This window comes from Hemiscyllium ocellatum, chromosome 13, assembly GCF_020745735.1.
Source record: "Hemiscyllium ocellatum isolate sHemOce1 chromosome 13, sHemOce1.pat.X.cur, whole genome shotgun sequence".
In the NCBI taxonomy this organism is placed as follows: Eukaryota; Metazoa; Chordata; class Chondrichthyes; order Orectolobiformes; family Hemiscylliidae; genus Hemiscyllium; species Hemiscyllium ocellatum.
Genome location: NC_083413.1, coordinates 61,968,487 through 62,212,279, shown reverse-complemented (window position 1 = coordinate 62,212,279; position 243,793 = coordinate 61,968,487). Strand labels below are relative to the sequence as shown.

Below are 243,793 nucleotides of genomic sequence, written 5' to 3'. Positions count from 1 at the left end.
TTAGTTTCTTCGTCCATTTTTGCCTTATTCTAAAACTCTTCCAACCTTCAAGTTTACTATAATTTATGGCAACTTAATAGCTCTTATTTTAATCTTCTACAATACTTTTGCTAGCAGCAGTTGACTGATTTTTGTTTATATTTTATGCCCTGAAAAAATGTATAATAATTCTTCAGAAACTACCCATTGCCTACGTATTTTTCCAAACATCTAAGCTTATTTGTCCTTCACAATTTCAGTTATTCAGATTTAATACCCTTCACACTTCAGATTGAACTACCTTACTTCCAAATTAGGTAATGTTATGGTCGCTCATCCCAAAATATTAATTTGCAACAAGTTAGCTCTTTCTCATTACATAATATTAAATACTAAAATAGCCTGTTCTAGAGTTCATTTTATAATATATTGTTCTTTGTTACCATCTCTAACACACAAACTCATGCTCCACAACATTAGTGCTCATTAGCTTTAACCGGTCGAAATCCAGATTGAAGCTTTCCATGATTATTATACTACCCATGCTTTGTGCTTCTCTAATCTGCTCTTTAATATCATGCCTACACTGCAACCCGTCTCATGGCCTGGGAGCAACTCCTACCAAATGTTTGCTGCCCATTGCTGTTTCTTAGCTCCACTAAAAACAGATTCCATATTTAGTTTTTTGGATCAGAGATCCTAATTTAGCAATGTGTGGATCCCATCCCATGTTATCAGTGTAATACTAATTCCTTTTTTTTGCTTGCCAATCTAAATGCCAGATATTCAGCCAACCTCAGCCATGTTTCCCTTATGGCAATTATATCATACATATTAATCTCCATCTGTGCCTGTATATTATCTACGTTAGTAAAAATATTCATTCAGAAAGATTGCCGTTGACTGTGTCATTTTGGTATCATTCCTTTCCAAGCTTAGTTATGTTTATCTTTATTTCATCTGCCTTTTAATTTTACTTGCCACCTTTAATTCCAGTTACTGGATTTACTTTCTTCCGATTTGAGTTACTCCTCTGGTTCCTATCGCCCTACTAAAATAGTCTAAAAACTTTCTCCAACAGCATTAGCAAGTTTCCTTGGGAGGGTATTCGCTTATTAAGGTGGACAGATCCCACTTGCCTGAAAACTGGTCGCAATGCCTCATTAGTGGCGGCTTGTCCCCGACACTAATTCTCACGTTACATGCCCAATCAATCTTCCTAGTGCCATACTCACTAACATGTAGCACTGTGAGAAGTCTTAAGATTACTGTTTTTTCCAGTTCTGTTTTTAAAATGCCTTCCTAACTTCGTAAAATCTGCTTTCAGGATCTCATTCCTCTTCCTACCTACTTTGCCAGTACCAATGTGGGCTCTGAACTTTGGCAGTTCATCGTCCCCGAGGTGGTCCTGCTGTTAATTCAACATCATCCTGCAATCCCACTTATTGCTACAGAGAACATCAGATTTATTCCTTGATCAAGGATGCCTTTGTCACTACTGCTTTTCTATTCTTTGTCCCCTTCTGGAAAGCTGAGTTACCACATACCTGACTCTGGCAGCACTGCTCTGATGAACCGTCACCCTCACTCATTTCCAAAATGGAAATGAAGCAGGATAGACTCAGAACTCCCCCGCTACTTGCCTGGCTGTCTTAGACTGCCTGCACCATCCAAATCTATTGTGTGACCAGCTTTTTAAATGTGCTATCCATATAGTTCCCTTTTTCATAGGTAGACAGATTGGTACTTGAAGAACAACTGGAGTCAAAGCCCAGAGCAACCAATGACACTTCCTGCAGCTGTTTCACCGAGATGTCATGGTACATCCATGACTTCCTACATACCACAGACATTATTTTCCATTTGGCCAGGCTGATCTACATTCTGTAACTTTAGGGACTATTATATTTAGAGTAAGGAGAATAACTTTTGTTTATTCACTGATCAACTTCCTTTGCATAAGAGCGAGCCATTTATTGGATTTAGAGAACATATTCCACAGTGTAAGATTTAGACAGCTAAACACAATTGTAAATGATAGGGAACAAAGGGATATAGATGAGACCAATATCAGATGAAATGGAGAATAGTGGTGATTGCAGAGCTGGAATAGTTGACAGAGTGAGGGTGAGGCTTTTAAGATAATGATAACTTGGTTTAAATCCAAGAAGAATGGTCAATAATTGTAGTGAAGACCCAGATTAGTTGCAAAGGAAATAACCTTGGAGACATTTAAGAAACACAGTCAGATGTTGGATTGGGAAAAGGTGTCTATAGGTTTTCCTGTGCATATGGGTGACGTTGGGCAGAATGACCTGACTTAACCATAAACCTTATGGCTAACTAATTCACAGTCCAGTACTGAATTAAATTGCTTTAGTGCTAGCAGTGTTGTTGTACGTACACCCACTTAATCTACAAATCATGAATTAGAAATAATTGATCCTAATTTGGACAGCAAACTTTATTAGAAACTTCTTCATTCAGTTAATTCACATTTAAAACTCTGAAGGCAGCACCATCCTTACATTCGACAACCTGCAACTGCAACAATTTCCAGTTTAAAAACTAAATACATTGGTAACTTTAAAACAGAAAATTAAGCAGCATCTTAAAATGATCTGAGCTATGCAGAAGTGAAAATGTCTGCAGTCCACCAGTGAAGGGCCTGGTATGGAACAGAATTATAATACATTCTCTGCACAGATAAAACTATTCCACACACACACTAGTACATTGAGGTGAACAAAATTTTTCATCTGAATGGCATAAAATGGTTTCTTGCAAGACCTTGTTCAAAATAAAAAGTGACTCAAGCTTTGTATGAGTGAATATTACGTGATCTCTCAGTAGTTTTTTTTTAAATTCATGCAGAACTTCACAGGAAAGTTTGCAATAAGTAGAAGCTCGTGCATACCGACTTCGAGGCATATATTTTTTTCATCATTTGTTATGAGCCAGATCTCAATCAGTCTAATATGACATTCATGCTAAAATTTATAGCACAGTACGAATATACAAGCCAATACCTCTGTATTTAAAAAACTATCGTAACAGCCCCACAGGCTGATTACCGGCATCAAGAATTTCTTCCACTTGCACATTCAGTTTTAAACAGGAAAAAGTACTAAACAATTACAAGGCATTGTCCTTAAGCTACAACCTGCTGAACATTACAGGTTGCATTTGAACAATGTAAACTTTGTAGGGACAACACGCTAAAATTACAAATGTATATAAAGCGGTTTCTTGGATTACAAAGATTTCATAATGAGATACTGCTTTACTGCTAAAATAGGAATACCTTTAACACTGGTTGCAAATAATCCTCTTAATTCATATGACAGGTTCTCCTCTAATTCCTATCTAAGCATTGTCTATTTGTAAGTCATATGATATTTCAAACAACTGTGAATCCTCCACAGATCAAAAGATGTAAACTACAGCTTTCCATTGCATTGACTTTCCAGCTTAGTCCAAATTTATTCATCACTGGTACTGCAAATAATTCTTCAGAGAAACAGGCATGGGTAGGGTCTCTATTTCATGCAGCCGTTCCTTGCCAAGAGAAAGGCGAATGGATCTTCTGCACAAGTCCATTAAAGGCAATGGCTCCGCTAAAACAATGAGAAAAAGAAACATTAGTCAAGATGTCAAAATACTGAGTAAAGAAATCAAAAATTACAGAACAAAAAGTAACTTTGCTCATGAATTTATTATGTTGGCTCTTAAACTGATGAAAATTTTCCATTTTCTTCAAAAACCTTCATAATTTTCAGATACTAAGTTCCTTTTGAATAACATAGTCACTCTGAATACTTTATCAATAATGGGTCAAGATTCTTAGGCCCATCTTTAAAAGCACTGAGCACATACCTTTAAATCAGTAAATGCATCACAGTCACCTTCTCAAAAGGCAGCTAGATATGGCTGAGAAATGGAGACCAAATAGAGAAACACAAATTCTGAAAATATATCAATTCTGTCCTTTTTTCAGTTTTAGTCTTTAGCTTTTACTCTTACCCACTTATTTACGAAGTAATGGAAAAAAAATTTCACTATGCATCTACTAAAAACATATGTTATTCCTAAGTATTTCATTATGTCTTCTTTAAGACACTCTATTCCAATGATGTATGCATAATTGTGGGCGGACTATTCATCTGTGGAGCCCTGCAGAGAGTTCAATCCAAGTTTCACTGAAATCCATACAAGTGTCTTTTCAGTCAGGACATTCAGAAGTTGAATTCTGTCTATTACTCCCCTTCCTAAGCCCTTCCTTTGAAGGGCTTTTGCCGAAACATCGATTTTCCTTCTCCTCTGATGCTGCCTTACCTGCTGTGCTTTTCCAGCACCACTCTGATCTAAACTTTGTTGTCAACTGTACTATTATTACGATATCAACTAGGAATACCTAACAGCAGAGGACAGCACCGAGCATTGGATCTTCTTGAAACGTTAAATAACTTAATCATCTGACATGTTCAAATTCAGTTTTTTACCTTAATTATTTACTGCAGCTCAATTTGAAAACTATTTTGTCAATCTTTCTGAGAATTCTTCCATGATTCTGTTCTCAGTAACAAGATGGTAAAATTCCGTAAAAACTATTCTGTGAAGTTCTGCACAGTTCGCCTGCCACATCAGGACATTATTGTATGAAAGGAGAAAGTGAGGACAGCAGATGCTGGAGATCAGAGCTGAAAATGTGTTGCTGCAAAAGCGCAGCAGGTTAGGCAGCATCCAAGGAGCAGGAGAATCGACGTTTCGGGCATGAGCCCTTCTTCAGGAATGAGGAGAGTGTCCTCATTCTCCTCATTCCTGGAGAAGGGCTCATGCCCGAAACGTCGATTCTCCTGCTCCTTGGATGCTGCCTGACCTGCTGCGCTTTTCCAGCAACACATTTTCAGCATTATTGTATGAAAGCACAGTAACATAACCTAGCTTCTAAACAAATCCAGTTCCAAAAGTATGTTTAAGATTACTTATAGCTTTATCATATTTGCAACTTGGAACAAATGAAACATTTCAAAACATTGACTGAAATTCTCCATATGATTCATAAACCAACATCAAGCCAAAAAATAAATATTACAATGTTATTTCATAGCCCAATAGTTTTCCTGTGATAACGTAAACTGTGAAATACGAAATGGCTATCATGCTGTTGAGCATATGCCAATTAAATGGTCATTTGAAGTTAATACAGATCAGATAAGTTCTCAGCCTCACCCCTTGGTTCAAAGATGACAAACCAGTACAATTTAATTGGATACAGCATATTCAGATTAGTGAAAGGAAAAATTGGCTGGTTTCTACTTGCAATTTACATACACTGATCTCAACTGGATATGTGATTTTCTTCACAGTTAGATAGCCTGCTGGTACTCATCTTCGAGCTTCACACATGAGTAATAGCCATTTGCACAAGGCATCAGAAAGCAACTGCTGCAAACTAATGTCTGCAGAAAAGGAATAGCATGAGTTTGGTAAGAGATGTACAATCCACTCAAATAACAAATTTTAAGATTTTAAAAAAATTCCTTGTGCCTTTTAACTATACGCACTCTGCAAAAAACATCAATTCCAATACATCTAAAGTCGCCACATTTCACTGATGTCTCTTATCATCAACAGTCTTTATACCAAACGCAATCTGGAAATGTTTTGCAACATTAGCCTTAAACATCATGGAGAAGAAATATGGAGAGCCGAACCAGCCATCACAGCTTAAAAATACGGGGTAGACCATTTAGGACAGAGATGAGGAGAAACTTCTTCACCCAGAGAGTGGTGGCTGTGTGGAATGCTCTGCCCCAGAGGGCAGTGGAGGCCCAGTTTCTGGATTCATCAAGAAAGAGTTGGATAGAGCTCTCAAGGATAGTGGAATCAAGGGTTATTGAAATAAGGCAGGAACAGGATACTGATTAAGGATGATCAGCCATGATCATATTGAATGGTGGTGCAGGCTCGAAGGGCAGAATGGCCTACTCCTGCACCTACTGTCTATTTTATTTTTATGACTATTTTATCTTGAAAAATGCATACAATATTGAAACAACAGCTTTAACAGCATGGAATAAAGTGAATCCACAAGATAAATAATTTAAGATTTTTTGGGCCATAATTGCATGCCATAGCACCAAAATTATTCATCATGCTAAATGTGATTTATGATTGCTGATTGTCCTGTATGGTTGTTTGTGAAACACAAAGTCATTTCTGAACAAGATGCACAGAATTTTTAACTCTGAAATCAAGCCCCATGAAATTAGTGTTGATATAAATCTGAAATGGCTTGGCACCAATGTAAACCGTGGGATTTAAATTGAGTTGAAAGTGAGATTGTTCGCATCAGTTCCAAGCTGATTCACTCTGACATTGATTCAATCACTCCATATTGCCACTGCAGTGTTAGCACTAAGTGAGACTTCCTGGCATGAATGCTATTGTACTTCATGACTGTATCCTACAATGCACTAGTCACACTACATTTTCTTAACAGTTCGCCCAAATCAAACAGATTAATGAGATAGTGCCAACATACGACCTACTGTATTTGAGATACATTTAATCACATGTAAAGAAGGTCATGTAATACTAAGTAATGCTTACATGTACACTGCTTTCCCAGGCTGGGTCATTGCCCTACATGCTGAACAGGAGAAAACCTTTCATTGCTTGCTACTGATGTAACCCTAAAAAGGTGACAGCTCAAGAATGGTCCCAACATGTGAAAACAAGTAGTTACATGATGTTGTGACTATGCTGTCAGGAAATCCATTTTTGACATAATGTGTGATTGTCTGGTTAGAATATATTTCCAATGAAATGCCAGACTTGAGTGTGTCTTCCAAACTCTAGGTATTGATAAATTGCCATTTTCGGAAAGTCCTACAAAATATTTTACCAATATTAGTCTAACAGAAGGATTGTCATAGATTAGTCACAAGATTCAGGGTGTAAAGAATGAATCTCCTTGCAGGCAATAGTATGAGTATCAAATGGCAAGAATGGTGCATTGTGCAGTAAGGTTCCTTCCCCAGTGAGTAGGCTCAAGAGACTGACCTACCATTAGTAATGACTGCTTGCATTTGTATAGTAACCTTTCACAATGTTAAGTGTCTCTAGGCACTTATCCATCATAGCTGAAAATGTGTTGCTGGTCAAAGCACAGCAGGCCAGGCAGCATCTCAGGAATAGAGAATTCGACGTTTCGAGCATAAGCCCTTCATCAGGCTTATGCTCGAAACGTCGAATTCTCTATTCCTGAGATGCTGCCTGGCCTGCTGTGCTTTGACCAGCAACACATTTTCAGCTGTGATCTCCAGCATCTGCAGACCTCATTTTTTACTTATCCATCATATTCTATATTTGAGGTACAACCAGATTGTGGAGCAGGTTAATGCTCCAATAGTATGGCAAGAATATATGCGCTTTCAGATGAATTTCTGCTTTCAGTGCTTGTTTCATCTCTCTTACTGTGTCCATTTATGTATAAGTACTCTCTCTGAGTGAGCCACCAGCCTGTCAAACTTGTCTTTCCTCTTACAACTTTTGACATCCAACATAGATTTTTATCCAGTCATTACTCAGCTCCTCACACAATAGTTTAGCTCTCCCACCACTGGTTTAATGCACAAATACAGATGCCTCCACAGTTGATGTGCGGACAATCATATCTCCACAGCTGTCCTCATCTCCAAATGTGGTCTTAGTGTATCAGGAATCTGAAACTGTAATTGCCGTCCTCAAGAGCAGCTTTCAGTCAAATGTCAATCAACTTAATCTTTCTTCTCCCATAATGCTTTGCTACTCACCAACTGCATAGTGACTATTTTTTAAAAAAAGTTAATGGTAATATTTGGGATGTGGCCATCAGTGGCCGAGCCAGCATTTATCATCCCTTTACCTGTGTGGCTTGCCAGGGCCAATTCAGAAAGCAGTTAAGAGTCAACCACATAACTGTGGATCAGGAGTCAAAAGAAGGCCACAGCAGGTGAGAATGACAGATTCCCTTTTCTAAAGAACATTAGAAAATGGTTCTTCTGCAGAATATTAAATTTGAATCTATAATATGGTGAAGTAATGGCCGTGTAATGTCGTTGCTAGACTATTAATGCAGAAACTCCGTTAAATGTCTTGGGACCAGGTTTGAACCCGACTACAGCAGATGGTGAAATTTAAATTTAATAAAAATATCTGGAATCTATTGATTCAATTGTCGATTGTCAGGAAAACCCCAATTGCTTCACAAATGTCCTTCAGGGAAGGCAATCTGTCAACTTTACCTAATCTTTCCTATATGTGACTCCAGACCCACAGCAATGTGGTTGACTCTCAAATGCCCTCTGAAATGGCTCAGGAAGCCACTTAGTTGTAACAATAACTTCAAAAGTCTTAAATAAATGAAACCACCGGGCATCAACCTAGGCACTGGAAACAACAATAGAAACAGCCCTGTTGTCCCAGAAAATTCTTCCTTACTAATATCTGGGGGTTAGTGTCAAAATTGGGAGAGCTATCTGACTGACTAGTCAAGCAATAGCCTGACCGTCATACTCATGCAATTATATCTTACAATGCCCCAGACACCATAATTACCATCCCTGGATACATTCTCTCCCATCAGCTGGACCAACCCAGCAAAGGTGGTGGCACAGCAAACAGTCAGAAGACAGTTGCCCTGGGAGTCTTCAACATCAATTATGATCATGAAATCTTGTGGCATCAGTTTAAGCATTGACAAGGAAACCTCCTGCTGATTACCACCTTCTCCCTCCTTTGATGAATCAGCACTTCTTCGTGTTGAGCAATACTTAGAAGGACAGCCAGAGGTGGCAGTGACACAACGTACTCTGAGTGGGAAATTTCAATGTCTACACCAAAGGTTGCTCAGCAGCACCAAGTGGTGACAGAACCAAGAGGAGGGAGAAACATACTTGACTTCATCCTTACCAATCCGCCAGCTGCAGATACATCTGTCCATGATAGTAGCTGTAAGAGGCCTCGCGGAGAAGTAGCCCCGCCTTCACTTTGAGAATACTCTCCATTGCACTGCATGTCACTTTCACTGTGCTAAATGGTAGAGACTTCAAACAGACCTAGCAACTGAAAACTGGCATCCATGAGATACTGTGGGGTCCCCTCAATAGCAGAATTGTACTCCAGCACAATCTATAATTGCCCAGCATATACCCCACTGAACCACTATCAACAAGCCAGGGTATCAACCCTAGTTCAATGGAGTACAGGTAAATATGCCAAGAGCAACACCAGGCATACCTAAAAATGAAGTTTAAACCTGATGAAGGTAGCAACAGGACTACCTTCATGCCAAACAATATAAAGCAGCAAGTGATAGACAAAACTAATGATCTCATAATGAACGGAACAGGTTTAAGCTCTGCACTTCTGCCACGTTCAGTCATGAATGCTGTGTACAATTAAACGACTCACTGGAGGAAGCCCCACAAATATTGCCATCCTTGATGATGGAAGTGCCCAGCACATTAGTGCAAAAGATAAGCCTAATAAATTTGCAGCAATCTGCAGCCAGAAATGTTGAGTGGATCATTCATCTCCAGGGGTCCCTAACATCACAAAATGCAATCGTTATTCGGTGCAATTCATTCCACATGATACCAAGAAACAGTTGGGCACACTTAGATAAAACAAAGATTAAGGGCTTTGTCAACATTTTGGCAACAGTACTGAAGACGAGTGCTTGAAAACCTGCTGATTCCATAGCCAAACTCTTCAGTACAGTTGCAGCACTAACATCTACTTGACAACATGGAAAATTGCCCAGGTATGTCCTGTATGCAAAACATAAGGCAAATCCAATCCCACCAATTGCCACACCATCAGTGATACCTAGTTTTGGTTCCACCAGGACCACTAATCTCCTGACCTTATTGCCTTGATCCAAATATGGGTAAAAGGACCTGAATTCCAGAGATGGTGAAGTGAGAGTGACAGCCCTTGACATCAAGACCATATTTCACCAAGTGTGACATTAAGCAACCCCAGCAAAATTGGAATCAATGGGCATCAAGAAGCAAACTCTCTCTAATTGGAATCATACCTGACACAGAGAAAGATATTTGTGGTTGTTGAAGGTCAGTCATTTTAGCTCCAGTACATCTCTGCAGTGATTCTTCAGTATTGTGTCCTAAATCATCTTTAGCTGCTTCATCAATGACCTTTCCTCCATCACAAGTCAGAAGTGGAGATGTTTGCTGATAATTGCACAATGTTCAATACCATTCATGACTCCTCAGATACTGAAGTAGTTCATGTTCAAATGCAACACGATCTGGACAATATCCAGGCTTGGGCTGATATGTGAAAAGTAGCATTCACATTCACATGTGCCAGCAGTGACCATCTCCAATAAGAAAATCTAACCACCACCCCTTAAACATTGAATGGTGTTACAATCACTTAATGTCCCACTGTCAAGTTCCCAGAGTTTACCATTGACCAGAAATTCAATTGATTCACCGTATAAACGTGATTGCTATAAAAGCAGAATTAAAAAAAATCACAAGACCAGGTTATAATCCAACAAGTTTATTTGGAAGCAATCGATTTCAGAACGTTGCTCCTTCATCAGGTGGTTGTGGAGTATAAGATTGTAGGACATAGAATTTATAGCAAAAATGTACAGTGTAATGCAACTGAAACTATATATTGAAAAAGACCTGGATTGTTTATGTCTCTCATGTTTTACAATGACCATGTTGGTTTCAGTTCTTTCACATGTAAATCGCAGAACTTCCTTAAAATTAAAGTTCACTTGAGAATGTAACATTAAGAAAGCTTTGTGATTTACATATGAAAGAATTGAAGCCAACATATTCACTCTAAAACAGGAGAGACTTAACAATCCAGGTCTATTTCAATAAATAATTTCAGTTGCATCACACTGTAGACTCTTGCAATAAATTCTGTGTTCTATGATCTTATACTCCACAACCACCTGAAGGAGCAACGTGCTGAAATCCAGAGTTTCCAGATAAACTTGTTGCACGATAACCTAGTGTTGTGCAATTTTTAAAAATCTTTCTACACCCCAGTCCAACTCCAAATCATGACAACAAAAGCAGATTAGACACTCAGAATGCTGCAGTGAGTAATTCACCTCCTGACCCGCCAAAACCTGACTACAAGACACAGGAATATGCTGAAATACACAGTTAATGGCAGGGCCCTGCAGAGTGTTGATAAACAGTGACTCCTAGGGGTTCAGGTGCTTAGTTCATATTTACTTGAAAGTTGCATCCAGTGTAAGTAGAGGGTATAATTTTAAGGTGAGACGATAAAGATTTAAAAGGGTTCAGAGTGGCAACTTTTTCCACACAGATGGATCGTCTGTGGAATGAATTGCCAGAGGAAGATACATGTACAGTTACAACATTTAGAAGTTTAAACATTTAACATCTGGACAGTACATAAATAAGAAAGGCTTAGAGGGATATGAGCAACATGCAGGCAACTAGTTTAGTTGAGGAAACCTGATTGGCATGGATGTGTTGGACCAAAAGCTCTGTTTGTTTTGGATAACTCTATAACACCTACCTGGATGAGTATAGCTCCAACACTCAAGAAGCTTGACATCATCTAGGTCAAAGCAGCCCACTTGATTGGTACCACATCCATAAGCATCCATTCCCTCTAACACTAACAGCCGTGTGTACTATCTACAAGATGCACTGCAGAAATTCAGCAAAGATCCTCAACTAGCACCTTCCAAACTCATGACCACATCCATCCAGAAGAGCAGGGACAGCAAACAAACAAACAAAAACAATCTGCAAGATCCCCATCAAGCTATTCACCATCCTAACTTGGAAATATATTGCCGTTTCTTCAGTGTTACTCAGTCAAAATCTGGAATTCCCTCCTTAAGGCATTGTGCTACCAGAAGCACGCACAGCACAGGTCGAAGAATGGAGCTCACCATCACCCTCTCAATTGCAACTAAGAACAGGCAATACAAGCTCATGTCTCTATGAGTGAATTTTTAAAAAACATTTTGCACTATGGATACTACTAGGCCTGAATTTCTCCAGCACATTCGGTGTTTGGTTCACATTTCCAGTATCTACAGTATTTTGCTTTTTACAGGGCAACCTCAGTTATCCGAATGTCAATTATCCAGAGTTTGGATATATATCATTCGGATAATCAAGGTTGCCCTGTACTTAGGTTTTTTTATAACAATTGACAATTACATGGTTGTCAATGGTCTTGCTTTTATTTCCAGATTTTGATTGAATTTAAATTTTACCATCTGCCACAGTGGAATCAAATTAGTGGCTCCAGATTATTGGTCCAATGACATACCTTTTAGGCTACCACTTCCCAACTCACTCTTAAAAATTTCTTCCTTTTGGCTGGTGTAAAGTGCAGGATTCTTTGATAGCCATGCTTGAGAACCTTACTAGGGGATATAATCAGATAATTAGATAAATGACTGTTTGAACTAATTATTGATAGTCATTGTACCTTGATGATAAACTTCCTATTCTCAAACTACAGGTCAGAAATACTCTCTGTCAACCTGGGGACCAACAGTTTTTGAAGGGAGGATAGTTTTGGATGTGCTTACCTTATCCTCCAAGATCTTTTACTAATCCTTCAACCAAAAGCCAAATATTCATTTAGCCCTTGAACACATATCCTAGTCTGTTTGAGAACAGGTTCTCATTAACTTTATGGGAGTCGGTTAGCTCAGTTGGCAGGACGGCTGGTTTGCAATGCCAACAGTGTGGGTTCAGTTCCGAAGGTTATCAAAAAGGACTCTCCTCCTTAACCGCTCCCCTTTCCAGAGGCATGGTGGCTCTTAGGTTAAACTACCACCAGTCATCTCTCTGTAATGTGTGCAGCCCCATGAGCTGGGTAAAATTATAGTGACTTTATCTCACATTATCTTTATCAAAAACCTAACAGTATCTATAAATGTTTCTTTCCCCCATTACCTCTCCATTCATTACTCTATCTCCATTTGTTGCCACATTTACAACTTACCTCACTCATCTGGGTATGTTTGGGTTCATTTTGTCTCTTTAAGGAACAACAAACATTTTGCTTAGCCTGAACAGACCAAAATCCACTCTCCTGTCCACCCTCTCCCCAGAAGGCTAAATGAACCTGTCGACATTTCTGTCTGTGCCTTTGGAGAAAAAAAACAACTTTGCTTTTAGGTCCATTCAGGCCAAGTCAAGTTGCTCCCCACTCCAGAGCCCCAAAATCAGTGTGTTTACAGATCTATTTGGGCCCCCTTTCAAAAGGTCCTTTTTAAACATTTTCTATTTTCCCATGTGCAGATAAAAGGATATTTGACATGCATTTGAAAATTACTTTTCAACTAAAACCAGGACAAGATGCTGGTTTATAAAAGATTTTTCTAAAATTTTATAAGATACTTCAAATTGAAAGTTTCTATATATAACCCGAATGATTAGAAAGCATTGCATTTTACTGCTCTTGTCAAATGGCTTTTATACTTGCTCATCTCAAACAGGAAATTCCTTGTCAGCCAAATTTGGTGCAATTTAATATGATCTATTCCTTCAGTAAACTATTAAAACAAGTCTTTTGCAACTTTTCCATAATATCTTGTATGCTAATTTCTGCAGCTTTGTGCAAATTTTATTACATTTCTTGAGAGCTAGAAACAGTAATTCACCAGCATTAAAGAAAAGCATGTTTAAAACCAGACCCAAACCAACATTACAGATCCTACCTTTGGGATTCAAGGTTTCTTGGCTAGAGGAAGATGAAAATAGAAATCTACCAGTTATCTCACTGATGATCATCAATTGTGTCTAACAGAGCTCCTGGTGGGTATTGGAGGACAGGATCAGGTATAGTTGCTCTGTTCTCTGCAGCTATTTAGCCTGCAGTGCCAAATGGCCATTGGGCAAGATATTAGACAGCTAGTAGTAACCAAATTCCAGTCAGAGTTAAGGAGAAGGACAGTTGGTGTTAGAAAGCAAAGAGAAGAAAATGAAATGCATGAGAATTCTGTACAGTCATAACTTGCTAATGGGTTCTGACAGTACAGAATGACATGAATATCCTGCCAAGAGTAAAAGATCTTTCAGAAAATAATAAAAATTAATGACTTAAAGAAACATCCAAATATAAAACTTAGTTCATTACAAATTAGGAGCAGCAATTGTCAAGAACAGTTTGTTTTAAGTTGCATCCTCTCTCTATCAAAATTAATGCTTAATATAGAATTTTTGGCACAATTAATTTCATGCTATATATTCTGATGCAATGCTACAGCGAGAGCAGGTAATGTGCTATGTTGTGGTATCAACAAGTCAGTATTACAGAGCAATACAGCACCTGCGAATAATTTTGGCTGACTCTAGGTCAGAACAATGTTCAGGTAGATCTGGAGTTATAGGCTAAGCGGAGTGGGTGCAAAACACACCACTTGGTGCAAGATTCTTTCCTTTAATACCTAATCATCAGTTATAGTTGAATAAAACATGCCACTCCTTGCTTTGGATACGCAGGGGGTTTCAAGAGGGTAACGAGGGAAGTCCAGGGTAGGGAGCAAAGCATCAATGGAATCTCTGCAGAGGTATACTGCTCCCCACCAAACATTTCTTTCTTCCATTTGCCTGGAGGGTTCCTTTTTTTCTTCGATTGGCTGTTGAGCAATTTAGCAGGGAAGTAGAAATTAAATTTCTGCTCAAATCCCAGTCAAAGTGCCCATTGCTATTTTGGTTGGAGGACTCTCGATAATCAGGGATCTGACTTTTAGATCAGGAAACCTTAGTTTTAATCTTGATCGGGAGAATGTTAGAGACCAGATATTCTATGGCTAGAGAGGTCACTGATGCAGCATACACTGGAGTAGTGCGTTGGAACCATAGAGAATTTCACAGAAATTGAAACATTTTGATCCCTGCATTTGGATCCCTCTGAACCACGGCTGTGAAAATCAGAAACATCAGGGGGCTCTGACTTAGTTATCAATTGAATTGAATCATTTATTGTCACATGTATTCAATACAAAATACATTAAAACAGTGTACTGTCATCATGCATAGGCACCATTCACATTAACTTAAAATAAAAAGTAAAGGTCACTTCAAGAGAGTCTATCTTTTCCTTCTCTGCTGCTACAGTCCCCCCAAGGCTATACCAGCCCATGCCATGCTGCTGCCAGAGTCTGGTGCAGGCTACACCAGCCCACGCCACGCAGAAGCGAGACTCTTGTCCAAGCAAAACCAGCCCACTCCACATGGAAAAATCCTGTTCCAGGCTTCACAGGCTTGCAGTTTCTGTTGCCACGCTGCCTCTGAAGAGCTGTTCTTTGTTTTATTCTAGGCATTCTTTAAAGTAGGGGAACAGATTGGCATTTCTACAGCCATCAATATGCCTTCAGATGGTTTGCTGCCCCATTGGTAGCAGGGCAATAATGTTACAAATCAGCTGAAGGACATTCTTCTGGGAATGTGCGAAATACCCAAGGTCATAAACCACACCAGGACTAACAGTATTGTTTGGAAATGAGATGTGGGTTGCAATTGAAAATTAGAAGCCATGTAGAAAATTAGCAAGCAGGTTCTCTGGTACCACATGCAAATGAGTAGAATTAGGAAGATATGACAGATGAATGCACAAGTTAGAAATACAGTTCAGGAACAAGGCCCTTCAAACTTTCTGGAACACTGGGATAGACTCTGGTGGAGATAGCACTTGTATAAACCAGGCAGATTGAATTTAAATAAAGCTGGGTCAGAGTTCTTTGGGGAATTTTGCTAGGGGTATTGAGGAAAAGTTTAAACTAATTCAGCAGCAGTGTGAGAATCAGAATATTAGGAATTAATTCCAGGGTGCACCAGACATTGAAAGGCAGATAGCACTAAAAGAGACAGCTAAGCCAATAGGTGGAGTCAAAGTAAAGGAGAAAGTAATGAAAGTCTAAATCAGGGTTTTACTGCATATGTGAATAAAATGAATATAGTTCATAAGATTGGAGAGTGACAGATATAGATTGCCATGTGGAATTACGATGTTTTGGCAATAACAGGAACCCAGTTCACGGACGGTGTTGGATATCTTAGGTTACAAGATGTACAGAAAAGAACGGAAAACAGGTGGGGTTGGCATTTTTGTTTAAGGAGACCACACAATGTGTTTCAGGGAGTTCAAGGTCAAAATCAATTTAACTAGAGCTAAGGAATAAAGAGGATGTAATTACATTGCTCGGTGTAATGTATACAATAGTGGAAAAGACAGTGAATTATACAGCACTGAGCCGTGTAGCATGTAAACAGACCCTTTGCTCCAATTTGTCCATGCTGACCATTCTGCAAACTAAACTCATCTCATTTGCCTGTGTTTAGCTCATATCCCTCGGAATCTTTGCTATTCCTCGGTGGTGAGAACGGTTCCTACCTGAGGCTGCTGGCAGCAGCAGGTTTCTTTGATGAAATGGCAGTCCTAGAAGGGTCCAATGGTGGCATGGCTCCAGGACATGGCTGGGACCGTGTACCAGACAACAGAGACAATGATGTTCTGGCTGCAATGTGGAAGCAGATCATTTGACCCAGTAAGTTCACACTGACCACATTGAGGAACAGAGGGATATCTGGGTGTGCAAGTACAAAGTTGCCATCCAAGTGGATAGGGTTGTTAAGAAAGCATATGGTATTTTGGCTTTCAATAACAGGGGCATTGAGTTTAAGAGCCGCAAGGTTTTGCTGCAGATTTACAAGTCCCTCATGAGACCACACTTGGAATATTGCGTCCAGCTTTGGTTGCCCTCCTATAGAAAAGAAACAGAGGCTTTGGAAAGGGTGCAAAGAAGGTTTACCAGGATGCTGCCTGGACTGGAGGGCTTGCCTTATGAAGAAAGGTTGAATAAGCTCGGACTTTTTTCTCTGGAGAGGAGGAGAAAGAGAAGAGACCTGATCGAGGTGTACAAAATAATGAGAGAAATAGATAGAGTCAATAGCTAGAGACTTTCCCCAGGGCAGGATGGACTGGGACGAGAAGTCATAGTTTGAAGATATTAGGAGGAAGGTATAAAGGAGATGTCAAAGGTAGGTTCTTCATGCACAGAGTTGTGAACGTGTGGAATGCGTTACCAGCTGAGGTGGTGGAAGTGAAGTCATTGGGGACATTTAAGTGATTGCTGGACATGCACATGGAAAGCAGTGAGTTGAGGGGTACGTAGGTTAAGTGACTATATTTTACATTAGGATTAAGTTTCGGTCCAACATTGTAGGCCTAAGGGCCTGTCCTGTGCTAAACCTTTCTATGTTCTATGACTGTCTGAACAGCATCTCACCTAGACCCAACCCCTTACCCGCCCCCTGCAACCCTGAATTTCCCATGGTTAATCCACCTAACATGCACATCTTGGACTATGGGAAGAAACACAGCACCCAGAGGAAACCCATACAGCAATGGGGAAAACATGCAAACTCCATCCAGACAGTTGCCCGAGGTTGGAATTGAACCTGGGTCTTTGTGCTGAAGGCAACAATGCTAATCACTAGCCACCATCCCACCCTTGTGCACCCTCTCCAATTTAGTATCATCCCTCCTATAGCAGGGCGAATCGCAACATGACGTCTCAACTCCTACACTCAATGTTCTGAGTACTGAAGGCAAGCATGCCAATTGCACTCTTTACCACTCTATCCACATAGAGAAACAAGAGAGACCAAGAAAAATGGTACAGAACTGTAAACATCATAGATCAGTTATAAATAAGGTTTTATTTAACTGTTATTCCAGTCCCCCCTATATGGACGTGTAAATGGCAACAAGGCTCAGCCTTCTTAGATTGTGCTCAGAAATATTCCCTATATTAGTGACAATCCTAGATGAAAGGAGTCACTGTTCAACCTTGTTCTTAGGAATAGCATGAGCCACGTAGCTTACATGACAGCAGAGAAGCATTTAGGGAACAGTGGGCTTTGAATCATTTGGTTTAGGGACAGTGAAAAATAATGTTGGTCAATCGAGAACAAAAATAAATTAACTGACGGAGAGCAGATTTTCATGAAGCAAGAATAGACATGGGTCAGACAGAATGCAACCAAAACGCTTGGTTGGAGAAGCAGCAGCTGAACTTTGGGCTACTTTCAAAGAGGAGATGGTTTGGGCACAGTCAAGGTACAATCCCTCAAAAGAAACAGGTAAAGGAATCCAGATAGCAAACACAGAAGTTAAGTTACACAACAGAAAGTACATTTATGACAGGTATTGGGTAGTAAGCAATTGTGAACCTTGTGGACAAGCTGAGGACATCAGCTTCAGAAGACAGATGAAAAAAAGAGAGAAGCAGGAACCCAAGAAAAAAAAGGCTAGCAGCGAATGAAGAAAATCTAAAGATTATTAAAAGCAGTCCATTAGTAAATCATGATAAGAGATGGAGTGGGTCTGAGGAGAGATCATAAAGGTGACCTCCAGAGAAAGGCAGCATGGCGGAGGCATTAAGTGAATATATTGCATTGCTTTCATCCAATAGGCAGATACTACTCAAGCTATGGTGACAGGAGCAAGATTTGAAAACTGTTAAGGTAGTGTATTGAACAAGTGGTCAGTACTGAAAGCTGACAAGGCACTGGGTGCAGATGAGATGCATCCATGGATATTGAAAGATGACTAAGTGGATATTGCAGAAGCACCGGCAATTATCCTTAAATCCTCACTGGATTCAGTGAGGATTTAGAAGGATAGAGAACTAAACATTATAACCGTAATCAAGGAACTGTTGTAAAGGTTATCCAATAATCACGGATGAGTCGATTTAACTTTGCAGAATTTTTACCATGTAAGAGGCAGCTGTCATTTGGTCCATCATGCCTACACTTGCCATTTTCCCATACCCCTGCACACAATTGCTATCCAAATGACCATCCAATGTCTCCTTGAATGCCTCAGTTAAACCCAGCTTAAATCACATTTCCAGACCGCACATTCCTTAACCTAACAAAGTGTGGCATGAAAAAGCTTTTTCTCAACTCTTTAAAACTATGTTCTTTCATTCTTGTTTCTAACCCTGTCTATGTTGTCCAACCCTCTTATGATTTCACAAACCTCAAATCAGATTTCCCCCTCAGCCAGAGGGAACATCCCAACTTTTTCAATCTTTCCACGTAGCCAAAGTTTCTCACACTAAGAACCACTCTTAAATTGCTTCTGTCTCTCTCCACTGCATTTACAATCTTCCCAAAACATAGTGACCACAGTTGTACACAATACTTCAACTGGGACCTAACAAGTGTAATGTAAAGTTCAAGATCAGCTCTTTGATCTTGTATTCTATACTCTTTTTAGTAAAGCCACGAGCATTGTACGCTTTTATTGCTCTTTCAAACTGTCATGCCACCTTCAATTTTCTGTTGACATTACGTATACACCCAAGTGCCTCTGCTCCAGCACCCCCTTTAGAATTGTACCCCCTCTTTTACATAGTCAGAAGAACAGTGAAAGACAATGATGCATCAATTCACACATTCTGTATTGAACTTTATCTGCTGCCTATCCATCTACTCAACCTTGTCTATTTCCTTTTTGAGTTCAACACTATTCTCCTTTCAATTTACAGTTCTTCCAAGTTTGAAGTTGTCTCCTGTATACCACATCATTAATATCGAATTAGGAAAAGCAAGGGTCTCAATATCGACCCCATGGGAACTCCACTATAAATTTTCCTCAAGCCCAAGAAAATATTAATTTACCATTGTGTGTTTTCCATCACTCATCCCAATCTTGTATTTGTGTTGCTACTGTCCCTTTCGTCTATAAACTTTATCTGTCCTGAGGCACGAAATTAAATTCCTTATGGATAACCAATGTATACTATGTCAAAAGCATCGCCTTCATCAACTCTTACTGTAATCTGTTCGAAAGGACTTCAAGTTAGTAAAACACAATTTTCCCATTAGAAATCCATGCCCACTCTTTCTAATTAACCTCCTTTTTTCCATGTGATTTCTGATTCTGTCTGCATGTTTGTTTCCAAATGTTTCCCGATTACTGAAGTTAAATGGAGCGGTCTGTAATTACTGGATCTATCCTTACAATTGTTTTAAACAAGACCAAAATGTTTTCAATTCTTAAGTCTTCTGGCACTCTTGTGCCTCTAATTTCTATCCTCACTTCCTTCAAAATCCTTAGATGCATCTTATATGGTGTTGGTGTCTTATTAGCTTTAAGTGTCAAAATCTATCCAAGACTTCTTCCTTATTAATGTTTTAACCCTGGATGAAGGTTTTTCATGGAATTCCTTAGTGGTTGGTTCCTTGCTTTTCCTGATATAAAAAATGGTCTAGATCGTGGGTGTGTAGAGGGCAATTTCAAACCTTGTGGGTGGCACGGTGGCACAGTGGTTAGCACTGCTGCCTCATAGCGCCTGAGACCCGGGTTCAATTCCCGACTCAGGCGATTGACTGTGTGGAATTTGCACGTTCTCCCCGTGTCTGCGTGGGTTTCCTCCGGGTGTTCCAGTTTCCTCCCACAGTCACAAGGATGTGCGGGTCAGGTGAATTGGCCATGCTAAATTGCCCATAGTGTTAGGTAAGGGGTAAATGTAGGGGTATGGGTGGGTTGCGCTTCGGTGGGTCGGCATGGACTTATTGGGCCGAAGGGCCTGTTTCCACACTGTAAGTAATCTAATCTAACAACATGAAACTTGAAAGTATTGTCAACTCTGAAGAGGAGAGTGCCAAGTTAGAATTGGAGAAAGTGAACAAAACGCTGCCCTAAGTCACTGTCATTAAAAGAAGTGGTTAGGCCTGAGCTCAAATCAAAGAGATGGATATATTTAACACTGACCTTGGCCTGGTGGGACATATTCTGAGCTGAATGTTGGAAATCACATCAAAATGTCAAGCAGAGGCAGGTTCCCTTGCAGGAGGTGGAGTAGTAGGTCATTTGGCCCTTTGAACACACTCCACCTCTATACCTCATTACCCCGACCTCCCTTGCCAACCAAAGATCTATCAAACGTGTCCTGATAAATTTAAAGATGCAACTTCCATTACCTTTTGTAAAGAGAATACCAGACTTGGGGCAGGGTAGAGGAAATCATCTTAGTCTTAAAAGGGAAAAATGTTTATTTTTAAACTTTGCCCTTGGTTTTAGTCTCTCCCACAAGAAAGAACATCTTCATATCCATCTTTACCAGTTCAAAAACCTTATACTGTTTGAATAAGATCATATTCCATTCTTCCAAACTTCAACTGATACAGGACCCGCCTCTTGAACATTTCTCTATCCCAGGGATAAGTGAACTTGCACAGACTGGTTTTTAAAGCAATCATTTACTTTTTCAACACAGAAACTAAAACTGTATCCAATACTCCAGATATGATCTCACCAATCCAGTGTACAGTGACAGTAAAAGTTCCTTACTTGCATATTCCATTCCTCTTATAATTAACAAGATTATATATTTCCTAATTCCTTGCTCAAATGATGTACCATCTTCCATGTATCAGCACACTCAGATCCCTTTGTATCAATGAGTTTTTCAAATCTCAATTCTGGTTTCCTTCCTATCGGAAAGATGGTGTGCGACTTGAAAGGGTTCAAAAAAGATTTACAAGGATGTTGCCAGGGTTGGAAGATTTGAGCTATAGGGAGAGGTCGAATAGGTTGGGGCTGTTTTCCCTGGAGCATCAGAGGTTGAGGGTTGACCTTATAGAAGTTTACATAATCATGTGGGGCATGGATAGGATAAATAGACAAAGTCTATTCCCTGAGGTGGGGGAGTCCAGAACTAGAGGGCATAGGTTTAGGGTGACAGGGGAAAGATATGAGCTGCCAGAGGCAGTGGTGGAGGCTGGTACAATTGCAACATTAAAAAGGCATTTGGATGGGTTTATGAATAGGAAGGGTTTGGAGAGATACGGGCCAGGTGCTGACAGGTGGGACTAGATTGGGTTGGGATATCTGGTCGGCATGGACAGGTTGGACCGAAGGGTCTGTTTCCATGCTGTACATCTCTATGACTCTATAAAAGCAATACTTTGCTTTTCTATGCCTCCTGCCAAAATCCATAAGTTCACATTTACACATCCAACAGATTTTTTCCCAAATCACTTAACATATCTTTATCCCTTTGTAGATTCGCTACCTCTTCTTGACAGCTTATTTTATTACCAATCATGGTATCATTGGCAAAATTAGTGACCATAAGTTTGATTTCTTCATCCAAATTATTCACACAGATTCACCGATTCCCACATACTCCATTTGTTCCAGCTTACAACCTGAAAAGGCCCACTTAGCCCTTCTCTTTTTTTACTGTTAGTTAATCAATATTTTATACAAAAGATTATGGCATATACCAACCCAAACAATTAATGGAATCCCAGCAGTGTGGAAACAGGCCATTTGGCTCAACAAGTACACACTGACCCTTCAAAGAGTAGCCCACCCAAATCCATTCCCCTACCCTATTACTCTATATTTAGACTCTGATTAATGCACCTAACCTAAACATTCCTGAACACAAAGGGCAATTTAGCATGGCCAATTCACCTAACCTGCACATTTTTGGATTGCAAGGGGAAATTGAAGCATCTAGAGGACACCCACGCAGACAGGGGGAGAATGTGCAAACCCCATATAGACAGTCACCCAAGGCTGGAATCAAACTCAAATGGAATAAAACCCGGGTCCGTGGTGCTGTGAGGTAGCAGTGCTAACCACTGAGACACAGTGACATACATAAAATCTAGTACTCTGATCTAACCTTTCGTCACAGATTAAGACCACCACCTAATGGTGAAATATTCACAGAATCCGAACAGTGCTAAAGTAGGCCATTTGGCTCAACAAGTCCACACCAACACCCTGAAGAGCATTCCATCCAGACCAATCCTATCCCTGTAACCCTGCAAAACAAGGATTCTCGGTAATCCAAAATGCAGGACAGGAAAAATTTATAGCTGTAACAGCTGCTCCTTTTTTGAGGTATTTTAGGTGTTAGAGGCGATTTTCTCAAATTCCAGGAGCAGCAATTAATGTTTTATATGCTGTTGCAATTGTTTTGGAACTTCAGAGAAGAAAAAAGGTCAAACAATGGCACTTTTAAAGGGGAGAAAGACAGACAAAGGCAGTGAGCACATGGTCTGTAAGGTGGGGGGATGGGGGGTGGGGGGGGGGGGGGGCGCGGTGGTGGGCAGGGAGAGGGAGAGAAGAAACCTCCACTGCTAACCGACACAGAAGTGAATCTGTGCAGTTACTGCCTTGGCTGTTTGAATTCATGTATCCCTGGTCATCGGAATATGTCTAGGAAAACAAAGCAAAATTCACAATTGATCTTGGAGGAGCCTGTTTGGGAGAGGTCACAGCACAGAAACAGATAAGTGAATAGGTTTAAGTATAGCTTTCCTGTAAATCTACAAGAGTGAGTAGAGTGGGTTCTTTTTTGATTATATGTTTTTATTGGGATCTGTCTCTTGATTAAAGTTTAAAAATATAAGCCATAATTGTTAAGCTAGCCTGGAGCATTGTTTTGTGGAGCAATAAGATGGTACTATTTTCTGAGTCTGGAGATTGGAAGGTGCAAAATGGCCTTTAGTAGAGTGATATGCTCTTCTTGTCGAGTGTGGGATTTGAGAGTGTGTTTCCAGGCTACTGAGGATTATATCTGCAATAAATGTCACTGGTTGCAAATCCTGTCAGATTGAATGGATCGGTTGGGGCAAAAGTTAGAGGCAATGAGGAATTTACAAGGGCTAGGGGGTGTTATGGATGGCAGTTATATGAAGGGAAAAAGAGCTGCAGATACGGTCAGGTAGATGGGTTAACTCCAAGAAAGGTACGAAAGGTAGACAGGTAGTACAGGCGTTTTATTGTGGCCATCCCCATTTCAAAGTAGTATGCTGTTTTGGAAAATCTAAGGGGTGATGGACTTTAAGGGGAATGTTGCATGAACAGTTTCTGGTATCAAGACAGATTCTAATGTAATGTGGGGTATATCGAGTTCCAAGCGATCAATTGTGTTAGGGGACTCTCTAGTCAGAGACACAGACAGATGTTTCTGCAGCCAGCAGGGAAAAATCAGAATCGTGTGTTGCCTCACTGGTGGCAGGATTAAGCATATCTTGGAGAGGGTGTAGAATGTTCTCAAAGGGGAGAGGGACCAGCAGGCGGTCATCGTGCACATTTGTACCAATGACTTAGGAAAGGAAAAGGGAGATTTACTAGATCTATTTGGGAGGATTCAAACAAGAGAGGGAGGTGGGACCCAGGGAGATACTGAGGAAAGAAGTTAATCTGAGACTGGTACAGTTGAGAAAAGAAGTGAGTCAAACAGTCAGGGCAGGCAGGGACACAGCAGAGATCAAAGTAGGGACTGATAAATTAAACTGCATTTATTTTGATGCAAGAGGCCCAACAGGGGAGGCAGATGAACTCAGGGCATGGTTAAGAACATGGGACTGGGATATCATAGCAATTACAGAAACGTGGCTCAGGGATGGGCAGGACTGACAGCGTAATGTTCCAGGATACAAATGCCACAGGGAGGTCAGAAAGGGAGGCAAGAGAGGAGGGGGAGTGGCATTTTTGATAATGAATAGCATTACAGCTGTACGTAGGGAGGATATTTCCGGACATACATGTATATCCAGGGAGGTTATTTGGGTGGAACTGAGAAATAAAAAAGGGTCGATCACCTTTTGGGATTGTATTGTCGATACTCCAATAATCAGCAGGAAATTGAGAAACACATTTATAAGGAGATTTCAGTTCTGTTAGAATAATAGGGTGGTTATGCTATGGGATTTTAACTTTCCAAGCACAGACTAGGACTGCCATTGCATCAAGGGTTTAGATGGAGAGGAATTTGTTAAGAGTGTACAAAAAAATTTTCTGAGTCAGTGTTTGCCGTATCTGCTCCCAGGAGGACCAATTCCACCATAGAACACACCAGATGGCCTCCCTTCTTTAGAGACTGCAATTTCCCTTCCCACGTGGTTAAAGATGCTCTCCAACGCATCTCGTCCACATCCCGCACCTCCGCCCTCAGACCACACCCATCCAACCGTAACAAGGACAGAACGCCCCTGGTGCTCACCTTCCACCCTACCAACCTTCGCATAAACCAAATCATCCGCCGACATTTCTGCCACCTCCAAAAAGACCCCACCACCAGGGATATATTTCCCTCCCCACCCCTTTCCGTCTTCCACAAAGACTGTTCCCTCCGTGACTACCTGGTCAGGTCCATGCCCCCCTACGACCCACCCTCCCATATTGGCACTTTCCCCTGCCACCGCAGGAACTGTAAAACCTGTGCCCATACCTCCTCCCTCACCTCTATCCAAGGCCCTAAAGGAGCCTTCCACATCCATCCAAGTTTTACCTGCACATCCACTAATATCATTTATTGTATCAGTTGCTCCCGATGCGGTCTCCTCTACATTGGGGAGACTGGGCGGTTCCTAGCAGAGTGCTTTATGGAACATCTCCGGGACACCTGCACCAATCAACCCCACCGCCCCGTGGCCCAACATTTCAACTCCCCCTCCCACTCTGCCGAGGACATGGAGGTCCTGGGCCTCCTTCACCGCCGCTCCCTCACCACCAGACACCTGGAGGAAGAACGCCTCATCTTTCGCCTCGGAACACTTCAACCCCAGGGCATCAATGTGGACTTCAACAGCTTCCTCATTTCCCCTTCCCCCACCTCATCCTAGTTTCAAACTTCCAGCTCAGCACTGTCCCCATGACTTGTCCGGACTGGTCCAACCTGCCTATCTTCTTTTCCACCTATCCACTCCACCCTCTCCTCCCTGACCTATCACCTTCCTCTCCTTGCCCAATCACCCATTGTACTCTATGCTACTCTCTCCCCACCCCACCCCCCTCTAGCTTATCTCTCCATGCTTCCAGCTCACTACCTTTATTCCTGATGAAGGGCTTTTGCCCGAAACGTCGATTTCGCTGCTCGTTGGATGCTGCCTGAACTGCTGTGCTCTTCCAGCACCACTGATCCAGAATCTGGTTTCCAGCATCTGCAGTCATTGTTTTTAACCTACTAGAGAAGGTGCAAAAGTTGACCTACTCTTGGGAAATAAGGCAGGGCAGGTAACTGAGGTGTTAGTGGGGAGCAATTTGAAGCCAGCGACCATAATTCTATTAGTTTTAAAATAGTGATGGAAAAGGGTTAAGGAGAATCCAAAGCGTTTTTACAAATACATTAACAACAAAAGGGTAACTAGGGAGCGAATAGGACACAACAAAGATCAGCAAGGCAGCCTTTGTATGGAGCCGCAGGACATGGGGGAAAATACTGAGTGTTTTGCATTAGTGTTTACTGTGGAGAAGTTCACAGAAGATATGGAATGTGGGGAAATAGATGGTGACGTCTTGCAAAATGTCCAGATTACAGAAGAGGAAGTACTGGATGTCTTGAAATAGTTAAAAGTGGATAAATCCCCAGGACCTGATCAGGTGCACCCTAGAATTCTGTGGGAAGCTGGAGAAGTGATTGCTGGGCCTCTTGCTGAGATATTTGTATCATCGATAGTCACAGGTGAGGTGCCGGAAGACTGGAGGTTGGCTAACATGGTGCCACTGTTTAAGAAGGGTGGCAATGACAAGCCAGGGAACTATAGACCAGTGAGCCTGACCTCAGTGGTGGGCAAGTTGTTGGAGGGAATCCTGAGGGACAGGATATACATGTATTTGGAAAGGCAAGGACTGATTCGGGATAGTCAGCATGGCTTTGTGCGTGGGAAATCATGTCTCACAAACTTGATTGAGTGTTTTGAAGAAGTAACAAAGAAGATTGATGAGAGCAGAGCAGTGGATGTGATCAATATGGACTTTAGTAAGGCGGTCGACAAGGTGCCGGAAGACTGGAGGTTGGCTAACGTGGTGCCACTGTTTAAGAAAGGTGGCAAGGACAAGCCAGAGAACTACAGACTAGTGTGTCTGACATCGGTGGTGGGCAAATTGTTGGAAGGAGACCTGAGGGTCAGGATTGACACATATTTGAAAAGGCATGGACTGATTAGGTGATAACTAATATGGCTTTCAGATGGGAAATCATGGATAGTGAACTTGACTGAGTTTTTTTTAAAAAGTAACAAAGGATTGATAAGGGCAGAATGGTGGACATGATCTATATGGACTACAGTAAGGCGTTCGACAAGGTTCCCCCATGGGAGACTGGTTCGCAAGGTTAGATCTCATGGATAACAGGGAGAACTAGCCATTTGGATACAGAACTAGCACAAAGGTAGAAGACAAAGGGTGATAGTGAAGGGTTGTTCTTCAGACTGGAGGCCTATGACCCAGTGGAGTGCCACAAGGATCGGTGCTGGGTCCACCACTTTTCTTCATTTATATAAATGATTTGGATATGAACATAAGAGTTAGTAAGTTTGCAGATGACACCAAAATTGGAGGTGTAGTGGACAATGAAGGTGGTTACCTCCGATTACAACAGGATCTTGATCAGATGGGCTAATGGGCTGAGGAGTGGCAGGCAGAGTTTAATTCAGATAAATGCGAGGTGGTGCATTTTGGGAAAGCAAATCTTAGCAGGACCTGTACACTTAATGGTAAGATCCTAGGGAATGTTGCTGAATAAGGACCTTGGAGTGCAGGTTCATAGCTCCTTGAAAGTGGAGTCGCTGGTAGATAGGATAGTGAAGGTAGCATTTGGTATGCTTTCCTCTATTGGTCACAGCATTGAATATAGGAGTTGGGTGGCCATGTTGCTGCTGTACAGGTCATTGGTTAGGCCACTGTTGGAATATTATGTGCAATTCTGGTCTCCTTCGATCAGAAAGATGTTGTGAAACTTGAAAGGGATCAGAAAAGATTTAAAGGGATGTTAACAGGGTTGGAGGATTTGAGCCATAGGGAATGACTGAAATACAGTCATAGAGATGTACAGTGCGGAAACAGACCCTTCGATCCAACTTGTCTATGCCAACCAGATATACAACCCAATCTCATCCGACCTGCCAGCACCTGGCCCATATCCCTCCAAACCTTCCTATTTATATACCCATCCAGACGCCTTTTCCATGTTGCAATTGTACTCGCCTCCACCACTTCCTCTCGCAGCTCATTCCATACATATACCACCCTCTGCATGAAAACATTGTCCCTTAGGTCTCTTTTATAACTTTCCCCTCTCACCCTAAACCTATACCCTCTAGTTTTGGACTCCCCCACCCCAGGGAAAAGACTTTGCCTATTTACCCTATCTATGTGCCTCACGATTTTAAAAACCTCTATAAGGTCACCCCTCAGCTTCTGACGCTCCAAGGAAAACAGCCCTAACCTATTCAACCTCTTCCCTTTGGGCCAATTCTCCAATCCTGGCAACGTCTGTGTAAATCTTTACTGAACCCTTTCAAGTTTCACAACATCTTTCCGATAGGCAGGAGACCAGAATTGCACGCATATTCCAAGTGACCTAACCAATGTCCTGTACAGCCACAACATGACCTCCCAACTCCTGTACTCAATACTCTGGCCAATAAAGGAAAGCATACCAAATGCCTTCTTCACTGTCCTATCTATCTGCAACTCCACTTTCAAGGAGCTATGAACCTGCACTCCAAAGTCTCTTTGTTCAGCAACACTCCCCAGGACCTTACCATAAGGTGGCTAGGGCTGTTTTCCCTGGAGCGTCAGAGGCTAAGGAGTGACCTTAAGGTTTATAAAATCATGAGGGGCATGGATAGGGTAAATAGACAAAGTATTCTCCTTTGCTTGGGGAAGTCCATAACTAGAGGGCATAGGTTTAGGATGAGAGGGGAAAGATATTGGGGCCACAGCTGTTCGCATTATATATTAATGATCTGGATGAAGGGAGTGGAGGCATTCTAGTGAAGTTTGCAAATGATATGAAGTTAGGTGGACAGGCAGGTAGTACTGAGGAAGTGGGGAGGCTACAGAAGGATCTGTAGCCCCACCCCGTGTCTCAACACTTTAACTCTCCCTCCCACTCCACCGAGGACATGCAGGTCCTTGGACTCCTCCACCGGCAAAACATAACAACACGACGGTTGGAGGAAGAGCGCCTCATCTTCCGCCTGGGAACCCTCCAACCACAAGGGATGAACTCAGATTTCTCCAGTTTCCTCATTTCCCCTCCCCCCACCTTGTCTCAGTCGGTTCCCTCAACTCAGCACCGCCCTCCTAACCTGCAACCTTCTTCCTAACCTCTCCGCCCCCACCCCACTCCGGCCTATCACCCTCACCTTGACCTCCTTCCACCTATCACATCTCCATTGACCCTCCCCCAAGTCCCTCCTCCCTACCTTTTATCTTAGCCTGCCTGGCACCCTCTCCTCATTCCTGATGAAGGGCTTATGCCCGAAACGTCGAATTTCCTATTCCTTGGATGCTGCCTGACCTGCTGTGCTTTAACCAGCAACACATGTTCAACTGTGATCTCCAGCATCTGCAGACCTCATTTTTTACAGAAGGATCTAGACAGTTTGGGAGAGTGGTCCAGGAAATGGCTGATGGAATTCAACGTGAGCAAATGCGAGGTCTTGCACTTTGGCAAAAAGAATAAAAGCATAGACTACTTTCTAAACGGTGAGAAAATTTGTAAAGCCAAAGTACAAAGGGATCTGGGAGTGCTAGTCAAGGATTCTCTAAAGGTAAACATGCAGGTTGAGTCCATGATTAAGAAAGCGAATGCAATGTTGTCACTTATCTCAAGAGGGTTGGAATATAAAAGCACCGTTGTGCTACTGAGACTTTATAAAGCGCTGGTTAGGCCCCATTTGGAGTACTGTGTCCAGTTTTGGTCCCCACACCTCAGGAAGGACATACTGGCACTGGAACGTGTCCAGCGGAGGTTCACACGGATATCCCTGGAATGGTTGGTCTAACATTTGAGGAACGGCTGAGGATCCTGGGATTGTATTCATTGGAGTTTAGAAGATTAAGGGGAGACTTAATAGAAATTTACAAGATAATACATGGCTTGGAAAGGGTGGACGCTAGGAAATTTTTTTCATTAGGTGAGGAGACTAGGACCCGTGGACACAGCCTTAAAATTAGAGGGGGTCAATTCAGAACAGAAATGCGGAGACATTTCTTCAGCCAGAGAGTGGTGGGCCTGTGGAATTCATTGCCACAGAGTGCAGTGGAGGCCGGGACGCTAAATGTCTTCAAGGCAGAGATTGATAGATTCTTGATGTCACGAGGAATTAAGGGCTACGGGGAGAATGCGGCTAAGGAGTTGAAATGCCATCAGCCATGATTGAATGGTGGAGTGGACTCGATAGGCTGAATGGCCTTACTTCCACTCCTATGTCTTATGGTCTTATATAAAAGGAACCTATATAAAAGGAACGTTAGGGGCAACTTTTTCACAAAGTGTGTAGCGTGCGTGGAATGAGTTGCCAGAGAAAGTGGTGAAGGCTGGTACTATTACAACATTTAAAGGCATCTGGATTGGTACATGAACAGGAAAGGTTGGGAGGGATATGGGCCAAATGCTGGCAAATGGGACTAGATTAGGTTGAGATATTTGGTCAGCATTGACATGTTGGACTGAAAGGTCTGGTTCCATGTTGTTTCAGTGTCTAATGCACCTAATCTACACATCCCTGAACACTATGGGCAATTTAACATGGCCAATCCACCTAACTTGCACATTTTTGGTCTGTGGGAGGAAATTGAATCCCCTGGCAGAAACCCACACAGACACAAGAAGAATGTGCAAACTCCACACAGACAATCACCCAAGGTTGGAATCAAACCTGGGTCCCTAGCGCTGTGAGGCAGCAGTGCTAACCACTGAGCCATCGTGCTGCCCTATTCTGTGCCTTTCCACACAGTTTTACAATGTTGAACACATTTTTCAATATAGACAAACAGGTTTAGTATGTGAAAGCCACAATGCTGGAATGCCATTTCAATCTGTTCTTATGATGTTCATTATTGTCTGTATAAAATACTTTGGCTGATTTCTTTGCACAGCATAGTACACGTTGATGTTATGTACTTATCACGTTTTAAATAAAACTTAAAAATTATTGTCAATTCAAAATGAACCATTTCTATGCACTTTATGAAACCCATTAAATCTAAAGAACCATAGTTAGTACATCAGTGTATATCCTATGTCAGATGTGTTACCACTGGCATTAAGTATTATTAATGCTATTTTGCTTCCTGGAGTGTCATTTTTTACTCAAAAGGTCAAAATCAACATTGCAATTGCTTTCTACTGCATGGCATTAATCTTAATCATCACAATTCAAAAGTGTAATTTTATCAAGATTGTCAATCCGTTCCTATTTACCAGCAGCTGATTTGGAGAGCAATGAACAAATTTGCCTTGCTGTTTGAGCACACCATGAAGTCTTTTATCAATATAAAATTAAGACCCTATTTTGCCTGACAACGGAAGTTTTTTTAAAAATTAAGATATCAATGTTATGGGCGCATTTGTTGCTGCACAGCACTTAAACGTTATTTTACACTACATATTAATATATGCAGGGAAAATCCTAATCGTTTAAACAGAGAGCAACGCTTGGTATTGAAGAGTAATTATAAGGCTGTCTTTATTTGCTTAATCTGCCAACTCCTTTGTTCAAATGTCTAAGATTAATTGCTGCCATTAACATGCATTAATTACTGCTAACAGCTGCAGCAAAATAACAAATAAAATCAGAGGTGGCAGGGTGGGGAGAGAGCAACATTGGCTTGCTGTTGTCAGTATCGCTTAAATTGTAGCCCCAGTGGATCTATGCATACATTCATTATAGGGGAAAAGCAATAGCATATGGTCACCACTCATTAGCTCCAGAATGGGAGTTCTGAAACACCTCGTTAACACATGAAAAACAAGTCATAGGAATACAATTTGATTGCATCTAATTTAAATATGGTGATGCTGCTCCCTAACACAATATCTGGTTTGCCTGGTTTGTAGGATCCCCACTTTTTTCACCCTGGCAGATGGGAGGAACAGAAGTAGAGAGAATGTGAAAATGATTAACATAATGCAATTATCCAATTAATATTGGATTTTAGGGTTCCAAAACTAAGTCAGTAATAGAAGCCTTGTACATAACTATAACATTTTTATAACATTCAACATCCTTGTCTTAGAAGCATCAAATCCAATAACATTTGATCAGTACAAATAGAATTGTTGAAAATAAATTTTGTAAAGCCAACAGCAAATAGTTTTCACCCTAAAGTATACCAAAGCCACACCACATCCAGCTTTTAAATTTTTCATCAAAAAAAACAATGGACCACCTAGTTATATTTGGAAAGAGTTGGGATATTATATTCACTCTCTGGCTGCTGCAACACATCAAGTAATAACGTGTCAGTCCATTAGTCCACTAGCCACATGGGGAGTGGAAAGAAATATATTGAATGAAGCTCCAGGATTTTGGAATCTAAAATTGAGATTATTTCTGACTTTGATAACCAGAAGACATGATAGCAATAAGTGTTAGAAAGTTTAAAAAAGTACTGAATTAGATTGAAAAATTAATCAGAATTGTGACTGAGACAGAGGCTAAGAAACAGGATGATTCAAATGAAATTGAAATGGTTGCCACAGTAATGAACACAATTCTAGTCTAATATTAATTAGGAGACAAACTGTTCATGTTCATAACAGAAGTGCGAACTGACAGTCGGTAACTTCCAAAAAGGCACTAATGGATAGCTAGTGATTAGATTAGATTACAGTGTGGAAATAGACCCTTCGGCCCAAGTCCACAACGACCTGCTGAAGCGCACCCACCCAGACCCATTCCCCCGCACTTAACATTACGGGCAATTTAGCATGGCCAATTCACCTAACCTGCACATGCTTTTGGACTGTGGGAGGAAACTGGAGCACCTGGAGGAAACCCACACAGACACTGAGAGACCGTGCAAACTCCACACAGTCAGTCGCCTGAGACGGGAATTGAACCCTGGTCTCTGGCGCTGTGAAGCAGCAGTGCTAACCACTGTGCCACCCAACTTGATGTTACGAAGATGACAGCAAAACCTCAAAACTTTTTTTGGTTTAAAAAAAAAATCTATACAGACTTCCAGGCAAACACAAATGATCATATCCACCAACGTGAGTTTGTAAGTCTAATACAAGAACTGGATTAACAAGATTAACAATTTGATAACAAGATCAAGAAATGTAGTCTGAAAATGTAAAGTCAATGACATAGACAAAAGGACACTATGTTGGCTAATTTAGGCCTCTTGACACCTTAAAACTAAAACATTTAGTTGGAAAAAAGCCCATAATACCATAGACTATACACACTTACATAAAACCTGAAATCATGAGTTAATAGATGATTACTCAGAAAGCTAGCTTCAATTATGTCAATCAAATGCTGCAGTGAATCAGCAACAAAAGATGCACATTAGACAAAAATCATTGAATAGAATCAGAATCCCTACAGTGTGGAAGCAGGCCATTTGCCCCATCAAGGCCACACTGATACTCCAAAGAGCATCCCATCCAGAATTAACACCCCCACCATCCCTGCAGCCCTGCATTTCCCATGGCTAACTCAGCTAGCTTGCACATCCCTGGACACAATGGTCAATTTAGCATGCCAAACCACCTAACCTGCACATCTTTGCACTGTGGCAGGAAATGGAGCACCCGGAGGAAGCCCATGCTGACATGGGGAGAATATGCAAACTCCATGCAGACAATTGCCCGATGCTGGAAAAGAACCTGGGTCCTTGGAGCTATGAGGCAGCAGTGTTAACCACTGAGCCACCTAAGATGTTTGAGAGCTGAGATGACCAAAAGAGTTCACAAACTGAAGGAAATATCTTGCATATGGATTAAACTGTAGAGTTTCTGAAGTGTCAAATCACTGAGGCAAGATGTGTAGACCAAAAGAACAATTGAAATAAGAAAAAAGAATAAGGGTAAACAAGAAGTATAAAAACCAAAAAGATCCTGGAAGATGATACATTTGAGAACAAAATAGACATAGGAACCTTACATCTAGACATTTCATGTAATTGCAACATTTCCCAGAGAAATGATTGACAAATAATAAATCAGGATAAGGGTGAGAAATAAGCTTCTAATCATAAATGAGGTTTGAACTCAATCCTGAAATACAGGTGAACATTATCCTGCCCAAAATCAGTCAAAAGGTCATTCATAAATATTTGGAAGATGGTAAGCTATTTGAAATTGTCCAATGACAGGTGAACTGCACCCTAGGATCTCTGATTCAACAGCTAAGAACAATCCAAATCAGAGGTGCATACAGGAAAATATGTTCACTGTGTTGCACATTACTGAAAGATATGTTCTTGTTATCCTTGGGATTGAAAACTTGTGCAGAGTTGCAATTTGTCTCAGCAAATCATGAGATAAAACATTAATGCATCAAGTTGCATCATGTAGGGATGAATGAAGTACCACTGAAATAGATTCAAACTAGAGATGAAACCAGCAAAGATGAAGAGATACAGATGCTCTCTCAGCAAGTGATTCAGGGATGACCTGATAAGTTACAGCAAACACAGCCAGCAATGTGGTAGTACTGTATATTTGAGATGACATATCACTGGAAGATGGCATTCAGTTAGGTTGGTCAAGAATAATTACATGCAAAACAATGAGCTTCTCCAAGAGATACACAGAGGCCACATGGAAATGGAAAACTAAGTTCAGAGCTAGATCGGCTGTGCTCTGGATAGACATCCACAAAGACATTGAACCAATTGTAACAACATATCAGATTGAAATAAATACACAGAAGGAGTAGATGGTATTTACTGAAATACCAACAAATCTTGGCATACTGTGGGACTTATTCTCTCACTTACACACAAGATAGGTATCTCAGTTACAGACGAGAATTGTAAGCAATTCACTGAGAAACCTCACCTCCTCAGCACTACATTATTCAAAGGGCAAATGCTTTCAGAAAGGCATGTCCAAGCAGTCAAGCAAACCCTTGTCAAAAGCTTTGAGACAAATGCCTCAATTACAGTTCTCAAGATTGACATGAAATTATCTGCAGAATGTAAAAAAAACAACTCTGCCAAGCAAGATACTCCCTCCACATGGAAAGACGGAAGTAAAACTTACTTATGCACAGGGGAAAGGAGAACAATGGAACAAATGTGCCAAATCCTTGTCCAAGCTGTTGAGAGGGCAAACTGTGCAGATAGGTTACAATCATGAAACCTAGAAACCAACAAATGTTATTGTTGAAATTGAGACTCTAAGATCAGGGAGCACAAGGATTCAAAAAGGTAAGCAAATGAGAAGTAAGAGACCATATTCAACCTGCAGAATTAGAAAGGCAGAAAAGACAAGCACCACCAGCAACATCACTAACCAGTGAGACAACAGCAGCAAAAGAACTGACACAAAACTAGAAGAGTTGAAAAATGTGTTGCTGGTTAAAGCACAGCAGGTCAGGCAGCATCCAAGGAATAGGAAATTCGACGTTTCGGGCATAAGCCCTTCATCAGGAATGAAGGGCTTATGCCCGAAACGTCGAATTTCCTATTCCTTGGATGCTGCCTGACCTGCTGTGCTTTAACCAGCAACACATTTTCAACTGTGATCTCCAGCATCTGCAGACCTCATTTTTTACACAAAACTAGAAGACACAGGGTGGTAGTGGAGGGTTGTTTTTCAGACTGGAGGCCTGTGACCAGTGCAATGCCACAAGGAAAGGTGCTGGGTTCACTACTTTTCATCATTTATATAAATGATTTGGATGTGAGCATAAGAGGTACAGTTAGTAAGCTTGCAGATGGCAGCAAAATTGGACGTATAGTGGACAGCAAAGGAGGTTACCTCAGATTACAACGGGATCTTGATCAGATGGACCAATGGGCTGAGAAGTGGAAGATGGAATTTAATTTAGATAAATGTGAGGTGCTGCAGTTTGGGAAAGCAAATTGTAGCAGAAGTTGTACACTTAATGGTAAGGCCCTAGGGAGTGTTGCTAAACAAAGAGACCTTGGAGTGCAGGTTTATATCTCCTTGAAAGTGGAGTTGCAGGTAGATAAGGTAGTGAAGGTGGTGTTTGTTAATGTTTCCTTTATTGGTCAGAGTATTGAGTACAGGAGTTGGAAGGTCATGTTGCCGCTGTACAGGTCATTGGTTAGGCCACTGTTGGAATATTGCATGCAATTCTGGTCTCCTCCCTATCGGAAAGAGGTTGTGAAACTTGAAAGGGTTCAGAAAAGATTTACAAGGATGCTGCCAGGGTTGAAGGATTTGAGTTATAGGGAGAGGTTGAATAGGCTAGTGCTGTTTTCCCTGGAGTGTCGGAGGCTGAGGGGTGACCTTAGAGATTTTTTAAATCATGAGGGGCATGGATAGGATAAATAGACAAAGTCTCTTCCCTAGGGTGGGGGAGTCAAGGACTAAAAGTGCATAGGTTTAGGGTGAGAGGGGAAAGATATAAAAGAGACCTATGGGGCAACTTTTTCACGCAGAGGGTGGCATGTGTATGAAAGGAGCTGCCAGAGGAAGTGGAGGCTAGTACAATTTCAACATTTCAAAGGCAGTTGGGTGGGTATATTAATAGGAAGGGTTTGGAGGGATATGGGCCGGGTGCTGGCAGGCGGGACTAGATTGGGTTGGGATATCTGGTTGGCATGGGTGGGTTGGACCGACGGATCTGTTTCCGTGCTGTACATTTCTATGACTCTAACTGATGAAACATTAACAACTTCACCACTAAGCAACACATTAGCAACATGAAACAGGACTCCTAAAACACCAGGAGTAACACAAACAGCATTGCCTCTGCAGTGCGTTAATCACCAGACAGTGATAAATACCAGGATGCCTCCTGAAAGATATAATGAATAATACTTTCCTAAAGCAGGCTATAAAAGATCCTTAAAGTGTTTGGAACGATTATATTTTTATAGAGACTACTTTATAAAAAATGTACAGAGATGTTACATTATTCTGTAGCTAGGAACTAATTGTTAAATGAATATGTATACTGGGGTGCTACATTCATTTTCCTACTGCAGTCATGTACTAAGTAACAATGCATCAGCTAGTCAGAAGAATACTTTCAACTGAATATCCAACATTCTGAATATAAAAGTATTTTGTTACAGTACCTTAGAACCTATACTAAACCAGAAAATTAATGAGTGCAATGTTAAATCAAGCAAGAAAAAAAGTAATTTTGTTATTATGTTAAACCACAAGCTAGGAATTAAAATGTGCAATACTGAGTCAAACAAAATTTAGATATTGATAACGTCCATAATTTTAGATTTTTCTGGAAGTGTACCAAATATTTTCTGACTCAAATAATCCTTAAAACAGGGTTTGATAATTAAAATCAAAATGAGTTAAAATGACCTGGACTGATGCATGAGTGCTTCTATTTGTTGTTCATTCTGTAGTTACAAGATTAAAGATTTGCAAGCAATTAACTGGTCAAATGTTACAAATCCAATTTCCTCAGACTATCATTTCATGTTGTTCTGCAGACAGATTTCAAGATAATGTGGCACATCATGGCTGACTCAAGTTAATCTTGTCAGGTTTCACTTGTATTTTCTTCAATTTAGGCGACTGCACTAGCTGCTCACAATGTAGCTTCCTCGATACCTAGCAAGGAAAACTGAGTGATCGCTTAATCGGAACAACTCCACACTTCCAAGTTATGTGGATTGAAACTAGCCAAAGACATTGATGATAAGAGAAATTCTCAAATTTACAGCATAAACTGTCTTGCCTCAGTAATTAATAATATAGAGTTAAATTTAAAATGTAATTACCTATAACTCCAGAAATTAGACATCCTTCATTGGATTTTAAATAATCTGGTAGCTCTCACTTCAGTGTATTAACAACCAAACATCTCAAAGCACTTTGCAGCCAATACTGTAGAAGTGTGGTTACTTTTAAAATATAGGATAGGCAATTATATTCTCTATTATATTCTTATAGCTTAATGAGGTCTTAACTTGTTGAGGTTCTTTTGGCAAAGATTAACAACATTTACCTTTGAGTACACTGCTACTTAAAGTCACACAGAAGCACCAAAGGGTAATCTAGTCACCATCAGTAAAGTACAGTGGTAAAAAATTATGATTTGGAGATGCCAGTGTTGGACTGGAGTGTACAAAGGAAAAATTACACAACACCAGGTTGCAGTCCAACAGTTTTAATTGGAAGCACTAGCTTTCGGATTTTGTCACAATCACCTGATGAAGGAGCGGCGCTCCGAAAGCTCGTGCTTCCAAGTAAGCCTGTTGGACTGAAACCTGGTGTTGTGCGATTTTTAACTTGGTAAAACATTGAACTGATTGTTGCATCCACTGGACAGCATCATATAGGCTGCTCATCATACACTGCATCAGAATGCATTTGAAAAACATTAACTTCACCAGTAAGCAGCACAACATTTAGCAACATGAAACAGGATGCCAGAACACTAGAAGTAACACATACAGCACTGCCTCTGCAGTGCACTGACTCACCAGAGTGATAAATATCAAGATACCATCTAAAAGGTATAATGAATATAATGAGTGGCTATTCGGATACTATTTTTTAATGTCACTGAGATGAATTTCTATCCCATTATCTTATCACCTTGCTATTTGTGGGAACTTATTGTGTGCATTGACTCTTGTTTTTCCGATACTACAACAATGATCATGCCACAGATTAACTTCAATGACTATAAATCACTTCTAAGATAGGAAAAATATACAATGGAATCTGGAAACAGGAAACAAATACATTGTAAATGAATGAAAATGCTGGAAATACTCAGCAGGTCAGGCAACGTCAATGGAAAGAGAAACAGTTGATATTTCAGGTAAATGACCTTTCCTCCGAGAACTTTGATAAGTTGTAGCTGGCCATGTTCTTGCAGTACCATACAAACGGTGAATGTATTACATTTTAGTTTACCACCAACACCATTTCACCCACAAAAACAGAACAGCATATTAAAAAAATTAAAATTATCCACTTGTTTTGCAAAGATAAATAGAGAGAAGGCTTATCTAGGGGATCTGACAAGGCAGTATTTTAAGAAAGAGAAGACATTTTCCCACACTCACTTCCCTCCAAGGCCCCAAGGGATCCTTCCATATCCGCCACAAGTTCACCTGTACCTCCACACACATCATCTATTGCATCCGCTGCACCCGATGTGGCCTCCTCTATATTGGGGAGACAGGCCGCTTACTTGCGGAACGCTTCAGAGAACACCTCTGGGCCGCCCGGACCAACCAACCCAACCACCCCGTGGCTCAACACTTTAACTCTCCCTCCCACTCCACCGAGGACATGCAGGTCCTTGGACTCCTCCACCGGCAGAACATAACAACACGACGGCTGGAGGAGGAGCGCCTCATCTTCCGTCTGGGAACCCTCCAACCACAAGGTATGAATTCAGATTTCTCCAGTTTCCTCATTTCCCCTCCCCCCACCTTGTCTCAGTCGGTTCCCTCAACTCAGCACCGCCCTCCTAACCTGCAATCTCCTTCCTGACCTCTCTGCCCCCACCCCACTCCAGCCTATCACCCTCACCTTGACCTCCTTCCACCTATCCCACCTCCATCGCCCCTCCCCCAAGTCCCTCCTCCCTACCTTTTATCTTAGCCTGCTTGGCTACTCTCTCTCATTCCTGATGAAGGGCTTATGCTCGAAACGTCGAATTCCCTGTTCCTGAGATGCTGCCTGGCCTGCTGTGCTTTGACCAGCAACACATTTTCACCTACATGAGTGAAATGCCAAGCTGTGAATGACAGAATGCCTTCAAGGGCAACAAACCTCAAGCCTATACTTTTCTTGAAATAAACTCCTTTGGCTTCAGTTCAGCTTTGATTCTGTTGGAAAATTGGTGGATGCTAGAGTTGTATGAAAAACAGACTTCCAATCCTACAACCTATGCAAGTCTTGAAACCATGGTTATTGTCCCACACCTTCCAAACAAAGCTTGGAATAGGATATAAAAAACAAACCTCTGATCAGAGATCAAACCAATGACCTGCGTTCTGCCGTCAGTGAAATGACCGACTTGCCATTGACCTCAAAAAGAAACTGTCCTCACAGTTCTAATGATTTGTGACGAATATTTTGCTGCCAGCAGAGAGCAAACAAGGAATTACAGTGCATTTATTATCCTTCACCTTTCATTAATTTTTTAATCATGAGTAAAATAAAGAATAAGACATTAGAAACATAAATATATCAAGAGTTTTAAAAATATTTAATAACTTGAAATATCTAGTTAAAATAGTAATTGATATTGTCACAAAACTAGTCCCTTTTTACTAAAGGCTGTTCCTTGGCTCAAGGCGACTCTGTCCTTGATTTTTTTTCAGAGGGGCAATACACCAGGCCAGACTCTGATCAGACTGGCTTGATACAGTGATGAAAAAAGATTTTGAGAGGCCTTGTGATTGTATGTAAACAGATGAGACTTCAGGCTGAAGTGGTAATGTGTTCAAAGTGACCTGTGTAATGAAAGGAAAGTGGACAACTCTTTAGCTGAGCTGAGCTGTTTTAAGTTCAGTCTTGAACTGGCAAGTTCAACAGGGAGGTTTGTGGAAACACTCTTTTCTGTCCTTCAACATGTAAGCACGTGTTCCATTTATACTGGGTTTTAAAGTGAGTTTGCTTATTGGGACTGTTGTGTGTACTCGGAACAGCATAATTAAGTCTAGCTGGATAGGTGGTGTTCTGTCAGGGTTCTTCATTCTGTTCTTTGTGTTTCATTGTGTAATTTTGTGAATACACTTTTTGTCTGTTTTAAAATCTAGTATGGCACGGCAGTTCAAGCAGCATCCAAGGAACAGGAGAATTGACGTTTCGGGCATGAGCCCTTCTTCAAGGACCGAGACATCGATTCTCCTGCTCCTTGGATGCTGCCTGACCTGCTGCGCTTTTCCAGCAACACATTTTCAGCTCTAATCTCCAGCATCTGCAGTCCTCACTTTCTCCTTAAAATCTAGTAGTCAACCGAGCTATTTTACTCCAGGTAATTTTCATTGTACACTTGATTAAATTAAATTAGGTTAGCATGAAAACAGGCCCTTCAGCCCAACAAGTCTACACCGACCCTCCAAAGAGCAACCCACCCAGACACATTCCCCCACATTTACCCCTAACACTATGGGCAATTTAGCATGGCCAATTCACCTAATCTGCACATTTTTGGACTGTGGGAGGAAACTGGATCACCTGGAGGAAACCCACACTGACAGGGAGAGAATGTGCAAACTCCACACAGCCAGTTGCCAGAGGTGGGAATTGCGCCCAGGTCCCTGTAAGTGTGGGGGAGCAGTGCTAACCACTGAGCCATCGTGCCGCCCTTACCGAAACAAATTGCAAAATTGGGTCTGGGGCAGCCTGCGTAAGAATGGTTTGAATGGTCTGACCTAATCCATAGCAATATGAACAAATATATACATAATTTTTCAGTGCCAGAGAGGTAATTCAGCAATAGGTACAACCAAACACACTTAAATCCAAATTGCACTTCATGAACAAGGTGTAATATTTTCATGAGTTTTTGCAGGTGATATTGAAGTGTAAAGGTTTTGAATTTATTGCAGTAGTGCATGCTTTGTGGCAATACCATATCACTGACAGCAATACCTGAATTTCCATGTTTACTTTGCACACTTCCCAAGGTTATTGCTAATTTCTAAGTTATGATATCAGAACGGCCATTATTATTGTCCCAGAATCCAGGGTGATATTTGCAATTCTATCAGCAATTCACTAATTTCTTAGAACAACAAACTAATCATATGGCAATTGATGGATGTCTGTGGTAACCACTGCTCATACTTGACCCCATAAATCACAACTAAGTTTTCTTGTGCATTCTATTTTTCTACCTCCAGTATTCAGTGCTATGATTTTAAAAGAGTAGTCAATAATGAAGTTGCTAGCTTACCAACTCCACACAGAGAGCTAATACACAATACATTTTCCAAATTTGAAGTGCTCATGCAGCCATTTAGTGAACTGCACAGTATTCATTTAAAAATGAACAAATTTAATTTCCAGTACTTTTACGTGCAGACCTCCCACAGCAAGCAGACTTTTAACATTTATCTCTTTTGATTCATATTGCCTCTATCTTCTTGGCTGTTGTGGGTATCAATGCAGCTAATGGCCCTTTGTGATGACAGTAGCATGTTTCTGTGAGCACTTTTATACTGGGAATGGAATGCTGGGAATCAACTGGAAAGGGGAAGCTCAGACGTGGACAGGCTGAAAGATCATCGCAAATTCCCTCATCAGTGGGGACTGAACAAAAGCTCAAATGTAAACTTGAGAGATGTCCTGTACAACCACCCTAAATCAATCTCATTTTTGCAGTATTAATTAGCATGCTCATCATCGTTTTTTGAGCTCTGTATGGGTCAGTGTTTCAAGAGAAAAATCTGCTTTTATTCTGCTCAGACTGGAGGCTGGGAAAATAAACCATTAGATCATTCTGGAAACTAGACTAAGGGTTTCAGTGCTGGGGGGCATGCAGAGAAAGTAGACTGAAGACCATCAGAACTCTTCAATCAATGTGACCCTTTCCAATGATCTGGAAACAAACTTCAGGCAGCAAAATTTAAGGTTGGCAGTTTCAGCTAAATTGAAATTATAATTGCCTATCCATTGCTTAAGCCAAAAAAACAAATTAGCATTTATAACGGGTGAGAAAAAGAATTGCATCTTTCAAAGTGTCACAAAATGCACACACTAATACTTACAAACAAATGTGATAATGACCTGAAGATCCACAAAATAATTTAACAAATTTATTGAGGGATAGATATTGACTTTTTCAAGTGACTTTTAATGACTGCCACCAAGTAAGGTAAAAACAAGTTACAGCAGAATACAAGCCACATGACTAAGGCAGGCAAGTCAGCACACAATGTACAGAATTTCCCCAAATATTGTCCTTTTCATTAAAGCAAACCTGAAATCTACAGTAACAAAGAATTCGATCTCTCCACATACAATGCACACCCGTTTAAATTGTGAAGGTCTTCGAATGATATAGATTAGGGATGTTGTTGGCCATTTGTCTGATATCTGCTCATTCGAAGAGTGATGTTCCTTCTCTGGGGAGTGTCATTCCAATGAGAGATAACTGTTCTCAATGATCCATTTATGTTGGGGGAGTGATGGACCTCTGGAACTGATGGTCATTTTGTACTCTGTAGATGTTGCCTAGCAAGAAAGAAAAGCTACCTAGCAAGAAAGAATAGCTGTATATAAAAATCTGTGCTGAAAAATTTTCTGGTTATTTACATTCACTGCATCTGATCAAGGCGAGAGCTGCTGAATAGAGGTTCCACATTGTTACATGCGATGACTCTTCAGGTAAATGTTAAAATGTTTGCACTCTGATTGCTAGAGCTAAGCTTGGGGAACCAAAGAGTTAGCAGTTTTATTAAAGTGAAATTTGTTTGTCATTTTGCCTTCATTTTATTACAGACACCAGTTACTTTTTTTTCGGCTTCAGTAGTTAATTGCTTTTGGAGGAGTCACATGGTGAGACGTGACATTAGTCTTTGGACAGGATTATTTTCCATGTCTTACTGGATGTACTTTTCAACTCTGGCATTGCTGTGTATAAGCTGGTGCTGGATTGGCTCATTTCTGTATGACCCCTTGCTTTATGATGCCAGCTTAGCCTTTACGTTTGATTAGGGCCAGTGTGAAGATGACTTATGATGTTGAATTGTTCAATCATTTTTGGAGCACCTGGATTCTTGACTCATGAATTGAGGGCCAGTATTGTTCATATCATCTGGAATGGCATAATTGAAGGGTGTTTTCAGATATTCTACATACTCTGTTGATCTTTTTTGAACTTGCTGTGGTCAGAATAGCTGTTGACAGTGACCAGATTATTAGTTACTGTGAAAGTGAAATCCTCCAAGTTTCATCCATGGTTTGCCTGGGATATCATGCATCATGACTGGCTCTACAGCTTGCATAGCCCAGAAGAATTCATTGCAAACACTACATTGGCTGTTGGGTTCCTGAAATACATTGCTCATTTTTGGCAGAATAGTATTTCTCTTGCCTTCCTCAGATGAAAGTCAATTCCTTAATGGCTTGCACAGATGTGCTTCAATGTCTCTACTCTCATTACTTTAGAGATAAGAAGCTCCTTTGTATAAAATGCTACCTTGGGCTATCACTCCATCTCTATATGTCCAATGTATGTCCTTGATGTTTTCAGGCTACCTTTCAGCACTGCATCCTGCAGTACTTAGAGATTTGCATCTGCTATGTAGGTTGCTTAATTTAAGCAAACTGCTTGCCTTTGAGATTCCAAGTCCGGTTTCACTGGCATTGCATTGCAGGATGCCTTCATCATTGAGGTCACATTACCTCAGTACTGTATTTGCATTATGGAGTCATAGAAATGTACAGCACGGAAACACACCCTTTGGTCCAACCCGTCCATGCCAACCAGATATCCCAACCCAATCTAGTCCCACCTGCCAGCACCCGGCCCATATCCCTCCAAACCCTGCCTATTCATATACCCATCCAGATGCCTCTTAAATATTGTACAGTAATTGCACCAGCATCCACCACTTCCTCTGGCAGCTCATTCTGTACACGTACCATACTCTGCATGTAAAAGTTGGCCCTTAGGCCTCTTTTATATCTTTTCCCCCTCACCCATAACCTATGCCCTCTAGTTCTGGACTCCCCGACCCCAGGGAAAAGACTTTGTCTATTTAACCTGTCCATACCCCTCAATTTTGTAAACCTCTATAAGGTCACCCCTCAGCCTCCGACACTCCAGGGAAAACAGCCCCAGCCTGTTCGGTCTCTCCCTATAGCTCAAATCTTCCAGCCCTGGCAATATCCTTGTAAATCGTTTCGAAACCCTTTCAAGTTTCACAAAATCTTTCCAATAGGAAGGAGACCAGAATTGCACGCAATACTCCAACTGTGGCCTAACCAAAGTCCTGTACAGCCACAACATAACCTCCCAATTCCAACTCACTGGTACAGGAGTTTCCTCGCTAGTTGTTTGATTATCATTCCTTACTCTAATACCTTGCATATGCTTGTCAACATAGCATAACATTTCTAAACACATTGATTAATAAACATATCCTTAAGAGTCAAGATTAGAGTGGTTCTGGTCAGGCAGCATCCGAGGAGCAGGAAAATCAACGTTTCGGGCAGGAGCCCTTCATCAGGAGTGAAACTGCAAACCTCCGGAATGGAGAGATAAATGGGAGGGGGGTGGGGCTGGGGCAAAGTTGCTAAGAGTGCAGTAGGTGGATGGAGATGGAGAGGAGGGAAGGAAGATTGGCAGGTAGGACAGGTCATGAGGATGATGCTGAGCTGGCAGGTCCGAACTGAGGTCTTGACAGGGTAGATGTGGAGAGATTGATCCCCTCCCCCCGGGAGTGTCTAGGAGCAGACATTTTAATCTCAGAGCAAATTGTCACCCATTTAAAACAGATGAGGAGAATTTGTTCCCTCGAAGGCCATAGACATGGGAGCAGAATAAAGCCATTTGGCCTATCGGGTTTGCTCCACCATCCAATCATGGATGATATTAACTTTGTTCTCCTGCCTTCATCCTGTAAGACTTGACCTCCCTTACTAATCAATAACCTAGCTGTGTCCTTTATACACAATGATTTGGTCCCCACAGCCCTCTGTGACAAAGAGTTCCACAGATTCACCACTCTACGGCTTAAGAAATTCCTCATCTCAGTTCTTAAGGATCATCCCCTCACTGAGGCTGTGCCCTCAGGTCCTAGTCTCTCCTATTAGTGGAAATTTTGTTTCCATACCCACTCTATCCAGGCCTCTCAGCATTTTGTAAGTTTTAGTCAGATTTCCTACCCCCTCCCACCCACCCAACCAGCTAGCTAATCCTTGAACCGCGTCAGTACCTTGTCCCTAATATCATGGGCTCTTATTTAGTAACATACTGTGTGGCACCTTGTAAAAGGCCCTCTGGAATCCAAATAAACCACATCCAATGGCTCTCCTTTATCCAACTTGATCATTACCTCCTCAAACAATTCTAACAGATCTCTTTGACAAAGAATTGCTCACTCAACCTTAGTTTACCATGCGCTTTCAAGTGCTCCGCAATCTCATCCTTGACAACAGACTCAAAAATCTTAGCAGTTACCCATGTCAGGCTAACTGACCTACAGTTACATAAGTCATTTTCCAGAACTTTGGGACCCTGCCTGATTGCATTACTTCTTGAAAGATCACTAATGCATCTACAATCTCCTCAGCTATCTCTTTCAGAACTCTCGAATGCATTTCACCAAGTTTGGGTGATTTATCCACCTACAGAACTTTCAGCTTCCCAGCATCTTCTCCTAATAAAGGCTACTGCACTCACCTCTGTCCCTTACTTTCTTGATGTTCTGTTTTGCTGCTAGTGCCTTCCACTGTAAAAACGGATGTGAAATATATATCTACATCCTCTTCCATTTCTTGGTCCCCCATTACTATTGCTCCAGCCTCCTTTTCCAATAACATGTAACAGATTGTCATATCAGCAGCTTTCACCAATGGACTTACTGTTTACTGGTGATTTCAATTATGTGCTTGGCCTTTGGCCTTGGTTGTAATTACCTTGTTAACGATCCTTACAAATTACAAGCCTAACAAATAAGCAAAAGGCCTCTGCAAATTTCCACACCGTCTCCAAAATCTCCAAAATATAAACTCACTCGGGCTGTCACCCATTCTGGAGATGGTCTCTCCTAAGTGTGCAAAATCTTACTGATTGTACGCTTTAAAGACACCCTCTCAAATGGAGAAGCCAGTCAGTACTACCACAGAGGACGATAGAGGCTGTGCTGTTAATTTAAAAACATTATACATACAGAATTTTAATTCATATGGGAATTAATTGTTGAGGAAAAATAGGAGTTGAGAATCAGAATCTAAATTGATTGGTGTAGAAGTATCCATGAGCTGGATGATTTACTTCTCCAGCATCTGATGATCTTAAGGGTAATTGGGGTGGATGCAATTGCTCTCACTGAACTGGTGACCCCACTTCAACAACCCCTTCACTGGGATTCCCTGATGTAACTAGAAGCATAACTTGCAAGTGCTTTCTTTTTGATCAAGGGGTCTGAAAAGCACTTTACTCAAATGTATTACTTTTCAATCTGTTCACCAATGTTACAAGCATGGAAACCATCTGAAGTCTGTTTTGAAAATAGTTTTTATTAATTCACTGTACTGTTGCAATGATTCCAACAAAACTTCATCCCAGTTTTGTTTCAAACCTATGAAATTTCACTTTCCTTGTACTACTTCTATAGATATCAAAAATGTAATTTTTCTACAGATACCAAAAATGTAATGTAATGTACTGATACAGATATAGTAATTTTCAATCATATACATTGCTGCCTACCACATTATGATTTCCTTCTGTTCACAATACATGGGCCTCTGCTTTGAGATTGTATCAGATCTCCATAAAAAGTTTGATTTAGGGACCAAACACCCTGTTTGCAAAACCTGCCACTGCACTTTGCTCATGAATCCTAACTCTGAAATACAATGCTAAAATATTCCTGAATCTCCTCACATGTGTAACTCAACCAAAGACATGACAACCATCTAAACTCAGGTCAGACATATTTGAATCAGATATGAAATAGGAGTGTGAGAATCCAACTACTGACATCTATAACCATTAAACCTTTGCTCTTTAGGTTGGCAAAAGCAATATTGATTTATACATAAATAAATAAATAAATAGTGAGAAAAATTAAATTCAAGGACACATACAAGAAGTTACTAGATCAGCTGTATGCGTGAAGCCACAAACAAACGTACAAAAAGAATTGATTAGAAAGGACAAATTCATAATATCACAGGCTTTGGGCACTACAAGCGAACATTGCCAGTAGACAGCCAAAATTGCTGACTACCCAAATAGTTAGCTTTCAGTTAAGAGAAAAAAACCAGCAAAGTTGGCACATTATAGCAGAACTGACTGTACATGTACTCGATTGTGCAACACAAATGTCTAGACTCTCACAAACCAACTACAGCAGAAAGTAGAAAAGCAACAAGCTAAGGTTGAATGCTGCATACCTTGCCTTTGCCTACACAGTAACACAACTATTATAAGCACATATCACCACTGTGATAAAATAGCAATCTTATGTGCAGTGCATAATTATAAACAAGCAATTTGTTAATTATAATAGCAAGAATCATCAATTAGTATTGAGGTTAACATGGAACCACAAACACACAAAACATTACTGCAATTAAAGTAGATTTTAAAAGTTTCAAGCTCCAGGCAAGGAAAGACAAATTCAAGCTCCACAGGTTTCAGGAAAGGAAGGCAGGGAATAAAGCAACTTCAGGGTCTAGACTCAACAGTTTAGACCCTCCAAACACAGGTGTAACTGCCCAGGGCTGGTCCTTAACGTATGCATATGCAGAAGCATCAAAGATGCTTCAGCGTTTTCAGAACCCTCTTGCAAGATTACAAATGAGACTTAATTTTCTTTAAAAACTACATCCTTCATAATAAATTTGCCATAGTGGTCACTTTGTATATTGCTAAAACTAACTCTCATATCTCAAATATACAGCTACAGACCTATATTTTAAGTTGTTCTTTAACATTAACTCAGATTTCAAAAACAACTCAGTTTGCTGGTGCATAGTTATGTGAGGGAACTGGCTGAAAATAGGCACAATTTGTGCTTTAATCACTGGAGGAAAAAAGTGATCTTCTACAGCTTGAGAAGCAGAAAGATATCAATCACCAACATATTTGAAACTTTATCAAATTTTCACTGCATAGAAGCAAATTGGACTAAGTGAGCACGGGAAAATAGTTCAGGTTAGAGTCAGAGTCAAAAACAGACATGAATGAACCTACTTTACCATGTTTCTGTTAATTGAATCTGGGATATCAATTTCAGCTACGTACTGCCTTAAAACCAGCTGAACTATTGGGAGGAATAAAAGGTGCTTCCTACCTACCGGATGAACTGAAACAAATGTATTTTTCAAGCAGTTATTTTTCTATAGCCTTAAGTCATTTGAAGGCACATTAGATTCTTGGTGAATTATTCACCACTTGCTTAAATGGGTGCAACGCACAACATTGACGTCACAGGGGAGAAAGCTTTTTCTCTTCCCTATCTATTTATGGGATGTAGCAGTCCTTGGCTACACCCCTAACCTTTTATTACAATCCCTAACTGCACTTGAAAGAGATGATGAATTAAATTCCTGAACTGTTGCAGTCCATGTAGTGTGGTAGTAGAAAAGTGCCAGGATTTTGACTTTAACAGCGAAGGAATGATGACATAGTTTCAAGTCAGGATGTTTTGTTGTATGGAGGGGTACTTACAAATGGTGCTGTTCCCCTGCATTTTCTGCCCTTGTCGTTCTGGGTGTTTTAAAATAATGGACTTGGAAGATGTTGCAGAAGGAGCTGCAGTGAGTTGCTGCAATGCATCTTGCTGATGGTGCACACTGCTGTCACTGTCTAAGGGAGTGAATGTTTAATGTAGTTGGTGAAGTGCCAATCAAGCAGGCTGCTTTCTCCTGGAAAGTATTGAGAATGTTCTGTGTTGTCAGAGCAGCAGTCATTCAGGCAAATGGGCAGCATTGTGTCATACCCCTGACTTGTACTTTATAATGAAGGAAGGTTCTGAACAGTGAGGTGGTGAGTTACATTACCAAAAACATTCCTGGAGTCTGCTCTTGTAGCCTCAGTACGATATGGCTGGTCTAAATTACTTAAGTAACACCATTGCTAATTTGGATTGAGTATTCAATCAGTTTGGCTGCAGACTTTACAGAATGTAATTTACTAAAGTTTTACTTTCACAGTGGTTCTCAGCCGGAGGGCAACAATTGGAATGTCATAGAAAAGCCATCACCTGAGTCTTTTCTAAATTCAGATAGCATCCTGACACATGCTGTGGGATTCTCTACTGAACATTGCAGGTGCGTCATTAAATAAGAACTACAGCAGCCCACTCCAGCTAAGACAAGGGTAAACTCCAAATGCAGGTTTTTAAAAATACTCTTGCCAAGGCCACAGGACAAATTGAATGAAATCCTAGTTAAAGCTTAAATTTATTAAAATAACATTCAGCATGACAAATTTGCCCGTCATTACACTGACAAAAAAAAAATTCAGTTGAATTTCCATTAAATTTACACCTCAATATGCACTCATAAATATCCATGACTCAGTATAGCAATACATTTACTTGTCCCAAATCTTTGCCTTCATTAGTCGCATATTTCTTCCTCTTAATAACGATCTGTGGTAATTAGATTACAGCTCATTATTCAAAGTTGCATTTCCTGTATCTTGTTTTAATTCAATATTATTCAGGCTATTTTTGGTTATTTATTTATAACATTTACAATTTTATATTTGTCTCCACAGACTTTAATTAGCCCAACCATTGGTACAGGGAAGCTAACTTGTATTGGACCTGATACCCAGCCTGCATAAATGACAGTGATTTTTGGCAGGAAGGGCTATAGACTGCAAAAGCACCGACCAAATCCCTAGATGATGATGGTGGTCAATATGAAGATGAAGATGATCAGTGTTTGGCAACTCCATGTATCATGGGAAAAGACAAAAGTAAAAAGAATCCATAGGCTTGAATTGCTTCATTCAATACTCAACACATTACAGCAGAGTTTTCACTTAATTTTTTATGCAAGGTTTGTGTATTTTCAGGTTCACAACTTCACCATCAATAGCAAATGACGACATCTAACTGTTCTCAATATCTCTTAACTGTTGCGCAAGAAGGTTAACTCTTCAAAGAGATTATTTGTACTTTCTACATGTTGAATATTGCAATTACTTCCAGGCTAACCTTCCTCAATTGGCAATTGTTGCACTTCAGAATGTTAATTCCAAAAAGGTTCCTCTGTTGCTCTGACAGAATGGCCATCAGGATTCAGTTGTCAATGCTTTATAACTATTGATCAGATGTGCTTTTTGTTCTGTTCAATATTGTTTTCCTTACGTTTCATGGGGCTTCAATTTTCATTGTTTAATCAGCAAGACCTGTGCTAGTGCCATCAATCCTTTGAATGACAGGGAATATCACTCTGCATTGTGTGTATCTCATGTAGTTGACAATGAAAGTTAATCACCAGCAATAAACACAGATCTTGCATTCAACGTGTCATGAAGTTCTAATTTCTTCTCAACTCTTTTCACTGAGCTGACTTTATATTACATAACATTCTTGGTGATCACTATTGCTGGTCAATAAAATGAAGACACTGAATTCTATTGGCTGAACTTTGGTCTCAGTGCAGAGGTGCACATTGTTTGGGTGAACCTGACTTTTTATATTCTTTACCCCATGCAATTTTCCTCTGCCTTTTTAGCAGATCAGAACTGTCCCTAATGCTAAATGAAAACAGTACATTGAGAAGTTGAGTGTATTCTAACAGGGAAGTGTAAAATATTTTGACATTGTCATAGTGCAGTAATAAAAATGGATTTTTAATGCAACATTCATAAGGATCGCTCATGCACTGGTAAGTTGATGCTTACATTGCCTAGCATTGTTTAACTGTTCACATGTACTACAGTATTCTTACAATGGAGTAGGTATCATTGTATATTTAAAAGGCTTTCAAAAAAATCCTCTATCATATTTTTGTGCTCTGATTTAATTGGACAGATAAATATGGCTATTTAAAAAAAAAGCCCAGCCTCTGAACATGAAAAAACATTGGTTTGGTCTTTGGTAAATCTATTTTTCTAATCAACTTGTTCAGAGAGGTTATTACTCATTTCTGGAGCAAATGGGACTTGAACCTGGGTCTCCCAGTCCAGTGGTAGGGACACTACCACTGCACCATAAGGGGGCCCCAGTTGTTGGTAAATTAGAAGTATTACAATTAGCCTCAGGTGAGATTCCAATTTGTCATGGTTTCAGAATTGTTACTTCAATGATCCTGGGTAAAGATTGCTTGATTGGCTTCCTTTGGTTATTTACCTACGGTAGGTTAAAAATATCCCTTCCTTTATGGAAATCTTGCTGCCAGACTTAAATGAATTCATGTTCTAAAAGGAGCCCATTTCACCATAACTTTTCTGAATTAACAAAAGGAGAGAGTTTATTACTAAATGCAAGCAGTAACACAACACAAGTATACATAGTTTTGAAGAAAGAAATCAGCACAAAAAGATAAAAATTAAAATAAAAGACATGGATCAGTCTCAAAGCTGTTGATGAAAAGCGTTTAGCTGAACTTCACAACTGGTGCAGTGGATGTTACCAGTAGTGCTAATTTTAGGAGTTGAGCAATTGGTTGAGATTCGTCATTTTGTAGGTTGATTTAAATTTTTCGTTCAGAGTTTTTCGGCAGTGACTAACTGGCAGCAGTCAGAGCCAGAGACAGTCTTTCTGCTTTTCTTTATCTGCTGTGCAGTGCTCTTTAAATAACTGTTCTCAGTTTATTAGCCCACATACTAAAACCTCAGGCCACTAACACACATAGATCAAGGTTCAAATTCACATTTAAACCCTACTCTTGTATTTTTGAAATGGAGAAAATGCAAACATGTCCGAGTCCACACTACTGATACTTCCAGGAGATTGCTGGTTCCATTCACAATGCATTTTTTTCACATCAAAGCCATTTTAACATGGTCAAGAGTGTCTCTCTTTCTTTCTCTCTCTAAGTAGCTACTGAATTTATATCTGCAGTTAACCTTTAGCTTCATGTCCTTTTTTAAAAATAGAAATGATGTCATAATAACAGTTCGATATATTCATAAACATTCTGGTGCTATGATCTGTCGTCATGACAAGGGATGACAACTGCATTCATGCTTCTAGTTTCTACTTCAGTATTACCCTCTAACCACAAATAAAGAAAAACAAAATGTTTAAGTTCACAAAATCACTGGTTCAAACATTTTTATATTCCAACCTTCAAACTGCAGAATTTCAATGTTGACCAAAATTCATGTCATCTCAATGTAAGCATGACCAATCATTTTCGAAGCTCCTAACGTATTAGTCATTACATTTTACAGCAGACTATTCAGCGTACTAAAGTGTCTAGAAAAATATCAGTAAACAGAGAATAATAGCTGGAATTCTCGTGAAGCAGTCAGCTCAGGCTAAATGGTAATTGTCAGGGTTAGAAATTGTTTAGATCAGTGTTTACAAAAAAGTGAAGGATACCAGAAAACAGATAAAGCTGAACTGAGAGCAGTATAGCACATTAAATAACGAAGACACAGCAACAGGAAAAAAATTAAAACCGAAAGAAAACAAACCTACAGGAGCAGAGGTGATCTATCCAAGATTCCTAAGGGAAATGAAGAAATATTTTTACAGTGTTGAGTACTGGTGTATGCAGGAGAAATGGAGAGTTCCTAGTGTAATTTTGAGGATTCTAAAGGGAGGCGGTGTTAACTCAACTTAGAGGCTATTAAACATTTAGAGTTGGGTGGGGGAGGAGAAAGCATTCAGGAACATACAACTAAAACTAATTGAAAAATAAAATCATTTAACACTCTCATTGTGCCAATCATTCTAGTATGTGATGTAAACACAGGCTGAGATTTTCCATCTTCTACCTCACAGTGACATCACAACACATCCCTGACTGACTGACCAACAAGGCCAGACTGATTTTGCTTGGCCTCATTCCTGATTAAGGGCTCTTGCTCGAAACATAGATTGCCCTGCTCCTCAGAGGCTGTGTGACTTGCTGTGCTTTTCCAGCACCCCACACTTGACTCTCATTTTGCTTGGCTTCCAGGATGGATTGTGGTGCAGTCCCCAGGCTGAAAGGGTGACAATGCAGCAACCTCATGACTGTAGTCAAACTTGATGCTGTTTTGTGGTTTATTATATACTCGAGACCACACAACACGGACAACAGAAAGCCAGGTTCATCTCAAGCCAGGTTTCTGAAGTTGATTTCCCAATATTAATTATTGACAAGACTTAAACAATGGCACTACGTTAGTCAACCTCCAGACTTACGGCACCTCACCTGTGACTGTCAATGATACAAATATCTCAGCAAGAGGCCCCAGCAATCACTTCTCTAGCTTCCCACAGAGTTCTCTGGTTCACCTGATCAGGTCCTGAGGATTTATCCACTTTTATGCTTTTCAAGACATCCAACAAGTCTCCATCATCACCCCCGTCCCCTACCTTTGAGCCAGTTCTGTATCCAAATGTCTCTCCCTATACTCAATACAGCCCTGTACACACTCTGGGCTCTATGGTCATGATGTTACTATAGCTGACTGATTTTGTTGTTATGCAAATATTTAAAAAAGGGGGAGGTGGTGCTGGATGCCTCAAAATGCATAAAAGGTGGATAAATCCCCAAGACTTGATCAGGTGAATGCTAGAACTCTGTGGGAAGTGACTGCTGGGCCCCTTGCTGACATATTTGTATCATTGACAGCCACAGGTGAGATGCTAGAAGACTTGAGGCCGGCTAACAGTACCACTATTTAGGAAAGGTGGTAAGGAAAGGCCAGGGAACCACTGACCAGTGAACCTGACATAGATGATGGGCAAGGTGTTCGGGGGAATCCTGAGGGACAGGGTTTACATGTACTTGGAAAAGCAAGGACTCATTAGAACATAGAACATTACAATGCAGTACAGGCCCACTGATCCTTGATATTGTGCCAACCTGTGGAACCAATGTGAAGCTCATCTAATCTACACTATTCCATTCTTGTTCATATGCCTATCCAGTGACCATTTAAATGCCCTTAAAGTTGGTGAGTCCATGCCCCTACTATTCTGTGTAAAGAAACTACCTCTGACATCTGTCCTATATCTATCATCCCTCAATTTAAAGCTACATTCCCTTGTGCTAGCCACTGCCATCAGAGGAAAAAGGCTCTCACTGTCCAACCTATCTAACCCTCTGATTATCTTGTGTCTCAATTAAGTCACTTCTCAACCTTCTTTTCTCTAATGAACACAGCCTCAAGTCCCTCAGCCTTTCCTCATAAGACCTTCCCTCCATACCTCTCCTCTGGACCCTTTCCAAAGCTTCCACATCCTTCCTATAATGCGGTGACCAGAACTGGAGCATTGCGTACAAGTGCAACTGCACCAGAGTTTTGTACAGCTGCAACATGATCACATGGTTCGGAAACTTAATCCCTCTACCAATAAAACCTAACTCACTTATACACCTTCTTAACAATCCAATCAGCCTGAGTGACAACTTTCAAGGATCTATGTACCTGGACAGAGATCTCTCAGCTCATCTACACTACCAAGACTCTTACCATTAGCGCAGTACTCTGCATTCCTGTTACTCCTTCCAAAGTGAATCACTTCACACTTTTCTGCATAAAACTCGATTTGCCACCTCTCAGCCCAGCTCTGCAGCTTATCTACGTTTCTCTGTAACCTACAACATCCTTTGTCACTATCCACAACTCTACAGACAGAGTCATCTGCAAATTTACTAACCCATCCTTCTATGCCCTCATCCAGGTCATGTATAAAAATGACAAACAGTGGACCCAAAACAGATCCTTGCGGTACCCCACTAGGAACTGAACTCGAGGATGAATATTTCCTATGAACCACCATCCTCTGTCTTCTTTCAGCTAGCCAATTTCTGATCCAAACTGCTAAATCCCAAGCCTCCATATTTTCTGCAATAACCTACTGTGGGGAACCTTATTAAATGTTTTACTGAAATCCATTACACAGCATCAACTGCTTTACCCTCATCACCTGTTTGGTCACCTTCTCCAAAGAACATAATAAGGTTTGTGAGGCACGACCTACCCTTCACAAAACCGTGTCAACCATCCCTCATCAACTTGTTCCTTTCTAGATTATGATAAATCCTCTCTTATAACCTCTTCCAACACTTTATCCACAATTGAAGGAAGACTCACAGATCTATAATTTCCAGAGTTATGTCTACACCCCTTCTTGAACTTCTTTGATGAGGAATAATCAAAATTGTTTTGTGCATGGGAAATCATGTCATATTAACATGATAGAGTTTTTCAAAATAACAAAGAGGATTGATGAGGGCAGAGCAGTGGACATGATCTATAGGGACTTCAGTAAGTTGTTCAACAAGTGTCTTCATGGAAGAGTGATTAGCAAGGTTACATCACACTGAGTACAGGAAAATACAGACATTTGGATACAGAGCTGGCTCAAAAGATAGGAGATGGGGTGGTGGTGGAGGCTTGCTGGGTGTCTTGAAATGCATAAAAATGGATAAATCCCCAAGACCTGATCAGATGTACCCTAGTACTCTGTGGGAAGCTAGAGAAGTGACTGCTGGAGCCTCTTGCTGAGGTATTTGTATCGTCGATAGTCACAGGTGAGGTGCCGGAAGACTGGAGGTTGGCTAACGTGGTGCCACTGTTTAAGGAAGTTGGTTTGGACAAGCCAGGGAACTATAGACCAGTGAGCCTGACTTCATTGGTGGGCAAGTTGTTGGAAGGAATCCTGAGGGACAGGACGTACATGTATTTGGGAAAGAAAGGATTGATTAGGGATAGTCAACATGGCTTTGTGTGTGGGAAATCATGTCTCATAAAACTTAATTGAGTTTTTTGAAGTAGTAACAAAGAGGATTGATGAGGGCAGAGTGGTAGATGGGCCAAATACTGGCAAATTTGTTTAGGATATTTGATCGGGATGGACGAGGTGGACTGAAGGGTCTGTTTCCATGCTGCACATCTCTATGACTCTGGAATTTGTCTTAATCCAATAAACATTCTAGACTGGAAAGGGTCAAACCCTTAGACAAAGTATGGTGACATCTAACAATTAATTCCTTCCTGACCTCACTAAACATACTGTTTACACATGCACCACATTTGTGGTTGATGCAGCATTATTCCCTTCAGCTACAAGTATCCATCCTTTCATGCTGACGCTTAACTGTGCCGTTTAGCTACATGCTGCAGCCTTGCCTTCTGTGCCAAGTTATCCACAAAGCAGAAGCTGCTGCATTGCTTTTCTCTAGTTGGGACACATCCTACCTTAGTGCCTGTGGACGTGCCAACTGCAACTGTAGAGCTTACAGCAAAAGAGCAGTGAACAAACATTCAAAAGTCTTGCCAAAAGGGGGAAAAAAACACAAACGGACCCAGCCTGCCAGGCACATATAACTGATCGCCTGAAGTATCAAACATCTCGTTTCGGCAGAAGTTAATCGGGAAGGCAAAGTTTTTCCAGCAAGTTACACAAATTGAGATGCGAACGTGTGCTTATTAGGTTTAACACTTGATGGTGAGAAAGGTTCACTTGCCTTTTGGTTTGTTATGGACTAAGCCAGACCACTCAAAACATTCTTAAGCAAGCACCTCAGACCATAACTTGGCAAATTGTTTCGGTAAGTGTATTGTGAAAATTACCAGATTAAATTAGCGAGGTCGACTACTAGATTTTAGAACAGACAAACATTAATTCAGAAAATAACAATGAAACAGAAAGAACAGAATAAAGAACCCCTACAGAATTCAACCTATCCAACTAGGCTTAATTATGCTATTCCGAGTATACACAACAGTCTCAATAAGGAAACTCCCTTTCGGAAACCAGTGTAGATGGAAGACATGCTTACAGGTTGAAGTTGAAGGGCAGAGAGCAAGACACCGAGAGCGAGGAAGAGAGAGACCCCGAGTGTGCAAGAGTGAGAAAGGGGGGGGGGGGGGGGGTGGTGCGACGCGCGGGCGAGAGAGAGGGCGCGCGCAAGCAAGCCAGAGCACGCACAAGCGCGACAGAGCGCGCGCGCGCGGGTGAGTGAGCGAGCGCGCGCACGGGTGAGTGAGCGCGCGCGCGCACGGGTGAGTGAGAGCGCGCGCGCACGGGTGAGTGAGAGCGCGCGCGCACGGGTGAGTGAGAGCGCGCGCGCACGGGTGAGTGAGAGCGCGCGCGCACGGGTGAGTGAGAGCGCGCGCGCACGGGTGAGTGAGAGCGCGCGCGCACGGGTGAGTGAGAGCGCGCGCGCACGGGTGAGTGAGAGCGCGCGCGCACGGGTGAGTGAGAGCGCGCGCGCACGGGTGAGTGAGAGCGCGCGCGCGCACGGGTGAGTGAGAGCGCGCGCGCGCACGGGTGAGTGAGAGCGCGCGCGCACGGGTGAGTGAGAGCGCGCGCGCACGGGTGAGTGAGAGCGCGCACGGGTGAGTGAGAGCGAGAGCGCGGGCGGGCGAGCGAGAGCGAGAGTGTGCGCGAGCAAGAGTGAGAGCCAAGAGCACACGTGAGGGAGAGAGCCAGAGCGCACGAACAAGTGTGCGAGCCAGAATGCGCGCGAGCAAGAGAGCAAAGTGCAAGAGAGTGAGAGGGTGAGGCCGAGAGAGAGAAAGAGACAGCTCAGGAGAGAGAGAGAAAGACACAACGCGGGAGAGAGACAGAGAGAGAGACACACACAGAGAGACAGCGCTGGTAAAAGGAATTGAAAGAGAGTACATGCTCACTCCCCTCCCCCAGATGCATTTGGAACACCATCTTGTGTCAGGACCAATAGCCATGAGAGTCATTACTAGTTTGTTGGTGGATGAGATCAACCTGCTTCACAGCAATGTCCTGGGAGGTTCCAAGGTAACAGCATCTCTACTGGCCTCCACGAAACGCATGGAGGTCAGGGAGACCGAACAGCTGCAGGAGAAAGTGCCTGGTATTTTCCTGCCTGGCCATGTGGTGTATGGCCAAATAGTCTTGGCCAGTGCAGGCTGAAGTGGCAGTACAAATGGAAGACATTCCAGTCTGGTTACCTGAAACCGCTCTCAGAACTGTAAAAGATGACAAGGAGGGAATAAATAGAACTTCTTTGGGAGCAGCCCAACAAGCTGACACACAAGTTTGAAGCACCAGTTCAGACTACTTGCATGAAGCAGATGCAGACTGAAATTGCGACTGAATCAGAAATGAGGTGCCAATAAGGAGTGGGATACAGATCTACCAGGTAAGGATGCCACTGAGGAAGCACAGAGAAACATGCAGCTAGCTCACAAGTTTCCAGTTGCTGGGCCTATTTATACATTTTTTTTTTATGAGCCATAGCTCAACAGGAAGGTGCAGAATCTGCCCGGTTGTGCAAAAACCCTAACCTGTACAAGACCTGCAGTTATGATTGGTGACCAGCTTTTGGGGAACCAGCCAGAGATCAGTGGACTTCAGGAGATCCCTTGCCCAAAACAAGAACTACCAGCTACATTTTCTTGGAGCTACATGGCAATGTAGCTATTCAGATTTTGTACATGTTGACTGACACGCTGAAGCCACCCGAAGCACTGACTTCCGGTTTTGGATACTGCTGCTGTGTGCAGATTTCAAAGGCCCGTAACACCAGAGAAAAAGAGTAAGTAAAAGGCAAAGTTGGCTATCTGTGCACCCTTACCATCATGGATGTGGCAACTCATTTCCAGAGGCTGTTCCCTTAAGATCCAAGGAGAAAGTGAAGTCTGCAGATCAGAGCTGAAAATGTGTTGCTGGAAAAGCGCAGCAGGTCAGGCAGCATCCAAGGAACAGGAAATTTGACGTTTCAGGCATAAGCCCTTCATCAGGAATGAGGAAAGTGTGTCCAGCAGGCTAAGACACACTTTCCTCATTCCTGATGAAGGGCTTACGCCCAAAACATCGAATTTCCTTTCCTTGGATGCTGCCTGACCTGCTGCGCTTTTCCAGCAACACATTTTCAGCCCTTAAGATCCAAATCTGGCAATACAGTGGTGAGGCAATTGGCCCAATTCATTAATTGGCTCAACTAGATCCAAAGCTCAAATTTCATTTCCAGGAATGCATAGGCAACCTGGGCACATCCCAAGGGAAGTCTTCAGTGTATCATGTGCCGTCTCGCACCATGCTAGAACAGTACCATCAGATCCCAACAACAATGATCGGGCAATACAGCTGTGAGTACATCATGCCTGTAACCAAGGACCAGATTCTTCTTCGATTCTCTAAGGACTCACTCACCGCATCAAATTTTGTTTGAACTAATTTAAGCAAATAAACTCAATTAGCACCATTGTGTGGGCCACTGAAACTAATTCAGAGGTTTTAACAACAGAAGGACAAAGCTTCCATTTTAGGTTACATAGCAGAGATCCAACTGAATTGCATGGGCCTGTGAAATGGCCAGAGAATACTTGCAACCCTCCAGAACGTAGTAAGGCAAAAAGGCAAGTAAGTGTACCAGGACCTGTATCTTTCACCCAAAAGACCGAGACATTAATTCTCCTTTTAATACCAGGTGAAATCTTGAAAGCCTAGTTCATTGGCCTAAGGTAAGGAGGTGCACATGAAGTGAATAATCTGATTGAGAATCCAGATTGGGAGGGGAAAATATGCAAAGGCTGTGTAAAGGCAATACTCAGACAATCTGTCCCATTGTCACCACTTACAGGGCAATAGTAGGAGAAGGAATGAACTAGAAAGGGATGTGGTTGGATATTCTTGTTGTGGATAGTCTGTGGTAACCACTCAAATTGTTCAAAACATTTAAATCACACATTTTCAACTGGCACGTTACAGATGCTGCCAAACCACTAGCCCTCAAGACTCTCAATTCCCTTCACAACATTAATCGGTGGAATTTTATGAGCACGTGCTGATATTCCCCAGTCGGATGTACGCGATTCAAAATCTCAAAACTAAAAGCAGTACTCAAAGGGTGATGTGATTAAGTTTGCTTTTGTGGACGGAAAATGGGAGTGCAAACGCACACACTCACAAAGTTCTCACCACTCACAAGAGGTACAACGTTTCTCTCCTCGGCTCCAGACTGGTTAGTGGAAAATACTGTATTGTTGTGAAAGGAATTGAGAGTCTTGAGGGCTAGTGGCAAGGCCCACATTAAACCCATTACTAGCCAGCTAACCTATATAGAAATACTTTCAAACTTTAGATTCCTTATTCTTTTACTTAAATACAGAACAGCAAATCAGACTTTACTGATCTCAAGGCACTCATATAAAAGTAACTATAATGCTCATTAATCTCCAAATAAGAATCCTTATGGATCAAATCCTATGATTGAACCTCCTGTCCTGATTGTAGTATGGTCAAAGATATGAAGTGTATATGAGCACATACCAGGCTAAAACTTGGAAGTAAATGCCATCCTTTCAAACATCATTTTGCATTTTACCATCAGAGTTCAAATAACACAGATTTGTATTGACAGGACTGGACATTACACGCGCAGAGTGAATTGAAATATTTTGCTTTTCCAAAGGATGAAAGAATTCAAGCAAAAGATGTCAGATTTGTACATAAAGTTCCATTAGGTTTCTGAAATAACCCCACAGAGACTGTGTTGCATCACTAAATCACCTTTCATTTACATACGAAGAGACCATCCAGCTCCCAGCAAGAACAGAATCTGTGACATACCTTTTGAAAAAATATTTTATTAAACAGTACAGAAAACAGTTAATAATAAACAGAAAGCAGCAATTCACAAAAGAAACCTCTATATACAGGGAAGAGGGCAGCCTAGCCAAACCCCACCGTTTTCAGAGAGATGAGGACAGACCTTAAAACCCACTTCCACTTATCACAAAGATAACACGAATAAACACAAACAGGACAATGCAATCAAATGAGAAACAGTGTATAGAACACAGACCCAATATAGCTATAATGAAGACACCAGACACGCATCAACACCACATACTGATCAGACCTTCCTTGGCTGGCCTTCCTGCAGGATGATCGGCAGCCTTCCAGTCTCTGGTCACCCTGCAGACTGACCCGATCCTCCCCAGGTCCGCTTCCCTCCAGGCTGGTCGTTGACCACTCAGCTCGCAGTTGCCCCGCGTATTGACCAGACTACTCTAGGCCACTTTCCCAAGAGCTGGTTGTTGGTCTTCTGGTCTCCCGCTGCCCTGTGAACTGACTGATCCTCCCCAGCCCACTTTCCTCAGTCCCCTCCCTAACAAAATGGAGAGCCCTTCACCACTGATCCAAATCCTTCAGAGCCCAGCTCTCAGTGGGAGCAGGACCTCTGACACTCTTGTTTATTTCTGTCAGTCCGGGCTCCCTGATTAGGACAGATTAACAGTCTTGATCAGTGAATGCATTCTATGAAGTCCATCTGACTGACCTAGTTACATTCACTACAGTTTTATAAAGTAGTCTGATCCAAATTTGTAAAGCTTCTGTCATTATCATTATATTAATCACACCTTTATTTAAAATAGGATGGAATATTTCAATCTAAGGCAACAAATAACATCTACTTCAGATGGAGTATCTTCAGCTATCTGTGGGGCCAATTAACCCCACAGTGGCAGAGTGGTGCTAGAATTAAAGCAGGTAACACTTAATGAAGGAGCCAAAAACAAAATGCTCTACTTCTCACCCCTAAATGCCATTCAATAACTCCCATGTTTGGATTTTGGACAAAGGCAAAATCACACTAACAAAAAGTCAAACTGAAACTTTTAACACTTTTTCCTTTCACAGGTATAGGCCGAGCATCCAACACATTCTTGCGTAATTCCAGCATCCACAGTACTTTGTTATTGGATCAGACTTGGTATTAATTCAGAGTCAAGGATCATCTCTCTTTTACTTTTACTTTGATAAATTGAGGAATTTATTTTTACATTCTTAGTTAGCATTCCTTTTGTTAGAGTCTCATTTTATTGCTTTAATTTTCCCACATCCCCAGTCAGCTTTGCAATAACAAGCCATAATCTAATACAAGTACTAATTGTATTTGACTTCAGTTTCATCACACTTTTTACCTTTCGAGAGTATTATCTACTTTGCATCAATAAATAGCTCCTTTGAGTAGATACTACTGTATTGATTTACTGTCTAATGATTGAAGGGATGATAAAAAACAATGTTAACTGTTGGAATGTGCAAAAGATTGTTTTGTAACCTACTTGCCTGTCCTTTAAACAAATGTTATGTAATTGCAAATATACAATTTAGCTGGTTTTTTTTGCTGCATGCACACTGCTCAGTCATTCGACAATCAGTGATCATTCCTCCATGGCAGCTCACAACAGTGATGTAATGTACTTGGATTCTCTGGCTTTTTTTCAGTCTGAATGAGAGCCAGCAAGACAAGGGAGTATTTTGTTAAACGCTTGTGCCAAGATGTTTTCAGAGAAGTACGAGGAAGAATTTCTGTTGGGTTACACAGACTTGCAGGACTCAACAGTCCATTCAGATGGCAGCTGGTTTACATGAGGCTGTTAATACAAAGCGTGTCCTCCGGCCATGGCATTAACTTTCCATTAACAGGGAATCCATCAGGAGTAAAACCTTCTTTTACATACATTCCACTTAGATCAAACAGACTGCATTTACTACTTTTTGCATCAGTAGTCAAGAACAAATCTGTACTGGACAGTAAATGGATTAAGACCAACATTTTTGCAATTGAGCTAATTGAAGTAGAAACACTGGCACCAAATGGCCAAAAGTTTAATGATAAAAGTAATTTGTTTTAAAATTGCACAAAAGTTATTTGACATTAAGTGCTTATTTTAAAAAGTAACATAATTAGAGTTTATATTTTTAACTACTTTCCAAGTTCATGTTTAACAAATTATGTCATTGACTGGATGCTTTGCAACTGAGCTCCAATCAGCTTCATACTAATTTTGTCAAATGCAATAAAATAAGGCAAATCAAATAAAACATAGTAGAATGCAGATTCATTGCATTGTATTCAAGATGACCACATAACTGCGAGATTTCAGTGTATGTACAATTAAAGAAAAAAGTCTGGCTGGAGTGCAAGGGAAAGACTATATAACCAGCATCCAGAAACTTTAAATGATCTAAAAATGCTCATTGAGGTCCAATTCTGGAAAGCTAGTCTGCATGATTTGACATCCTTATCTCAGCAAGGAAATCATATACGTGGTTTATTGTGGGTCCATAATGCCACAGACAGATTTCAGAGTAGAACCAGGAGCTTGCTCTGGCAGAATCAGTATTAGAGAAATCATAAAAAATGCTGTTTACAATCACAATCTGATTGCCAGGAATATAGTTCTTTTATGATTTTTGAAAATAAAAAGCTACAAAATAGCATGGTTCAGAAGATGGCAGAACTTTATGTCTGTAAACGCCATTATAACGAATTATAATTTTTAATCTAAGATCCTCATGGTCATCAGAATTCTGAAATTTTGAATATTTATTTACTGCCTACTATATTATGAATTTGTGTTAAAGCATAATAATAATAAACACACTTTCTGATTATATGGTTTACCTTAAACTGAAAGCCATCAGTTGTTGTCCTGAAAATGCATGTTTAAGGGCTTCGTATCTCTGAACCACTTTTGTGGTAATGTCATGGAACTGCTCCTCATTGGGCATAAATAACAGTGTGGGAAGAGTTGAGAGAAGACCACACAAAGAAACAAATAGAGTAGACCAACTAGCATTAGGAGGTAGTTTATGGAACAGTATTTGACTGATGCAACATGAAGATTGGAGCATATGTTAATGTATCTAATTAATATATTGCAGCATGTAGTTTTAATTGATGATAAACAGCTAATAAAAGAAACCCAAGCCTGAAGACACTTCCTGACTTTGTCTTCTCCTCAACTAGTCTGTCGTAAATCCAAATCATATTTGGGCATAAACTCCCAACAAAGAGCATCAACCAGAAGTGGTCCTGACATAAAGAAAAGGTAAACATAGTTCATTAATTTAGTCCTTAAATTATCCTCTAAATGATGCTTGTAACAAGCCAATTGAATTCTCATTTAGAGAGAGGGAAGAGAGTTAGGAACCATCAGTACTTTGGGAAATTTAAGAGAACAAAGCATCTTTCACAGCTAACATCTGGTTCAAATTAAGCGACCTGAGATAGGTACATTCAGACTTATTAAAGTTAAAGAGAAAATCATGTTTGCAGTGACAAGGTGAAGTACTGATATATAATCCTTATCTGTCCTGACTAATTATTGTTATACTAAAACTGAGAAGTTGACAGAATTTTGACAGTAGAAAAACATATTTATAATAGCATCTTTTGTGGCCTCAGCAAATCACCACTTTTGGAGGTTATCCACTTCTGTAATGTAGAAAATGCTGCAGTCAATTTAAACAAAGTTTCTAAACAATATTGTGTAATCAAGAGAAGTATTGGCAAGGGCAGCAGGCAGACATTTCAACAGTTCTGAGACATTTTAATGAATACGGAGGTTCATAAGGGGCATAGATAAAGTGAATGACAAGAGCCTTTTCCAGAGGGTGGGCGAGTTCAAGCTCGGGGGCATATTTTTAGGGCGAGAGAAGGTTTAAAAAAGGGGCAACAGGTGTTGAATGAACTGCCAGAGGTGGTGATGGATGCAGATACAGTTACAATGTTTTAAAGAAATTTGGATAAATACATCAATAGGAAAAATTTGGAGGGTTATGGGCCGAGTGCAGGCTGGTGAGACAAATTTAGTTTCGAAACATGGTTGGCATGTCATTACCACATTTCTGTTTGTGGTAGCTTACCGTATACAATTTGTCTGCTACGCTTCCGACAATAGGACAGAAACTGTACTTCAAAAGTACTTTATTGGCTGCAAAGTATGTAGAGATTTCTAGAGATCGGGAAAGGCATTATACAAGTAGAAGTTTTTCTACTTGTTGTTTACAAGAGGAAGTTCTTTCAATTGAGCCACAGTCAATGTCACTGTGAAATACAGTTGGCTTTGTTTTCAATTGACTAAAATTTCGTTCATGTACTGGCCTTGCTTTGGAATGCTCCAAACAGTTGGACCATCTTTCCTTCAAGAGAAGCACTGTTGATCACAAGTCCATCAGGAAGTGGTCAGCACATAGCACTTCAGACCCTTCGGGAAAGGTAGAAGGTGGATCCTATTGGGTTGTTCCCTGAGCAGGATGTCAATACCATCTGGCAGAATGCCTTCCTCAGCAGACATTGCCTGGCTTGTGGTGAGAAGGACATTACCTGAGAGATCCTTTTTGTACACCCAGACTCTACACCTCTGCACGCTGCCTTCAAAGTGGCTGCAGGGGGTGTGAGATGGTCACAAGTCTCCTTCTGGAACGTGCCTTTGTGCAATTAAACCTATGGGGCACATGTGAGATGCTAAATAATAATTTAAGTTGGGAAAACACGAAGGGGTCTTACACAAAGACACCTTGATTGCAGATATTAATAAAATAAATTCCACGGCACCCATACAGAATCAACTTTCACCAGGAGACCAGTGTGCAAGATGATCTGCAAACTACTTGGTGAGATGGGAAGAGACATTCAAGTGAAAGCAGCATGACAAAACCCTAAAATGAGTACTCCCTCTTCTGGCGTTGATTCCCAACTTCCGATGAGAAACACCCGGCCTCCGGCAGTGACCTCTTGGCCTCCCGCAGTGACCTCCTCCCAAAATACCCTGCAAGGATTGCAACAAACATTACACTGGATAGACGAGCAGGAAACTAGCCACCAGGATACATGAGCACCAACTATCCACAAAAAGACATGACCAACTATGACTTGTTTCATACACACATGAAGAGGGACAGCAGTTTGGGACTGTACATCTATCCTGGGACAGGCTGAATAAAGACACGCATTGGGATTCCTCAAGGCCTGGCATTCAAATCGGAACTTTATCAACAATGTCTTTCTCATCACCAGCCAAACGATGTCTGCTGGGGCGGCACGGTGACTCAGTGGTTAGCACTGCTGCCTCACAGCACCAGGGACCCTGGTTCAATTCCCACATTGAGTGACTGTGTGTGTGGAGTTCGCATATTCGCCCGATGTCGGTGTGGGATTCCTCCCACAATCCCAAGATGTGTTGGTCAAGCGGATTGGCCATGCTAAATTGCCCATAGTGTTGGGTGCATTAGGTAAATGTAGGGTAGCGGAATGGGTCTGGGTGAGTTATTCTTTGGAGGGTCAGTGTGGACTTGTTGGGCCAAAGGGCCTACTTCCCAACTGTGAGGAATCTAATCTAATCAATTTGGACCCCATTTACCAATCTCTCAAAAAAAGAACTGGAAGTGATATCACCCACACAACAGACCAAGGCACATACTTAACAAGTGGGACAGAACACCCCCGGTGCTTCACTGCAGGCTCACTGATGGTGTTACCTATCATGATGATGAAATGTCTGAGAACAAATCTATCAGGTCAGCAAGCAAACTTAAAACCTAATCCACAACCTGAGCTCCAAAACTTCTCCAAAATTGTTGGCATGTTATTTTCGATTCAAATAAAAAAAAATCAGCTTTCCAGTTCTGCGTGAGAGCAAAAAATCAACTTGATTGTGGTCTGAGACACCAATAGAAGAACAATTTCACCCCTTGGCTGACTTAAAGCTACACACTAATAGATAATGAAATTCAATTTGGTTAGAGTAGTATCTGGTTGGAAATATGACAAGAGTGATCAATGGAATTGGTATTTGGGCTATCATCTTATATATGGATCATTTGAATCTTTTGCAGGGCAGGAAGGACCTGTATAATGAAGACAGATTGCACCTCAACTGGAGGGATGCGACTACCTGTTAAGTAGTGTTGGTTAGTGCACCTAGGAGTTTAAACTAGTGTGGTAGGGGGTGGGAAACAGAGTTGTAGGTTACCATATGGAGCGACTAAGCAGGTCAATATTAAGTCGGTCTAAATCGGAAGAACAGGCAGGACCAAGTGATTAAAAATCATGGGACTGGTATTGCGAAGAGTATTTATTTTCATGCTAGTACAACAGGTACAGCAGTTTAGTTTACAGCCTGGATTAATACATGGAACTACGATGTTGCAACCATTTGGTTGAGAGAAGAACAGGACTCAATGTTTCAGGTATGATACAGGTGGATGTAAAAGGAGTGCAGGAGTTGCATTCCTGATTAAGGAGAAAGAACATCTTAGATGGCTCATCTAGTGAGGCCATATGAGGAGAATTCAGTAATAAGAAAGGTATAATCACTGTGATGAAGTTAGATTATAGGCCTTCCAATAGCCAGCATGAAAGAGAGGAACGGATATGTAAGATCACGGAAATATGTAAAAACAACAAGGTTGTTGTAGTGAGTGTTTTAACTTCCCCAGTATTGTAGTAACTTCCCCAGTATTGACTGAACCCCTTTGTGCAAGGGACTTGATTGGGGCAGAATTTGTTAGGTGCACCGAGGAGGGTTTCTTGAAAAAGGACGGCTATAGTCCAACTAGGGAAAGGGCTATACTACACTGTGTCTTAGGAAGTAAGCCTGGCTAAGTTATTGAAGTTTCTATGGGGGAGGATTTTGAGAAAACGGTCATAATTCTTAACTTTAAAAGGTAGTCATAGATAAGGATCAGACTGGTCCTCATATGGAAGTGATAAGTTGGGGGAAGGCCAATTACAACAATATTAGGCAAGAAGTGCAGAAGTTAGATTGGGGCAGTTTTTCTATTAAGGGTAAATTCACATCTGACACAGGCCAATCTTTTAAAGGCCAGTAGATCAGAGTTCAGAATCAACATGTCCTTGTGAGGAAGATAGATAAGGATGGCAAGATTTGGGAACCTTGAATGATAAGAGATGATGAAAGTTTAGTTAAAAAAAGTATATATTAATGTTAAGGCCCTTGAGAAGTATAAAGAGGAAGTAGAAAAGAACTAAAGAATTAAGAGGCTAAAAGGTTTAAATATTCTTGGCAAGTAGGATTAAGGAGAATCCCAAAGCATTTTATACATACATGAGGAGTAAGAGCGTAGCGAGGGAAAATGTAGGTGCCCTCAAGGAACAAGATGGACCGTGTGTGAGGAGCAAAAACAAATGGGTGAGGTCCTCAGTGAGTACTTCCTAAAGAGAAAAATGTGGATGATGTTAAGAATAGGGAGGAATATGTTTATGTTTTAGGAGGAAATGAGTGTCTTGAAAAACCATCTGGATAAATAAGTTGCCAAGGACTGATGGGATCTGTAAAAAAAAACAAAGAAAAAAGGATTCTGGGTAATCCAAGATGGAGGACAGGAAAGATTTCTGGCTGTAAGAGCTGCTCCTTTTTTTGAGACATTTCAGGTGTTGGAGGTGATTTCCTCGAATTCCAGGAACTGCAATTACTGTTTTATATGCTGTTGCATTGTTTTGGAACTTTGAGGGGAAAAAAATGTCAAAACAACAACAGTTTTAAAAGGAGAAGAGCAGACAAAGGAAGCATGTGGTGAGGACAGTGCAGGAGAGAGAGGGAGAGAACTTGCACAGTTACTGCCTTTGCTGTTTGAATTCGTGTATCGCTGGACATCAGAATGCATCTGGGAAAATTAGCAAACAGTGAAATTCGCAACTAATCTTCGAGGAACTGTTGGGCGAAGTTCACAGCACAGAATTAGACAAGTTAATTGTTGTTTTAAGTCTGTCAAAGAAAAAGGCCGCAATAGTGAGTATAGTGGATTCTTTCTTGATGATATGTTTTTGGAGATAAGTCTCTTGATTAAACTTAAAATATAAGCCATAGCTATTAATTTAACCTGGGGCAGTGTTGTAGAGGAATAAGATGGTGTTATTTTCTGGGTCTGTAGATTGTGAAGGAGCAAAAATGGCCTTTGCAGTGATATGTACTTCTTGTCAGATGTGGGAGTTTAAAGAGTGTTTAAGGGTTACTGTGGATTATATCTGCCATAAATGCTGTTGGATGCAAATCTTATCAGATCGAGTGGATCGGTTGGAGAGACAGACAGAAGCAATGAGTAACAGTACGTGATGGATGGCAGTTAAAGGAAGAGGGGAAAGTCTCAGATACAGTCATATAGATGGGTTAACTCCAGGAAGGGTAAGAGAGGTAGGCAGCTAGGGCAGGAGTCTTTTGTGGATATACCCATTTCAAACAGGTATGCTGTTTTGGAAAACGTAGGAGGTGATGGATTCTCTGGGAAACATAGCACGAACAGCCAAGTTTCTGCTATTGAGACTGGCTCTAATGCAACGAGGGGTATGTCGGCTTCCAAGAGATCAATTGTGATAGGCGATTCTGTAGTCAGAGATACAGACAGACATTTCTGTGGCCAGCAGAGAAAAAGTAGAATGGTGTGTTGTTTCCCTGGTGCCAGGATCAAGGATGCCTCTGAGAGGGTGCAGAATGTTCTCACGGGGGAGAGGGGCCAGCAGGAGGTCATTGTCCACATTGGGACCAATGACATAGGAAGGGAAAAGGTTGAGATTCTGAAGGGAGATTAGAGAGAGTTAGACAGAAATTTAAAAAGGAGGTCCTCAAGGGTAGTAATATCTGGATTACTCCCAGTGCTATGGGCTAGTGAGGGCAGGAATAGGAGGATAGAGCAGATGAATGCATGGCTGAGGAGCTGGTGTATGAGAGAAGGATTCACATTTTTGGATCATTGGATCTCTTTTGGGGTAGAAGTGACCTGTACAAGAAGGACAGATTACACCGAAATTGAAAGGGGACTAATACTGGCAGGGAAATTTGCTAGAACTGCTTGGGAGGATTTAAACTAGTAAGGTGGGGATGTGTGGAGGGGGGTGGGCCTAGGGAGATAGTGAGGAAAGAGATCGATCTGAGACGGGTACAGCTGAGAACAGAAGTGAATCAAGCAGTCAGGGCAGACAGGGATAAGGTAGGACTAATAAATTAAACTGCATTTATTTCAATGCAAGGGGCCCAACAGGGAAGGCAGATGAACTCAGGGCATGGTTAGGAACATGGGACTGGGATATCATAGCAATTACGGAAACATGGCTCAGGGATGGGCAGGACTGGCAGCTTAATGTTCCAGGATACAAATGCTACAGGAAGGATAGAAGGGGGGGGGGGGGGGCAAGAGAGATGGGGGAGTGGCATTTTTGATAAGGGATAGCAATATATGGCAGTCCCATTCGATATATAAATAAATTTGTTTCTTAATTTCCCTCTATTAATATATATATATGAATAAAAGGGTGGTTATGGTAGGGGATTTTAACTATCCAAACATCGAATGGGACTGCCATAGTGTTAAAGGTTTAGATAGAGAGGAATTTGTTAAGTGTGTACAAGACAATTTTCTGAGACAGTAGGTGATTGTACCAACTAGAGAAGGTGCAAAACTTGACCTACTCTTGGGAAATAAGGCAGGGCAGGAGACTGAGGTGTCAGTGGGGGAGCACTTTGGGGCCAGCGACCATAATTCTATTTGTTTTAAAATAGTGATGGAAAAGGATAGACCAGATCTAAAAGTTGAAGTTCTTAATTGGAGAAATGCCAATTTTGACGGTATTAGGCAAGAACTTTCGAAAGCTGGTTGGAGGCAGATGTTCGCAGGTAAAGGGACGGCTGGAAAATGGGAAGCCTTCAGAGATGAGAATAATGTGAATCCACAAACAGTATATTCCAGTCAGAGTGAAAGGGAAGGCTGGTAGGTATAGGGAATGCTGGATGACTAAAGAAACCGAGGGTTTGGTTAAGAAAACAAAGGAAGCATATGTCAGGTATAGACAGGATAGATCGAGTGAATCCTTAGAAGAGTATAAAGTAGGAGTATATGTAAGAGGGAAATCAGGAGGGCAAAACGGGGACATGAGATAGCTTTGGCAAATACAATTAAGGAGAATCCAAAGAGCTTTTGCAAATATATTAAGGACAAAAGGGTAACTAGAGAGAGAATGGGGCCCCTCAAAGATCAGCAAGGTGGCCTTTGTGTGGAGCCACAAAAAATGGGCGGGATACTACATGAATATTTTGCATCAGTATTTACTGTGGAAAAGGATATGGAAGAAATAGACTGTAGGGAAATAGATGGTGACATCTTACAAAATGTCCAGATTACAGAGGAGGAAGTGCTGGATGTCTTGAAATGGTTAAAGGTGGATACATCCCCAGGTCCTAATCAGGTGTACGAGATCTCTGTGGGAAGCTAGAGAAGTGATTGCTGGGCCTCTTGCTGAGATATTTGTATCACCAATAGTCACAGGTGAGGTGCCGGAAGACTGGAGATTGGCAAACGTGGTGCCACTGTTTAAGAAGGGCGGTAAAGACAAGCCAGGGAACTATAGGCCGGTGAAGGGAAAGTTGTTGGAGGGAATCCTGAGGGACAGGATGTACGTGTTTGGAAAGGAAGGACTGATTAGGGATAGTCAACGTGGCTCTGTGCGTGGGAAATCATGTCTCGCAAACTTGATTGAGTTTTTTGAAGAAGTAACAAAGAGGATTGATGAAGGCAGAGCAGTAGATGTGATCTATATAGACTTCAGTAAGGCATTCAACAAGGTTCCCCATGGGAGACTGATTAGCAAGGTTAGGTCTCATGGAATACAGGGAGAACTAGCAATTTGGATACAGAACTGGCTCAAAGATAGAAGACAGAGGGTGATGGTGGAGGGTAGTTTTTCAGACTGAAGGCCTGTGACCAGTGGAGTGGCACAAGGATTGGTGCTGGGCCCTCTACTTTTTGTCATTTGCATAAATGATTTGGATGCGAGCATAGATACAGTTAGTAAGCTTGCAGATGACACCAAAATTGGAGGTGTAGTGGACAGTGAAGAGGGTTACCTCAGATTACAACAGGATCTGGACCACATGGGCCAATGGGCTGAGAAGTGGCAGATGGAGTTTAATTCGGATAAATGAAAGGTGCTGCATTTTGGGAAAGCAAATCTTAGCAGGACTTATACACTTAATGGTAAGGTCCTAGGGAGTGTTGCTGAACAAAGAGACCTTGGAGTGCAGGTTCATAGCTCCTTGAAAGTGGAGTTGCAAGTAGATAGGATAGTGAGGAAGGCATCTGGTATCCTTTCCTTTATTGGTCAGAGTATTGAGTACAGGAGTTGGGAGGTCATGTTGCAGCTATACAGACATTGGTTAGGCCACTGTTGGAATATTGCACGCAATTCTGGTCTCCTTCCTATCGGAAAGATGTTGCAAAACTTGAAATGGTTCAGAAAACATTTACAAGGATGTTACCAGGGTTAGAGGATCTGAGCTGCAGGGAGAGGCTGAACAGGCTGGGGCTGTTTTCCCTGGATCGGAGGCTGAGGGGTGACCTTATAGAGCTTTACAAAATTATGAGGGGCATGGATAGGATAAATAGACAAAGTCTTTTCCCTGGGGTTGAGGAGTCCAGAACTAGATGGCATAGGTTTAGGGTGAGAGGGGAAAGATATGAGAGAGACCTAAGGGGCAACTTTTTCACACAGAGGGTGGTACGTGTATGGAATGAGCTACCAGATGAAGTGAGGAAGGCTGGTACAATTGCAACATTTAAGAGGCATTTGGATGGGTATATGAATAGGAAGGGTTTGGAGGGATATGGGCCAGGTGCTGGCAGGTGGGACTAGATTGGATTGGGATATCTGGTCAGCATGGACAGGTTGGACCAAAGGGTCTGTTTCCATGTTGTACATCTCTATGACTAACTGCGGATGCTGTAAATCAAGCAAAAACAGACGTAGTTGTTTAAAAAGCTCAGCAGGTCTATGACAAGAAAAAAGATAGCAGAAGGGTCACCAGACCCAAAATGTCAACTCTGGTTCCTCTTCATGAATGCTGCCAGGCCTGCAGAGCTTTTCCAGCAACTTCTGCTTTTGTTTCTGATGGGATCTGTCCCAGGATTACCAAAGGAGGCAGGGGAAGAGGTTGCTTCGGCCTAGACAGAGATCTTTGTATCCTCCTTTGCCACAGGTAAGGTGCCAGAAGACTGGAGAACAGCCAATGTTGTTCCTTTGAGGAGGGCAACAGGGATATTCTAGGAAAGACAAGCTGAAGATCCTTCCATCAGTGATGGGATATTCTTGGAGAAGATTCTTCAAAATTGGAATTATTTGCATTTGAAAAATAATTGACTTATTAGGGAGAGTCAGCATAGCTTTATGTGGAAGAGATCTTGTCTCACAAATATGATTTGAGTTTTTTGAGGAAGTGATGAAGGTATTGAGGATAGAGCAGTGGATATCATCTACATTGACCTTACTAAAAGCATTTAACTGGTCCCGCATGCTAAACTAGTCCAGGCGATCAAATCACGTGGAATCTATGGTAAGTGGGATACAAAATTGGCTTGGTCACAGAACAGAAGGTAGTTGTGGAGACTTGTTTTTCTGATGAAAGGTCAATGACCAGTGGGGTTCCACAAGGATTGGTTTGCCTCATTAAAGCTCGGTACAAGACAACGATGCATCTCATCTCATTATCAGCTTCAGCACTCAATTGCAAACGAGTATGATTATCCTCTAAGGAAATTCTGTCACTGGCTGTATAAGTTCTTGTGTTGCTAATGAGCCCAATTCTACAGCCATGTCTCCAACACATATTTCCAGGAGGTAGAAGTGGTCTTTGGCCCGGAGGTCATTGGCATTCATTTCTCCAGTTCCTTTTCCACACTTCCACATGCTGCTGAAAGTTCTCAAATAATGGTGTCTCCTCATACAGGAGTTTCCGCCAAGTCAATTTCCTCTAAATGAGCATAACCCATGTGTTGACATCTATGTTGCATTTCCTGAGGGAAGCCTTCAGGGAGTAATTGAAATGCTTTTGTTATCCTCCTCTTGTTAAGAGTTCCTTCCTCAAATCGAGTGAAGATGATCTGCTTTGGTAGTCGGATATCAGGCATCCTAAGTACGCGGTTGGCCCAGCAGAGTGATTTTGGATGATCATGGCCTTAATGCTGATGCTGTTAGCTGCTTCAAGCATGATGTTACTTAGCATCTGATTTACATATTATTGGGGATCTGTACAGTCTTGGGGGCTAAATTGAGTGGTGGCCACATGGTTCTTGTCCATGTTGCTGCAAAACCACTGGGGAGCCCTTTATCACTTTCCCAGAGAGTCTGATTCTACTGCGAAGCAACCAGGCACTTAACTGGACAGCACAGTCTTCCATTAAATTAAAAGCCAAAAAGGGCTATTTTGTCCAAGTACAGGTAGCGCCAACAGCAGCAGTGCCAGGAACAGCCTGAAGATCAGCCAGAGGAGTAGCAATGGATCTTTTTAAGACAGGTAACTGGAGCAAGATGGGAGTGGGTCACTGGCTACGGTTTTGCAATTAGGGATTCAGGGGTTTGACAGCAAACAAGTGAAAGATACTTATTTTCCAATGTCAGGTTTGTTGATTTGCCACAGACATTCTTTGAACAAAAGATGCTCCCAAAGGTTGCAGACAAAGCAAAAGGGTTTGCTGAGCAGCCTCCCCGGTTGAGTCAAAAGGGATGCAAGAAGGGTAAGGTCCTTAAAGAATCCAAATTTGCCTGCAGACGATAAGATAGTCTGCAAATCTTCCCAAAATGGATTTACTTGGAGGGAGACAGGAAAGTATGTGAGAATGCAAGTCTCGGGAGCAGGGACAAGAAATAGGAGCACAAATTGCACACAGAGTACACATTATTTGTTTCCTGACAATATTTATAGTATTGTAACCAGTCATGGAGTCTGGAATCTACTCTACACCTGTATGTACCGACTGACATATGAAACTCTACAGATTATTTATTCAATTGATGCAAATTCATCAACATTTTCTAACAGCTATGCAAATTTGGTGCATTAATTAATGGTTCACTATTGAGGAGTGCTTCAAAAAACACACACAGGGAGAACATAACTCATGACTTCAAATGACATGCTAAAATGCTAAAGATCTTTATTGAGTCTAAATCACAGCATAAAAACATATGATTTATCTTTTAGTTTAGAAATACTTGAAAACATAGCTTAGATTATTAGTTCTGAAACTACTTGCCCATCAGATCTCAATTGATATGGTATGACATCTTTCCAAAAACAAACAATGGTACTGCATCCTTATTTGAGGCAATGGACTCCACACCAATATCTACAGAACACTCATCATTTATGGCACGTAACTAGTCTAGCCACAACATTCCATTTTCCTTTTGGAACTGATAGGACATCTCTCTAGTTTTCACTTTAGAAAACAACTCACATATATTACTCCTCCAAACTGGAGACAGTAACGAATGACAACGGCCAACACAGCTTGAGGTACATTTTACTTGATGTTGCTTAGCATTGCTCTCCTCAAACTATGCAATATGAAAACTTTAATATGCAATGCACTGTTGATTTGCCAATTTAGTTGTAGGTGTCCAACAGAAACAAACATGCCAATGAGCAACCATAGGAGGGATCTGAATTGCTGTACAATTCATAGTATTAGACATCCTAAACACAGTAGTGAAAAATGGAGAAAACAAAACAAACAGTTTAAAAAAAATCTTACAAGGAATCACCTCGGGGTCTATGAACATGTACCTCAGCAATCTTCCCACACAGATGCCTGGAGCTGAATTGATTCAGCCAATGTTTAAAACACGGAGGGTGGGTCGCATTTCCAGGACACCCATCACTGGCAATTTTGAAAAATCACAGCAAAAGGTCATGAGTACACTTCGGCTGCCCCAACACTGCCAGCTCCCATTGCTGACGCTCCACAATTTAAGCAGTGACCTAATTTTAATAGGTAACATGGTTTCTTCTAGTTTGGAGGTGTCTTGAAGCAAGTGGATAGCAAAGTTTGAAGTCAGGAAACACTTTAAATGCAATTTCAAGAGCTTTTGTCAACTTCATATGTCATAATGAATGCTGCATAAATGTGTTTAAAACAGCAATTGATTATAGGGCTTTATTTTGAAAAAGGAAGTGATTTGTTAAGAATTCTTTGATGAAGTGACCAGAAAGGTTAATGAGGGCTGAGTGGTAGATATGGTCTATATGGAATTCAGTAAGGCCTTTGATATGGTTCCAATGGTGAGCTGCTCTGGAAGGTTAGATTGCATGAAATCCAGGGGAAGTTGCCCAGTTGGATACACAATTGGGTTGATGGTAGGAATCAGAATGTTGTTTCATTTTTCTATCCCCGTATCAGTCGAAGTAAACCACTCAGACACCATATGGCATTACCTCCTTCAGCTTTATTCTGGGCCCTCGAGGGAGAGAACACGATCACCCATGTGCACAGAGACAAGAGTTCTGTCTTCTCTTGAACAGCAGATTCTTTAGGAATTATATAAGTCACTTACAGGGAGCAGCATCCAAGTTAGGTAACATGTACATTGATTGGGTGACCGTTACAATCTGTGAGCATCAACAGTAAAGATTAAGCCATCTGGTATTAATACAATGGATGTTCTTAACATTGTTAACTGGCATTACATAATGAATGCTTTTCACCTCGTTAACGCACTACCCTTGCCTCCAGATCCTCATTGTTTACTGCAAGTTCTTATCTGATCAAAGTCATGCTAGCTGAGCCTTTGTCACACAACCCTAAACTTAAATCTTTCCCTACCTGCTCATACCTTATACACTTTCTCAAGAGAGTCATCGTGGAAGGATGCTTTTTGAACTGGAGGCATGTGACAAACTGCATGCCTTAGGATTCAGTGCTGGGTCCATTGCTGTTTGTTACCTATATCAATGATTTGGATGAGGAGGTACAAGACATGTTTAGGAAGTTTGCTGATGACACTAAAATAGGCAGTATGATGGACAGTGAGGAAAGTTATCAAAAACTGCAACAGGACCACGGTCAGCTGAGGAAGCGAGCAGAGAAATGGCAAATGGAGTTTCAAATAGTTAAGTATGAGGTCTTGCATTTTGGAAAGTCAAATCAAGGTTGGAGTTTTATGGTGAACGGTAGGGCTTTGAGTGTAGTGGAACAGAGGGATCTTGGAGTTCAGGTTCACAGTTCACTGAAATTGGAGTCGCAGATAGTCAGGGCAGTGAAGGTGGCTTTTGGCACACTGGCCTTCTTCAGTCAGGGCAGTGAGTATAGAAGTTATGTTGCAGTTGTACAGGAGGTTGGTGAGGCTGCACTTGGGAGTATTGTGTTCAGCTTTGACATAGGAAGGATGTTATCAAACTGGAAGTAGTGCAGAAGAAATTTACAAGGAGGTTGCCAGAATTCAACAGTCTGAGTTATTGGGAGCGGTTGGACAAGCTAGGACGTTTTCCTTTGGAGCTTGGGGGACTAATTGGGATCTTACAGAAATGTATCAGATCATGAGGGGCATGGATAGGGTGAATGCACTTAGTCTTTTTCCCCAGGGTTGGGGAAATCAAGAACTAGAAGGCATCAGTTTAAGGCTAGAGGGTAAAGAATAAAAGGGAACCTAATGGGCAATGTTTTTAGATAGACAGTGGTACACGTATGGAATAAGCTGCCAGCAGCAGTGGTTGAGATAGGTACATTAACAATATTTAAAAGGCATTTGGATAAATACGTACACAGGTAAGTTTTAGAAGGATATGAGCCAAGTGCACAGAAATGGGGTTAACATTGATAAACATTTTGGTTGGCATGGACCAGTTCAGGCAAAGGGCCTCTCTCTATGCTCTAGGACCCCAGCAAATTGCAAAATACTTTGAGTCTTGTGCAAGTAGAAAAGTCTTTGATGCATTTGAGTATATTATCTGTCAGAAAAAGTGTAAATCTACATTGCAGTATTGTGAAATTTAAATCTCAGTGTAAGCTGCTCCCTAATGTTCAACACAGTCATTTGCTTGGCTGTTTCCAAACTTTGAAAGATGGATGAGCTTTCAACTATGTTTAAAGGCTTTAATGTATTCAACTCTGCCAGTGGGTTAACAATGTTGTGATGAATGCTTGCCAGAATCTCAAATCCCACTAATGGATTCTGTTTAACATGGCTTATTAGCATAGCTTGATTCATGAGACAAGTTTATGACCTAGCAAGAGAGTATTATATTTTTAAAAGTGGATCTTAAAATAGATTTTATTTAAGAAAAACTATGATTAAATGAGTATTTTATTTAAAAGACTTCTCAATGTTATTATCAGGCTTGAGAGTTCTGTTTATTGTGGATACTTGCTGAGTGCGTTAATTTTTTGAAGAATACACAGGGTTTAAGGGGGCGACAGAGGAATAGGAGATAAATGATTATGGATTGATATGGAGAATATATGATATATGGGAAGGCTATTAAAAGATGGAATGAAGGTGGAAAGAAAGAAAAATTGTTTTGATTTTAACAGTCATACTTATAGCATAGCCTCCAATTTGTCAATTCAGTCATGCTTATCCAATAAGGGAACAAATTAGATTTCCAAGGGGAAGGAGAAATTCTTTCACCCAAGGTCCTGATATCCTGACAGGTAAACCTCTTAAGAAAACATGCGCCGAGTCATCAAATTTACAGATTTGGTTTCACATGGAAGAGAATTATCCGGATTCAAAACCAGGGGTTAAAAAGTGAACCTATGATGATTTGGAGGACCCCCCAGGCAGACTCTCTCGTTCCTCAGCTGGACAATTCCATTTCCAGTCACAAACCAATTCCTGCAATAATACTAGCAGCTTTTATGGCAATACTATGTGAAACTAGTTAAACATTCAATTGGGAAGTTAAATGTTTCTTAGATATGCTCTCCCTTTTCTTATTAATTTATTTTTCTTTCACACTCCTCCAACTTTTTGGGGAGGCCCAGAAATGACAAATCGATAAGTTTGAGAGACAGCAAAGAGTCTGACCCTGGCAGTAGTAGACATCTACACATGCACCTTGCAGTCAATCACTGGCTTCTCCTTCAAAAGATGCTTGCTAGCTCAGGTGCATAAATACCAACTGCAGAAGCTTATATCGCATCCAAGTCAAAACTCAGTTACCTCGAGATTCAACCAATGAATTTCTGACCTATAAAGTTCAGTCACAATTCCTTCAATAGAATCAAAGTTAGGAATAATAAAATCAGTGGCATATGAGAGTGCATTTCCTGATCTATTCAGCCTCCATAACCTGCTTTGGAGTTCTGAAGTGTCATCCAGCATGGAGGCAAAAATAATGCAAGAGTTCTCAAACATTTGCAATAGAAATCCCGTTTTCCCCAAAGAAAACTGATAAAAAGACATACTTGACAAAATACAAGTGAGGAAAATTGGAACAGAGAGCAAGTTTCAAGGAATATGAGAATAAATACCAAAGCCTTTAAACTGAGCAGCACAAGAACAGTGAATTGTAATATTAAATTGAATGGTAAAATATTCAAAGAAGAAATGGGAACAAACTGGGGTTGAAGATAAAGCAGTCCAATAATTATTAGATAGCATGGTAAGACTTTACAGGAGTTGATCACATTATGGTCAATTTTGTTAAGTTGCAATTTCTTGTAAAAAGTTTAGAGGTGAACAAATGATCGATTCCCAAATTAAAACATTTTAGCTACTAGACAGACTTGAGAGATGGACCTCTATAGAGGAAAATAGAGACAAGGGCTACTTATAAAATAACTATTGGACTAGACTTTTTCAATTGCCAAAGTCAGAAAGGAACAAGGGGCAGACTTACATTTCATATAAAGACAGAATGAAGTATAACAGTAGAGGGTGCTGGTCCCTCCCCTCCCCTCCACCCCCCCCCCCAACCAAAAAAGTGTGGGGAACAGGTATACAGATCATTTAAAGAATGCCAAATCATTGGTAATCATGTTTATTGCTGAGTGAGCAATATGTTGAACAATAATAGGTAACTTACAATAGAAGTCAGGGCCAAACAGTTATTTGAACTTATTTTGTCCACACAGAAATCAAAATGTTTTGTTCCAGGAATCAAAATGTTTCATTCCAGATTCATCACCGATCTCTGCCCCATGTCTGTATCATGACACACTCCATGAGACAAGGGTGGACCATTGGCTTCCTCCAGTTGGAGCTTCTTGATGTGGTTGCACATTTGTGGAAAACTTGATTCAAGAATGTTTTGTAATATTCATTATAAATCGTTCATATTAATTGTTTTGTGTAGAACAGTTTACTGAATGCAATTGATGGCCTCCAGAAATCAAAGGCATGCTGGTCCTTACTAAAGGAGCAACACTGGCGTCAAATATTTCTTTATTTTTCTTATTCTAACATGCCAAATCAATGATAATTGTTTGAGGGATGCATATAAAAAAAATTCAGATTCTATAGGTGACGACCATTTTAAATTATTTTCCTCGTCAGCTCTAATGGATTCCATTAAACAAAGCAGTAAACCCATAAAACATTTTCCTTGAAACAATTTCTCCCTAGTTAGTGGAAATAACTTGTGTTTAATAACTTTGTACTCTCACAAAAGTAACTAATTTTCACATGCTCCTAATACAAACTTGAACAGAAGAGATTTTGCATTACAATGCAAACCATTTTAATGTGCTTATCAGATATTAAATCACCTTGCACCCCAACACTAACAATCTAAATGATTATAACAAATTTGCAATAGCTGAGTGTTTCTGGCTTTTAACCAAATTCAGCAATATTGCATATTTTCTACTGTCAGGCACATCTATTCCAAACAATACTTTTTTCTGCATTATTCATATAGTTATTAACTCAATTTCCATATTTCCATCTGTTGATCACCACAAAACTGAGCAAATATCTAAAATCTAGAAATTGAACTATATTGTCATTTCTGAAAGCATGTTTCTAAAAAACATTCAATGGGTACATGCTTGACAACAGCTGTTAATAAGCCAACTGCGAGCAGATTTTTTTTATACATTATTCAGAATTGAGCTGAACTTTGTGGGTCTAATGCCTGTTGGCTCCATTGCACATTAGATAATCAACCATGTAAATCCTTTTGCATTCAGGCTTGAGCAAACAGGTTTCTGAAAAGCTTCAGCAGCTCCCCCCCACCCTTGAACAGAGACTGGAGCCCAATGAAAATCTAGTATACCAACAATGGAATTCAGCAAAAGCTTGTCATAAATGCCTATGTCCTTGCTGAGTTTAAACATTTCTCTTTAACTGCACACACAGCATGAATCAAAAGCAATTCAGTTAATAAAGTTCAAACTGACCCAATGGTATAAAGTTAGGAAAAAAGAGAAATCCTCCAAACTCTGCTTGCTATCAGATATATAATCTTTAATAAAATGACACTTTATTGGCAGGAATGACATTGAAAAAAAATCTAAAAATTGTCTCTTTGGATTGTCATGACATTTGTTATTCATATAAATGAATGATTATTGAAGCACTTGATTTTCACTTTTAAAATCAAAGTTTAGTATGCATTATGCCTTTCCATTTACATTGCCCAGATGATAATCATTGTCTCAATTTCAACCCAAAATCAGATTGGTGATTCAGGAATATATTCGAGGCAAGAGATCACAAGTCATATTGACATCTAACTGATACATAAATGAAGACAAGAAATTTTATATCTATGACTGCAACCCCTTTTGGTCAACATAGTCTTCCAAACTCTGAATTCATCAGTTTTGAAATGGTTATCTGCAAATCTCTCCTTTGTTTATTCCACTTTCTCTCTACAATCTTCTGCATTATTACATCCTTCCAGTATCCTTTGTTCCTTTCAATTAGTCTGTTGTCAATCTGCTCACATACCTCGCCAAATTCTAAATGTTCAAGTACATTCTTGAATTGTCAAAAAATATCTATCTCACCTTCTGCCATTCTGAGAAAGGCCCTTCTGGAGAGGCAACATGAAACACTTGGAAAAATTGATATAGCTATTCTACTGAAAATCTTTGTGGCATTTTGACACTTCTTCAGCAAATTGTACCTGCTAAAGTTCCTGTGACAACCCATTCACATGTGCCAGGACACCAACTGAAAAACCGCCTCGCCTTTCTCCCTTCAAAAGGGAATGATGATTTGGTCATTTTCTTTTCAAAAGTTAATTTCCTTCGAAAAAGTTCATTTTGTATTTTAATTGATGTATGTCTATTTTAGAAGGGTAAATATTAATCAATATATTGGAGGATAACTATTTTAACAGAGTCCATACTTTTAATGCAAACTTTACATCAGTTGACCATACTCCATAAAACACTCACCCTACTGATAACAAGTTCCCCATCTTTGTACAACCAATTCTCACAATTAACCCTCATTTTATACACCTACTATCTGTTCTATTCTATATTAGGCATCCCTTTCAAGCCTTATTAGACAATAACAAATATTTTCCTATTTCAAATGGGACAATCATCAGCTTTACACCCTGTTGTATGAGTCCTATCTTCAAAACAAATCAATAATTTTGTTAGTTTTCTTTGTAATTCTAAACTTAACATAGGTCAAGTATTTATTTGACTAAGAGCATGGTGCTGGAAAAGCACAGGTCAGGCAGCATCCAAGGAGCCTGCTCCTCGGATGCTGCCTGACCTGCTGTGCTTTTCCAGCATCACACTGTTGACTCTGATTTCCAGCATCTGCAATTTTGCCTAATTTATTTGGTCATACCAATAATTGTTGAAAACATTTACATCCACGTTGTGATGAGTGCCATGCTAAGACTATAGACTTAGCATGGTTCTGACAGCATTTAAATTTGGAACAGTTTCTACTCTGTAGATCTTTCAGATTTTGTTTACCAAAATTATAACATTAAGGGATGCTGTGAAATTTACTTTCTATGTCTATTTACTGAACTAGATTTCTACATTCCCTTCTCATGTATTTACTGAGCCATTGCATTACACTGTCAGTAATCAGACAACACTTGAGTTAACAAACCAGTGGCAAGAGAGAGGCTTTATCTTTTTATAAAAAGGTGAACCACTGTGATTGGAAATATGTGGTGTGGAAGTATGGTGGGAACAGATTCAAAAGTTCTTTTCAAAAAGATTTGGGTTAATATTTGAAGGGAAGAATACAGAAGTCAATGGGGAAACAACAGCTGAGTGTGTTTAGTTACATAGCTCTAACAAGAATCCATTTAGTTCAAATCAGTTTATTTTGGAAATGCCCATTTTGCAACTTAGGAACACCAGTTAATGCTCCTTCATACATTGATTTAATATACAAAATAACATTATAAAGACATTAATTTCCAGTTTGGGCCATCACACATTTTCCACTGCAATTAAGTATAGGTTCTATTTAAGTACGGAGTTGAGAATTTTGCTTCTGTGAAGAGCCTTACTGCAGATCTTTATGTTAAAGGCACTGCAATAACTTTACATTGGTGAGGTTAATTGTAAGACAATAAGCTTTCACTACGTTGAAACATCCACGTTTCTCAGTATGCCTCATACAAAATGAAATCCCTTACCTTGGCTCATCATAACTTGCATCAATATAATACTGTGCTGTTGCAAAATGTTCAGTGATGGAACGGTGGAAGTAAGTCAGAAAAATTAAATAGAAGATTAAGCAAAGAGGGGGGAAAAAAAAGGCCGTAATCATCAATGGCAGAATAATAAAGGAATGATAGAACTTAGGGGTTGAACTAGGACACAGTGCTGGAGAAGATTGGATGGTTCTGGTATGGAAGGGACATTGATGGGTTATGTAATATGGACAAGTTGCAAAAAAAAAGTAGCATGTATTAGGATAACTTGATATTAGGCATGCCCTCCATTTAGAAGCTTGCCACCCAAGTCTGTATTGTGTATGCACTATACCATCTTCAATTATTTCCTCTTGGTTTCTTGCTCAGATGTGGCTATTTTTAGGTGAGTTTTCCCAGCACAGTTTGTTCTGCTATAAAACACATGTTATTAATGCAAATTCACTATAACACGATTGACTAATTAGGGGGCACTGTTTCTATAGTGCAAACTTTTAAAATGTGCATTGGATACAATGCAATTCTGCCCCTGTTATTTGGTGCTGCTATTTGGTGATTTTCTTATAACTTAGGATTTCACAAGAATGGAACTATTGTGTTATAGCTGAACTGCCTGCACTTATTTTATCATCTATTTCTAACATCTTCAATACTTTGCTTTAATTTTGAACTAGATCCATGTTCTCTTATTCAGTCATTTCCGGACTTCCTTGCTCTATATGACATAAATACTACTCTTGATCAATGCCACAGGAGATTAACCAGTAATTATGAGAACAGTTAACATTTATAACGCTCACTAGTTTCCATTGAAATATTTCCAATTAAAAGGTCACATTGGTACTGATGTACTGAATATTTGTTTTCTATTGCTTCAGTTTGCAAACTCCATCCTACATTACCAATCCAAACGTTCCTCTCCATAAAACAAGATAGTCAAGGCCAATTCTATTGGTTTTGTCAATAACCTGGTTTAGGTTAACTAACACTAGTGAAAATTGAAGTATGCTTCAATTCAACATTCTATATACCCATAAAACCACTGAAGGAGTTAGGTTGAGTTCTAAGGAGAAGTGCTATGCCATAGCGTCATGACAATTCAGATTCTACATCCCGAAATACATTTCGTATTTAAACTTAATTAATATTTTAAGAGAGAACTTTTAAGTCACCCTAAACTATTTCAAGTCACACTTAATCACAGCATATCTTTGAAGTTCTTAAATGAAATGCTAGAGACAAGAAATGGCTTTTAAAAAGCCAGGTTTAAGAGAAGTTATATTCAAATCGAACAAACAAGCTCCTCCACATGAAATTAAGCTTTAAAATTTGTACTTCATTTCTTAAGTCAGCACTGCACATATTACAGTCTCTCTTAGAAGTCACAAAGGAATGTTCGCATCATTTCCTTAAGTACAAAAAAAACCGTCTCCACAGGATAAAATGTCAACCCGTGAGCAGCCAAAATTAAAATACAAATAATCCTACAGTTAATTTAATAGACAATTAAAGGGAATACTAAAGACAACCAAAATGTTTGACCTAAAACATGAACTATTTCAACCAAGAACCTTCTTCCCTCCTGTTTAGAAGGTAAGCCTTTTGTGACATGATTGCTCTTACTGTCGGTATGCAGAGAAAACAGAACAGCAATAGAGTTGCAGATTGTTTAAACATTTGCATCCAGCTGATGTTTTGTTTCTACTATCTCAACTCCTCAGGCTGCTTGTCTGACATTCAGTACTCAGTGAGCACACAGTTCCTACATTGAATATTGGGATGAATTTTCTTGATTCCTGTCACAAATACTACTTCCTAGCCATTGCTGCCAACCCTCTTCCTGGTAACTGTTCAAAGTTAAATGAGATAGTTCATAATCTCTGTGCTTTGTTTCACCCAGAGATGAGTTTTCAGCCCCATACCTACATCATTGCTGTACAGTAATGAGATAACGTTGCATTTGATGATGTAACCGTGACTTCAACAGCTATGTGCTTGCATTGACTATCCAAGAGAGATGTACCGAGATGTAGAACGTACTACAGAAATTTAAAAAAAGGAGAAAGAAGAAGTGGCTCAACAGAAGTTCTGTTGGGGTAAATTTATTTCACATACTAAGGCACGTTTTAGTGCAACTATCCATTATACAAGCTCCTGCATCCTTCAACTAAAAAAAATCTTGCCTTGAAGTTGCTGGAAAGATATGATTGAATGAGGGAAATAGGTTTCAGCACCAGAGGTGAATAGAACAAAAAAAAGGTACCTCTTTAACTAGTGAAGTTCAAACATTGTAAACTAAACTGTGGAACGACTTTAAAAAGGTGGGGGGAATTAATTTTGAAATAACTTCAGAAGGAGCAAAAAAGGTAAATGAATTGTTAAGATTGTGACAGAGCAAGAGACATTGCAAGATTAAAGATAAAAGGTTAAAAACATATTTCCAACATTTTGGATACAATTTCATATTAACTTTCCTACAGTGCTCACAACTACAGGCAACTTAAAAAATGTCCAAAGAGATTTACAGTCCAACTTAATGAATAGCGCCCTCCTTTACCACATTGGGTTGGAAAACCTTTTGCCTCACTTCTCAGTTGGCCAAACAATTACATCCAATTAATACAACAGTTAAACCTTCATGATATATACCTTGAAATCTTAAAGAAAACGGCCATCACTGAGATTCCGAATTTCAAACGGCTGCCAAAAATACAAATCAAACAAAGTGATAGCAGCCACTCATGCGACAGAAGAAGAAAAAAAAGAGATGATTGCATGCCCAAATACCAAGCTAATAGCTTCAATAAGCAGTGCTAGAACACTGTGACCCAGCGCATAAATTCATTCATATAGAATCAAAGCAACTTTTAATTCGGTTTTACTTTTAAAACATGTAAACCTGAACACTTTTCAAATTCCAAATCACGTTCAGTCTTCGATCCTGTGAATAGATAGCTTGTTTTTGATTTCAAATTAATTATTTCAAAACTAGATGAACGGAAGTAAAATGTGAAGTGCCCTAGGCCCAGGGAACAGAAGGTCGAAGATCACACACAAACACAGCTCATTCCTGAAACAGCACAGAGCTCCTAAAGTCAAAAACTTTCTTTTATGTTTATATAAATGCTCGTCTTTTAAGGAAAGGAACTTCAAGTAACCTTATCAAAATAGCTCTTTGACCCAAGGGACATTATACCAGATGAATAGAATCTGGAATTCACACTTCTCCACTGGAGACCATATAAAAGCCTGACAGATGAGATCATCCTTGTTCATGCTGTTACTTCACAGACAGCTCCAAATGTAAATAAACCAAGTGAGGGAATAGACCCTCTGTCTGCTACACAGTTTGTACTTTCTATATGTACTCATACCTTTCCAGAACTTGCAATTTATCATCCTGGGCAGAGGTTACATAATTTAACACTAACATAGAATTAAAGCACACAAACAGAAAAGTAAACGGTAATAAAATTAGCATGTGTATTTTAGATGTTTCCAACATTTTCAAAAATTCCACAAGTTTAGTTTCTGACTCTATTGACAGCTGGGCATATATAATAAGTAATCTTTGATCAGCTTTTCATTTAGTTTTTGCAGACATAAAAGATCAGAAAGTTAGCTGCAAACAACTGAGTGTTATTCAGTGAAACATGAAACATTCCTAATCAGAAGCTGACTGCAGCAGCAAAAACAGATAGGCAAAAGGGAGTGCTGCAAATGCTGGAGATTACAGTCAAGAATGGGGTGCTGGAAAAGCACAGCCGGTCAGGCAGCATCCAAGGAGTAGGAAAATCAATGCTTCAGGCAAAAGCCCTTCCTTATGAAGGGCTTTTGCTAGAAACAACTTTGGAAGGTATACTAATTCATAAATGGTCAATTGGTAGTTCAGAATGTGAGTATCAATAGAAAAAAAAAGTTTTTAGTTTAGCACTCATCAGGACAGATGTAAGAATAATATATTTTAAAGGGAACAAGAATTTATATTTCATTCGCAAAATTATCCTCATTTATTAGCAAGTGGAAATTCATTGGTTGAGTCATTGCCAAGGGAAATGCACGAGGAAACAGCTATCCCCCAAGTGTTTGTTTATTTGTAAGAAGTAGAACTCTTGATTACATTCCTTTTTGAGGGCAGAGGACACAGTCCTGGATATGAACATATGTAGCTTCAAATAAGTATAAGTTGGCAACATCATGAACCCCAATTAACACTAATTTAAGATTATTAATGCAATTCTTGGACTATTGAGTAAGGGCTGTCCAATCCCAGAATCACATTGAATATTGGACAGTACTTTCTGAACTTTGTGAGCATGGACTGATTGAGTACAATTAGTACTTTGCCTGTTTGATATGATTCACTCGTCATTGGAACATATGGCCCATATACCTTGCATTACATCAGCACTGAAGCTAATAAATGGTTACATTCTCTGAATTCTACATGTGAAGAAATACAATCCCAATATCACCCTTTTCCTCTACACCACAAAAGAACTCCTGATTGCACCCTGTAGATTGATGTTAGCTGGAGGTAGCGAGAGAAAGTCTAGTATCCTCTAAACTATACAAGGGAAGCAATGCATCATACAACTGTCATATGATCTTCATTTGTCTGCGTCTCAAAGTTCAATCTTCAGTTTGCAATTCATAGAATCACAATACAGAAGGAGGCTGATCGGCTACTTGTGGTGGCTCTGAGACAGTGGCTTGGAGACAATGAGCATTGCAGATGCTGGAAATTCAGGGTCAACAAAATGTGGGACTGAAAAAAAGCGCAGGACAAGCAGCAAAAGAGCAGGAGTGTCGATGTATCAGGCAGGACCATACATCCAGTCCTCTCTCCTGCTCTTCTGATGCTGCTTGACCTGTTGTGTTTTTTCCAGCTCCATATTTTATCGACTGTGGATCTTAGACACAGTCGTTACTTAGTCTCACCGCTCCATAAAACCATATTTTCAGAGAAAGAAGGATCATGCATATATAGTGTTTTTCACAAAGTGTATAACAGCAATTATTATTTTTAAAATGTAGCCACCATGACAATGGGTAAAGCAGAGCAGCCAATTTGCTCACAGCAAGTCCCGCAAACAAATATTGACCAAAAACATTGGTGACAACTTTTAAATTGTGCCAAGGCATTATATTTTAATGTCCCCTAAGACAGCACACCGAATTGGTTTAAATTGTTGATCTTGAAGAGTACTTCAGCGTTCCCTTATTACTTTAATGGAGCACAGGAGACACAGGAACAGAAACAGGCCACTGATCTGCTCGCAAACTGTTGTGCAATTTAATTCATTTTAGAATCTGTATCAACTTCACCCACTCCCTTCATTTATATAAAATGAATACAGCAGAGAAAATGGGAAACTCAAGTGTGGTGGTGGTTGGAATATGCTGGAATGCAGAGCAGACAATTGCTGTATAGGAAGGTAACTCTAGATACAAACATGGAAGCTGGTAGAGCAGGGGATGACATGGGATCTTTGGAAGTCTCCAGTACAGGTGGGCAGGGATCTTTGGAAGTCTCCAGTATCTTGGTTTCGGATGAGGGCTGGTTACAATATGGTGGCACAGTGGTTAGCACTGCTGCCTCACAGTGTCAGGGACCCAAGTTCGATTCCAGCCTCAAGTAACTGTCCATGTGGAGTTTACACATTCTCTCAGTGTCTGCGTGGGTTTCCTTGGAGTGATCCGGTTTCATCCCACAGTCCAAAGATGTGCAGTTCAGGTGAATTGACCATGCTAAGTTGCCCATAGTGTTAGGTGCATTAGTCAGAGGGAAATGGTTCTGGGTGGGTTACTCTTTGGAGGATCAGTGTGGATTTGTTGGACCAAATGGCCTATTTCCACACTGTAGGGGAATCTAATGTAATATTGGCTATGGCTATTTGCTACACCTGGGGGTTAGGAGAAAAACTGGAAATTTAATAGACAGAAAAAGGCTTATGGGGAATGTCAGGAGACTCCAAACTGATGAAGTCGACAAGGACTACTATACAGAACAGGATATGAAAGTTCTGTGGATGGGGTAAAGTAACAGGCACTACCTGCAAATCACTTTCAGGCACATGTCCTCAAAATCCTTCAGTATTCAACCAAATCTCAACTATGTAACAAAGATTACAAATGGCTGCCAGCACATCTGGATTGGGTGGAGTAAGCTTGTTTTGTTTTGTCTGCAGATGCAAGGTCCACTTAAGTGTGACAGAGTTTGAATTTGATTTATTATTGTCACATGTACAGAGATATAGTGAAAAGTGCTATTTTGCATGCTACACAGGCAGATCATAGCATACAAAGTGCACCAGAGAAGAGTGAAGGTCCTACAAAGGGCAAATCACATTAATCAGGAATTCAGATTCTCCTGGTCATGAGCAAGCCTGATCATTTAATTGATCATTGCAAATTCATCTTATGAACCTCTTGTGAAACAGAGATCACAGGCCATCTTTGAGATGCCACCTGCAGTCAACGATTCACAAACACATTCCAGATGTGTCTCAGGCTGCACTGGACGTAGAGCTGTTTTCCTCCCACATCAGATGCAAGTAAATCAGAACATGGCCACAAAAGAAATACTGTACTTCTTTGATGAAGGGGTGGGTGTCAAGGTAATCACAATGCTGCTGCACTTATAATATTCTATTCTTTATGTGACACAGCATAAATGCCGATATACCTGAACAAGGACTAATACATATCAGCAGTCTAGGTTAAGGCATCCCACAGACCTCCTTGATGGATAGCTCCATTGTCTACTGCATCAAGACTTATGGTAAATTCTCATTTATGGCTGCTGTGACCAAGTCAAATCACTGAGAAGCCACTTGGTTTCTGAAATTCCCCACATTGGTTCATTGTAGCCATCCCAAACAGATCCAGCAGAGTAGGTGTTACAATGGCTGACACAGCATTAGAAAGATGTAGATAAATTGAAGAGACACAAAAGGTATCAGCAAACCCAAGACAAACAGCAAATTTTGCAGCAGATGGACCAACAGCATTGCATTTTGCCTAAGAAACAATTACAGAGCTGTGTAAACTGCTGATGCAGGACTTACAATCAGAAGGGATAGGTGCCCATCCTATCCTTGTTGCTGTCACGATGACAGAGAAATCTCTGAAGATGCAAGAATGCCTACAGCCTTGATAATTCTCAGATTTCTACTTCATTCCAGGGGCCATAGGGCATATGAGGATGGCTGCTGGGAGATAAGGGCTACCCTGTCCAACCATGGCAGATAACTCCATTAACCAACCACTTGATTGAGTCGGAGCATAGATACAATGCAGATCATTGTTCTACCAGGGCCGTTGTAGAAGCAGACAATAGGCCTTAAGATGAGATTTCATCTTGCCAGGATTGAAATGGGTGACTTGCTTACACTCCAGAAGGCAGAGGTTGGAGGGGGATGTGGGGGCATCACATAACCTGAAATATGATGGATCTTGGGAGAATGACAGAGTATTCTGAGGAATAACAATAAAGACATTGTGCAAGAGGAACAATATCTTCACATGATAAAGTGCTGCAACATCAGGATTAACAAACCAGGCAGAGCTCAAGTAAAACCTACTTCCAAGACGTCGAAGATATAACTTACTGACTGGACATTTGTTGCTGCTCCAAAGGCAAATCAGTTCATGTTTAATCCCAAATGCAATTCAGCTTTTTGTTTGTTCTTTCTTGCCTTTTCTTGCATAATAAAATTTAATATCAACATTTGTTTCAAGGGTTCAAAACAATTGAAGTTCATGCACGTTAAATTCTGACTAGTGTTATGAAAAGAGTAGTACTGCTTCAGCCAGTATGCTAAAATATTATTCTGCCAAATTTGGTAGATTCTGTCACTTGCTTTTACAGCTAAAATGGCAATTAATCAGACAGGTGATGATTTAAAGTGCAAACATACTTACAAATGTGATTTCAATTTACCGTGAAGTACAACCCATGCCACCTGTGGGGACCTATGGTACACAGGGACCTATGAGCCCTTAGAAGGTTTTAATTTTTCCTCGTCTTCTCACTACATTTACATGCAGTGCTGGGATTAATAACTGGGGTAGAAGCAGCCAGCCTTGTCGTGGAGTCTGTCGATCTATTTGGTCCTATTGTCATTCTTCAGCACCATTTTCTCCATTACTATTGTTCTACTTGGACTAATTTTCATAAATTCCCACTTTCAATTCAAGATTAGTTTCCTTGGAATAGCCCATTATTGTATTTCCGGTTATAATCACTGACACAAAAGTAATTGTTGAATATGCCATCATTTCTTTTTTGTCATTAAAAGTCTTAATTTTATGAGTCCACAATTTTTCTGCATGCTTCATGATTTTGATGTCACTTGCAAATTTTTTCCATTGTCACTTTCTAGCTCTCATTAGCTGTTTTATAAACCCTGTCCATTCTGGTTTTTCTCCCAAGACTTGTACTTTAAGAAATATTTTGCATGCTTTCTCTTTCATTTTTATGCTGTCTTTCAGTTAGTTGGTCAGCTTTATGCAAAAAAAAAGTAGACCTCTTGACATTTAGTTGTATAAATTGGATCTGTATCACATTCTTAAAAATACTCTCCAACTAATCTTGGTTCATTCTACCCATAAACAAATTTGAAGAGTTTATTCAGGGTTATTTCCCTTGCCAATCTCACTGAAGTCAGCTTTACATGAAAGGGCAATTAGCACTCAAAAAATTATGTCTGTTCCTTTCAAAGACTACATTGAAGTCAATTGTATTTTACCTACTAATAGATAGTCATTCATATATCAAACTGTTACAATTAAATCAGATCTCTTTTTATTACTAAATGTAAAGGGGTCTGCCTTCTTGTTAGTTCTAATGCATAAATATCCAAGACATACCCAAGAAATGCACTAAAGTTTTAGCACACGCTAATCTGCTTACACCAATCTATGTTTGGATTAAAATGCCCCAGTAAGCTTCCTCTGTTATATTCTTCTCTGATCTCGGTATTTATATGTTTACTATGTTATATTTTCTACCAGAGTCTATTCACAACTCCTCACAATCTTAAATCTTTTAAAAATCACTTAATTGTACCCCCTAAAGTCTCTACTGCCTACATAATGTCTATATGGTTTGTGTGTTTGTATGAAGAACACATTTGGGTCAGACATCCTGCCAATCCTGAACTAAAAGACAATTAGAGAAATAAGGGAAAAAAGCAGTACGGATATAATGAGGTGGGGGTGGGAGAGGGCAGTGGAGTGAACTGGATTATTTTTACTGAGCAGGAACAAATTATTTCAGATACTGGAATTTCCAAGTAGTGTTGGAAATCACAGCTAGGCAGGCAGCATCCATAGAGCACAAGCTAATGTTTTGATAACGGACACCAGCCCGAAGACCCGCTAGTTTTGTTATCTGCTGTAACTATCATCATTTTAATGTTTCACTCTCATCTTCATTTTTCTTTGATTAATCCTTTATTTAGTTCTTTCCCATTAAAATAACTTGACTAACGTTATTCTTTACCCTTTTGCCGGTTTTAGAATTAGCATTTATATTATCTTTCCTCACCTCCTCCACCCATCATTTATTGGTTTCTGCACTGACAAGCTCCCTATTAATTCTTTCGTCAAGGATTCTGATCCTTGTTCATGTGGAGACCTTCTTTCCTTTGAAGAATGGTAACAAACTAAGTAACATTTTCAAATAGGCATAGAGTTTTCACAATGGCTAATATTTCTACAATAGCAAAATGTCATTCTTCAATTAAACGTTCACCACCTCAAAGACACTGACAAATTAGAAAAGCCGAGTATGAAATGTGTGTGCTATATGCACAATATCAACTGAAACCACTTAGATAAAAGAACAAAGAATACAGTACATTAACAAGCCCGTCAGCCCTCCAAGCCTGTGCTGACCATTTTGCCCTTCCATACTAAAACTGTCTTCATTTACAGGATCCATATCCCTCTATTCCCTTCCTATTCATGTATTCATTCAGGTGCTTCTTGAATGATGCCAACTGTGTCTGCTTCCACCACCTCTTTTGGCAGCACATTCCAAGCACTCACCACTCTTTGCGTGAAAAACATCTTCCAAACTTCCACTTCAACATTCTCCCTCCCCTCCCCCCCCCCCCCCCCCCCACCCCCCACAACTGAGTCCCCTAATAATTGACCTCTCCACCCTGAGAAAAAGCCTCATACTTTCCACTCTCTCCATCCTAATCACAATCCTATAAACTTCTTCCAGGTCGACCATCAACCTCCTGTGTTCCAGTGAAAGCAAACCTAGTCTATCCAAACTTTCTTTGCAGCTAAGATCCCCCCCCAATACCAGGCAACAGGTTGGTAAACTTTTTCTGCATCCTCTCCAAAGCATCCACCATCCTTCTGGTAGAGTGGTGATCAGAACTGTATACAATATCCCAAGTGTGGCCGAACTAAAGTCCTATAAAACTGTAGCATAACTTATCTATACTTCTATTTGATGCCCCTTCCACTGAGGCAAGCATACCATAGGTTTTTTTTTTACCACTATATCTACCTGCACTGCCTCCTTCACTGATTGTGACCCTGCACATCCAGAGCCCTGTGCAGATCAATATTCCTAAGGTTCTGCCATTCACTGTTTAATTTTCACCTATACTTGACTTTCCAAAATGCATTATCTCAGATTTGTCTAGATTAAACTCCAACTGCCATTTTTCTGCCCATGCCTCCAACTAACCTATATCCTGCTGTATCCTCCGACAATCCTCCGCACCATCCGTAACAATCTTTGTATTGTCTGCAAACTTACTTAGAGTCATAGAGATGTGCAGCTCGGGAATAGACCCTTTGGTCCAATCCTTCCATGCCGACCAGATATCCCAACCCAATCTAGTCCCACCTGCCAGCACATGGCCCCTATCCCTCCAAACCCTTCCTATTCATATACCCATCCAAATGCCTTTTTAAATGTTGCAATCGTACCAGCCTCCACCACTTCCTCTGGCAGCTCAATCCATACCCGTACCACCCTCTGTGTGATAAAGTTGTCCCTTAGGTCTATTTTACATCTTTCCCCTCTCACACTAAACCTATGACCTCTAGGTCTGGCCTCCCCCCAAGCCAGGGAAAAGACTGTCTATTTATCCTATCCATGCCTCTCATGATTTTATAAACCTCCATAAGGTCTTCCCTCAGCCTCCGATGCTCCAGGGAAAACAGCCCCAGCCTACTCAACCTTGCCCTCTAGCTCAAATCCTCCAACCCTGGTAACATCCTTGTAAATCTTTACTGGATCCTTTCAAGTTTCACAACATCTTTCCAATAGGAAGGAGACCAGAATTGCATGCAATATTCTAACAGTGGCCTAACCAATGTCCTGTACAACTGTAACATTACCTCCCAACTACTGTATTCAATGCTCTGACCAACAAAGGAATGCATACCAAATGCCTTCTTCACTATCCTATCCTATCTACCTGCAACTGCACTTTCAAGTACAGTTTAGATTAGGCTCATTTTTCTCCAAATCATTTGTACAGACAAGCAGAAGTCCCAGCACTGATCCCTGTGGAACACCATTAGTCACAGCCCTTTATTCCAAAAAGTATGCTTCCACCGCATGGACAAATCTGTTGCAATTTTAAGTACAGAGAGTAGTCAAAATTCCAATTGTAATATTCTTCTTGGTTTCTGAATAGGAGATGAAAATGCAAATAGTAGGAGATGACAATATAAATTGCTTTGTATGGCAAGGAAATGGCCATGTAAATGGCTCTGAATAATAGGAGATGATATTGTAAGTTTCCTACAATTTATCTACAAGTCAGAGGCACCCCACCCTAGCCTTGGGACATGCAATTTCTTGCGGGTCAACAGAGCAAATTAACTCTTTAATTTCACATCCCCTCCTTTTATCATTCCATGATAACCACCAAGATGGCACTACCACCTTTTTCATCAGAATCTTACTGTCATTGCTTAAGTTATTGATACACAACATACAATGGTTAAACAAGACTTACTAGTCCATGCAGTGGATAGGATCTGCAGGATCCTCCCATGTAAGGGGGATAAAGTATTCACCAGTCAAGTTCTTAAATCCACAGTCCTTAGTGACCACTCCATCTGTAATGTTCTTATTGATTTCAGAATAGGGGATGAAAATGTGAATAGTAGATGACAACAATATACATTGCTCTGAATGGCAAGGAAAATGACCATGTAAATGGCTCTGAATAATAGGAGATGATAATGTAAATTTCTTACAGTCTATCTGCAAGTCAGAGGCATCCCACCCTAGCCTCAGGACATCCAACTTCCTGCAGGTCAGCACAGCAATTTAACTCTTCAATATTACACCATCCTCCTAGACCTTATATGTGCTACCTTTTTCTTTGACCAAAGTCATAAATTCCTGGTCATCCAAGGTTCACATAACTCGCTATACCAGTCCTGCATCCTCGTAGGAGCATGCTGCTCCTAAATACTTACCAACTGCTGTTTGAAATACCCCCACGTCAGATGTGGATGGACCCTCAAACAGCCGCCTTGAAAATTCTCCAGTTCCTGCCTAATATTGTTGTAGTTCACCTTCACCCAGTTTAACACCTACACCCAAGGACTGCTATTACCCTTCACTCACAGTATTATAGTCACTTTATTAGTTCAAATTATCTTGTAGAAGTTTCAGTGTTGATAAGTGATGCTTAGATACTGGAAAAGTAATTTACTAAATAGCATACTGCTATAAAATTACATGAAACTTTGCTAATTATAAACATGCATTCACTAGTTTAAATCAAACGATTGAGACAGTGAAGCTTCCATTATCCTTCTTTCAAACACCCTAAACAAAACCCTGCATGATACAACAGCTGTCACACAACCTTTTAATACTATCCTTCTTCCAACGCACAATTCAATCACATTGCAAAGCTTAAATTCAGTTTCTTGTTAAAACATTCTACAATTCATTAATTTGCATTCACTTTCTCAAAATTACTAATTGGCTCGAATTTTGCAATTTTGATAAATCTATGCAAGATAATTAGAATTGAAATTGCGCAGATAAAAAAAACCAAATAAATTAATTCAGCAGCATTAAGAGAAATAGGCTACCGACAACTTCAATCCTGTGCTTGAAATGTTATTGTATCAAATTTTGAGGTAAAATAGTTGCTAAATAACATTATATGACAAGACATGGGAACAGATAAAGACATTACTGAACTAGGATTGGTAATTTTCTTGCAATCCTAACAGTCATAGAGATGTACAGCATGGAGACAGACCGTTCGGTCCAAATCATCCATGCCGACCTGATATCCCAATCCAATCTAGTGCCACCTGCCAGCACCGGCCCATATCCCACCAAACCCTTCCGGTTCATATACCTATCCAAATGCCTTTTAAATGTTGCAATTGTACCAGCCTCCACCACTTCCTCTGGCAGCTCATTCCATACACGTACAACCCCGTGTGAAAACGTTGCACCTTTGGGCTCTTTTATAACTATCCCCTCTCACCCTAAACTTATGCCCTCTAATTCTGGCCTCCCGACTCCAGGGATAAGACTTTGTCTATTTACTCTATCCATGCCCCTCAATTTTGTAAACCTCTATAAGGTCACCCCTCAGCTTCCGACACTCCAGGGAAAAAAGGCCCCAACCTGTTCAGCCTCTCCCTATAGCTCGGATCCTCCAACCCTGGCAACATCCTTGTAAATCTTTTCTGAACCCTTTCAAGTTTCACAACATCTTTCCGATGGGAAGGAGACCAGAATTGCAAGCATTATTCCAACAGTGGCCTAACCAACGTCCTGTACAGCCACAATATGACCTCCCAACTCCTGTACACAATACTCTGACCAATAAAGGAAAGCATACCAAACGCCTTCTTCACTATCCTATCTATCTGTGACTCCACTTTCAAGGAGCTATGAACCTGCACTCCAAGGTCTCTTTGTTCAGCAAAACTCCCTAGGACCTTACCATTAAGTGTATAAGTCCTGCTAAGATTTGCTTTCCCAAAATGCAGCATCTTGCATTTATCTGAATTAAACTCCATCTGCCACTTCTCAGCCCATTGGCCTATCTGGTCAAGATCCCATTATAATCTGAGTAACTCTCTTCATTTACCAGTACACCTCCAATTTTGTTGTCTTCTGCAAACTTACTAATTGTACTTCTTATGCTCACATCCAAATCATTTATGTAAATGACAAAAAGTAGAGGACCCAGAACCGATCCTTGTGGCATTCCACTGGTCACAGGCCTCCAGTCTGAAAAACAACTCTCCACCATCACTCTGTCTTCTACCTTTGATCCAGTTCGGTTTCCAAATGACTAGTTCTCCTTATATCCCATGAGATCTAACCTTGCTAATCAGTTTCCCATGGGGAACCTTGTTGAACACCTTACTGAAGTCCATATAGATCATATCTACTGCTCTGCCATCATCAATCCTCTTTGTTACTTCCTCAAAAAACTCAATCAAGTTTGAGAGACATAATTTCCCACATAAAGCCATGTTGACTACCCTTAATCAGTCCTTGCCTTTCCAAATACATATGCATCCTGTCCCTCAGGATTCCCTCCAACAACTTGCCCACCACCGACGTCAGGCTCACTGGTCTATAGTTCCCTGGCTTGTCCTTACCACCCTTCTTAAACAGTGGCACCACGTTAGCCAACCTCCAGTCTTCTGGCACTTCACCTGTAACTATCGATGATACAAATATCTCCGCAAGGGGCCCAGCAATCACTTCTCTAGCTTCCCACAGAGTTCTAGGGTACACCTGATCAGGTCCTGGGGATTTATCCACTTTTATGCATTTCAAGACATCCAGCATTTCCTGCTCTGTAATCCGGACATTTGCAAGATCTATTTCCCTACAGTCTATATTTTCCATATCCTCTTCCACAATATTGATGCAAAATACTCATTTAGTATCTCCCCCCCCCCCCCATTTTCTGCACTTCCACACAAAGGCCACCTTTGCTGATCTTTGAGGGGTCCTATTCTCTCCCTAGTTATCCTTATGCCCTTAATGTATTTGTAAAAAAACTCTTTGGATTCTCCTTAATTCTATTTGCCAAAGCTATCTCATGTCCCCTTTTTGCCCTCCTAATTTCCCTCTTAAGTATACTCCTAAGGATTCACTCATTCTATCCTGTCTATACCTTACAGATGCTTCCTTCTTTTTCTTAACCAAATCCTCAGTTTCTTTAGTCATCCAGCATTCCCTATACCTACCAGCCTTTCCTTTCACCCTGACAGGAATATACTTTCTCTAGATTCTCGTTATCTCATTTCTGAAGGCTTCCCATTTTCCAGTCTTCCCTTTACTTGCGAACATCTGCCCTCAATCAGCTTTTGAAAGTTCTTGCCTAATACCGTCAAAATTGGCCTTTCTCCAATTTAGAGCTTCAACTTTTAAATCTGGTCTATCCTTTTCCATCATTATTTTAAATCTAATAGAATTATGGTTGCTGGCCCCAAAGTGCTCCCTCACTGACACCTCAGTCACCTGCCCTGTCTTATTTCCCAAGAGTAGGTCAGGTTTTGCACTCTCTCTAGTAGGTACAACCACATACTGAATCAGAAAAGTGTCTCGTACACACTTTAATTCCTCTAAAGCCTTAACACAATGGCAGTCCCAGTCTACGTTTGGAAAGTTAAAATCCCCTACCATAACCACCCTATTATTCTTACAGATAGCTGAGATCTCCTTGCAAGTTCGATTCTCAATTTCCCTCTGACCATTAGAAGTCTGTAATACAATCCCAATAAGGTGATCATCCCTTTCTTATTTCTCAGTTCCACCAAATATCTTCCCTGGATGTATTTCCAGGAATATCCTTCCTCAGCACAGCTGTAATGCTATCCCTCATCAAAAATGCCCCCCCCCATCTCTCACCTCCCTTTCTACCCTTCCTGTAGCATTTGTATCCTGGAACATTAAGCTGCCTATCCTGCCCATCCCTGAACCATTTTTCTGTAATTGCTATGATATCTCAGTCCCATGTTCCTAACCATGCCAAGTTCATCTGCCTTCCCTGTTAGGCCCCTTGCATTGAAATAAGTGCAGTTTAATTTATAAGTCCTACCTTGTCCCTGACTGACTCACTTCTGTTCTCAGCTGTACCCGTCTCAGATCAATCTCTTTCCTTACAACCTCCCTGGGTCTCCCCCCCCCCCCCCACCACCTTGCTTGTTTAAATCCTCCCAAGCAGCTCTCTCAAATTTCCCTGCCAGTATGTTAGTCCCTTTCCAATTTAGGTGTAATCTGTCCCTCTTATACAGATCACTTCTATCCCAAAAGAGATTCCAATGATCCAAAAATATGAATCCTTCTCCCACACACCAGCTCCTCAGCCATGCATTCATCTGCTCTACCCTCCTATTCCTGCCCTCACTAGCTCGTAGCACTGGGAGTAATCCAGATATTACTACCCTTGAGGACCTCCTTTTTAAATTTCTACCTTCTCTGTAATCTCCCTTCAGAATCTCAACCTTTTCCCTTCCTATTCCATTGCTTCCAATGTGGACAATGATCTCTTGCAGGCCCCTCTCCCCCGTGAGAACATTCTGCACCCTCTCTGAGACACCCTTGATCCTGGCACCAGGGAAGCAACACACCATTCTGCTTTATCTCTGCTGAAAACAAATGTCTGTTCATTCCTCGGACTAGAGAATCCCCTATCACAACTGATATCTTGGAAACCGACGTATCCCTTGTTGCAATAGAACCAGTCTCAATACCAGAAACTTAACTGTTCGTGCTATATTCCCCGAGAATCCATCATCCCCTACATTTTCCAAAACAGCATACCTGTTTGAAATGGGTATATCCACAAAAGACTCCTACACCAGCTGCCTACCTCTCTTACCTTTCCTGGAGTTTACCCATCTATGTGACTGTATCTGAGACTCCCCCCACCCCTACCTTCCTATAACTGCCATCCATCACATACTGTCACTGTTGCAAATTCCTCATCCAGCTGATCCATTCGATGTGATAAGATTTGCAGCCAATAGCATTTATGGCAGATATAATCCACAGTAACCCTTAAACTCTCTAAACTTCCACATCTGACAAGTAGTAAATATCACTCTATTAAAGGCCATTTTTGCTCCTTCACAATCTACAGAGCCAGGAATTAACTCTGTCTTATTCCTCTACAAACACTTCCCTAGGTTAAGTATAAGACATAAGTATGAATTTAAAGTTTAATCAAAAAACATATCTCCAAAAACATTTAATCAAGAATGAACCCACTCTACTCACGACTGCAGATTCTCTGTTGGCCACACTTAAAACAACGATTAACTTACCCGATTCTGTGCTGTGAACTTTGCCCAACAGTTCCTCCAAGATCAGTTGTGAATTTCACTGTGTCAATTTTCCCAGACACACTCCGATGTCCAGCGATACACGAATTCAGACAGCAAAGTCAGTAACTGTGCAGGTTCTCTCTCTCTCTCTCTCTCTCGCCATGACCACATCATGTGCTTCCTTTGTCTGTTCTTTTCCCTTTTAAAACTGCTGTTGTTTTGACTTTTTTTTCCAAAGTTCCAAAACAATGCAACAGCATATGAAACAGTAATTGCTGTTCCTGGAATTTGAGGAAATCACCTCCAGCCCCTAAAATTACTCAGAAAAGGAATTGTTACAGCCAGAAATTTTTCTCGTCCTCCATCTTGGATTACCCAGAATCCTTCCCTTACCCAGAATCCTTCCAGTTTCCAGTCAATTCCTTGACTTAAAATGACGAGAAATTTGAGTTAATCTTCCTCTTGGTTATTAAGTGGCCAAGCATTCAATTCAACAGTTGTGACCAGAAAAGAATCAGTGACAATGTCCATACCTCAGGGGCAGAAGGGTACACAATCCACCTGATCCAGAAGCTGGAATCGTTAACATGCCTGCATAGGCTCATTAAAAGAAAAACAACAAACTGCTGGAAACTCTTCTGTTGCTTTAATATACTTGTCTTAAATATCCTGGGCTCAGCTTGCTATTTGAATTGCAGCTTAAATTAGAACACAACTTCATTTATAAGCAAAATTACTTGAAGTTTTAAATATATTTCCTGGATGCTGAACCAGTGGATGATAAGGAAAGGTTCAGAGGTACTGATCAAGAAACTGGAAACATTGACTGTAATATAATCCCCTCCCTGAGGCACAATGGGAGATGGAGTTGGGTACTAAATAAGGCTGGAGAGTAGTAGATGGGGACCCTGCTACCTTCCTGTCTCTCTGCTGTTTCAGTGAGGGGCAGAACCACTCATGCGCTGCCTGCTTCCAGGGGTTCAAAGCAGCACAATACCTGACCAGAAATTTGGGGAGGGTGGGCTATCGGGCCTCACTTCACTCTGATATGGGTCTTTCAGCATTTAGTACCTGATGGGGGAAAGCAATAGCTGGCAATTCACTTGTGTCACAGATGCATAGCCGATGCATGGCCTGATTGGCCGAGAACTCTCCACTCCACCCCCAGAAAGTCCTTGATCCTGGGCAAAGCCTGGGAGGCACTCAATTCAATGGCTGTTCCCAAAAGGAAGCAAAATGGGGCTATTTCTGGCTCTTCCAGCCAGCAAGGAGAAAGTCAGGACTGCAGATGCTGAAGATCAGAGCTGAAAAATGTGTTGCTGGAAAAGTGCAGGTCAGGCAGCATCAAAGGAGCAGGAGAATCGACGTTTCAGGCATTAGCTCTTCTTCAGGAATGATTCCCGAAGAAGGGCTTATGTCCGAAAGGTCGATTCTCCTGCTTCATTGATGCTACCTGACCTGCTGCACTTTTCCAGCAACACATCTTTCAGCTCTTCCAGCCAGCAGGAAAGATTTTCATGAGTCTATTAAATACTACACAGTTTATGGTGAGGCAGGTAAGATGAATTAATCAGCTGCAGCCACCAAGGTGGATGCTTGTATTTACTTTACTGCTACACTATTACTGGCCTTGAAATTAGAGAAACAATTGTTCCAGAGGCAGGAACACAGAATTGCGGAGACAAAAATCAGTAAATTATTGCAGTAGAAAATATCCTAAGAACATAATATGAAGGAAATGAGAATGATAATTGTGGAAATTGCCTACATATATAAGAATGATCCTTAACTGACAGTTGTATTGATAGGAAATAACAGACCAATGTCCTTTGCAACATTCAAGCTTCATTCTGGTTGAAGCTTCTACATGATATTCCATTTAGTTGCATTAATCCTTGGATTGAAGGTATTAATGGAGATTAGCTTGGTGGTTTATTTGTGACGTCTCACTGACGTTTTCTACTGAGTTCAACCAGACTAAAGACAACACCAACTGAATCAGAACCATGAAATGAACAGGAATTTAGTGCGAAAGAGTATAAAACATTTACAGATCTAACAGCTTTATCATTCTCTCATTTTATGAACAATCAATGGCTATTTAAAAAAAAACTCATCCACTCTCACAAAAGATGGTTTACCTGGCTGGTGAGCTGTAGTTGGTGGGGGAATGGTGGGATATCATTGAGGGATCCTCACCATTAAGGTCATATTCTCCTTTTCACACTCCCCCCATGACTACTCAAACCCAGTGTACTACCCTCTAAACTTATAGTCCAGACTTAAAGTTCAACCTCAATCAACATCTATTCTTTAGGGATTACGTGTAATCTTAGGACTGGTCATTGCTGGAACTTAGGAGTCTGGGGCAGAATTTCCATTGTTTAACCAATTAATGCCCCACTGAACATGAATTGGCTGTGGGGTAGTCAGTAACTGAAGATACATGTTCCCTATCAATGCTTTAAGTCCATTGTTACCATGTCCATTCATGGTTTGAAAAAAAATTCAACATTCAATCCTTTTCTTTTATTATTAAAAGTCTAAGACTAAAGTAATAAGTGGCCGTAAAACATGGCTTGAAGTTGAAGGATACAGACTTGAATTAATGCTGGAAATCAGAAGTGTGAATTTGTAAGAACTACATTGTTTGTAAATATTCACAAACAGAGATTACAAGTCTTGAAAGTGTACATATTAGCGTACAATATACATGGACTTTAGTAAGGCATTTGATAAGGTTCCCCATGGTAGACTAATGGAGAAAGTGAAGTCACATCGTGTGCAGGGTGTACTAGTTAGGTGGATAAAGAACTGTTTGAGCTACAGCAGACATAAAGTAGTAGTTGAAGGGAGTTTCTCGAAGTGGAGAAAGGTGACCAGTGGTGTTCCACAGGGGTCAGTGTTGGGGCCACTGTTGTTTGTGATATACATAAATGATCTGGAAGAGGGCACTGTTGGTATGATCAGCGAGTTTGCAGATGACAAAGATTGGTGGAGTGGCAGAACGCATAAAGGGACTGTCAAAGAATACAGGAGTATATAGATAGACTGGAGAGTTGGGTGGAAAAGTGGCAGATGGCTTTCAATCCAGACAAATTTGAGGTGATGCATTTAGGCAAGTCTAATTCTAGAGCGAATTATACAATGAATGGAAGAGCCTTGGAAAAAGTTGATGAGCAGAGAGATCTGGGAGTGCAGGTCCATTGTATCCTGAAGGTTGCTGCACAGGTGGATAGAGTGGTCAAGAAGGCATTTAGTATGCTTGCCTTCATTGGCCAGGGTATTGAGCATAAGAGCTGGAAAGTCATGTTAAACTTGTACAAGACATTGGTTCGGCTGCATTTAGATACTGTGTACAGTTTTGGTTGCCACATTACCAAAAGGATGTGGACGCTTTGGAGAGGGTGCAGAGAAGGTTTACGAGGATGTTGCCTGGTATGCAAGGTGCTAGCTATGAAGAGAGGCGGAGAAGGTTAGGTTTATTTTCACGAGAAAAAAGGAGATTGAGGGGGGAACCTGATTGAGGTTTACAAAATCATGAAGGATATAGACAGGGTGGATATAAACAAGCTTTCTCCCAGGGTGAAGGATTCAATAACAAGAGGTCATGCTTTCAAGGTGAGAGGTGTAAAGTTTAAGGGGGATACACGCGGTAAGTACTTCACATAGAAGGTGATGGGCATTTGGAACGCATTGCCGCAGAGGTGGTAGAGGCAGGCACTGTAGAATCATTTAAGATGCATCTGGACAGATGCACGAGTAGGTGGGGAGCAGAGGACTACAGATGCTTAGGAATTGGGCGACAGGTTTAGACAGTGCATTTGGATCAGCTCAGGCTTGGAAGGCTGAAGGGCCTGTTCCTGGGCTGTAAATTTTCTTTGTTCTTTGTTCTTAGTGTCAAGATAATTGTAGATTTAGAGGAAGTGAATAGACTGATGAAACAGTCTAGACACGGAAAATGCCATTTATTACAGAGAAGTATGGAATGATTCATTTGGAAAAAGAAAATGAAAGCAGGTTGTTCTATATTTCATCAACGCAAATTCGCTGTAACATGATTGACGAACTAGCAGTTTCTAAAGCGCGAACTTTTAAAACATTTGTTGGCTGTAATGCGATTACATCACAAACACTTTAAACACTTTCTAAAGCATGATTTTTATATTACACACAAGAACATAATCATCTTATTACAGAGGAACCGACTGTATAAACAGAATGGTTAATTTTTAAAATTGGTAAATGTATAGGTTGCCTCTGTAAAACTTGGGTGGTGTTAGCAACATTAGGTTTATAAACAGAGGTAGCATGTATAAAAATATGGATGTCCAGCTGAGTCTTTACATTACACTGGCTAGACCTCAATGGGAGAATTGTGGTCAATTCTTCACCAAACCTTAGGAAGGATAGCAAGGCTTTGGACAGGGAAACAAAATTTATTAGGATGGTACCAGAGGTGAATGACTTCAAGTACATGGACAGAACACAAAAACTTATATTATTGTTCTTGAAAGTAGACAAGGTTACAGGGAGATTTATGAATGGTTCAAAATTGATAAAGTAACTAGTGAGAAACTGTATCCATTTGAAAGAGGGTCAGTAGCCAAAGCACATCAATTTAAGTTAATTAGCAAAAGGACGAGAGGGAAGATGAAAATGCCTTTTCAACATTAAGTTATAATCTGAATAGACTGAAAATGATGGTGAAAGAGTATTCGATAGTAATTTCCAAAAGGATTTTGGGTGTAATTGTGAAAAAGTAATGTTTTCAAGGGATAAACCTAATTAAATTGCTTCTTTGAAATGGTGGCACAGCCTAGGTTCAATCCAGTTTCTAATCAGTTTCTTTTTATTCTGCATGATTCAAAGTTCAACAGAGCAACTTAAAGATTCTTAATTTTGGACTGTAGATGAAAAGGGGAAAAGAACTGTTTTAAACAAATAAAGGACTGTGGAAGAAGTTGCTATACTTTTAAAAAGGATTTTTAAAATAAAAACATTTTTCAAGCACTGGATAATGATGTTTCGCGACTCAGTTGTGTGTTCAGAAAAAGTTTTACCCACAGACCTATCGTTAATTGATTTTTCAATGAATGCCAGTTGTGGGGGTCAGGAGTCTTCAGCATGACAGCTCTCTGATTGGCTTCTGGGCAGGTGGACAGCTTGTATGTGAATTAGATTAAGAAAGCCTCTCTTTTTCTAGTCCTCAGTAAAGCAATCAAAAACCAGAAGATTGCTAACTATTCTCTCCCACTATTTACTCAAAACTGTTGCCTCCAACCAATGACAGAAACCATGCCATCCATACAAATTTACACCTACAAATCCCACGTCTTCAAAAGAACTTGGATGAAGTAAATGGGGCACTTCACGTCCTGTGGACTGATGCTATTGAACTGTATTTCTTCAATAATGTTTCATCCACGCATCGTTTGTCCATCTGAATGTGTTTAGAATGGGTTAGAGTTTCGGCTACCAGAGCTATATGTTGATAATTCATGCGTTTTCCCATGATCAGAATAACTTTATTTGTAATAAATAGTAGTTCATGTCAAGTACAGAAACCTGGTCAATCTGTTAAACTAAGAAAGTTAAAATGTAGAACCTCAAAAGCAATTTTCTCAGCATCACTTTCAATGGCATGTTTCAGTAAGCATATGAACAAAGAGGATTAAACAATGGAATACATGGCTGGAGATTTGGTCAGATAGGTAGTGTATCCAATTTTGAAGGCTTTGGGATTGATTCTGGGGGAGGGGAGGGGAGACCTGTACATCATTGTCAGATTGCACCTTAGCAGAACAGAGATGAACATCCTCAGAGGAAGATTTGCTAGTGGTGTTGGGGTGGGTTTAAACTAGATTGGCAAGAGACCATAAGACATAGGAGTGGAAGTAAGGGCATTCAGCCCATCGAGTCCACTCTGCCATCCAATCATGGCTGATGGGCTTTTCAACTCCACTTACCCGCTCTCCACTTTCCCACTCTCCCCATAGCCCTTAATTCCTTGTGACATCAGGAATTTATCAATCTCTGCCTTGAAGACATTTAGCGTCACGGCCTCCACTGCACTCTGCGGCAATGAATTCCACAGGCCCACCACTCTCTGGCTGAAGAAAAGTCTCCGCATTTCTGTTCTGAATTTACCCCCTCTAATTCTCAGACTGTGTCCACGGGTCCTAGTCTCCTCGCCCTACGGAAACAATTTCCTAGCATCCACCCTTTCCAAGCCATGCATTATCTTGTAAGTTTCTATTAGATTTCCCCTTAATCTTCTAAACTCCAATGAATACAATCCCAGGATCCCCAGCCGTTCCTCGTATGTTAGAAGAGGAACCTCAGCAAATCACCCAGATTGTAGGGAACTATTGAAGTTCCTACAGTCCCAGAGGACCTCAGATTAACATGGAGGTCACCATACCTCAGGTAAGGGTTGAAGCTGAGAAAGGTGGCGCTTTCAGGTTAACCTCAGCAAGTGTGAGAATTGAACCAGTGTAGGCATCACTCTGCACTACAAACCAGCAAACCAGCTCCTTGGATGCTGCCTGACCTGCTGTGCTTTTTCCAGCGCCACACCTTTTGACTCTGATCTCCAGCATCTGCAGTCCTCACTTTCTCCAAACCAGCAATCCAGCCAATTAAGTTAGCTGACCCTCATAGAAGCAATTCTGGTAATAGTAAACCTGAAAATTAGTAAGTGAAAGTGGAAGGCAGATGAAGAAAAGCTTAATTTAAAAGAAGGCAAAGGAAGTACGGCAAAACTTTTAATAAAGGACAGGATCGGTCCATTTATGATCAAGGATCTTGGCTCAAAAACTGGGTAAACCTAAGCAGCACTAATGCCGAGGAGGATGAATTCCCAGGCCTTGTCAGAGATGGGTTTCTGCAGCAGTATATCGTACAACCAGCTGGGGATTAGACAATTTTAGATTTAGTATTCGGCAGTGAAATTGGGCTAATTAATAAACTTGCTGCAAGGAACCACTGAAAAATAATGACCATGACATGATAAAACTTTACACTCAATCTAATAGTAATATAGTTCATTCTGAAATTAGGTCTTAAATTGGAACAAAGGAAACTAAGGATGAGGGACAAATTGGTTATGAAATAATTGGGAAAATACACAGGGATCTGACAATAGGTAATGGCTAGCCACAGTTGATTTACTATTCTCAACGGTTTATAGCGTCCCTCCAATACACACAAGAACGAGCAGGAAGGGTGAATTAACCATGGTGCTTTTTTTTTTAAAATAAAAGATTGCATTAATCAAAGGACAAGGTATATAAGGTTGCAACAAAAAAATAAAAGCCTGAAATTTGCGAGCAATTTCAATTATGGTAAAAAATGACAAAGGAACTGATAAAGTGAAGAAAGAAAATATGAATGTAATTTAGCAAAAAGCAATGGCAACTGATTATGTTTCTTTTTATATGTGATAATGAAAATATATAAGAAAGGACTGATGTGGGTCCGTTACATTCGAGACCGGAGGATTTATACTGGAAACCACAGAAATGGAAATAATTGCTTGGCATCTCCATCTTTAAAGACATAAAGGATGGATAAAAGTTCCCAGAAATACACAGAACATAGCAACTTTTAAAAATGGGGAACTGAAAGACATTATTAATAAAAAGGAAATTCTTGAACTATTAACTGTTCTGAAGTTTGATAAATCACCTGGACCAGATGAACTGCATCCAAGAGTGCTGAAAGACGTTGCTATAGAGACAGTCAATAGAATTTTGGAAAAATTCCTACAGCCTAGCAAGTAGTAAATATAATCCCATTACTTAAAAAGGGAGGAAGAAAGAAAATGGACAACCATAAACTTCGCTGATGTTGTCAGTAATCAGGAAAATATTGGAATCACTATAAAAAGGTAACAGCTTTACTTTAGAAAAGTGGGATGGTGCAAGGAAGTCACAGACATTCATAATCTATTTCAAGATTTGGATGTGGGATGAAACATAATATCTCTAAGTTTGCTGATGACACTAACCAAGGAGGAATGTGTGATGTCCGGAAGATGCATTGAGGTTTCATGTGGACGTGGACAGGTAAAGGGTCAAAAACATGCCAAACGGAAAGTGTAAAAATAGTCTCTTTGCCAGGAAAAACAAAAGATGGACAAAAAAAAACGGATTTATAGAGATAGAGTCATAGAGATGGACAGCATGGAAACAGATCCTTCGGTCGTCCATGCCGACCAGATATTCCAACCCAATCTAGGCCCACCTGCCAGCACCCGGCCCATATCCCTCCAAACCCTTCCTATTCATAATTTCTTAAATGATAAGAAATTGGGAAGTATTAACGACCAGAGAGACTGGGACTTTTTTTTGTTCATGAGTCACAAAAACAAGCACCAAACAATAAGGAAACCAAATGGTATGTTGCCCTTCATCACAAAAGGATTTGAGTACAGGTATAAGAGTGTTTTGCTTTAATTGCACATCACCTTGGTGAAAACAGACCTGGGGTATTAGGACAGTTTTAACCTCCTTTGGTATCTACTTGCCAAACAGGCACGGTAACAGGTTCACCAATACAATCTTTGCAATGATGGGATTGCCTTGTTGAGTAAAGTGGATCTGTGAAACTAGCATTTCAAAGAATGAAACACTCAACATTCTTTGAAACACTTCATTGAAACACTCAAAATTCCTCCAGGGTGTGACAGAGTTGTAGAATATTGAACCTGGCCAGTGAACCTAGAAACAAGGGTCATATACTCAGAAAATCCATTTAATGATTGAGACGACAAGGAATTTCTTCTCTCAGTGTAGTGAATCTTGAATTCTCTCTACCCAATAACTGCAAAAGCTAAATTATAGAACATTCTCAAGACAAATTTCAGATTAGATTTTTGGATACAAATACTACCAGGAGATATGAAAATACAACAAGAAAGTGGAGTAGCAATAGATGACCAGACCAGCCATGATCTAACTGAATGTACAGCAGGCTGAATGGCCTACTTCTGTCCCTAAATTTCTACATGTTGGATCTTAAACATCAGATTATATTAAGTAGTACTTGTGATGGGTGAAATTCCAGTTTAAGTTCACAACAATATTTAGTTATAAATAGCAGGTCAAATTACAAGTCTCCATTTTAATAGAGTGAGAATGCAGGGAAAGGCTTGGGTGGCTGGGGGTGGAGGTGTGGCAGAGGGGGAGGTGAGTGGAGAGGAGTTGGCGGTGGTGATGGGACATTTGTGACACCATGTAGACCCAGCTGACATGGTGCTCAGTTAAGAACATAGTTAAACCAGTTAAGTGCTCAAATATAATCAACTTTTGCATGATTCAGGAATACAAGAGATATATCTAATCACAAAGAACTTTTCCAGCTATGAGATCACTTCAGATTTTGAACAAGTTTGGGATTCATAGCAAATCAAAAGCTGAAGGAGAACAATGGTGAAATAATAAAAGGCAGCTTTGGTAAAGTAGAAGACCTGGAAATTATATTTCAGACCCAAAAGCTCGACGGGGTATACATATTGACAGCTGAAGAGGGTTTATTGGCTGAGCGAAAAACTGAAGGTTATGACTATAAGTTACATCTGAAAAATATTTAATAAACTGACAGTAGGTTTCACTGAATAGTTCTCATGATTAAGGCAGTGATTCAGTCTTTGCTTTTAAACTTCAGTTCTTTTGCATCAGACTACGGGCATGAAGGACAACAATGAATGCGCAATGAAACCATAAAACGTGAGTAGATTTGGATGATTAGTGGAAGACGGCAGTAATGTAGATAAGAGAAAGAGGAATGAGACTTCATATAAAGTATCAGATGGAGATGAAAATTAATTAGACAGCTGTAGGTTGTGATAAGATGCCCTTATATTCTTTGCAATATACAGTTCTAAGCCGAAGGTGTGGTAATGTACAAGCTATTGACAAAAAAAAGATTAATTCAAGAATTAAAAACAGTGGAATTCCAAAAGTGTGAAACATGGGCAGCAAAATGGAACATAATATATCTGTCTGCCCTTATCAAGCTTCTTGTTTTTTAATGGTATAGCCATGGATCTAATCATAAAAAGGCTAAAGTACAGAGGAAGACTTTCAGTCCGCCATGCCTGTGTTATACTGGCTCTTTTCAATAACAGTGCACCTAGTGTCACTCCCTTAAAGATTTTTCTCTTTAGATAATTCATCCATATACTCATGAAGGTCACAATTTAATCGATCACCACTCAGGCAGTGCATTCCAGATTCCAACGCTTGCCACAAAAGAAAACCTCACATTGACGGTGCTCCTTTTACACATCACATTAAATGTGTTTTCTGGTTCTTGATCTTTTCGCCAAAGGGAATAGTTTCATTCTCCGGCTCCTTCATGATTTTGAACACCTCTATCATATCTCCTTTCAATGCACTCTTTGCTAAGGAGAGCAGCCCCAGATTTCTCCAAACTGTCTACATAACTCATCCCTAGATCCACTGTAAAATCTTCGCCTCCTTCCCAAAGTATTTTGCCCAAAACTGGATGTGATACACCAGCTGAGGCAGAACGAGTGTCTTCTCCAAGTTCATTATAACTTCCACATTTACAATAGAGGCCTCAACACTGACTATGGACTCCAGGAGGTCATGGGAAAGGTAGCCTTTTGCTGATTCATACCATCCCTCCCCCACCTTGGCTGATGAATCAATGCTCCTCAAAATTTAGCAACACTTGGACAGAAGCACTGAAAGTGGCAAGGGAGTGCAATGCAGTCTGAGTGGGGATTTCAATATCCATCATTAAGAGTGGCTCAGCAGCATTACTACTGACGGAGTTGGTTCAGTCCTGAAGGACACAGCTACGAGAATGGGTCTGAAAGAGAACAAACAAAACTATTTATCTGATCCTCATCAGCCTGACACAGATATGTAAATCAATCACAATATCAGTCGAAGTGACCATGATCCAGTCCTTGTAGAGATGGAGGATAACCTCCACCATTCTAACAGGATATATTTTCAATGGACCTAGCAACTGAAGATTGGGCATCCAGAAGGTGCTGTGAGCCACGAGTAGAACAGTTTTTAACCATGATAAACCATCTCATTGCCTGACATATTCCCCACTACCAGGTCAAGGTCCATTAAGTAAGGAAAGGGAATACCGGGGGTAGTGATTGCTGCAGGAAATCACTGCAGGCCTTCTCAGGGTAGTGTCCCAGACTCAAAAACACCTTCAGCTGCTTCAATCATCTTCCCTCCATCATAAAGTCAGAAGAGGGATGTTTGTCGATTGCATGATTTATGACTCTGAAGTAGTCCATAATCCAAAGATAGCAAGATTTGAACAATACCTAGGCTGGGACCTGTACATGGCAAAAAACATTTGTGCCACACGAGTGTGAGGGTAATGATAATTTCCAACAAGAGAGAATCTACCCACTGTCTTTTGACATTCAATGGCTACTGCAGCTGGAATCATCAACATCCTTTACATTATCATTGACCATAAGTGGATTAGCAATACAAATACTACAGATACAAGAGCAAGTCAGTTTCTAAGAATCCTGGAGTGAATACTTCTCCTGCTGAATACCCCAAAATCTGTCCACCAAAAGGCACAAAGCAGGAGCGTGATGGAATACTCCCCATTTGCCTAGATGAGCGCAACTCCAACAAAGTCTAAAATCTTGAAACTATCCAATCAAAGTGGCCTGCTTGATTGGCACCACATCTACAAACATTCCAGAATGCCTCCATAACAGCATTGTGGGTCTACCTACACCAAATAGACTGTGGTAATATTAGACAACAATTAGTTACCATCTCAGAGTAATTAGGGATGGGTAATAAACAGTAGCCCAGCAAATGAAGCCCATTTCCCTGAATAATTTCTACAGATCCCAGGAACCGGTATTCTTTAGTAACCACTATACGAACTTGCTCTGCCACCTTCAATTATAAAGACAATCTCAAAGCTTGCAGGAAGGACTACACTATGAAATGAAACAGTTGTCTAATCATAACTAAAATGGCAATTCATCAAAAAGACAGCAAGAAGTTCTTGCAATCAACAAGAGTAACCTACTGGGAAAATGGTGAGCAAGATGGAAAGGGGGGCAGCTGGTCAGGCCAAGAACTGACCGCCATCCCTATAGCCCAAAAGCCTAAAACACTAAGATAGAGCTTAAGTCATTTGTACACCCACATCCCATACTGAGATACCACTTCCATCAGCAACCAACAAGAATTATTAACAGAAGGGAAGGTGATCAGGGGAGGAGGAAAATTCATACTGAAAGTTACATAGATAACTATGAATTCAAACAAAGCTTTCAAATTGATGAAATTTTTCAACAACTTCAATAAAACTTCTGATAGAACAAAGACAGGAGACATTTTAGTGTGGGGAGCGAGCAAGCTCACCTTCCATATAGAGGAGGTCAACTTGCAAAAATATTTTGAAATGGAAAAGGAAGCCTGTGCTGGAAAAAAGTTAAAAAGTTAAAAAGACAAGATCAGGTTTGTGCTGAGCTCCAGGCACTAGGGGTGCCTGGAGCCCTAGCAGAGCTAAATGATAATGCAGTAACAAAAAGGTGGGGTGGGTTCTGGTGAAATAAACATGGTACGTTGCAAGAGTATGATGAGGGTCAGAGGAAAAACATTGAACGATCATATTTGCTTTTGGATGACTTATAAAGCTGGTCCTCAGAATGAAAGCACTATTCAAGACAATTTTGAATAGCACATCCTGGACAAGTAGCCAATTTGGTCAACTCTTAGCAAGGAAGCTGCATTTACTATTTGATTTACAGATACTATCAGAAGACAGAGTTCATTTGATATATTTTAGAATGAACAAAATGTCAGGTAAAATATTTTAAACAAAGCAGAATGAGGAGCAATAACTAAGCTGGAAATGTTGAACTAGAATAGTGGGGTGGGCTCAAGGATTGAGTGGCCTACTCTTGCACATATCCACAATCAGAATGGACAGGAGAGGAACAGCAACATGTGATACTTCCTGTGCCATCTTATAAAGATTGAATATGACATGAGCATGATAGGCTTGGCCAGCATGGGATGTGTAACAGAAAACCAGAAGATAATCAAATGGATTATGATTGGAATAATTTCCATTTGGAACATTTGCTATTCATTCCTACAGTTGTTTAATACTTTTAGCATGAGTTATGCATATGCTAAAACATGTTGGATTGTATAATTTCTTTTCTAAATAAACCCTAGATTCATCACATCAAAAGTAAACTAAATTGCAGCTATTCACATGAAATAGAATTGGTCAGCATTTCTAAATTCAGCTCACCAGAAAGTTTAAACAAGTGTCAATCAACCCTATGGACAAGCTTGTGAGAAAGCTTTACAACAAAGAGGGAAAGAGGGGCATGGAGCAGAAACAAAGAACATGCACATATTTTAACAATTTAATAGCAAGTTCAAATAAATAAATAAGTAAAAGAAATGACAACCACTTTATACCAAAGCACAATTTCTGAAGCAGTATTTGCATTACACCAGAGAGTGAGAGAAAATTAAATAATTGAACCTAGCTCAAGTTGAGAGCTTGAATCATAGAAAAATGAATAGATTTAGGAAAGTAATTGCATTTGTACAGTGCTTCAGTACTTTAGAAGTTATATCAAAAACCTACACAATACATTTGGATTTATTCATGTTCTACCAACAAGCAAACATTTTAATTTTTTCTTTTGATGTTGGCTATAGGCAGAACTTTAGCAGTACATTGAAAGAACCCTCTGTCTTAGGATTTTTAACGTCCATTTGGCTAAGCAGTTGGACGTCACACTTAAAAACATCTCACTTGGAAGAATAGCACATCTGATAAAGCAAATTCCTTCAGTGTTGCACTCAGCTTGCAATGCATGCTCACATGTTGAAATTAAGTTTGATTGCAAACATGACAGACAGTATAGACAGAGTTAAAATAGCTACACATGAAATGAAATCACCTGATGCTAAAACAACTGTCCAAATGGTTGACCACTTAAAACCGATAAACTAACCTGTCAAAGAACCTGGTGAAACTTATGGAAAGTACAACGTAGGACAATGGTCTGAACCATATTAGAATAGTCAAGTATTGAGGTAATCAAGGCATGTTTTAGGGTTTCAGCAACAGATGAGATGAGGCAGGCATAGAGTTAAGTGTTATAACAGTAGAAATAAGTGATCTTATTGAGATGCAGATGGAAGATTATGTCTGGCCAAATACAAAACCACAGCTTTGAATAACGTAGCATCAGTTGAAAGAAAGAAGGATGTTGGTGTTTACCTGGGAACAGAATTGTGGAAGAGATTGAGGAAAATGACTTGAGTATCCTTAATTCTTTGTTAAAAGGAAATCTCTCCAATTCACTACTCATTGTTGGACATGTTGTCTTACAATTTACAGACAATGGAGAGGTTGAGGGGGTCATGATGGGGTAGAGCTAGAGGTCCTCTGAAGATGACAGAGCAACACCATAATTTGGGCACATTTGATCATTTGAACCATGAACTAAGGTCTAAGACTTGAAAATTCACACTCATCCCATATCATCAAGTTTGTCTGGATTGTTTCAATAATTTCTTTGCTGGTATCATAGTTGATACTCAGCACCTAACACAATATCCTGGGAATGTCTAATGGAGTGTTTATGAGAAAATGCTTTGCCAAAAGAGTAGTTAAATGTGAAACTCCCTAACTCAAAGATAACCACCTTAGGTGATTATCCTGGAAGCTAGATAAGCAGGAAGTAGAAAAAAAGTAGTCTAGGTAGGGAAGTTAGAAAGATATTGATGGTGTTAAGGGAATGGACCAGTTGGGTCTAATGGTCTGTTTCTCATAGTAAATTGACACAATGTGATGGGTGTTGGTAAACAATGAAGGACTTATTTTTGGAATATAGGACACATCAAAATTGACTTAAGTTTACAGGAACAAGTTTGAGTCACGATCCTCACAGAGACTTCCAATGTTTAAAAAAAAAGTGATGAATTCCCAGAGACCAATTTAAGGAGTCACATGACAAGGTGTTAAGTTTTATAATTTTAATGTCTTTAAAATCAACATTCACTAAACATTATGTAGTAGACAACTAATACTCCATGCTAAGTACAGAAAAGGCATCTCCCATTAGAGTTGTAACCAACAAAAACTTCAATGCATTTATACACTGCTGCAAGCTTTCCACAGAATTCCAGCCTTTACTGAGATCATCCCTAAGTTTGTCCCAGGTTCCAAAAGGCATGCTTCTCCCTATTTGTGAGTTGAGAATCACTTAACATTAAGTGTCTTTCCATCAGTCTTCCCAGATATCAAACTGTCATCCAGCAGCTAGTACTACAAATTAATTCTCCCAACAAAGCCAGTGTTCATAACTTACTAACAGTTCTTTGAACAGAGAATGATTTCCTTTCTGCATTCTATCTGGTAGCTAACAAAGAAACATTATTTCCTTTACTGTTCATAATTATTGTTGTTGTTTCTCACATTCCGGACCATTTTCTCCAAAGAATGCAACAGTAAGGCAGCCAAAAGCAATGCCAGCTGTCCTTTGTTTTCAGGAATCAAATCTGACATATAGATTTCTGATCACTTTGGCACCATGCCCTGCATTACCCATGTCACATCAGATTATCACTGATCAATATTAGCAGGTAGTAACATGCTCCTTTTTCAGTATGCCACCTTAATCTGAATTAGCAAGACAGATAAAACAATCAACTTCACAAAATCTTGCTTTTGTAAGATTTGGGACATCGTGATATCACGAAAGACACTGAAGGCATATCCATTCTTGCAGAAAATCCATGTATTAGGATCACTGTAATGAAAACAACTTCAACAAATGACTCCACAGAAGGAATTACCAATGAAATTTCATGCATTGATATTGCTATTTTAATTGGATTCAGACTCAAATAAGAATTAAGGAGAATAACTTATCAAATAAAAAAATGTAAATTCTGCTTTAAATAATCAACACAGCAAGTTTACTTCTTAGAGAATAACAAGCTCCCAAATCTCTCCCTCAACAATTCCAGGATTTATAGTTCTTCTTTTCAGAGTAACTCAGGAGTTCTATGAACTGGCAGCTTTTATCTTGGAGTTTCATGGGTATGGTTATCATTAACACATTTCCAAGAACACAGTCTTCCTCCGATCATGTCAACACTGATAATATACGTTTTCTAGATATCTTAATGAAAATAATTCATCACTCCCAAGTTGGTGTTCACTGCTTGGCCACTTCTGGGCAAGCACACAGTTCTTTGGCACCTCTAGACGGTATTCATACAGTTTACCAGATTTCAGACCTTTTAGCCAGCTCATATTGCTGAGATTTCCTGTCTCCTTTATTACTAGATAAAAAGAGACAGCTAACAATAAAAAAAAGCTTCATCTCCTCATAAACTAAGTTTTCTCTGTCTGCATCTTTATGATGATTACTTTCAATCTTCTGTTCTGCTGTTGTCACTGTCCTTTGGGTTTGCCAGTTTTCAGGATTCTTACTTTCCTTCCTGTTCTTACTGCATCTGGGTCAGGTAATGTGAACCAATACTTCCTACTGTTGAAGAAAATATAATCAATCCCTTCATAATTGGTGCAAACTCTTTAAAGGTGATTTTCAAATACTTCCAATAATTATAGATTCCTCATAAGTTTCAAAAGAAATTATGAATTTCCTTATGTACCACTTTTAGGACAAAGTTCATCATTATTTTTATTCAAAATGTAATTACTTCAGTAGTTAACCTCCTGGAGAAAAAAGTGTATCTTCATTAGTTCACAAAAAACTCTAACATTGATACATGTTAAGATCCACGGAGACATGTGTCACTGAGCCAAAGTTTACACTACAGGTCAAGGGCACAGAATGTACTATGAGCCTCCCAGAATAGAAGTGACCTAACTTGTACTTTGTCAATTACCCAAGTTAATCACCTTGACTGTCACAAAACAGCAGCTTTGTGACTATAAACACAGCAACATATTCATTTGGGAAACACATGAGCTATGCTTAGCAGTTACATTACTCTGATTATTCAAGAAGCCAGCACCTAACCTCCTGGGACCAAAATTGGCTTAGCTTGACTTCATATAATTCATTTTGATTTATTTACTGCCAAAACAACTTATTTCCCTGTAAGTCTAAATCACACCTTTTTCAAAAAACCTTTTCACTGCACGTGGTTTGGAATTGTCAGGAATCACATCAATCCCCAGCAGCTCAAGGCTTTTCCATTTCTAATTTCATTATCCTCCTCACTAACTGTTTGGAATCAGTATCAATAACCTATTTAAAGTCACATCTCCAGCAAAAGACTATTAAAATGCTCAAACCTGCCAGATGTCATTATTCTACATTCATCCTGTAAAGGAGGATAGACAAACCACAGTATGAGATCTAGCTGAAACAAAAATTATTTCCAGCTCTGCTCAAATTGTTTTAGGCAATTTGAATAGAATAAAGAACATGAGAACAAAAAAAACAGAGTTGAAAATGACAAGTTCTAACGAAATTGCACAGCCTTTTCTTTATGGCTTTTTAACAACAAAACCATGCAAAACAAAAGTCATCCTTGTGGAATTTTGTTCTACCATCAGCACTGAAAGAAATCCTTCAGTACACCAAGTAATGAGTGCACAATAACAACTCTCCATTTTCTTCCTCTATTTGTCAACCGAGAGTGATGAATCTCTAACTAGGATGTGGTTCTGCATGAATATACAAACAAAAAGAATCAAAGTAGGCCACTTGAACATCCAAACCTCCTCCACCATTCAATAAGATTAAGGCTGATTTGATTTTAACCCCAACTCCTTCAAAACTCTTAACTGTCATCCCTTTTGTGTTCAAGAATATTTCAAAAAATTCTCAATTTCTAAATTCCAAAGATTCTCAATGTTCCTTTTTTCCCCTCATCAACGTCTTCAATGAGTGACCCCTTATTTTAAAATATGACTTCTCGCATCAGTGATAATACTTTTAGATTCCTCACACTGGAGTCTATTTCTCATGCATAAATACTGTCAGTAAGGATCAGCAGCCTGACGGCAGAGAACATCATGTCATTTCTTTAGTAATCAACAGTGGTAATTCTTAGATACTTTTCTGAAATTCACCAAATAGACGGCTCCAGCTGAGAATTGCTAATTTAACATAGGCCAAGTAGTCATGAAGCTTCTGACTTTTAAGAGATAGACCAATGTCTAAAAAAAACTAATAGGACATCTTCATTCCCAATCCATCAACATGACTGATGCGCTGATTTTATCACGCTAAGAATCCAAAAGGAGCAGAAATTTAGATTACAGGTAGTGCCTGGTTTCAAATGGCTCCTTTGCAAACATAAAAAATTCATTTGTCAGATCTTTTGAATTACATTCCTGTGTAGGATCACATTCGTAAGTATGAGCATTCACTAAGTCAGATGGTCATAAACTGGGAACCCCTGTATATTCTTGATGCATTTAAAATTCTTATTCCATACACGGATTTCAACGGAATGCAAATTGTCTTACAATATAATGAAATCTACAGTTGTGTAAAGCATTCTTCGGTGTAGTATCTAGAAACTGATATCAACTTGGACTTAGATCATGTCTAGACAATGGGTGTTCCAGGCCAAACACACAGGGGTCATTACAATAAAAAATGATCCTTATTCTTACTTATTTTGGTGTAGTTTGTGATCCTAAAGTAAAGAAATCCATTCGGCAAGAATTCTCCAATAATTAATATTGCAGTTATTCACTACTTTTTTGGTCTTTGCTCACACAAATTGCCTGAGACCAACATGCATAAAAACAAAACACAATGAATGGTGGAAATCGGAAATAAAAGGTTCCAAGGAAGCATCTTTGAACTCAAAATGTTAACTAGTTCTTTCCCTACAGATGCTACATTTGCCGACTTTCTCCAACATATTTTCTCATCTAAGAACGGGTTTATAGGTGACCAACCTCTCAGTACAGGTTATTGTTTGAGGGGCGTTACTCAGCATCAAGCACAGATGACCAGAAAACAGCCTGTCATTATTGTAACCCAAGAGTTTACAGATCAATCTAGCCATATTACGGATGCACCATCCACGGCTCTCAAGTCCTGGAGCGGGTCATGAAAATTAGAGCTTCTCACTCCGAGGAAAGGATGGCACCACTGCGTCTCTCAATCACTGCTACTCTCTTTAAAAATTGAAAATTCTACTGAAATTCTTTCGGGCAATATGATCCAAACAGAATTGCATATTAGCCTTAATAAACTACCTTCCACATAATATAGGGACCTGGGTTCGATTCCATCCCCAGACAACTGTCTGTATGAAGTTTACACATCCTCCCAGTGTCTGTATGGGTTTCCTCCAGGTGCTCCAGTTTCTACCCACAATCCATAGCTGTGCAGGTTCGATGGATTGGCCATGTTAATTTGCCCATCATGTCCAGGGATGTGTAGGTTAGATGGGTTTGCCATCCAACAATGATGTAATTTTGTATCATGAGGAAAAACTCAATCCCACTGCATAACTTTGAAAAACAAATTTTCAATTTCACTTCTAAAAAGGTAGATATGTTGACTGTTGCAGAACAAACACAGCAAAGGTTATCTATGGAATGTGTACCACAATAAAAGATATATTAACAATTCAAGTGTAAATATTTTAGACGTTAGAATTGGGAATGACGGGTGGAAACGTACACTGAAGTGAGCTTTATTTCAATTTCTGCAATGTCAAGAACTGCAGATACTGTAAATCAGAAACAAAACAGAAGTCGCTGGAAAAACTCAGCAGGTCTGGCAGCATGTGTGAAGGGAAATCAGTTAACATTTTGGGTCCCTTGACCATTCCTCAGTGGACCAGAAACATTAACACCGATTTCTCTTCACAGATACTGGCAGACCTGCTGAGCTTTAACAGCAACCTCTGTTTCTTTTCCTTTTTAATAATACTGTATACTTGAATGTCTACAGTGATTCGAATGTGGCTTGTAAAATCAAATAAAACCCCCATCCAGTTGACAAAGATTTGTGGCCAAAACCTTTGTCCTGGAATCTGTATAAGCCCAGACTTCTTATTTGGAAATTCATCTACTGAAACAATTGGGAAATTTGAAGAACACATTCTTTGCAAAATGTTCAGTTACAGCAATAACCCCAGGGAAAGAGAGCTGCTGTTTTCATCTTTTGTCTAGATCAACAAGTTTTTTTTTGGAAAAACAAGTCAATTTTTGCCATTTCTTCTTGCTCCTTAGATCCTTTTGCACAAAGAGCTCTTCAATAAATAGCTTTCAAGACAACTAAAAACTAATTAGTTGGTCTGAACAATATAAAACAAATTAAAAATGTATTTACTTCTTTCATTGTAATTGATAACTATGAGGTAGCAAGCTTTCCTTGATCTTTGGGCATAAGCTGAGGAAAATAATAATCAAGTCAAAATCATATTGACCGACAAAACTAAAAATGGAGAGTAAATCTTAAGGCTACTACTCAAAGTCAAACAGACAATATTAAAATTATATCTAAAATTAAACCATTAGCATGTTGGTTGACATTACTCAGGAGGGCAGTTGAGGCACATAAATTCTCTCTTGAACCCGAGCCAATGACCTGCGTCAGGAAATGTATGGACCCACAAGGGGATTCAGCAACACAGTACCAAGTCCAGTTACAATTCCCTCCACTGCCAAATAGCTTGCTAATAATAACAATGTGTGAAGAATGGTCATTTAGATGATATGCCCTTGGAATTTTATTTGAGCGAGGAACAGACAACATAGGGAAGAGAAGAGAACGGAAAATGGTGGAGGAGGGTCAAATTGCTTCAATTTCTGGCCCAACTAGAATTAATTATCGCAAAATTATAATCAAGTTCAAATAAAACTAGTCAAAAATGTACTAATCAGTCATTTAACCGATAGCCCTCCTCCCCCTCACCACCATTTCAATTCCATTTAAATCTTAAAATACATTTACTGCTTATTTTCTGTCAATTCAGTCACACCATTGCACATAATACTCTAGGGATTTATAGTATCTACAGCACTTTCCTTGAAATCAATTCCAGACCTTATCAGGAAACAATCATAAATCAGTGTGAATTTATCACACACTTGAGGTCATTCAATGTTCTGCCAACACAAATGATCAGTCAGTTTAGAAAAACCTATTCAAAAACAGAAATAAAGAAAAGCTGCAATTTGTTTGGGGGTGGGGGCAGGGGGGAGTTGGTGGAGAAAAGAGAGTTGGGGAGGAGAGGGGGAAAAAAACCAGCAACATAAAGCTGGACTCATTTATCACCTTGAGGTGACCACTACAGGCCATGAATGATTTTTCTGGTTATTTTAATCCACTGGCTGGCTACAATGTAATAATTCACTCACTGGTGTGAATTATTCCCTGCACAGCATTTACTTTGTAACAGCTTTATCATTTAACCCAAGCAAGATAAAGTTCATAATGTGCACCATCTAACCCAAAGGAGATCCAATAGCATGCTCTTTTATAAAATCCTTATGCTAGTAGCTTAAAACTTCATTTGCCCATTATCTAACGTCCTTCGCTCCAAACATCTTTCTCTTCTTTTACAGTCCTTGCCCAAAAGCTAAAGGGAGAGAAAAATTAACACTTATAGTTACAAAGCATATGAGGGAAAGATGATGTAGATAGAATCAGAAATGCAGAGTGCTGCTGTAGTTCAATGGTGACAAATCAGATGGAAGTTAAAACAAGTTCTAATAAAACAATTATAGATTTTCTAACACCACTAAGAATAACATCTATGGAAGTAGCAAATTAGAGAAATGAACTACATCCAAGGTCTTATGGTGCGTTTAAATAGGCTAAAAAATGTCAGATTGATTTTAATAAAGATCATGGTGAAGTATGCACTCGCAGCAAAATAAAATAAGTTGTGCAAGATGAGGTTAATTGAAGTTATTGGGGCTAGTTGTAAAATGTTAATAATATGATTCCAATTTGGCACCGACATTCTTTGAAGGTGGGGTTCCCACAGTATTAAAAATCATTTTTTAAAAAAAAATGTTAAGTGTGACTCCGGAGGTACCACACTTGAATCTGAGCTGGAAGGTAACTAATTCATTTCCCATTTGAGAGACTCAAGCACAAAATTAAGGCTACTATTCTAGGATTTGGCTGAGAAAACACTGCATGGCTTGAAGAACCGTTTTGTCGATGAAACTTTGCAACCAGAGGCTTTATCTGTCCTCTCAAATGGGTCACAGGAGATAATATAGGCAGTGTTCAAGGAAGTATGGGAGTTTATCTCTAATGTTCAGGTTGGTACTTATTTAGCAAATGGATAGATTGTTTGGTTCTTTTCACATTTCTGGGTTCAAATCAGCAGCTGAGTTTCCTACATTACAGCAGTGACTATAGCTCAAATATACTTCAATACTGCAAGTGCATTGGGACACCCTGACGTCATGGAGTATGAACGCAATTCCTTCATTTCCTCTAAACTTATATTAAATTAGTCTTAAGAGTTGGAAGCTTCATATGAATACAAATCTTAAAATACAGAGATGTTAGATATTTAAAATATAATCTTTTGAGATGTTACTGCTAATTATTAGTATAATACTGTACAACAGTTTCAGTATCACATTCAACATGATGGTCAGCACTGTGGCACCCAGTGACTGGCTCAACCATGCAGAGTTGAATGATCCCAGATGCAATCCCTAGTCAGTATCAAATGAATTGACCTCCATGAAGATGGTATAACGTACCTACAGTTATAGCCATAATCCAGGTGATTTAGGGATGGTAAGGAGAAGATAAACCATCTTGAACACAGCAATCACTACTGAAACATTGCACGTGAAGCGAGAGAATGAATAACAGTCAGACTTTGGAGAAATAATTAGTCTTCGTTATTGTAAAAATAGTTATCAGAATCTCGAGAATAATGTTTCAACAGTGTGCCCATATCATTGAGAAATGTATGAAGGTGGGAGACAGGGCAAGGGTAGATGGTGGTGGTAAGTACTGTATACTCATGAAGCTATGTTTGTTTCAGAACATCTTAAAAATATCCAAAGTGGAGGAATTGGGAGATGGTAGAGTGGAAAGATAGCAGAACTGGACAGCTAGAAAATTCGTTCGAACAGATATCCTGTTTTAACAAAACAGCATGCTTCAATTGTAAAATATTTGCACATTATTACGGTTGGAATGGATTCCTTTTTCCTGTGTACTTTGAGCTTCTCCATTATGGGAGATGCATATAATCTGAAATCACATTTTACTATTTTGCAGACTTGCACAATACAACCATTTTGAAATTTAAAACTGATCTGGACAGAGATTGAGAATGGCTGTTGCCCATATTCTTTATGAATCATAAATTACCTTTACCTTACATACAAAAAGGATTTAAATATGACTTACGGTCAAGTCCGTTGATGTATCTCATTGTTATTTCGCAGTGTCCCCAGACTGCGCTGACTACTGGGTACAGTTTTTTCCCTTTCAGACTTCTGAAGGCCACACCCAGATATTGTCCATCCACTATAAAACTCAGTGTTCCTTCATCCATATCCAAAACCACCAAGAAACTATCAGGGAGGACAAATGATTCATCTGGCTCCAAAAACACTGGATAGGTTAGTCCTGGCTGATTTTTACTATTGTGATATAGTTTGTTGCGACCCAAATCCCAACCCCATGATTCATTATTACTTCCAACTAACGAGGTGTATCCCACAGAATGTAATGGAGCTTCCGCTGTTGCCACACCAACCACAGCATGTGTTCCTCTTTGCCTTGTAGGCCAGTGAATCTGCCAGACATGAAGCCCACGTGTGTATCCAACTTTACCTCGGATACAATCTGTGCTTTGGGCTACTGGATGTCTGTGAAAGGTTAACTTGTCATCTTCTTTAACAAAAATGTTCAGAGACCGGTCTTCGTTGTTCCAAGCATGTTTTAGCTGAATCTCGCGAGAAGCTGATGGCATATCCAGTAGCATGTCAAGCCGAGTTGGCTTGCAGAAGTCAGGGCCTCTCAACTCCCGCTTAACTGGCCTGTAGGCTGGTTCCCTCACATCCACAGACTTTATATTCCCTGAGATTTTCTGGCCCATTTCTTGGCTCAAAAACCACTGAGAAGGTTGTTTTGGCCTATCGTTACCTCATGTAAGCACCTCACAGGGAGCCAACAGTATGACAAGCAGGCTGATTTATTTCCTCCTTTTGCAGCCAAACAACAGCTTCCTTCAGGGAAACCTCCTGAAAGTGAAAAAGAAAGCAAATAAGTTTTAACAAGAGGTTTTCTTAGACACATTACATTTTTCTCTTTTCTTCACTGTTTCATAACCATTCCATTATTTTAGTTCAAATTTAAGAAATGTATGTACTATACTTCCATAACTAAATCATCAAGCTTTTCCTGGACTGTAACCAGTTTAAAAAAAAAGGGAGGGTGCAATTTTCCCACATTATGAATCAAAGCTTTGTCTGAGCTAGGCAGACAGACAGACACTGATACAGACAGACAGACTTCATATTAGCTTTTTCAAGCTCTTCCCACCCTATAGGGTCAGTGATGTGTCATGAAAAATTTTTCAGGTGGGTCAGTTTAAATTCCCAATTACTTAGAAGATATTCTGTGCCAAACAAAATGTACTTACTTTCCAGGTCTTCAATACTGAATCACATTCTCAGGTAAGTTACATAGTCATACTACAGTTTATAACTTCAATAATAAACTTTGCTGTATGGGAAAAGGTCATTACCATCGAAATTTCAGATTGTTACACTTTTGCATTCAGACTATATGGAGTTACAAATGAGCAAGTTACATTTATAACATGTATTTACTAATACAAGTATCAGGAACTACTGAATAAGCCAGTTCCCATAGAAAAGAGAAGATAAAGAGCTGACTCAATAACTGTTTTTAGCTACAAAATGATTTATTTGCAATTCAGTTGCAACTTTTCAGATCCAAAACTAGGAAGCAAAATTATGAGATGTTTCATAAAGCCACTGCTTTTCTAGACAGTGATGAGTAAGTGGAATATCAAGGCAATTAGCATACACGTGTTTAAGGAAAAGCCGAGTAAAAAGAGGAGAAACAAAATCAAAACGCACATTAACGGGTGAAATCGAAGCATTTAGGGAGGCACTTACCTGCAGCGTAAACATGGTCAGAGACTTGCTGGACCAAATGGGCAGTTTCTGTGCTACCAAATACTACATAATGTCTTCAGCCTTTTCAAATCCTATATTTAAAGTCAAATGCGCCTAACTATACATGCAAATCTGAGTGTTTTCCCTTTGAAGTCACATATCTCAACTAAAAATGACAAGCTTTTGCCAAACAAATCTCCAACGGACTACAGTACCTGGTAGTGTTTTTCAGAAAATTATATCCCAAGTGGATTGAAGAAAGCCAAAAGATGTGATGTAACAAATGTTCCAGAAAGCAGTTGACATGAATGACTATTTGATCTTGAAGCAGAGTCAGCTTGAAAGTGAAGTTTGGGAATAAATAGGGCCCAGCAAGGGGCATATAGCAATGATTTTAGTTGAAGGATTCGTGTAAGGGAAGGGAGAGCGAAAACTGGAGAGTATACCACCAATCAATTTCATTCTCGGCAGATTCTGATATATATTAAGGAGTAATTTTAAATTCCAGTTCACAAACAATTCTGAACAAAGTGCCACTTGTATTGATGTTTAGTTACCTGCTCCCAGATCTTCCACATCTAAATGAAGGTAGAATTCTGAATTTTGCTAGATTGAGTGTTTTATTTTAGGTTAACAGTCACTGGTCAGACCGTGAACATTTAAGAGGAAGTCACACTAGCAACATATTTGCAGATTTTTAGCATAATTCGCCCTTTCCTCTCAAATTGTATCACATTATCCCATTGGCAATCCTCCGTATGCCAATCATACAGTTGCATCATGATATTAAAGATCTTACGTAATCACGGTGTTATGTACTATGCAAATACGTCACAGAACAGATTCTTGGAACGATTCTGTGATTTACCAGATTAATGAATGTTTGTCTTAAAAGGAGCTGAAATTGAAGCAAAAGCATAACTACTACACAACTAACTGGCAAGTTGGAGCAGCGACACTACCGGACACAACTGGTGCATGGCCAGATTCTTTTTCCTCCCACGAATAATGAAATTGAGTGAAAAGGTGTTAGAATACTTGGTACTTGACAGCCAAAGATGTGCAGGTCAGGTGAATTGGCCACACTAAATTGCCCACAGTGTTATGTGCATTAGTCAGTGGGAAATGGGACTGGGTGGGTTACTCTTTGGAGGGAAGGTGTGGACTAGTTGGGCTGAAAGGCCTGTTTCCACACTGTAGGGAATTTAATCTGATCTAATCTCAAATCATAACAAAACATCAATAATTAAACTAGAATATAGAACAAAATAACTGGAGAAAGTCATGTCAATTTATTTAGGTTACTATTTTATCTGTAACTTCTGAAAATAAATTCATGCTTCAAAATGAAGCAATACTGACTCAGGTTTCAGAATTGACAAGTTAGCATTGCCTGCTGAGGATCAAAGTCTGTGGCTTAGGTCAAAATCATTGTCACAGTAATGTTTCAATTGTTGTCTCAGGTGCAAGTTTAGTTTTTTTTTAAAGAAGTCTTGTGATTTCATTGGACCAGATTTCTCAACCACCTGGCAGTTGTCTGGCATTTAAAGATTGAATATAAACAAAATATCCCATCCCAAGAAATTTGCAATGGCACTTTCAAGCCCCCAGCTGCCGAGTCTTAGGCTTCATTTCACCTTCCCTCTTTTTGTTGCTTCCTATTTTCTAATTAGCATACATCCTATCACTTGGAGCTTTGCAGGTCTTCATAGGTTTTTTTATTTGCTTTTTACATTTTACGAGTATTGTGTAGAATATCCAAACATTTCACAATCATAAGCATGTATCAACACTTCAGAAGTAGTACTGGTCCCAGACAATAGATTTTTTGAGATGGGATAGGAAAGAGAAATTTCTTTGCAGATGAGAAGAATTTTCTAATCTATAACTGTTTTGTAAAAAGATCAATGAGCTCATTATTGTCTTTTACATTTCATCTAATTATGTCAAGGGCAGCATAAAGACTGGGATGCAACTGGAAGGGCAAAGTTGCATTTAACAAATTCCACTTCTGCCACTGACAGGTGCTAAATGTTCAACTAATTTTTTTCATTGCTTTTCGCTGGAGCGAATGGCCAGGTGGATCGGTGTTAGACAGCTGACTTTCATCTCTCATTTTTGCACATTTCATCTCTGGATGAAAGAAAAATCAGAAATCCTGAACAAGCCGACTGTTGCAAAGTTCAATTTCTTCAGCAATAAACATGGATCAATTCTTTTATCCAAATCATTTTTTTTTGCAAGATTTAAAATCAGAATGTGAATTGTATTAACTTGCTAAGTCTCTGGGTAAATAAAACACACAAGATTCCAGCAAGTAAGGAACAAACTTACTTTAATAAAAAGCCTTTTAAAACTTGGGCTTAAAGTTTTGCAACTGTTTAACTACTTTTAGAAGGCAAGTAGGGAATATTTCACATAGCCATATCCTCAAAATAGCATTAGTTTTTTTTAAAAGGGAATACTGGTGAGATAAATGTTGGCATGGATACTGGCAGAACTCACCTGGACCTCACCACTGTAGCTTGTGCAGTGGTTCAACTGTTCTGTATTTGATTATGAGAGTCTGTTTATTACTGATGCTCACTGTGCTTGACTGGCAAACTGAGGTGTTCAAAGTTTGAGAGAAGATTTGTAGCTCGGGCGCTCGTTGTTGTGGTTCTGAAGATGTCACCTAGAAAGGGGATGAAACGTTTGCAAGAAAAACTCCCAGCTCGGCGAACAGAACCACAACAAACTTCGGTGTGGACTTCAATTTTTTTTTAAAAAGTCACTTGTGGGGTGTGGGCATTGCTTGCTGGCCAGTATATATTGCCCTTGCTGCCTTTGAGAAGCTGGTAATGAGCGGTCTTCTTGAACTGCTGCTCAGTAGCAAACCATGTTTTGTAAGTTGACCCACAAAGTCCTTAGAAAGGAAACTCAAGGATTTTTTGCCAGCAGTGAAGGAACAGCAACCTACTTCCAAGTCAGAATGGTGAATAATTTTGGAGAGGAACTTGAAGGTGACGGTGTTCCCATGTATTTGCTGCCCTTGTTCTTCTATATGGAAGTGGTTATGAGATTGGAAGATGCTGTGTAAGGATGTTAATTTCTGCAGTGCATCTTATTGATACCAATCACTGCTGCTATTGAGCATTTGTGGTGGAGGGAGTGGATGCTTGTTGATGTAATGACAATCGAGCGGGATGCATTATCCTGCATAGTGTCAAGTTTCCGGAATGTTGTTGGAGCTGCACCCATCCAGGCAAGTGAGGAGTATTTCATCATACTTGTCTTTTGCCTTGTAGATGGAAGATAGATTTTTGTGAGTCAGAATGGGAGTTATTTGCTATAGTACTCCGAGTCTCTGACCTGCTCTTGCAGTCACTGTTCATGTAGCAAGTCCATTTGAGTTTATGGTCAGTAATAACCTGAAGGATGACAACTGTGGGGGATTCAGTGACTGCGACAGCATTGAATGTCAAGATGGTCTCTTTTTGGAGATCATCACAGCCTCGCATTGGTGAAGCACTGTTACTTGCCACTTGTCAGTCCAAGCCTTGATATTGTCCAGATCTTGTTGCATTTGAACATGGACTGCTTCAATATCTGAGAAGTCACAAATGGTGCTGAACTCTGTATAATCATTAGCAAATATCCCTGCTTCTGACCTTATGATAGAGGGAAGGTTATTGATGAAGCAGCTGAAGATGTTGGGCCTAACAGATACCCCAATGGGCTGTCCTGGAGCTGAAATCACTGACCTTCAACAACCACAGCTATCATCCTCAATGACAGCTATGATTCCAACTAGAGAGCCTGCCTCAATTCCCATTGGTTTAATTATTGCAAAGGATCCTAGATGTCACACTTGGTCGAATGCACCCTTGATGTCAAAGGGTGTCACTCTCACCTCATCTCTGGAATTCAGTTCTTTTGTCCATGTTCAACCCAAGCTGTAATGAGGTCAGAAGCTGAGTGGGCGGAAACCAATTGGGTGTCACTAAGCAGGTTACTGCTGAGCTGGGGCTGCTCAATAGCACATGGATGACACCTTCGATCACTTTACTGATTGAATGGAGACTGATCGGTTAGTAATTGGTTGGGTTGGTTTGGTCCTTTTTTGAAAAAAAAAGCTATAAAACATGAGGACATACCTGGGTAATTTTCCACATTGTCAAGTGGATGCCAGTGTTGTAACTGTACTGCAACATCTTGGGCAGGGGAGTGGCAAGTTCTGGAGCACAAATTTTCAGTACTATTGCTGAAATGCCATCAGGGCCCATAATCTTTTCACTATCCAATGCCACAAACATTCATTGATACCACGTAATGTGAATCAAATTGGCTGAAGATTGGTTTCTGTCATGCTGGGTACCACTGACGGCAGCCAAGCTGGACCATTCACTCAGCATGTTTGCTCAAGATTGCAGCGAATGCTTCAGTGTGATCTTTTGCACTGATGTTTTGGGCTCTTCGGTCATTGAGGATGGGGATGGAGCTTCCTGTTCCAGCAAATTGTTTAATTGCTCATCAGCATTCACATTGCAGGGCTACAGAGTTGCGATCTGATCTGTTGGTTGAGAGACAGAGATAAGCAGTCCACCACTTGCTGCTTATGCTGTCTGGCGTGCAAGTAGTCCTGTTTGGTGGCTACACCAGGTTGACACCTCAATTTTAGGTTTGCCTAGTGCTGCTCTTGGCTTGCTTCCCTGCATTCTCCATTAAACCCAGGATTGATCCCCTAGCTTCATGGTAATGATCGACTAGGGGATAGGCCAAGTCAGGAGGTTGCAGATTGAGTAGTACAATTCTGCTGTTGTTGACGGCGCACAGCACCTTATGGATACCTAGTCCTGAGTTGCTAGAGCTGTTCAAAGTCAGTCCCATTTACCATGGTGGTAGTGACACAGATGGAGGGTATGAAGGTGGAATGCAGTCTCCACGAGGACTGAGGGAATAGCAAACAAATTGTCAGCAAATCTGGAAGCCAGATCTGGAAGCATGGAAGATGACATTTTGAAGTATTTTATAAAAGACCTGCAATTATACACTACACAAATAGACCTGAGAGGCAAGTTCAAACAGGACCTTGGTTTAATATCTTATTTGAAAGACAACACGCTGAAAATGCTACCCTCACTCAGCAATGCATTGAAACATCAGCTTAGTGTATATGCTTAAATCCTGGAGTGGACTTGAATTAGAGCTGAGGGGACCATTGAACCATGAATGTCCAAAGACAGTCATTACTCATTTTAAATTGCATTACACAAAGCTAAAAATATATGTAAACAAGCACTTGAAAGTTGTACTTTCAAGAGATTTCTAATTCTCCTTATTTTAACTGGGTAAAATTGATACTTTTCATGAATATTTAATTTTATATTTTTGTTCCAGCTGCTTCCTGTAATTTATTTTTTAAAATCTCCAATATAGTTTCATTAGATTGATTACGGTCATTCCTGCCATACTGGGCCAATTCCCAATCAAATAAATGAGTAGACCTTTTTGATCTCCCTTATTAGTACATATTATAAACTCTTAGCAAAACAAATTGCCTTATTTGACATTCATACACACTTCTTCATGTAGTTGTGGGTATATTGCTGGTCATGAAACAGAACCCCTGATCTGATCCTTGCTTTTCACCCTTTCCAGTCTAGTTGATTAATACTTGATATAGTAGAATGTTTTTTTGGCAGCTTTGGTCATAATTTTCATTACCAAATTTGCTGATTTTCACTTGTATATTTGTTATCCTTATATTTCATCATCTTGTAATCCCAACAGTATTTGATTTGGAAATTTTCTTTGGTGTTCTTAAGTGCATCCAACTCTTCTCCCCACAGTCTTTTAAATAACTTCATCTCATACCACTAATATTGAATGAATCTGGGTAGTCTTGGTGCAATCGTATACACTTTGAACATGTAAAAATCTTCGCGCACCTCAAAAAATTTCAAAAGCTTAACTCTTGATTCTACACGGCTCAGAGGTTATTTGAATCAAATGTTTGAAAGTAATTTAAATTGTAGTTATTAATGTGAGAAACCTTGATCCATTTCTGAATTAACATTGCCTTGTAGTCGTTGAAGTAACAGGTACCACCAGAATTGACTCCTGGTTAGTGTTCAAACACGAGCATATTGCAGCATAAACAACGTAAAGAATCACAAACATTCTGGGACAAGTCTGTAACTATAAGGTAGCCACTGTCTTTAAAGCACATCTATAGAACCATGCATCCACAAAACACTGGTCATGATTGAAACACAGAAACAAGGGGGTTAGTCCAATTGCAAAAGCTTGGGGCAGTGGTAGAGTGCACTTTATTATAACCAAATTGCCTGATGCACAGGAAAACATGATCACATGAATCTAGTGTAAGTCAGCTGACCACCACTGAATTAAAGCCTTAGGTTCACCCAGCTGCTGCTGCAGAAATACCGAGCTTCATACTTTGATCATTTTCTGGTTAATCTTCAGGAAAAGTTGTAACTTATTATGTCAGCCAACGACCTGGAGGTGGAACAGGACCTCAAGGATACTTACAAATAAACAGTAAGTGTTCAAACAATTCCAATCACTTTGATTGTGAAGCTTCTAGTGTGAGATTAATGGAGGAAGTTACCTAACCTCTTTATTCTGGTTGGGAACTGTAGGACAAAGGGATTAAATGCTGTTTATCTTTTAGCCTTCAGACTGATGTGGAGGCGATTTTCTTCCCCCCCACCTCCCATAACCTTTAATACCACCAATACAAAGCACATAATGCTCCACTGGCTCAGCTCAATAATGGCACAGATTCAGAGAGATTTTACGAAACTCTAGTTAGCATGAAACATGAATGCAATTTCACATCATTTGGTCTATATCCTTGTAAAATTTGCAACAACAATCTTCCTTGTGGCTCATCAAATTTCTAAGTTGTCCTGCAAACTTGTATAATTCCACCTCTTCCGGCCCCAGCCCATGCACCCCTCAAAGTCCTGGTCATCAGTTTTGTGAAACAGGAGTCACACTGGGCTTTAAAAATTAACTTTCATTCTTTCCAAACAATATCAGAGTTTCTTCATATCTTTAACTTGTAATGCTGACCCTGAGGGATACTATTCTGAATATATCATGTTTGATGACTGTCATCGCGACATTCAGCTTTTTACTACTTGGACAATCTTGTAGCCACACTGCCACAGCCCATCTAATTCTATAGATTTCAGTTTTGCCAACAGAATTTTGACAAAACACCACATCTCAGAGTCCACTTACACAGTCCATTTCAATCTTTACCATTATTTCAATGACGAACACAACCAAGTTTCTCAGACGCAATTCTCCTCAAACAAAATAAGGATGCAGTTCAATTTAATCACCTAACATGGTAATGAGTGACATTAATATCACAGTCTTATTGACTTCAGAAGCACCGGCTGTAGAATTCTAGTTTCCTCCAATCTGAAGCAAGCTTTATCATTTACTCTAGTTACCCTGCCAATGAAGAAAACATATCAACCTGGTCAAATTGAATTGCTGTAATATTTTATGCCTGTAAAACACTCATTAAAAACAACCAAACTGGTGTCTTTTGGAAAGAAAGAGAAATAATTTTTAAAACCAATTAAGTTACAAAATAGCGAATGTACTCAGAACACCTATCTGAAATGCAGTAAAACAAAGTAGCTTAATAACAGACAACTGAGGTTTTGCAAGAAACATCCAAAACAGGGCAGTTTGTGATTCTACCTTTAAAAATAAATACTTTTACAACAGAGCTCACCAAAATGAGGGAAATCCATGTCTTGATCAGAACCAGTAGACATGAAAGGAGATTAAAAATCATTGAAGAATGATTTAAAATTCAAAAACAAAACAAACCAGGCATATTTTCTGAAGACTGTTGGAAAAAGGATATGTAGTGTGCCCTTTCACGAATTCCATCAGTGTAGAAGATTGATAGGAAACAAAGTTATGAGATCCAGGCTCTCAATTTTACTGCAACTCATTTTGACATACTTTAAGAACGAACTTATAAAAAGTGTGTTCAAGGTACAAATTGTACCAGATTCAGGGGAATCTTCTCTGAAAGACAGTAAAATCCAAAAAGATATATTTTTCCTTCATTTGTTGCTACTCTTTCGGAAGTTGTGAATTTCTTGTCAAGTAATCTCATGGTTACCAGTAACCCTGATACCTCAGTCAGAAAGCAAGCATGACTCAATAGTGTATGCTATTAGGTATATCTAGAAAGATGCAGTATAATTTAAAAAGTGTCTAAAATATTGCCTGCAAATCAAATCACAAAGCCAAGCCAACTTGTATTTACTTTAATTTCTTAACCATCTGTTTGCTCTTTACAAATGAAGACAAAAATAGAATGGAAATTCTGCATACTTTCAGATATATTAGTTTCATTCTCCAAAAATTCCTTTCATAACCAATGTAATTCCCTGTTCAATAACACCAAACATTTTCACCTATGACCAAGTCATCTTCCTTCATTGCTGACTCATTGGTGTAAAATCCAACAGGAGAATGCCACTACCTGTTTGGCTCAGAATCCAAACAGAAATACACACAATGAGTTGTAAGAAGATTTGTAGCTTGGGTTGAAGCTATAGATTCAAGTTTACTTGCTGAGCTAGGAGGTTTGTTTTCAGACATTTTGTCACCATACTCTGTAACATCATTAGAGTATTTCCAGTGAAGCACTGGTGTTACGACCCACTTTCTATTTGTGTTTAGGTTTCCTTGGTTTGATGTCATCATTTCCTGTGATGTCATTTTCCTGTTCTTTTTCTCAAAGGGTGGTAAATGGGATCCAAGTCTATGTTTGTTCATAGAGTTCCAGTTAGAATGCCATGCTTCTCGGAATTCTCATGTGTCTCTCTTTGACTTGTCCTCGGATGGATGTGTTGTCCCAGTCGAAGTAGTGTTTTCTTCATCTGTATGCAAAGATACTAGTGAGAGTGGGTCATGTCTTTTTGTGGCTAGTTGACGATCATGTATCCCGGTGGCTAGTTTTATGACTGTCTGTCCAACGTAGTGTTCATTACAGTTTTTTTGCAAGGTATTTCATAAATGATGTTTATTTTGCTTGTTGTCTGTATGGGGTCTTTTAAGTTCATTAGCTGCTGTTTAGTCTGTTGTGGGTTTGTGGGCTACCATGATGCCAAAAGGTCTGAGTAGTCTGGCAGTCATTTTAGATAAACACAAGCTCAGTCTTAAACATTGCATGTAGGTCGTGAAGTTGCCTCACATGCATCCACAAACAAAAATTAATATCCCTGATCTTCTCCAACTCAATCTTGATTCAATATTCAGCTGGGTGCAACATATATCAAATGAAGAGAAGGGCCTCCACTAGACTTTTGCCACCTAACTTTAAACTTGTTGAAGTTAAGCCACAACATGCGTGACTATCTTGGCCGGGATAAGCAAATCCAATGCAAACAGAATCCGAATTCCTGTAATACCAGTTGAATTAATTTAAAGAGTACTCGGGACACATTCTGCTTCAGGCATTCTTTGTTGTGTTTGAAGGAGGAGCTAGTTTCTTTCCTGTGATCTAATATGTACCAATTTTAAAACATGATTAATATAAAGAGAGAAACTATTTTGATCATTTATTTCCCAAAATATCAGCCCAGTTCAACATCACCCTTAAGAACGTCTGCAGCAGCTTCCCCTCCACTCTATAGCTCATCATTTTTGACCAGAAATCCATGTAGTTTCATATACACAGACATTTACAGTACAGAAGGAAGCCATTCAGTCCACTATGTCTTTGCCAATCAATGCAGACCTGACTCTAGTAATTAATTTTTCTAGCATTTGACCCATAGTCCTGGAGGCTGTTGCTACACAAGTGAAAATCAAAATACCGCTTAAGTGGTGAGTGTTTCTGATGCAATCATCCTTTCAAGCAGTGAGATTGAGACACTCACCCTCTGAGTGAACAAAGTTCTCCTTGACAGTCTTTTACCTCAGCGCTTCAATCCATGCTCCCTGGTTATTGACCCCACTACAAATGGAAAAGGCACTTTTCCCATCCACTGATGCCCCTCATCTTACCAATCTCTTATCAGGTCTTCTCAAACTTGGTTTCTCAAAAAGATAACCCCAGCCAAACCAATATTTCCTCATGGTTCATTCCCTTCAATCTAGACAGCATCCCAGTAAATTTCTTCACACACTCTTGTTTAAGAATGAGCATGGACCAGCAGTCAAAATAAACAGGCCCCATCAATCCCTCACTGTTTTTGAAAAGTAAAACTTCTTTAACCTTTCCTTTAAAAGACGAAACATTCCCTAAAAAAGGTTCAATTTTAAAAATATTGGCCACTTAAAGCAGCACATCTTTCGTGTATTGTGGTGACTCGACCACACATTGTACTCCAGTTTTGGATTTATTGAAGTTTTATCCAGTTCTAACAAAACTTCCTTGCTCTTGTATTCTTTTTTGTTCATTCATGGGATGTGGGTGTCAGTCACCAGGCCAGCATTTTTTTTGCCTGGCCCTATCTGCCCTCTGGGCAATTAAGAGTCAACCACATTGCTGTGGGTCTGGAGTCACATACAGGCCAGATCAGGTAAGGTTCTATGCTATTCATATCTTTCAGAACAAGTTACTTCAAAATACATTTAGAAAATAATCATACAGGCTTTGAATCATTTTCAGAATGTCAGATTACACCACTAAGACTTGCAAGTTAAATTTGTGCCTTTTAAACAGTTAATGCAGTCCTCTCAATAGCTGCAGGTCAAATAGCTGAGATACAAATAGTTCTTACTTTTTGCACACATTGTTACAACAGTCATAAATAAAACCTTGGTAATCAGTGTATCCTTCACAAGATAGAGATAAAACAAACCTTGCCAAATTCATTTTAATAATGGTCAACACCCTGTTTGACTCATGAACCTCTGACATGTGTCTTGCACTACCATTTGGGATGATGATCACCAGGTTACAGGTTTGAGCTAATAACAGGACTCATCTTTTCAATGAAAAAGCCAAACAAATGCCAAAGGTATTACAGTTCATATCCAGTAACTAGTTCTTTTAAATCTTCATTTCCAAACAAAACTGCACGTGTGATGAAGATTAGCTTTGAAAGGATAATATTCGATTAAAATAAATACTCACCATAATAACCATTATTTCTGAACTGATTTAGAAGGTGCGCACACAGCCTGTCCACAGAAACCGACCTAACTTGTTAGCATACTTTGCAGAAAAAACACTAACCAGGAGCAAGCACACACAGACTTAAAACAGGAAAAAGAAACATAATAGGGAAATCCAGTAGTGGAGAAAGAGCGAATGAGAAAGAGAATTCTGAACCAACTTAACTTGCAGTGCAGAAGCTTTTGGAAATGAACATCTGTGCAGCAATCTGCAGCAAACAAACAGGGCAGAAATACTTCCTTGCTCGGTTGTAAAGCCAAGCAGGCAGATACAGATAGGCTAGTGAAAAAAAAGGTTGCAGCCTGAACATTGCTTTTAAAGGTGTATGTCACAGATCACTTTTGATAAAGCCCGTACCTTCCATTACTATAAAAAGCAGCCTTGATCTGTTTAAAAGCCTTGCTTTCAGTGAGAAAAAGAACGACAGCCCAGATGGAGAAGTCTCCAGATGAAGTGAGTGCAGTGCCCTGTAAGCTGATCTAGCTGATCTCATCACATAGAGCTACTAATCCACTGATCTGGGAATGAAGAACAGATGGTGACGCCCCTTTCTCCAAACACCACACACAGGCTTGCCGCCCCAGGTCTGCAGACAGACTTAAAAGTAAATTGGTGACAGAACATTTTTCTTTATGTCATGCACACCCTGGAAACCAATATGCTCACAGAAGTCTACATGTGCACCACACTGATCACCATTTGGTCTCCATTTTAGTATTCTTAAAGCTGGACAAAGATCTTGCAACACTGAAGCCCCACTGCAGGAAGCCATCTGGGGCTGTCTGCGACACACCAGATTGGCAAGGATATGAATTGCCACCTTGAGGTCACATTGATGTGCAGTACAAAAGCTGCCCATTGTTTCTACTTTGAGAGGCGTCACAGGAATCTAATTACAGAAGTGCACATTAGGGGAGGTTCCTTCAGCCAGCAGACGTCAGGACAGATGGCAAACAATAAAATGAGAGCAGAATGTGAACGATGTATTCCAAGTAGCAATAGATTATATTCGGAAACAAAAACATTCCCAATTAATTTGATAAACATATGTTTAAGAATGAACATGGGCCAGCAGTCAAAATAAAATGCTCTATCAATCCCTCACTGCTTTCAAAGATTAAAACTTGTATTACCTCTCTTTTAAAAAAGAGGAAACATCCCCTAAAAAGTTCAACTTTAAAAAGATTGGCCGCTGAAAGCAGAAGCACATGCTTTTACCTTTACAATGTCTTGAAAGAAAATTGTTTTACAACAACTTGAAGACAAATACCCTGTATTTGTGATGACAAAGAGGAAAACAAAAACAAGCATTGCTTACCTTGAAAATTTTTAATAACTGAAGTCAAAAAATCCTTAGTATATATTGTGCAAATTACACATTAAATTTTTAAAGGTTACTCCACCAGGAGTTAATGTTCCTATACTTATTTCAAATAATGCGTTGCAATGCAACACTCAGCACAGTAAATATATAACATTTCAGTTATTAACATTAATTGTGTTTCTTAGGCAATGCATTTTTGATGGTCTACTTATCACATTAAATTTGGGAAGAACAAGAAGGGGGGACAATGAGGCTGGGACAGATAGGTTATACAGCACATATGGTGCATCACAAATCAGTTAGATTGCCTGTCATGTGCAACTAATCTTTGGATTGATGCCAAAGCACCTGCAAGGATAAGCCGAGGTCATCATTTTAAGAGTGAAAGGTTGGATATAAAAATCCATAGCAAATGGTAGATCACCAGGTGCAGGGCAGACCATTGCACTAAATGTGCATAACACCTGAATAGCTAGCTAATTAGTTGCTCTACAAATCATCTATCCTGATGGTTGGATTCACAAAGTTTTTAAAATTCTTAAGCCACAAATTTTGAAAATAAAAGCATGTCAGCCAAACACTGCAACTGTAAAATAAACACTGAATGTGTCACAAAACCACTTACGATTCATGATTACTATGACTGGACGGAAGGAAATCAAGCAATGGGAAGTTATCATAATTCACATTTACTACAGACCAGTGTCTTTGCACAATCCATAATTTGCACTTCCTATAACAAAAGTGGAATCTCAAACTATTCACTGCAACAAATTACTGAGTTTACTGAAATATTCTATCAGTTTTAATTTAATTAAGCACATTTTAAAACTCCCTTTCTTTAGGCTGCACTAAAATATAAAAAAATTTAATTGTACACATTTGTTGCTACCTAACAGCTTAATTCACAGTGCACTGAACTAGAATTGAGACAAATACACTAGTAAATATGGATCTTCGTCTTTTGCTATGGTGGTCACGAGTTAATGACTGCAATTAAAATATGCAGTTACCTTTCATTGATGTTGCAGCTAGGAGTTCTAGTTACAGAATAAAGGAGCGAGAGAGCATCATAAAACACAATTAAAACTGGCAAGGAGAAGGGGCAGTCAGTCAGGACTTATCCTCCCTGGACTTTGTTAGTTCAAGTAGCAACCCTCAAAGCACTGGATACTGCAAAGGCTATTGCCCTAAAAGCATTCTGGTGACAGTACTGAAGATGAGTGCTCCAGAACTTGCCACTCCCCATCCAAGCTCTTCCAGCACACAGTTACAACAATGGCGTTTACTTGACAAGATAGAAATTTGCCCAGGTATGTCCTGTACAGAAAAAGCAGGACAAATCCAACCCAGCCAATTACTGCCCCATCAGTCTACTCTTGATCATCAATCTTTACTTTGAATATATTAAGCAGCTCAACATCTAGAGTCAAGAATCCCAAAGAATCAATCCCCAGAGCGTAGAAATTTCTCATCTCGGTCCAAAATGGCCATCCCTTGTCCTGAGATCATAATACCCTCATTCTAATCTTGCAGAAGGGAAAACAAAGTCTCTTTCCAACTATTCTATTAAACCAACTAGGCAAGTCATGTGATATGACATTTGCTGGCCTGCAGAAAGCTTGTGTTACAAACAGATTTTTTTGAACATTAGGAAATCATGGAATATGGAAAAAAAGAGTGGGAAAATACACAGAATGGTTGAAGCTAAGCAGTGGTCTTAATAAAGGGAAAAGCTGGTTTGAAGTACCATATAGCCCAGTTCTATTCCTACCTTTACATGAAAAGCTTGCATGCACTACTTGGCAACGTTGCTAGAAGTGCCCATGTTTTCTACTGTTCAGATCAACTAACCGAGCCGTTTTCCATCAGATAGGCAGCAAGGAGTTTCTGGGACAGCCCAGGCTATACTACAATGATCATAAAGACTGGCTGGCTGACATCCAAATTAAAAGTAGGCTTCAAATGCCACACCAGAAAGTGTACACAAGACAGCAGTATTTAACTGTGCTTTTATTCATACATGCACAGCTGTTTGCTTTTCATTGTACAATTATTAAATAGAAAGGGGGAACCACCTCTTTTGCAAGGAAAACAAAAGGAAGAAAAACAATTCATAATATTCATGACTCACATTAGATAGCTTGAATTATTGAGCATCAGATAATATTTTTGTTTACACAGCATTCCACAGATCATGACAGCCTCTTTCAATTCACAATTACTGATTTTTAATCTTATTATGCAAAGTTAACACCATTTAAACAGACTTTACTTTTCTGTAATACAAATACACCAGGATATGTTTTGAACATTTCACATTGTAGGTGCGACTACACTGAACTCTTAAATCTCAAGATGAAGAAGACCATCTTCTCCCCAGGTCACAAGTCACAGACTATTTCTGATCATGAAACACTACAATCACATTTTATGCAAAGACTATTCTTTTTTTTCCCCATTTACATGATAATAAATTTTCAATACACCATAAATTGAAAGAAGCCCCACAAGTAAAGAACTTAGTGCAGCAATGATCCACTCTGGTTAGTGATCCTAATTGTGAACTCACTAATCATGTTAGTATAAGTTTTATTGTCTTCAGATAACCAGGATCTGAAATAGCTCTCGTTGTCAAAAGAAAAGCTTCAACATGGGGATTGTAAAACGAACAAAACACTTGTCTGACATCATTTCACAACGTATCATACAACAATCTGAACATCAGCAAACAGTTGAAGACAATGCAAGCATGGTTAGGGCAGGAAAATCTAGCTGCTTTGTTAAATTATTCGTTAAAAAAAAGAGATAAACTAAATGTTATGAGAATGCACATCTGGGGTGGCACAATTCATTGCTGCCTGCAGTCATGTATCAAGTAGCAATCAATCGACCAGCTACATGGAAAGCAGCAAGAAATACACCGAAAGAAGCTGCAGTAGCTTTAGTCTGAAGTGGGATTGTTTCTACCTTATGGGAAGCAGACAACATAATATTGTTATAATAGGAATTCATTTTGTGGAGTCAAAGTTAGGGAGAATGGAGCAGCTGCTTATTGCTGTATCTGAACAAGAGATTGATCAGTCTACACTAGATGGCAAAAGTGGAAAACCTATCCCATTTTCCAGCATGAACATTGGTCAGCTTTATGAACATATTGTACAGAAGAATCATTAATTTAACTAAGTGACTGAAATTTTAATGGAGGTGCCATAAGTAACAGACCTTTCAGAGCTATGTTTTCTACTAAAAACATGTCCACATCCTCTCCTCACATTACTGATGGTTCATCGAATCCCTACAGTGTGGAAACAGGCCATTTGGCCCAACAAGGACACACCAACACTCTGAAGAATAAACCACCAAAACTTATTCCCTTATCCTATTACTCGACCTTTCCCTGACTAATGTACCTAACCTACACATCCCTGAACACTGGGCAATTTAGCATGGCCAATTCACCTAACCTGCACATCTTTGGACTGCAGGAAGAAACTGGAGCACCCAGAGGAAATACACACAGACACGGGGACAATTTGCATACTCCACACAGACAGTCGTCCAAGGCTAGAATTGAACCCAGGTCCCTGGTGCTGTGAGGTAGCAATGCTAACTACCAAGCCACCAACAGTTGTTGGGGTTTGGTTCCTGTAGAGATGTGAGGAATCATTCACATATAAATGCTAGTGGACTATAGATAAGTCAGAGCATAACAATTGAACCTAATATTTTTCCCCATACTCTCACAGATCTCAGAGAGATTATGATGATCATATGTGAGATGGCAGATTGAATTTCCTGTACTCTAATCAAATGGTGCAGATGACTACAGCAAGCCAACAACCCACTCAATTGAAAATCAGGTTCCATAATCAACATTAAGATCTTCATTGTCTGCATGTTTCAGCTACTTCATAGGATTGTAATTTGCCATTTTCAGACATCCAGCACCACCACTTCTGTAGTATGGGCTGACTAGGGATAGTCAACATGGCTTTGTGCAAGTAGTAACAAAGAAGATTGAGAATGGCAGAGCTGTGGATGTGATCTATTTGGACTTCAGTAAGGCATTTGACAAGGTTCCTCATGGTAGACTGGTTAACAAGATCAGATTTCATAAGATATGGGGAGAACTAGCCATTTGCATACAGAACTGGCTCAAAGGTAGAAGACAGGGGGCGATAGTGGAGGGCTGTTTTTCAGACTGGAGGCCTGTGACCAGTGGTGTACCACAAGGATTGGTGCTGGCTCTGCTGCTTTTTGTCCTTTAGATAAATGATTTGCACGCGAACATAGGAGGTATAGTTAGTAAGTTTGTAGATGACACTAAAATTGGAGGTGTAGCGGATAGCAAAGAAGATTATCTCAGTACAATGGGATTTTTATCAGATAGGCCAAGGGCTGAGGAGTGGCAGATGGAGTTTAATTTAGATAAATATGAAGTGCTGTACTTGGAAAGGCAAACCAGAGCTGGATTTAGCCACTTAAGGCCCCGGGGAATATTGCTGAACAAAGAGACCTTGGAGTGCAGGTTCATAGTTAGTTGAAAGTAGAGTTGCAAGTAGACAAGATAGTGAAGACAGCATTTAGCATGCTTTCCTTTATTGGTCAGAGCATTGAGTACAGGTCATGTTGCAGCTATACATGACATTGGTTAGTCCACTGTTGGAATATTGCATGCAATTCTGGTCTCCTTCCTATCGGAAGGATGTTGAGAGACTTTAAAGGTATCAGAAAAAATTGACAAGGATGTTGCCAGGGTTGGAGGATTTGAGTTATAGAGGAGGGCTGAATACGCTAGGGCTGTTTTCCCTAGAGCAACAGAGATTGAGAGGTGACCTTATAGAGGTTTATAAAAACATGAGGGGCATGGATGGGATAAATAGAATGGGTTTTTTTTTCCTGGGGGGTAGGGGAGTCCAGAATTAGAGGGCATAGGTTTAGGGTGAGAGGGGAAAGATTTACAAGGGACCTAAAGGGCAACTTTTTCACACAGAGTGGTGTGTGTATGGAACGAGTTGCCAGAGTAAGTGGTGGAGGTTGATACAATTACAACATTTAAAAGGCATCTTGATTGGTATATGAATAGGAAGGGTTTGGAAAGATATGGGCCAAGTAGGACTAGATTAATTTGGGATATCTGATCGGCATAGACGAATTGGACTGAAGGGTCTGTTTCCGCGCTTATATTCATAGAGTCATGGAGATGTACAGCATGGAAACAGACCCTTTGGTCCAACCTGTCCATGCTGACTAGATATCCCAACCCACCTGCCAGCACCTGGGCCATATCCCTCCAAACCCTTCCTATGCGGTCTCCACCACTTCCTGTGGCAGCTCATTCCATACATGTACCACCCTCTGCGTGAAAAAGTTGCCCCTTAGGTCTCTTTTATATCTTTCCCCTCTCACCCTAAACCTATGCCCTATGACTTGAAACAATGGAAATATGATACTGGAAGCACTAAAATCAGTCAGTACGTGAGGAAAGAGTAGAAAACATTATTTCAGAGATTGCCTCTTCGTCTGCTGTGCAATAGAACTTTGCAAAAATGAAACAAAATTAACAATAACCATATGAATAATAAAATCCAGTGGTTCATGCCAATTGTGTCCAATTTTATTAAACATTTTAGATATCCATGATTTAGTAACATGATCTCATCTTTCCAGTATCAAAATCTTTTTTCCTACAGTGATTTTAAAATGGGTTGCCATAATACATTCATATTGTGACAACTGTCCAAGTGTGCTGTAAAAGTTTGTACAAAGGAAACATAAATAAATGTAAAACAAATATTGGTTCATCTTAAACAATATTCTATCCAACCAAAATTACAACTTAAAAACTTTTGATTCTGAAATAGGAATATTCTCAATGTATGTGGTCAAAGTGCAAAATAGACAACATGACAAAGGTGGTATACTGTGGAATTGTTTACCTCAATGCAGTGTTTCTGAAAAATGTTGGAAATCACTATCATGTGACATTGGATGGTGCACTGGTATTACTGAATTGGCTAAGAGAAACTGCTCGCATACTGTGGGATGAGAACAAAGCACATGCAAGTTTGTTCCAGGCCTTCCAGAAAAAAAAACACACCTTAAGGTACCTTAGGGAACTGCCATCAAATGGCGCAAACAACTTGTTGGTAAATGCAAAACATGACATTTAAACGCATCACAAGGGAAACACAGCCATTTTCCGGAAAATGCAGACACAATGGCGACTCTACGAAGGATCCATTTACAAGAAACTTGACAAAAGGTCAATGCAAAAATCTATATTAATGTTCTAAAGCACTAATTTAGCTATATATCAGTTACTTTAATAACCTGGAATGAACTGTGAGTACATTGTAGTCAAATTTGCTGACAATACAAAGATAAATGGGAAAGCAAGTTGCAAGGAGGCCACAAATAGTTTGCAAACTGATATGCATTGGTTAAGTGAGTATTGACAGACTGAATATATTGTGGGAAAATGAAATTGCCAATTTGTTTTGGAAGAATGGAAAAACAAAATATATAATTTAAACTATGAGTGAGACTTCAAACTGCTGTGGTAGAGAATTATGAGCACCTCTTAGATAATTAAGCAGTCCATGTCCAAATGTAGTAAGACCTAGACAATAGCTGGGTTTAGACTGACCAGTGGTAAGTAATATAAATGAACCACAAGTGCCAAGCAATATCTGTCTTAGTGGAGGCGGTCAATCTAACCACTACCCCTTAACACTCAACAGCCTTACCATCACAGAATCCCTCAATATCAACATTGTGGGGCTACCACTGATCAGAAATTGAACTGGACCATATAATTATGGCTATATGAGCAAGACAAAGGCTTGGAATCCTGCAGTGAATAACACACCTACCAACCCCCCCTCATAGCCAGTCCACCATTTACAAGTCACAAATAACAAGTGCAATGGAATATTTCCCAATTGCTTAGATAAGTGCAAATCCAACAACACACAGGAGCCTGGACAAAGCAGCCCCCTATTTGGCACTTTATGCTTAAACATTCCATCCCTCCACCATTGATGTTCAGTTGCAGCCATGCGCACTACTATCTATAAGACGTAATGCTAAAATTCATCATGCACATGGTACTACCTTCGGTAACGACATGGACAGCGGAAAGGTGGGACACATCACACTTGTAAATTCCACTCCAAGACACCCATCATCCCAACTTCGAAATATGTCAACATCCTTCAGAGTCACTGGGTCAAGACCCCAGAATACACTCCCTGTCTGTTTGTGAACATATATTGAACGGACTGCTGTGATTTAAGGTGGCAGCTCATTACCACCTTCTCAAGGGTAATTGGTGTGGGCAGTAAATGCCGATCCAGCCAAAATCACCTACATAGTGTATTAGTATTAAAATAATCCTGCTGTACTGCAGCCTTCTTCATTTTAAGAAAGATTCCACTCCTCTACTTTTCCTGCCAAAGTGCATAATGTCAGATTTTCTGACATTATATCCCATCTCCCAAGAGTTTGCCCACGCACTTGGTCTATATCCCTCTATAGAAAGCCTGTGTGTCATTTCACCACCTGCCTTCCCAGCTATTTGCAAAATTAACAAACTTAGCAACTGACTTCCCTCAAATTTACTGAATCAAATTGAAATATTTGCAGGCTCAGCATTCATCTGTGACACTCCATTAGCTGCAGGTAGCCATCCTGATAAATGCTCCTCTTACCCAACTCAGTCTTATATTTGTTAGCTGATTCTCTATTCATGCCAGTATCATCCAAAACACCAATAGCTCTTATGCTAAGTAGTGTTGTGTGGTATCATGTTAAAAATGTTTGAAATCCAAGTATATTACATTGACTGAGTCTCCTTATCTACTCTGCCTGTTACCTCAAAAAATTCTAAAATTTGTCAGGCATGATTTCCCCTTCATGAAGCAATGTTAACTCTGCTTGATTATATTGTGTAATTCTAAATGCACTGCTATTGCATCTTTTATTCTAAACTTGTCCCAACGACTGTCCTATTCTTTTTTTGTTTCCTTCCTTTAATAAATAAGTACATTACATTGTAAAACTGTCAATTGTCTGGGACTTGTCAATAATTCTTGGATTCTTGATAAGTTACTACCACAGTCACTACATCCTTTAATATCCTAGGAGGCAACCAACTATGTCCCAGGGAGTTATCATTCTTTATTCTCATTTGTTTCCCCTAGTACTTTTGCTCAAACAATAGTCATTTATTCCCTCACCCCATTTGCTCCTGGACTGTTTTTGGAATGTTATTAGTTTCTTATACAATGAAGACTGATAAGTATTTATTCATACCTTGGCCATTCCCTAGTTATCCTTTACTTTCTGTGCCTTATTCACTACGGTTATAAATTTAAGACGGAGATAAAGGAGGAATTTCTTCTCTCAGGAGTGCTAAGTGTCTTTGAAACTCCTTCCCAGAGAGAGCAGTGGAGTCAGAGTCCTTCTGTATGCTTAAGGTTGAGAAAGACAGATTCTTGATCAGAGGAATGAAGAGGTGTAGGGAAAAAGCAGATCAGCCATGATCCTATTCAATGGCAACACAGGGTTGAGGTGCCAAATGCCTACTCCCATTCCTGTTTAGGCCTCAAACCATGAGACCATATGTTCACTTTGGCCTCATTCTTCCTTTTTCAATGGTTAAAGAAGTTCTCAATGCTTGTTTCACTGTTACTTGCTAGTTCATTCAAAGTTTATTTTCTCAATTTAAAAAAATTCTTTGATAACTTTAGAACTTTCCAAATCCTCTGGTTTATCACTAATCTTTGATAAATTGAAAAGAAATAATTTGTTAATATATCATTAACTTCTTTGCCTAATCCAGATTTGTGTGTCACTTTCTTAGAAACCTTCGTCCTTACCAGGATATAGTTTGCTGAGTCATGAGCTATTTTCTTAAACATCTTCCATTTCACTTCAGCTCTATTTTTTTTTCTCTGACACAAGTATTTCCCCATATTTAATTTGATCTCCGTTAAAAAAAAACTGATTTTGCTATTCTCTGGTGTCTGTGAAAATTCTTAAAACGTGATTGGCTGGTTGGACAGCTTAATGACATTCATCCAGCTCCATGTTGAAGATAACCAGTAAAGAATGCTATAAACAGTTACTGGATCACTCCACAGAGAGCGAGTGAAATTCCCATCAGAGACTTCTCAGCAAGATTCAGTGGTCCATAGCAAATGCCCTGGTTTCATCGAGCCAGGTGTATGCACTATATTACATATTAGGAGATTCATTAGTAAACCAGAGTGATTAACCTCATGGACTACCCTTTTTGTGCAATTAAAGTAAACTAATTATTGCCATGGAATTGAAAGTGGATCAACTGTCATGAAAGACTGTATTGAGTCAGATGTCTTAGTATTACAATATAAACTTGAAGATTTTGGAATATGCTACATTAAAATGTTAAGATACTACATTAAGAAAGGCAATGGCCTGGTGGTATGATCACCAGACTATTAATCCAGAAACTCAGCCCATGTCCTGGGAACCTGGATTTGAATCTCACCATAGCATATGGTGGATTATGAATTCAACAATAATCTGAAATTAAGAATCTACTGGTGACCATGAAACCATTGACAATCATCAGGTAAAACCCACCTCATTCACCAATGTCCTTCAGGGAAGGAAATCTGCCCTCCTCACCTAGCACGGACTACATGTGACTTCAGAGTCACACCAGTATGGTTCATTCTTAGCTGCCCTCTGAAATGCCTAGCAAGCTACTCAGTTTGAGGGCAAATAGGGACAAGCAACAAATGCTAGCGGCCAGTAAAGCCCACGTCCCAGGGGTCAAACAGATACTTGAAAATTGTGACAGTTACAGAAAACTTCTTAAACTACATACATACGCAGCTACACTACATTTGAACTGAAAGAGTATAGTTAAGAGAAATTATTCAATTTTTAATGATTCAATAGTTAACTGTTCTCAACAGACCCATGACAACTTCCAAGCAGCGAATGCGATTGCTGGAAAATTCATTCTCATTTCACTCAAAAATCCAATTTCAGTGAGGTAATTTTTATTACACATCCTGATGGTATTAACATATATCACTGAAAGCAATGGCTAATTGCACAGGAAGAGAGGGTATGCCAAATATTTGAGTACTACTTCAGCATAAGTATTTAGGGATGAAGAGTTGACATGCTACTGCTGTTAGCTCCTAACTAAACAGGACTGATCATTTGGACTTAGATGGATAGCAAAGATCTTGAGAGATTTAGCAAGATTTTTGGATGACTAGTGAAAACCAGACAAAATGCCAACATTCGAGATGGAACATTACACAGAATTATCTTCTGCCGGTCCAGATATTTCAAGTCAGTTTAAGAAAAACGATCTAAATTACTCGATGGGTCATTGCTCAGAGGAGCAGGAAATATTCCATTAGCCATCTCCGTCATTTTACAAGGCTACATTTGGAAAAAAAAACTGTCATTATGTTTCCACATTTTTCTCTATACCTGGAAGTTTCTCACTCTTCCCATGGGAAAGATATGATTTGGAGGTGACAATGGTGGACTGGGGTTGACAAAGTTAAAAATCATAACACCAGGTTATAGTCCAGCCGGCTTATTTGGAAGCAGTAGCTTTCGAAGCGCTGCTTCTTTTCCACGATTGTCACATCCTGCGAATGAAGACTGAATTTAAATAAAAGAATGAAAACCACAAACCAAAATTTATTTTTTTGAAACTGCAGATTCTTGTGTCCAGTATGATACTTGCAACAAAAGCCAATGCATTATCCACCTGAAATATCGACATGATCTTAGTTACAAATAAACAATGTTGACAATAACTGTTTTCCAGAGCCTGTACTTTAGTAGCTTTTAAAGAATGAATCACAATTTGAATATTGCTACTCAATTCAATGTCACTTCGAAAAAACTAAAAATGATTAGAATTCACCATATCTGACTACACTGACACCTAGATTTAACAAGGGAGCTGTCAAGCTTCTGTCAGCATTTCGATAACCCATTCAGAAACCAATGTTTCCACAAAGCACTTGAGGCTTCTTGGTTTTTTGAAGCTGCTGTTCAAGTCTAAAACTGAAAACTTGTTAAGACACAAGACAAACCAGAAAACTCAAACATTTGGGGCAGTTAATAGATCCATTGTTTCATGGAAAATCTTACCTTTACCACATCTTCACAGACCAAAATGTAAACACCACATTCTATTCTGCTTTACATCACAGAATTTTAGTTCCATGTGTTACTCTTCAAATTGTGTAATTTAATTCTGCAAATTCTGTAATTTATACAAGATGGCAGCAGTGGGGTAGGCAGCATCCGGGCTCCTGACCCCAAGGCTCATCCATCGTCTGCTTTTCTTTCCTCCTTTTCCCATTTCTTTTTACTTTTTGCTTCTACTTACCTTCGGGAGACAGCTTGGTCATGGCAGCATTGAAGAGGAAGTTGGCTTCAACGGGTCTGGAGTGTTGGGCAAGGCAGCTGGTGAACCCTGAGCAGGACCTGGCTTCGGTGTTACGGAGAGGGCAGGCAGAGGGCAGGCATGGGACATGGTATTGGCAAGACAGGCCCAACAGTGAAAGTTATCAGCTGAGAAGCAGTGACCAAGACATTTCATAGAGCTCCTACAGTGTGAAAGCAGGTTCTTTGGCCCATCGCATCCACACGGACCCTCCAAAGAGCATCCCACCCAGTCTCAGCACACCTCCCCAAATGTACCATGCATTCCCCAAGGCTAACCCATCTAGCCTGCACACTGTAGTCAATTTAATTGACCTGAACTGCACATCTTTGGACTGTGGGAGGAATCCAAAGCACCTGGTGGAAATCTACACAGATGCAGGGAGAATGCACAAACTCCACACAGGCAGACAATCCCCCAAGACTGGAATCAAACCCGGGTCCCTGGGGCTGTGAGTCAGCAGTGCTAACCACTGAGTTACCATGTGGCCCTAGTTGATTGAGTACACACTGGCAGCAGCAGGGTCATGGGCTTTAAGCTATATCTTTTGACATTTTTTTATTATTCTTAAACTAGTCAAAACAGCACCAGATCATGTCAACAGTAGGAGCTTTTCACTGTAAAGTACATGTGACAATAAACTATTCATTTCAAAAATGTTTTCAGGAGCAAGTGATGTGGTAACTCATACTTATTACACAGCCCTATCCAACCCAAGATTATGATCGAGGGGTTGGGTTTCTTCTCCTTAATCACAAGAGGACTTGAAGTAATGATGCTGCCATGATGTTGAGATTCCCAATTTCAAACTGGCGAGGGTGAGAGGATAACTGCCAAAGTGTGCAACTTGAGGTGAAGGGGTTCCCATAATGTTGCTTAATTTGGTCTTTTTCAGTGCTCAAGGTCAAGGAGCTAGGAGGTACTGCTGAAACAAAAAGCTGGTAAACTACATTCAATGGCTGACTGTCAAGACATTTTTAAGGTGATAAATATGTTAATGACATCACAACTCGGTAATTTTGTCATCAACAATGGAGGCCAAAACTAGCAGATAACCAGACATCAAGATGAATCAAAAAGTTAGCTATTTATTCACCTCAGTGGGCCAGAAAATGTTCTATTGAAGTAGCTTTAAAGCTTCATGTCAAACAGTTACATTCTTTGGAGCAAGACATCATAATAACTTAATTTTACATTGTTTGATACATGAACAGAAATTTCAAGAGGTAACAAAACCAAATCTTCTCATTTTAAGATTATCATTCTTACTGCTTATCCTTATGAATGAAAAAAATACAAGTTTAATAGAAAATTTAAAAAATTGAATAATCCACACTTGGAATTATAACATTTGTTTCAAAGCAATTCAACTGAAAGATGGTTTTCATCTTAAAAACACGCCATGTACCAAAAGATAGGAGGAGAATTAGGCCATTCAACCCATTGACTTTTCTCCATTTGATCATTTTCTCAACCCTATTCTCCTGCATTCTCCCTGTAACCCTTCATCCCCTTACCAACCAAAGAGCGATACATGACATGGCTTCCACATGCTTCTGCAGCAATGAGGTCCACAAATTCGTCCTGACTTCCCACATGAACTGATTTTTGTGCAACCATTTACAGTCAAAGTGTGGGGTGCTGGAAAAGCACAGCAGATCAGGCAGCATCTGAACAGCAAAGGAATCGACAGATCAGGCATGATGTTCAGTCCTGATGAAGGGCTTATGCCCGAAACATTGATTCTTCCGCTCCTTGGATGCTGCCTGACCTGCTGCGCTTTTCCAGCACCACACTCTCGACTCTGATCTCCAGCATCTGCAGTCCTCACTTTATCCTAGCACAAAAAATGGCAGCCCTATGATCACCTTTAAACCTGTTGAAGCAAAATCAAAGCCAAAATAATCACATACTTTGATGGGTTTGAGGGATTGTAGCACTCCATTGTTTTTCCATTATAACAGAGGTATATGCATATATTGCAGTGCCAAGCTCTTACTATTGTTGGTTGAATAAATCCATAACTCTTTAAACAAAGTTTATAAGGCAATTTATCAATTTAAAAAAAAACAGCATTGAATGGGTCCAAGAAGTAACTGGAGAAGTTTCTGGAGAGAAAAGTTTATTTTTTCTTGCATTGGATACAAGTGCTGCTGATACAGTCAACATTTATGCCCATCCCAAATTTCCCTTGAGATTGACCTTCCAAGCCATATCAGAAGAAATGAGTCAAACACATTGCTGAGTGCCTGGAGTCTCATTGGCCAGACCAGAAAAGACGACAGAAGATTTCCCTTCCTCCAGCACATGAGTGAACCAGGTAGGTTTTTATGACAGTCAACAACAATTACAGAGTCACCATTAGACTACCAATTTTTATTCTAGATTTTTATTAACATTTACATGTCACAATTTGCCATGGTGGAGTTTGAATCCATGTTCTTTCAGCATTATCCTGAGGTCCTGGATTACTATGTCCAGTGACATTAACACCATATTCTCACTTCCATTGTAAAGCGTTTGTGTAGAAAGTAAGCACTGAAGTTAAAATTTAAAATTACTTTTGCAGCAAATTATCTTTTGACAAAAATTCTTATATTCTTAGTTTGCTAGATAGGCTTAGCCTATCAAAAAGGTTTTAGATGTGCTATTACTCACACCAAGTTCCAGAAGCTTGTCGGAAAGGTACGGTGATAATCATGGGGGATTTTAAACCATTGGGCTGAAAAATCAGAGTAGCAGAAATAGCCAAAAAGCTGAGTTCTTCTAATATTTTTGGGATAGTTTCTTAGAAAAACATGTTTTGGTGTCATAGTGTGCTGTATAGCAGACCTGGTATTGTGCAATGAGACACAATTGATTAATTAATGACCTCAGTGAAAGTGGTCTTAGGTAACTGTGATCATAACATAATTGCATTTAATATTCATTTAGAGAAAGACAGGTAGGCCCAAAACTAATATTTTCAAAATAAGGTTAAACAAGAGGGATGAAAACATAACTGGTTAGAACTGGCAAATTAGGTTAAAAGGGATAGTTAAGTAGAGATTCAGTGGCAAACATTTATGGGGACATTTCACAGAATGGATACATTTCAACAAGGAAGAAAAACATTGATTTAGGAGGGAGGGATTTGTAAGAGACCCGTCAACCATTGTTAAGTTAATGACAGTATCAAACTTAAAAGGGAAAAACATAACTGTGCAAAACTTGATGGCAGACAAAAACAAAAGAGACAAAAACAGCAAAGATTGATCAAAAAGTTAATTATGGAGGGAAACAGTACAAGAGAAAGCTACCTAAAAATATAAAATACTAAGAGTTTAAAAAAATAAACATTTGTCTAATACAAAGTCAGTATTTCAAATTTGAAATGGAAACTAAAGAGATGGCAGTGGTCTTAATTTTGGGGATAAAAGTTGATATCAGTTACACGTAAAATCTGAGAAATAGTGGTAAATCAGGAAATGGAAAGGAGAGATGAGAGATGAACACAGGAAAATTAAAATGCATTGGTTTTAAGTGCTCCAAACTCTCAAGATTTAACAAAATGGAAAATAATGAATGTAAATCCCTCATTCTAAAAAGGAGAGATAAAGCAGGAAAGCATGGGCAAATTAGCTTCCCTATTCATTGGAAGACATTAGAACCTATTATAAAAGACATTATAGCAGCACATTTAGAAAAGTTCAAGGCAGTCAGGAAAAGTCAAAATGGTTTTGCGAAAGAAATCGTAACTAATTTCTTGGAATTCCTTTGAGGAAGTAACACATTGTGGATAAAGTGGAACTAACTGATGGATGTTCTACATTTAAAATTTTCAAAAGGCATTTGATAAGATGCCACATGAAAAGGTAATTGAAGAATTTAAGTGTGTACAAAAATTTCTGATTCAGTATGTGGATGTACCTACTAGAGAAGGTGCAAAACTTGACCGACTCTTGGGAAATAAGGCAGGGCAGGTGTCTGAACTGTCAGTGGGGGAGCACTTTGGGGCCAGCGACTATAATTACCTGAGTTTTAAAATAATGATGGAAAAAGATAGAACTTCAACTTTTAGGTCCGGTCTAAGTTGGAGGAAGGTCAATTTTGACCGTATCAGGCAAGAACTTTCAAAAGCTGATTGGAAGCAGATGTTCGCAGGTAAGGGGATGGCTGGAAAATGGGAAGCCTTCAGAAATGAGATAACGTGAATCCACAGACAGTATATTCCAGTCAGGGTGAAAGGAAAGGCTGGTAAGTATAGGGAATGCTGGATGACTAAAGAATTTGAGGGTTTGGATATGAAAAAGAAGGAAGCATATGTAAGGTATAGATAGGATAGATCGAGTGAATCCTAAGAAGAGTATAAAAGAAGTAGGCGTATACTTAAGAGGGAAATCAGGAGGGTAAAAAGGGAACATAAGATAGCTTTGGCAAATAGAATTAAGGAGAATCCAAAGGGTTTTTCCAAATATATTAAGGATAAAAGGGTAACTAGGGAAAGAATAGCGGTCCTCAAAGATCAGCAAGGCAGCCTTTGCGTGGAGTCGCAGGAGATGGGGGAAATAGTAAATGAGTATTTTGCATCAGTATTTACGATGGGAAAGGATATGGAAGATATAGAATGTAGGGAAATAGATGATGACATGTTGAAAAATGTCCATTTTACAGTAAGGAAGTGCTGGATGTCTTGAAATGTATAAAAGTGGATAAATCCCCAGGGCCTGATTAGGTGTACCCTAGAACTCTGTGGGAAGCTAGAGAAGTGATTGCTGGGCTTCTTGCTGAGATATTTATATCATCGATAGTCAGAGGTGAGGTGCTGGAAGACTGGAGGTTGGCTAACGTGGTGCCACTGTTTAAGAAAGGTGGTAAGGACAGGCCATGGAACTATAGACTAGGAGCCTGATGTCAGTGGGGGGTGAGTTGTCGGAGGGAAGCCTGAGGGTCAGGGTGTACATGTATTTGGAAAAGCAAGGACTGATTCGGGATAGTCAACATGGTTTTGTGCGTGGGAAATCATGTCTTACAAACTTGATTGAGTTTTTTGAAGAAGTAACATTAAGGATCAATGAGGGCAGAGTGGTAGATGTGATGTATATGGACTTCAGTAAGGCATTCGACAAGGTTCCCCATGGGAGACTGGTTAGGAAGGTTCAATCTCATGGAATACAGGGAGAACTAGCCATTTGGATACAGAACTGCTCAAAAGGTAGAAGACAGAGTGGTGGTGGTGGTGGTGGAGGGTTGTTTTTCAGACTGAAGGCCTGAGACCATTGGGGTGCCATAAGGATTGATGCTGGGTCCACTACCTTTCATCATTTATATAAATGATTTGGATGTGAGCATAAGAGGTATAGTTAGTAAGTTTGCAGATGACACCAAAATTGGAGATGTAGTGGACAGCAAAGAAGGTTACCTCAGATTACAACAGAGTCTTGATCAGATGGGCCAATTGACTGAGAAGTGGCAAATGGAGTTTAATTCAGATAAATGTAAGGTGCTGCATTTTGGAAAAGCAAATCTTGGCAGGACTTATACACTTAATGGTAAGGTCCTAGGGAGTGTTGCTGAACAAAAAGACCTTGGAGTACAGGTTCATAGCTCCTTGAAAGTGGGGTCGCAGGTGGATAGGATAGCAAAGGATGCATTTGGTATGTTTTTCTTTATTGGTCAGAGTATTGTGTACAGGAGTTGGGAGGTCATGTTGCGGCTATACAGAATATTAGTTAGGCCACTGTTGGAATATTGCATGCAATTCTGGTCTCCTTCCTATCGGAAAGATGTTGTGAAACTTGAAAGGGTTCAGAAAAGATTTACAAGGATGTTGCCAGGGCTGGAGGATTTAAGCTATAGAGAGAGGTTGAACAGGCTGAGGCTGTTTTCCCTGGAGCGAAGGCTGAGTGGTGACCTTATAGGGGTTTAAAAAATCACGAGGGGCATGGATAGGATAAATAGACAAGGACTTTTTCTGGGGGAGTCCAGAACTAGAGGGCATAAAGTTTAGGGTGAGGAGGGGAAAGACATAAGAGACCTACGGGACAACGTTTTCACGTAGAGGGTGATACGCTTATGGAATGAGCTGCCAGAGGAAGTGATGGAGGCTGGTACAATTGCACCATTTAAAAGGCATCGGGATGAGTATATGAATAGGAAGGTTTTGGAAGGAGATGGGTCAGGTGTTGGCAGGTGGGACTAGTTTGGATTGGGATATCTAGTCGGCATGGACAAGTTGGACCGAGGGGTTTGTTTCAGTGTTGTATATCTCTATGACCGTCCGACTCTTAAAAAAAAACGTTCTGGTGTAGGAAGGAACGGTTAGCTAACAAGAAACAATAGTCAGAAATTAAATGATTTTTTAATTGGCAAAATACAAGTGTTATAACACAGAAATCAATGCTGAGGCCTAATAATTTGTGTAAATAACTTGGATAAGGGGATTGAAGGTCTAGTTGTTAAATTTGCTAATTATACAAAGTTAGTTAAGGAAGGCAAAAGGAACAGAAGGAAGCTACAGTGGGGTATGTACAAGTTGAGAAAGCGGGCAAGGAGCTGGCAAATGGAGTATAATGTCGGAAAATATGGCATCGTCCATTTTGGCAGCAAGACTGAAAAAATGTATTCTCTAAATGGAGAGATATTGCAAAGCTCTGAGATGCAGAGGGGTCTGGTTATTGTAGGTGTATGAATCACAAGAAAAGGTACAGCAAGTAATAAGGACCTTTATAGAGGTTTATAAATACTGCAGGCAATTCTGGTCTCCTTCCTATTGGAAGGATGGTGTGAAACTTGAAAGGGTTCAGAAAAGATTCACAAGGATGTTGCCAGGGTTGGAGGATTTGAGCTATAGGGAGAGGCTGAGTAGGCTGTGGCTGAATAGGCTGTGGCCGTTTCCCCTGGAGCGATATTCCAACAATGGCCTAACCAATGTCCTGTACAGCCGCAAGATGAATTGTTGATTATTTTTAAGACAGAAGTAAATAGATTCATAGTAATGAAATGCGTGAAAAGTTATCAGGCATAGATGGTAACGTGTAACCAGATCAGCCAAGATATTACTGAATGGCAGAGTGGACACAAGATGCCGAGTGGGTCTATTCTGAACTCAAGTGATTTTAAAATTTCCTCATTTCAAGTTCCTGCCATTTCCCTCACCATTGATTTTACATTTTCAAGCTCCATAGCCTTCTGTAACATTAATTCTGGCCTCTTGAAACCCCTAAGACATTTATGCTTCGAATTATGTTTAGGATATTTTATATGCTGTTGGCATTATTGTTAATGGTAAAATGAACATGGGTGGGAAACATAAAACATTGAGTCATAGAACTGAATGTCGGGTGGAATGTCGAAGAGACAATCGAGGCAAACCACCTGTTTTGTGTTTCTGCCCATTCTATTTCACTAATTTTTATGTACAAGTGGAGCTTTTAAATACTGTCTGTGTCAAATGGGTCCACTTGCAAATGCGAGGGGAAGAATTGAACCCAATGCTCTTTGTGTACATTGTAATACATAACCGAAAGCCACACTTTTGCAATTGGCTTTTCAGCTCAATATATTTAAGCAACCAAACTTTAATCCAGACTAATTCAGAATTGAACATGTGACCAGCCAGCTGTTATAACAGTTTGCAAAACCATTTCAGCTCACCTTTACTGCTGTGAACAGTTCTTTACCTGAACAGAACCTCATGATTTAGACTGGGCTGTTATACACACTCCTCAGCCTAAAGCATAGAAATGATATACCAATGAGGATTATATATCCCAAATTGAGCTTTAGCCACAAAAACTAAATATTTGTCAAAAAACCTTCATCATAGTTGGGTTGATCAGCAACAGTGCAAGGCCACACAGAGATAATCTCTCACAGATGCTGCTTAAAACTGTAACCAGGACAGGGTGAACTTCTTCAACCAATTTTGAATTTCCAAGCAATTTGCTACTATTGACACTATCATTGACTTCAGCTAACAAAAATGTTACTGTCCCTTGTACACATATTTCACACGGAGGTCTGCTTTCCTTAGAGATTAGAATTGAGCCAGCCATTCAGCTCTCTACTGCTCATCTACAAGTACCTTTATGAAGTAATAATCAGGGGACAGCCTCTTCCAGGGCCTCATCTTCCGGTACTAAAAAGTACCCAAAGAATACACATGACCACATGAGCAAAATAATGCACATGTGAATTCGAAATGAAAATATCAAACCCAGGAAAGACTCAGCAAGCTAGCTCTGGAGGAAGGTTATCAATCTGAAACATTAAAATGTCCTTTCTTTCTAGCTCCACAGATGCTGACTGGCCTAAGGGTTTCTGCTTTCACATTCACTTCCACGAACAGCAAACTGTAAAACTCATTAACTGGGATATTAGTCTGAAACCATCTGGTCATGAGGTAATACACAACTATCAAGCTGCCAGCATTGATTTTTTTGTAAAAGACATTCCTACAGATCCCTAACCAAAGGTTCAACAACAGATATTGAATTTAACTATTCTCAGTAGCTTGAAGTTTCACTTGAAAGCAGTAATGTGCTTATAGAGTCATAGAGATGTACAGCATAGCCCAGCTCATCAACGCCAACCAGATATCCCAACCCAACATAGCCCAATCTGCCGGCACTCGGCCCATATCCCTCCAAACCTGTACTATTCATATACACATCAAGATACCTTTTAAATGTTGCAATTGTATCAACCTCCACCACTTCCACTGGCAGCCCATTCCATACATGCACCACCCTCTGCATAAGACAGTTGCCCCTTGTGTCTCTCTTACTTCTTTTCCCTCTCACTCTAAACCTATGCCCTCTAGTTCTAGATTCCCTCACCCCAGGGAAAAGACCTCGTCTATTTACCCTATCCATGCCACACATGGTTTTATAAACCTCTATAAGGTCATCCCTCAGCCTCCGCATTCCAGAGAAAACAGCCGCACCCTATTCAACCTCTCCCTATAATTCAAATCCTCCAAAATGGCAACATCCTTGTAAATCATTTCTGACCCTTTCCAGTTTCACAACATCCTTCCGATAGGAAGGAGACCAGAACTGCACACAATATTCCAACAGTGGCCTAACCAATGTCCTGTATAACCGCAACGTGACCTCCCAACTCCTGTATTCATAACTCTGACCAATTAAGGAAAGCATATCAAATGCTGCCTTCATTGTTGTCTACCTATGACTCCACTTTCAAGGAACTATGAACCTGTACTCCAAGGTCACTTTGTTCAGCAACACTCCCTAGGACCTTATCATTAAACGTATACGTCCTGCCAAGATTTGCTTTCCCAAACTGCAGCACCTTGCATCTATTTAAATTAAACTCCATCTGCCACTTCTCAGCCCATTGACCCATCTGATCAAGATCCCGTTGTAATCAGAGGTAACCTTCTTCGCTGTCCACTACACCTCCAATTTTGTTGTCATCTGCAAACTTACTAACTGTACATCTTATGCTCACATCCAAATCATTTATATAAATGATGAAAAGTAGTGGACCCAGCACCAATCCTGATGGCACTCCACTTGTCACAGGCCTCCAGTCTGAAAAACAACCCTCCACCACCACTCTCTGTCTTCTACCTTGAGCCAGTTCTGTATCGAAGTGGCTAGTTCTCTCTGTATTCTGTGGGATCTAACCTTACTAACCAGTCTCCCAAGGGGAACCTTATCAAACACCTTACTGAAATCCATATAGATCACATCTGCCATTTTGCCCTCATCAATCCTGATTGCATTATTGCTATATCCAGAAGTAACAATTGTTTGTATGTGTGAACAAGAGTACTTGAAGCTTTAATATGTAGCAAATAGAAATTGACTGGAAGCATCATTTTACATTTTCCTGTAACCACACTTTTAGTCTTAAGTAATGGTATTCAGTGCAGTAAACATCAATAGTTAACATAGATTGAACAACAGCCAATGAATGAATTAGTCAAAGGAAGAAACTACCTCCATTGAACCTAAGTATATATGTAACCAGAACAAATATGCTACTGAAAGGGTTACTGAAGAAAGATATGCTTTTCCACACACAAAACCATGTTGACTATCCCTAATCAGTCTATGCCTTTCCAAATACATGTATAGCCTGTCCCTCAGGATTCCATCCAACAACTTGCCCACCACCAACGTCAGGCTTCCTGGTTCGTTCCTTGACTTGTCCTTACCACCTTTCTTAAACAGTGGCATCATGTTAGCCAACCTCCAATCTTCCAGCACTTCACCCGTGACTACCGATGATGCAAGTATCTGAGCAAGGGGCCCAGCAATCACTCCCCTAGCTCCCCTTAGGGTTCTAGGGTACACGTGATCAGGTCCTGTGAATTTTGTCTATTATTATGCATTTAAAGACATCCAGCACTTCCTCCTTTGTAATATGGACAATTTTCAAGATGTCAACATCAATTTCCCTACGTTCTAGATCTTCCATGTCCTTTTCCACAGTAAACTTTAATGCATTTTATAAACTGGCCAATTGTTATTCCGACATCCTCAACAATAGGATTATCAACTCTGTCAATGTTTACCACCGATTGCGTTTGTCCAATTTTGACTCAGTTTAGAATTGTTGAATAAAAACTCCAATTTAATACATAAATTATACATGCTTTCTCAGGCTCTTTTTCTTCAGTAACCCTTTCACTAGCAAATTTGTTCTGGTTACAAATATACTTAGGTTCAATGGAGGTAGTTTCTTCCTTTATTAGTCTGACTAGTTCATTCATTGGCTGTTGTTCAATCTATGTTAACTATTGATGTTTACTGCACTGAATACCATTACTTAAGACTAAAAGTGTGGTTACAGGAAAATAGAAATTAACTGGAAGCATCATTTTACATTTCTACATATTAAAGCTTCAAGTACTCTTGTTCACACATACAACAATTGCATTATTGCTATTTCCAGATTTGTGGAAATTAAGGAGTACTGTCAGGTTCATGTCAACCTCACCAGTTACTCAAAATTCAAGATAGTTGCCATTTATCAGAAGACCTGAAACAACACAAAGTAGAGTGAATCAACTCCACTTCATAAATGTCAACATTAGTATTTTCACAATGCAAAACTTATGCACTATGTACCAACTTTAAGGCGGTCAATAAAGTAATAATTCCAGGCAAGTATCCATTTCCTCTGATCCAAGAACCATCAGGATCATTGCATCACTCCATTGTTTACATAACAAGCTGCTCAGTGACAGAAAGGGTGGGTAAAACATCGGAGCTGAATGGCCCCATACAGCTTTCATTACAAATTGCCCAGGATGTACACCCAGTAAAACAGAAAATCATGTTCAGCCATATCCCACATCACTACAACTGGACCCAAGGCAACAATCACAAACAGGTATTTTTTGGTAAAGCACAAGCAATTAACATCTCATCCAAACTGGTATTGCATACAAGTTCAAAATAACCTCCTTGTTCTTGTAATGTATGGTCTATAAATAAAGTTTAAGATACTCAATGACTTTTTCAATAGCTTACCAATTTGTCCTGCTACCTTTAATGATATATATAGATACACCCAGCTTCCTCTGCCCTGCACCCTCTTTAGAAATATACCCTTTAATGTTGTCTCTCCATGTTTTTCTTAACAAATTAATCACCTCACACTTCTCCACATTTCATGCAACAGGCAATCTACCTATTTCACCAAATTGCCAATGTCTTTCTCAAAGCTCTAAATGGTCATCCTCAAAGTTTACAATGATCCCAAGGTTTATACACTGTGCAAACTTGGAAATTGTCCCCTGCACACCCAACCCAGATCATATTTATTTTAAATAGGGAGATAAGCAAAGGATGGGGAATTATAGACCAGTTAGCTTATCTTCTGTAGTGAGGAAAATGGGAGAGTCTTTTATCAAGGAAACAATAAAAAGGCATCTAGAAATTGTCCTGTTAGGCAATCACAATACAGTCTCATGAAGGACAGGTCATGCTTACCTAGTCTTTTGGAATTTTATGAAGATGTTATGTACGTTGTGGACAATGGGGACCCAGTAGATGTGGTGTACCTATATTCCCAAGGTGCCATATGAAAGGCTACTGCATAAGATAAAGATGCAAGGCGTAATGGGCAACATTTTAGAATAAAGGACTGGTTAACCAACAGGAAGCAATGAATGGGAATAAATGAGTGCTATTCTGGTTGGCGGGGACTAGTGATTTGGCTCAGGGATCAATGTTGGGACCACAAATTATTCATAATTTACTCAGATAATTTGGACTTGGGGAGCACACACTTAGTGTCATCTGCAAGCTTTGATGCACTAAGATGCATGACAAAGCAAAGTGTGCAAAGGATTGTGAAAATTTGCAAAGGGACATAGATAGTTCAATCATACAAAGATCAGGCAGATGGAGTACAATGTTAATCAATGTGAAGTCATCCATTTTGGTAGGAACAACAGTAAAAATGACTATTACTTGAATGGTAAGAAATTGCAGCACATTACTGTGCAGAATGACTTGGGTGTCCTTGTGCATAAATCACACTAGGTTGGACAGCAGGTGCAACAGGTAATTAAGGTGGCAAATTGAACTTTGTCCTTCATTGCTGAAGGGATTGAGTTTGAAAGCAGGGAGGTTATGTTGCAGCTATGTAGGGTGCTGGTGAGGTCACACCTGAAGTACTGCATGCAGTTTTGGTCTCCTTACTTGAGAATGGATGTACTAGTACTAGGAAGAGTGCAGAAGATGTTCACCAGGTTGATTCCTGAATTGAAGGGGTTGTCTTATGAGAAGATACTGGGATTGTAATCATTAGAATTTAGAAGACAGACGGGGGATCTTACAGAAGCATATAAAAGAAATAGATTAGGCACAGACAGGATGTTTCCACTCACAGGTGAAACTAGGCCTAAAGGTCATAGCCTCAAAATTAGGGGGAGCAGATTTAGGGCTGAATTGGGAAGGAATTTCTTCACCCAGAGGGTTGTGAACCTATGGAATTCCCTGCCCAGTGAAGTAGTTGAGCCTTCCTCAGCAAATGTTTTTAAAAAGGTAAGGTAGATAAATTTTTTGAACAATAAAGAAATGAAAGGTCATGGTGAGAGGGCGGGTAAGTGGAGCTGAGGCCACATGAAGATCAGCCATGATCTTATTGAATGGTGGAGCAGGCTCACAGAGCCAGATGGCCTACTCCTGCTCAGAGTTCTCATATTCTTATGTAAATATACATCCAGGTTTTTTTTTAAAAAAAAGAGAAACCCCAGTATTCCTCCAGCCTGAAAAATATTCAAAATTCCCATTTATGTCACTCAGTCAATTTTATGTCCAGTTGCTCCTGTCACTTTTATTCCACAATATCCAAGTTTACTCTGAGTCTGTTGTATGGCACTGTATCAAATGACTTCTGGAACCCCATGAGCACCACATCAACGCACTGCTGTCAGCAATTATTGTTACCTCTTTTTTAAAACTCCATTGAATATGATTTACCTCCTCCATCACCAGCCGAGACCGACTGGCTTCCCTTCAAAATAGTCATCAGGTCACATGGCTGGACTCAAAAGTAACAATCTAACTAACATGCTTGCATTATTCACAAGATCCCTCCCCCCTTTATGTCAGATGATCCTGCAATGAAAACATTTACTATCATATATATAGTCAATAGATAAGATGTTCCAGATTGCTGTTTGATTGCCGACGTATCTCGGGTGTTTAGATGCATGGCAGGTGTAGTTTAATGTAGATAAATGTATGGTGGCAAGAACAGGAAGGCAGATTACTACCTAAATGGAATCAATTTAGGTAAAGGGGCAGTACAAAGAGATCTGGGTGTTCTTGTACACCAGTCAATGATAGTAAGGATGCAGGTACAACAGGTAGTGAAGGCGGCTAATAGTGTGCTGGCCTTCATAACAAGAGGGATTGAGTATAGAAGAAAAGAGGCTCTTCTGCAGCTGTACATGGCCGTGGTGAGACCACACCTGGAATATTGTGTGCAGTTTTGGTCTCCAAATTTGAGGAAAGACATTCTGGCTATTGAGGGAGTGCAGCGTAGGTTCACAAGGTCAATTCCTGGGATGGCGGGACTACCTTATGCTGAAATACTGGAGCGACTGGGCTTGTATACCTTTGGGTTTAGAAGACTGAAAAGGGATCTGATTGAGACATATAAGATTATTAAAGGATTGAACAATCTGGAGACAGGAAACATGTTTCTGCTGATGGGTGAGTGCCGAACCAGAGGACACAGCTTAAAAATACATGGTAGACCAATTAGGATAGAAATGAGGAGAAGAAGTGTCTTCACCCAGAGAGTGGTGGCTGTGTGGAATGCTCTGCCCCAGAGGGCAGTGGAGGCCCAGTCTCTGGATTCATTTAAGAGTTGGATAGAGCTCTCAAAGATAATGGAATCAAGGGTTATGGAGATAAGGCAGGAACAGGATACTGATAAAGGATAATCAGCCATGATCATATTGAATGGTGGTGCAGGCTTGAAGGGCAGAATGGCCTACTCCTGCACCTATTGTCTATTATTTATTGTTATTGTTCCACATTCAAAAGAGGTGATTCATTCACTTCAGTTTTTAATGTTCTGTAATTCTTTGCCACCTCAGTTATTAATCACCACTATGTTTCTTAAGCTGCATTGTGATTTCAATGTTCTCCTCAAAGTTGGCAACCTTAGCGCTTGCTTGGTCTGTGCCTAGGTCAAAAGGATCCAATCCAGCATTACTTTTATTCAGGTCATGTATTATTTGACAAGTATTTTTCCAGCATGCAGTACTTGATACTTGTCATTTGAACCAAGAACCACACTATCCCTTTTCTAAATAGGACGGACTTTCAGCATTAATACTTCACATTTCCAGGGTGATTATTCCTCTCTCTTTCCCAATGTCATCCAAGGATTTCAAGACTACCACTGGCTTTTCTTTCATTTTAAAGAGAAGTTACGATCTGTTGATTTCCTGAACATATATTCTCCAACATCTTCTCATTTCAGATTTCAGTTTGGCAGTTCAGCAATAGAACCCTTCATAATGGTCACTAGAATGAAATACCATAGTCCTGTATCAACTTTATAGGAGCATGAGGCTCACAGTGTGATGCTACCTTCATCAGCTTCTTTGTTCTGGTGCACTTGTCTGAAAAGTATCAGAAAGGCATTAACCTCCAAGGAAGCACTGGTTTGTTGATCTCCAATATATGTCAAGTGTATCTTTGATGATCCTTTAGTTTAAGTTTATGAATAAGCAACCCAACAACAGACCCTTTTCACTTTGTTTTATATTTGGCTCTCAGCTGAAATAGAGTGGATGTTTTTGTCCATTGTACTGCTGTATTGGATCTGATAATTTCATAATGTAGGATGGCAGCATCGTCCTTAAGCTTTTGCTTGAAGGTTATGGGCAAAGCTGCAACTGACCGGTGAGTTCTGGATTGGTAATGCACAATGTCACAGGTGTAGTGGTCACTGTCAATCTTCTTAAGTAGATTTATTAGGCTCAGTAAAGTGTCATCCTGGTTCAATTCATACTTCTTGTTTGGTTTGATTTTTGCCTCAACCTTGGGCCTGAATGCATAAAACACTCATCGAACCTTGCAAAATTTTGCAAGATTTTCATCCTTGAGGCTCGGTTTGACAGATCTTTTCTTTGCTTTCCACATCCCCATTGAAAGAAATGGCATGTTTCTTTAGAATTTGTAATAGATCGGTCTCAGAATCTGACAAGCAATTTACTTCATTGCAGTCGAGTTTGCTTTTGTCCAACCATGCTCTTCCCAATAAAGCTGGAAGATTTCCTTTGACAACATGCAAGCACAAATCTTCAGACTGATTGTATAACTGAACATTCACATTGACACAACCCCTTAAAGACACCAATTCGCCTATATGTGCTCTTAATACAATTTGAGGGTTGCAATGCAATGTATTCTGAAAAATTTGAAAATGTGTCATTGAAACTACTGCTACAGAGTCCACCTCCACTCTTACCACTTTGCCATTCAGTAAGGGACTGGCCTAGTATTGGCTGATGTCGCCAGAATCTTTAATAGCAGCTCCTCTTCAAATTGCATACCTGGACTTTTCTCATGCCTTTTTTGTAGAATGTAGACTTTCTTCTTACTCTTCAATGTCTGTATGTTTTCATGTTTCTTCCTCAACCACAACTGTTCTATGCGCTTTTTCTTGCCAAACTTCTCTCACATACAGCTTCTTTGTACTAATTTGCTGCTGCGTGACCTGCTTTTTCACTTCTGACTTTTTCAGCATGCATTAGCACTGGTCTCTTGGCCACCATTCTCAAACTTAGTTTGAGAGTTGCCTTAGCTGCTTATTCCATTGAGACTGCCATACCAAATACTTTCTTTAAATCTAGGTTGCTTTCCCTCAGTAATCTTTGCTGGATTTCTTCACATCTTAAACCACTGACAGACAGTGTTTCTCTGATAGCTTCATTTGTTTCCAACTTCACAGCATTCTACTAGAATCTTTAAACTTGCTATGTCCTTTCCTCCCTGAAATAGGCATTATTCATAGCTTTTGCAAAGATATATTACAATTTGAATGTAGCTGTTTACACAGCTTAATATAGACAATTTGGTTACATGCCACTTATAATTCAGACTCTATTGATATTTATGTTATATCAAACATTCCTCATGAATAGAACATGAACAGATTCACATCAGTCCTGCCTATTTGTGTACTATGGGAGGACTGCCTAATTGGTGAACCTATCCCAGTGAAACTTTGAAAAAGGTAGCCACCCACACCTCAGTGCTTCCTTCAAAACCTAGTCCTGAACCTGAAACATCAGTACCACTCAAACTACTGTCTATGTAACTTAGCACAGACCAGTTCATAAATGCAAGCTTTGCACAGAAGAATTTTTTAAAATCTCACACATCCGAAGATATTTTCATGAAGTGACCAAAGAATTTCAAAACATCACAGTATATTTTCAAACTAAAGTCAACAACTATGGCGGTGATCAAACTTTTTCAGCAATATAAACAAACAATGATGGAAAAATCAAAGCTAGCAACAGCTATAAATTTGTCAATTTTGCATTTCCTCACACTAGTGTACAAAGTTAACAGACATAACAATAGTGCAGTCGAGGAGGATTAAACGTTTACAATTTAATATCATTATTCTCAAATGTTAATGATGTTTCAACACCAATTTGTATTTCTACATCTCTTTAATACGTTTGTTTTTCTACATTAAATGTCCCTAGAACAACACACTGGCATCAATAATAATTTACTAAATATATTATAAACATGTAGCTTCCACAACTAAAACATTAAAATCTCCATTAAAACAATGAAATAATTTCACCAACAATGAGTATCCTAACATTACCCAGACAGCACTTTTAGCTGTCAGAAATGCCTTAAAGATCCATGGCCTGAAAATAGTTCCTGTAGTTCTTTTCCAGAATAGATGCTATAGTATGGGGTCAGATGCCATAAATTGAGATTATGGGTTGTATATTGCAAGAAATCGACAAAATGTATATTTCAAAGCATTTGATGGAGAATTTCTCTCAGTGAACCCTAGTGAGTTTTTTCATGCAATGCTCACATAAATTAGCCATCCACCAGAACTCTATGGTGCCCCACTTGTGCTACTGGACACTCAGTAATAGTGGAAATACTTACCAATGCCAGGGCAGCCTGACATTCCCAGGATCAGCACAATTTTAAAAGCAAAGCACCAAATCAAGAACTGCCAGCCAAGATCTGCCCTTCATTGTACACAGTGGGAGAGGAATGAAAAGGAAACAGTTAGGACACACTGGTGGCATATGGCTGACACTTCATTACAAATTCAAAAATGTAAATGTATTGCTATTTTATATCATCGACCATCTGGTTGACAGTCATTGTGGTTCATGTTGGCACTAACGGCAGAGGTGGAGAGAGAGATAGGGTCCTGCAACAAGAATCAAGGAGTTAGGTTGCACATTGAAAAGTTGCACCTCAAAAGCTATAATTCAGGATGCCCTGTGCTAATAAATGTAAGAATAGGTTGATAGAACAGCAAAGTGGCTGAGAGTTCGCACAGAAGAGAGGGGATTCAGATTCTTGGATTAATGGTTCAATTCCTATGAAAGGTAGCACTTGTACAAGTTAGTTGTTAACAGGACCAACATCCTTGCAAGTGCTGTTACTATGGGTTCAACCTAATTTGGCAGAAGAATGGGATAGAGTGGGAGTAAGACACAAGGTGATGTGCAGACAAAGGTAGAAATCAAGGCAGTGTGGAAGGTAGAGTATACTTCCTTGTATCTTAGCTTGATGTATGACAAGACTAGATGGAATTTACATTAATATAATGAGTCTTGTGATGGAAGCAGATGAGCTAAGGGTGCTGATTAACACATGGGCATATGTTGTTATTGCTATTACAGAGATATGGTTGAAAGAGGGGAAGATTGGAAGCTCAAAATACCAGCGTATATCATTTTCAAGTAAGACAGTGGATGGGGTTGTAAGAGGAGGTGGTGTTGCAATATTGATCAAGGATTGGTCAATGTGGGATAATACAAGACCACAAGATGTCAAAATAGAATTATGCCATTTGGTCCACTGGCTTTGCTCTGCCATTTCATCGTGGCCTTTTCCCCATAATCCTTAATCCCTTTCCTAATTAATAATGTCCGTCTTTAAGACAGTCAATGGCATGGCCTCCACAGCCTTTTATGGCAATGAGTTCCACAGACTACCATCTTCTGGCTGAAGACCTTCCTCCTCTTTTCAGTTTAAAGGGTTGTTCCTTCAGTCTGCGGTTATATCCTCAGATCCTAGTCTCTCCTAGTGGAAACATCTTTTCCACATTCATTCTATCCAGGCCTCTCAGTATTCTGCAAATTTCATTGAGATCACCCAACATCCTTGTAAATTCCATGGAGTACAGAAACAATCCTCAACCACTCCTCACATGAGGAGCCCTTCATCCCAGGGTCATTATTGTGAACCTCTTCTTGACCCTCTCGAATACCAGCAAATCCTTCCTTGGATACATGGCCCAAATGCAGTTTGACCAGTGCCTATCAGGGGAACGTAGCACAAACAGCCAAGTTCCCAGTATTGAGACTGGTTCTAATGCATGAGGGGTATGTCAGCTTACAAGAGATCAATTGTGATAGGAGATTCTGTAGTCCGAGGTACAGAAAGATGTTTCTGTGGCCAACAGATAAAAGCAGAATGGTGTGTTGTTTCCCTGGTGCCAGGATCAAGGATGTCTCAGAGAGAGTACAAAATGTTCTCACAGGGGAGAGGGGCCAGTAAGAGGTCATTGTCCACATTGGAACCAACGACATAGGAAGGGAAAAGGTTGAGATTCTGAAGGGAGATTACAGAGAGTTAGGCAGAAATTTAAAAAAGGGAGATCCTTAAGGGTAGCAATATCTGGATTACTCCCAGTGCTATGAGCTGGTGAGGGCAGGAATAGGAGGATAGAGCAGATGAATGCATGGCTGAGGAGCTGGCATATGGGAGAAGGATTCACATTTTTGGATCATTGGAATCTCTTTTGGGGTGAAAGTGACCTGTACAAAAAGGACGGATTGTACCTAAATTGGAAGGGGACTAATATACTGGCAGGGAAATTTGCTAGAACTGCTCAGGAGGATTTAAACTAGTAAGGTGGAGATGTGTGGAGGGGGGTGGGGCCTAGGGAGATAGTGAGGAAAGAGATCGATCTGAGACGGGTACAGCTGAGAACAGAAGTGAGTCAAACAGTCAGGGCAGGCAGGGACAAGGTAGGACTAATAAATTAAACTGCAGTTATTTCAATGCAAGGGGCCTAACAGGGAAGGCAGATGAACCCAGGGCATGGTTAGGAAAATGGGACTGGGATATCATTGCAATTACAGAAACATGGCTCAGGGATGGGCAGGACTGGCAGCTTAATGCTACAGGAAGGATAGAAAGGGAGGCAAGAGAGGAGGGGGAAGTGGCATTTTTGATAAGTGATAGCATTACAGCTGTGCTGGGGGAGGATATTCCTGGAAATACATCCAGGGAAGTTATTTGGGTGGAACTGAGAAATAAGAAAGGGATGATCACATTATTGGGATTGTATTGTAGACCCCCTAATAGTCAGAGGGAAATTGAGAAACAAACTTGTAAGGAGATCTCAGCTATCTGTAAGAATAATAGGGTGGTTATGGCAGGGGATTTTAACTTTCCAAACATCAACTGGGACTGCCATAGTGTCAAAGGTTGAGATGGAGAGAAATTTCTTAAGTGCATACAATACAATTTTCTGATTCAGCATGTGGATGCACCTGCTAGAGAAGGTGCAAAACATGACCTACTCTTGGGAAATAAGGCTGGGCAGGAGACTGAGGTGTCAGTGGGGGAGCACTTTGGGGCCAGCGACCATAATTCTATTAGTTTTAAAATAGTGATGGAAAAGGATAGACCAGATCTAAAAGTTGAAATTCTAAATTGAAGGAAGGCCAATTTTGACGGTATTAGGCAAGAACTTTCGAAAGCTGATTGGAGGCAGATGTTCGCAGGTAAAGGGACAGCTGGAAAATGGGAAGCCTTCAGAAATGAGATAATAAGAATCCAGAGGAAGTATATTCCTGTCAGGGTGAAAGGGAAGGCCGGCAGGTAAAGGGAATGCTGGATGACTAAAGAAATTGAGGGTTTGGTTAAGAAAAAGAAGGAAGCCTATGTCAGGTATAGACAGGATAGATCGAGTGAATCCTTAGAAGAGTATAAAGGCAGTAGGAGTATACTTAAGAGGGAAAATCAGGAGGGCAAAAATGGGACATGAGATAGCTTTGGCAAATGGAATTAAGGAGAATCCAAATGCTTTTTACAAATATATTAAGGAGCAAAGGGTAACTAGGGAGAGAATAGGGCCCCTCAAAGATCAGCAAAGTGGCCTTTGTGTGGAGCTGCAGAAAATCTGGGAGATACTAAATGAATATTTTGCATCAGTATTTACTGTGGAAAAGGATATGGAAGATATACACTGTAGGGAAATAGATGGTGACACCTTACAAAATGTCCAGATTACAGAGCAGGAAGTGCTGGATGTCTTGAAATGGTTAAAGGTGGATAAATCCCAAGACCTGATCAGGTGTACCCGAGAACTCTGTGGGAAGCTAGAGAAGTGATTGCTGGGCCTCTTGCTGAGATATTTGTATAATCGATTGTCACAGGTGAGGTACCGGAAGACTGGAGGTAGGTAAACGTGGTGCCACTGTTTAAGAAGGGCAGTAAAGATAAGCCAGGGAACTATAGATTGGTGAGCCTAACCTCGGTGGTGGGCAAGTCATTGAAGGGAATCCTGAGGGACAGGATGTATACGTATTTGGAAAGGCAAGGACTGATTAGGGACAGTCAACATGGGTTTGTGCGTGGGAAGTCATGTCTCTCAAACTTGATTGAGTTTTTAGAAGAAGTAACAAAGAGGATTGATGAGGGCAGAGCAGTAGATGTGATCTATATGGAATTTAGTAAGGCGTTCGACAAAGTTTCCCACGGGAGACTGATTAGCAAGGTTAGACCTCATGGAATACCAGGGGAACTAGCCATTTGGAACAGAATTGGCTCGAAAGGTAGAAGACAGAGGGTGGTGGTGGATGGTTGTTTTTCAGACTGGAGGCCTGTGACCAGTGGAGTGCCACTAGGATCGGTGCTGGTCCTCTACATTTTGTCATTTACAATAATGAATTGGATGCGAGCGTAAGAAGTAGTTAGTAAGTTTGCAGATGACACCAAAATTGGAGGTGTAGTGGACAGCAAAGAGAGTTACCTCGATTACCATTGCCATCTATTTATGCTTACAGAATTGCACTGACATCACAGCTTTCATTTGATCTTTGCTTTCCTTAGCCAATGATTAATTTAAATGATATGTGACTATATGAGGCCAGATGACAGTTCTCAAATAAAATAAGACATAACAAAAACTAATTGAAAACATTGTTTCCACATGGTTTAAATAACACAAGACTATATCAACTATATGTGCTTTTGCAGGGCAGCTAAACTTGACCACCACCTATAGTGAGAGTTAAGCAGCCTCCACAAGATTAGAGTCATAGTCATACAGTACAGAAACAGATCCTTTGGTCCAACCAGCCCATGTCAATCATAATCCCAAACTAAACTAGTCCCACCTTCCCTCGTTTGGTTCATATCCTTCCAAACATCATATTCATGTACTTATCCAAATGTCTTTTAGACAGTGTAACCATACCCGCATCCACCACTTCCTCTGGATGTTCATTCCACTCATGAACCACTCTGTACAAACAAATTGCACTTCATTTTTAAAAATCTTTCTACTCTCACCTTAAAAATATGCCCATAGCCCTTGAAACCCCCCACCCTAGGAAAAAAAAACACCAGGTTCCCAAGAGCTGTCATTGCATTACAATATATTTCGGTACAGGTACGATTGCTTAGCCCGTAAATCATGGTACCTGTGATGTTGTGTTTTTGGTTACCCTGTTAACATTTACAGGAAGCAATAGCAATTTTTTCATTTACACGTGTATTAGAAATGAGGATACAGTGTACTCTAAAGGCAGATGAATCTCCTGACTTCATTTCTGGTCTTTCTTGCTGTCAGCAATTTTGACTAAACACTTTCACATAGCAAAGTTTTGCCTTTTAATCTCTGGTACTATTGCCAAAAAGGAAAACAGGAGATCTCCCAGTATTTTGGTAAATATTAATCCCTCATGGATTATTATTACATTATGGGAGATTGCTGAACTCAGACTGGTTGTTGCATTTCCTCACATTGCAACACTTTGAAAGTAATTGGTTTGCTTTATATTTCTTTGTGGGCTCCTGAGGACATGGAAAAATAATTGTTTTTATTCTTGTATAAGGTTATAATAATTATTCTGACAGATATTAATGCACATGTTCAGTAGTTGTAGGTCCATTGCCCACATAGTTTACTGTTCCATTGACTTCACTTATTAATGTCTGTGACTATGGACCAAACCAAGTCAATAAGTCATCACTTAAAGAACCTTGAGGAAGGTTCGAGATTTTCCAGAACTTGTAACACAATTTAGCCAGATAGAAGATGACTTAATTTATATTTTTAAAAGTTGATTGCATTATGATCTATTCACATCTAATGAAGCAAATAACCAAAATTCTAATGTTCTGGTAATGAGTGCAAGGCAGCCCACACTTTAAACAAACACTTCCGTTACAATAACAGACAAAACAAAATGTTTCCATAAGGTTATTTATTGTAACTTACTTTTCAGGCTTACTTTATGGAAAATGTCTCTGAAATATGAAGCCTTCCAGAATATCCAGAAGTAAAAAAAGGTTGAATTTACATACAGTGTTCATGAGTTCACAACATTTTGAAGTGCTTCTCAGCCAAAGACCTACTTTTTCTAAGTGTTGTCCCAGTTACTATGTTTTAAACGCAGGCAACCAATTTGCACACGGCGTACGCTCACAAACAGGAATGTGCTAATGTCCACATAATCTGTTTTAGAATGAACAATAGATTTTAGTCAGGCACCTGGGGATAGGCCTCCTGCCCTTTTTTAAATAATCTCCAGCTTCTTATTCACCCAGCTAAGAGGTCAGACTGGACCTTGGTTTAATGTCTCATTAACAATATGGCACCTTCAACTGGGTGCCAATCCCTTGGTACTGCCATGCGGTACCAATCGAGATCATGTTCTCAAATCTCTGGAATAAGACTTAAATTTAGAACCTTCTAGACTCAGATCACTGAGCTATGGCTGACACATCAAGCATTGATGTAAAATGTGAGTTTCTCTTATGGTGCCAGATGCACATCTTCAGAGGAAAAAGATCTTCTGAACATTTGTATGGGCTAGCTTACTACTTGACATAATACAATGTTATAAGACCGTAAGGTGTAGGCCTAGAATTAGGCCATTTGGCCTATCGAGTCTGCTCCACCATTCGATCATGGCTATTCTTCTGCCTTCTCCCCATAATCTTTGATCTCCTTACTAATCACAAATCTATCTCTGTCTTAAATACGTTCAATGACTTTGCTGCAGAAGATTCTGGAGGCAATGAGTTGCACAGATTCACCACCCACTGGCTGAAGAAATTCCCCTTCATCTCAGTTCTAAAGGGTCATCCTCTGAGGTTGTGCCCTCAAGTCCTAGTCTCTCCTACTAGTGGAAACATCTTCTCCATGTCCATTCTGTCCAGGCCTCTCACTATTCTGTAAGTTTCAATCAAAATACCCCTTATCTTTCTAAATTCCATTGAGTATAGTCCCAGAGTCCTCGAAATACTCCTCATATGACAAGTCCTTCATCCCGGGATCATTCTTGTAAAACTTCTCCAAGGCCAGCATGTCCTTCCTTAGATCCAGAGCCCAAAACCACACACAATATTACAATTGTGACAGTGAGGCATTTGACCAGAGCCTCATACAGCCTCTGCAGTACATCCCAGCTCATGTATTCTAGCTCTCTTGAAGGAACTGCTAATATTGCACTTACCTTCCTAACTGCTAACTGAACCTGCATGTTAACCTTAAGAGCATCCCTAACTAGTAGTCCTAAGTCCTCTTGTGCTTCAGATCTCTCTATTTAGAAAATAATCTGCACATGTTCCTACCAAAGTACATAACCTCACACTTGCCCACATTGTATTCCATCTGTCACATCTTTGCCCACTTTCGCAGCCTTTTCATGTCCTTCTGCAGCCTTCGCACCTCAACACTATCTGTCCCTCCACCTATCTTTGTGTCATCTGCAAACTTATCAATTATGCCCTCAGTTCCTTTGTCCAGATTGTTCATTGAATCTATGTTGAGTTTGCGGACGGTTGCTAGCTCAGGCATGCCTCAGGGCCTGTTTCAATGTTTCTGATAACTTTGCAGTGAATCTCACTGGGTTGTAGAAATGTATTAATGCTAACCAAAATCGAGCCCCTCGTGGTTAACTAACTCGCCAGCACTCACTACTGGTATATACAAAACAATGGCCATTTTAATAAAGGTACCTGAAGACTGGCAAAACCTTTTGGAATTTGTACTCAAGATTGGGTGAAGAGTTTGATAGAAGGGGAAAAATAGGCAGGGAGAGAGAGAGAGAGAAATTTCCAAGACTAATGGAACCAGCATGTGCCCTGTTTACCGATCACTTAAGTAATAAATATTTTCTTTGTACCCGGATATCATTCCATTTACGGACTGCATTGGTTTACACTTTAATTGCAATCTAATCATTTCCAGGGTGTCAAAAGTAAATAGTTTTCCAGAAATACAATGGGTCTTGAAAAGACCACCACACTTCAAGAAGACCACCATCATCCCCGTACCTAAGAAAGCACATGCAAAATACCTTAATAACTACCAGCCAATGCTTCAAGAGGCTGGTCATGGCCCACATCCGTTCCAGTCTCCCAGCATGCCTTGATCCTCTACAATTTGCTGACCAATGTAACAGGTCCACAGTGGATGTCATTTCCCTAACCCTGTACTCATCCCTGGAACATCTGGACAATAAGGAAACCTATTTCAGAACTCTGCTCATTGATTATAGCTCCACTGATTAGCAAGGTTAGATCTCATGGAATCCAGGGAGAACTAGCCATTTGGGTACAGAACTGGCTCAAAGGTAGAAGACAGAGGGTGGTGGTGGAGGGTTGTTTTTCAGACTGGAGGCCTGTGACCAGTGGAGTGCCACAAGGTCCTCTACTTTTTGTCATTTACTTTAATGATCTGGATGCGAGCATAAGAGGTACAGTTAGTAAGTTTTCAGGGGACACCAAAATTGGAGGTGTAGTGGACAGCGAAGAGGGTTACCTCAGATGGGCCAATGGGCTGAGAAACGGCAGATGGAGTTTAATTTGGATAAATGGGAGGTGCTGCATTTTGGGAAAGCAAATCTTAGCAGGACTTATACACTTAATGGTAAGGTCCTAGGGAGTGTTGCTGAACAAAGAGACCTTGGATTGCAGGTTCATAGCTCCTTGTAAGTGGAGTCGCAGGTAGATAAGGTAGTGAAGGTGGCGTTTGGTATGTTTTCCTTTATTGGTCAGAGCACTCAGTACAGGAGTTGGGAGGTCACGTGGTGGCTGTACAGGACATTGGTTAGGCCACTGTTGGAATATTGCGTGCAATTCTGGTCTCCTTCCTATCGGAAAGATGTTGTGAAACTTGAATGGGTTCAGAAAACATTTACAAGGATGTTACTAGAGTTGGAGGATTTGAGCTATAAGGAGAGGCTGAACAGGCTGGGGCTGTTTTCCCTGGGGCTTTGGAGGCTGAGGGGTGACCTTATAGAGGTTTACAAAATTATGAGGGCCATGGATAGGGTAAATAGGTAAAGTCCAGGGAGTCCAGAACTAGAGGGCATAGGTTTAGGCTGAGGCAGGAAAAATGTAAGAGACCTAAGGGGCAACTTTTTCACACAGAGGGTGGTACATGTATGGAATGAGCTGCCAGAGGAAGTGGTGGAGGCCTGTACAATTGCAACATTTAAGAGACATTTGGATGGGTATATGAATAGGAAGGGTTTGGAGGGATATGGGCCAGGTGCTGGCAGGTGTGACTAGATTGGGTTGGACCGAAGGGTCTGTTTCCATGCTGTACATCTCTATGACTCTATACAGCCTCAGGTGGCTCAGTGGTTAGCATTGTTGCCTCTCAGCACCAGGATCCCAGGTTCAATTCCAGCCTCCGGTGACTGTGCAAACTCCACACAGACATTCTCCCTGTGACTGCGTGGGTTTCCTCCCACAGCCCAAAGATGTGCAGGTCAGGTGAATTGGCCATGCTAAATTGCCCATAGTGTTAGGGACATTAGTCAGAGGGAAATGGGTCTGGGTGGGTTACTCTTCAGAAGATCACTCTTTGGAAGATTGGTATGGAGTGGTTGGGCCGAACGGCCTGTTTCCACACTGTAGGGAATCTAATTTAATCTATTCTTGCCATCTTGAAATGAATGCTAATACTGCATTCGCCTTCCTAACTGCCGACTGAACCTATGCATTAACCATACAATTCTGAACTAGGACTCCCAACTCTTGGTGCTTCAGAAGTCTTTCCCATTTACAAAATAGGCTATGCCTCTATTCACCTACCAAAGCACATGACCTCTCATTTTCCCACGTTTTATTTCATCTGCCATTTCTTTGGCCCCTCTCCTAGCTTGGCCAAGTGCTTCTGCAGCCTCATTTGCTCAACACTCCCTGTCCCTCTACCTATCTTTACGTAATCTACAAATTTAGTAATAACGCCCGCAATACTTACACCTTTTCTGGAATCTTCCTCAGTTGATGACATAGGAGTAGAACCACAAAAATAAAGGAGAGAGCAATCTCATTGAGTGGGTACTTATAAACCCCCAAAGTCAGAGATATAGAAGGTCAGAGATGTAGACAAATCTCAAAATATAAAATTATATAGGGTAATAATGGTAATAATAAATGAATTTCAACTTTGCCAATATTAACTGGGATAGACAAACTGCAAAAGACATAGAAGAAGCAGAATTCTTGAAAATGTGATCAGAAGAGCTTTTTAAGCTAACACAATGTTCTACAAGAGAGAGGCTGGTACTAGATCTACTTTTAGGGAATGAAGCTAGGTAAATGGTAGATGTGTCAGAGTGGGAGCATTTCAATGATCGTAAACAAACATGATTGAATTTTTTTGAGGAATGACCAGGTGTATGGAAATGTGTACTGCCGTTGACGGTATTCAGCAAGGCATTTGATAGATGTCACGTAGAAGACTGGTAAAAGTGCTTGGAATGTAGGACAATTTGCCACGAGAGTGTGAACTTATAGAGAGTTATTGGAGACTGGGTGTCTCTGTCCAGTGGAATCCTGCAGAGTTCTGTTCCCTAGTCGTTTGTAATATATTTTCATGATTCAAATATATCAGGATTTTGAAGGAAACATAATCAGGCTTGAAACATTAACATGGTTTCTCCCACACAAGATACTGCCAGGTCGGAGTTTCTCCAGTATTTTGCTTTTATTTCGAATTTCTAGCATCCAATTTTGTTTTGAGCTTTTACAGAAATCCAGGAAGTTCTATTGAGGCAATCAGAGCTAAGATTTCAGCACAGACAAAATATCTAACAATTTGGTAGTTTCTAAATTTCAAGAGATAGAAATGCAGCTATGTTCTCTCATGTTCTAGTACCTTTAATTGTTCATATTTTTAGAAAAAAAGTTGACAGAAGGAGGGGTGTACTTCAAATCCATTTAACCATGATATTGATCAATGCTTTTTATAAAGAAGTCTGAAAGAGTAAAGGATTTGATCAGAATTAGAAAATCTTTTGTGACATAACAAGCAGGATGACACTTTTACACTCTGCGTACATTGTAAACTCAATCTTGTTTGAAGTTTCCTCCCCCCACAACATTTGATGCTTAGACTATTTGATTACACATCTGTAAATTGCTGCTGGCTCAAATGGGAGGTTGAGGCTAAGGAAACTATCTTAGAAAATTGTAAATAGCAGCAAGGTATATTGGATAAGTTTACACATGAGGTAATGATTTCACTTCCTAAATTATTTACAAAGATTAAGTGTAGGAAGGCTGTTAATGTAAAAATGCTCAAGAAATATCAAAGCAAGTCTCTGACACTCAACGGCTTGTTACTGATTTTAACTGCTGGGTGCACGAAGTCAGAAAGAATAATAACTCACCCACCAGAAACAAAACAAACATTTTTTAAAAATTTATATCTCAAATCTGACTTGTGCATTTCAGTGACAAACACAGTGTAGATATGTCATTGCTGAAGTGAATGATACTTAAAAATGGGCAAATCTCTCACATGCAAGATTGTTCTCCAACCCAGGATTACCTGAACAAAATTTTGTGCCATGTAGCAGAGATTAAAACTCATGGCATCCTTGAGATTCAACACAGTGCTTTTGCAAGACATGCATTATGAAATGGTTAAGATAACAATAATGAGTCTCATAAATAAATCAAACAATTAAACAACATGGGAGCCAAGGCAAATGTAAATAGCGGGTGCTGTTGAACTGGAAATAAAATATTGTAGTATTATCATAGATGGAACCCCAGATCATAGTATGATGATACTGAGAGGTGTATTTTGTCCTTTCCTTTTTGAAGAGATGTTTTAAGACAGAGGTATTGAGCTGTCAATGAAATCCTATAATTAACAGCTTGTGAAGCCTGGTTTTTTTCCCCAAAAAACAAAATCTAAATCAGTCTGAATGGGTGATCAAACTCCCACAGAATCAGGATTTTTCATTTCAGTAGCAGGTGCTGCTGGGGTCTTGAAGATGTGGAAGCTGTTTTTTGCCTCTTACAGTTCCAACTAAACGTTGAGAGTTCTCTTCCTGCAGCTGGAGTTTGCACGTGAGACAACCTTTTTGGTAAAGGTGCCCTTTCCAAAGGTGTCTTTCTGGGATGTTACTATATTGGAACAATTACTGTTTCATAGTTAAATAATCTATTACTCCTGTTAAGTTTTTCAAAAAAGTTATTCCAATTTCTTTCATTTTTGTATTTTAACGACAGTGTATGAATAGAATGTATTTTAATTCGAATCTAGTAGTTTGACTAATCAAATTGCATCTGGAACACAGAGCCTTATACTTACCTTTAAAATCAGAGCATGTTAGCATCTGGACTAGCTTTCGAATATATTTTGAGGGGTTGGTCTGGTTCATAACAATAGTTAAAACAAAATACCCAAAAGACTGATACAGTCCTGTCAAATTATTAATCTCAGGTCACAATACAAACAGAAGCCCCAGTTTTTAAACTGGGTCGAATGCGCAAAGGTGGGAGAATTCCCAGCTCAGTGTTCCTGACCTTAGAAAATGGGCACTTGTGAATACTATTTACTTGCAGTCCAATTAGGGGGTGCCCAATTGGAATTCAGGCTGGGTGAGTCAGCAACAGTAGAGTAAGCTACCCATTGTCACGCAGACTATATGCCTGGGGCTCCAGTGTCTAAAAAATGAAAGTTAAAGCTTAAAATGTAATCATTCCCTCAGTCATGTCTTTCATTGCATACTCCATTCAATACCACCCAATGCTCTCTATGAATTCCTAATGACTCCTCATATCCCCATGGTACCTTCTGCCGCTCTAACCAAAATGCCAATTTGTGCCAAACAATTGTTCCAACCACAACCTTTCCCCTTCACCCAACATGCAAAAATCACCCATTATCCACCAGAACCCATGCGCAAGAGAAAAAGTAATGTTCGTTACTTAAAAAGGTATTATGTTGCGAAATACATTCTCATTCTTAAAAGCACAATTTGACACTTCAACAATTCTAATGCTTCAACAAATTTGCCAGTACCCGCACCAAATGGAATCCAGTAGTTGAAAGCAGTGCAACATCACCTCTCTCAGGGGCAATAAGGCTAGGCCAGCGCTTATTGTCCAAACCAATGATGTCCATTTGCCTATGATTGAATAATAAAATAATAATACACTCTTTAGGCATAGTCTTCCCTATTGTCAACTGTCCCAAGGGATACAAGACTGCCCTTTCTTAAGTGTACCTAACTGCTGCCCCTTACTCCCAATGCAGGATATCCTGATCGATACCCTTCTTCAAAAGAAATCCCAGCGCCTTATCCATAGGGGTATTTTGCCTCTCAAAAGGGGTTCCCTGGCTTTCCAAACCAATCTATAAAGGTTAGTTTTACTCTCAGCAGATCAAATCTGCATGCCCGCTGGGTTTCAGGCCAAAGCAAACCAAAATTGCAGTTGTTGAGGCAAATTATGATTTAAATGGCCAGCTGCCTCAGTAAACTGTCCATGTGCAAAACCCAGTCTGATAGACTCCCACCCCTGCAAAATGCAAAGTGCCCTGTTCAGGGGTGAGACTTGCAGTTTCACTTCAGTCATTTTCACCATGCAAATTTCGGCTAAGTCTTCTGTCGCTTAAATTCTGTACCTGATATTGGTCATTTCTTTTTAGTAAATGGTGAAAGTCATAGGATCCTTTTCTTAAAAAAAGAACTACTGCAAATTTCCATGACAGGGATATTTTGGGCTATTAGTCAATTCCTCACCATTTGTTCTTTTATTTACAATTAACAATGTAACAGCTTTAAATCGGAAGACTTTCACTTTCCCAGACCCGTATGCTCCATACGTCATCTTGTCATGTAAATTCGAAATTTTTGATTCATTTAATAATGAACGTGAAAAATTACGTTAGGTTTTTGAAGGAGATGTTTTACCTCAGCTCTTAAAAGTCTGAAGCAAAATCAGGTGCAAATCATCCACTACTTTTCGTCATTTATATAAATGATTTGGATATGAAGACAGGAGGTATAGTTCGTAAGTTTGCAGATGACACCAAAATTGGAAGTGTAATAGGCAGCGAAGGAGGTTACCTCAGATTACAATGGGATCAGATGGGCCAATGGGCTGAGGAGTGGCAGAAGGAGTTTATTTGGATAAATGCAAGGTTCTGCACTTTGGGAAAGCAAATCAGAGCAGGACTTATACCTTAAATGGTAAGGTCCTAGGGAGTGTTGCAGAACAAAGAGACCTCGGAGTGCAGGTTCATAGCTCCTTGAAAGTGGAGTCGGACGTAGATAGGAGAATGAAGGCAGCATTTGGTATGCTTTCCTTTCTTGGTCAGAGCATCGATTATAGGAGTTGGAAGGTCAAGTTGCACCTGAACAAGACATTGGTTAGGCCACTTTTGGAATATTGCATGCAGTTCTAGTCTCCTTTCTATCGGAAGAATGTTGTGAAACTTGAGAGGGCTCAGAAAAGATTTACAAGGATGTTGCCAAGCATTGGAGGATTTGAGCTAAAGGGAGAGGCTGAATAGGTTGGGTTTTCTCTGGAGCGAAGGCTGAGGGGTGACCTCAGAGGTTTATAAAATCATGTGTGGCATGGATAGGATAAACAGATGAGTCTTTTCCCTGGAGTGGGGGAGTCTAGAACTAGAGGACATGGGTTTAGGGTGAGAGGGGAAAGGTAGAAAAGGGACCTAAGGGACAACTTTTTCACACAGAGGGTGGTGCATGTATGGAATGTGCTGCCAGAGGAAGTGGTGGAGGTTGATACAATTGCAACATTTAAAAAGGTATCTTGATGTGTATATGAATAGTACAGGTTTGGAGTGATATGGGCCAAGAGCTGGCAAATGGGTCTAGATTAGGTTGGGATATCTGCCAGCATGGAAGAATTGGACTGGAGGGTCTGTTTCTGCACTGTACATCTCAATGACTCTAAGTTGTAGGTTTCATTCAGCGCAAAACGTATGCACCTTTGAACAGAGTGGTGGGTTACCACACACCCTACATCCACTGACAGAAAAAGTGCATATAATCCCAGTACAAACTGAAACAAGGATAATTACACTGAAAATAGTGAGGAAAGTTGTTGAAACATCAAGGAGTTCAGAAAAGATTTACGAGTAGGATTGAGCTATAGAAAGAGGCTGAGTGGCTGTGGCAATTTTCCCTGGAGGGAAAAAGGCTGAGGGGACACCACAGAGGTTTATAAAATTATGAGAGGCCTAGATAGGGTAAATAGGCAAGGTCTTTTTCCCCAGGAGTCTAAAACTAAAGGACGTGGGTTTAGAGTGAGACTAGACAGATTTACAGGGGACCTAAGGGGCAACGTTTTAACACAGAGGGTGGCGCATGTATAGAATGAGCTATCAGAACGGTTGGAGGAGGCTGGTACAATTATAACATTTAAAAGGCATCTGGATGGGTATAAGAATAGGAAGGGTTTACAGGGATAGGGGCCAAAATGCTGACAAATAGGACTAGATTTATTTAGCATATTTGGTCGGCATGGACAAGTTTGACCGAAGGGTCTGTTTCAGTGCTTTACATCTTCCAAGGCTCTAAGTCAGATAAATATCTCCAGAGGGGAAGACAGAGTGGGAATTTCAGGTCAAATTATACGGACTTCCAACTGTGATCAATCCCCCGTGAAACAATTTTCAAAATCTGAAGTCAAATTACTGTGAATGATAAATCTCATGAATTCTTGGAACAATGAGCATGACAAATTCCAGGGCCATTGACAGAGAGAATAGCATTCCTCTTCTTTTGTATCCAGATGAGTTAGAACATTGGAATTGCAGATTTAAATCAAAAAGCAGCCACAAAATTATTATTTCCCCATGAGCAATCCTCAAGGCTTCACTGTAGTTGCCAAGTTCAGATATCATATTTGAACTGAAGCATTAACTCCTCATATTTTGTCAAGCTCAGTAATTCCATGCATCCTGCCTAATCACCGAGGTCATTACAACTATTTATGGATTAAATAAAATTGATTTTTTAAATACAAACTTGAAAAACCTTTTTTTTGGGAAAAAAACAATACTGCCAATAATTTTCAAATAAATGTTTAATGATTAGACAACAATGTCTGCTTTCAGTAACAACTGGAAGCACAACTTTGTCAAATCTCCCATTCTGTACTCCTAATACTACAAGTATCAGATTAAAGTACTGTGATTATCAAAGCCCCCCCAAAAAAAATTTCAAGTCCAGAGATTCATCTGCATTTCCTCTAACCGGATTTAGAGGAATGGTGACCATCTGGTTCAGGACTGGAGGAGGGTCTACGGTGTAGTTCTGCAGGAGTTGGTGGAAGGATCACTGCATTTCTTGACATATATTAAATGGTCTAGACTTCTGGTCTCGGTGAAATTTCAAAATTTGCCGACGACAAGAAGCCTAAAACAATTAAGGACTGTGAAGACAATAGCAAGAGATTTTATGGAAGACAAACAGAAAAGGGGATTTAATAGCAAAATTGAATCGATGGACAGAATGTCCTTTTTCTAAAAGAGAGCATAGGTTTACGCTGAGGGGGGAAAGATTTTAAAAGGGACTCAAGGGGCAACTTTTCATGCAGTGTATGAAAATGAGTTGCCAGAAGTGTTGGAGGCTGTGACAATCACAACATTTAAACAGACATCTGGGCAGGTGTATGAATAGGAAGGGTTCAGAGGGATATGAGCCAATTGTTGACAAATGAGACTAGTTAATTTAGGTTATCTGGTCAGCATGGACAAGTTGGACTGAAGGGTCTGCTTCCATGCTGTACATTTCTATGACTCTATGGCAGACAGGTGATACAAGAAATTCAGCGCAGAATAAAAGGAGAGACAGTAAACTAAGGGTACAAATCTAAAGTTAAAACAAGGACAGGGACCTCTGAGTCCATATAAACACAAATCATTGAAGATGACAGAGCAGTTTAAGAGTGTTTATAAAGCTATATAGGATCCCCTACTTTATAATTGGAGGCAGAGAATGTACAAAAACATAGAATTAAATAATATTCATAAAACATTGATTTGGTGTCAACTGGAGTGTCATGATTAATAATATTGTATTTTTTTTCCTGCCTGGTAAAATGTTTCTGCAATTTAAGATATAGGGGTATCTTCAAAACTTGCTGCCAGCTGAGGGTTTAGAACACTGACAGCAGTGGACATGCCATTGGACATTACTGCAGGAGATCTTCAGGGTCCAGGAACCTTCTGTTGCTTAAATCGATGACAATCTTCATTAACATGACAGAAACATGTATGTTTATTGATGGCTAATTGGAAACCTAATTGGAATGACTACATAAATAAATGAGGTAAAAACAATGACTGCAGATTCTGGAAACCAGATGCTCCTTGGATGCTGCCGGAACTGCTGTGCTCTTCCAGCATCACTAATCCAGAATACATAAATAAATGGTTACATGATTAGATCAAAGGCAGGGAATTCAGCAGGATGTAATTCATCTTCCTGCTTCCCAAACCTACACATCAAGGTGCAAGTCTGGAGTGTGATGGAATACACATTTGCCTTGATAGGTGCAGCTGCAACAACACTCAAGACACTTGACACCATCCAAGACAAAGCAGCACACTTGAATTCCACTCCACCCACCATGTTCAAGATGCATCACCTCTACAACGGCAAACAATATATACCATCCATAAGCAGCAGTGCAACTACTTCATTAAGAATCATTTAACAGCATCTTCCAAATCCATAATCTCTATCACCTGAGAAACAGACGGATAGATACCCAACCACCTGCAAGTTCCCCTTGAAGTCACTCACTTAGAAACATGTCACTGCTCTTTCTCTGTTGCAAGGTCAAAATCCTTGAACTCCATTCTTTATAGCCCAGTAGATGTGCCATTACCAGCTGGACTAGTGTTTCGAAGAGGAAGTTTACTATCACTTATCAAGGAGAATTAGGTACAAGAAACAAAATGTTCACATCCCACAATAGAATTATTGTGTACAATAACTGCTTCTGTATTTTCAGAGATAACAATTCATTAGCCATGTAATATTTCTGAGAAATACTTAAACTAGGTAAAAAAAACTTTGAAAGCTGTTTCATGACAAAAAGAGCAAGCAATAGTTAAACTCCTTGTTACAACTGAAATAATGTTACAAGGTTAATAAAATGAATTAATTTCAGCAGATATATTTCTATTTGAGAGCAACAATATTCTGAGAAGAACTGTTTTCATCTGCATAGACACCATACTGGCACATAGCTGTAGTCTTATACCATTGTTTGTCACTACATAGAGTTAATGTTAGTGCAGAATTAAACCAGATATGGAAAATATACAAGAGATCCCTTGGATCTCCTAGATTATCAATAAAAATGACAATGAGCTTAAAACATTCAAATGATGGATATATTCATACCTGTACTGTCAACACATTTAATATTCTGCTGTTGGGTGAGATGTTCAGAATGCAACACAGTTAGCAAGGGAGCATTAGCAAAATTACAATTCAAAGTGCAACGGAGGTCAAATACACCACATGATCATTCAATTACAATTGCTGTGTGAATAAACATAAACGTAATTAACTTTTACCTATACAAAAAGAAACCTGATTAATCTCTACGAGTTATTTCATAACTATTCTTGCTCTCAATGTAGTCTCTTCATAGGAGAGAATGAAACACAGGCTGGGTGACAGCCCTACAGAACACCTAGTCTCTGACCATAAAAATGAACCAGAGCTTCCAGTCGCCCAGTACTTTAAGACACCACCATGTTCCCTGGCCAACATGTGACCCAGACCTGCTGCAGTACTCTAGCCAGACTCAACATAAACTCAAAGAGCAACAACTCATCTTCTACTTATGGAAATTACAGCCTTCAGGACTGAACATAGAGTTTAATAATTTTACAGCATGTACACCTTCCATATCTATTAGCTACCACTACGCTCAGGTCCTGTCATGATAGAAGTTCTTTCAACACAGCCAACTGACTTGCACCCATTCATAACCTGCATTGTCATTTATGTAGCTTATTTTCTTCCTTGGCTTACAATCACCAATCTCTTTGTCTGCCTAACTTTTCTTTTTTCTTCTGTTATTGGGTTCCCTCTCCACCTATCTGCTCACTTGTTCCCACCCTGTTGTTAACTAACATAAATACCACCTTTTGCTAGCTGATTCAATCCTGAAGAACCACTGGATTTGAAACATTAACTGTTTTCTCCACATGGATGCTGGCAGACCAGCTGAATTTCTCCAGCAATTTATTTTTGTTTTTGATCATCTGTATCTGCAGCTCTAGTGTTTTAATTTAATAACTCACCTTGGAGAATCACATTCATTAACATACTATCATTGATGATTGCAAAATCAGAACTGCTACTTGGTGTGGCTAATTTGCAGAAGAATAGTAACTGAAAATTTATTAACACCATGCTCTTAAACAGCAACTTTAACATAAAAGCACTATCACTAAACCAATAAAAATACTGTTAGGAGGAATTGAGGCTCAGATCTGTGGCATCCTAGAACTGGGAAAGCCTTAGACAGGCAAAAGGGTACAGAAATCACATTTGAAATCCATGCATGGAAAGCTAAGTACAACAGAGTTAGAGAATTGTAAATTTCAAAATACACTGAAAAAAACAAAATCACATTTATTTGTTCTAAAGGAAAAAGACTCCATATTTAATTTCCAGGATCAATGGCTGGGGGTGTTGTTTTCAGTAGCAATTATGATCTATAATGCTGTTTAAAAGGCAAGAAAGTCTTGTTTGAACAAGGTTTAGCTTTTTCATAGGTCTTCACAGAAAGAATATGGTGCACATACAAGTGCACAACAAATCAGTAATGTCTAATTGATTCCATGTGAGGACTTCAAAGACACATCTCATGGAGAAGCGAAGTATCCTTGACAGCAACTTCCACATTCAACTCTGCATTTGTGGGCACAGGAAGTGTTACAACGTTCAACTTGTTATAATGATCACAGACAGTTCCTAGGTATTGATATAGCAAAACTGAAGCTCATCTGATTTAGATGGTAATTGAAAGGTAAATGCCACCCAGGCTAACGCTTTCCCTCTTTTGTGGGATTTCTGACGTCCACCCAAGAGAAAAAAAAAGGAAACATGGACAATTTATTAAGGTCTCTTTGGAAAATAATTTGAATGCAGAATCTTTGATGAAGGGAGAGCGGAGAACGAGTGCATTACCACTGACATTAATACCTCAAAATGCAATTGTGTGAAAAAAAAATTAGATTCAAATCTATTCTATTTTAACAAGCAAATATCATTTCCCAATATGCAGATCCTGAAATTAAAAATTCAACTAAAAAATTCTTTAAAATGCTTGCCACATAAAAAATTATAATAGCCACCTATGGTAAAAGTGTTGCAGATTTCAATTTACAAAACATGCTGGAAACAACTAATGTATTTATGCTGAGTAAAAATATTTCATTCTTGTGTGAATACAGATTAGTCACGCACACGTTTCTGAAATAATACCGACTCCATGTACCTACATATGGTACAAAGTACTTTTTTTAAAAAGGAGGGGCTCATCATCTCCTTCGAGGGCAATTCAGGATAGGCCTTGCACTGACACTCATCACACAAAAAAAAAATTCTTTAAATGGAGACACAGTCATACAATGAACATCAGCTAGCACACCCTTTGATTCAAGAAATAAATGTAAAGAATTTAGGATTTACCAATCAATATAAAACTTTGTCAGCAGTTCTAAATGCAAGTGTTGGATTTTTTCCATAAGATGAAGTCAGTTTTGTTTTCAGCTCCTGAGTCCGCTTCCAGTGAGTAAGCCCTTAATTGACATGGGGCAGGCTCCCCATCCAGTTAAGCTGCAGTGGACAAACTCCTGACGTGTCAAAGAGCCAAGCAGAGGCATTCCAGCTTTAGGGGAACCTCTGGCTGCAAAACAAAGGAAGTATCTGATACATTGCTTCGACAATGTGGTGCCTTGTCAGTCACTTTTATAAAATCTTCAATAGATAGCACAAATATATACCAGTTATGGACATGAATAGTGGGTTAAATTAACTACACCCCTCCCCTGGCAACAGACAGAGAATGCTGGAGTGTTGTCACAGCCTCCATTCCAGGTTGTTGTTCTGCACTCCTCATCACTGCATTGGTAAACTGAAGGATGTCTGGGAAAACCCAACTTACCTGTAACAATGCTTTTAATACACCTACAGTGGGAGATCCTCCAAGGTTTGAACCTGCATTGGCCAAAATGTCAACAGCAGGAAAAACCTGGAAGTTGGTAGCCAATCATCCTTGTAATTTTCAGGAACCATCTGTCTCAAAAACTCAGCTTATGTTAAATTTCATTTGAGAATAATATATTGTTTCTTGTGTGGGAAATCTGTATGCATAATACAATAAATGCAGAAGAGCAAGACATAAGCAGTTTATCTATTGCACTGGTAATATTTTTGAAGTGGAGATGTTCAATGCCACAAATTATACAATAAAAAGGTACTGAGAATATTTTCTGGAATCAAAACAAAAAAATGTTTAGTTTTAAGCAGGTCTATTTGTAGTTTTATTATATCAAAAGCACAATTAGAAATGTTTGGCTTTTTTAAAAAATTAAAAACCCTTCAGTTCTGTAATAAGTGACTCCTATTTCGCCAACAGTTTTAGGGTTATAGCTATGTTGCGGCAATGTCATGGAACTCAAAACCAGAGGCCTCGGATAAATATTCCAGGGATATAACTTCAAATCCCACCAATGGCAGCCAGTGGAATAAATTCATACATTCAACAAAATCTGAATTAAGAGCTAGCCTCAACTAATGTAATCGTGAAGGTATCAGGCCATCTGATTTACTAATATCATTGAAGATTGAAGAGACCAATAAGCATGAAAACTCTACTCATCCTCACCAATCTACCTTCTGCAGATACTTCTGTCCAGGACTAAATGAAGTCCCCACCTACAGTCTTTGTTCATTATGGAGATGAAGTCCTGTCTTCTCACTGAGGATAATGTCCATTGGGTTATTTGGCACTGCTACCAGGACAAATGATGGATTCAGAACAGATCTCAGCTGAAACCTGGGCATTGATATAATGCCGTGCATCAAATAGCAACAAAATATACTCAAACACAATCTGTAAACTCATGGGCAGCATATTCCCCACTCTACTGTTATCATCAAGTCAGGGAATCATCTCTTTCAATGAGAAGTATAGGAGGGTATGCTAGGACAACACCACATAACTAAAAATTAGATGCCAAACTGATAACATTAACATGGGATCACATGAAGCATCATGCCCTACAGCTAACTGATTCTACATGCAACAAATCAGATCAAAACTCTGCACACCAGCCACATCCAGTCATGAATGCTGGAAAATAATTAACAACGAAACAGAGAAGGAAACTTCACAACATCCCTGCTCATAATCCTTGGGGTGCTCAACATGTCAATGCTAAAAAAAAAAGACTGAACTGTTTGTGAACATATCTAGCCAGGAATGCCAAGTGGATAATCCATTGACCTCCTGGAGTTCCCAGTAGATGCCAGTCTTCAGTCAATTTGATTCAATACATGTGATATCAAGAAATAGCTAAAGGAGAGATAGCAATGCCAACTGACCCTGAAAAAGGTTCTGCTGATAATACTAAAGGGTTTTGCTCCAGGAGTAGCCATGCCTTCACTTGGCTTTTCCAATCATGTACAGTACTGACATTTACCTGGCAACGTAGAAATCTGACCAGTTATATCCTATACTGAAAAAGCTGACAAATCTACTCCAAATTCTATGACTCTATAACAGCCTACTCCCCTGATCATCCACCAAGTAATGGAAGATGTTATCAACAGGATTATCAAATCAATATTTAGACAATAATCTGCTTACTGATGCACAGTTTGAGTTCAGCCAGAGCTACTTAGCTCCTGACCTCTTTATAGCTTTGGTCTAATGATGAAAAAAAGAGTGAACTTGAGGGGAGATGAGGTTTGACCATTCCTCCATGATAAGGTTAAAATTGGGGATACTTGCTTATGAATCCATTATGTTCAATCTCATTTGTAGCTCCTCAAATACTTCAGCAGTCCACAACATGCAACATGACCTGGACAATATTCAGGCCTCAGCTGCTCAGGAACATGACATTTTCACCTCACAACTACAAAGGCAATGATGGTCTACAAGAAGAAAAAAAAATTAAGAGCAGATCAGAAGCTAGACATTCTGCAAGTCAATCATTTCTCTAATTTCCACAGCCTGTTCATCAAGTACAAACGGTACAAGTCAGGAACGTTATGGAAACTCTTCAGGTGATTGTGTGACAATATAATGGCTTTAAGAAGTGTATTTGTCCTACTCTTTTTTTATGAAAGAAGGTTGAGACAGAGGTGCTGACCAGACTTCTCCAAAGCCAATAAAATAAACAGCATGACAGGCCTTGAGGTTTTTTTCATTTAAAGTTAAAACAATAGAAGCAGCCTACATGGGTGGGCATCAAGCTCCCATAGAACTAGGATTTGTTTTGTTTTAAATTTTAGTCTTCAGTGGTAGTTGCTGCCATCTTGAAACTGGATGTGCTGGCTTTTATTTCTCTCTGTTACAGATAAGCTGGGTTCTCTTCCTGCTACTAGAATTGCATGGGAGAGACAGTCTATTTTACTGAATCTGCCTTTGTCTAAAGTGTGTATATGGGATGCTAGTATATTAGAACAGTTAATTAGTAGTTAATATATTATTTGAGTATTTTGATAGTTACAGTTAAGTCAATTCTTTTCTTGTCTTTTTGTATTTTAATTATAGTACGAGTAAAATGTGTGTTTTGTTTTAAGCCTGACAGTTTGACCAATGAAATTACAACCAGAACACAATGCCACACACTGACTTTAAAACTAGGCAAAATTTGAATCTAGACAAGCTTCTTAATTTTGAGGGATTTAATCTGGTCCATGACATTAATCAGTGCAATAACACTCGAAAAATAGATCACTGAAGTGAAAAATAGTCCACAGCATCCCAGCCGCCACGTTAAACAACCATGCTGACAATAGCATGTACTGAACAAAACTTTCACTACAGCAACTTGCCAAACCTACAACAGCAATATCTTCCAAATTTATAATCCCTGTCACATAGAAATAAAAGAGATGCAGATACACGAAAAGAAAACACCTGGAACTCTACTTCAAGTGACACACCATCTTGATCGGCACTATTAACATCCCTCAATGTCTGTGTTAAAATCCTATAACTCCCTTCTTAACTAATAGCACTAAGTGTACCTAACTACATGGACTACAGTAGCTTAAGAGGCAGCTCACATCAACCCTAGAGAAATTAGGATGGGTGACAAGTGATAGCCTTGACACTGCTCACATCCCCCAAAAGAGAAATAAAAACTCTAGATATTAAATGTTGGCATTAGATTTTTGAAAACTTAATTCCATTAAAAAAAGCGTTCACAGAAATGTTGTGATCAAGTTAACCTTTTGTTCATAATACTGACAGAGTAATAATAGCTGAAGATTTCTACATCAGCTTAGGTAGCTAAATGCTTTCTTGCTTAAATTTCTATTTCCTCAAGTTTGATAGTGCTTTCTTAGAAAAGAACTAGCAGCGGTCAGCAAGAAAGAGATTTTGTTTTTAAAACCACAGGTGAATGCAAAAACAAAAAAAATTTACCTCAAATATCAAATTAGATGATTTATTTCTATGTTTGGTGTTAGAATTTCTCTAATTACAATTTTATAGATAAACTATTAAAGTATAAAAGCTGACAGAATTTCTAGAAATTACAAAGCAATGTTGTGAGTGGGCAACATAGACAGCAGCACATTCCCTCCCACAAACCGCATATTGTGTAGAACGCACAATAATCCTACTAACCCAGAGATACAGAGTGACAAAACAATTCTCTTTAGTCAGGAAAAAAAAAGTCAAATTCCTTCAGCTACTTTTCAGTTAAAAAAAAAATCACCCCTCTCTCCCAAATTCTCAGAACTGAGAGACAAAGCTGTGCTGTCATATCTCCAGGTGGTTACTATGTCAAAGGAGGAATCTCATTAAGTGCCACAGTATTGTTATTAATCATATATAACAAATTGTCACCAGTTTAAAAAAAGTATCCAAGCCCTAATCACAGCCAACAATAATTTGTTTGGTCTTGTATCGCTAAAAAATTCCAAGGTACTGGACTATTGTCCTGTTATCCCCATCATCATCTTTGCATTTATTTATGCCTTTAATGCAGAAGAATGTTTTAGGTGCTTCAGGGGTACAGGAATAAAGCAGATACTGAGCCATAAATAAAAAAAGGAGCAATGATCAAAAATGGAAGCATAAACTCAAAGGAGGTAGGTTTCAAGAAGATTCTTGGCAGCGGAGGGGGAAAATAGAGAAACAGTAATTCGGTTAATAATTTCAGAACGCCACTTAGGAAACAAAAGCTTTGGCTACCAATGGAGGAGCAAAGGTGGAGTTAGAAAAGCACAGATAAGAGACTGGATTCTGAAGAATGAAGAGTTTGAAGTTATGGCTGGGTTTACATAGCCAGAGTGAAATCTAGAAGAAAAATGCTTAAAAAAAGACAAGTGAAATAACTCCACATCACCAAATCATCCTTTACTTACACATACACAGTACTTGACATTGGTCTAGCTTCCTCAGAGTTGACTCTGAGTGAACAGAATGCCTGACACCCATTTATATCTGTCAGCTAGGGATGATTGGACAAGATTAACAGCCCCAATCAGGGAACTCATTTTATGAGGTTCACCTGGTTATAATTGCTAAAATGCTGGAAATTTTCAATTTGAATCATAGGCAACTAAGAACTAACATAGATTGGAGAGAATAGGTGATGAGCAGGAGCAGAAGTAGGCCCATTACCTTCTCAAGCCTGTCCTGGCATTTAACAAGATCATGGTTCATCTGCACAAAGTCTCAACTCTGCTTTCTTGCAAACTCTTCATAGCCTCAAGTCCCTAATATTTCAAGAATTTATCCACCTTTTCTTCAAATACTTTGATCTAGTCTTCAGAACTCATATGGAATTCCAGACATTCAATATTTTCCAAGAGAAAAAAATTATGTTGCCTCTGTTTTAAAGACACCATATCTTTTGCATGCAAGTCACTATTTAATAACAGCAGTCTGGCATGGAAACAAATAAGGCAACATGCTAATCCAAGCTGATATATTTAACAAAGATGGAGTTCAATAGCAATCACACATTTTATGTCCACTCAAGAGAATGTTCAATTTATATTTTAAATTATTACAAAAAAATAGTTTTTTTGTTCATGGGATATGGGTGTCACTAGCTAGGCCAGCATTTATTGCCCATCCCTAATTGCCCAGAGGATAGTTAAGAGTCAGCCACATTGCTCTGGGCTGGATCTGCTTATAGCACAGCCCAGGTAAGGACAGCAGATTTATTTCCTAAATTATATTAATGAACCGGATGGGTTTTTTCCACTAGTCAACAGTGGTTACATGGTCACTATTTGACTTTGTTTTTAATCCCAGGTTTTTGGTTCTTTTAATTAAAATTTCACCATTTGCCACGTTGGGATTCTGACCTATATTTGCTATGGCAATGGGTTAGAAATCCATAAATGCTGTGCTACAGACGTGGATGAATTAGAAGGTTGATGTTATACAAACGTTTGATAAGTTTACATGCAAGTGCATATTGACCTTAAATGTCATTTTTTTTAAAACCAAGAGGAAGAGGTCAGACTACATCATTTTGTAGACAAGAGAGGACAGTTAACATCTTTTCAAGAGGTAAGTGACGACAACTGTAAAAACAAGGCAATTTGAGATATTCAGCATAAATCTCCATGTGAACTCATATCACATATCAGATCTAAGGATATGAATTTCAGAGTCGAGAGGTAGGTGAACCCATTGAAAACTTCATAATGAATAGGAGGTGGTGATGGTCGGACGCATTGAAAACTTTGAATAGCACATCACCATTGTTCCAGAGACGAAATCAGTGATTTATCCACAAAGGACTAATTGAGATAGTCAGAAGCTCAAAAGAGCTCCAAGAAAATAAGGCAATTGTTAAAATCACAGAGCTAATACATTGATTAAATTACATAGTTGTGCTCTGCAGCACAAGAAATTTTGTAAAATGCATTTGATATATGCTCCAGTATGTGGCTTGAAGATCTGATAATTTCAGAATCTCATAACCATAAGATGACAACTAATTAAATGAGAGAACTTGTTAGGACAGTTAAGCATTCTGTAATTGTTACCTTTGACGATTCTAAATAATTGCCTTCGATATTATTTCAAAAGACTAAGACTGAGTTATTAACCTTGTGAATTTTTCATGGTTCTTAGTGGAACGCAGACATGTGATCAGATTCTATATAGTCAGACCAATTCTGCTGATACAGTGTTCTTAATATTTTCAAGGCATCCAGGAAAATTTGGAGCACAATTTTTCCAAACAGCAAAGAAAGTAGCTTTTATCCTCCCATGTAATACATACTTATGCCCTTTATTATGTTAATTATTTATTGATCATTCATCAGTTTATCAACAAGGAAGGTTAAGCTTTGAAGGTACAAAATACATGGTTATAACATTTAACTGCAGCTGTAAAGCTATTTCTCATGTCTTCATCAGCAATGTCACATTTTTGCCATATTAGTTACATACTGAATACAGCTTAGAAAAGCCTCACACAAATTTAACTGTCCTTTAGCTCAGTATCTCAAAGCACTAGGGGAGGGAGAGGGTGGGCAAGAGAAATCTGACATTGTTCAGATTGCCAAGACACATGCTGAGATTCATGCTAGAAAATATGGACAGGGAAAACCAAGACTTAGATTTTCTTGGAACAGGATTGAAAACGATAACACCCATTGACAAAAAAATGTATGCATTTCACTCATGTTAATGTCTCAGCTAAGTCCACTTCAACATAAACCACTTCTCCCCCTCAATTCAAAGAAATTTAATTAAATCTGTTGAAAGGAGGGTGCTTAAGAAATGTTTTTTTTAAAAAAAAGGGTGGGGGGGGAGGGGGGAGAAATGAATAGATGGAAAACTGTCAATCCGAGTAGAGCAGGATGAGATGTAAAAGTCAGGAAATTGGGTGAATGGAAAGTGATTTTGAAAAAAATCATATTTAATTTTCTTCATGACCTATTACTTTTCAATGAGTTAACAACCGCATTAAAACTGTGGAAAGAACAAAGTTAAAATAAATATTAACAACTGTACTTAAAATAGACCCAGGTCAATTATATGTCAATCTATATTTCTAAAGTAGAAATTCATTAGTCAATTGTGCATAAACTAATTAATACTATATTCTGAATATTGTACTTAACTGTAACAAACTTACTCTAGTAGGTATGTAGTATCTTAACAGATAAAAAAAATGATAAATATCAAAATAGATTGGCAGGAGGTCGAGTACAGATCAGAGTTGCTCCAAACGTTAATAAATGGGAGGGTAAGGGGTCTAACTACTTTTAAAATTTTGGCACCCAAGCCCATTTTGTAACAACAACTGAACTTAGCATATATTGATAATCAAGGTATAGCGACAACCTTATATAGAGAACAAGATGAGATGCAAAGCACTTCATTCCCAAGTCAGGAAATCGGGTCAATGGAAACTAACTGAACAAAATGATGCTCAATTTCCTTCATTTTCCACTATATTACACTCAGTTAACAACTTTACTGAAACTGTAAAAGAACAAATTAAAATAAACATTAAAATGACCATAAAAATACTGAAGGAATTAAGCACATGGAAAAATATACATTTATAATGTATATTTCAGCTCAGCATGGCACAAAGTCCTTTACAGTTCAAAAGTATTTCATTAGCTATAATGTGGGGAAAGGCACTTGTGAGGTCATGCAAACAGCAATGAGATAACTGTTTTGTCATGATACTGTTTGAAGGAAAGATATTGCTTACTACTTTTTGGAATAATGGCATGGGATCTTTACATAGCCTGCTTTTAGGCTACAAAGAAAACACATCATTAAATAGCTTGCAATCAAATAGGATGGATGTGTTGTCTCAATCAAAATGGTAGGAGAAAGTGAAGACTGCAGATACTGGAGACCAGAGTTGAAGTGACAAGTTTAGATAGCAACTATTGGATGTAAATGCTTCCTCTGCCTTACATTGTGATTTCTGACAGGTTAGTTCCATAATTTGGTGGTGGACTGGGGTGGAGAAAGTTATAAATCACACAGCACCAGGTTATAGCCCAACAAGTTTATTTGGAAGCACTAGCTTTTGAAGTGCTGCTTCTTTACAACCACCTGAAGAAACAGCAGCCACTTCGAAAGCTAGTGTTTCCAAATAAACCTGTTGGACTATAACCTGGTGTTGAGATTTTTTAAACTTAGTTCCATCAGGAGTTGTGGGCTGATTGTATCTCATCTAAGTGTGGCCATTTTCATCAGCAAGCCACAATAGCAATTGTCATCAAGCTTTTTCAAATAGAGGGGATCACAGTATTTTTGAATTTATTGAAAATTTACAAACCACAATTTCCAAGGGAGCTTCTAGATATTGATCAGAAACAGTGAGTTTTCCCATGTGTGTCGCTGTTTAGCCTGTGCTAGGATGGATGTGTTGTCCCAATCGAAATGGTAGGAGAAAGTGAGGACTGCAGATGCTGGAGACCAGAGTTGAAAAGTGTGGTGCTGGAAAAGCACAGCAGGCCAGGCAGCATCCGAGGAGCAGGAGAATCGACGTTCCGGGCATAAGCCCTTCTTCAGCCCTCATGCGGGCTGAGATAAAAGGTGGTGGTGGTGGGGGGGGGCGCTGGGAATACGATAGGTGGAAGGTGGTGAGGGTAAGGGTGATAGGCCAGAGAAGGGGTGTGGATGAAGAGGTTGAGAAAAAGTTTGCAGGTCAAGAGGACGGTGCTGAATTTGGGGGTTGGGACTGAGGTAAGGTGGGGGGTGGGGAGGAGAGGGGAAATGAGGAAGCTGAAGAAATCTACATGCATCCCATGTGGTTGAAGGGTTCCTAAGAGGAAGATGAGGCACTCTTCCTTCAGGCGTCGTGTGGCCAGGGTCTGGCGGTGGAGGCAGCCAAGGCCCTGCATGTCCTTGGCAGAGTGGGAGGGGGAGTTAAAGTATTCGGCCACGGGACAGTTGGGTTCGTTGGTGCGGGTGTTCCCTGAAACATTTCGCAAGTAGGCGGCCTGTATAGGAGACCATATTGGGTGCAGCGGTTACAGTAAATGATGTGTGTGGAGGTGCAAGTAAATTTGCGATGGATATGGAAGGATCCGTTGAGGCTTTGGAGGGAAGTGGGGGAGGGGTGGGGGAAGGTGTGGGCGCAAGTTTTGCACTTCTTGTAGTTGCAGGGAAGGTGCCAGGAGTGGAGGTTGAGTTGGTGGGGGGTGTGGACCTGACGAGGGAGTTGCAGAGGGAGTGGCCTCTCCGATACGCTGATAGGGGTGGGGAGAGAAATATATCCCTGGTGGTGGGGTCCATTTGGAGGTGGCCGAAATGACGGAGGATGATACGATGTATCCGGAGGTTGGTGGGGTGGAAGGTGAGAACCAGTGGGGTTCTGTCCTGGTGGCAATTGGAGGGGCAGGGTTCAAGGGCAGAGGTGCGGGAAGTGGAGGAGATTCGGTGGAGAGCATCGTCGACTGCGTTGGAGGGAAATTGAGGTCTTTGAAGGAGGAGGCCATTTGGTATTAGAATTGGTCCTCTTGGGAGCAAATGCGGTGAAGGTGAAGGAAATGGGAATTTGGGATGGCATTTTTACAGGGGGCAGGGTGGGAAGAGGTGTAATCTAGGTAGCTGTGGGAGTCGGTCGGTTTGTAGTGAATGTCTGTGTTGGAGATGTGTTCTTGATTAAACTTAAAATATAAGCCATAACTATTAATTTAACCTGGGGCAGTGTTTGTAGAGGAATAAGACGGTTATTTTCTGGGTCTGTAGATTGTGAAGAAGCAAAAATGGCCTTTAGCAGAGTGAAATGTGCTTCTTGTGGGATGTGGGAGTTTAAAGATTACAGCAGATTACACCTGCCATAAATGGTGTTGGTTGTGAATCTTATCAGATCGAGTGGATCAGTTGGAGAGACAGTTAGAAGCAATGAGCAATTTTCAACAACAACAGTATGTGATGGATCGCAGTTATAGGAATGGGGGAAAGTCTCAGATACAGTCACAGAGATGGGTTAACTCCAGGAAAGTTGAGAGGTGGGCAGCTCGTGCAGAAGTCTTTTGTGGCTATACCCATTTCAAACAGGTGTGCTGTTTCGGAAAATGTAGGGGGGGTAGTGGGGATGGATTCTCAGGGGAATGTAGCATGAACAGACAAGTGTCTAGTATTGAGACTGGCTCTAATGCAATGAGGGGTATGTTGGGTTCCAAGAGATCAATTGTGTTAGGGAATTCTCTCGTCAGAGGTAGAGACAGACGTTTCTGTGGCTAGCAAAGAAAAATCAGAATGGTGTGTTGCTTCCCTGGTGCCAGGATCAAGGATGTCTCAGAGAGGGTGCAGAATGTTCTCACGGGGGAAGAGTGGCCAACAAAAGGTCATTGCCCACATTAGAACCAACAACATAGGAAGAGAAAAGGTTGAGAGTCTGAAGGGAGACTACAGAGAGTTAGGCAGGAATTAAAAAAGGAGGGTCTCGAGAGTACTAATATCTGGATTATTCCCGGTGCTATGAGATAGGGAGGAGAGGAATAGGAGGATGGCTGAGGAGCTGGTATATGGAAGGGGGAATTCACATTTTTGGATCATTGTAATTTCTTTTGAGGTAGAAGTGACCTGTACAAGAAGGACGGATTGCACCTAAATTGGAAAGGGACTAATATATTGGCAGGGAAATTTGCTGGAGGTACTCAAGAGGATTTAAACTAGTAAAGTGGGGGGGAGACTCAGGGAGATAGTGAGGAAAGCAGTCAATCTGAGACTGACACAGTTGAGAAAAGTGAGTCAAACAGTCAGGGCAGGCAGGGACAAGGTAGGACTAATAAATTAAACTGCATTTATTTCAACGCAAGGGGCCTAAAGGGAAGGCAGAAGAACTCAGGGCATGGTTAGCAACATGGGACTGGGATATCATAGCAATTACAGAAACAGGGCTCAGGGATGGACAGGACTGGCAGCTTTAATGTTCCAGGATACAAATGCTAATGGAAGGATAAAAAGGGAGACAAGAGAGGAGGGGGAGTGGCGTTTTTGATAAGGGATAGCATTACAGCTGTACTGAGGGACGATATTCTAGGAAATACATCCAGGGAAGTTATTTGGGTGGAACTGAGAAATAAGAAAGGGATGATCACATTATTGGGATTGTGTTATAGACCCCCCAATAGTCAGAGGGAAATTGAGAAACAAACTTGTAAGGAGATCTCAGCTCTCTGTAAGAATAATAGGGTAGTTATGGCAGGGGATTTTAACTTTCCAAACAAAGACTGGGACTTCCATAGTGTTAAGGGTTTAGATGGGAGAGGAATTTGTTAAGTGTGTACAAGAAAATTTTCTGATTCAGTTTGTGGATGTACCTACTAGAGAAGGTGCAAAGCTTGACCTACTCGTGGGAAATAAGTCAGAACAGGTGACTGGGGTGTCAGTGGGAGCGCACTTTGGGGCCAGTGACCATAACTCAACTAGATTTAAAGTAGTGATGGAAAAGGACAGATCAGATCTAAAAGTTGAAGCTCTAAATTGGAGAAAAGCCAATTTTGACAGTATTAGGCAAGAACTTTTGAAAGCTGATTGGGGGCAGATGTTCACAGGTAAAGGAACAGCTGGAAAATGGGAAGCCTTCAGAAATGAGATAATGGGAATCCAAAGTATACTCCTGTTAGGGTGAAAGGAAAGGCTGGTAAGTATAGGGAATAGGGAATGCTGGATGACTAAAGCAATTGAGGATCTGGTTAAGAAAAAGGAGGAAGCATATGCAAGGTATAGACAGGATAGATCGAGTGAATCCTTAAAGTATAAATGAAGTAGGAGTATACTTAAAAGGGAAATCAGGAGGGCAAAATGGGCACATGAAATAACTTTGGCAAATAGAATTAAGGAGAATCCAAAGAGTTTTTACAAATATGTCAAGGACAAAAGGGTAACTAGGGAGAGAATGGGGCCCCTCAAAGATTAACAATGTGGCCTTTGTGTGGAGCCGCAGAAAATGGGGGAAGATACTAAACGAGTATTTTGCATCAGTATTTGCTGTGGAAAAGGACATGGAAGATATAGACTGTAGGGAAATAGATGGTGACATCTTGCAAAATGTCCAAATTACAGAGCAGGAAGTGCTGGATGTCTTGAAATGGATAAAGGTGGATAAATCCCCAGGACCTGAACAGGTTTATCCTAGAACTCTGTGGGAAGCTAGAGAAGTGATTGCTGGGCCTCTCGCTGAGATATTTGTACCATTGAGGTGCTGGAAGACTGGAGGTTGGCTAATGTGGTGCCACAGTTTAAGAAGGGCAATAAGGACATGCCAGGAAATTATAGACCAGTGAGCCTGACCTTGGTGATAGGATTCCCTCAACAACTTTCCCGAGGGACAGGATGCACATGTATTTGGAAAGGCAAGGACTGATTAGGGATAGTCAGCATGGCTGTGTGCATGGGAAATCATGTCTCACAAACTTGACTGAGTTTTCTGTGGAAGTAACAAAGAGGATTGACGAGGGCATAGTGGTAGATGTGATCTACATGGACTTCAGTAAGGCATTTGACAAGGTTCACCATGGGAGATTGGTTAGCAAGGTTAGATCTCACAGAATACAGGGAGAACTAGCCATCTGGATGCAGAATTGGCTCAAAGGTAGAAGACAGATGGTGGTGGTGGAGGGTAGTTTTTCAGACTGGAGGCCTGTGACCAGTGGAGTGCCACAAGGATCAGTGCTGGGTCCTCTACTTTTTGTCATTTGCATAAATGATTTGGATACGAGCATAAGATGTACAGTTAGTAAGTTTGCAGATGATACCAAACTTTGAGGTGTAGTGGACAGCAAAGAGGATTACCTCAGATTACAACAGAATCTTGACCAGATGGGCCAATGGGCTGAGGAATGGCAGATGGAGTTTAATTCAGATAATTGCGAGGTGCTGCATTTTGTGAAAGCAAATCTTAGCAGGACTTATACACTTCATGGTAAGGTCCTAGGGAGTGTTGCTGAACAAAAAGATCTTGGAATGCAGGTTCATAGCTCCTTGAAAGTGCAGTTGCAGGTAGATAGATAGTGAAGGCGGCATTTGGTATGCTTTCCTTTATTGGTCAGAGGATTGAGTACAGGAGTTGGGAGGTCATGTTGCAGCTGTACAGGACATTTGTTAGGCCACTGTTGAAATGTTGTGTGCAATTCTGGTCTCCTTCCTATCGGAAAGATGTTGCAAAGCTTGAAAGGGTTCAGAAAAGATTTACAAGGATATTGCCAGGGTTGGAGGATTGGAGTTATTGGGAGAGATTGAATAGGCTAGGTCTGTTTTCCCTGGAGCGTCAGAGGCTGATGGGTGACCCTACAGAGGTTTACAAAATTATGAGGGGCATGGATAGGGTAAGTAGGCAAAGTCTTTTCCCTGGGGTTGGGGAGTCTAGAACTAGAGAACATAGGTTTAGGGTGAGAGGGGAAAGATAAGAGAGACCTACGGGGCAACTTTTTCACACAGAGTGTGGTACATGTATGGAATGAGCTGCCAGAGGAATTAGTGGAGACGGGTACAATTGCAACACGTAAGAGGCATTTGGATGGGTATATGAATAGGACGGGTTTGGAGGGATATGGGCCAGGTGCTTGCTGATGGGACTTGATTGGTTTGGATATCTCGTCAGCATGGATGGGTTGGACCGAAGGGTCTGTTTCCATGCTATACATCTCTATGTGGAAGAGTATGACTGCCATGTTTAAAATAACTCTTTTACCCACTGAATGTTGTTCTTATGCAAACAAAGGCACAATGTTTCTTGAAAAATGTCAGGAACTACAATGGTCAAGAATGATTACCAAGAAATCTCTATTTTGATTCAAGGAGGAAGAACTAAATGTTACCTTTAATTAAATATTCATGAGTCCAACAAATTGATAAGCAAATGGTGATACAACAACTATTACCATTGACACTAATGATAAATGTTCAGGAGTATTAGCAAAGTGAAGTAGAAGATTTTAATCTTGAGCATTTTATAGAAAATATAGAGAATTACCAGTAGAAATTGTGCAGGAAAATCTTCAAAATCTAGTAAAACTATAGTCAAACAATAAAAATCAAAGCAAAAAGTTATGAAAATAATTTTCAATAAATTTTGTTTGAGCATGATATTATTGTTGCTGCTCTCCTAGTTTGCTGGGCCAAGACAGATTGTTTCCAGTTTCAAGGAGTAAGGTCGGTCAGCACAAACTGTGCTGCACTTTTAAGCTCCTTTGCTCAGGCAGGAAAAATGCCCCATCCCTACAGCCACACAAGTTTTGTGATGATGGGAAAAGGGTAAAAACAGCATGTGTACGTTCACACTGCAGAGGTGCAGTTCCAGACCCGCAGGCAACTCAGGGTGATGATCTGGAAACACCATCATCGACTGGCTGCACCCCGGGAGACAAAGGTTTGCTTCTTACAGCAAGACAGCCTGGCAGAACAACACTGGCTATGCCCTGTACTGGTCCAGTAGACCTCAAGGTAAACAACACTCCTTCAGTATCAGCTTCATGGTAGAGAAAACAAATCAAACGTTCAAGCCTGCCATTCAGCCATTCTGAACACATGACATCCCTCCACCTCCCCTTCAAGGACCAGTGCGGAACATTCATTATCATTAAGACTCACTCCAAAAGCAAACCCAATTTTACGCCAATCTCTGAACTTGCCCAGAATGCCCCTCTGAAGAACAAAATAGTCTTCCTTGGTGATTTCAACACCAAGTCGGTCATGACAACCTGGCATGGAAAACATGAAGTTGCAAGGAGCAATGAAAACATATCCACTGTTGGAACTCTGCAGAGAAACAGCTCTCCACAGCTACCATTTTCTTTCAATACAAGCATCACTTCAACACCATGTGGCATAATCCCCACTCTCAACACTAGCACTATAGACTACATGTTAGTGCCTTCGTGTGATGAAAAGGACAGCCTACATGAGTCATGTCCAGTGCTGACAGTGATACGGTCCCTTTTGCTCATTTGGAGGAGAACTTTCATTTCAAGCCTAAGCTTGAGAGACCAGCTAATAAAAGAACCTTTGAGTCAACACCTGCAAACTACATCTTGCCGGAGACAATTGTCAAACCACCATACAGACCAGACAGGAACATTTTTGATTTCACTGCTTACTCCATTCTAGATCAACTGTGAATACTTCCAACGGGGTCACTGGAGTCAGCTTGAGGTAGTATAGGGACTAGTTTGATGAAAATGGCAAGGAAATCCAAGTGAACCCAATTCTAGGCGATATATTAATTATTATGGGAAATCTGATTTGCTCAATGTTGCTTCACTTTAAAGTCACACCAACTAAGTGTCATTAAATAAAGAATTATTACTGGCAAAAATAAATTATCCACCAACATAAAGCCATTGATTGTAGGAGTGGAGCCAACAGGAAAACTAAAACATAAATGTAACTTTGATCAGAGATGACAAAGTACTTAATACAGTTACTGAATCAACTAGTCTCCTGTGTTTCAGTTCAAAATGATGAGAAAGGTTATTGATCAAAGTAACGAAAGGCTGCAGTCCAATACAAACTATAAAGGATTATGTTGCCCTGGAGATATTTTATTCAAACCCAATTATGTTGGAAAATTTTGGTTGTTGTGAATTCCTATTTTGGTTTCAATTTATATTTAAATGCATAGTTTTATTAATAACTCATTTAGGACTAATCCTGTTGCCTAGAGAAAATCAGCATGTCCGATTAAACTTTGAATTATGCCCCAGCTCATGATGGAATGGTGAAAAAAACTTCAATGTGCATCATCTAATGTAATTCCAGTTACAAAATTGCTCTGTCCACCCTTTGGTACCAACAGTGTATGTTACAATACTTTGACTTAAAGTTTATATGACAAAACATATCCATTAAGATGTAGTAAAGTCTGTTATTAAAATGAAAAATAGTCACTACCCATCAAAATGCACAATAACATTTAAACGGCACTACTTTTTATATCTTGTGTATCATAAGAAAGTCTTGCATAAATACAAACAATGTCTAAATCCATGAAAACTTTACAGACACTATATAAAATTAATACTAATTTTCACTTAAAATGCAAATGTAAATACACGAAGAAACTCTTCTCCCTCTAGTACTAGTAAGCTTGATTATCGAATCTTTCACATATTCTGGAAATATACTGGGCATTCCAAACTACATACTCAAGTAAGAATGTTGCACCCTGCTGGAACAGTGGTTTAATACTTTGTGTACATTAAACCCTTTTGAGCTTTGTCAAGCAGTACCAGTTACTGTCTTTGATTCACAATAAAGATGATAAAATTAATGCAGTTACATTTGTTTCACTCAAAATATTAGACCAGACAGGTGTCACATTCACTCCAGTCATTCTTAATGCATCAGGAACTGACAAGTAGATCTGTAAATCACAGTGACCTTAAAATAGCATCCCTTTTTAAAACCAATGTTGTCAAATTCAGAAATTCATGTTAAACAAGAGAGGGCTTGAGGGGATTAAAAGCTCAATTAACATAATTTTTGGAAAATTTTAACTTTAAGAAATTGATATTTAGCAACCTCTTTCTCTATTCAATAGCTCAATCCACACTCATACATGATAACTATTAGCAAGCTTCAACACATTTCAACTCTGACCTCCACTCTTTCATAATGGTGACTAACACAACATTCTAATATTATAATGATCCTTTAGCAATGCTAAGCTTATAGTATTAATTCACAATGTTGGCTTGACCTAATTCTGGACAGAAGCAGAGAGAGATTCCCTGGAGGCCACAGTCTCACACCATTTGGCTTTGACATCACATGCACCACAGTTCTGGCTTTATCAAGCTGAGTTTCAAAATGTGCTCAAGGTGTTCCTCGCACTGAACTTTCGAAGAAATCCATCCACAATTAACTTAAATGTTTAGACATTAGTGGAGGGGTGTTCTATGCAAAAGTACAAGGGTGGAGCAAAACTTGCTGCGTAGCACACAGCCAGAAAATAATTGATTTGTGAATTCACAAGAATGAGTTATTTCATTTGAAATATGTACCAAGATACAAATAATACCTCACCAAAAGTATGCCTTCTGCAAAGGTTATGCAGAAAAATTAACCATTTTGAAAATGATGAGCCGTGTGGAAAAGATATTACATTTGCTGTAACAAATATCCCCGTAAGATGAGTATTGTAATGTGAAAATAAATTTGTAGATGCTGTACATGCAGTAAAAATATAATATTCCCCCTTAACTTTTACTATTCAATAATTCTTATGATTTGGAGATGCTGGTGTTGGACTGGGATGTACAAAGTTAAAAGTCACAACACCAGGTTATAGTCCAACAGATTTAATTGGAAGCATATTAGCTTTCGAAGTGATGCTCCTTCATCAGGGATTGTGGAGGGCTCGATCGTAACACAGAATTACCTCCACAATCACCTGAAGGAGCGTCGCTCCGAAAGCTAGTGTGCTTCCAATTAAACCTGTTGGACTATAACCTGGTGTTGTGAGATTTTTAACTCAATAATTCTTAAGCAGTTACCCAGAATAAACATTTGAGTGCAAAGCTCGGTCATTTTAATGGAATACCCAAGATTGCATAATTGTTTTCCACTCTTTACATTCCAATTCACTATGTGCAGTCAGTAGAATAGCTTTTCTGAAATGGAACGTAAACAAAAGGAGCTTTCTAGTGGAAAGGCAGAAAAAGAAACACTTTCCAATAATTCTGAGTTTAATGATTATCCTGGTATTTTGAAGGTCACCAAAGTACAATCTACACAATTGACTGAACTTAGTTGGAATGGACTAACAGGGGTCAACATCTACTGAACATTAGGGTTCCTTTTCTAAAACAAAGTGTCAAAGTCTATCTCCTGTTTTTGAGCATCCATTTCTCAAGTAGGGCCTGTTCTGATGAGGATTCAATTTTATTTAGTGACTCACCATGTGCCTATTCCATTCCCAAGTAGTCTACCAAGACAAAATCAAAGATCAAGCATAAGCAATATGTTAATTGGCAGAGATAATAAAGAAGCATTGGCATCCATGGGACAATAGTATATCTAGGAATTGAGTATTTAATAGATTAGCTTTTTAAATTTACATAAAAGGGAATGGCTAGGTGATTGAAAGACAGAAGAAACATGACATAATAAGTACTTATGCAAAGTTCTTCCAATGCTTTCCTTTCAGATCTGCAAAATTTTCAATACTTTGCTTTTCTTTTAGTGCTAAACTGTTTTGATAACTTGTTCCTGAAACTAAGCAGTAGCATTGTATATTGCTGGATTGTATTTCATTCACAATTTTTCCCAATGGGGAGAAGCAGCATTTTACATTTAATGCACACAGTTGAAAAACGAAATCAGCACAATAATTGCACCTGAACAAGAAGCATTGAATTTTGTACTTACTACATCAGTGAATTTTATAAAGAGCAAATGTGATCCAAGATAAACTGGCAGATTAAAGCAAGAGATAGATAAAAATTTCATTTGTATTTCACCTCACTATGGAATGAAGAGATTAGGAATATTAAGTGGAAAGGAGCACAAAAACTTTTAGGAATGGACCTGCATTAGAAAAGGCAGACGGTGAGTGAAAGGTTGTCTACAAATTTGGGTGGAGTGGGTATCATTAAGCCACACAAAGGACTTCAGGATTTAAGTGGGGTAAAGAGCTCCAGGAGGGTTTGACTCTCAATGGAGTGACAGCAAGAGACTGAAAGAAACGCCATGGACTTTAAATGCCCTTATTTGCTTAATTTTTTGCTAATCTGAAAGCAAACAAAAGTGGAGAGAAATTCTCAAGTATTTTGAGCATTTACATCATTTCATATTTCATTCACTGGTGCTTTTTCCTTTGAAAAAATTAAGTACAGAACGTTTATAAAATTTTGGAAGTAAAAACAAGTCTGTGTATAATTGTATTGGTAAAAATTTGGAATGCTTCACACATTATGAAAGTGCAACTATGTCCAACTCAGATGTTTTTAACCAGTGTGCCTCATCAAGGTGAGAAACGTGCCCAAACATTCGTTCTGAGCATATGCAATGATCGAGGATCATGTAAGATGACAAGAAACTGCACAGTAAAAAGGGATCCAACTGTTGAACTGGCCTGCCCCCCAGATATATTTCCACATTAGCACAGATTTTCAAGGTAAATATTTTTGGATTTTAAGCCACTGCTCTAAGTAGAAATGGTTAAGTTGTTGTATGCATCATGTTGCAAATCTCTCTAGTAAGGCTGTAACCATAATAAATATAAGTAATTGTGACATTTATGAGCAATCAATTCAGCTGAAAAAAAGTGGATATACTGTGGAATTTTTAATACCACATAAGCAAGCCTTAAAAAGGTTGGGAACCACTGATCCAACTTACAAAAAGAGGCAATTTAACCAATCTGCATATAATTGACTAAAATTGCACATATAGCACAGGTAAGATGGTGCTTATGTGTAATGGACAGGAAATTATGTATGTATTTAGTCTCCACACATATGCACACTGTAAAAAGTCAACTGCGTGATTCCCAATGACACTCAGTTTTCAGGTAATGGTGCATGCTAGATTCTTTACATACATTGCATAAAGAAACAAGTTAAAAACATAGTTAAGTTAATAACATTTTAAAAATACATGTTATATATATATATATATTCAATTTTAGTTTGTAATTTGGAATGAAGGCTGTAAACATACCTAAGGGGAAATGTCAAAGTTTGGCAAGCTTATATACAAATTTGTTTATCATCAACTAATTTGATTAAATTAAGTATACAAAAGATTTATTTTGAAGTAAATTTCATTCCTAAACCAGAAGGCTACTTATATGGCCCAGTTAAATAACCAAAACATGTCTCAGATTTCAGTGCACTTGCTGTCAATTCTAACTCATGAATGCTTATGAAACTTACTGAACAGAAACAAAAATAAAGTCGCTACAAGAGTTTCAGAAAGCATTGTTACCTGTATACAAAAGAAACAGATGGCTGTTTCGAAACGAACAAGGATTCAAAGATTTTTAAAAAACTAAGTGTTTTGTTCATTACATGTCTACTTGCAACAAAAAAGGATGCAATTTGAAATAGTTTTTTTTCAAAAATCACAAAATTTACTTCAATTACATTTTCACACTTTACAAAGCTAAACCAAGTAACACTGCTTATACAGAACTAATGATAGATACTTAAAAAAAATTCTCCAGATCATTTGCTAAATCTCAATAGCCCAAGTCCTGCTTTCACTATTATCATAGTTGAGCTCAGTGAGCATAGATGGAGAGTCAAACCAAGGGTGTTCCTTGTTTATGAGATTCTGCTAAACACCGAGTAAACTTTAATCTATAGGAAAGCATTCAAATGTTTTTACATCTGAAAATGTGGTTGGTTCTGTTGAATCTCATTTGATTTCAGTGGCTACAAAATTTTGAGTGTACATCAAGGAAATTCTTTTGCTGTTCACAGTGATTTCTCAGTCTCCCTGGTAACAGATTCCAATGAGGTACACAGATTTTAAATGCTAATATACTCAAATCATTGCCTATTGTCTACTGACAGCAATACGTCACAAATCACAATTGTTTCCAATGTACATTACCAGATAAACTTATACAATTCTGTACTGCCACAGAACAAATTTTTGATCTCTTCCAATTTAAAATTGCCTGTATCAATCACAATTATTCAGATAGAGTGATCATGCTACAAATTATTTATATTAACCATGCTCAAATTCCTCTTTTTGCTCATGTACCACAAACAAGCATAGTGTAACTCATTTATTTCAGGCTTACTTGTTCAAAAATGCAAAAGATATATATCATATACAAAAATTTGGATTGCAACTAGCAAAATCAAACTCTTAGAGAGACATGCCGCTGAAATGAAAACATCAATTTTTATGATGCTTGCAAGTTCTTTAGAGTACAATGATTAGTCTGGCTGCATTGAGAGAGAGCAAGAGCCCAGAGGATCAATAGAAATTGGTCCCTGAGCTTCATCAGCACAATTATTGGCAGCTATCCTCAGGCAAGTCTTTAAAATGGGTTTGCAGTAAATTGCAACTCTGTTGAATCAGGGAGCACTCCTGCTCCTTCTGGTTCCAAAAGGCAAGATTTGTGAGAAGACTAAATGCTTGGTCAAAGAGATAGAAAGATGGGAAAGCAAGGACAAGCTTGCAACTTAAGCAGCTGAAAGCACATTCACCAACGACTGACACCTAAGAGGCATAATTTGGAGGTACACAGCTCAAAATGTTAGAAGTTAGATCCAATGATGGGAATTAAATGAGAATAAGAATTCAAATATGTGGTGCAATGGACCAATAGTTAATGCAGGTGAACATGAGAACTACAGAGGCTGGAGATTAGAGTAGAGAGAGTGTGGTGCTGGAAAAGCACAGCAGGTTAGGCAGCATCTGAGAAGCAGGAAAATCAACATCTTTGGCATTCCTGAAGGGCTTTTGCCTGAAACATTGATTCTTCTGCTCCTTGGTTGCTGCCTGACCTGCTGCATTTTTCCAGCACCACACTCTCGACAACAGTTAATGTAGGTCAACAGCTACAGTACGTGGAGGAACTGGATGCATTACACGAGCAGCAGAATGGTGGAAAATGGTAATAGAAAATTGAAGTACTTTAGGAGGAGACAAAGAAATTAACCTGTCAGCAAACAGGTTGGAGAAAGGTGAAATCAGGCAATATTATGAATGTCAAAGAAGGTTGATATTTGGCTTGAATCTTGTTGAGGTCAAAAATGACATTAAGATTGTTAATAGTCAGCTTTGACTGAAGACACCTACCAGGGAGAAAATGGAATCAATAGGGGAAAATAGATAATGATTTCAAGCTTTCCATTGTATTAGTAGAGGAAATTGTAGCTCATCTACAATTTAGAGACGAAGCAGACTACGAAGTGAGTACTATGTTGTTTGAGATTTCGTGCTTCAGCATACATGTGGAACTTAACTCCATGGCTTCAGATAAAATTGCCAAAATACATCTGGAGATAGGAAAATGGAAGGGCCTAAGCCAGACAGGATAATAGGTGAGCAGGAAGTGGAGAATATTACTAAATGGGTTCTGGCTATAGTTCAATAGGTAATATCAGAACCAAGAAAGGCCATCCTCCTCAAATGGACGAAAGTTTAGAGACATTAGAGGCTGGTCAACTGTGCAAAAGGTTGCAGGAAAGTTGAAGCAGCCAAGGAGGAATAGTGCATCACAGTCAGAGAATGCCATAACAATTATTGATTAGCATTGTTCAAGTTACATAATGGTGAAAAATGGAACTGTAATGAAAATGAGTGGAGATATTGGAGGCAACATACATGTAGGACCTAGAAAAAACGTGATGGGATAATAATGTGCAAGGTCAAAATGTCATTTGGGGAAGGAGTAATGAATGCAGTCTTTAAGAGCTGCAAAAAAAAGTGAACCATTTACAATATCAGAGATTGGAGAAGGAACAGATCAAATAGTTAGAAATAACAACTTACATATGGCATTAGGATTAGATTCTCTATAGTGTGGAAACAGGCCCTTCAGCCCAAGTCCACACCGACCCTCCGAAGAGTAACCCACCCAGACCCATTCCTCTACCTAATATTTACCCCTGAAGTGGCAATTTAGCATGGCCAATTCACCTCACATGCACATCTTTTGGATTGTGGGAGGAAATCGGAGCACTCGGAGGAACCCCATGCAGACACGGGGAGAATGTGCAAACTCCACACAGACAGTTGCCCAAGGTGGGAATCGAATCAGAGTCCCTGGAGCTGTGAGGCAGCAGTGCTAACCACTGAGCCACTGTGCCGCCCATGATGTGTACAACAATTTCCAGTGAATTTTTGTTGAACCGATATAGTAGTTTTATGCCAGATACAAATATAGACAATTCACATCTTAAGTCGCAAATTGAAACAACAGACAACATCTCCATCAGGTGGTTATTTACTGAGATTTAAAACTCTTATCCTGAAATCACTGACACTTTTCTTTGTGATGGACTCCAATAAGCCAAGAAACTTCTTTTTCTGATCTATCCTTAAAGGGAAAAACATTTTATTCTCAGAATTAAACCATCTCATGAACAGTTCTTGCACCTCACCTGTTGGTTCAGGGAAGCTATGGAACTCAACAAAACAGACTCAAACCCACATCCAGTTAAGCAGATCACATAATACAGGAAAGTTACAGCAATAGTTAAACTAGCCTTGGTGCCTGTAAATGGTGGTGAAAGGGAGTGTAAACACACAAGAGACTTATTTAATGGTTAATGTAATGGTTATTGCTACTTTGTTAACCAAACACTGCTATTGTTTGTTTCTGTTCATGAAGAATACCTACCTGAACAAAGTTGTGAGGGCTGCTATTGTGCATCAAGTTGTTCCCAGAGCAAGTCATTGCCTTCTGGGGGAGCAAGAAAATATCAACAATTCAATTAGTTAGCATAAAAGTGGCTTGCTTGAGATAAGGCGCTATGCCTATCACAGATTTGTAGCACGATTTGGTTAACCTTTGATGGGTGTAACAACTCACTCCATAAGTACATAGAACATTCTTTGTTCCAGTCCTGCTCAGGTGCTCTTCTCCTTTCCCAAGCCCCCAACACATTGATATCTGTACCATTTTCTGCTTATGCCTCAAACTGAAAATTTCTATTAGTACTACCAATTTCTACCTTCCCATGGTAGATTACTGGCTCTTCTTTTCCTTTACTTCCACCTTCATTTTTAGGTGTAGACTACCAAACAATTAATTCCCATAGTGAACCTAGCCTCCACTGTGCTTCCTGCAAGGATTCCATTCATCTAGTTTTCCTGTTTCCAGCATATCTCTTCTAGTAATGTCATCTTCAAACAATTCTACTTTTACATCCACCTTTGTAGTTGGCAGACCATCCACCACCATTCTAGCCAAGCAACTTGCTCTGTCTTCCCAGCATGCCAAAGATAACATATATTCCATGACACCCTGATACACTCTTTTCATCATCACTTCTAGTAGCACCCTTCCTTGCAAATACTTATCCTTTACGTCTTTTCCTTTCCCACTATCGAGGAGCTCAAATACTCCGTCCAGAACTGCAGTGAGGCAATCAAATGGATTGGATGATTGCTGTGTAGAACACCTCCATTCAAAGAGCAAGCATGGCCTTTAGCTTCTGATTGCCTGTCATTTTAATTCTCTTTCAATCCTGAACACTCTGTCCTCAGCAGCCTATATTGTCAATGTGGCATCACGGTTTATTGGAACAAACAGCATATTGTTCAATGAGGCAATTTGTGGCTTTTCAGGCTCAGAGTTCAAAATTTCAGGTCGTGATCTGTGCCAAGATGTTTCCAGATGACAGCAGTTGACAACAATTTTGTTATTGCCTTTCTCCTTTAAAGATATCATTTGTTTGTCATCCCATTATCATCTCCTCGTCATTTAAGGTCGCATCCCTTCCACTCGCTTATCCTTTTGATCTCTCCACCCCAGATATCTAGACTTGCTTCAAATCTATTACCTCTCAAACTTTTCACAGTTCCCTCTCAACAATGCTAGCTCACCTGAGCATTATCACCTTACCACTTCTATTTCAGATTCTCAAAATCCACTGTCTTTCAGTGACCAACCACCCCGAACCACTGTAAAAGCTTTCAGTGTGTATGGGGCGAGGGGGTGCGGGTTGTGAAAAAAAAGAATTAACACTGGACTTTAAATTATGGAGGTAACCCATCACTACTGATGTGCAGAAGTCAATACCTCGAAAGCGAATTTTCTTTTTCAACTCCCCAATATTTCACTTGGAAGTTGAATCCACTTAATAATCTGTTAAAAGTTTGCACTACTCCAACTCTTTCAAGCGTTGTAATTTAAAAAAGTTAACTTTAAAAACAGCACGAACTGCATCCTATTGCCGGACTGGGATGGCTGTAAACATCTGAAACGTAGTCATCTGCATTGAAATAGACTCGACATTTCGCAATTGCTTGCTGAATTAGCGTGAAACAGTGAAGTAACCTATCCCTTTTTTTAAAATCAAATATCGGGTTAAGTGTACAAATTTTAAATTGAGGGACTCTTATCTTCAGGAACACTTTTAGCTCTTTTGAGCTAGAAATGTTGATTTGGAACCGGGGCAGGGAATGGAGGGAAGGAAATACAATTTAAGCCTACACGGGTCCAGATAGTCGGATCGATTAATTTGAACATAACTCCAATGTGTCTCGGCAAAACGTCTGAGGCAGCAGCTGCTGCTGGCCTCTGGCCAGGTCCCTGAATGACCTAAAAACCAGCTGAAACCCCGTCAGTCAATAGCTCCTCATCTCCAGCCCTAAGTCCAGCGCTCACAAGACAAAACCAGCTCAATCCCACTGGCTGCAATGTTGTCCTTCAGCTGCCAAGATCAAGACTTGTCCCCGCCACAGACACTGGAAAGGGCAAGCCAAGCTGAGACAAAGCCCCTTAATCCCTCATGGTAATTAGTCACTTAATCACTCAAAAGAATACATTTAAAATTGGGTATTCTTCTTCATTCCAACGTATCAGAAATTTTATTTAAATGCATATATAAACCAGAATTCTCCTAATAGACAGTTAAGGCGTTAACATACGTAAAACCGAGATACTTGTTCATAAGGAGAAAAGTAGCATGCATTTTTCGGCAAATAAAAGTGATGCGTAATAAAAACGAGAGTAATGACACCCACAATGTTCTTTCAAAAACCAACATTTAAATCCACTTACAAACGTGTTACTCACTGGGCAGGGTGTCCGAGGGGGTGATGAGGTGTTGCTGCTCTCCGTTCCCTGTACGAGGAAGGAGCCGTCCCCGTCTCTCTGCTGATTAAAGTGAACTTTCCTGCACGGTTACCGTGGGCAACTCCTGCTCCCCCGGCGTCCAAGCTTCCGCGCTCCCGCTTCCCTGCGCGCACACAACTGATAAACAGGCGGGCGCGCGGCTGAGTAAAAAAAACAGGCGCGTGCACACAACTGATTGACAGGCGCGCAACAGCTGATGGACATGCGTGCACACCAGCTGATGGGCAGGCGGGCGGGCGCGGCGCGCTCCCTGTTGGGTTGACACACACACACAGGCGGGCGCCCGCTAGCTCAGTCTGACCAAGTCCCTGTAACCTGCTCTGGTCATTCTCCTGACATTCCCTTCTGCTTTGCAAAGCCGCTACTCCGCCACCCAACTGCTCGTGATCCATCCGTTCATTCACGCTCCGAGATAATGTGCTGCGATCCGGCAGCTTATGTTCATTGCAGCAGGACCGACGCGGTATCCTCGGCATCCTAACGTCGGCGAGGGTTGTAGCAGTCCTTGTAAACGGTGCAGAGACTGTGACCCCTAGAGGATAACATATATGGTCACATTCTCGCTAAAAGCTTATTCGAATGTTACTTCACTCAGTTCCAGAAGCAGCACCTCAACTAATACTTAGGAATTCAATAGCTTTCCAGCCTCAAATCCTAAGTGTACCAACTTCAGATCAACTTTAACACCCGCCGGCTCTGTACTTGATTATACACTGACTAATCTCGAGTTTCTGATATTTTTTGATGAAAAGTCATGGGTCTGAAAGGTTAATTTTCTGCAAATGTTGCCCGAACTCTCTTTTTTCAGCACTTTCTGTTTTTATTTATGATTGAGTTTTGGTTCTTTTTTTTTAAAAAAATGCTTACGCAGCCTCAAGTACCTCAAAAGTACAGGATTCCAACACACCAATAACAAATGGATGCGTTAGCTCCATTATTTAAACAACAAAATAATTAGATTATATATCACTAATAGTAACTTCAAATGTCATTCTGAGCAGATGCTCAGCAATGAAAGTGTATTTTGCTCTAATACAAAAGCTATTTTGGATAACTTTTCTGAATGTATTTTTCCAGATCGTTCCCCTAACTTTTAAAAGTATTCTTTTGATAACTTCAGAGAAGGTATATTCCCTTATTGCTCCATATTGTCTGTAAACTTGATTTTATTCCATTATTAGCCTCAATAGTTTTTTCCAAATCACACCTACAATTATGTCAGAATTTATGCAAATAACATGCACAAATAGATACAGAGCAAGAAAATGTCAAGATTCACATCTTGACTTTATCTGATTTTTCTCCAAAATCATCCAGCTTCTTCTTTCTTTTGTTCTATAAGATATTCCCTAAAATCCATCTCCTCATCCCATTTTATATCTTTATTTGGCTTGTTTTCTACTTTCCTACTGCACCTATGAACCACTTGAAGACTTTTTAAACATTAAAACATGTTATATAAATGCATACTAAAGATGACCATTTCTCGCAATCATCCATGAAGCATGTGTGGGAGGTCAGGTTAATAGAAAAACCATGTAATATAATTTATAAATAAGGTATTTTCCAAACCATAATTTAAATAATTTAATGTTTACACATTTTATGTAGTGATTAATGCATTATAATTACAAAACAGACGTTAACATGAAAACTTATAATAATTTGTGAAGAAAAGTAATAATCAAAAATATTTTGTAGTTAAATGAAATTATGTTGACAATGTCCATGAATTCAAATGTTTAAACTGAAATATTTAAACTGTTTTATGTTAAATCTACTTACACTAATAAAAAGAAAACTGTTAAAAGCAGAGTTGATTGTGTGAATAAATACTCAAGCACACAATCAACAATGTTTCACAACTGATGTTTAGTTTCGGCTGGAGCAGCTAATGTAGCAACAACAACTGGCACCTATAATATAGTACTGTTAACATGATAAAATGTCCCACTTCACTTCATGGATTCATTATACAACAAAATTGGGCTAGTGGATTTTATAGAGGAATGAGGTCATGGAAGAATTAATAATAATAATGATTTGAAATTAAGTTATTGCTGGAGGTTATGGAAGAATGGGAATTTGCACAATTTAGGATACTAAATTTTGGAAGAACACAATTTAGGTGAGAAACCAATCAGGAGAGCATTAGAACAGTCAATACTTGAAGCAACAAAGGCACAATGGAGTCTTCAGCAACAGATAAACAAGATAGAAGATACAGAGGCAACGATCCATCTATGGGGGATTCCAGAAGTATTCATTCAGCAGTGGTACGTGAAAATATAACAGGAGTACTTTGCGTCCCTGGTCTAGGAGGGGGGGGGAAGACTAATAAGATCCATGATGCTCATATCCTCCTATGCTAGTAAACATATGCATATGCTTAGACAAGCCGCAGACGACGTTAGGCTGCACCATCACATTCCAGTGAGAATACTTATGTCTAGTGTCAGATGTGATGAATGGCCACTTGGATTAGCTATGGAAAAACTGATACCATGAAGATCCACTTCATCACTATCGGTACTTTCAGCAGGGTGCGGGGTGGGGGTGGGGTTAAAAAATAAGCTTCTGTAGTAGAAATATAGAAATTAAAACTCTCCTGGCAGGAATGAGGGAGTCAAAATGTACTAGATAGAAATACAAGGTCCACAAAATATTGGGAGAGACATGAAAAAAAAAGTAGGAAATTGGAAGGTGTCAAGCTGGTTCAACCTAAGAAGTAATAAAATCTAAATTAGGGTTACTGTTTATTTACGTGAAGATATGAAATGTGGTACATAAAATTGGTTGTTTGCATGTATATAGCTTTATGGAAATATATTATTTTGATTAGCAGAAAGCTGGCTCAAATAAGGGCAGAACTCGGTAATAAATTATCCCGAATATAAAGTGCTCAGGAAATAGAGGAAAGGAAGGAAAAGAGGATTGATCAAGGAGGATATTTGAGTTTTGGAGAGAGGATATCCAAGAGAGGTCAAGGACAGGTATAATTGGTTTGATTTATAATGCTCAAAGCATAGGCCACCAATATATGTAAAGATGTAGAAAAAATGTAAGGAACAAATTTGCAAGCAAATTATAACAACTTACTTCAACAGTATCACATAGACCCCACAACATCTATCATTTTGAAGGACAAGGGCAGCAAATGCATAAGAATACCACCACCTGCAAATTCCCTTCTAAGCCACAAACCATCCTGACTTGGAACTATATCATAATTCTTTCACTGTTGCAGATCAAAATCCTCAAATTCCCTTCTTAATAGAACTGGAATGCCTAGATCAGTGGTTCAAGAGGCAGAACACTCCAACCTCCTCAAGGATAATTAGAGATGGGAAATAAATTTTGGTGTAGACAATGACAATGATGCTCATATCTCATGAACAAATATGCTTTAAAGAAGTGCATTAATTATCATCTGAGTAAAGACTGGGGAACAATCCATAAGGCAATCCATTCCACAATCTAACAAAATTCCTACTTCTTTTCAAACTCCCTGCCTGACAATTTCAAAATTGATAACTCTTTAGTGCAGTCAAAGGAAACAATATTTCTCTATTCTCCCTAACAAACCCATTATAATTTAAGATAAATCTTTCATTTTTAAATACATCAAATGTATCTTCTTAAACTACTTTTTTATTTGGTGAATTTAGGATAACAACTTCCAAGCCTTTAAAATCTATTCTGTAAAGGCTACTGAAAAATTGCTAGGCGGAAGTGGTACTGCAGATGCTGGAGATTAGAGTCTAGATTAGAGTGGTGCTGGAAAAGCACAGCAGGTCAGGCAGCATCCGAGGAGCAGGAAAATCAACGTTTCGGGCAAAAACCTGATGAAAGGCTTTTGACCGAAACATCGATTTTCCTGATCCCTGGATGCTGCTTGACCTGCCGTGCTTTTCCAGCACCACTAATCTTTACTGAAAAATTGCACCTGGTACTCCAGCTATGGACTATCCATTGCCTGACAATTTATCAGACATTGGTTATTTACATTTTTCTAAAAGCTCAATGCTCAGAAAAAACATCATCAGCGGTTCTTAACAGATATAATACAAGCATTTTAAGTTGGGTTAAAGGTTTCACTAATGCTTAATAGTTCAACTTCAGCAACAGATTTTGACTTTTATGGTGCTGATTGTTGTATCATGATGAGTTAATATATACTATGGTAGTTAGTGGACCATGCCATCAATCTTGTCATGATGTCTTGCTATCAAATGGAACCTGGTCTCAAGCATTTCGGATCTCAGAATTCCGTCTGAGTTTAGTGTTATATATAATAAAGATTATTGATGTTTACTTACTGGACTACCATTCATCAGCAAACACAACACAATCTTATGACAATTGTGAGTTCATCACAGTTTCTATTAGAGTCATCAATTTGAAAAGTTGATAGATAATGGAGGCTAATATAGTTTTTACAGTAGCTGAATGTAGTCTTGAATGCAAACAATTTGACCTGTAGCAAGCTAAAAACGTTAAAGATTTACAAAATTGTAGATTTGCAAAACATGCGTATTTCATTAAGCAAGCTAAATTTCTAAGAACTGGGAAGATGTAAAAGCCAGTAAAGAAATGGCTCCTGATGTGCAAATTTGGCGTCCAACAGGAGAACGTTACATATCCGAAGGCTTTGATATCTCTATCGTTCTCAAGCACAGCATAACAATCATCAAAAATATGCCTGGGTTCAGATTTTCACAAGCATGTGGCAATGATCTCAAAGAAAGCCTCGTTGAGAGATCTTGCGATTTCTGTACCAAGAACTTTATTTCTCACTGCACAATTGATTGTACTATAGTTAAATTAGGCTTCTGGTGTCTTGCGACAGTATCTTTGTGGATGCCAAGCTATCCAAACAGCCAATTGTAGTCAACAATTTTCACAGCCAACGAACCAGAAATTTAAAAAAATTTGTTTAATCAAGTCACTTCTTAAAAATAACACACAGAACCAATGAAGATTGGGACTTACACTTGGGATGAAAGGGGGAATTCAAAATTCATTTAGAAACTTCTAGCAAGTTTAATGATTTTTTTACAAATCTAGAAATGAACGTAATAAATTAACAACATTTCACATATTTTTCAGGGCCTGATTACTATTAAACAGGAGATCTAATTAACTGATAAAATTCTAACAAAACCTCCTTCAACAATGTTTACATTTTTGTAGCATTTCTAACAGAAATATGAGAGTGGAAAAGGGGACGTTCTTAACAAATCAACTGATTACTGGTTCTATGATGATGAAGTTGGGAGGTTTGAACTGGACTATGGAGGAACCATGAATAATAGACCATAGTTTCAGGAATTTCATATTAATCTGAGCTTGCACTAAATACTAAAGCTCCATTCAAATCCAGAGTGGTTTTGATGGCTAACTGACAGGTGGCCATCAAACTCCTGCAACTACTGAGCCATGATTGCAGAGACAAATGTTGCACAAATTATCTAACAATAGGTACTGGAAGATATCTTTCATGGTACAGCCAAACATATAATGTGCTATAATGTAGGACTGCCAAGGTTACAATCATGTCTTCATTGTCATTGGTGGAAATTCACTATCTGTGCAGATGAAGCTTCCAGTATGTTCCACATCTGTTGGTGCAAACTGCCACTTTTACTTCCTTTTAGATTTACTGTGAATCTTCATGAATCAAGTCTGAAGAATAATAAAATAATTCATCACCAATAGGATGAAATGTTCAACATACTTGACGAGGAGCATTGGCAGGATGATAAATTATTAATCAAAAGTATACTGAGAGACCAGATCCAGCAGGTCAGGTTCAGTCATCAATATTTTGTCATGAAATGAGACTCAGAGGAAAAATCAGTAAAACTTATGAATGACACTTACTGGTCCAACTAATCTAATTTGCTTCAAAATGGGAGTCCAATAATTATGGGATGTAGGTGTTGCTGCCAGGGACAGCATTTATTGCCCAACTCTAACTGTCCTTAATAAGTTGTTGGTGAATGCCATTAGGGAGGGAAATTGCATTATTTTAAGTTAGTGACACTGAACAAATAGTGGTATATTTCCAAAGCTGGATGGTAAATGGCTTGCAGGGGATCTTTCAGGGAATGGTGGTCCCACATAATTTGCTGTTCTTGTCTTTCTAGATAGTAGTCAGCATGACCTTGGAAGGTACTGTATAAGGAGCCTTGGTGAATTGTTGATAATACACACTGATGCTTCTGAGCATTGGTAGTGGATGAACTGAATGTTTGTAGATGTGGTGCCATACCAATGGGCTACTTTGTCAAGCTTCTGAAGTGTTGCTGGCACTCACTTATCCAGGCAAGTAGAGGCTATTCCAATTTACTCCTGACTTGTGCCTTGTGGATAGTGAACAGGCCCTGGAGTTGCTCACTGTAGATACCAAACATTAGATCTTTTCTTGTAGCCACAGTATTTATATGATGGGTAGAGTTGTGTTTCTTGTCAACAGTAAATGGAATAGAATATTGATAGTGGATGTTTCAGCAATGTTAATGACACTAAATGACAAGGAGTGATGTCAGAGATAGGCATTGCATCTCATGTGTATAAATCAAATGTTCATTATCACTTGTCAGCCCAAGTCTGGATATTGCGCTGGTCTTACTGCATTTGGCCACATACTGCTTCAGTATCTAAGGAGTCGTGAATGATGCTGAACATTATGCAATCATCAGGAGTCGTGAACGTTGCTGACCAGTATGCAATCATCAGTGAACACCTCCAGTTCTGACCTTATTGGAAGGGCAACTGTCGATGAAGCAGCTGAAGATGGTTGGATCTAAGACATTTCCCTGAGGAACTCCTGCAGAGATATCCTGAAGCTGAGATGACTGAACTCCAACAGTAGTAACCATCTTCTAAGTGTAACTGTTTGTTTTACTGATGTTTTCATTTTGGCACTTATTTGGCATGGTCTGACAAAAGCTTTATGTTTTCCTAAATTCAACTTGGCACTATACCTATCAGGTTCAGAGAGACAAGTAATGAAAACAAAGCAAGAAAATCTCAGATTTATAACACTAATTCAGAGTTGTGTAAACTTTTACATTCAGTTGTTAGCTTATCTCAATACGCTAACTTCTGACAGGCTACAGAGGCATTGGAAGATTGAAACTAGGAGCGGGGCCCCTTCAAGCCCATTCTACTGTTCAATATGATAATGGCTGATCCTTCACTTCAATGCTACCTTCCCACTTTCTCCTCATACCCCGGAAAGCATTAAAATTACAAAATTTATCTAATTCAGTGACTTAGCCTCTATAGTCTTCTGTGGTATTGATTACCACAAGTTCACTACCTTTGAGTGAAGAAATCTTTCCTCATCTCAGTCCTAAATTGTCTACGCTGAATCTTGAGACAATGTTTCTCAGTTCTAGATTGCCCAACCAGAAAAAAATCCTCCCTACATATAACTTTTTCAGCCCTGTTTGAACTTTTTATGTTGCGAGTTTTGAGAAGATCTGTACCTCAGGTTGAGGTTCTAGATGTAAGTTTGCTCACTGAGCTGGAAGGTTCATTTTCCGATGTTTCGTCACCATACTAGGTAACATCTTCAGTGAGCCTCCAGTGAAGTGCAGGTGTTACATCCGATTTCTATTTATGTATTTAGGTTTCTTTGGATTGGTGATGTCATTTCCTGTCCTTTTTCTCAGATGGGGTCCAAATTGATGTGTTTGTTGATAGAGTTCCAGTTGGAATGTCATGTTTCTAGGAATGCTCATGTGTGTCTCTGTTTGGTTTGTTGTAGGATGGATATGTTGCCCCAGTCAAAATACCTTGCAGGAACTGTAACAAACACTACATTGGACAAACAGGCAGAAAACTAGCCACAAAAAGCCATGACCCACTATCTCTAATATACTGACATACAGATGAGGAAGGACACCTAACTCAACAAACACAATGATCTGGACCCCATCATCCACCCTCTGAGAAAAAGAACAGGAAATGACATCACCAACTTAGGTAATGGCATCACCAACAAAGAAATGACATCACCAACCTAAGAAAACCAAAACACCTAAGTAGAAAACAGGACTTAACGCTAGTGCTTCACTTGTGAGGTTCACTGATGAAGTTACCTAGTACGGTGATGAAACATCTGAAAATGAACCTTCCAGCTCAGTGAGCAAACTTACATCCAGAACGTTTTTTGTTTCAATCAGATCCTCTTTCATCTTTTGAAACTCAAGTGAATACAGGTCCAGTCAAACAAATTTCTCCTCAAGGGAAAATCCTCCTATCCCTGATATCAGCCTTGCAAAACTCCACTGCACTCCTTTGGCAATTATATCCTTTCTTCACTAGGAGATCAAAACTGCATGCTGTACTCCGACAGGCATCCCTACTCTGAAATTTAGTCATTTTGCATTAAGGACCAATATACCAATTGCCTTCCTAATTGCTTTGCCTGTCGGCTTTCATTAGGTAAAAACAAGGACTGCAGATGCTGGAAACCAGATTCTGGATGAGTGGTGCTGGAAAAGCACAGCAGGTCAGGCAGCATCCAAGGAGCAGGAAAATTGATGTTTCGGGCAAAATCCCTTCTTCAGAAATAGAGCTTTATTCCTGATGATGGGCTTTTGCCCGAAACGTCGAGTTTCCTGCTCCTCAGAAGCTGCCTGACCTGCTGTGCTTTTCCAGCACCACTCTAATCTAGACCCTTCTATTTTCATTGACTGTTGTACAAAGGCACCCACATCTCTTTGTACATACGCAGGTAGCGAGACTATGGGTCTGAAGGGGCTCCTGGTTTATGAATTTTGGGAGATCTGTAGAAGCATGGTGTGTTCATTCCAACTGGTTTCATTTTTTGGAAGTCAGTCTTATTTATTTCTCAAGATTTCTGGTCTAAGACCTGGAACACCAACTTACAGATTGGTCAAGGAACTACACCAAAGACTAAAACACTTAGTAGAAGACTCACACCTCTCCATCCACTTCACCCAAGAATTCCTGAAGACTATCAAAGACACCAAGATAGAAGAGAATGAAATAATGGTCTCCTTGGACATAACAGCCCTGTTCACATCCATCAACATTAAACTGGCCTAGGAAACACTGACTAACTACATTATTAGAAGAAGCAAAGACACATACATCAAACACCAACTTCATCCGCAAAGACAACATCGTCAAGCTAGTTGACCTATGTCTTACTATCCATTTCACCTTCAACAACAAAACCTAGAGACAAACCAACAGAACACCCATGGGATCTCCAATATCAGGGTTCTTAGCAGAGGCAATAACACAGAGACTTGAACAAACATCTTTGTCATCACTAAACAAAACAAAATAGCAGAAACCTTCAAGACCATTAATAATACCCTTATTGGCATAAAATTCACTAAAGAGGAGGAAAACAACAACAAACTGCTATTCCTAGATGTCACAGTAGAGTGAACAGCCAGTGGGGAACTTCAAACCAGTTCAACACATACAGACCAAATACTGAACTACAGATGCAATCATCCCAACACCCTCAAACGAAGTTGCATTAGAACATTATTTCAATGAAACAAAACAGCACAGAGGAACTACGAACAGCAGAAGAAAATCACCTACACAGTATATTAAAAAAGAATGGGTACCCAATGAATACAGTCCACCGATTTATCAGCAACAAACCCAAACACGCAGACAAAACATGCCCAGAAACCCTAGACACTCTCTCCTACATCAAAGACATCTCAGAAATGACTACCAGACTAAGACCTCTTGGCATCACGGTGGCCCACAAACTCACCAACATACTAAAACAGCAGCTAATGAACTTGCAAGACCCCATACAGACAAAAAACAAAACTAATGTCATTTACAAAATACCTTGCAAGAACTGTAACAAACACTACATTAAACAAACAGGCAGAAAACTAGCCATAAGAATACATGAACATCAACTAGCCATGATCCACTCTCACTTGTATCCTTAAGTACAGATGAGGAAGGATACCACTTTGACTGGGACAACACATCCATCCCAGGACAAGCCAAATAGAGACATGCACGAAAATTCCTAGAAGCATGGCATTCCAACCGAACTCTATCAACAAACACATTGACTTGGATCCCATTTACTACCCCTTGAGACAAAGAACAGGAAAATGACATCACTACAGGAAATGGCATCACCACAGGAAATGACATCACCAACCCAAGGAAACCCAAACAGAAAGCAGGCTATACCACCAGTGCTTCATCCAGAGGCTCACTGATGATGTTACCTGGTATGATGACAAAATAACTGAAAATGAACCTTCCAGCTCGGTGAGCAAACCTACATCCAGTGGTATCATCTTTCAACTGAAGCATTGAAAGAAGGCATCATCTTCCATCTCATGGAGATATTCCATGGCACTATTTTGAAAAAGAGCAAGGGAGACTTGAACACCATGTCTTGTAGAGCCATAGAGTTATACAGCATAGAAACAGACCCTTCAGTCCAACTCATTCCCTCTGGCCAGATATCATAATCTGAGCTAGTCTGAATTACCAGCATTTGGCTCCCTATATCCCTCTAATCCCTTCCTAATCATATACCCATCCAAATGTCTGTTAAATGTTGTAATTATACCAGTCACTACCACTTCTTCTGGCAGTTCATTCCATTCACACACCACTCTCTGTGCAAAAAAGTTGCCCGCTAGGTCCCTTTTAAATCTTTCCCCTCTCTACTTAAATCTATGCCCTCTGGTTTTGGATTCCCCTACCAGAGGAAAATGACCATGGCTATTTACCCTATCCATGCGCCTCAAGATTTCATAAACTTCTATAAGGTCACCCCTCAGCCTTTGACATTCCAGGGAAAACTGCCCCAGCTGATTCAGCCTCTCCCAAGAGCTCAAATGTTCCAATCCTGGCTTCATCCCTGTAAATCTTTTCAGAACCCTTTCAAGTTTCACAACATCTTTTCAATAGGAAGGAGACCAGAATTGCATGCAATATTCCAAAAGTGGCCTAACCAATGTCCTGCATAGCCACAACATGACTTCCTAACTCTTGTACTCAATATTCTGACCAATAAAGGAAAACATACCAAAAGCCTTCTTCACTATCCTATCTACCTGCGACTCAATTTTCAAGGAACTATACACCTGCATCCCTAGGTCTCTTTATTCAGCATCATGCCCCAGGCCCTACTATTAAGTGTATAGGTCCTGCCCTGATTTGCTTTACCAAAATGCAAAACCTTATAATTATCAAAATTAAACTCCACCTGCCACTCCTCAGCCCATTGGCCCATCTGATCAAGGTCGCATTGCAATCTGAGATAACCTTTTTAACTGTCCGTCACACCATCAATTTTGGTATCATCTGCAAACTTGCAAACCATAGTTCTTATATTCATATCAAATTTTATTCCTAAATCAATGTCTGAGAAACAGGTTATTATTATTACAACTATGACTCGCCTTCATAAGTAATTTATTTGCTGTGAAGCGATTTGAGATAAATTTGTGGGAAAAAAATAATAAAGTATAGTATTTGTTACGTTATTTTCTCTGGTCCAGAACACTGAATCAATTGTAATAAGGCAATAAATATTGGCTCACTGAATATAGACCAGAAAATCCAGGTTCAGTGCTACACTTGATGAGGAGTACCCTCATCAAAATCCTCTTAACCTAAAAATAATTAGGTGTTGATCAATTGAACCCATAAATGCTTACTTGTGTTTAAAACATTGTTAATGTAAAATAATATGCATAATTTCCTCTGTGCTACAGAATTACTGTCTTTTCAGAAGGCCTTGCGATAGATGAATGATGTGGTTTGTAGCAATGCAACATGCTCAAGTGGTCATATGTATTCTTTTTTATTCTGATACAATTCTGTTAATCATCACATTGTTCATACGCACATTTTGGGATTTCTTTTTTCAGTACTAGATTCCTGAATTAGAGTGAAGGATGCAACTCATTCAAAAATCAATAGTGTTTAACACAGTACTCTGCATTTGAGTACTAGCAGTACATTGTCACTGAGCTTTTTTGTGTCAACAAACGAGGCATTTTCTCTGTTTTTTGTAATTTGTTATTGTAATGTGGGAAACTGTGCCATCAATTTGTCAGTGTTACCCCTCAGTAAACAATGGTTTTTAACATTACTTTTACCACTAACTCTGTTTTACAGCTCGCAGCTTAATGAGCTAATATCTATGAAATAGGATTTTCACAAATACTATTCACTTTCTGTCAATGGCCATGTAACAGATTGATAGTCTAACAGAACTATCCATGCATTGCAGACAATTACCTGCAAAAGAAAGAACGTTGTCATGACAATGTCACAGCCTCAATCAATAGAGTAAGCTATGGGACTGAAACTAACCAACCAATATAAACAGCCTTCCAAGAGCCCTACCTGATAATACTGAGACAGTATTTTTGATTATATGAATAATTGTGGTTGTTCTTAATATTTTTGGAAACATATATAAAATATGAAAGATCAGAAAGCAATTATTTAAGTTCATCCAATTCCATTTAATTCCATCTCACCTAAGAATACATAGTACATTGTAACCGATATCTATCTGTGGGAGTTCATTAGAATGGGGAAAGTGAATGGCATGCTACATACAGGTGTCCCAGTACTGCCTTGTGTGGCCTATCTTAGTTCAACCATCTTCTGCCTATCCACTGAAACATCTCAAAACTCCATCTGAAGAATCAACATTCACTTTCATCTTATAGACACCTCAGACCAATTCATCTTATACACACCTCAGACCAACATTCTCCACAAATGTTGGCATTCTGTCCTTGCTGCCTCATCTTCCTGGAAAAAATTATTGCAGAACTCTAAGGAGAGACAGACAATCTGGCATTTCCCTCCAATACATCTTGACTTGACTGTTCCAACACACTCCAGGCTGATTTCCAACATTCTACCATCCATCAGCTTGAGGTTGTCAAAAACTCTGCTGCTACCTGTATTTCAATTCGCAGCATGCCTTGTTCAACTATCACCTCTATGCTCATTTACATATAATAACCCCCGTCTAATGTCCTTCAGGGAAGGAAACTGTCATCCTTGCCTGGTCTTGCCAATGTGTGACTCCAGACCCACAGCAATGTGGTTGACTCTTAACTACATTCTGGGCAATTAAGGATCGGCTGCCTAGACAGAGACATCCTTATTCTTTGAACAAATAATAATCAAAAACAACGTTTTGATTTTAAAATTCTCAACCTTGTTTTCAACTCCCTCTATTGCCTTGCACCTGTCATGTGTGCCCTTTCCTCTAGTCTCTCAACCCTCTAAGGTGGCTGTGCTCCTGTAATTCTAGTCTCTTGTGTATTCCCAAATATAATTGCTCTATTGTTGGTGGCTGTGCTTTCAATTGCGGGGGCATAAAGCTCTGGAATTCCTATTTACACTTATCCAACCTTCCTCTTTAGATTCCTCCTTTAGCCTTAAAATCAACTCTGATCAAAGTTTGGTCATCTGACCCAATATCCCTTAACGTGACTTGGTGTCATACATTATTTTATAATGCTCCTATAAAGCACCTTAGAATGTTTTATTCCACTAAAATGGTAAAATTACATATACAATATAAATATAAATTATTGTTGTTGTTGTGGTGGCTATCCTGACCAGTATGCAGAAAAAGGCCTTGACAACTGGGAGAGTGGTGGAGTACAAGACAGTGGCAGTGGGGAAATGGGGTCTCCTCAAATACCTTGTGACAAAATAAAACAATGCACTGCCACATGGCACATAATAGTCATTCATGGTGATTTGCTGTAACTCTCCAAATGAAATGTGAATGCCTGCAGAGTGAGGCCTTTGAATCCTTTCCCCATGTAAGTTTTAATGCACATCCTTAATCTCTCACAGGTTTACTAAGAGTGATACAAGAGCTGGGGTGAGAGGAAGACAAGATTGTGAAAACTGAGGAGAGTACACACTCTAAAGGTACACTGCAACATGACTTATACATCCTTCATCAGTGCAGATACACACAACTTAGCTGGAACTCCAACACAGTTAGGTTGTCACGTCATGAAATTCATCAATGAGTAGGAGTAGATGCTGGAAACAGGAACAGGAGTGAAGAGTTCCTGACAGAGAGCTCAGGACACTCATCAGTTTGACACAAATGCTGAGACTCATCAACTGAAGCAGTTGCAGAAAATAGGTGGGGTTCTGGCATCATTTCCACAGGCATTGTGCACCAGTTCAGAGAAATTGGAGGAGGTCACTTGAAACACAACCAGCATGGTCTCTCAAGTCTTTTTGCTGTTCTTCATCACCATTAAAGACTGGCTGTCAGTATGGAGAATTAGATGGGGCAGATAATCGTCACCAATGGCCTGCATATTCAGATAGCTGCTTTACACAAGATGGAAGACAGCATTGACTTGATCATTCAGGTCTTACTGAAGGGTGGGAAAGTGCTCTCCACCTCTTTTCAGTGGGGAAATGCAGGTGGGTGACGAGAGAGGAGATGAAGAAAGGACACGTGGGGTCTCTGTTCAAATTACTCTCACATCTCATCCCAGGAACATGCCCCTCTCAGTCAGAGCCATATATGCTGCCTCTTGCGTCAATCACCACGGGTGCTCCAAGTCCCAAAACCGAGAGGACTTTTATTCATCCCTTTCTTGAATGTATTTAGAGGCCAAGTCATTGATTATCTAAAAGTGCTGCACTCTTGGAAAAACCTCACGGAAATATGTTCACTGCACGATTTCCAATCTGTATACCAAATGCAAAGTTAATATTTAAAATGAACAAATTTTGCAAGGTACTGTGAAATCCACTCTTGTATGTCAATAGACTCAATCCCTGTACAATGAGATTAAAAACAAATCATGTAATAAATGGATTCCGATAAAAATATTAGACTTCATTGTTCAAAATGAGGATGGAAATAAGTTACACGGGACAGTTTTAAAAAGTAACATTCGGGGGAACCTGAAAGGGATAAAAACAAAATTGAAGCTATTATTGTGAACGATGAAGATTGTTCGCTAGATGATATTTATTTTTCACGGTTAGTTGAACTCTATGGAGCTGATGGAGCAGAGATGTTTTATTTTCACAAGGTAGAATCCTTTATTGAAGCTTATCACAGAGACTTACAATCTAAATCACAGAAGACTATGTGAGGATTACATTTAATAATTAGGATGTTTCACTAAGATGGAGAATTTATTACAGTTCTGTGACATCGAAAAGTGCAAAGATGTATCATATGTTTTCTTCCATGATTACATTGTAAAAGCATTCGGTCAGTGGCATATTGTACTAACATTCACATTGTAAACACTACTCTCGGCAGAGGAATCTACCATTAGACCAGGATAACACTTGAAGAGATACGGGAGGAGATAAAAAAAATTAATGATGTGCATCATTTTTCAGTATTTTTGTGCTCAGGTTTAGTGGGCTGCCCAGTGATACAGCACCAGACATCCAGGTTTGATTCCAGCCTTGGCAAACTGTATATGTGGAGTTTGCACATTGTGTGGATTTCCTCTAGGTGCTCGGTTTCCTCACGCAGTCTAAAGATGTGCTGGTCAATTGGCTTGGCCATGCTAAAAATTACCCTGTAGGGTTGTGGAGTTTAGGTGGGTTAGTCATGGTAAAAGCCCCATGCAAGTTTACAGGGTTGGGGTGGAATGCTCTTCAGAGGGGTGATACAGACTCGATGGGCCAAAAGGCCTCTTTCTGCGGGGTAGGGATTCTATGATTTTATTTGTCATCTAAAGTGATACGGGACATAACTGATATCAAATGGACTATGATATAGTCACTACAATTAGCTTCAAAACCCAATGGAATAGGCAAAAGGATTGTAAACCAGGAGGTCCAAATTCTGTTAATCTCAGTTCTGAATAAACTCCTTGATTGAGCCCCAAGACTCTGTTAGAAAACTGAAAGATTCACAACCCTCTGAATGAACAAATTTATCTTTGTTTAAATCCTTAATGATCAATACCTTATCCTGAACCTATGATCCTGTGCTTAATTACCTTCCTGTTGTGCCACTGGCAGATTAAGTCATTCAAATTCACTCAGTGATCAGGAACAACAGCATGTTGAGTGAGGCAGGTAGGGGGATTCTGAGTTCAGGAGCCTCAGCCCTTGACCTTGTCCAGCAGGTTTGAGATTTTTGCTCCCTGTATGGAAGCGGAAAAGGGCTGTGGACAGGATGATCCAGCTGACCATGGCACCATGGCGCAGAAGGCCATTCAAGAGGGAGAAGCAAAAAGACAAGGAGATGTTATAGGGGATTCAATCTTTAGGGGGCCAGATAGTATCCTTTGTGAGCTGGATCGGGAGTCCCGCATGGTGTGTTTCCTGCCCGGTGCTAGGGTGCAGGACATCTCCGAAAGGCTTGAAAGGATATTGGAGCAGGCAGGAAGAGATCCAGTTGTTATGGTTCACATTGGCACAAACAACATAGGCAAGGCTAGGTAGGAGGTCCTGTTTGGGGAGTATCAAGCACTAGGAAGGAAATTGAAGAACAGGTCCTTGAGGGTCATAATCTCTGGATTACTGCCGGAGCCACACGCTAATTGGCATAGGGATAGGAAAATTAGGGAAGTAAACATGGGGCTAAGAGATTGGTGTGGGAAAGAGGATTTCCATTTCATTGGACATTGGCATCAGTTTTGGTACCGGGGTAATCTGTACCAATGGGATAGCCTCCACCTGAACCAATCTGGAACCAGTATTCTGATGAAAAGGATAAATAGGGTGGTCACTAGGACTTTAAACTTGTGAGTTGGGGAAGGGAAAGGGAAAGCAACAGGGAGTATGGAGTCAAGTCGAAAGATAAGCAGCAGGTTAGCATGTGTGCAGGTTTAAGTTCAAGGCAGGCTAGGAATGAAGCAAAAAGGAAAGATAACTTAGGTAGAGGTAATGGAAATCATGAGGATAAGAAAATTAGCATTAAGGTTTTTACCTGAATGCTCAAAACATTCATAACAAAGTAGATGAATTAACAGCACAAATCATCATAAATGATTATGATGTGGTAGGCATCACAGAGATGTGGTTGCAGAGGTTTCAAGACTGTCAGTTAAATAGCAGTTAAGGAATTACAACTTATCAAAAAGACAGGGAGGTGGGCAGAGGGGGTGGGGTTGCCCTATTAGTTAAGAATGAACCACAAAGTCAAAAGAAAACATAATGGAAGTTATGTACAGACCTCCCAGCAGTGGTCAGGACAAGGGGTGCAAGGAAATAGATAGAGCGTGTCAGAAAGGTATGGTCGCAGTGATCATAGGGGACTTCAATATGCAAATAGATTGGGTGAATTATGTTGCTGGTGGTTCCAAAGAAAGGGAATTCATGGAATGCTTATAGGGTGACTTTTTGGAACAGCTTGTGATGAATCCCATGAGGGAGCAGGCTATTCTGGACTTAGTGCTATGTAATGAGCCAGACTTTATAAAAGATCTTAAAGTCAGGGAACACTTAGGAGGCAGTGATCATAATATGGTTGAGTTCAGTCTGCAGTTTGAAAGAGAGAAGGCAAAATCAGATGTAATGGTGTTACAGTTAAATAAAGGTAATTACAGGGACATGAGAGAGGAGCTGACAAAAATGGCAGACATTTCTGGGTGTAATTGAGGATACAGTACAGAAGATTGGGAAGACTACAAAAACAAACAGAGGATAACAAAGAGAGATATAAGGAAGGAGAGGATCAAATATGAAGGTAAGCTAGCCAGTAATATTAGAAATTATAGTAAAAGTTTCTTACAATACATAAGAAACAAACGAGAGGCAAAAGTAGAGATTGGGCCATGCTAAATTGATGCAGAAAGGCTAGTGATGAGAGATAAGGAAATAGCTGAAGAACTTAATAAATACTTTGTGTCAGTCTTTGCAGTGGAAGACATGAGTAATATCCCAACAATTAAGGAGAGTCAAAGGGCAGAGTTGAGTATGGTGGCCACTACAAAGGAGAAAGTACTCGATAAGCTAAAAGGTCTAAAAATTGATAAATCTCCTGGCCCGGATGGGCTACATCCAAGAGTTCTGAGGGTGGTGGCTGAAGAAATAGCGGAGGCGTTGGTTGTAATCTTTCAAAAATCACTGGAGTCAGGGAAAGTCCCAAATAATTGGAAAATCGCTGTTGTAACCCCCTTGTTCAAGAAAGGATCAAAACAAAAGATAGAAAATTATAGGCCGATTAGCCTAACCTTGGTTGTAGGTAAAATTGTAGTATCCATCGTTAAGGATGTGATTTCTAAACTCTTGGAAGTACAGGGTCGAATTAGAACATGTCCGCATGTATTTAGTAAGGGGAGGTCATGCCTGACAAACCTGTTAGAATTCTTTAAAGAGGTAACAAGTAGGTTAAATCAGGGAAACCCAGTGGATGTTATCTACGTAGACTTACAAAAGGCCTTTGGTAAGGTGCCTCATGGGAGGCTGCTGAGTAAGGTGAGGGCCCATGGTGTTCGAGGTAAGATACTTGCATGGATTGAGGATTGGCTCTCTGACAGAAGGCAGAGAGTTGGGATAAAAGGTTCTTTTTCAGAATGGCAGCCGGTGACGAGCGGTGTCCCGCAGGGTTCAGTGTTGGGGCCACAGCTGTTCGCATTATATATTAATGATCTGGATGAAGGGACTGGGGGCATTCTAGCGAAGTTTGCAAATGATACGAAGTTAGGTGGACAGGCAGGTAGTACTGAGGAAGTGGGGAGGCTATAGAAGGATCTAGACAGTTTGGGAGAGTGGTCCAGGAAATGGCTGATGGAATTCAACGTGAGCAAATGCGAGGTCTTGCACTTTGGCAAAAAGAATAAAAGCATAGACTACATTCTAAACGGTGAGAAAATTCGTAAAGCCAAAGTACAAAGGGATCTGGGAGTGCTAGTCGAGGATTCTCTAAAGGTAAACATGCAGGCTGAGTCCGTGATTAAGAAAGCGAATGCAATGTTGTCACTTATTTCAAGAGGGTTGAAATATAAAAGCACCGTTGTGCTACTGAGACTTTATAAAGCTCTGGTTAGGCCCCATTTGGAGTATTGTGTCCAGTTTTGGTCCCCATACCTCAGGAAGGACATACTGGCACTGGAACGTGTCCAGCGGAGATTCACACGGATGATCCCTGGAATGGTTGGTCTAACATATGAGGAACGGCTGAGGATCCTGGGATTGTATTCATTGGAGTTTAGAAGATTAAGGGGAGACTTAATAGAAACTTACAAGATAATACATGGCTTGGAAAGAGTGGACGCTAGGAATTTTTTTCTGTTAGTCGAGGAGACTAGGACCCGTGGACATAGCCTTAAAATTAGAGGGGGTCAATTCAGAACAGAAATGCGGAGACATTTCTTCAGCCAGAGAGTGGTGGGCCTGTGGAATTCATTGCCGCAGAGTGCAGTGGAGGCCGAGACGCTAAATGTCTTCAAAGCAGAGATTGATAGATTCTTGATGTCTCGAGGAATTAAGGGCTACGGGGAGAATGCGGGTAAGTGGAGTTGAAATGCCCATCAGCCATGATTGAATGGCGGAGTGGACTCGATGGGCCGAATGGCCTGACTTCCACTCCTATGTCTTATGGTCTTAGAAAGGGTGGATGCTGGGAAATTGTTTCCGTCAGGCAGGGATACTAGGACACGTGGCACACCCTTAGAATTAGAGGGGGTCAATTTAGATCGAAAATGAGGAGATATTTCTTCAGCCAGAGACAGTGAGCCTGTGGAATTCGCTGCCACAGTGGAGGCTGGGACATTAAATGGCTTCAAGGCAGAGATCAATAAATTCCTAATCTCGCAAGGAATTAAGAGATATGGGGAGAGTGCGGGTAAGTGGCGTTGAAATGTCCATCAGCCATGATTGGCCTTACTTCCACTCCTATTTCTTATGGTCTTAATTTTCAAGAAGCTTGGGAACCTGATACCCGGATGAATTTGGGTCCTGACACAACATTTCACCTGCATTGCTCCATTGATGCCATGTTGGAATACAAATGTCCCAGTTAGGCAGGAGGTAAGATTGCTGCCTAATTCATGGTGCCAACTGTTTCTGGAAGAAAGGAGCTTCCTGTCCAGTATTGTCCCTAGGGAAAAGGCATGTGGCAACCATGTTGAAACTTTGCCAAGGAAACCCAGCAACTCATCAGAGGGCAAGAAGGAAATCTTGGATATTTTGTTTTTTGTTCCCTTATTCAACCTTTGATATTATATAGTTGAAGCCCAAGTGTAGATTGCTGGGATATCCAACATTATATATTGGGACATTCTATTCCTACTGTTCACTCCCCCATCCTCAAAGTATGCAAATATATTAGCTCAATTCTCATAAGTCCTAACATTTCTAGCATCTTATTGTGTGGTACCCTGTCAAATATTTTCTGAAATATTTAAATGCTGGTGCCTCTTTATTTCTCCTGCTATTCACAGTCTCATAAGAACTTTATTAGATTTGTCAAACTCAATTTTCCTTTTCGTTATCCATCCCTTTGTTAGTCGAACTGTTCTCTCTCTTTGGGCTCTAACTCAACATATCGTTTGCTCTTACCCCCTTCCCTGACCATATCTTCTGCATAAAAACCAACATTTTCCTAGCTACCATCAGTTCTGAGGAAGAGGCACTGAACCTGAAATATTAACCCTGATTTCTCTCCACAGATGCTGCCAGACCTGCTGAGCTTTTCCAGCAATTTATATTTTTGTTTCTGATTTCCAGCATTCGCAGTTATTTCAGGTTCAATTCTCCTATCAAAAAGTCTGCCTATTTCTATTGTGACTTCCCAAGCGCCCTGTTATCATAGCCTTAACAATAGATTCTAGCATTTTATCCACTACTGATGTCAAAATAACTAGCCAATAGTTCTCCTTTTGTTTCTCCCTCATTTCCTAAACTGGTGAAAATGGGGTGTTACCTTTGTTCCCTTACAACAACATGAGGAATGTTCTAGGAACCCAGGAAGTTCTAGATTAAAATCTATCCATTCACTGTTGCTGTAGTCACCTCTATTAGATCCCAAGTATCAAGGCTAAAAGAAGCAGTAGACTTGCTGATGTTTAATTCCATTCATTTCTTGTATAAATTTATATCATTAATGTTAATTAATGGAAATTCTTCACTTTCATTGGACATCGGTTCATCAAATTTTCCATTATGTTCTTTATATATTCTACTGCAAAAATCTGAAATATTTAATCCAATTTAACTTTCAGATAATTTAAGGAAGAGGCAAAATTGTGATTATATATGTCCTTTTAATTAAAAGTGATTTTATATCCTTAAAGTTGCAAATTGATTAAGTTTGAATGAACCATTGTGGATCTTCATTTAACATAAATCAGGGCAACTACTTACTTCGCATCTTCTGCTATCAATACCAACAGCAACATAAAATGCAACTCCATGCACACTTACAGTTCTTATTAAGTTTTAAAGGTTGGTATCTTTGGATCCTTTTGTTTCTAAGTGAAGATATGAGCATCCGTTTCATAGGTTTGCTTTCAAACTAAATAAATCTTCAGCAAAAAGTTTGGATTATAAAGTAACAAAAGTGGTGCCAGGGTTTTGTTTAAATTGATCAAGCTATGGATTTCAGAACTCCTTCAATAAATGTTGATGTCAGTATGGTAAAGACTGGTGTATTAGTGGTGTATTCTCTCAGGAAAATACTTGTGTTGCCTGGGTTCTGCAATAATTCCCTTTGGCCAGTTTACCATGAATTGATTTGACACTAGGTTTTACATAAAATATTAAATTCAATATCTCTTTTATTCTTGATTTTGCACATTAATTTACCTTTTGAGTTAATCTCAACACAGAAATGTCTGTTGTGTCTTACATTAACCAATTTCTGAAGTCATACAAGACTTGCTGGAAGTCCTAAGGTTTATTGGATTAACAATAAGATGATTCATTCATCACCAAGATCTACAAGAAATGACCACATATAATGTCACAGTTCTACTTATAGGAAGCAAGAAATCATCTACAGGAAGTAGACTGTTTAATTCCAATTGTTGCCTATGGTAGTGGTTCTGAAAATGTTAATCTTGGAGGCTGCATTAAACACCACTCAATCTGATTATATCATACAGGTTTGATAAAACATACATCTTAGGATCTTTTATTGCAGATCTACATCCACAAAATTCCACATAGTCTTTGTAACAATGTTAAGCTTACGTAACTTGCATCTGATTGCTATCATACAATAAAATACATCTTATGTAAGACAAGGTCCTCTTCTTGTTAAGACTCACTTGTAGGTGTTTCTCTACTGCTGGAAATCAAGTTGTCTCTTTGAGCCAAGGGGAAATGAATGGTGGCAGCATTCTTCTACAAATAAATGCCACACTGAGCACAAGATACAAAATTGGATTCAGCTGAGGCTGGAATGGTATCCATACAGGGATTGTATCGGACCCACTGGGGAAATGTACTTGTTACAAAATCAACAAAATCAACAGCAGGCAGATAGTACGCATCCAGTCCAGAAACTGAACGTTACCACAACCCAGTATGGACCTTCCACCTCATTTCAATAATTTGGACAAGTTCAAAGCACTTGTTGTGCTCCTCCTGCCATTGGGTCAAGTTTGAGCTTTGTGCCCATGAACTGCAATCCTCAGGTAATTTACAGCAGGGTGAAGTGCAGGATGGGGTGACAATAATCCTTAACAGGTTTAAGGAATTTGATAGAGCACTTATCTTTTCAGTGGCAGCTACTTACTTGGTCACACACAGGTAAAAATAATGACTGCAGATGCTGGAATTGCCCACTTCACTCAAGACAATTTAATTTATAACAAATATTAATTGTAAGACACTCATATTAGCATATGCAGCATCCCATGGCCTACTTTAAGTGGCTATATGGGTTGCCTGAAAGATACTGCAATCTATAGTGTCGGCCCTGAAATTGGATCTCATTGCATCCAATTTCTTCCCGTGAAACTTTAATCTAACAAAACAGCTTCAACTAGCAAAGGCTGAAGTATTTTTCTTTCATTTTATTTTTGTCAGGTGTGGTATTTGTTGTTTTTCATATTGTATGTTTAGAAATCTACATAACAAATCAGCTTTTGCTTGTTTTCTTTTGGGAATGCAAATAAATTAATAAGCTTAAATTGGAAAAAAAATGCACATGGAGCCAGGAACCTGCAGGAATTTATTTCTCCAGATGTTTTGTTTTTCATTTCTAAGATCCCGTCTGTTATTTATTGTTGAAATCAATCTGCATTCAAGAATTTTGAGATACTGCACCCTCTAATTTGTATTGCACTGCTACCAGCAAAGATGTCATTGGTTAATACATGAATTGTAATGTCATAGTTTCTTTCTTGTAATTAATTGATCCAAGACTACAACAGGGCCAGCAATGAATAATCAAAACTCATTAAAACACAGCATTTTGTTGGTGGTAAATGATCTGTAGATTCCACAAAATAAATAAGCTATTTGCAGTTTATATGATCTCATTTATCTTTGACCAGGGCCTTTACAAATTTCCAATATCTTAGCTCAGCTATATGCTGAAAATATACATTTCTATTTTATTTTGTGGATGTTTTCTAAAAGGGCTTTAAGCGACTTCATTAAGCAAAAGAGAAAACAATTGCAATAATAAAATCCACAGGACCAGCAAATAGATAGTTTTTACAATCAGTAACCATGACATAGTAATGTGTTCACATTACACCCCATGCAGAACATGAATGAACGGGAAGATGAAGATTTAATATATTATAAATCATATTGGTTGAAGGAAGCTGTTTACAAGTGCATCAGGAGAACTTGCTGTTCTTCATCAAACCATGTGTTCCAAATTCGGTGAGGACCTCCACTGGTTGGTTTGGCTGTTTAAATTTGACAATCTGTAAGCTAGGGCATTGCTTTAAAGTCTCATCCAAAAGATGGCAAATCTGAAAGCACTGTTGATATGAAGTGTCAGGAAGTGATGTGGGGAGAGATGGAGTAATGCAACTTTGGTGAGTATGCAAGTGTGCTTTTAAATTTAAAGTGCAAATCTCTTCTTATAATATCTAGAACTGCTTTCTTGCAATTAGCATCTTGTCTAAATTTAATGATTTTAAATTCTAAGTTTCTTTCAGTCTTGGATTAGACTAGTCAAGCCCTCTGTTGGAGAGAAGGTAAGATCAACTAATTTAGTTACTAACTTAAACTGATTCTGAAATTGTCTAAGAGCAGTTATCCAAATTTCAGTGATATAAATAAGAAAGATTAAGTGCAATGAGACAGAGTGACTATAAAATCTTCAGTCATAGGAGCAGAAATAAATTATTTGGCCCATCAAATCTGCCCCACCATTCAATTAAATCATGCTGATCTGACAATTCTCAAATCCACTTTCCTGGCTTCTGCCCTTAACCCTTGATTGCCTTATTGATTAAAAATCTGCATATCTCAGCCTCAACAGTCCTCCTCAATAAAGAATTCCTCAGATTCACAACCTCTGAGAAAAGAAATTCCCCTTCATCTCTGTTTTAAATGGATGACTGTTTATTCTGAGATTATGCCCTCCAGATTATGCCCTGACCCTGGTCTTTTCCACAAGGTGAAACACATTCTCTATATCGACCTTATCAAATCCAATAAAAATCTGATATGTTTCAACAAAATCACCTGACATTCTCCTAAATTACAATGAATACAGACTCAATCTATACTCATAAGGTAGTTCCATATCCAGGATCAGTGAACCTTCTTTGGACTAAGGGAGCCAAAGTTGTTCACAGTCTTCTAGGTGTGGTCTAACTAACGCATTGTATAGGTTTAGCAAGACCATTTTTACAGTCCATTTCCTTTAAAATAAAGACCAACATTCCATTTGGCTTTCCAATTACCTACTGAACTTGTATGCTAGATTTTTGAGTTAGATGCATTAGACCCCTAAAATCCATTGTGTTGAAGCTTTCTGCAGTATTTCTCCATTGAAATCATATTCAGCTCCTGTAGTCTTCCTATTAAAGTACATAACCTCACATTTTCCCACATTGTATCCCATCTCTTAAATTTTTTGCCCACCCATTTAACCTGTCTATGACTATCTGTTGAATCTTTGTGTCATCCTCAATATTTGCCTTCCCATTCATTTTGGTGTCATCTACCAAATGTAGCTATAATACATTCACTGTCTTCATCCAAATCATTGATATATCACTATTACTCCAGCACTGATCCTTGCAATACTTCACTAGTTATAATTTGCCATCCTGAAAACGCCTCCTTATCCCAACCCTCTGTTTCTATTAGTTAGTCAAACCTCCATCCATGCTAATATACTATCCCAATACCATGTGCTCTTACCTTATTAAGTAATCTTTCCTGTAGTACCTTATTAAACACCATTTGGAAATATATTAAATCAGCTGGTTCCTCTTTATCTATCCTACTTGCTATTTCTTCAAAGAATTATTGTAAGTTTATGAAATGTGATGTCACTTTTCTTATGCCATGCTGATTCTGCTTCAATATATTATATTTCTGAAATCTCTGCTATTACATCCTTTGTAATCCTCTAATATTTTTTCCAATGAAAGATGTTAAGCGAGCCAGCATTTAGTCACCTCTCTTTTTTGACAACTTCCTTTTTTGAATAAGGGTGTTAGCATTTCCCCAATCCTCAGGGATGATTTTGTAAGATTACTTCCAATGGATCCATCTTCTCTAAAGTCTAGATCCCAACTTTTTCTTATTTTTAATATTAAATGTCAGGTGCTATGTCAGGTTCAATGCGACTTGTCAAACTATTTGATGTTATTTAGTTAAAACACAAACAAAAAGGAAGAGGAATTTAGAATAACTTAATTATTAGAAAACTTAACCAAATAATAGATGCAGTACCATTACTGATTAACTGTTCCAATATAGTAACATCACATAAATACGCTCCTTGGCAAAAAAGCAAATTCAGACACAGATTCTCACATGTAGTTCTCCAATCCAGGAGAAAATAGCATCAAGAGAAAATTCAGAGAAAGTAGCAACGTGGAGACATTCACTGAAACTTCCAATTCTTTGAAGACTCCAAAGGCTTCTGCTCAAAATAAACCTAAAACCTGAAAAAAAACCGAGAAAGCCTGGTCTGTGAGAACTGGCCACACCCAAGCTGCTTCCATTCTTCCAACTTTAACAAAACTCCCAAGGCCTCAAAAGTTATTTACTTTCTTAGAGATAGCTTGGTACTTCTGCCTTACAATCTCACATCAAAAAAAAGGATAAAATAACCTGTTAAAGTGACAGCATTATCACAGGCCTAAGTTCACTTTAGTCTCTCTCTCTTCCTTTTCATATGTTTAAAGAAGCAATTCCTCTCTGTCCTAATATTATTTGCTAATTTACATTCAAAAGTTTATTTTCACACTTTTTCTTTTGCCTCAGTCATCTTTTATTGTTTATTTAAGTCTTTCCAACCCTCAAATTTACGACTAATCTTTGCCTCATTGTACATTTTCTCTTTCAATTTGATTCCCTACTTATATTCCCTTGTTAATTCTGATTGGCTTATCCATTTACCTGAATTAGTTTTCCTTGCTGGGATATATTTTTGTCATGAATGAAGAAAAACTATTTTCTTAAATGTCTGCCATTATTCATCATCTGTTTCATCTGCTAAACCCCTTTCCCAATCATCTGCAGTCAGCTCCACTTTCATTCCTTTATAATCATCCTAATTTAGGTTTTGCACCATTTTCTCTCACTCAGATTTCTCACTCTTAAACTGAATGCTAAGTGTAACTATTTTATGGTTTCTGTATTCCAAGGACTTATTTACTCTGAAATAATTTAATAAATCTTTACTCATTACTCATTACCAGATCTAAAATGCTGGTTAGATCCACAACATCTTGTTTAAGGAAACTATATCTGAAAACATTCTGAATTCTTCCTAATGGCTATCTCTGTCAATTTGGTTCTTCCAATCTACATGAAAATTAAAGTCACCCATGCTTAAAAGTGCTGCTTATTTTACATATTATTTATATAGCCTGATTTATTCTTTGCTAAAGGCCTATAAGCTACTCTCAATAGTGTCTTCTTCCTCCTGGTATTTCCTTTCTCCACCCATTTTGGATTTTTCTGATCAAAGATAAAATAAAATAAGTATAAAAGCAAAAAATTATGTTAATTAAGCTGCCACACCATCCTTTCCTTGCTGTCTTCCCTTGTTGCCTATTCTTTTGAAAAGTCACATCCCCTTGAATATTTTGTTTCCAGATTTGGTCTCCTTGTAACAGTATCTCTGCAATGGCTAGATGATCATGGCTATTAACCTCCATCATGTAGGTAATTCATTCATTTTGTTCTGAATACTATGCGTGTTTCAGTGAGGAGTTTTGATTTTAAAAATAATTTTTCAGTCCCTTGAGCCTACTTGTCACTACATCTCCGTGCTTGTACACTGTGACCCTATTCTACCATGGATATCTCCAACTTAAGTAGCTGCTCCATCACGCTGCCATATCTGATTGCTTTGTCAGCCTACATTTTCCTGTACTAAACCCCAGTCCCACTTCTTGGTTTAAAGTGTTCTCTACAATCCTGGTTAATCTATTTGCCAGGGTACAAGAATTAAGGTAAGTTTAGTCATGGAGTCATATAGCATGGAAACAGATCCTTCCATCCAACAGCCCATGCTGACCATAACCTTGAACAAAATTAGTCCCACCTGCCTGCACCTGGCCCAGATCTCTCCAAACATTTCTTAATCATGTATTTACCTCAACATCTTTTAAACATTCTAACTGTACCTGTACCCACCACTTCCTCTCGAAGATAATTCTGCATAAGAACCACTCGCTGTGTAAGAAAGTTGCCCCTCATGTCTTTATTAAATCTTTTACATCTCACCTTAAAAATATACCCCAATCTTGAAATGCTCCCATCCTTGAGAAAAGACATCTGCCCTTCACCTTATCTATACCTCTCATAATTTTAAAAAGGTAATGATTAAGGAATTCACTGAGGAGCAGAAGATGGTGTTTTGTTTTTCTTTATCTGGGCTTGGCAACCGGGAGACTAAAACTGTCTACATAATAAAATTCGGCCTAGGATTTTGCAAATGCTATTAACCGAAGTGATGCTATTGTTGGAACTTTGCAAGATCTGGACATTAAAGCTTTGATTTTCCAGTAAGCCAGAAGTGGCATGTGAATCAATGATGGGAGCCTGGAAGATTGATTGGAATTCAAGAACACTGATTTTCTCACTTATTTAATGCTGACTATCTCAGATTAAGTGGAGAATATATTAATCATATTATGGTAATGAACAATAGAAATGCTTGAATATAGATTTGTTAAAGACCAAATTCTCAGTTCTTTCTATTATGGATCCCACTGCATTTAAATTCCTTGCAGAAAAAAGGTAGAAAGCCAGGCAGGTCACATTGCATCACAGGAGAATTTACCACACCTTGGCAACCCATCTCCAAATGGTAAAATAAAACCAGGAGTAAATAAATCTGAGTTTGTTTGAAGAATTATACACCCGTCTGCAGCACTCCAGTGACAGTTTTGTTGCTCACTTTCACAGACCTTCAGTCATGCTCCAGGACAGTTACAACACTGCTAGTGATGGTGATTGAATTTAATGCATGAGAATTCTTTCTAGTGCTCACAGGACAAAACCATTTTAAACTAGCACTCTGCCATCTATGAATGTATTCAAATCTATAAAAGTCCTAAATTCACAAACTAACTTACAAATTAAATTCACAAACCTCTATGTGACCAATATTAATATTGGCCAGTACTGAACCGTTCACTATATCCCTTTCAGCCGATCTGCTACCACAATAGTTGTTTAATTTACAAACCCCATTTTGTACTGTTTTTTTTTTAAGCTTAAATCTGGAACTTAAAGGGTTCAAGGGAAGGCCGTACATTTACTGCTTTTGTGTTCTTGAATTTTATGCTCGAATTATTTTGTTGACAGTAAAGATTTTGACAGATGTAATCTGCAGGACTTACAGAGGTAATATATGATCTCAGCTATCTTCTATATTCTGCTTGTTCAAGTCATTTCATCAGTCCATTATAATTCCAGATTTGACAGAGTAATCTATATTTCTTTCCAATTTTATCCCTGTTCTGCCATCCATTTTTGAAGGTAGTCATTTGTGCTGTCATTTATATCCACCAGCACTTTTCAATCTTATCCAAATGTCCTATATGTTTCCATAA

At 39.6% G+C, this 243,793-nt stretch overlaps 1 protein-coding gene across 2 annotated transcripts; it reads right to left on the bottom strand.

Moving 5' to 3' along the window:
* Positions 1 to 3,315: 3,315 nt before the first annotated feature.
* LOC132821576 (SPRY domain-containing SOCS box protein 1-like) lies at positions 3,316 to 214,689 on the bottom strand. Of its 2 annotated transcripts, none has more exons than XM_060834234.1 (3): positions 214,536 to 214,689; positions 124,672 to 125,510; positions 3,316 to 3,596 (listed from the first exon to the last, which is right to left on the bottom strand). In XM_060834234.1, the coding sequence occupies exons 2-3, from the start codon at positions 125,363 to 125,365 to the stop codon at positions 3,469 to 3,471; spliced, it is 822 nt and encodes a 273-aa protein (XP_060690217.1). In that variant the 5' UTR covers positions 125,366 to 125,510; positions 214,536 to 214,689; the 3' UTR covers positions 3,316 to 3,468. The 2 variants fall into 2 exon arrangements, with proteins under 2 accessions (XP_060690217.1, XP_060690218.1); XM_060834235.1 differs by lacking the exon at positions 214,536 to 214,689 and adding an exon at positions 137,542 to 137,611.
* Between the last annotated feature and the right edge of the window lie 29,104 nt (positions 214,690 to 243,793).

Coding starts and splice junctions, on each gene's coding strand:
- LOC132821576 (XM_060834234.1), bottom strand. CDS start 125,365: ATGGGCCAGAAAATCTCAGGGAATATAAAGTCTGTGGATGTGAGGGAA. Junction 3,597..124,671: donor ATACATCAACGGACTTGACC/GTAAGTCATATT, acceptor TCATTGTTTTAG/CGGAGCCATTGCCTTTAATG.